At 36.1% G+C, this 247,570-nt stretch overlaps 3 protein-coding genes across 4 annotated transcripts; 2 read left to right on the top strand and 1 right to left on the bottom strand.

Annotated features, from left to right (window-relative positions):
- Positions 1-81,964: 81,964 nt before the first annotated feature.
- Positions 81,965-91,864, bottom strand: TSPAN19 (tetraspanin 19). Its single transcript, XM_061369311.1, is given in 9 exon segments — positions 81,965-82,030; positions 83,221-83,304; positions 84,640-84,783; positions 86,322-86,432; positions 88,223-88,297; positions 89,559-89,689; positions 90,548-90,620; positions 90,731-90,823; positions 91,841-91,864. Coding segments are annotated over 9 exon segments (801 nt in total).
- Positions 91,865-95,855: 3,991 nt separating this feature from the next.
- LRRIQ1 (leucine rich repeats and IQ motif containing 1) lies at positions 95,856-204,760 on the top strand. The gene is made up of 26 exons (XM_061369351.1): positions 95,856-96,053; positions 97,070-97,181; positions 97,814-97,908; positions 98,986-99,091; positions 99,796-100,025; positions 101,943-102,017; positions 102,194-103,387; positions 104,338-104,490; positions 107,189-107,339; positions 112,747-112,940; positions 113,715-113,842; positions 120,094-120,167; positions 120,414-120,507; positions 124,717-124,893; positions 131,076-131,552; positions 133,711-133,849; positions 136,393-136,512; positions 152,175-152,264; positions 152,945-153,069; positions 154,331-154,426; positions 154,769-154,854; positions 162,850-162,951; positions 183,098-183,230; positions 184,762-184,822; positions 189,382-189,502; positions 203,423-204,760. Exons 1-26 carry the CDS (start codon positions 95,928-95,930, stop codon positions 203,575-203,577), a joined length of 4,614 nt encoding a protein of 1,537 aa, XP_061225335.1. The 5' UTR covers positions 95,856-95,927; the 3' UTR covers positions 203,578-204,760.
- Positions 204,761-216,697: 11,937 nt separating this feature from the next.
- Positions 216,698-235,917, top strand: ALX1 (ALX homeobox 1). Of its 2 annotated transcripts, XM_061369310.1 has the most exons (5): positions 216,698-216,841; positions 217,345-217,617; positions 219,819-220,123; positions 223,741-223,869; positions 235,279-235,917. In XM_061369310.1, exons 2-5 carry the CDS (start codon positions 217,386-217,388, stop codon positions 235,597-235,599), a joined length of 987 nt encoding a protein of 328 aa, XP_061225294.1. In that variant the 5' UTR covers positions 216,698-216,841; positions 217,345-217,385; the 3' UTR covers positions 235,600-235,917. The 2 variants fall into 2 exon arrangements, with proteins under 2 accessions (XP_061225294.1, XP_061225292.1); XM_061369308.1 differs by lacking the exon at positions 216,698-216,841 and having other exon boundaries at positions 217,085-217,617.
- Positions 235,918-247,570: the final 11,653 nt, after the last annotated feature.

The following is a 247,570-nucleotide window of genomic DNA, read 5'->3' as shown; positions in this document are numbered from 1 at the left end:
GAGAGCACCGGCCAATACCCGTGGTGATGGGGCACAAGTCTTGTGAGCCATAAAATAGCTGCTGCTGCAACCTCGTGTAGATGATGTTTCTCCTAAACAACCCCCCTAAACTTTCTGTCATGAAGACTGCCCCGTGCCCTTCTACCGGCTTTTTTCTTTTACCGGCATTTTTCTTTAACTGAAAAAGGCAGATGGATCCTGTCTAGAGAGAACGGCTTGTAGAAGTCAGCTGTTCAAAGGGGCGTCAGGCAGGCAGGAAAGGCACGCTAGCTTTGGTGGAGGTAGGGGCGATGGAACTGAGTGAACGGTTTTAATGATCATGCTGTGAATAATTAACGCAACAGCTTCAATCTCAACACATGCCAAATAAAAATATATAACTTTCTTACACTACGTGAATCGTGGAGCAATTCTTCTTCAGTTACGAAGTTAGTCTGCCTACATTTCCTTCATATTTCACTGAGAAATCTTTGATGCAAACTTATTTTCGTATTTATACTACATTATCGAAGGCATTTTAACATAGTATTGTGAATTTATCGTTAATAGTAGACTTAAATAATAATTTCCCCAATGTATTTCAGTTATGTGTAAAAACGGTCCTGTAAATGACAGATTTTGCACATAGCGACTGAGTATGATTTAGAGCTCAGTTAAAATGAGCTTATCCTGTGTAAGTTTCCAATTGTGAAGTAAACTTTTTATAGTAAATAGTAATGAGAGGAAGAATTTATGCTTTCTATTGCCAGATCATGAGTAATACTTTTCTTCAGTAAATTTATTAGTAATATTATCACATGACTGCATAGTTAATTGACACAGCTCAAGGTCATTCCTGGATCTCTTTGAATTCTGTATAGAGTTATTGATGAGCATATATCTGTAATTGTGTTCTCGATTATTTGCTACCTCTAATTTTAACAAAGGAAAGGTATCATGCAACTTTTAATGTCCATCAAACATATCATCAGTCACTTAGAGCTTTTTTCAGTTCCTTGAGGAATTTGCAGTTCCTCAAGTACAATGTAAAATACCACATTGGTAACCATCCAGTAGCAATCTTCCCTTCAGGCTTTCTGCAAACCAGCGATCTACATTCAGAATAGATTGAGTAGGGTATTTTTACTGCAGCACTTGTATCTTTTACTCCAGTGCTTTCAGTCTCCTTTCTAATCTTTTCTAATTAGGTTTACTGGTATTTAAAATAACCATCTTTAAATTCCACATTGGTTTAATCTTCAAAGTGCAGACATTTCAGCTTCAAAACTGTTAAAGCAATTCCACTTCCAATAGAGGATTTCCACTTTTGTTTCTGGGTACAAATGACAAGAATGTGATGGAAAAATAACTTAGTAACTTTTGCCTTTTAAAAAAAAAAAAACAAGAAATCACTGCTGGACACAAGGTTTGTGATTTAGCTGTTACAAGATTGAGCCATCATTCTCTAATCTGAGTTATGGGCCTATGCACATACACACTGAAAGCCTCCTTTGCTGATCAGACTCTCAGTGTATCTGCTTGTGACCCAGAAGGTTTGAGGACAGGGAGAAACAATCTAAGTGGAAAGCAGAAAATTCCAGCATGAGAACAAACATCATAAAGCAAAGCTGAGATGCTGAGTTACAAAACCTCCTCTACCTTGTCGAAACTTTAGATTAAAAAATGCACAAACAGAGAAGTTTTCTGCTAGGTTTTACTGTCTTGTCTCTTCCATAGACATTTTAAATAGAACACATTATTTCATAGTTTTGCTGGAAGTACACATATATAAAATAAGCCACTTAATAAAAATACTTTTATACCTATTTTAACTATTGAATAACTGCAATCTTAATAATGTATTGAGTTCCTTAAAAGCATCTTCTGGCCTGAACTGTTTGTATTCCCTAGATTGATGGTGTGCCATTCAGTAATAGGTCAAAGTTAGGAATAACGTTCTTGTAACTATAATGAAATGGAGAAGCACATACCAACATAGAGTAAATATGAGTCAGTATACACCAGTTAATTTGAATGGAAACAATCATAAGGAATTTTCATTTTTACTGATTAAAAATCATACCTCAGGTTCATAGTTCAGGGCTTGAACTTTCAGGACAGAACCATTTGGTGTTTTGGACTTCTCCATCAAATCTGTTTCATAGTGCTTCAATAAAAAATGACAGTTTGTTGTTAAATAGGCCTTTTGTATTAAAGTTTTTTTTATATTCTCAGTGTATGTAAATTTCACTTTTTCATATGCCGTCTAAATGTGGAATTAGATAGTATTGCATCTTGCACCTTTTGAATCTGTCACTATTGTTTATTTTCTGTCTTTGTATTAGCTCAGCACTTAATTTTAGTTTAAGGTATTGTGATTCAGAATATTGTGGATGATAAGATGAGTTACATCAGTAACAATCAGCTATGCTATTTAACTACTCTGCTACAGCTGTACCACTATGACCTAAGTCTCTGGAAGACTGCTTTGCACCGATTCTTTATTTCTACAGATCTTAAACTACGATTTGAGGCACAGTAATCATGCAGATGCTACACACAAAACCCCTCAGTAAGTAAGGTATGTAGTCAATAGCAAGTCCTAACTCTCAACTAGCTTTGGAACTCCAGTTCTGGACAGTTGAATAGCTTTTCAGCTTATTAAAATGGGTCCAAATAGTTGCAATCACATTTCTCAGTGCATTAGTGGGATCTGCTGCGTAGAAGAGAAAGAACAATCTTGGGTATTTATATCTAACTTACTTTATCCTTTAAAAGGAGAAAATTTCAGACAGGACAACAGGTCAGTATGACCCTACAATGCTGCTTACTGTAGGACAACCTGATGGCATAAGCAGACTTCCTTGGACAAGCAACTGTAATAGTTGTATTCCCAAGTGTTCTTACCAAATCTACAAAAAAATATTGTAGACTTCAGTGTTGTTCTTTGATGAGTGATGAGCTACTTGGATCAGATGAGAAGCCACCGTGATTCAAAAAATATCAGGCAATGATAATATAGCAAGTGATCTGCTGGCATATTGCCAAGTACTGTGAGCACCTGTAAGCTGCAGTAGTTGCTCATACATTTGACAGTAATGAAGAATTACTTGAAGTCTGGCTATGCTTCTTCATTTTTTCACATTTTCATCTCTAAATATTTTCTAAAATATTAATAGATGTAAGAGATTTGCTACTTTTTGCTGGCTTTATCAAAAGATACGTCTTTTTCCATGTAAAAAATGTGTTACTCTGTGTGTAAATTCATTGTTATATGTAAAGTAAAGGAGTCTGTTGAAAAGACGACTAAAACATTTCTACAACTGCACACAGAAATGACTTAACAACTAAGCAAGATAAGATTAAACATCAGTTGAAAAATCACATGAGTATACCAGTGGCATATGGCAAGGGGTATGTAAGATAACTCATATTCCTCCTTTCTCTGTTTTTAGATGGAAGTTGCATGAAGATTTCAGTGCATAGGATTTCTGTGACTTTGCAAAAGCATTGCAGGAAAAAGTGGTTGTAGCAGTTGTCTGTTGCTTATAATAAAAGTATGTTAATGATCTCTCAGCCGTGGTCTTGTGTGGCCTTGCTGCATGAATACAGCAGGGTAAGACAGTAGCTGATGTGATTCCTGCCATTATTGCTGTGTTTATCATGCTGAGAGAGGAAAGTCCAGAAAGCTAAATCTTGCCTTCAGGCTTAGTCTCCTAAATATACACATAATGTGTACTTATATTTACATTTAGGCAACTCTGGCAGCTCATTTAGCAAGTCAGTATACCTCAGTCTAGTAGAGAATAACATGAGAAATTAAATTCTGGTAGTGGTGAGCTATTGTAGAAATCTGGCCAGAGTAAATGTGCCCTTCTCTCACCCATTGAAGAAAAAAACCTATCACAGGTATTTCCAAATGTGAAACAATGAATGATAAAATGGATAATTGGAAGAACATGCAAATCACGGATGCTCAGAGAACCACATATTTCATTACAGGTAAAACATATGTTAGCATCCAAACCAGAGAACAATCATAAACAAAGTCATATTTTAGCAGTCAATCTCTAATAAACAATCTAATAAAGATTGTTATGCTACTTGTGAAAATGTGGAAAATGAAGATGTAATTCTGATAATGGAGCTATTTTCTGTATCTTTGACAATTTAGAAATCACCAAAATTAGGTTGATGACAGCAATGTAAAAATCTAGCAGCCACCCAGCTACATCTTTTCTTGAATATAAAACAACAGATACAATAACTACACAAATTTATGTGTATACAAATCAAATTTCAAGACAACAAACTTTTAAAAATAATATTTTGTAGTGCATTGAGTATGAGGCTAAGGATAAAGGAGCTAAGAACCCCCGCAGCAAATGCACAGCAAGTAAAAAAATAAATTTGCTATGCAAATGTTAGCCACAACTACAAAACACTGAAAGGGATGCTGGATAAAGCTAAACTGTGAGGTCTTTAACATATTATACATTGTAATCTTAACTACAGTTTTCAAGAAGTTGTTATTCCAATTTTTTCCATATTTTCCAAAAAGCCTCATGGTCCAGTAATTCTAAATCACTTATGACCATTTCCAACTTAAAAAATTATTTTAAATGTAGGTTGTTTGGATAAACTTTCATGATCTATTTATGGAATTCAAATGTGCTTTTTCTCCCACAGTAGCAGAAGGATTACATAAAACATTTTTACTCTTTTTTTTTTTTTATGTTGCTTATGTTCACTGATTTTTTTATTTTATTTTTTTTAATAATTAACATGTTGAGGAGCACTAGCTGAATGGCACAGAATCACTGAGAAGTCACAATGGCTTGCTATTGCAGCACATGCTGGCTGCTCTTAGTTCCCTAGGAGATGGTATCTGGTCAGGATTCTGAAGGTTTTTCCATATCCCTTGGGGGACGAATCATCCCTATGGACATACTGTTTTTTGTTTTTCTGGAGATAATTAGGAAGGCGCCTTGTTCTTTCCAGGCGGGGGCAGAACACTGGAACAGGCTGCCCAGGGAGGTTGTGGAATCTCCTTCTTTGGAGACATTCAAGACCCGCCTGGACACGTTCCTGTGTAACCTTATCTAGGTGTTCCTGCTCCGGCAGGGGGATTGGACTAGATGATCTTTTGAGGTCCCTTCCAATCTCTAACCTACTGTGATACTGTGATACTGTGAAATACAAAATTTAATGTTTAAATAAAATTCTAATGTTTTAATCTTTTATAGCAGCTTTTTTCTGGTTCACTCAAGTATGTCAACATGTTTAAAATGAAGTTAATATAAACCGTTATCATCATCTTTTGGGCCAAAACCACATAAGCATCACAAAATAGTCCAATATACAGCTGAACGTAGCAATCTGTTCATGGACGTACTGTAAATCTGGAATGAAGGGATAAAATGATAAAATGGCAGGAAATTTGTTTGCTTGATTTTAAGCCTCCAGTATAGCCTTCTAAGGAAAATTATTTTTGTTTGCACAACCACACCATATACCACATTTTTAATATTATACTAAGAATTCAGTTCTGAATGGTATTTTTGTTCAGTTCTTGCTTGAAGCTGCACATGATACTCAGAACTATTCCTTATATTTGAGCTAGGCAAGCTATTTTAAATATATTGATTTGCTATGGTATGGTGGGCTTTATCATCTCATAACGAGATGAACCAGAATGAAATCCTAGCCTCACTAACATGTATTCTAAAATTCATGGACCAGGATAACATGGGCTAAGTCTATGTTAATCTGCACATTTCATGAAGAAAACTAGAAAAGATGTCTGTGACTCTGTTGGTTGTCTCCAAGAAATTTCAGAGCAAACTGTTTTGACAATATATTTTAACATATGACCTCAGATCACAGGCTTCTGGGCTGAGAAAATCCAAACACATTTTTTCATCTCAGGACTGGCAAGAGCTATCATAAGGCTTCACTCATGTCTGTAATCCTGTCAATCATTGCTGCACAGAGAAACTTATCATTCTCTACTTACAGTGTAATAACAACTGAGTTATTTCATAATCACACAAAATCCATGTTAGAATTTGCCCATGTCAGACACATGCTGTTTCTTACTTAGTTATTGATTGACAAGGGTGGAAATTACTTTTTTATTCCTGCATGGAATTTTCTTTAAAAACTGTGGTATAAGGGACTGGTGTATTCCATATGCCTCAAGCTGAATACATTTTGAATCAACCACCATTTGATCCTCCTGTCAAAAGACACAAGCAATTAATTTTAAATAATTTCATTTAATACAAAGCAAGTCTAAGGAAATGTAAGCTTATAAGATATTAATAAAATTAGAATTTGGTTGTTGTCTGTCAATTAATGTCAGGGAGTGAGGACCAAGGTGTGTATTTCATTCACAGGAGTAAGAGACTGGCGGAGACAACTTGATTTAGCAAATCCAGTTCTGTGATATCCTAGCCAACCTACCTGTATAAATTCATCCCTAAATTTATCATGTTCAGTCTTAAGCTATTTCTATTTCACCACCACATCTTGGTAAAAATTCTCACCAGAACTCTCCAATGATGGTTAGAGACCTTCTTCAAGTATCTAGTCACAGTCTATTTGTCATCATTTGTTCTTGTGCCAGAAAGTTCTTAAACTCTTTTCTGTCTTTGTACTTAATGTACCATCGTGTATTTACAGAGAGTAATACTAACTTTTCCCCCCTTTGTTTTGACAGAGTTTATAGAACTGGCAGAGTGTATAAAACTGAGGTCTTTTAGAGCAATAAAAGGTAACAAAACTATCCTCATGCTAATTAGTCATGCACATCATGAAGAGGTATTAGCTTGAGTCTTGAAAGGATCAGGCACGTGATAGTTTTCTACATTATTATAATAGTGTTATCCCTGAAGTGATTTATTATATCTCTGCGAAAGACTTAAGTAGCTCATGCACAATACAATGCTGTTGTAGCGCTTTTCCAGTTATATGTAGGACCAGAACAAAGGTTCACCTGAACAGTGGGTTTCTAAATATTATGTCAAATGCTTAATAAATGTCAGACAAAAAACAACACAAAACCATGGTTAAAATAGAATAATAGTTTATCAAAGAAAAATGTGAATATTATATTCATTAATTATTCTTAGTAAACCCATACAGAGCTTACTGATTTTTTCTTTGATTACCTTTTCTTTCATATTTGTTTGAAAAATCTGTGTATGATTGAAGTCAAACAACTAGCCTCACAGTTTTTCCTGAAATATATTTATTTCCAGACATATTTACAATCCTTGCAAAGAATCCTTAAGTTAGTAACTTTAGAAAACTGATAAGAAAAATTTTACAAACATGTATTAAAACATATCATGCATAATACTTTTGGTATTCTGGAATGGAAATAATGTAGCTTTTTCCTTCCTCCACCATCTCCAGGTACACAGAAATGGAAGTTTTACTGTTGAGGTTTGCTCTATTTTAATCATTCTCATTAGTGAAGTTCTCTTCACCACCAAGAGTTACGCTACCAATTTTGCTAAAGGCTCAAGCAAGCTTTCATATTTTAGCTATGGAGATTCTTTACTTCCTCATTGTGTAAGCCCAAAAACTTCCCTAGTAAGTTTCTTAACTTTTACTACTGGCTCCTTTAAAACCACTAGCCACAGAATTACTTAACCAGTCTAATTATTCTGTTGAACTATCTTGTGATGCCTGAACTCATCCTTTATCTGATTTTTTTTCCTTAGATGACTTCACTGTTCCCCAAAACAAGTTTATATTGGCCTATATTTTGCTTCATTAATTGTTTGTTAAAAAAATAATAAATCTATCATCTGTCCTGCTCAGGAATAGTTTCTGTAGATGGTAATTTTCCTCTCCAAACTGTCTATAGTTTCTATGTGTATGACACAGATTTCAGTATTTATCTTCCCAGTAGTATTATTTTCTTCATGCTAGTGTCTAGTTCTGAAGGTTTATAGTAGACCAATGCCATTATTACAGAAAAAAAAAATCCTTCCACCAGCACCCCAAAATTTCTTCTAACCAAAATGTTTTTTATTCATGCTCAATTGTGATTTAATTAAAATTTTGAACAACGGCTTCTAGAATAATACATATCCTCTTTAACATTGTCTCTTTTCCGTATCCTATGCCAGCAGGTTTTTGATTTTACTTTCCGAGTTCTTCGCATTAGTGTAAAGATATATTAGTTATTTCCTCATGAGTTTATCCAGTTTCCTAGCTGAATTTCTCTGTCCTACATTCCTGCTTCTGCTCTTGTCACTGTCATCAGTTTGTATGTTCTTTTTCCTAGAATGCTATTCTTCATTTTCTGTATCCTTTACCACTCCATTTATCATTTTTTCTCTTCTTCTTTACTAAATGTAAGTAGACTGATTATCTGAGTGTCTCAGATTAAAAAAAAAAATAAAAATACTGAGGACCCAGCTTTATTGCTAGATACCTGGGCTTAATTGCATGCTTAGAATCAACTCCATCTGTTCAGAAGAGTCCTTTTACTGTAAATACCTCCCAGAAGTTGAACATCCCTTAAATCTTCTGATCAGCTTTGTTATCTGTATCTGGATTTAAAAAAAAAACACCACCCTCTACCTGCAGGCTCTACTTCTGAAGGGTTTATAACCCCAAATACCAATTTAAATAATCAAGTGAATCTTTGCTGTCTCACTTAAAAGTCCTAAAACTCCATTTTGTGGTCAAATTCCTGATGTGAGAACTGCTGGACTAGCAGCATTCTTGTGTTTTCTGACTTCCACTTTTATGAATTTTGCCCGTCTGCTATTTATTATGTTTTTCAGTGGAAATCAGGAAGCTTTTTAGCCAGACGTGAAGATCAGTCAATGGTTTTTCTGCATTTAAAAACTTTTCAGTCTAGTCAGTATCTTAAATCTTCATTGAGTCTGAATCCGCTCAGTGGGCAGGCCTCTATTTTTATTTTCTAACCACAAAGACCCAACTGTTTTGATGTAGTGAATATCAGACTCTTTCTCATCTGTTCTATTCCTGTCTAAGGGTCATTCTGCCTTGTAGACATTCTCATGTTTCCTATGTATCATCCTGTCTTTACTTTTCATCTGGTTCCTGATTGTCTCTCCTCTTCCCTAGATTTTACTACTGAGACAAGCTTCCCTCCTCCTGCCTATGCCACCCTCTCTTATTTTGGCAGAAATGAGGTTACATTGCCGCCACTGATTTGGAAAGCTACTCCACAGTTTCTAGCAAATTCCTAGTCCTTCTAACCTCCTGAATGGTGCTACTTAATAAAAAAAATTGTATTTTACACCTTCTGTATTACTATTGGTGTAATCACTTTTCTGTGTATCTCCTGAATAAGTATTTTAACTTGTCTTTCAGTGTTTCACATAATGTTAATTACACTGGCTGTTGTAAAACCACAACTAGTACAATACATAAATCAAAATATGCAATGTTTACACTAATATTCTTGTAGGATGATTTCTTTATAAAGCATTCTAATTTGCTTCTTTACTGTTAGACAAATAATATTAATGAACATATATTACTTAGGTGAGACTTTTCTATGAAATTATGTTGACTCTTTCTCTGAAATTATAGTGACTCTTCCAATGACTTTGAAGAGTCATTCTAATGATGCAGTTTAAATGTTTTGAAATGAGAGACATTCAGTTTTACAGGGCTCATGGTTCAAAAGCAAGCCTTAAATGTAATTTGTAGAGGTGCAAGTGCAATTTGTAGGTGCTGTCATGCAAGACCAGGGTTTGGAGTTTGTGGTGGTCTTGACTGATTCATTCTTTTTCCTAGAGCTGTTGATTTATCCTGGATGCTACTGAGAGCAGTATGGGGTGTTATGCTCTGGAACTGAAATAGCTAAATAATGAGTGGACTGTGAGTTTAATTCTCTGTAAATCTGCTTTCCTTGTGATATTGCCTGTCTTAAATGGTTCAGGGATCTAACAGCAGGGATTGATCCTGTGCTTAGTGAAGTCAGTGGCAAAATTTCCCTGGTAATTAACAATCAGAGTCTCCCTGTCCTTGAGAATGTGTAAGTACATATGAACAAAAGCTTTCTTTTGCTGCATGTATGAACTAGCAAGAAATAACTCCCCAACGTAAGAAAAGTAAGCAGGGACATGCATGGCAGCAATGTGTCCCTCAGGCAGGCAGTCATGGCATTTGTGAGAGCTGCTCCTTTAATCGTAGAATCATAGAATAGTTAGGGTTGGAAAGGACCTTAGGATCATCTAGTTCCAGCCCCCCTGCCATCGCGCAGGGACACCTCACACTAAGCCATACCACCCAAGGCTTTAAACACTGCCAGGGATGGAGCTTTGTGCATCAGACTTGCTAAAACCTCTGAGGAAGTCAGATTAAGTTAGACAATGGGAAGTTTGGCAAGCTTGATATCTTTGTTGAGGTTAAGTGTATGACTAAACAGATAGAAAGCTTCTTTACAAACATGTTTTGTTCACAAAAATAGTATGTCCAAAGTAACGAATCTATTGTGAATATGGACAAAGAGACAATTAATGCTGGATCCACATGAAAACACCACTTAGAAAGCTGTTTTTCCTGGTCTCTTATCTTTGAAATGCAATGTTCTTATGTGGACATGACAAATGGGGACCGCAAGGCACTGCAAAACAAGCCTTTTTTACATAGTATTGCTGGTGCCATCATTGAATCAATGAAAAGGATGGGGTTTGTTATAAAAAAAAATATATATATATATATTCTTGATTTCCTAAGAGATCCATTGAAGAAGCATGCAAATGGTTTTGATGCACTTTTACCTGTAAAAGAAAAGAGATTGTGCATAATCAAAATTTAGTCTTTAATTAGGGTGACGCTTATTCAGATTTAGGGCAGAGATTTAAAGCCATATTTATCAAGTAGAACTGATAAATGCTACTAAATTAAACTACTCATTTTTCCAGCTCATTCACAGAGGATTATGTATTTCCAAAAGCTTTTCATAAATTTGTCAAAAGCTGGAAAAAAGTAAACAGATAACAGAGCTTCTTGCTAAACAAATAAGACCATTAATATGCCGGAAGGTTGTAGGATGAGGTTTGCTATGTGCTTCATAATGGCAGCTTGAGAGTTGTGTTATTTTGGCATCTAGATTCCTACATGCATGAGTATAGCACTCACTGAAGGATCAGCACAAACGATGGGCATGGAAAAGAAGCAGCTAGGGCTTAATTCAGCATTTAGTGGAAGAGCTAAGGGTGGACTATCTGAAGAAGGTGATTTAGTTTAGTAAATCTGGTATCCGGTTCATCAAATATACATGTACGTGCATTCACAATTATGTAAGTGTGATGTGCCATGTTTCAGGCTTTATTCATCAATAGAAATTATGTGCTCATTTGAGGATTTTCACAAACGAGAGAATTTTTCAGTAATTAGAATTTCTGTAATTATTTTCTTTATCTCAAGATATTTTGCTAAGAACTTTAATTAACAAGATTATGAACATTTAATACATAAAGACAACCGTTGAAAAGGAAAGTTTAAAGACAAAGCCTTAAAAACCTTAGATAATTTGAATCTTATTATTTTAGCCTAATAACTTTCTGCACGAGGAAAATTTAACCTTGTATTTTAAAGAACAAATTATCTGTTGTATATATTCACCAGATGAGCTCCTTTGTTCATACACTTTGAATTTGGGTAGAGTTACAGTACAGTATATACTTGAGGGCTTGGCCTTTTCAATTAAAAACTAAAATGGGGTTAGAGGAGGGAAAGGTGATTTCAGCCGTTATAGCTTTGTTTATTTTTAAAGTTTATTAAAAAAAAAAACAAAAACAACACAAAACCACAACCACAGATGTTCTTGTTTTCTCTGTACAGTGGTTTAGCAGATTTTATGTTTAATTTCTTTAGAATTTTCTCTCTTGTATCTGAGCTGAAGCACTGTGAACTTTTCTGTGCCATCTCTTTTGATGTGAGAAATGCAAAGATTATAAATCACAGAATTGCTGCAAATAGACTTTACTATGTTCTTTGGAAAAATTGTGTAAATGAGTTTGGATGCACCACTGTGAAACCCATACTCAAACATCTTATGCTCTAGGAGGGAAAAAGAGACCTCTTGCTACCTCACACCAGCCTATTATGTGCAGAATGCCTGATATGAGCAATTTTGCTAGAGTTTTTTCACAGATTAGCAGATAAAGGGAGAAATAAAAAGAAACATAATAGATCTGAATTCACAATGTGAGAAGCTGATAAATCCTGAGAGTACATGCAAAAGAAAGGTTACCATTCTATGAATGCATTTAAAATGTAATAACTTTGAAAATTATGTACCGTATGTGATGAAATTAAGACTTTAAATAAATAAATATTGTTATGAAATGCTTCCATATAAAATGGAACACCTGTGGCTCAAATTCAAGTTTATTGAAAATAAATGAGTCAGTAATCTAGCATGTAGTGTTCTAATTTAGCAAACAGACTGTTTTATGATGGGTAAAATAGAGAGTATGACTGTACATTTGGAATACTTAAAGGGATAGGGACTGTATTATTCATCATCATACCACTTGTTTCTTAATTGCAAGTCTTACAGAAATCAGATCTATCATCCTACAAAGAATGAACTAACATGAAAACAGCTTCAGAAGTTAACTCTTGTTGGCTGCTAGGTGTTCTTATCAGGTAACATTTTAAAAATTATATGTATTTTTACTGGATCTTGTATATATTCTCTATATCTAAAAAAAAGCATACACAAATTGATGGTTTGGCTTCGGGAGCGAAGATTTGGGAAGAGCTTTACCCACACTTACTACAAGCATGAAGACCAAGGGCATGTGGGATATGAAAATCTGGTTGAAAAAAGGGTGCTTAGGCAATCAGTAAGTTTCCGACCTGGACTGTCATCTCCTGGGGCAATCTCGAGGGACCCATGCCCTGGTCTGCCTGCATGCAAGGTTGGATCTGCAGCTTGCCATGCACCTTGTCACCTGCCGATTCGACCCTCGCCTGTCCATACAGACAAGTGAGACTAAGCCTTTCCAGCCTGTGCAGTAGATTTTTTTAGGTGAGGCGCAGCTTGCTCAGAACTGGCCCCACTCTTTAAACCTGAGGTTTAACTGGCATGGCCTAGCGAGCTAGGATGGTGACAGCAAAGTCCTCAGGTCGTAGGTTTTGTAAGAGTATCCTCTTAGATGGAAGGCTTTGCAAGGCTAGACAAGCTCCATCTGCCCGGGTTTGAAGATACGCATATGGATATCTACATGTGTATACATACGTACACTCACAGATAAATCATATATCACAGGGAGAGAGAGGGAGAGAGATGCATATCCATCTGTCAGGTCCACCAACACTCACAATAGTAGGACAAGGTGCTGTTGCTACGCACAATATCGATTTGCTGCAATGCATCACTTGGTAACAGTCGATGGTCAGATCAATCATGGCATGTAGCATCATCAATGGAGAGAACTACTCCAGGGTGACATCGAATTTGGAACTCTGTGTGTTCCTCTAGCATATTTCTACTCATAACTACAGGGATCATGGAGAGACTGTGCCTTCTAAAAAGGGCATCATAATAAAGTGGTGCCTTGCTCACCCTGCTTCATAAAATGCTATGCACTTTCAGTGCCTGTGCAAGTGTACTCTCATGCAACTTAAAACCAGGGCAGAGTAGAGTGACGGTAACACAGCATGAGGAAAATCTACTTAATTGGTATATTTGCTTCTTTTATTAGTCTGGTTTAACTGAGCAGCTAATGCCAGTTTCTAGGGTATATATTGGATGACTTCATGTCTGTTATATATAATCAGGAGAATGATATCCTGCCAGCTTCCCAGTTGTGAGTCATAATGTTGACCTCTGGCTACACAAAACTCAAATTTAAAATGTTGTCATAACTTGCAAATATGCAGAAATTATTTGTTTTCTTCACCTTGTCAGACTAAGTATAAACTGTACCATTTATTGTTTATTATTCACTTATTTCTTTTTCTGTGGAGCAGGAGAAAGTCTTCCTGAAAGCAACTGGGGAGGAGGATCAGTGCCAGATGAAATTTGAAATAAAATTGTCTGAAACAAGCAATGAGGCTGTACATTCCTCTGGCATATTTTGGTATATAGATTACAATCATTTCTCTTGGGATATAATCCTATTCTCCTGACAATAGGTATTTGCTTCTGGCTATGATTTTCAAAAACAGATAAGTTACTTCAAAGCATGATTTTATCAGTTTGAAATAGAGATGGGTTTCTGAATTATAGAAATACATTAAAATTTCTTTCCTCTCACTTGAGAATCACTCAGATTGTCTAATATATGAGCACAGATTTCTTTTTATCTTTTAACCGTTTCTACATTTGAGAAAACATATCGTTTTTTTGATACTACACATTCTTTGTTTTATTATCTGAGAAAGAAATTTTTTGACTGATATATCGCTTTAGGATAATAGCATGGAGAGTACTCCCATAGGGGAAAACATACTATTTGTGACATCTCAGGTGAAACAGTGATGACAGTAAAATGAAAATATTATTCAATCACTTGTTCAAATTACTGTATTGCCCAATAAGCTAAAAACAGATGCATATAGCATTTAAAATGGGTACACAGTATCTCACCACAGAAACCTCTGAACTTGCTTTCATTATGAAGATTAATTTAAATAAAAACCTCAGTATTCAGAGTGTAGCAAGCAGGACACATTTTATATGTCAACTTAAATATACTATATTTTCCTAATACATAATTCAGTAGTTTTTTTTCTTCTCTCTTATTTGTCAGTTTACCATTGAGTATGAAGTGGAAAACCTACTGCCACTGTTATCTATGCTGAAAAACTGGACCAAGACAGACTGTTTCGGGCTTCAAATCTGTCGAACAGAGTAAGGCAATCCACAACAGGATAGGCAGACCTTGCAAGCATGGACAGTGGGCAAAGGAGGTTGTCTCCCTGATGACCCCACATTTACTCACCAATGAACCAGATATTACTTAAAGCCCAGTCTTATACCTTTTGAATAAAAATATTGGAGGAGTAGGAAAGTGCTGACAAACTGGATACATCATCCTTCAGATGCAAGATAACCAGAAGGTAGGTCCAGAATTTAATTTTCAGCTGCAAGGTTCAAGATCCTGGACAAGGGCTCTGCCAGGGTACACCCATTCTGCAGTACCATGATAACAAACGCAATGTCCCCTTCCTTGTTCCAAGGAAAATAGTCAGCTTCCTCACCTAAGTCTGCCCACCACTGTCTCATAAAAGTTGTTATGTTCTTTGGCCATAGACTTAGATAAGTAAACAATTCCTGTGTTTCTGTAAAGTTGACATCTTTGGCACCCTGAAGTTATTGACAGCTGTTCAGGATCTTCCTTTACTTTGCCTCCTTTTCCAGAAATAATCTGGTCGTTCTTCCTTGGATGTGGCTATAAACCCACTCAGAAGTGAAAGAATTAAAATGATACCTAAAAAAAATACTAAAAGTCAGTCCTTCCATTTAAGAAACCTTTAAATTATGCAGTTCTTTGTATTGTTATAAATCATAAGCCAATGTATGTGTGAGTGTTGTAATATGTTTAAGTATTGAGCCTAAAACTCAATCACTCATACCTCATCCAGGTTTTCAGATCATGTAGGAGAAGGGTACATATTTACTTATGCAATGTGGAGCATAACAAACCTTCTATACTTTGCTCGCAAGTCATCTAAAGATGACACAATGCCTTTTAAAATATAACCTAGCTTTAATATAGCTCATCTTTAGATTTATGCTCTTGCATTGTAAAATATGAGAAATAACATTTGAATGATGGAACTTTTTTAATACCAAAGTTCAGAAAATTTGGGATGTGCTAATAAGGAACAAAACCAAAGTTTGAAACCTTTGAAGTTACTTCTGAAAAAGAATTTCTCTTCTGCAGACTTGAGAAAGGAACTGATTCTTGGCTTAGATAATTTCAAACATACAGCTGTATTTCCTCATTACAAGGACGTCTGCAGGCAAAAGATATGCTCGCAAAAATTAGTTTGCAAATTCTAACTACTCAGAAGCTTTCACAAAACAGTGTTTCTTTAAATAATAATCCTCAAGCAGAAAAGTGAAATACATCAGTTCTAAAGTGCATTGTAGGAACAGGGAAGCTTACACTTCATTAGCAATTACAAGTTGTTTTGTATCAGGCCTAATTAAGCCTGAAAACAGAATAAAAAAGCATTAATTAGAAAGTGTCTGTTGGCCAAAAGCTATTAAAATTTAAGTCAGAGTATGCATATTCTTTCCCTTTAAAACCCACTGATACTCAAACTCATGAAAAGGCAGAGAAAAGCCTCCATGTCATGGCTGTGCATGCAGATAAAAATGAGAAGTGGAGATAATTGAATCCTTTACCAGATGATCCCTGCTATCATGGAGATGGCAAAATAAAAGATATTTTCAGATATTAATGAGCATGGAGAGAAAGAGTGAGGAGAAAAGAGGGAGGAGAAAAAACATCAGCAATGATAAAAGCAGTAATATGGACTCAATACTTATTCACTGAAATTTGTCAACTAAAACATGTATTTCATTAGAGCTATAAGTTAGTGAAATACTTCACATCAACTCCAGCAATCTTAAGCTTTCATGAAAAATATCAGAGTGCATCTAAATATTTCATTTAGCTTTGGATTTTTTTTTTTTCTTTAACACCTTGATAGGAATACTTCATTATGCTCAAAGTTCAGTGTAGCATCACATGTTGCTCTGCATGTCTTAGCTTGGCTGAAAGAGCTTTTTGTCTTTACATTTTTTTCCCTCCCAACTAATTAATTCAGTTCAGCTGCTTCTGCTTTCTATAACTGAAGGTTCGTTTATGTTTGGCTAATGCTGTGCATTTTGGTAGCAAGAGTAAACTGGTTTCTGATACAGCTCCATCTGGCAGAAAGCCAGATTGATACCTATTCCTCCTGTTCGTCCTACCTCATTCTTTTCTCTTTCATTCTCTTTTCTCTGGTTATTATACAGTTTGTTTTTCAAAGACCTATCCTGATGTTCAGCCTTTTCTCTAACTTGGTCTGTGAAATCTAGTAAAAGTTCAAATCAAAATGGTTACATACAGCATGTTCTGCTAATGTCAGGATAGTGTTTGTTGAGAAACAATGACCCATATGATTTTAGAATTAAATTTTCAGGTTTAGGGGGGTTAAAGAGAGTGAGATCTGAGGTCTAGGGAAAAAATACCATGTCATTGTGAAATTTTGACAGTGATTTAACAATATAGGAATTCTGCTTTATAACTTTCTCTTTAGAGAAACGTGTTAAGATACTAAAGATACTAACCAGCTATACAGTTACTACACACATTCAGGTATAGGGAACAACAAAGTTTTCCATAAGTAACAGATTTTCATGATCAAGAAGTATATCCTTTAGACATATGCTTCAAACTATTTCAAACACTGGAGAGCAATCAGAGCAAGTTATGAATATGCTGTCCTCCTTGTTATTATTGCTGCTACTTAACAGAATTTCATAAATTGTAAAGGTCTTCACTGGAAGAAGAAGGTTGTGTCATGTACAAATATAGCTGAAGCTTATAACCTAAACACTTACCCTTTGCATGTACGAAGCATGCGTCTTTTGATTGGATAAGCATCACACCTTCCATATGACTTTACTGTGTTTTGCATATTGCACCATGATTCATGGCAATGCAGTGGTCTGTGTGAACACCAGCAAGCCCACAGTTACCCATGGCACGATATCTGCAGGCAATCCTACCAAAGCAAGTGGAGCAATTGTTGTGATTCAGCCACCTGCAGCAGTGAGGCTCCTGTTGTGGTCTCTTTCTCTGTTTACACACGTGTTCATACATACATGCATCCCTTTTCTTACTCATAGAGATTTCCCTACCAAGATGATGATAGTAAATATGAAAACCAAACATCAATATGCAACCTTATGTGCACCACTTATAGCCCATTTACAACATGCCAGTACTCACTCCAAGTAGTTTTGCTTAGCAGTGAAGGGAACCAATTGAAGAGAAACCTCAAAGGAGAATTAAGAAATAACATAGGCATTTTCTTTAGTTTTCCTTGACGTATTTTTTTTGCTCCGTTCAACTTCAATTGAGTCTTGCTTTGAGTTCCTGAGCCTGGTAGAGTGGAATTTTTTTTTTTTCTCATACTATAAGCTTTGCCTTGCTGATAAAAAAGAAGGCACAAAGCTAAAATCAGCAGATTATGAAAGGATTATGAGTTTTACACTGGCTAAAAAAAAAATCATTCATTATCTTATTGTGAGTTTCACATACATGTGAACTGTCAAATTAACAGGGCCTTATTGCGTTCATATTTGGTGTTAGAGGATTCTTAAGTGACCAAACATAACTCATGCTCATTTGAGATGTCTCGAAGCTAGCAAGATGTTGCAAAGTGGTTAACGACTTGGCCCAGAAAGGTTCACCAGATTTAATAGTTTAAACTAATATAAGATGCAGGTTTAGGGTATTAAACATATACCTGACTAAGATTAATAAATTTCCACATCAAATAAAACACCCCTTTGCACTGACATGTGTTGTCTTCAAATTCATTTATATACCTCTTTATATATCTCTGATATGAGCACTATAATTTCCGATCTTTCAGTGTAGGATAACAAAGTCTGTACTATTATTCATTATAAGCTTCTGTGAAAGAGATGTGATCGGGAAAAGTGAAGTAATCAGTCAAAGGTAGAAGCACTTATGGCTCTGAAAGATCAAAGTGCAGGTAAATAAGTAATAAAGGACAAACATTCTTGTATACTAAGCAGACAATAATTCTCATTTATGCTGTATATGTATATATATCTTCCTTTCAAGCATTTCAAAGAAAATTTAGATAATTATGAAATATATTGTTAAGCATTTCTACATACTTTTATGTTTTTGAGTCACAACAATATTCAGAACTTCTTATTTCACTGTTGTCATAAGGCAAATACGAGTTGCTAACAATCACAGACCAAGTCAGTCTAGGTATGAGAATCATAGCCAAAGATTTCATTGTCTAAAGCATAATCTATTCTGCATACCTCTGCTGAAAACCTAAATAAGGGAATATTTCACTGTACATGGTTAGAAACCCAAGCTGCCTCTATAGTTTCTATATTCCAGGTGTTACAGATGGCTTTGCCATGTAATTTCTAGAACGTTTCATGTCTCAGTAGCATCTTATTACTAAAACAAAGAAACATGAGCAGATACTGAGTGTGCCAAAAAATACAAAGCCAAACTACTAAATCGTTACTTGAAAGGGTGTAGAAAGGCAGAAGTCAACACTGATTTCAGAGAATAGCCTGACACATTCCAAAGAATCTATTTTGCATTTCTGCAGCTGAGACTTAACACCATATGCCCTAATAACTACAGTAAGAAAGGCAGCGGGAAATATTAGTTTGAGATAAATTCATGTTTGGAGCTGTGCTCTGAAAGATAAAAATTGAAAAGAGAAAGGCATGCACACAACCCAAACTTGTTTATAAACAGTATTATCACTTCAATATAGTTTTGTTTTCATGTTGAAATACATAGGTCTGAGATAGCAATTTTGTCAGAAACACTGCCACTAACTTCATGCCCTTGCAGTATGTTGCTCCTGACCAGCCCTTTACCCCTCACCACGAAAACTTTAGCACAGCAGCTTGCTATAGCTTCCTGTTTAAGAGGAAGGTATTAACGCGCTATCTTAAAATAACTTTTCAATTTAGACCAGAGCTTGTGGAACAACATAAATAGATGGAAAATAATGGCAAGTTCATTTTTGAGGCGTCCCTCAAAATAGCAGTTTTATCTGATCAGCCAGACAGATATTTCAGAATCTTGCAGGTTAAAGAGGCTTATTTCAATATGTATATATGACTTCAATGCTATTTTTCTAAGTGTTAAGACTATTTTATAGTTGAATTCACCTGGATATTCAGCTATCACTATTTAATTTTTTTTCCTCTGTGAAGTTTAGTAATTGTGCTGGTGCTATCTCTGTTTAACAGTTAAAGTATTCTTCCTCTTCATTCACTCCTCCCATCTCATTCAGCTGACTTATGTGACTGTCAAAACTTGCTCTGACCTGAACATTAGAGTAAGCCTAGAGTAAGCCACATTTTGAGTCAGGGAATAGCACATTTTGATGAGTACACAATTATGTCAACTTGTCAATCCCAGGCAAACATCAGAATGTGATAAATCATCGTTTTTAAATGCAGATTTCTTCATCATAGCCCATATCCCTTGACTTACCTCTTAACTAAATTTTGAGGCATTATTCACTCTGCTCTATATCCTGTTTCAGTTGGTGAAGGGACCATGGTTGGTGGCTGGGAAGCCACCAACAATAGCTTCGAACACCTCCTTTCCCTCCTTCAGGATGCTACTGATCAGGTCCATCTGGATAGTGGATCACAGGGCTGCAAAAACCAGTTGTGTTTGGAGCAGGAGAAAGCCTGCACTTGAGAAGGAAATAAATTCATTTGACTATGGATCTCGACACTTCAGGTGCCTAAATCCGGGCCAGAAAATTTGCCACATGGGAGCAGATTGATCCTTTATCAGAACGTGACACTAACTAAGCTCAGCAGTAGCTACAGGAAACATCTCTATTTGGAGATCTGGGAACTCCTGGTGAGAATCAGACCTATAAAGATTGTCACCAAGGAGATCTTTTCTCAGATTGGATTTAGCATAATTTTGAGATTTCTTTGCAGTGCTGTTACTAGTATTTCATCAAGTTTACTTTCTTTTTGTTCAGGCATATTTACTAATATTTCCCATGAGTCACTTGCTATAGTGGTCCTTTCTGGAAGATGTAAAGTAAGGAAATGATAAGCCATTTTTAAGTTACAGGAATGTAAAAGAAACCATAGGTAATGTACATAATTTTTATTACATACTTGCAGAAAATGCTGTGAGATTCTATTAAATAAAAATAATAGAATCCTAAAACTGATGGAATCTATGGAATGAGTGGCAACACAGCCTTATTTTTAAAACTAGACTGTTATGCAGCAGACTAAATTTCTTTATGGCTGATGTGGAAGTGCAAATGCTAGAAGAAATGCATGTACCTAAGAAAACAATTTCATTTCTCTAATGCTCAAAGTGGTTTATGGAAGTAGTCTGTAAGTAACCTTAGAGATACCTTATTTTTAAAAGGCCCCCAAAAGATTTCCACTTTGCCCACTACTGCAAACCAATTTTTCAGGACTATGTGTTGAATAGCCACGGTGGGGGTGGGGGGTGAGGAAGGAGGGGGAGGCAGCATGAGGAAGAGTGAGAAGAAAAACAATAAAGTTCATGGTGCTCATATAGCTGATAAATAGCAGGGTGTAAGACCCTAGACTTGGATGAAAAGAAACTTTCTTATAAATAGTTCACAATATACCTGAAAAAGTCTGATTCCCTGTAAGAGGACAGTAGGTTTAAAAAGATCTGGTTCTGCTCTTGACTCACACCCTGTCCTACTGCATTGGCTTCAGCAGGATACTATTTTTTTCACTGACTCCCCGTCATTTGCAAGTTCTGATTATTTAAATTGAAAGACCTCAGGGAAAAAATAATTAAAAATAAAGCAGATAATAATAATGCTACATTTACATTTCTGTTGGTCATGTGACTGAAGCATGGGTTATAATGCATGCATACAGAGGAACTGAGCTATGACTTGAGAAACAAACCTTTATGAAGAAGAAGCTAGAGCAAAAAAAAAAGCATATGAGAGGTATACTGACTCTGGAAACTTCTGTGTTGATCTTTCATTTCGTTTTCCATTTAGCAGACATGTCAGAACTGCAGGGGCTAAGTTTGTTTTGGTGCTTCACTGGCACAAAGGTTTTCCAGGTTGCACAGACAACCTGGTGGTCTTGGCTTCTCATCAAGAGCAAAATGAAATAGATTTATGCTGCATTTCTTGTGCAAGAATATTGCTGCCTGACCCTCCAAAATTAGGTCTTTTCATTCACAGAAATCCAATAGGAGCTCACTAGCAACATAATTTTTAATTCTCAGTTCAGGGTGTCCTGATATATTGAATGCCCCTCTGTTTTTAACAGTAATTTGCAAATGCTGTTCACAGTATCACACAGACAGCCTGGGAAAATTCTTTTTCAGTCCACTTAAGTTTTTCACCTTCCTGTCTACAGGAAAACTGTGTCTGGTGCCTGTACCAGATAACTATACCAACTTTATTATGAAATTCTAATAACACCCTTATTTCTCACCTTTTGTGTCTGAGAAAGAAAAGGCAGAGAATGAAACTTGTATTTCTAAAGTTGGATTGTAAAAAAAGAGAATCGCTGTATTTATTTCATGTGCATATTTACCCATCCTTACTACTTATCTCAGCCTGTTCTTCCATATTCTCCCACTCTGTTGGGCTCTGTTTTCACCTGATGTTCGCCTGGGTCAAAAGCACTGAATCTTCCAAATTACAGGTCAATACCTATATCATCATCCAAGGAAGGTGAAGTTCTATTTCCCCTTCTTTGTTCACAGCCATTGGTCCAAAGGGGAGATGACACAATCCATGCATTAGCTTAATAAATCTATCTTTTTACTAAAGTGCTTTTCAATTCACAGCTTCCTCTCAAACGTGCTGCAAAGGTGGCATGTGCATAAAGTGCGAATAGAAATTCAGAGACACATGGTGATGAAAGGACTGTGATAAAGTAGCATGCTCTTCCCACAAAACAGCATGAGCACAAACTGTAGGCCATTTTATAAAATGGCAGCAGATACTTATCTTGACTACATGGAACGAAGGGTTTTTTTGACCCCTGTCCATATGAAATTAATATTAATCATCAGAATATTACATAAACTAGTGAAAATTAATGGGATTTTCTGTGAAGAAAAGTCTTTTAAATGTGTGTTCAGGCAAAGAAGGAGAAGATGGGTTATTTTATTAACACTCATGCAGTTTCTTGTCCTTTAGAAATATTTTTATTACAAATTACTTAGGTTCTAAGTAAATGGAAAAACAATGTTTTTTCTGTTCATTCTTAGACCATTTCCCACTGCAGAAGTGCACATGAGTAAGCTTGTATTTCTTCATCCAAGCAAGTGCAAGCCACAGTCTTGACAATATTTTAGGTGCAAGACACTGCATATTTGACCAGTTCTATGTGGTTTTGAAGGTTCTGGCTTTCTCTTGAAGATACTTGTCCTACAACATTTAACCTCTTGTTATTTATACTTTTTTGTATAGTCCTAGTAAAAGTTTCATATTTTTTTATATTCTTATTTATAAATATTTATATTTATATTTTTAATAGATTTTCTAGTAGGTTAATAAAGCTTGATTTAGACATGTTCAGATTTCCCCACACGGACCTAAAACCTTTTAAAATCAAAAGTTTATTGGGGAAAGTGAGAATGGAAATTCCATTCTGAAGCTAGACATCCATCTTCGAAACAGAGAAAATTGAAATTAGGGCAAAACCGAAAGCTGCAAGGGTTGTACTCCCCTCTCTTTCTGCCAGTTGTGTTCTTGAAGGTTGGCCCTTGCTCTCAGCCCCTCAGCAAGCTTCTGAGGAATGCAAGCTCTGCTCTGGTCCCTAGGAAGCACTTTCTGGCAAGGTTGAGGTCTGTTCCTTGCTGCCCACTGCAGTCTCTTTACTCTCTATGTATGCAATCAGCTCTTACCATTGCCCTTTCCCCTCTGTAGTTCCCATAGGAAAGACACAAGCTCCCTCCAGACAGCCCACCTGATCTTATCATGTCAAGTACAAGTAAACCCTTGCAGACCCAAGAAGGAGCAGCAAATGCATTGCCTCAAAGCAGGTCAAGAGTTTCCCTCACTTCTTTTGGAGGCAGATGACAGTAATCTCTGTCCAAACAGGCAGGCTGTGAGCCAGATCCCCAGCTACGTGGCTTCTGTGTCAGTGCAGGCTTGCACCTGACTTGCTTGGAGTCAGGCAATGCTCATTCATGTTGGTTTGCAAAAGATCACGGAGATAAACTAAAAAATAAACACCAGGCATGTCAGCAGACACATCCGAAAATGAATAAAGGGCTAATTCAGTGCTTACTCAAGTTTCACTCCTATACATGCATGCATGTTCGGACAGCTTGTAGTCACTACTTCTGAATTATTATTATCTGTATTTACCATTTGTTTATATTTTGTTACCACCTAGAAACAAGTCTGGGTCTCATTGTGCTAGACACTGTATGAAAATAATTGATGAGAAAGTCTCTGTCCTTAAAAGCTTTTAGTCTGAAGGATAAGCCATAAATGCTAGATGAAACAATCAAATCAACTGAATGAACCTGGGGGAAATCATGCACCAAAACTCTACAGTTTAACATGTTTTGCATCACAGTCTCAATTTTTCCATCTGTTTCTGACTGATAACAGCCTGGGAGGTGCCACTTTTCCTATGGACTGCTTTATTTAGTAGTGTTACCTGAAAAAAAAAAAGTTGCCTCTCTGTGGGTCATTAGCGGAATGATTATCAGTGAGCACAACTTTTTAGAGGTTTGGGCCTTCCAATTCTTTCCATAGAAAGATGGTTCAAAGGAATTGTTTGCTGTCCTGTATTGTCAATAAGAAAGGTAGTAACAGGCAAGTCAAAGAAATCAACTATATCTCACTTCTTCAACCTTTCTGTGTGTAATTCCACCAAAGACAAGAGTTGTATAAGATTGGATTCAGCCATAAGATGTTGCAAATTAAAGTTTCATTTCAGTAAATGAACATAAATAAACTAAACCAAAGCATGGAGAAGAGTGAGGTTTCTTTTCATTTAAGTTTTCTAAGGGAGGAAATAGATCTCCTATTAAAAGTACAACCCAGCAATAAAGGTAAACAAATTTGCTTAAAATAACTAAATACGTACTATGTTCACAACCCTTTTATCAGTCTTTTAATGTGTTCCAATAGTATTTTCACTGTTGGAAGTTAATGACTTATGTCCATTGTAATTATGTTTCATGATATCTGTGTTGTCTTAAAAAATTTTGTCAAAAATTTCAAAGAATGCTAACCTAATAGAAAAATTTATCATTTAGCTATTTACACACCCTAGGAAAACATTAAATGTTATATGGCCACTCACAAATTGTTATTAATATACATTAAAACACCTTTTATTTTCTAATGTACAGAAAATCATTGTTCTAATTTTTTTTTTTCTGGACATAATTCACTTTTGTTCAAGGTGTAGACAACACATTACATCAAATATTTGCCAAAATTCATTTTGCTTTAACATCTATCCATCTAACATCAAGTCCAGAGGAGGGTCACAAAGACAATAAGGGGCCTGAAGCACCTCCATCTGAAGACAGGCTGAGAAAGCTGGGGTTGTTCAGCCTGGAGAAGGCTGTGGAGAGACCTCATAGCAGCCTTCCAGTGTCTGAAGGGGGCCTACAAGGATGGTGGAGATGGACTCTCATTAGGGACTGTAGTGATAGGACAAGGGGTAACGGGTTAAAACTTAAAAAGGGGAAGTTCAGGCTAGATGTAAGGAAGAAGTTCTTTATTGTGAAGGTGGTGAGGCACTGGAATGGGTTGCCCAAAGAAGTGGTAAATGCTCCATTCCTGGCAGTGTTCAAGGCCAGGTTGGACAGAGCATTGGGAGACATGGTTTAGTGAGAGGGCTCCCTGCCCATGGCAGGGGGATTGGAACTAGATGAGAGTAAGGTCCTTTGCAACCCTAACCATTCTATGATTCCATGATCTTAATTAATGAACTTTAAGTAAGGATAAAATTAGGTGGGCTAGTGTGTAGGTTTTTGCTGAGCTGGACTGTATTTTCCTCACAGTAACTAGTATGGGTTAAATTGTTGTAACTGATTTTTAAGTTGCATAGTAGAGGAACTACTATAAGCAGGAAACACTGAAGGACAAGCCTTACAAGAAGCAGTGCAAGTTCAGCAGTGACCCGGCCTAAGCTGGCTTTGGTGCTCTGTGGGAACTGCAAGCTGTCCTGTTCCTGCTATGTACATAACTAAATGTCCTGGGTTCAGCAGTAGCAGTCATTTTTCTCTTTAGTAGCTGGTGCAGTGCTGTGGTTTTGACTTTCAGCCTGGGAGCAACTCTGATAACACCGATGTTTTTAGTTGTTGCTAAGTCATGTTTACTCTGACCAAGGGCTTTCTGAGTCTAATGCTCTGCAAGGGAGGAGGGGAAGCTGGGAGGAAGCAGAGACAGGAAATCTGACCCAAACTAACCAAAGGGGTATTCCATACCACAGCACATTATGCCCAGTACATAAACTGGGGTCAGTTACCCGGAAGGGCGAAATCGTTGCTTGGTCAGGCTGGATATCGGTCAGCAGGTGTTGAGAGGTTGTATTCTTTTCCCTTGTTATTCCCCTTATCATTATTATTATTGGTGGTAGCAGCAGTGATTTGTGTTATACATTAGTTACTGGACTGCTCTTATTTCAACCCCTAGGAGTTACATTCTTTTGATTCTCCTCCCCATCCCTCTGGGAACCCAGGGGGAGGAAGGGTGGGAGTGAGAGAGTGGCTATGTGGCTGACTGAGTTTAAACCATGACAGTTCTTTTTGGCGCCCAACGTGGGGCATGAAGGGTTGAGATAACGATGGATCTGACCGGAGTGTGCCTAATTGTATTTGTGATAAGCATTCATTGTTTTGGGTTAATAGTCACTTGTCATAACGCTGATTTATTGGCTCTCAAAGTTGTTGCCCCTGCTCTCAGTTTCAGCATGTTGTGCCTTACTTACAGCCAGTATTTGCTGTTTTAGTGTTTATCAGCTGGGGGACTTGGGGAAAGATTTTGTTTTGCTGTACTTTATGGTAATGACTTGTAATACAATAGACTCATTGATCATGAAACTGATCTGGCTTGCGTTCCCAGTGTGGTCACCACCTTTATACTTTGGGAGGTATATAATAGAAGTGTATAGCAATTACACATCTTTTTTCCTCTCCTCTGGTGGTCAGCCTATGAGGGAGACATTCCCACACACCCTAGTGACAAGTACAGTAGCTACTCAGACTCTGACTACAACAGATAACACAGCTACTCCAACTCCAAGCACAGCAGTACACCAGCCCCAGTGGCAAGTACAGCAGCATCATTTGAGAGTTGTGAAGGTTTTGAATGGCCTTTGAGTACCCTTGAGACCTGCCTGCTGATTGTGATGGGGATCAGCATGTTGGCACACATACAGACTGTGTTTTACCCATGGCCTTTCCGTCTGATCTCGAAAGTTAAGTGGAGTCATGTTTGGGTCTTGCCTATAATTAGACGATGGTATAGGAGGACCAAGATATTTTCCCTGAGGCTGGACAGTCATGAGTGAAAGGGTGTGTAGGACAGTATGGGCAAGCATCTAGTCTACTGAGCCCCTCCAGTGCTTTGGAAGCATCAGAGATGGAAGGCAGCTGTATGGAGTCCCCAGTGACAAGCTGCAGAAACTGCTGAAGGGGTGAATTATTTTGAGCCTGGTGGGCCCATGACACTTCAGGTCATCAGAGCAGAGATACAACACAGAGATGGACTCATGATCGAGGGGTAGACTTAGCAATGGACAATGTTCCTCAGGGTATTGAAGAGTGTGAAAGACTGTTACAAGAGATGGAGCCCAACATCATGGACTGGATGGACTCAGCAGCTTTACAGGGATTGGTCCATGCACTAAGGAATGATATCTCTCTGTGGGTGGATATATACATGTATATATGAGATAAGAGTGATGGTATATAGAAAATGGGGGACCTAAGCATGACGTGAATGGTATGGAATAAGGGGTGGATACTGTCCTGGGTTCAGCAGTAGCAGTTGGTTTTCTCCTTCTTGGTAGCTGGTGCAGTGCTGTGTTTTTTTTTTGGCGGGTGGTGATCAGTTGTATTCTCTCCCCTTGTTATTTCCCTTATCATTATTATTATTGGTGGTAGCAGCAGTGGTTTGTGTTATACATTAGTTACTAAACTGTTCTTATCTCAACCCTTGGGAGTTACATTCTTTCGATTCTCCTCCCCATCCCTCCGGGAACTCAGGTTGTTGTTAATGACTTTGAATTGGATAGTGCGGTATCTAAGCATAACAGAAATGGTATGGAGTAAGGGGTGGAGAATGTTTGGCTGGGATAGAGTTAATTTTCTTCATAATAACTGATACGGGGCTATGTCTTGGATTTGTGCTAAAAACAGTGCTGATAATAAAAAGATGTTTTAGTCATTGCTGAACAGTGCTTGCACAGAGTCAAGGCCTTTTTTGCTCTCACACCACACCACACCACCAGTGAGTAGACCTGGGGCTCACAAGGAGCTGGGAGGGGACACAACCAGGACAGCTGACCCCAACTAACCAAAGGGATATTCCATACCATATGACAGCACACTCAGCAGATAAAGTTGGGAGAAGAAGAAGAAAGAGGGGAATGAAATGGTGGAGTTTGTCTTTCCAAGTAACTGTTACACATGATGGAGCCTGGATTTTCTGGAGATGGCTGAACACCTGCCTGCCAATGGGATGTCGTGAGAGATTTCCTTGTTTTACTTTGATTGTGTGCTTTGCTTTACCTTTTAAACTGTCTTTATCTCAACCTGCATATTTTCCCATCGCAGGGCAGGGAGAGTGAGCAGCTGTGTAGGGATTAATTGCCAGATGGGGTTAAACCACAACATCTAGACGTTTTCCATCTAAAATAAATCTCAAATTTTAGGTTTATATCCCAGTATAGAGGGTGGGATATAGGGACTTTACTTGTGCCTTGTTTAGCTTCATATGCAATGTTTAAAGGGTCAGCTGTATTTATCAAATTGATTCTTCACTGATTTTTTCTTCTGCCTTGTAGCTTATTGATTTATTTGTTCTCCTGAATATTGTCTGTCAGCTGCTTAGTTTGACCAGCTGACTTTTCAAAAAACATAATTATAGAGCAGTCACTTCATCCCAGATTACGGATATGAGAACTTCTCGCAGAGGCAGTCACACACATGTCAGGCAACTGTTTGCCAGGTGATACTGTGTCCGGGGTCAGTTGCACTGTGCTCCAGGTTGCTGCAGCTGAAGTTCTTCCCTTCTCTTAACCAGGTCATGTAAAGGTAGTTTGAGCTTCTCCGTCTTACTCTGCAATCCATAACATCATAGTTATAATGTATTGCAATATTTTTATGGACATTAATGTATCTACATCTCGGAGGACTACATTGCTTTGGTTGCCTTTCATAGAGAGCATGTAAAATGTAATCCCCTCTAGTAATTTGTTTAAAAGTTAACATAAGCTTTCTGGCTGCATTTTGAAGAGTCCTCACATTTTCTTTTCTTTCTTTTCTCTGATATGATCGATAATCTTCTATTTGCAGTCAGCTCATCTCCAGCTTGACTGTTAATTTAGAGACTTCCTGAAATAGAACGTTTCACCTTCAGTTTTCTGGTTTATACATTCCAAATATGACTTCTCAGGTAACACAAAAGACAGTTTCCTTCTCAACACAAGAAGAAAGAAAATTTCTAGCTGTTTTCAAAACTATTTTAAAAGGATGGAAGTGTTTTGTTGCTCGGTTTGGGGATTTTTTTTCCCCTTTTATTTACTTTTCTTTTTTTTAAAGAAACATGAAAACTAATTAAGTCTCAAGCTGTTGAGACAATGTCATTTTGAAAGATTACTTTGAAGTCTTATATTTCCTTAGTATTCTTTAACATAGAGACTTAGCCTATGCAGCAGCATACTGAATAGCATAAGCTACACTGACAGGAGAGATAAGAAATGATGCTCTCTGCTTCATCTAGTTTATTTATACTTTTGTATATAGGCATAGGCAAGACACAAAGATATGTGATATTACATATCTTTGTAGTTCATAAATAATCACAATATTTGGGATGATTTTTTTTTTTCAGGATTTTGTTCCTACTACCAGAAAAATTGGACACAAATGAGAAATTAATATCAGAAAATCTGATGCGTATAACATCAAAGTTTACCATTACCTCATAAATATATTCTTTCAATATTTATAATATAATTTGTATTTTAAATTAATGCTTCCTTCATTTTTCAGTTGTACTCAAGGGTCACAAGACCATTTTTAGACTCTAAATCTATAGAAATTCAAAGATAAAAACTTTCTGGTCTTCTATTAAAGTACAGCTAGAACAAGAAATACTTGTTAGTGTTTTATGAGAAAATAAATAATAGATGTAAAAAGAATAGAAGGAATGGAAAATAGAAACTATAGAAGTGAGCTAAAACACTAAGAGATTAAAATAATGATATAAGAATAAATATGCCTGTTATTTCTTCTCAGGCTTGGCTTACATTTTTGAGGCAGACAGACTGCTTTTTACATACTTTTCAAAATGTAATTATTTATAAATCACAGTTAGTGGTCTCAGCAGAAAATAATATTGTATGCCTTTTCACGCATCAAATACTCATTTCCAATTCAACATAGACCTTAAAGTTCACTAATCTTAAACTATCTGAAGTAGAGGTTCACATTTAAGCATACAGTTAAACTTTGGTGCCTGTTTTGTTTTACGTATGCTACTACTCTGTCATCTTATTTTGTAGTTGATTTCATTGTGCTATTAAATATCTTTTATTTTGTTGATAAAATAAGTAAGTACCCATAGTGGGGTACGAACAATTAATTGAGAAATGGTCAACATGTGCATTTATACTTCTGCTGTATCTTTTTGTGCTATATGATTATATGAACTTGTTTACTGTTATAGTTCAGAAGTCATGTATGTCTATAAAACATACCATATTTTAAAGATAAAGAAAGGAGAAAAGGAAGTTATTCACTTTATCCAAACTGTAAGTAAACAGAAGTCTGATGGGTTGTTTAAATATTTTACATTTTCTTTCAAGGCAAAAGAATGTGGAATTTCATTTGATATTACATTGTTCTATAAAACCTCAATGGACTCTATATTCCTGCTAGTAATCATAATCCTTTTTAAATTATGTGGCTCCACTGCATACAGTAAGTAATGTCCCTTTCATTGCAATGTACACTAAGGCCAGTAACAACAATACCTTGTTGTGAAGCAAAGTTAATAGCTGTGACTGGTAGCAATATTTCAGCCTCCTGACAGCTTATAGGTGATAAAATATTAATTCTTATGTCTGTCACAGAGAATCGTTAACTCCTGAGCCACCACACTTACCAAGCACTATAAACTACTAAATATTTAATCAAAAATGATGTAGCAAATCAGTGTTGTCATGGGAGCTTTTTTAGTCATCACATTACATGTCAATATTGCCCTTAGCTAGCAGCATACTTGCTTCTCCTAAAGAAACTAAAGACATGTGCAATTCACAGCGCAACACAGTTGCCAGTGAACCCTAAACCATGGGCATGCGTGCATTGCAGCGGTCAGTGGGCCAGAGACCATTAAGCTGCTCAGGCAGCTGCTTTTGAATTGCCACAAAAGACAACCTAACACATTACAGAAAACCGGAACTGGTGGTGGTTTACCTTAGTATGACAGGCTGTAAACTGCTGTGGTTCATTATTTCAGAAGCAGCTGAGCAGCCCCAGCAGCTGGCTGGGATCCGACAGGAGGAGGGAGAGGCAGGTAAAGCTCAAAGCCTTTGACATGGGAGATGACCAGAAACCAAGAGGATGACTGAGTCTTTTTTTGGGAAGGTATATGTTTCCTGTGTCTTTTCACCCTTCACTAGATACCCACTTTTGGCTACTACTGGAGGGAGCGTACTGAAATTGCCTTTTTGTCCATGTGGCATTTCTTAAGGTTCTGTTACCTACTCTTTCAAATATTATTAACAATTACAGTTTAGCAGTGTCCAAAGTACTTTGTAAAGGTGAGGAGCACAATGTACTTGCCTATACTGGAAATCCTGGTTTGTTAGCAACATCAGGCTGATACAATGAAACAACCTACAGATTTTCAGAAGGTCTGTCAGCAATCCTGGCTGCTCTGCACCGACTTACTGTGTAGCATAGAAATACCTTTCCTTGCAGAACACTTTTCTACCTAATTAAAGTTTGTGTGTGTTTATTCTGCTTCTTTTTCTTTACTTGTTTGGTTTTATTATCATTATTTTAGAAGTATCTTTGCATTTGAGAATTGGGGATTGCCTTTCTTTGGGACTTAATTCAAATGCAGCTGCAAAGCTTGGGCACTGCAACAGCACATCTATTCCCATTAAGTACTGCAGACCTGGGGTTAACATTTAGCTTGATTCTTATGCACTGAAAAATGTGAATGTTTCTATGCTCTGAAGACATTGATGTTTTACAATCCTCCTAATTATTGCTCTCATTCTGACCATAACATGGGTCACATGCCTCCCTCATCAATCACTGCTTCTTTAAGATTTGATATTCAGCTTCTGCTAACTCCATTCTGCTTCTCTGCATGTTGTCATTTCTGCATGCTAACTTACGTGGTGCCAATGATTTTCATAAGCTGATTAACTGAATTAGTTATTGAATACAGATATCATTTTATCCTGTTATCTTTCACTTTACTCAAGCCTGCAACCTGCCCGAGACAAAGAAAGGCTGCTGTGTCCAATGAACCATGCAGACGGTGCACAAGGTAGTCACTGAAAATGTATTGAGCACAACTGATTCTTTGTAGAATATTTAAACACCTTCTAATCATGAGCACCTTCTGATCATGAAATATCTTTAAGATTCAGGTAGCATGTTTCTGGGTTTTTTGAACGATTCTTGTGACAGCATCATTTTCTAAAAGTGACCAGGTTTCTGCAATTCTAGTATTTTTAGTAGTTTATTTTAAAAGATTCTGATTATTAAAAAGTGATAAACAATTAGCCTGTGGAAATCAGGTCCCTTTGGAAATTTAAATCCACCTGTATTATTTCTTTTAATAGCTTCACGTCTTGAGAAGTCATTGGGAAAATAAGCATTCCCTGGCAAGCACTATGTGAAGTAATCATCCTTTTGGCAAAGAGAAGCTTAAGCATGCATAATTTATTTACTTCCTATCTGTTACTTGTGCCATTATTCCACACTTAGTCCCATAATAACTACAGAGATCACAGTGTTGCAGATAGCTGGATAGATCCTTTTAAAGACAATACTTGTTTTGGTTGTTTTGTTTTTTTTTTTTTTTGGGGGGGGGGGTTGTTTGGTTGGTTTTGGGTTTGTTTTTGGTTTTTTTTTTTGTTTGTTTGTTTGTTTGCTTGCTTGCTTGCTTGTTGGGTTTTGTTGGTTTTGGGGTTTTTGGTTTTGGTTGGTTTTTTTTTTTGGGTTTTTTTTTTTTTTTAATATAATACAGAGTCTGACCCTATAGGGTTTTTTGTAGAGATGTATGTGATATTTCATTATTGTAAAAGCATTAATTCTGGCACAGCTACCTTTCTTTTCTAGTTCATTTCTCTGATTAATAACTGAGTATTCAGAAGAACATATGTCCCTTGACAATCTACAGTTGATGCCAAGTGCAGGTGATTGGTTTTAACTTGAACTAGCTAAAAAGAAAATTGCCCATGCCTACAGATTATTATCAGTTGGTCCTGATACATCTCTCCTCCACAGAAAGTCATCATTTCAGCCATACTGAATAGCTATTAAGCATATGATTTCATTTTGGATCACTTAACTTCATAATGAAAACTGAAATGAAAGCATTTTAAAACCATCCCCACTTTTTTTTTATATTTATATATAAAATAGATAAAATAAAAAAAAAGCAAAACACTTTTATTTTAAATTCCCACCTATAGAAAATTCAGCAAGGCAAAAATTCAAGTCTTGATTTACTGTACCTATATTGACATGCTGCCACTTCCTGAAGAAATGTTCTAAACATTTTCTTTCTCTTTTTGGTCAGTTCATGATCCACCAGTCCTGTAAAAAAAAGTCTCTTCTTTGTAAAATTCAGAATAATCACATGCATATTAAACATGGTTTCACAATGTTTTCTAGTTCCGGTCATTCATGGTATTAAAATATTGAAGAGGACATTTTCTGTGTTATGTAGGAGACATCATTTAAAATTATATACAGAAGAGGATTTGAGGCCCAGGTTCATCACAATGCTTCAACTGCTTATTACTACAGGAAATGATGGGAAGGAGACACCATGTAGTAGTTAACATGGTCTTTGATTTCCCCTTCATTCTATTCTTGTAGTTATTAGATAAAAGTAAATCATATAAAGCATTTCAGGTATGAAGTACTTAGATATAATACAGATCTCTATGGGGTTTTTTTTAAGAAATGAAATGTCAGAAAAATGCAAAGTATTATTTTTGTTCAGGAGCTGTGATATGTGCACACATGAAATTAACTGATGCAGAAAAAAAATCTTTGTATATTTTTCAACAATTTAGATTATACATTTTAAAAATAACCTGATTTTGTGTTTGCTTTATAAACATTCTTAAAACTTGCAGCTGAAATCAAAGCTTTCTTTAATTAGAGTCTGACAATCAATATTTGTGCCATAGGAAGAGTATAGACCTAAGCATAAACAGCATATATTAGAACTAGATAAATGATAAACAAATACCAATTTTTATCCCAGTTTTGAATATAAAATATTTGGGTCTGTAGAAAATTTACATCTTGCCCAAATTCCCATCTAACTTCCAGCTCTTCTGCTACAGAAAAGCTTGAAAGGATGACCTGTCTGTGCTGGAAGGACCAAAAATTCTGATACACAGATTAAAGTACAATATGGAAGATATAACTTAAAATTCCTTGCCGCCTTTTTTTTTTTTTGTCATGATTTTCAAACATTTGTTGTTTTCTTCATTTTTGTAATGAAAATATTTCTGTATATGAGAGTATAAACATGGTTCATAAGTGTTGAATCAATATGCAGAACATATATATATACACTATATTATGCTTGCATATGTTTTTTAACATATTTAACAACATATATGCTGTGTTGTATTTAATTTCAAATTTATTTTTAATTTTCACACAAGCACATTTCAAGACATGGCTTGACTTGGTATCATAAAATCTAACAGAGCTTTCAGGAGCATATTCTTCCATTGTAAAACTAAGTAGCTCCTTTTGTGCATCCTTCTGCTAAAATAATATACGAGCTCAAAACAGAAACATATGACCTGAAAACAGGTAGTGATGGGCCGTCGTGACAGGTATGGACTCTAGGGGCAAGCAGCACGGACGGGATGCTTCACGGCTGAATTCAGTGAGCTGCAGGGCAGACATAGACAGGTGATTTGTTTCTTTGTAACCAAATGAGAGAAACAGTCAATATTGCAGTGCAAATCCCTTGACCTCAGGACAAGGTGAACTGTTCCTGAGGTGCCCAGCTTCTCTTTATTGATTACAAGAGATAAGGGTGACTAGAGGAGATCTATTGTACACGTCAGATTCCTGCACTTGCTGTCTATTAATCTAGCTGTTCATTGATGAGAGCTATTGCAGTACACTATTTTTTCAGTCACAGCTCAATAAGCAATGATCACTGCATGGGTCACTTAAATAAGCACCAACACAAGTGATGAACATTAGCTCATCCTGATTCCTTTGAGGACCAGAGAGTTTCCTTATGATTGCTCTGCTACAGCTCTGCTGCAGCACTGGTAATAGCTCACAAGGACCAGTGTGTTAATTAGAGACTTCTTCAGACATTTACCCTGGGCACCATCACCCCATGCCTGCTACAGTGACACACAATTGAGGAAAAATTGCATAAATAAGTCATATTTCAACTCCAGTTTCCTTAATTTTGCTTCTAACATCCAAACTTCAGCTTTCTGTACAAGATGGCTTTAGGACACCTAAAAAAGAGTTAAGAAATGTTAGGATTTGAATAAGCCATTTTGTATGGCTGTCATGCCAAAAAGAGGGCAAGAATGACATCCACTGAACCTCATATAAACATAAAATACAAAATACTTAAAACGATTATATTGAAAATAGTGAGGAAATTTAAAAAAAAAAATCAGCTGAAGATATGAATTTGGTATCTTCAGGGAAAACAAACAAACAAACAAACCTGTAATTTCGTCCTTAAAACTTGTATGAGAATGTTCATTTTCAAGGAATGAAACAAACTGAACTATCACTTTACAAAGGCTGAACAGGGTCATGATTAGGATCTTTTCCTGATTGCTTTAGCTGTCTCAGCATGATCCTCTAGGCTTTTAACTTCTTTGTCCATTACAAAATCAACATCTCTATTTCTTGTCCTACACCAGTTCTTGTAGATTTTACTGGTATATAAATTCAGACAAATGATTTGCTTGTGGTCTATGCATCATTCATTTGCTGCAGATCTTCCGAGACAGAAGATCTTATGTACCAAAACATTTGTTTCTAATTTAAGAGTGCCTTAGCTTGACTAGGCCGTATGAAATCATAATCACAAACAGCCTTACCTGTAAGATTTCAATTACCTTATACTCATGTGTATATGCTAACTATCGTCACGATTTATACGTAGATGCTGTTTTAATTTCATTTTACATAAAAGTGCATACGAGTATTTTGAATGAGACCAGGATAAACATTGTCATCATTCGTCTTTGAAATGTTTATTCCCTTGTTATGCCTCCATGACTCATGCTGAATTGTATATCAACCCTCAAGGAGTTCTATGGCACCCCTTTGGCAACTTGTAGAAAGAAGCAATTTAAAGATACATAAAATGCTTTGAAATATTTGCAATTCTGATTTTCTTGAAATTTGTACCAAAATGGATGTTGCTTGCAAGCTACAAACAAGAAATAGGCCAGAATTAGCTCTTCATTAGCTCTGTTAATAGTTCTTCTAGTGTTTCCAGGGCTTCATTCATACATGTATATGTGAAAGTAGGTCCATATAATTTTGAAACCTGCCAGGCGGTTCTGTTTTCCCACTACACGTTTAAGGATCACTTAGCTTTTTCTCTGCTGTTGTGGTTTAAACCCATCCATGCAGTTCGTTCACTCACTTCCCCCCTTCTTTCCCTCCCTTTGCTCCTGGAGGGATGGGAAGGAGAATAGAAAGAATGCAACTCCCATGGGTTGAGATAAGAACAGTCCAGTAACTAAGGTATGACACAAATCACTACTGCTACCACCAATAATAATGATAAAGGAAATAACAAGAGAAGAGAATACAACAACTCACCACCCGCCGACCGATAACTCACCCCCCCTCCCTCCAGCCTGACCGGGCACTGACTGATACCTTGTCCAACCCCACAGTGCCCTAGCCCTTCCAGTAACTCCCAGTTACATCATGGGTATGACGTGCTGTGGTATGGAATACTTCTTTGGTCAGTATGGGTGAGGTGTCCTGTCTCTGCTTCCTCCTGGCTTCCCCTTCTCCCTGGCAGAGCATGAGGCTCACAAAGTCCTTGGTCAGACCAAACATTTGAGCAGTAACTGAAAACATCGATGCTATCAGCACCGTTCCCAGGTTGAAAGTCAAAAACACAGCACTGCACCAGCTACTAAGAAGGAGAAAAATGACTGCTACTGCTGAACCCAGGACATCTACTTAGCAAGTTGGAATTCATTCATGTGCGCTTCAGTTTGGTTTGGATTGAAGAACCCAGAAAATCTAATTAGTCTTTCAAGAGATCCTTTGAACAAAGACACGTGAGACATCATCCAGATATTTCTTGCAAAAGTTCTTAAAATCACTAGGAAACTTTTCTTGTAGGTGGACCAAGATTTGTAGTGAATGCTTGACACACACGAGCTTACTCGGTAACCCTGTTGTTATAGAGTACACCTCTGAATTGCTACAGGTATTTTACTCTGTTTTAGTTAAAGTTTGGAAAAGGTTTACTAATAGCTGTTGTTTTAGTGGTTTGGGTTTTGTTTTAATTTTCCATTGTTGTTTTGTAGTTCTTTTCAGTATTGTGGAGGGCCGTACTTATATCATGAAGCAGTTCTGAGGGCAAACTATTTTCATATCTACTAAAAATTGCATATGAAGGCACAGTTGGCTCAGCTGTACAGCAAAGTTATCTGGTTTACTTCAAGATAAATATCTATTGTATTTCACCTTGCCATTTTTTTTCCTCAGCAAGTTTTTCAATGGTTTTCAGTTCTTATTCTTTTGTCTTTTAGGGCAAGAGTATGAACCAAGATAACAGGAATTAGATTCTTCTAGCCCATTCAGGTATGGAAACTAAAAAGTCCAGGCCAGGGCAATACTGTTCTAAAGTGGAGCAGTACTCCACAAAGACCACTTTCCAGAATAGCGGGGAACAGCATCATGCAATATGGCATGCCAGAGGCAGGTTGCAATAGGCAGTTCAGTGGTTTCAGAGTTTGGTTGAATTTAACTTGTCTGAATTCTTCCTCATAATCCTGGACTTGCTGAATTGTTTAATTACTGGCTCTGCAGTGAGAATCAGCGCCAGGATTTGTCACTATAGCTGCATTTTCTCTGACTTTGTTACTCTTTCGTTTCAGGAAATGTCCTAAATACAATGTAATATTCAAGTGTCACTCACTTTCCATAGCAAATGTGTACTAAGTGATTTCTCCAAAACACACAGACCTGTGCCCTAATGTGTGGATTAAAGGTACAAAAGATAATTGGGATTAATTACAATACATTATTGATGCATGAAGCTACATGTCCAGGAAAAATTGCCTGCCAAAATAATTAAATACTTCTATTGTTACACATTTCTAATTGTATATAATTTTCAGCATCTTAACATGTCTACAGCTCTTGACAAGTTGCAGCTATACTTGTACTTATAGGAAAATATGCTACTCTAAAACTAGCTGAGCGTTATGGCAGAAATTTTATTCCATTGTTTGATTTTTTGAGGTCAAGTTGGCAAGAAGTTGAGCTTTCTTCATTCCTAAATACTCCAAGTAACTTAAAATAAATCTTACAGTTAAATCTTTCTCATCAGACTTCTGCTTAAAAATAAATTAAATCTACCCAAACGCTAAAACAATTAAATGCAGGAGACAACCTAATCCTCTCATAGCAGATTTAAACAATAAACTTCACTTTGCTGAGCTTGTTAAGAATATCTAAGTTTCTAGGATAGAAAAATTCTGTATTACACTCACAACCCATCAGCAATACCTGTTCTATCACACATTTTTAATTCCTCTGTCCAGAAACATGATACAAATGGCTTGTATTGTCTCAAGCTGTGTTTATGGCACAAGCTGTGGCAGGAAAGAAAAGTCAGTTGTTATAACTTTTTATAACTGTATTAGAATAATTGAACCATGACGGGTCATGTTTTAAACAGGTTCCCTATCATGCAGGTCTCACATGAATGCAGATCTTTGCTGTTACAGTACAGCTCTCATGACTGTTCCATACATCACTGTATTCTGATGCATTATGCAGATACAGAATTATAAACTTAAGAGTATACCAAGAGTGTTTTGCCAGATAGGTTTCTTCAGTGAAACACTATTTTTCCTCACAATTCTGGTTGCTGGCCTACTTCTTTTTTAACTAGTAGCCTGAACAACTCATATACATTAGATGAGGAAATATAAACCCTGTGAGGCAGAAATCTTGATAAGCTGGATGCTCCCTTTTTATCCTGAAGAAATTACTGCTCGTGGTAGGAACCACTAGGCACTTAGAATCTCACCTGCCAGGAGAGAAGCATGATGGAAGGCATCTGGTAACAATATCTACCTTGTAGCTCAGCAGTTAAGAATTTGGACGACTATCTCAGCAACTGAGAGACCCAGTGTGTAGACCCCACACAACTTAAAAGTGAGTCAAGCTACATCTTCTACCTGGCAGATAATTTTTCAGATCAGTAGCCCATGAGGTACCTTTAACATAGATGTGCCAGGGCATTCATCCTGAACTTGATACACCGCACAGTTGGTGAGTTGAGGGTGATGGTCCCCAACACAGCAACCACAAGAGCAAGTTTCTTATACTGAATTGCCATCCTAATTCCCAGATCTTTCAGTCATCATCTGTACAATAAAAAGTAATGGCAAGATACCTCTAATTATTCTGCCTTGTTCAGTCACTACTGAATGACTAGCTAACTAATGGGGGAAATAAAACCCCATCACATAATGAAAATCTCCCAAGAAGCAGGATGAATATTCCACTCACACCACACTCAGCTGCAGCGTGGGTGTACTGCCAGTAGTGCCTCAGCCAGCTACTTTCAACCCAAGACAAGCTGCACTTCTAGCAGTCCTTTATGATGTTTTATCCGTGTAAAAACATTTTCCAAAAGAAATTATAAAGCTTTTGTTTTAGAGGTGGCTTCTCCAAATTTGGTGATTCTGTCTATGGTTTTGATTTAGTAAGTATGCTCAATGTCATAGAATCATAGAATAGTTAGGGTTGGAAAGGGCCTTAAGATCATCAATTTCCAGCCCCCCTGCCATGGGCAGGGACACCTCACACTAAGCCATGTCACCCAAGGCCTCATCCAACCTGGCCTTGGACACTGCCAGGGATGGGGCATTCACAACCTCCCTGGGCAACCTATTCCAGTGCCTCACCACCCTAACAGGAAAGAATTTACTCCTTATATCCAGTCTAAACTTCCACTGTTTAAGTTTTAACCCATTACCCCTTGTCCTATCACGACAGTCCCTAATGAAGAGTCCATCCCAGCATCCCTATAGCCCCCACTTCAGATACTGGAAGGCTGCTATGAGGTCTCCACGCAGCCTTCTCTTCTCCAGGCTGAACAGCCCCAACTTTCTCAGCCTATCTTCATATGGGAGGTGCTTCAGTTCTCTGATCATTCTCGTGGCCCTCCTCTGCACTTCTTCCAACAGTTCTTTTTATGTTGAGGACACCAGAACTGCACACAGTACTCCAAGTGAGGTCTCACAAGAGCAGAATAAAGGGGCAGGATCATCTCCTTTGACCTGCTGGTCACACTCCTTTTGATGCAGCCCAGGATACGGTCATTTAGAAGACTCCTATTTTTAAGTCTTAATAGTATCATTTAGTGCCAAAAGGCTGTACACCTTTAAATAATAGGATGAACTGAGCATGTATTTACAGCATATGCTGTGAAATATGCTGCCAGAGGGACCTGGACATGGTTATGAGGTGGGCTGATGCCAACCTCATGAAGTTTAACCAAGACAAGTGCAAGGTCCTACACCTGGGTCAGAACAATCCCAGACACAGCTACAGGCTGGGCAGAGAAGAGATTCAGAGCAGCTCTGCGAAGAAGGACTTGGGGGTGCTGGTCGATGAGAAAATGAACATGAGCCAGCTACAGTGTGCGCTTGCAGCCCAGAAAGCCAACCGTATCCTGGGCTGCATCAAAAGAAGCGTGACCAGCAGGTCGAAGGAGGTGATCCTGCCCCTTTATTCTGCTCTCGTGAGAGCCCACTTGGAGTATTGTGTGCAGTTCTAGTGTCCTCACCATAAAAAGGACATGGAACTGTCGGAACAAGTGCAGAGGAGGGCCATGAGGATTATCAGGGGCTGGAGCACCTCTCATATGAAGACAGGCTGAGAAAGTTGGGACTGTTCAGCCTGGAGAAGAGAAGGCTGCATGGAGACCTCGTAGCAGCCTTCCAGTATCTGAAGGGGGCCTATAGGGATGCTGGGGAGGGAGTCTTCATTAGGGACTGTAGTGACAGAACAAGGGGTAACGGGTTAAAACTTAAACAGGGGAAGTTTAGACTGGATATAAGGAGGAAATTCTTTCCTGTTAGGGTGGTGAGGCACTGGAATGGGTTGCCCAATGAGGTTGTTTATGCTCCATCCCTGACAGTGTTCAAGGCCAGGTTGGACACGGTGACATGGGTGACATGGTTTAGTACGAGGTGTCTGTGTTCATGGCAGGGGGGTTTGAACTAAATGATGTTAAGGTCCTTTCTAACCCTAACTATTCTATGATTCTATGATTCTATAATTAACTTCTGCAGACAGTCTGGATATTTCTAATCAAAATTTACACCAAGATATTTTAAACCGCTTCTTTTAAGAAGAGATTTTCAGTGAGGGAAAATGAAATCCAATTGTATCACAAGATTTAATCTTAATGCTTAGTTAATATAAACTATTTCTGTCAGGTCTCCTTGTACAGCCTGAGCGGCTCAGACATAACCACAAAAAAAAAATCCCTTTTGGAGACTAATTTATAATCTGGTCTGGTGTGTGCATATGCGTTTGTCAAAGGATATTTGTCACCTGATTACCAGGTTTCAGCTACAAGATTAAGGGTGAAGCTTTCAGGTCTGTCTTGAAAACTCCAGACATTTTTATATGTCAACATATTTTTTTTTAGAAACTTTTTAAGCTACCAAATAAAAAACAAAACAAAACAAAACAAAACCACAAAACAAAAGGAAGGCATAAATTCTGTTTTAACATTTAAAGGAAAGGTGATCAAAAATCAGTTGATTACTGCTTTGGCAGCAGTAACAGATGCTCCAATTAAACAATCACATAGGGATTTATGAACCTGAGTTGTCTCAATGTTTCTCAACAGTGTATGTAAAATAGAATTTCATGCTTCAGATATGAGAGACTAGGACGGTGATGCTTATGTTATGGTAAGGAGAGGTAAAGGAAACACAGAAGGATTGGAGCAGGCATGGATATACTGCCCTTGGAAGCATGGGAAAGTTTGACTGGATGAGTACTCAGCTCCATCAGGTACCCTCAGCAGTTTTCCATCCTACTTCCTGCAGTAAAGTAAAAGTAAAGGTAGTTTTGTGTCAATTACAGTAAATGCTGGTCATGTGGGAAAAAAAATATAAAAAAAGTCAAATCCCAAACATTTATATATAAGAAAATTTAAGAAATTAAGTTAGGAAGTCTACATTCTGAAATATTCTCAGGGAAACAAAATGCTTCTTGGTCCTGTCCCACTCTTACTGAACTCAGATGATAAAATTCCCACTGGCTTCATGGGAAACAGAACCAGAGCCTATTTTATGAGAGAAAGAAGTGTGTTGTATTGAAGTTTCATGATTCATTTTCAAATGTAACTTCAAAAATTAGTTCTGCTATTTCAGATTTTAAGCTTATATAAGCAGTCAGAAAGTTCATAATAAGTGATTATTGAAAAGATTTGGGTATGGAGAATAAAATAATTTAATGACTGTAATTTCACTCATATGCTCAGGAGAAACAAATGTATCAGTGTTGTAATTATCAAAAGACACAGGAAATTCCTGTTACATTTTGTTAGTATAGCCAGTGTACAATAAAATCCTACTCTTTCTTCTCTCAGTAACAGGGTTAGTATCAAACAAAGAATGTCTTCAAGAGATCTTTCTAGCAGTACTAAAAGGTCATTTGAACTTCATACAATATGGAGAGACAAGAGTTTCACTTATTTTTACTTTTTCCAGAATCTCATGAAAACGTCACCTTCATATACATAGGCTTTCTATTAAACAATTTTCTGACAAAATAGCTGTATTTGCTTAGTCTCAGCCAAGCTACTGACCTTGGCCTTTTAATGCAAAATATTTCATAGAACAAATTAAAACATCGGTGCTGAAGCTTATTTTGTCTTGCACTCCTTTACCAAAACTGTGTCTGAGTAATTACATTCAAAATATGAGTGAGGTTTAGTTTTCAAAACTTATTTTGAATTTAGGGAAATTTCATTCTTTTTAAAAGCAGACTGAGGTGCCCCCAAACCTGTGTTTATGTCAGCCAAGTAAAGATGAAGATTCTTTGGTTCAGATGAAAGAAAAAGCAGATTATGTACATGTATTCATCTTAGTCTGAAGGGTTTTTTTTCAACCTCAAGGGAGAGGAGAGCACAGGGAATAAGTACATGTGTATTCCTCTTTCCTTTTTGGGGGAGGAGAGGGAGAGGGAGAGGGAGCTCTTTTTCTCCCCCTTCTCTTGAAGCAAGTTCTTTTTTCTCCCCTGTCCTCAAAGAAATGTATGTCTTAATTGGAAGGCACAGGCTTACAAAAAAATAGCTCAGTAGACTGGTACCTATAGATTGTTGCTACTTGATACTGAAAGCATACTGAAAAGAAACACCTGTTTCTTATCCCAAAACTCAACTATCAAGTGAATCCACTTGAGACAAGAAAGAATTTTTTTCATTGGGGCCACCAGGACTTGGAGCAAACAACCAAAATCAGATGGAATCTTGTGTTCACAGGGCACTTAAGTTTTACTCTAAAATTTAAACCCTCATTGCTCAAATGAGTTAGAATATGGGGGGGGGGGGGGAATGTTCTTTTATCCCCTGGTTATAGAATTTTCTTGAGAATGTCTATTTCTTTCCAGTTAAAACATTTATAGGCAAGCCTCATTTTTCTTCTATAAGTAGAAATGGCAAAAGTAATAATGAACAATAATCTGATAGGGGTCTGCCAGCAAGCCTGGCCTGCATGAGCCTTTCATACAGAGATTAGGAGTTTTGATTCTTTCCTTTGATCTCTAGTCTTGCCCTTGGCAGTTGAAACATCGCCAAATGGGCCTTGACAACACTTCATGCCCACTCTGTGCTTGTATGCTCAGGCTTCTGTGAAACTGTGCAGTAATTAAATCTGTCTCTATCAAAAATTGTTAGAGATTTTCTTAGGCCGTTGGACAGAGTGAAACATTGCTGGTGCCTGGTATATTTATATAATGGCCACAGGTTGAAATTAGATGTCTCAAGGGTTTATCTTGCTCTTACTTATACAGAAGCTTAGATTCACCATAAAATGAAACAGAACATAGCAGATATGAATGAAAATTAATACAACAGCAACAAATAAAAGGAATATACAGAAAAGTCTTAGTTCTGCTAGAGTTAAAAGCAAAGCATCTAAACATTCACAACTGAGCTAATTTTGATTAAAAGAGTATGACTGAAGATACATTGTGTAAGTCTGTATCTTTTAAAATTATTTTTTTATTTTATTGCAGAGGTTTGAGATAATTTTTCTTTGAAAAGAGAAGGCTGTGTGGAGAGCTCATAACAGCTTTCCAGTATCTGAAGGGGACCTACAAGGATGCTGGATAGGGACTCTTCAACAATGACTGTAGCAATAGGAAAAAGGTAATGGGTTTAAACTTAAACAGGGGAAGTTTGGGATAGATATAAGGAAGAAGTTCTTTACTGTGAGGGTGGTGAGGCACTGCAACAGGTAGCACAAAGTGGTGAATGCTCCAACCCTTTCAGTGTTCAAGAACTGGTTGAACAGAACCTTGGGAGACACGGTCTGGGATGAGGCATCCCTGTCCATGGCAGGGAAGTTAGGACTAAATGATCTTAAGGCCCTTTCCAACCCAAGCCATTCTATGATTCCACAATTCTATGAATGAACAGTTGAAAAAAAGAAGTTAACCAACTCAAACAGGTGACTATAACCTGATCATTCCATTTTTATTTTCTGCCTTAACTTTTGCTCCGTGAATTGACCATCTCAAATAATAGGGTATGTCAAACAAACCCAATGACTGGAAAAAGGGAAATATAACCCCCATTTTCAAGAAGGGGAAAATGGATGACCCAGGGAATTACAGACCAGTCAGTCTCACCTCTGAGCCTGGCAAAATCTTCGAGCAGATTCTCCTGGAAGGCATGCTAAGGCACGTGAAACACAACAAGGTGCTTGGTGACAGCCAGCATGGCTTCACTAAGGGGAAATCCTGCATGACCAATTTGGTGGCCTCCTATGATGGAGCTATGGAACTGATGGACAGGGGTAGAGCAGCTGACATCATCTACCTGGACTTGTGCAAAGCGCTCAACAATGTCCCACATGACATTCTTGTCTCTAAATTGGAGAGACATCAGTTTGATGGATGGACCCCTTGGTGGGTAAAGAACTGGCTGGATGGCCGCACACAAAGAGTTGTGGTCAATGGCTCAATGTCCAGCTGGAGACCAGTAACGAGTGGTGTCCCTCAGGGGTCGGTGTTGGGACCGGTCTTGTTTAACATCTTTGTCGCTGACATGGACAGTGGGACTGAGTGCGCCCTCAGCAAGTTTGCCGATGACACCAAGCTGTGTGGTTCTGTTGATACGCTGGAGGGAAGGAATGCCATCCAGAGGGACCCTGACGCGCTTGGGAGGTGGGCTGATGCCAACCTCATGAAGTTTAACCAAGACAAGTGCAAGGTCCTACACCTGGGTCAGAACAATCCCAGACACAGCTACAGGCTGGGCAGAGAAGAGATTCAGAGCAGCTCTGCGGAGAAGGACTTGGGGGTGCTGGTCGATGAGAAAATGAACATGAGCCAGCTACAGTGTGCGCTTGCAGCCCAGAAAGCCAACCATATCCTGGGCTGCATCAAAAGAAGCGTGACCAGCAGGTCAAAGGAGGTGATCCTGCCCCTTTATTCTGCTCTCGTGAGAGCCCACTTGGAGTATTGTGTGCAGTTCTAGTGTCCTCAACATAAAAAGGACATGGAACTGTCGGAACAAGTGCAGAGGAGGGCCACGAGGATTATCAGGGGCTGGAGCACCTCTCATATGAAGGTAGGCTGAGAAAGTTGGGGCTGTTCAGCCTGGAGAAGAGAAGGCTGCATGGAGACCTCATAGCAGCCTTCTAGTATCTGAAGGGGGCCTATAGGGATGCTGGGGAGGGAGTCTTCATTAGGGACTGTAGTGACAGAACAAGGGGTAATGGGTTAAAACTTAAACAGGGGAAGTTTTGATTGGATATAAGGAGGAAATTCTTTCCTGTTAGGGTGGTGAAGCACTGGAATGCATTGCCCAGGAAGGCTGTAAATGCTCCATCCCTGACAGTGTTCAAGGCCAGGTTGGACATGGTGACATGGGTGACATGGTTTATTGTGAGGTGTCCCTGCTCATGGCATGGGGGTTGGAACTAGATGGTCTTAAGGTCCTTTCCAACCCTAACTATTCTTGATTCTATGATTTTCATCTTTATAAAAAATCAGAGTTTTCTCAGCCTTTTTTCTCCCTAATTCTAATTTAAATACGACTTTGTGCTCAGTCTTCACAACTGCTATCAGTCTGCTACTGTTAGTAACTTATTTTCTTGAGCCTGGTTTTGCAAAAAAAAAAAAAAGAAAAGAAAGTGATTTTGTATTTTTAATTTATCCCTATACTGTAAGATGGTATATATGCTTATTGTGTCAACTTTGAACATAAAAACTCTTCTAGCTACAGTGAACCCATTATTCTGGAATAGAACAGCTGTCCAGCAGAGGTCTCAAAATCAGGTTTTCACATGATCTAGTAGAAAATTTTTAATTGGCCTTTCCCATGGATATTTTTTAGGGGGATAATATACTCATTTGAAAATATTCATCATTCCACACACTTGTTATTTCCAGGCTGCATTACTATAAGCCATAATATCTCTGGTTCTAGCTGGGAGCAGGGAGGAGCTCCAGCTGGGCAGAATAGGACAGTTAGCTCTTCAGTGAAGTGAGTCACTGTTTTTCCTTGTACCTCTAATTCATCCAGTAGTTCCTAATCATTTCCCATTTCCCTGTTCAAGAAGCTGCATTGCTCAGCTTCCTTAGAAATTCAAGAGTTTACGAAAATTTGCTTCCAGCAATAGTATTTCCAGATCTGCAACACATTTCAGGATCCCAAAATAGAATGAGATGTACTTTGTGGGAAGTTGGGGGTTTGGGTGAAGAGGGGAGTTGAGTTATAAAGAATAAAAGAGTACTTTCCCTCCTCTCCATTTAGCAAGCAATAATTTTACAGTTATCACACTTGTCTTGCCCAAGGGGGACAAGGCTTAATATTCTGTTCTTTCTGATTCAGTTTATAAGGTTAGTTTCCCAGTTTTTCAGGCTATGCATAATTTCTTTTGAGAGGGATTTTATTCATAAGTTCTTGAGATGTAAGAGATAAGGTTCGTGTCCATTTTTTAAATCATTAAAACAAATTTTAAATTTGGTATTCCTATTTCATATGTAAATGTATTTACTACAAAGCTATGAGCTGTAGGTTATGAGCATTTAATCAGTGTTTCTCAGTCAAATCTTGGCAGAACCTAGGTATATCAATGGCCGTACATTCCCTTATGATCCATGAAGGTAAGAGGGAAGTACAGTTAACTGCACTGAACATAAAACACTTGTAGCATGGACAAATTATTTTCTATAACTGTTCATAATATGTGAAACTTCCACAGCATATTCATATAAGTCATTATATTCCTTATAAGGATTTATAGTGCTTACAGGACTTTCCTGATAAGTCCTATGTTCTTTAATAGGTCTTTTCTACTATAACTTTCTACTGTGCTTGAAAGAATTCTGCCTTATAATGTTAATTGCATATTACAGCTTTTTGCAATCTTAGGGAGCCAAAATTCAGGCTCCTTCATGAAGTTCAGCACCTAATATTTGCTGTGCTAACTGAACTGGGTGTATCTGTGTCTATGTACATACAAGTGACAGGATCTACAGGAATCCATACAATGTAGAGATGTAAACTCTGTACACACACACAAAAAAAAAAAACCAACCAAAAAAAAAATCAACCAACCAATCAACCAAAAAAACAAACAACAAACAAATAAAACAACCACCAGAGATTTGATTTTGTGAAGGACAATTAACAGTGTCAGAGGATAAATCTCCATTCTGATATTACTTTGGATAAGTAATATATATGCTTCTTACTCTACCATGAACTTTACTGCTCATTTCCCAGCAATTAATTTCAGCAATGTAAGCAAAATTATGTAGAACAAGAAGTGACTATCTTAGTGAAATAAATACAATTTAGAATCTGCCACCTCTCCTGTCTCAACTGGAGCCTGAGTAATTTCTTTAACTGGATTATAAAAGTGGCAATCCAAGGACTTTGGAAAATATTAAACTCACTTCTTTAACAACAGAGCATCTTGGTAAGGAAATGGAATAACTTCTTTAAAATAAAACATGAAAGATCTCTGAAAAAAGCTGAGCTATTGATAATGCAAAGTTCATTGTGGGTGGCTAATTATGGGCAGTGGATTTTCTTTCTACATTGCATTCTTTTCTATTGGAAGCTTGCTGAGTGAGTTGTAAATATAATAGAGAGAAATTGCTTTCATATGCCCTGGCATGCAGCAGGAATGATTAAGGAGATACAAATTTAACCCACAGAGATCTTGTGTTTTGGAAAGAGCAAGGATTTTAATAGGTGCTTTTTGTTTGTTTGTTTTCCAAAAGGGTTTGTGGCTTAATTCAGAGGTTCTGTAACTACTTAATATTTTCCCACATTTGTCTTGAAGTGAAAGAAAGAAATCTCCTCTTTCTACATTCCTTCCCTCTGGATAAGTATACATATCCTGTGAAGTTCAACTGGAGAAAAATAGACAAGACATTTTTGAAACACGTGAAACGAGATGATTGTAACATTTCAGTGTGGATAATGAGCCTTCTGTTCTTCCTGCCACGGGCATACCCATTCTTACCTCCAGCCATGTACAGACTTAACTCCATATTGATATTTCAACCCACACATTTTGAAAAGGCATGGGCATTATATCTAGAGTACAAGGGGGTATTTTATGATGATTACAGGTGTAATATTTTGTGCTGAGAGATTTGGCTGATTTGATAAACACCATTTCTTGAAAAGAAGGATTTAACATTCAGAAGATGCTTACATTTCTTGAAATAAGAGTAGATCTTACAAATATATTCAGTATTCACCCCCCAAAAATAAAATCATAGAATACTGTTCTATAGGTTTACAAAGTTCTGGAATCTATGTTTAGTCTCCTAATTGAAACCCAAAACCCAGTACCAGCAGCCCCTACCATGCCCAGTGTGGGTATACCTAGCTCTTTTTGCCAGATCTCCTGGGACCGCCACACCAGAATTCATAAAATCATAGAATCACAAAATGGTTTGTGTTGGAAGGGACTTTTAAAGGTCATCGAGTCCAACCCTCTGCAAGGACCAGGACATCTTCAACTAGATCAGGTTGTTCAGGTTCCCATCCAACCTGACCTTGAACATTTCCAGGGATGGACTGGGAAATCCTTGAGTGGCACTAGATTTGCTATAAGGTGGTGAACCTTATTTTGAAGATAATTTGAATAAAATATTTCAAGCAAGCCAATATTAACAAATGAAACGTGATTTTTTTTTTTTTAAGGAAACCTTTAGCAAATTAAAACAGTAAGAATATATTTATTAATAAATAAGGTTGCTGGTTTTTACTTATGAACTTATGCCTTGGTAAGGAAAGTAAGAATATGAATCTGAAAAAAGGGGTTTTTTTTCAGTGATACTCACTATAATTTTCATGGTAGTGACAGAAGCTCATTTTAGAACTGGGTCTTCTATTTCTGCCAATGTACAGCATGCTTGACCTGTAATGCCCATGCTATTCCAGTCCTAAGCCTCCCCTGAGCAAACTCTGACAGTCATGAAAACTATGGCAATGAGGATCTGTAGCCAGTTAATGGGAAAATAACATCAGAAAGTTAATTTCCACTTGTGACCTGAAGAAATTCTCCAGATAAAATAGCTGATGTAACCCAGTGTCCCCAACAAATAACATAATTGCCTAATAACTTGTGTTCAGCTCACTGTAATTTTTAAGTGAATACTCCAAAATTATAATATGCTGATAAAACCAAATATCCTTTGATACCTTCACAGGATGAATAAATAGAGTCAAAATAGGAGAACAAATTTTGTTTAGTTGGTTACCCCTTTATTTTAGTGGAGAAAGTCAGGCATGTGGTTTGATGCAGCTGTTGCACAAGTCTATTACAGTAACAAAGAAAATACCATGTTACTTTTGACTGGCACTAGTACAGTTCTTGGAAGATCATGTGATCTTAACATCAGCTTAAGCAATTCAGTGAGAGGCTGTCTAAAACCATGGCATGTCAGAGCTTGCCATGTGATGTACAGGGATCAGCTCCCGCCCTCTGCAACGTTGCCTGCAGCAACAGGGAGGCATGTGATGGCTCTGGTGTGTCACAGCCACCCAGCACCAGCCAGAGCTTGGATTTAAACGACAGAGGTAGAAATATTGATTTGGACAGCTGGAGTTTCCCAGTGTACTGCAGAGATAATGCAGATAATTCTTGTGGAAAACAGGACAGGTATCAAAAATCCCTGTGAGCAGAAGTGCCAATTAATTTTCTAAGATATATTTCCAAGAATTATTTATACTAAAAAAAAAAAAAAAAAAAAGTGGATACACTTAGCATTAGAAATACTAGTTTGAGTTGTTTGTTTTTTTTATCTTTGTCTACTGTATCAGAATATAAGAAAAAAGAATGGCTAAGACATTAACAAATGAAATATCATACATTCAGTAAGAAAAATAAAGAAGTAGAATATGTAAAGCTTTAAGAGGAAAATGTGAAATTTTTTTCTACCTCCAGGAACTGGGGTAATGATAAAACAAAGAACAAAGATGAGAAATAGTGCTCATAGGTTTCAAGTCAATATATCCAGATATTAAATTTGCAGTAGCCCACTATGTATATACCATGCTTATGCAGCTTGAGAGAATGGCATGCTCTTAGCATATCCCAGAAACTTTAAAAACACTGATTACAGTTTTCATTCATCTTAATTCCAGCAGATATCTAGAAGCATTAGGTGTACAGCAAGTTAAAAAATCCCAAAGTTGAATATTATGTCAGAAAATGCTACACAATATGTTTTAATGATATATCATTTGAAATGTAGCAACTCAGGTTGTCCCACAGGCTAGAAGTTTTTTCTGTTTTGCATGTTTCAGTGTTTCAATTTTTTTCACATATTTGAATTTTTAAATCCAGGTTTAAAGTTGTATTTTAGAATCATATAATGGTTTGGATTGGAAAGGACCTGAAGATCACTGAGTTCCAAGCCCTCTGCCATTGGCAGAGATACCTTCCACTAGACCATGTTGCTCATTGCCCTGTCCAACCTGGCCTTGAACAATGCCAAAGATGGAGCATTCACAACTTCGTTGGATAGCCTGTTTCGGTTCATCAACAGCCTCACAGTAAAGAATTTCTTGTTTATATCCAAATTAAATCCCCCCTGTTTAAGTTTGATCCCAAACTTATTTATTTTGTATAACATATTACCTTCAATATATATTTGTATATTACCTATAATATATTATATTATTTTTTAGTTCAAAACACTTTTTAGATGTCTGAGTAACTCAAAAATAATTTTGAAATTTTATTTTGTATAAATTGATTTTTATGTTTTCTCAACAGAAAATATTAAAATTGCCAAAAGTTTGTAGTTCAAATCCTTTTCTGCTCATAAACTTCTGTTTGCAACAAAAATTTACTCACTGATTCATTAAAGAGAATGTGTTGTCTTTTTGACTTATTCTTTCTGAAAATGTATATATTTAACAGAAACACCTAAACCTCACACCTTTGCGTTGTGAGAATATGCTAGTCATTAATTATAGGCTGCGTTCAAACAGCAACAGCAGCAAAAATCACTCAGATAAATGTCTGATGGGTAAGGTTTCTTAAGTACAATTTTCCAGAAAGTTTTTGCATTCATCTGAGCCATATTTCTAATAGGAACGACTTATGTGATATACGTTAATTGTTTGGGGTTTTCTTAATGGAAATATTTTCTGAAGAAAATGCTTTTTTTTCTTCACCTGGAAATTTATTTCTGCAGATCGTACAAACTATGCCATTTGACCCTCACACCACACAAGTATTCAACAGCATTACTCAGTCCGCAACAGGATCTTTCCATTAGATGTAGTAGAGGGCCAAAGTGGGACTTAGGCAGACCTGAGATGCCTAAAAATAAACAAAAAAACCCCGATAGTCCCACTCAGTGTTGTCTGAACCTGAAAGCTGTTAAGAGCATTTGGTTCCTCCCAGTTTGATTTTAAAGTTATTTAAACTCTCAAAATTTAGTTTCAACGCATGCCTAGGGCTTCCCCAAACCCAGGAGATGCTTATCTCCTACCTAAGCCTGATGAAGATGCAGACATTAGGCGTTTCTCTGCCAGGATCCTCCAGGGGCAGATACAGGCTGACAGGACCTCACAAAAATGTTGTGGCTGGCGGGGAGGTAGTAGCCACAGAGATTCAAGCATCCAACCAGGAAACAGGCAATCTGGATTGAATTCTCTCCTTTGCCTGAGGGACTCAAAATCTCAGCACCTACCTTCCAGGAGAGTCCTGTAAGAACGAAGCTGTAGGTTGGTTGAGGGGACAGAAGCACGTGGAGGGGTGCTTTTTGCATATTCTGCCTGCATTTTACCTCCCTGGGTTAAAAACAGAAGTCAGATGGGTTTATGGGTTCTTAGATGGGCATCCGTCTGTGTCATGTTTGATTTAAATTATAGAAAATAGTTATTGAAGAAGTGACACAGAAAATTCTCCGTCACTGTTCAAGTCCTGGCTATCAGCTTGTGACTCCAAGCCCCTCTTTCACTTGTTTCACATATTTCAGTGCTGACACAGGAGATGGACAGCAAAATGCAATCTAACCATTATTCAGTGAATGTGTGGCCACACAATAAAGCTTTATGGCTTTGAAACTCACTTACTAAGGAGAAATTTGAACCCAAGTGGGGGACACTTTCTAACAAAGGTGTGAAAGATAAGTAACTACGACTGTTTTAAAAGAGTAATTGATTGATTTAAAAGTCTGGAGAGAAGTGTCTGCCTTAGTTTGTATGTACTCACCCGGACCATTTCAAAGTCAAGTGTCCTTCTGCAGCTCTTGCTCTTCACTTAAAACCACTATTTCAAATGCATTGTTCCTTAATGGGCTGTATAGACTGACTGTTTTCCAGTGTCTTCTTTCTGGATCCCATTCTAAAGCAGCTAATTCTCCTTTTCTTCTCATTGGAAGCCTATGTGCCCCACTGAAAACTTATGTTCCACAAGGAAAAATTGACTAAAACGTAAACATAGAAGTGTGGCTAGCAGGTCAAGGGAGGTAATTCTGCCCCTCTGCTCTGGTGAGACCCCACATGGAGTAGTGCATCCAGCTCTGGACTCCTCAGTACAGAAAAGACATGGACCTGTCAGACAGGGTCCAGAGAAGGGCCACAAAATTATCAGAGTGATGGAGCACCTCTACTGAGAGAAAAAGCTGAGAGTTGGGGTTGCTCAGCCTGGAGAGAGAATGTTTGTGGCCTTCCAGTACTTAAAATGGGCCTATAAGAAAGATGTGGAAAGACTTTTTAGCAGGGCCTGTTGTGATAGGACAAGGGGTGTTGGTTTTAAACTAAAAGAGGGGAGATTCAGTCTGGATGTGAAGAAAAAAGTTTTTACAGTGATGGTGGTAAAAATATTTAAATAGGTTGCCCAGAGAGGTGATATATACACCATCCCCAGAAACATTCAAGACCAGGCTAGATGTGGTTCGGGCAACCTGATGTAGTTGATGATGTCCCTGTTTATTGCAGGGTGTTGGACTAGATGACCTTTGAAGGTCCCTTCCAACCCAAACTATTCTATGACTCTATGATTTTCTTATGTATTCCACCTAATTCTTCATTAAATGCAGAGATTCAAGAAATGGAATGAACCTGGCTTAATGCCTGAGGTTACAGTCAAATGGCTGGTTAGAGTGAAAGTGAGATGCCACTTTGAAATTGAATGATTATGTTTTTTTTCTTCCATAACCACTCAATCACAGTAATATTATGCAGTTTAATTCTGTGAATTTTTCTGTATCTTATATCAAGATTACCCTCTTGATTGAAGATCACAGATTTCAGAGCAGCAAAGAGGGCGTCTGAAGGAGTGCCTTGATTTAAATATACCATCACCCCTTTTGTTAACATTTTCACGGTTTTGTGGTATCACAAAATTGGGAAAGCCATTAAAGGAGGAAAAAAGCGTATGGTTGTAGTAAGTCCAATAGTTATGAAAGTTCTACACAGTTTAGCACTGGGAGGCTGAATTAATTTCAGTGGTGCAGTAATGAGAGCAACATGTGCATACATGTATATTAGGTATATGAATGAACATACAGGCCTATGAATATATGTACTTATTCTATACAGAGAAATATAACAGAAAGATCATCACAAGCACACTTTCATTTACGTGACAATTTCCTTTTTTTTTCTTCATGCACTTCTTGTTTCTATGTCTTCGTATCCTTAAATAAAGCCTAAACAGTTGGTTTCATATAGACAACACTTTGGTCAGCCCCAAAATTTATACTGAATCTTGACTTCTGGTTTACCTTGTCTAAGTGCCATTGTATACCTTTGGATACTTGTTTCACTGAAAAATAATATTTAAAATGAATGAACAATAACCAAATTTATTTGAAGAGTCTACTGTGAGGCAGAATGATATCATTAAATCATCTATTGTTTAGCCTATTTTATTGGAAACCTGCAGATGAAATAATTTACAAGGAAAGAACCCGAACATTTCCTGACATGCATTCTGAATTTATTTCTCATATGTTAGGAATTTCAAACCGTAGGGATCCTGGCCAAACAATATAACATAATTGTGATTTGTATTTATATAGGCAAAGTGCAAGCTAGTAGATTTGAAGACTATAATCATAATAGTTGTTATGTAGGAGCAAACCATGCCAAATGTTTGGAAGGACTTGAGAACTATATTTACAGTAAGGTATCTGTTAATAAAAAAATTAAAAAATTAGAAAAGAACATGTCACCCAGAATCCAGATTTCAGTTCAGTGTTTCTACACCTTCTCTAGACACACAAGATTAGGTATCAAAAATCTTGATTTTGTTCCTAATTCTGCAAATTATTCACAAATGGGAAAAATATTAGAAATTGCCAAAATGGAGAAAAAATTATTTTCCTGAAAACTTTCTGTTAAAATTTCAGTGACCTCTAAAATGCTCTAAGGCTTCTTGGACATGCAGTAAAATTTGCAGGATGAGAAGGGACATTTAAGGCAAACACCTGGACTTCAGCAAAGCACTTAACAGTTTCCCACAGCCTCCTCCTAGACAAACTGGAAAGATATACTGAATGGGTGGTTGGCAAGATGGAAATAAAATTGGCTCACAGCCTGCACTCAGCTGGTAATGATCAGTGGTTCTTATTCAGGCTGGCAGCCTGTCACACGCAGTGTCTCCCAGGAATCAATACTGGCCCCCATGCTGTTCAACATCTTCATATTATATGGATGATGAGATTGAAAGTTTGCTGATGACACTAACATTGATGGTGTCTTCATTGCTTAAGGAAGTTCAATTTCTTTTTTAAGTGTTCTATTGAGTACTTTTAATGCTGTCTATGTTTATGTCCAGCCACTTCTTAGTACCATTAGTCCATCAGTTTTGAGTAGTAAAGATGGTATGCACACTTAGTCTGCATTAACTTTCTGATTTTGATATTGTGTGCACTCTGCTCAGCAGCACTGGAGAAAGAGGAAGAGCATTCCTACTGGATTTTTCACAAGGGTTGTCTGATGACCTTGTACTAGGGCTTAATATTTTATCAGAATTAGAAATTATGTGGCCAGTTTTCTTATGTATTTGTGTCTGAGGACTGGACTCATTGGGATCTAATTAGGACTGAGAACAGAGTTTGGGATAACTTTCCTCTGTGCAAGTTGTTTTTTTTTTCAGAAAACTTGGGTTTCTATGAACATAACAGTTTTGAGGCTTCTGTTTCTCTCTCATGTTTGATATCCACAAATGGATTCAAAAGAATGGAATGTGCCTCCACAAGCACTCACACATTAAATATGACTGTATAGAACATTTTTCCTTGAGGAAGTTGAAATCCCATTCTCTCATTTTTTTTGGAGTGCCAATAGAAGGAAAAGAAGCTGTTTTATTATTTTGTTGTTGTTAAATATATATTCTATTATAAACCAGATATTTTTAAAATATATTTTATCCCTAAATGTTGCTAGGAATCAAACTCAAGCCTTCAGAAAGGTGTAATGTCTGATTAGAAATATGCACTACAGAGAAGCTGATTTATTTAACTTTATGGACAACCTGGACAGTTCACTTAGTGAGAATGACTTCTCACTATGCAAGAGCTGCAAATTGGATTTGAAATTAATATTTCTGATTAAAATTGGCACTTCTGATCTTATTGACAAACCCCAGTTTGCTTAAGCAGTAACCTCATTTCAGCTGAAAATCTCTTCACCACATGCACTTTCAGATCCATTCTGCCCTACTTTTGGAGGATGACTCTCAAACACTTGGCCCAAGCACAGACACCAAGCTATGGAGGTGCCTTTGAGTATTTTCCCTGACAATTTTGCAACTGCTGTGCTGAAATAGTAGGCAGTGTAGTAGCTGAAAATTTCTGCTTTCCTCTCGGTCTCTCTTATGATTCTTCTGGTCACCTGCTGTTCTACTACTGCCTTGTGATCACTGGCCATCTGGAATTCCAAGTGCCAGCCTTACTATTTTATCTTGTGACATCATTCTCATGCATATCTACATTTTCCTAGATGTGTTTTAAGATACAGTATCAACCAGTCGGGGAGCTCAGTGACATATTTCACATTCTGTTAATATAAACACATTTCTATGGCAAACCCAGATGAATACTCAAAATAAAATAAAGGCTGAAAAACTCACCAGCTTTTAATCAGTTTTTAATCATTATTTGTAACCCATTTTGGGTTTTGTTGTTTTGATTTTTTTTTTTTTTTGGGATTTTTTTAAGTTTACATTTGCATTCAGCTTCTAAATTGTGATCTTTTTATCTTTTTAACTGGAAAAAAATTACATTTTTACTTTCAAAAAAGCTGAAATAGTACTTTGCAAAGTGCTTTTTATACCTCTAGAAAATAAAAAAGGCAACACTTCTTCATTTCCTAAGTAAATGCAACCACTCCTCCAAAGCAAAGAATGTAAAATAAATTTGGCCAAAAAAAAAGGGTGATTTTGAAGTTTCCCTGTTTCCATTTTTATTTATTTTTTAATCTTTAATATGTTTTGCTTAGCTTTGAGAACTGTAGCTGAACTTATGCCACTGCATCTTCACAATATTATCTCAGAAATGCTTATAGCATTAGCATTTTGTGACCTGACACAATTTTCATTGGGATTCTAAAACAACACTGTCCTTTAATCATTATACTTGGGATCATCTGGAGAAGGAAAGAAATAATACTTCTAAAATCTTACTAAGTGATTTAGTGATAGATAACATATTCTCCAAGAGAACAGAACTTGGCTACAGAATGGCTCTTCAATAGGACAAAAGATACTATTATGCATCAGCTGCTGCTACTAATTTAGTACAGAGGTGCAGCTAAGTGGCTTCATGAAACTAGTTTCCATGACCATTTTCCAAAGAAACTCAATCATCATAAGCTACAGCTAATTGTAGATGACAATTAGTTGGCATAAACAGCAGACTATGCCAAGCTCTGTTGGTATGAACTGGAGATTTATTCAGGTTGCTTCCTTTCAAGAGTGACCTCAGAACATTTGGATTGCCTACCATCACAAACAACAAATAGTAAATAAAGTTATGCCTTCTAGCCTATGTGTTACAGCCAGACAACAGTGCAAGCCATCTACTCCTTTACAACAAAAGTCGTATTTCCCTGGGCCATTGCTCTAATTGCTCTGATACCATGCAAAGGTGGTAATATTCCCTGGCAGCCATTTTTCAAACAAATAAACATAACTGATCAGATGAATAATTTTTCCACGAATTGCAATTGTTCAGGTTTTCCCACAGAAGAAAGTGAAATACAAGCAGCTGTGTGCTTAAATATGCAATATGGAGATTATTAGCTGGAAGATAGGTACCCTCACCTCTCCAATAGGATATTATTGTTTGCTGTGTAGGAAAGAGCTGTCAGGAATTTTATCTTTGACAAAACATAGTTATCATCTGCTCCTGACTGGCTTCCTTGACCAAGTATTCTGTGGGCACAGGAGAATCTGATGGACAGACAGGAACGAACAAAAGCTCATAGGGAAGGTATAATTATACGATCAAAGGTAGTCATTCATTGTTCAGCCATTTTGTTCAGAAGTACAATTTGAAAATCATGTCGCATTACAGAGAAGGAGGCAGAGCATATTACTCATGTTGAACTGGACTAACACATCAAACACTACTGATTTCCAAGAGCATGAATAGTGCTGTGCAAATGGGATAAATAGAAAGTAGTTTTGATTGTTGCTGAAAAATAAATCTCAGTTGTGTATGAAACGTTTGTTGTTCTTGAAAAGTAAGAGTCTCAAAATTTCTTTAATAAATAAATACTACATAAAATGCCTTTCATTCTCACCTGTATTTTTGAGATAACATTAAGGAGACAAAAAGGAAAAACGTAGTCTGCATTGACTAAGATAGAGTTTATGTTTATAGACATATTCCAAGGCTAAGAAGTATAAATTAAGTGTAAAATTACCCTTACTGCTTGAAATTTTGTCACATTTAAAAAAAAAAATCCACTGCAATTTTATTACCAACTAACTTATGTTGTAGTGAGATAGATGAATTTCAGAAAATTGAGAAACATTTGAACAACTGTTTGGCTGTTCCTAGTTCAAGCACCACCTTTGACAAAGTTCTTCAACAGTCACAGCTGGGCTTTAGCTACTTATTCTAATATCAGTTCTTCCAGGTCAGTGCCTATTTGGCACTTAAGTGTCAGGGGTTAAATCAGTATGGAAGAAATACGTGTTTTACAAGTTACTTGGATTTTCCATAAGTCATAGTATCACTCTACATCATTAAGAAGTTCAGAGGTTAACCTTATTACCTTACCCTTAGTTCAGAAGATAGAAATGGCTAAAAATAATTCTTCAGATATTAAGTAGTTCCATGTTGTCCATACACTCTTGAAGACCTGGGGGGCTAGAAGATTTTAAATATACGTACATGGCTGTCAGAAGGACCAAGAGTTAGGTTTTGTTTTCCCAGAAAGTCACCCAAGGAGAGAAGGAGTAGGGGACCCATTGTGGGTGTGAATTCCCTCACCAAAGTGATGTCTCCCAAAGATTCATAGCTGACTACTGTCATCCTCCATTTGATCTCCAGGGCAAAAGGGAAATGTAGACATAAAATCCTGCAAGAATGAAAGACACAGGTGTCAGACACATATTTTAAATTTATAAACTTCCAGTAAATTTAAATAATGGAGAAAGATTATTGTGCCAATATAATGCATGAAAATATAAAATCTAATGGTGCAGTTGGAGTAACTGACTTGTGTCTACATAGTTAACGTGTCTTTTACAATGCTTTTATAAGATGTATACAGTTTTTGTAAGATGTATACAGTTGCAGCTTAATTTGTTATCCATGTGAAGAGTCTTATGTTTAAGAATGATCTATCCACATGAATAAACAGCTGAAGTTTCAGGAAATTTTGTGAAGATCCTTGTAAAGATCAAGCTGACAGGCACTGTGTAAATTTAATTCACTATATTAGGTAAATGAACCTGAGAAACTGGTAATTTCAAAACTAAAATGTCTGACCGTAATGTATAGCAAGCTATTTCTACAAGACTCCTCTGTACTTTCAAACCTCACTACGTACAGCAATGATACTGAATGTCCTTAAGAATCCAGTTCAAACCCCGTGTTAATCTCCATTAGTCTGTACAGACACCACTCTTACACCATGCTTGAATGTTTATTTTAATGATGACACAACTATCTAGTCTAGTCTCCTTATCCTGTTTGAAGTAGATCTGACAGTGTTGACAAAGCCAGATATTTTAGTAGTTAAAAATTCAGATAATGTGCTGTAAATTATGATTCTATTACAGAAATATGAACAAATCTTGGGGGAAAAAAAAACAGAGGACTGGCTTTGTGGAAAATGACTGTTACATTTCATGCAGGTTTAAGACTCCAGAAGTCTTAACTGGTTTACAATCTGAACTATTGTGGCTTGCACCATAAATACAAACTATGTATAATTTTAAAGGATCTTCTTAGTGAAAGTGTTGAGCTGAAGTTCTCACACAATGACCAGGATTAACAAAAATATCGTTATCTAATGAGAGTCAATAGCTAAAACTGACAGAAATTCCACAGATCGCACTGAAAAGAAAAAACACTGTAGATACACAGAAGGCAAGATCGCAGTGTATTGACACAAACATGGGGAATCCTTGCTCAGTCCTTTTAGTGATTTGTATATTTGATGAAGACAACTGGTGAGTAATATCTGAGACAGTACTGTTGTATTTTATTTCTCTGCCCCGGTGCTTCACTACATTACTATAGCTCTTGAGAGGCACTTCTTGTATTAGAAGTTTTGCCTTAGTAACACTAAGATATTCCACTGGAAGAGCCTATCATGGGACAGAATATGATGGCCTATGAAGAGCTCTAAAGAAAACACATGAAGGGAGAAGATCCTGATCTCTGCTGGCAATATCTCTGGGACAGCGCGAGAAAAAGTCAGATTTGAGGAGGTTTCCATCCCCAATATTAGCATGAATTACTAGTGTTTGGGAAGGTGTAAAAATGATTAAAACTCTTTGAAGCAGTGGGAAAGATGAAGCAGTCTGTGAAACAGTATATGAAGGCACTCACTCAGTCCAAAGAACTACCTATCTTCTCTGCCTGTACTACAGATACAACAAAAAACATCATGCCCACACCCCAGACCGCCACACTTACATGTAGGAAAGCTGATGTTTGGTGACTCTTTAAAAAGCTATTTAAAAGGATTTATTCTTTCATCCTCAGTGAGATAGTGTTATTATGACACAAATATAGAACATATGCATTACATCTTATCTTTCCTCTTTTAAGATTCTCTGCAAGAAAATAGACTATATTTTTCCAGTCACTATTACAGCCATTATTACATGAAATTAAGAAGATAATGGCAATATAGGTGTAATATTGACTTAGAGCAGTGTATTGGGCTTCTCCAAAACTTGAAGTGTTTGTAGAAGTGTTGTGGTTTAAGCCCAGCCGGCAACTCAGAACCATGCAGCCACTCGCTCACTCCCTCTGTTTTTCCTCCCCCAGCTCACAGAGGGATAGAAAGGAGAATTGAAAGAACGTAACTCCCAAGGGTTGAGATAAGAACAGCCCAGTAACTAAGGTATAACACAAACCACTGCTGCTACCACCAATAATAATAATGATAAGGGAAATAACAAGGGAAGAGAATACAACTGCTCACCACCTGCCAACAGATACCCAGCCTGACCCGAGTAACGATCTAGCCCTTCCGGGTAACTGCCCCCAGTTTTACATCCTGGGCATGACGCGCTGTGGTATGGAATACCCCTTTGCCTAGTTTGGGTCAGGTGTCCTGTCTCTGCTTCCTCCTGGCTTCCCCTCCTCCCTGGCAGAGCGTGAGACTCACAAAGTCCTTGGGCAGACTAAACATGACTCAGCAACAACTAAAACCATTGGTGTTATCAGCGTTGTTCCCAGGCTGAAAGTCAAAACCACAGCACTCCACCAGCTACTAAGAAGGAGAAAAATGACTGCTACTGCTGAACTCAGGACAGGAAGGTTCGTCACACAGATGTGATCAATCTCTAATTCAGATGCAAAAAAACTCTAAACCACTTCAAGATCAGAATTTCTTTCAAGTTAAGGATTGATTTGAAACAATCTTCCATCTAAGAATATTTCAATTTTTCTTTTTATAGAAGGGTTTTAGAAACACCTCAGGCAAAATCACTCATAAGATATTAGTGGCTTATCGCTGAAACCTAGCATGAACCTTTTTTGTGAACAAAGCTAGTACTTCTACCTTTGAATGTTGCTGCCCAATTTTTTTCTTTCTCACATATGCTGTGCATTCCATCTTTGTAGGATTAATTTGAAAATGCGTAAGATATAGTCCTGGAATTGACTTTTGACTTTTTGGGCCACTGATGTCATCCCCTGCATATAACTACATTTTTTTTTTTTTTTAATGAAGTGAAATATTTGATTTTATATTTCAGCCCTGATGAGTTCTTCTCCTGTTGCGACTACATGAAGACATATCAAATAGAAGACATCAACTTCCACTTACAGGTAAAGGCATGATGTAGCAGAAATCTGAGATAATGTATGAGCCACTACAGCCCATTCAAGAGCTAAAAGGAATTACTAAACCTCACCAAATATATACTTCCTCCTGAGAGACAAGAATATGAATTACAATTTAATCTAAAAATTAATATCTAAGACCCAATAATTATATGTTCTCTCTTATTAAGAGCTAGAGCATCTTTGGACTAAGGACAATGTTGTCCTGTGTTTTCCTAACACAAATTCACAGTTTAGGCAGATTCAAAATTCTTTAGGGATAGCAAGGCACTTGATAACATATTTTGCTGGATATATGTCTGGTCCTTGTAAGGGAATATCTGCCTTTACATAAGTTTTCTGAATAGGCAAAGAAGCAATTTTGTAAATATGCATTTTATTTTATCTTAATCACATTCAAAAAGATCTTTACTTCATTCAGTAAAAACATTTTTATGAAATAACCCAGTAAGCCAACCATATCCTGGGCTGCATCAAAAGGAGTGTGACCAGCAAGTCAAAGGAGGTGATCCTGCCCCTTTATTCTGATCTCGTGAGACCTCACTTGGAGTATTGTGTGGAGTTCTGGTGTTCTCAACATAAAAAGGACATGGAACTGTTGGAACAAGTCCAGAGGAGGGCCACGAGAATGATCAGGGAACTGGAGCACTTCCCATATGAAGGTAGGCTGAGAAAGTTGGGGCTGTTCAGCCTGGAGAAGAGAAGGCTGCATGGAGACCTCATAGCAGCCTTCTAGTATCTGAAGGGGGCCTATAGGGATGCTGGGGATGGACTCTTCATTAGGGACTGTAGTGATAAGACAAGGGGTAATGGGTTAAGACTTAAACAGGTGGTATTTAGATTGGATATAAGGAGGAAATTCTTTCCTGTTAGGGTGGTGAGGCACTGGAATGGGTTGCCCAGGGAGGTTGTGAATGCTCCATCCCTGGCAGTGTTCAAGGCCAGGCTGGACGAGGCTTTGGGTAATGCAATTTAGTTTGAGGTGTCCCTGCCCATGGCAGGGGAGTTGGAACTTGATGATCTTAAGGTCCTTTCCAACCCTAACTATTCTATGATTCTATGAAATAAATGAAGATATAATGGGCTACTTTAAAATAAACCCTTAACCGTTCTGGTAGTGTTGAATTAAGAATGCTGTTATTATTAAAAAAGAATTTTGCCACTAGTTGGGTTTTTTTGTTGTTGGCTTTTTTCTTTTATTCCTAGTAATTGATTAAAGAAGGGTTTTCAAATTAGGATAATGAATTTCTCATATATTTTTCCTGTCAATATGGGGAAGAATACATCACAAAAAGAGCACATAAACCCTACCCCAAATTGAATTATCTCATTTAAAATTTAATCTGTTCTGTTGTGCTGATGAAAGTAATCACTCAAATAATTAGCATAGAAGAGAATAAGGCATACATCATCTTCTGTGCTCTGTGTTAAGAGATGATTCTCTGCTCACTGCTACTGCTGAAATGTGTGGGACAGCTTCTGAAGGGGAGTAGGAAGTGTCTTGGTCACAGATTCCACATCTTGTTCTCTGCCAAGTCTGCTACAAGGACAGGCAGGCGCAGCAGACCATAAGACAGCTGCTGATGCTTCAGTAACTCCAGCATGGAGGTGATGATGTCTGACCTATTTTCTGCTGCTGAAACCATGTGGGGAAGAGTTCATGGAAGAGGAGAAGGTGAGCATCTGAGAGCTGGCTTGCAAGAGCAAACTTTTATGAAAGCAGAGATTTGTTTTCTGACCTCTCAGAATTTCCTCCAAGAGTGACAAGCATAGCTCTTCACTTTTCTCTTTTTCTGAAATAGTTGTGTACTGTAGTGGTGACAAATTGTCCCCTTTTCCTGACATTTCATCTTGGTCGGCAGTGTGTTGCTCCATCCTCTCCCTATTGCTGCTTCCCATTGTCACATTGAGAACTTCATGATGAAACCTGTGTGTAGTCTGGAGACTCAAAATCATAAAAAAATCGACAAGAAATTAAAACTTTTTCCTTTTTTTCTTTCTTTTTTTTTTTTTAACCTTATGAATGTCAAGGCAGGCAAATGATCTTTTCAGCCTTGCTTGTGATTTCCACATGCTTGGAGACCATAAAATTAACCAACCTTGCCACGCACCCACTTCCAGATCAGTTGCATTAGCAAAGCAAGAGAGACAGGGGTATATTGCTACTATTACCTCTGGGACCCAGCATTACACATGTTGCACTGAAGGGCAATGGCCAGTCTTTCAAAGGTGGAACAGAGATTGTTCCTCTCTCCTAAAACCCAGCTGTAGATGGTTATAATTCAGTGGTAAAAGCACTTACTTGCCTCAGGGCTGTTTTAAAATCTACCAATACACCTGGGGCTACAATACATCTGGGGCTCTGCCTACCGCTCGTTAAGTTTCCAAAATAGTGTGGGAGAGGGCAAACTTCACCTCTGCCTTTGGCATAGCAACGCTCTGAAACAAAATAATCCAGATTCAGTGGAGCATAAACAGGTGACAAATGGAAACTTGTCCGTCCCTTCCAGTGACTAGGATACTCTCCTAGGAGTGACCCAGTTTTTAAATGGGCTATTAAATCTACTTATTAACTTCTACTTACTGCTGTCTTATTTCAGAAGTATGTACCACCTCTGTGTACTCAGTCACATAGGAAACTTCTGCTGCTCTCCTCTCTCACACAGACAAAATTAGCCATTGAAAGTGTTCAAACTTTTTCAGCTGAAAATGAGATTTATTATCTTTCTTATCTTTCCCTTCCTCTGTCTAAACTCCATTGTTCTTGGCTTGAATGTCCCTACCTCTGAGTTCAGTCTAAGATTATTCCTTTTTTTTTGGATTCTATTCAGTCATGATGAGAGCAGAGACAAAGTGGAAAAAGGAGAAAGTTGCTAATTTGGAATAAAACAAACCCATGACCCTACTACCTTTTTCTGTCTCATTCTGCAGAGATCCACATCCTGGTCCTTTTTTCACGACCAGTTTGCAAGAACCCACAAGTCCTCCACATGCTGGGTGAGTATGCAGTTGCACCCACAGATTTGTTTGGCTGGACTCCCACATGGGCAGTGAGCTCTGACAACACTAGCTGGGTTGACCCCCTCAGTGGACAAAACCTAGATAGTGAATTCTGATTAGGCTTAGAAACAAGTAATGATCTGAGCTTTGGTTTTGAAGATGGATGAACCTCATTATATAGTTAAAAGAAAGCAAGAAGAATCTAATGCTTTTTTAGACCCATGGCTTAAGGTTTTTTAAGTTTTTTTAAGTGTCTATGCTTGCTTCTTTTCTCTGATATTCTTTTAGTTAAATATAGATTCCTTTATTTGTTTAAAGTTTGGATTATCATGTTATTTGTAAGTTTGTTTTTTGTTTGCTTTATTCAAAACTCAAGACTTTTCCTGTATTTACGGGTGTTATCATTGTCAAATATTAAATAGTATGCTGACCCATTGTGAAAAAAATTGTCTCATGGCACATCTGTCAGTGGGCATATTAAACTGGTTTGGGGTTTGTATTTTTTAAGAATAAATTTAGTTTCTTAGTCCTAGTAACTGAAACTATTTGAATTGTAATACAGACTCATCAAGCTACTGTAAGCACAGATATAAAGAGGCTCATACAACACTATTCATAAAAGGATAGAAAAAGCACTGAGAATACAAGAATGTAATTAATTTGTTGAAGAATAAAAGTAAAATTGGCTATTAAAGCTATGAGCTTCCTCTTTGACATTCAGACATCAACCTGCTATTTCTTTTTAACTCCTAAATAATTGGGAAATAAATTTGTAGAGGAATTCAGAAAAATAATTTAGGAAGGATAAGTTGATCATAGATGTTTTCATGGTATTATTTTTAGTTTTACTTCTCAGGATTTTTCTCCATGAAACAACATAATTTGGGGATTTTGACTTGTTTCAGCTCCATTTAAAATGCATAGCTTTACTGAAATCAAAAGCAAAACTCTCCCCCAACTGAATAACGACTGTGATTCCCCCTCATCTATTTTATGACCTTACGTCTTACTTTTTTAGGTATGTATAATTTTTCAACTTTAACTGCTAAAAGATGAGGACGCTTCTTGTTGACCCCTGATAGTGGAGTCCAGAACCATTGCAGAAAGATCCAGAAGGTAATGTCAATGCATGCCTGATTTCAAATATGTTTTACAAATACCTGGGTTTTTATTAACACTTCATGGAATCATGGGAAAATTGCAGCCTAATATTCCATATTTCAGGGATTTTGAAGATTTTAAAATTTTCAGTAGCTATCTAGAAGTAACTAAAACTTGCTGGTTTGATAGGAGTTCCTGGGAGAAAAATATTTACTGTAAACTGATCTTTCAGTAGCAGAGATGTAGCAGAGACACAATCTTGTGTTAATGCACAGGACAGCTATAGTAAAAATTATTTTCAAAGTCATTGCTACCAAATCTTAAAATCATTAATGATGACTTTAATGGCAAAGAATCCAACAGAACTGTGGCAAGTCTGCCATGTGAATAGAAATCATGAGGAAATACTATACCCCTGGATTACTGAAAGTGGAAGAAGGACCATGTCCTGTCCAGGAAACTGACTTGGAGCTAGAGAAGGAAGATATAGATGCTTCTCTGTCAAGCATAAATCTTGGTCTGAATATGGCCTCATCTATTTTAGTGGATTTGACCTTCTCATCCTAGGGTTTGATTTTGTTTCTGTAGCTGCTGATGCAACAAAATCGTTGGGAGCTGCTCTTAGTCAACTGCCCTTAAGGCTAGTTTATAATTCTTGAAGACAATTACAAGATATGTTAACCTATTATGTGATGTTATTTGAACAGGTTAGAACTCATTACAAACCACATGAAAACTTCTTTCACTAATGCCGTGAAACAATCCTGTACCTCATTTTTTGTGTCACGGGCAAATTTCTCTGCTTTTACGAGCATACTCTCACATGCACAGGACTGGCCTACAATCACAGCCAAGCAGATTAAGTATAAATCCAATTTCATTCTATTTAGGTTGTAATTCCATTCACTGTCATTAATGTGTAGGTTAGGGAGCAACCTCTTAGTAGGGATGGCTTTGATATTTTTTGATTCTTCACTCCCTGTTCAAACCTGCCTGCTCTTGCTGCACATTGCTTGCTGTGCTCTGCCAGCTGCCCAGACTCTTGCATAATGTGCACCCATGGCCTGAGCCTCTGTGTGTGATCTTACAGAAATCATTTACACTTTCGGAACAGCAGTTCATAGTCATCAAGGAGTGTAAGGAAACTTTTGTTATTATGTGTGTTTACAGTTTGTCTGCAAGGTTGGTCTTCATAGATAACTATTGAGTGCTTAGCTGGCTGACCTTCCACCACATTTCAATAAACTATCCTGTTGAGTTAGTTGCTGATGGCTGTTCCCACATTTAGAAGCTCTGTTTCATACAGATTTCACAGTTGTTTTCTTCCATTTTGCATGAAGTAAAAGCTTGAGGATTAAATATATTTATTTATTCTATTAAACAGCATGCTTAAGTGCATTTAAGTGTCAAAAGACAAAGTTTTTTGGATGCAAAAAATTAGTAATTGATGTCTCCATTTCTAAAGTAGTAGAATTAAAAAAAATAAAATTAAAAAAAACACTTATGCCATGAATTACAGTAAAGAACTTGAAACTACAGAGCAAGGAAATAGAATACTAACACATCCTTGATTTGGGAAGCATTTGTCCTGACACGCCACTTGGCCCACTCAAGTAAGGGAGGCAAAAACTGTCTAAGTTTATAGCACTCCATTAGCTATACAAGTCTTCAACATGAGATTATAGCAACAAGCAGGTTCTAACAGTAAAATTTCAACAGGATTGCAGTTCCTATGTCCCTTCGTAACATCCTGAATGCTTGTTTTGCCTTTGATCAGAAGGAAGCAAAGCAGGAGTGTTGGTGATTTCTGCCTCTAAAGTGGCAGAGCTTAGCTGCAAGCTTCCATTTTCTTCATGAAACAGGAGGATTACAGGAAAAAAACTGAAAACTAACTGTTGGTGTCAGGATCCTTCTGAGATTATGTATCTTTTTGGATGTGAAGAAAAAAAATCTGCTTGACTAATAATAAAAAAATCCACATACCTTGAAAGATGGTGTCAAAGCTTTTCTGATTTGAATCAAATCTGACCACTATTAATATAATCATCCAAACAGAGTAGCTGATACGTAAAAGAAAGTATTTCCCCAGTTGTCAGTGTTCAGACTTCCAGAGGAGTTCTTGTGACTCAGGAGTTAAGAAAGATTCAGACTTAAGCAATGCAAAGACAGGAATTCAGATTTAACCTTGAAACTCCCTCTCTCTTGCCATTACTGGATGTCAGAATTCCTAAGAAAACAAAGTGATTATGTATCATTTTCTACCTTGTAACTCTTTTCTTTGAATCACAGACTGCAAAAATGTGTCTTGTTTTGGGCTTTCCTCCCGGTCATTGTTTGAGGGCTAAATTCAATCAGAAACCAATCTGGATTTTACCTACCACAAGTAAGTCAGTTTAAGACTGAAATGACCTCACCACAAGAATCCTCTGTCAGTGTGGGGATACTGCAAAAAACAATCTGTTTCAGAAGTTTTTTAAAGACAGTTTTGCATAGCAAGGCAAAAGCAAACAGCTAAAAATATAATAGATTCCAATATGGAACCATAAAATAATCTCAAAACTTACTCCATTATACTATCATCTGACAGTACATTAGAAGAATTATATTTTCTGGTTTTTTACAAACTCATTGATTTACTCTGCCAGATACTAATGAGATGTCTACAGATATTTTTGCTGACAATACAGTACTAAAACGCATTTGGTAAAAATACCTTGGTAATATAAAGAGAAAAGCTATCCAAACTTGTGTCTTTTTAGACTAGTTTTAGTATTGATGCACTTTGTGCAAACCTGTGGATGAATGTCTGGTCCTTGTCTGGATTTAATCAGCTTCAACAAATGAGCTGAACACCTTTCTCACTGATAGGGAGCAGAAGCACTGATTGTTGCTAATAGGAGCAGACATAGCCTGCTGACGGTTGGATTTTAAGCAGCTTCACCTGAATTTTGTAAATTAATTTATTATGATCCTAGCATGTGAATTTTTACTTTTACCACTGGAGAACCCAATCCAAATAACCTTTCAAGTAACAGTGGAACTATTATTTGTTAGAGTAGTGCCTAATGATTCCCAACAAAGACCACCAAACAAACACACAAAGTTAAAAAAAAACAAGCCCTATATCTGAAAGGCATAAAATTTTAAAAAAAGTAAGTCAGACAAATGAAGGCAAAAAGGAACTGTTGTTAGAGGGGGGTTTTGAACAATAAGAAATGAAAAAATTTGCATATAATGGCCCAATATGTTGATGGCAAAGAGAAAACTGAACCAAGAATTTTTAACTCTCTGTCTATTGTTCTAAGTACAGTGTTTTAAAGCTGATTTTAACACTGTATTTCTAAATCAAGATCCAGCCAAGGGTGGTCTTGAATAACTTTTTTATCTTAAACTTCTCCTTTCTATTTGCATTTCTCATAATCATCACAATAGCTTATCCTATCTGTGCATAACCCGTTCTGTATATCCCATGATATATTTTATCAAAAATACAGTTTAAAGGCTTTCTTATACCACTTTGACACATGAACAAATATTCATGTATTGTTACAAGAAACTCATAAAGGCTGCATACGACTGTTCAGCAGTGGAGGGAATATATACTTTCAGTTTTTTTAAACATTCCTCTCTTCTCCAAAAAAGCTGGAGAAAGCATTATGATTCGGGCTCTGCTCTTGCTAGCACTATTATTCAACTTGAGGAAAAACACTAAACACAGTGGAGTTAGATCCATGCGAACTGGTGTAAACTGAAGAAGAGCCTGGCCTTTCTCTTCCTAGGGAATTCCTCTTTGGCTGTTACAGCTATAGAGGACACAATGAAATGTGTGCAATGCAAAGAAGCCAATCATGACATTACTTGAAAGAAAGATACATATCCATGAGGCATTTAAAATCAATTTGTCTTTGACGGAGAGAAAATGAAAAGTCTGTCAATAAATGTGGAGAAACATTCCAGTGGCCTTTTCCCCTTCATGTTTGCAGAGTTGTGCCAACATTCTAAATGTGTTGGTTCTTAGATTTTTCATTTGTATTTATTATTTCTGCAAAACACAATTTAAGTCTGTGTAGGAAAAAGAAAATCACTGCCTGGAGGTTTTGAGCTAGTGTGTAGAAGCAAGAGTCTCTAAGAAATCTGTAATTTTCAGCAAGAACATGACACAGCAATTTGGAAAGAGCATATCGGTGACTCTGCTATTTGCTTTTAAAATATTGGACTACCTCTGTTACTTTTAGCTTAGTTTCTGTAAAATATAACTAATTTCTAACATGTGGATCAGACCCTTAGCTAGTGTGAGTTCCCACAGATGATTAACTTACTGTTGAGTATTTGAAAACCAATAGTGTACACAGCTGTCTGCCTGAAATAATGAAAAAGAATACTTTCCTTTCTAGTAAAGGAAAACAGCATTTAAACTATTTACATGCAGTCATAACCCAATGTAATGACTGTGGAGATCATGGCGTGCAGAGCTATAGGGCAGCAGCTTTAGGAAGTATGCTAATAGACTAATTCTTCAGTGGCATTTCTTAGGAAAATAAGACCTGACTGCATAGCCACGCTGTAGTGGTACGCCTGTGAGAGTGCATATGGGTGAGTGTGTGTGTGTGTGTGTAGGGATATGCAGACACATCCTTGCCTGAGTGTTGAACTGTCATTCCATTCCCATATCTTCTGCATCTGTTGCTACTCTCAACTAGACTTTCTAGAGGATGGTTTGAAAGGTTTGAAAAACTTAAGGTTCCTACTATAGTAAAGAAACAAGATGACTGAGGATAGGAGAAAGTCTCTTCAAGGAAGGGCTGCTATATAAACATAACCTTGATTAGTAACATAGGACATTATACAGAAAAGAAATGGTCGCAGTGCCTAAACATAAGAACTAGGGCTTGCTTAGGAATAACAAAACATGGGAGATTCATACTAGTGACATTTAAATTGTACTTCTTGTTGCCTTTACTTTCTGTGATGAATGTACAGCTGCTACCAAAAGTTTATATTCCATTCCTTTGAGCTGCTCAATTAATGATGCGTACCTGTGTCTGAATTAGCAAAGGAATCAAGATGGTTTCACAGGAATATTGAAAGTGTGTCTAATCCATTTAAGCATATGAAACTTCACTTTGATAATGACGGACGAATGGAGTTACTCATAAAGAGCATGATGGATGTGATATGACAACAGGCACCAGCCCAGAAATCCTGAAGATGAATAGTGAAAGTTGTAACAGTCATGTTCATCAAATAATTCAGCAATAAATCCTGGTTCAGACTCAAGAGCCATTGGGAAATGCTTCATTTATACTCTGCAACAATTTATTTTTTTTTCCCAAAAACTATAGTTAAACATTAGTTCTTTGTCTTTGGAAACTCTTTATTTCAGTCGATATAAAACAAACTTAATTTACTTAAAAATAGTTCAGACTGGGGAAAATTGAAATATAAATGTGCATTGTTTCAAAGGGAAAATACATGATGGGAATGTAGCTGGGAAGAAAGTTTGCTTTGCAATATATGAAATATACAGATCATTCTAATCACCTTATTGTCATAAGGGATAAATTCCATAAGTTCTATGATCAAAGTATTATGCAGGACTGCCTGCATGTGTATTTAACATAATTGAGGCTTAGGAAAGTTCTTTAAAGGAAGAAAGGTCATCTTTCATTTTGAAATATCATTAGGTCACTGGGATCATATGCTAATGTCACTACATCTGTTAAAGCAAAAAGGGTATTATTTACTGTACTCTTTTTGGAATTCTGAATGTTTTTGTAAGAATGGAGAACAGGATCTCTGCTAGTGATTGTTCTAAGATCTGGCAGCTCTGACTCATTCAAAAAGAAAGAAAAAGGAGGTTCACACCTTACTTTTTTTTCTGTTACATTTTCATGCTAGGTGTTCCTTTTTCTGTTTGTTGATGGAAAACAGTGTCCTAACTGCTAGTATCCTTCTCTTAAAAATGGTATCTATTTTTTCGTTACAAAAAGCTTTTCATCCTTGTCATGGTTTAAGCCCAGTCTGTCACTCAGAAACCATGCAGCTGTTCACTCACTCCTCCCCTCCCTCCCCCTGCTCCCAGAGGGATGGGGAGGGGAATAGAAATAATATAACTCCCATGGGTTGAGATAAGAACAGTCCAGTAACTAAGGTATAACACAAATCACTACTGCTACCACGAATAATAATAATGATAAGGGAAATAACAAGGGAGGAGAATACAACCGCTCACCACCGGCTGATCGATACCCAGCCCAACCGCAGCAGTAATCTAGCCCTTCTAGGTAACAGCCCCCAGTTCTACACCCTGAGCATGACATGCTGTGGTATGGAATACCTCTTTGGTCAGTTTGGGTCAGGTGTCCTGTCTCTCCTTCCTCCCAGCTTCCCCTCCTCCCTGGCAGAGCATGAGGCTCAGAAAGTCCTTGGTCAGACTAAACATTTGAGCAGCAACTGAAACCATCAGTGTTACCAGTCTTGTTCCCAGGCTGAAAGTCAAAACCCCAGCACTGCACCAGCTACCAAGAACGAGAAAAATGGCTGCTACTGCTGAACCCAAGACAATCCTAGACAAATTATCTCTTTGACTTGCCTGTTCTTTTCGTGTTCCAATCCTCAAATTCTTGGAGTTCATACCTGAAATAATCCCATCAGGCTCATAACATGATGGGGCAGATACTAAGAAAGCAAAATGGAGACTTATTTTAACATAAGGGTTAGGATACTCTGTGTACAGAGAGGCAGAATGGAGACTCAGCCCCCTGAAATGTATATGTATTTTATACTGGACAAGCACTGACAAAAAAAAAAAGAAAAAAAGCAAATCAACAAACAGTCCAGCAAACAAACAAAAAATGCAACCAAAGCTAGCAAACAATCAAAGAAAGCCCCCCCAAAATAAACAAAGAAACAAAAAAGAAGATACACACACAAATCCTTGAACATTTTTTTTAATTGTAGGATATTTTAGACCAGTCACAGCCTTGGACCAGTCCCTTACAAAGCTGCGTGGGTACCAGTGCTGTTCCCCAACTTGGGATCATAGCAAGGGACCATCTCGTTAGCAGCAGAGTGCTTTTAGGCCACATGAAAGTGACTCTGTATAACCTCAGTCTGTTTCCTCTCTGTACAGATTTGTATAGGGAATTTTTGCAGTTAATGTTTTCCCCCGCACTCTCTCACCAATAATCTCTTTAGGGACATGTCCTAATTTGGTGATATAAATTCTAATGTAGCTGAACTGGATCTACTCATTATCTTACTGATCTTTAGCACAGATATAATGAGTTGTGTCCATGCAATTCCTTTGAAGCACGTTGTCTCAGAACATGGAATCATAGAATCGTAGAATAGTTAGGGTTGGAAAAGACCTTAAGATCATCAAGTTCCAAGGCCCCTGACATGCGCAGAAACACCTCACACTAAAACATATCACTCAAAGCCTCATCCAACCTGGCCTTGAACACTGCCAGGGATGGAGCATTCACAACCTCCCTGGGCAACCCATTCCAGTGCCTCACCACCCTAACAGGAAAGAATTTCCTCCTTATATCCAATATAACTTCCCCTGTTTAAGTTTTAACCCATTACCCCTTGTCTTATCACTACAGTCCCTAATGAAGAGTCCCTCCCCAGCATCCCTATAGGCCCCCTTCAGATACTGGAAGGCTGCTATGAGGTGTCCATGCAGCCTTCTCTTCTCCAGGATGAACAGCCCCAACTTTCTCAGCCGATCTTCATATGGGAGGTGCTCCAGTCCCCTGATCATCCTCATGGCCTTCCTCTGGACTTGTTCCAACAGTTCCATGTCCTTTTTATGTTGAGAACACCAGAACTCCACACAATACCCCAAGTGAGGTCTCACGAGATCAGAATAAAGGGGCAGGATCACCTCCTTCGACCTGCTGGTCACGCTCCTTTTGATGCAGCCCAGGATACGGTTGGCTTTCTGGGCTGTGAGCGCGCACTGCTGGCTCATGTTCATTTTCTCATCGACCAGCACCCCCAAGTCCTTCTCCACAGGGCTGCTCTGAATCTCTTCTCTGCCCAACCTGTAGCTGTGTCTGGGATTGCTCTGACATCATTTTCTCTGACAGTGCAGTGCCACATGGCTATCACTTTCAGATTTATTCAGTATGTTTTAAAGTGTAGACCATGTATAAGGTGTGCATGTTGTGGCATCCGGTAAATATTGTTTATTTTTCTATGTCCTGTGTTATTCTTAAGTTTCCTGTGTCCTCTAGTGTCTACCTATCAGAATTGCACGAATCGGCAAATTAATATGTTTCTGTTTTCTTGTCTCAGAACTTAAAAAAAACAAAAACAAAAGTTCCATCATACCAATTTTCTCCTCTATTCTGTATTATTCCTTTTTTACTAAATATTATATTAGCAGTGATATTTCTGCATTTATTCTTGTTAAGCAGCAGCAGCATGTGTGGCAATATTGACAATTTTATATGTAATCTTCTAGCAGACACACATGCATCTAATATGTAGCTGTCTGTGTTCTTGCTGGAGATTTTAGCAGCCAGTATGTATATTTTATTGGAATGCTGACGCAGGCTTTGGTAGGTATAGTCTAGTGTACTGAAGGACATTCTTGCCTCACTTGGGCATGTCAAGCTGTCACTGTGGACAACAGGAGCTGCTTACATTCACCTTAAAATAATATTTGGGTACAGAACAGTACATTTTTACAGAATTTGGATTTTAACCTGCTGTGGAGAGCCGGTATTTGTGCACATAATTGGCAACTGTTTTATAATACAGGTACATTAGGTAAAAATTCAGATTCCTCAGGTGACTTCATATGAGGTCTTCTGAATTCTTGAATCTAGTGTTAACCATTTCAAGTTGTAGAAACTATAAGGTAGTGCTACTAGGCTCTCAGAAAGATAATGGTACTTTCAGAGGACATCACTCTATAATACCTACCTAGGAAAAGTAAGAATCATTACTCAACATGAGTACCAAATTCTCCACATGAGCTAGAATAATTGTCCAGCTTTTACATGGCTGTATTTACCCAGATAATCTCACCCTTAATATCTTTTTAAAACAAGGGGAGTGTGCATAAGTAATTACCTTAAGTGTAACAAACCAGTGAAACATGAATAGGTATTGTCCTGGGATAACAAAGATCACGGATGATCATCCCATGAAAGCTGCTGCTTCAGTCTTTGGTAAACAGGTTCCTAGATGGAGTTGAACTGCCAATTTTACTCCAGCTCCTGTGATAGACTGATCCCTTTCTACAAACAGTAAGTAACCAATACTGTGATCACTATTAGAGGGGCCCTGCCTCCAGCCAACTGGAAGTAGGGGACAGTTGTATTTACTGGACTCTGTGAATCAGATGGCCTGGCACATCACTCCCACAGAAGTATAAGGCCCTAGTAGATGCCGGTGCACAGTGTACCATAATGCAATCAAACCCTCAAGAGGTGGAACCCATCTATATTTCTGGAGTGACAGGAGGATCCCAAGAGCTGACTCTACTGGAGGCTGAAATCAGCCTGACTGGGAGGAAGTGGCAAAAGCACCCCATTGTGACTTGGCATAGACTACCTCAGGAGAGAGTACTTCAAAGACCCAAAAGGGTACTGATGGGTTTTTGGTGTCACTGCTTTGGAGATAGAGGAAATTAAGCAGCTGTCCACTTTGCCTGGTCTCTCAGAGGATCCTTCTGTTGTGGGGTTGCTGAAAGTAAAAGAACAACAAGTGCCAATTGCAACCACAACAGTGCACTGGCGGCAATATCGCACAAACCAAGACTCCCTGATTCCCATCCATAAGCTGATCCTTAGACTGGAGGGTCAAGGAGTGATCAGTAGGACCTGCTCGCCCTTTAACAGCCCCATATGCCCAGTGCAAAAGTCTAATGGAGAGTAACAGTACACTATCGTGGCCTGAATGAAGTCACACCACCATGGAGTGCTGCCATACCGGACATAGTAGAACTTCAGTATGAACTGGAGTTAAATGCAGCTAAGTGGTATGCCATGATTTATATTTCTAATGCATTTTTCTCAATTCCTTTGGCAGCAGAGCGCAGGCCACAGTTTGCTTTTAGTTGGAAGGGCATCCAGTACACTTGGAACCAACTGCCCCAGGGGTAGAAACACAGCCTTTCCATCCGCCGTGAACTGATCCAGGGTCTCCTCTACACATCACGCAACCGATGCTACATGGAATAAGTTTGCTGCACTAATTACACCACAAGCTCAAATAGGAAATCCCAGTTGTCCAGGAATTCTAGAAGTCAACATGGACTGGCCAGAGGGTAAAGGTTTTGGAATGTCACCAGAGGAGGCCCCACCTCTTCAGAAAGTGAAAAGCAATATATGCCCTGTTCACTTGGTCCTGCCATATTGTGGGAAAACATCGGAGATGGAAGGCAGCTGTGTGAAGTCCTCAACAACAAGTTGCAGAAGCTGCTGAAGGAGAGGGTGAATTGAGTCAGTTTGCCGAGGTGAAAGCCGTTCAACTGACCTTGGACATTGCTGAACAAGAAAAGTGGCCAGTACTTTATACTGACTCATGAATGGTGGCAAATGCCCTGTGGGTGTGGTTGCAGCAATGGAAGCAGAGCAACTGGCAACGCAGAGGTAAACCCATCTGGGCTGCTGCACTGTGGCAAGATATCGCTGCCCGGGTGCAGAACTTGGTGGTGAAGGTACTCCATGTAGATGCTCACGTACCCAAGAGTCGGGCCACTGAGGGAAAAACAACCAACAAGTGGATAAAGCTGCTAAGACTAAAGTGACTCAGATGGACTTAGATTGGCAACATAAGGGTGAATTATTTTTGGCCTGGTGGGTCCATGGCACTTCAGGCCATCAGGGCAGAGATGCAACATACAGATGGGCTCGTGATTGAGGGGTGGACTTAACAATGGACACTATTGCCCAGGTTATTCACAACTGTGAAATGTGTGCTGCAATTAAGCAAACCAAGCGACTAAAGCTTCTTTGATATGAAGGACTATGGCTGAAGTACAAATATGGGGAGGCCTGGCAGACTGATTATATCACACTGCCACCAACCTGCCAAGGCAAGCGCCATGTGCTTACCATGGTGGAAGCAACCACCGGATGGCTGGAAACATACGCTGTGCCCCATGCCACTGCCTGAAACACTATCTTGGGCCTTAAGAAACAGATTTTGAGGTGACACGGCACCCCAGAGAGAATTGAGTCAGACAATGGGACTCATTTCCAGAATAACTTATAGACATTTGGGCCAAAGAGCATGGCATTGAGTGGGTATATCACACCCCCTACCATGCACCAGCCTCTGGGAAAATCAAACAGTACAATGGGCTGTTAAAAACTACACTGAGAACAATGGGTAGTGGGACTTTCAAACACTGGGATACACATTTAACAAAAGCCACCTGGTTGGTCAACACCAGAGGATCTGCCAACAGGGCTGGCTCAGCCCAGTCAGAATTTTACATACCGTAGAGGGGGACAAAGTTTGTGTAGTGCATATAAAGAATTTGCTGGGGAAGACATTCTGGGTTATTCCTGCTTCAGGTAAAGGCAAGCTCACCTGTGGGATTGCTTTTGCTCAGGGACCCAGATATACTTGGTGGGTAACTCAGGAAGATGGGGAAGTCCAATATGTACCTCAAGGGGTTAGATTTTAGGGGAAAACAGCCAATGAAGCCGATTATATGCTATTGTCTGCTATGTAGTACTCTTATAGCCCACGAACTAGATGTCTTCAGGTCACCGGCAACTGGCCTCGATTTCCCTGATCATCCTCCCAACGAAGAATGGACTTTGACTAAAGCATACGAGCTCAGCACTGACCAGACAGGCTCCACAGTGTCATCAGCAGGCAACAATACAACACTACATACCGTCTCTCCTGCTCTGAAAGACTGTTATAGGGATTGGTCTATAGACTAAGGAATGACCTCTCTCTCTCTCTTTGTGTGCATGTTGATGTGTATATATATACATATATGAGACAAAAGCAATGGTACATTGAAAAATGTGGGATCTGAGCATGATGTGAATGGTATGGAATAAGGGGTGAACACTGTCCTGTGTTCAGCAGTAGCAGTCATTTTTCTCCTTCTTAATAGCTGGTGCAGTGCTGGGGTTTTGACTTTCAGCCTGGGAACAGGACTGATAACACCAATGTTTTTAAGTTGCTGCTCTGTAATGTTTAGTCTGACCAAGGACTTTCTGAGCCTCATGCTCTGCCAGGGAGGAGGGGAAGCTGGGAGGAAGCAGAGACAGGGCACCTGACCCAAACTAGGCAAAGGGGTATTCCATACCACAGCACATTATGCCCAGTACACAAACTGGGGGCAGTTACCCAGAGGGCCCACATCACTGCTCGGGTCGGACTGGCTATCTGTCAGCAGGTGGTGAGCAGTTGTATTCTCTTCCCTTGTTATTTCCCTTATCATTATTATTATTTGTGGTAGCAGTAATGATTTTGTGTTACAACTTAGTTACGGGGCTGTTCTCAACCGGTTGGATTTATACTCTTTTGATTCTCCTCCCCATCCTTCCAGGAGCTTAGGGAGGAAGAAGGGTGGGGGGAGTGAGTGAGCAGCTGCATGGTTCTGAGTTACCTACTGGGCTTAAGCAACAACAGTTATTCTTTAGATTTGGATGCAATTTACTGCACTAGAGTAGTGAAGAACCAGACAGCTTGTACTGAATAGAAGTATTTGTATAGCTGCAGTAGCTACTTCACACTGACTTATATATTCTGTATTTCTGAAAATGTAGGTCTTGGAGGAAAAGAGGAACTCCACTGCCAACTTGATATCTCAGGGAGAATGCAGCAAACCTTGCCTTCTAAGGGCTGTCAAATCAGTTGAAAATTTATGGGAAAGAATCAGAAGACAAACCAATGCAGATGATGTTGTAGGTCCTTCGTCAGAGTAAACAGTACTTAGCAACAGCTAAAAACATCAGTGTTATCAGCATTGTTCCCAGGCTGAAAGTTGAAACCACAGCATTGCACCAGCTACCAAGAAGGAGAAAAATGACTGCTACTGCTGAACCCAGGACAGTATCTACCAGAGACTGTTTGATCAGGAAGATGAAGTCCACAAAGTCTTCTTTAGGCAACTGGAGGAGAAAGCCTCATGGTTGCTGGCCCCTGCACCCAGGGAATCACCTGAGACCTGCTGGAAAGGCAATATTGTTTGGTACAATATTGCAAAATGAGTGATTTAGGGTCTCTTAAAGAATGACCAGCAAAGGTATAAGGAACAGCAGTTTTAATATGATTTATAAAGGCATGACTTAACAGAATTTGATGGCAGGTTCACTCTATTACTTATTACATAGATGAAGTATACAAAGGAAAATCAAGGTAAAATCAAGCTAAAGGTGATTGATACAGACACTGAAGGCAGGAAGGGCAAGGGGGACCCTCCCACTGAGTCATGAGATTCAGTTTGGACACCTTTGCTTTCTAAACTCTAGATGGAGTCCACGTGTGGCTGGATCTAGTCTTAGTCTTAGACTTGGTCGATGGTGTTCATCTAAGGGTTTGCAAATATCAGTTAACAGCAGTTTGCAGTTTTAAAGTGGATCTTATAAATTGAGTCAATAGAATTTAATACAATTCCTATAACAATATGTACACACACCCATACATAAAGACACATAAAAGTATACCTGTTAAAAATTCCAGTTGAATCAGTGCAATATTCACATCTAATGTCTCAGTATGTCTCAATGGGTGAGGGTCAAGGAGTGGATGACTTCAGCTCAGATTCCATCTTTCAGCAACAGCCTGACAGTTCTCCAGTTATCACAAACTTGAGAGTTTGTGAACTTTGAGAGGTGTCCCTCAGTCAAAGCATGCTTTACCACCCAATTCATTACATAAAGGACAGGGCCTGTTGGAAACTCATGAGATAGTGGAACAGCCCAGAGGATTGAAAGGAGGAGGGAGGGGAGTGGTAGGGATAAAATTACACCACCACACACAAGCAACCAAGGACATTTCTGCAGTGTTGACAAAGTGACTCAATGCAGGTGATCAAGAATCAAGCTAGAGAAGATCTGCTGCTTCTGATAACACACAAGGAGGAACTGATTGGAAATGTAAAGATCAAGGATCTCAGCTGCAATGACCGTGACACTGTGGACTTCAGTATCTTCTTTGAATTGTATTTTCAGAGTGGATTGCTTCAATAAAAAGATTAAAATCTCTTAAAACATTACAGACATCAAGGTAACAGGTATCTGCCATTCTTAACACAGATAAACCTTTGAGCAAGATGAGAGACTTCATTACTGTGTTTCTTAGATTTTTGCTGGTGGCAGAACAAAAAATACAAGTTAGGAATTCAGATTCTGTTCCAAACTCACTATTCACCTCTGAATTTTAGTTCTCCAAATAAGAAATTCAGAATGTGTTAGGCACATGAAATAGACTAAATTAGACTAAATAAAAAGAAGTTACCAAATTTATGGGCATCAGAAAATAGATCACTGAAATAAGAAGTCTTAGACAAAAAATAATTAAAAATGCTACCACCTTTATTTGTAATACCACACCTTGCTCATATCTCATTACAACATTTAAATCGCCTCCCCGCTCAGAGGATAAAGAATGTTTTAGGGTTTCAAGCTTAGTCCATCTAAACCACTGAAACCATTTAAATGAATGCAAATGGACATTCAGCAAGAACAAAAGATGTCTAGTACAACACTTGTTAGAAAAGAGCTGCTAAGAGTCCAGTACTAATAAGACTGAATTTTTTTGAAAATTAAATTGCACAGCAGACAAGAAAAAAACAGAGAAGGTCTGGAAGGAAAGGTAAAGGCCTAAAGAAATATAAGCAATGTTTAGTAAATATTTTTTCTTGACTGAACCTGAAAATGGGTTCCTTGTGTTTCAAAATGCAGTATACCATACAGTACTATTCACAGCACTCTGAACAAGTTGTTCCAGAGACTCGGGAAACTACTATTAAACTTCTTAGGAAGTTTTATAAACCAACTAATAAATGACATAGTACTTCAGACATTAACACACACAGTTTTGTAGCATACCACCATATCCATAGTCATGAACAATAAACAAACTTTTAAACCCCACATGTTAATATCCTAATGATTACAATATGTAGAGCCCAAACCAAATTTTAGGGGAAGCAATTTCATTGACTGTCGCAGGCATAGATCAGATAATTCTTGCACCACAGCAATGCTCAAAAGAGGTCATGGCCAAATAATATTCTTTCTGATGTTTCCAAATAGCAGACCAGTCAGTGTGATCAAAAATATCTGAGAAAGAGAAAAGGATGCATTAAAAACAACAAAGAAAGTGTTGATACTCACTCATGACTGAGTCAATATGACTGCTAACCTGGCTCCTATGAATGACAGTGCAGACAGATATAAAGGAGAATGACCAGGACATGCCGGAAAATACAAGCTGAACTCTTTGCTGTGGCACAGGCTTGCTGTGTGACCTCCAGTAAGCCACATCCACAGAAGTATCTTGAAATCTATTTTAAGTGGCATATAATTCAGTTATGTATCAAGTTTTTCAGTGCTCTATGAATCCAAATACGTTTGGACTCAATGATCTTAAAGATCTTTTCCAACCTAAATGATTCTATGATTCTTGCTCTTAACCTCTTGAATGGTGATAACAGTTCCTTCCCATCTAACCATTAAGGTGTCGATGATAGTACACCGAAGAAGATCATGAGACACTCATGGACTTTGCTAGTACATGAGTGCAGTATTTGCTTGTACTAGTGGCTAGTACATGAATAAAAAATGTTTTTATTACTGAACTGGCCCATCCAATAGCTGTAATGTTTTTATTACATACTTCTGGGGGAAGGTTCTACATATGGAAGACTTAAAATAGGGCATACTTTTAATTCTCTGAGTAAAAATGAACTAAACTCATTTTCAACCTCACAATTCTAGATATTATCAAAAATCTTTCTGCCTGCTCGATTGTACTCAAACATCAGGGTGTCTGTGGAGTGAAAGATCAGTTATTGCCATTATTAATATGATTTTGGTTTTATATTGATTTATTCCTTTTCACCCAATAAAATTTTCTCACAGATATGTGTGGGAGGAAGGATTTTCATGATTTTGTAATTTGATTTAACATATTCATGGACTAGGTTCTGTACAGCTACAGGACAAAAGAGGCCTTTTGCTCCACAGATTTTAGATTCTCTGTAACTGCTTCCTGTCCTTGCAATGCCATTTGCTTTCGCAAGTCAGGTCAAGCATTTCATTCAACAAGCTTTGGATACCAACATCTGTGGTGGTGCTTGAATATATGAGAGTTTGTTGGTAAGCAGTGCTTGATCTTACTCCTATTTAAAATTGATAGAAAGCTTTAAAAAATTTTGGAGACCGTGGCAAAGCCAAATGGCAATGAATTGACTTTTACCCCCAGCAGAATATCAATATTTTGTGGGTTTTTTGCTTAAAAGTACTCTTACCTGTGTAATTAGCAGGCTGACAGTAATTGCAGTTAAGATCAAAGCATTGTTTTCAAACCATGTGTTCAAATGTTCTTCACATCCCTAAGCAAGTACAGATGAACAGATTTCAAGAAAAAATAATTTCAACTTTGCAATACATATTGCATCTTTATAACAGCATACTTTAAAAATATATAGAATAGGACTTTCTACATGTTATGACACGTTCTAATATTTACTTGCCAGAAAGTAAACAGATCAGTAATGTGTACTACCTAGAGTCAGCTATAGCATTTTTTAAATTATCTGAACTGAACAGATAATACTTAAGTATATCTGATATTTATGGAAATCTGATATGGAAATGTTACAAAGCTTGTGAATTAATCAAAATGGAATTTGTTTTTGTGTGAGCATAACTGAGAGTTTTCCTTACAAGTAAATGCATGAAAGAATATTTTCAAGTCTTCACAGATTCTCATGCATTATGCATCCTGAAACGCGTGTGCATGTTTTTCAGATCACAGTCTATGCCTATTGTATTGGTTTTTAAACTGAATTATAAATTCTTATATAGTTTAAAATAACTATAAATAAACAGATGATTTCCATACATTGAAGTGATCTTTAATAATTACAAGGGTTTGTAGAAAGAGAACAACTCAAGACTGATGAGCAAAAGAAGACAATATCAGATGTCATTTGATAACATCCTTTCTATTACTTACTGTCTTACATTGTCAAGAAAAAACCTGTGCCAATTGAATTTGTGTTCTCATTGGATGGTCCTATTAACACGTGAGGGTATATTGAAGAAAGTAATATGTATCACTGGTCCCTTTATATAAAGAAATGTAAATGCTAACATGAACTGTCTTGGGAAACACATCTCATTTTTCAATCCCTTGCTCATTCCTTTTGTCCTGTAAAGTATTGGAGATAGATGCTCTGGAAACAGAGTACAAACAGGTGGAGACATTGATGACACTCTGTAAGTAATTAATAGTAATTACAAGTAGAAAATGTATTTCGTATTTTTATATACGGCGATTTCCCATTGTCGTCACTGATTTCCACAGCATGGATTTCTGAATGCCAAGATGTTTCCTGCTTCATAAAGTGCTACTATATGTCCCAGTGTAATACCGATCAGGCATAACAGCTGTTTTCTTGAAGCATCCTTAATCTAGAACTGACTACATGACTGACACCTAACAAGTAAAAAATAAGTCTTCAGAGTGACCAAAGACAAAAAAATGAATGTTATCGATGCTTTGGCATTTGTAAGGCAAGTCTTGGTAGAAAACATGTTTTGAGTTTTGGTGGGGTTTTTCAATTGGTTTTGTTGTTTTGTTTTGTTTTGTTTTGTTTTCAGTTTTCAAAGTCCATTTTAGTAGTAAAATTTACATTCATCAAGACAGGTATTTTATTTCTTACCATGCGGTATGTTGAACCCCTTGGGACATCACAAAACCATTTCTTCAGGCTGGATTTTGTGCATGAACATGGGATCTGAGTACTGTTTTCCTTGTTTTTATTCTTTTCCCACTGTGTAACATTGTATCTTCCACAGCATTCCATCTAGAATAGAAATACTGTAATTTGTTAACTACAACACCTATAAAGTCTGTCACACAGAGGAATTTCTACCCCAATGAGTGTTAGCTATTAGTTGATTAAATTAGCTAGGTAAGTATATGCTCACTGTGAAATATAACAAAATGAAAACAGAAAATTATACATTATAGGAAATAAAAATAATTATTGTTGTTTCATAATCAATGTGATAAATGTGGAGACATTTTAATAACACATATTTTAATAAATAAAAATAAAATCATATACACTCTGGTTTACTCTGGTTGAGAAAAGTTAAATAAGGACCAGATTTTCAAAACTTTTAGTTATTTGTTTGCTACTTCTAATGTTGTATTTGCAAAAACACTCTGCTCTTATCAAAAGATATTATGCCCTGTTCAAATGAATTATCAATTAGCTCTTCCCAAGAACCTATTTCAATCCCTGTCACACAAAATAAAACCAAATCACCAAACAGTGTGGAGAATGGAATTCTTCTCATGTAGGAAATTCCAGCAGTTTTTCATTCTGAATCAGGATAAAACTTCAGAAATATTTGTTTTATGGGATGGAAAGTCTGTCATATTTTAGCTCAGATTATCCCAGCACATAGTTTAGCTTCACCACTGACATAGTGGAGTCACCATTAATCACTAGAGAAATCATGAATGCAATGAGAGAAGACTGTATTTTCAAAGAACATACATTACATTTGTATTCTTGAGTCTAGACATACATGCTTTGTGTGTTATCTGGAATCATAAATTATCTTCAACATTTGTCAAGAACTGTGTAATTCACCTCTGCAAGAAGTCATGTCAAGATATTCACACCTGTTCTATAGAAATATATTAAACCATATTTAATTGCTAAACTGCAGTGTTTATAATTAAAAGCTCGTGATGCAGAATTAATTTGCAGGGTGGATGGCAGGCCACATCCCACTGGATGAAAACATTGCCAACAACTTTCAAAATAATTGATCCTAAACAAGTGCTTTAAAGGACTTTTCTGAAATAGGAAACAAATTACATGTTGCCAGGCCACAAAAATTATTATGATTAATAATTAAGAATGTGTGCTGACAGTATTGATACATAAACTCATTTGAGGCTTTAAGTATTACTTCTGAGAGAGTCTCAGTGCAGTACCTATTCAAATGCTCTGCAGTAGGAGCTCTGGTTTGACATCATAGTATATCTGTTCATGGTTCAGGTCAGTCCTGATGCCTAAGCAGACCAAGTGTTTTATGATACCTAGAGTTGCTGAAGATATTAGAAAACACATTGTTCTTTTCAGCTGCAATAAACTTCAGTGACCAAAGCTGTCTGCCCCTACATAAATTCACAAATCCTTCAAAGTCCTAATTTCATCCATAATAACTCACATAACAGCAAAGAATCTGCCTACCCACATATTAGCAGCCTATCTTGAAAAATTCATCCTTCACTAAAGGAGTTGTTTTTTTAAAGTAAGTTCTTGTTGGTATACACATTTTGGCTGTATTTTTGGTGGTGATAATTTATTGGATTTTTCCTTACATTATGCTGCACAGCATTCAGAATGTTCCACACAGGTTCCTGCTCGGCCAGACTCTTGTTCCCATATTCAGAAATAACTTCATCAATTCTGTTATTCCATTGATTGTGGACCTGTTTATAAATATTTATAGAATTTGAGAGACGCATATTGAGTGTGGATGGATAGTACAACCTTTGATCTTTCATTGATACTCAGGTTTCTTCAAGGGTTACTTGCAAACAGCAACATTGTAATCAATTTGACAAATAGGATCTGAAACATGTCATAGCCATTGCACTAATAGGAAAGTTGAAAGCAAAAGGGAAAGATAAATGAAGTGATCCAAATCACAAAAATAACACAGTCAGACACAAGGTGATTAGCCTAAATGGAGCCAGAAGAAACAGAGAACATAGTCAAGATGCACCTGATCTGTCTTGAAATACTAAATCCTACCTGTCATACTTATTTTTAGTAAGCACAGCACCATACAGTAATAAGCAGAAAATCAAAATTGATTCTATACCTGGTGTGATACACACTTGTGTGAGCACCATACGTTACTGCTTTGCGCTAGGAAACGTTATTGCTTTGAGCTAGGAAAGTAAGCAGTTCATATTGGCCATAGATTAGGGTCTTTGCAGACACTATTAAAATAACCCTTCAACAACAATTGAAGTGGACAAGCTAATCAGACATAGAGGGTGCAGCAGGGAATGCATGCAGAAAATAACTCCTAGGCTACTGGAAGGAATCATTACAAAACAAGAAAAAATGTGGCTTCTCTAACTCATTCCCCTTGCTACAGTCATCCTAAAAAAGAATAACTCAAAAGCTTGCTGAGTGAATGATGATGTTACCATAATTTATTATACTTCAACAACACTTAATTAAGGTTGAGATCAAGTACAATTACAGCTGATATACAATGAATTTAACTGCAATCTTTCAACCAGTTTTCCTAGCACAAATAGCTGACTCCAGAATGCAACACTGTTGACAGTTCAAATCCTTCACCATGTAAAACTATCATATAAACCAGGGAGGACATCATTATAAATTAACATTTAATAAAAAATCTTGATGAAACAGATGCACTCTGATGGAGTAAAACTTATTTATTTGTGTTGTATTGACTTAATAGCATCAGGATTTGGAGAACGATATGAACCTTATGAGACTGGTGTCACAGGAGGTTTTCTCAAACCATAGATTTTGGAATTATGTAATAGGGAAGCAGCCAGATCAGTATGGATTCTGTACCAATTGCCTTTCATATAATACTGTGAGGATTCCTTAAGCTATTAGTCTTGCTATATGTAGAAAAATGTCTGAATAAAGCTTCAAAGCAGTACAGATACTATTACCATCCATGTTGGTATTTACGTTTGCTTCCTGTTGTTAAAAGCAAAGGTACATACTCCTTATACTAGAGCTCTATCGAAATAAATACAGGCCTAAAATTCATTAGTATACTTCTCATCCCATGACACCAATGACTCCTACTACCAATTGCAAAGCAGACTACAGTTATCACTTGCTAGGAGATACAGGTTAGCATCTAATGCTTTCTTTTACTTGTGCTGATGTCCAGGAAAGAGGGACTTTGTGGGTCATCCCTCAAAGAAGAATAAAGCTGTCCCTTACACTGTTGATTCCACATTCCTGAGCAAGAGAGTATGTTTTGTTGCAGAGGATAAACTGGTAATATGTTTCCATGCCCACCCATTTACAATTATTGAACCATGATGAATTCCTCAAATTAAGTTTTCCACATCTTCTTCTATACCTGGTCGACATACAGAATAGTCAAGTTCAAACACTGATACAGCATAGAGTGAGAACTATTCGAATTTTTTTTAATTAACCGCACGAAACCATTTTGAAATTATCAGCAGTTTCATGTAGTTTATTTACATACCTCTTCTTTCTTTGCAAATATAAGCAACAGTATTGCCATATGGGTAACAAACACTAGGATTTGAAAACTCATATACTGGGGAAGAAAAACAAACAAACAAAAAAACTAAGTTATGGATAAACATAATATTGAACAAGTGAGTATTTCAGTAAAAAGTCCCAGGAGCTCATGGATGACTCATGACTTCATGACTATTATTTACAGTCATTTGAACAAAAGTAAGAAACATTTTTTTTCCTGGAAACCATCAGAAAGTGACATAGTCCAAGAGACAGGCTTCAGGCAAAGCACAACTCACTGATTTGGGCTTAAAGACAAAGCCATAACTTGCAAGTGGGGAGCAAAAGCTGTCCTTAAGCAGCTGTGCTCCACTGAAGAAAACTCATTTCATTATTTCTTCTCTGAATTACCATAGTACTTAAGTCACATGCCTAGTTAAGGACTTTTTTGAGCTATAAGATGCCCAAACAAAACAAAATAATTCATTGCATTAATTTTCAGTGAGATGCTGTGACACTAGATACTTCCATTGAAATTGGAAATGAGACAGTTCTTTCTCTTTCATCAATTAATAAATTGAGGGAAACGGGGCAGTAGCAGGACAGAAGAAGGCACAAGAGTCCTTGTTATACCATCAGGGCTCCTCTCACAGCTGTGCCAACTGATATTTGTAGCGCTTAATAAATGAATCAGTAGAACAGTTTTCTGCTTTAGCCTTCACATAGTCTAAACCAGACTGCTCAAAAAGGGTAACAATAAACAACAGACAAAAATACAATCAAAGTGACCATAAGAATGCATAATTACCATGTAATTTTTCAGAAGTCAAGATCTTCTTCTCTTAAAAAGCAGAATTATATATAAATATGTAGTGTGCAGGTAGGCCTACATGGGTAATAGCTTTCCAATCATACTCTCCATTTTGATACTGCAGCCATAATGTAGCTACCTGTGTCGTCAACCTGCAATATTTTGGGGCAGGTTTTTCTTTATTTCTTCAGCATATATTAAGCACATGAGCACATACTGAGAGAAAGTCTGCATAATTTCAGTACTAATTTTAAGACCTCTAACTTAAAAAATACAGCGGTTAAAACCTTTGCTATTTCAAACTGCAAGTGCTCTGACATTGAAAAAAATCATACAGTGATATGGAAGGATATTCAGTTTTGTTCAGATTTCATTTGAGCTAGGACCTTATTTGAAATATCTTTGTATCTGCAGATTTGTTAAGCACTGTATGTGGAAATCACATTATCAAGACAGTATTACAGTTTTCATGCCTGCAAAACTCCCCTTCATTTTACAAGAAAGTTGGAGTCTGATCTACACGTACCATAACTAGTAGACATTTGACTTCCACAACACTTCCAAGTAATCCCATGACTGATGTAAAAGTAATAACAGATCCAATTCCAAGTAATATGTAGGAAATAAATGCCACTAGTTGGTTCTTGCCTGAAGAAACTGTAACACAGTACATTCATACTGTAACTTTTCTTTTTGAGACTTCACTTACAAAACTTATTCCAGAAAAACAATAAAATCTTTGCAATGTTGTTACTGAAAGGGTGGAAATAGCAAAATGGTGAAAGGATATTATTATTATTTACACTATGAAGAGTCAGAGAAAGAAAAAAAATATATTTCCATAAATGCAGGCAATGGTAAGAGCATGTAACATGTAAACAAGAACATATTCAACTAAACAATGTGAACCGCTCACAATGAAATCAGAGAACAATTACAAGTTTGCAGATATTTCTTTCCATTTGGCAAAAAATTAGTAGCACATGTACAAATACTATGCAGACATATAGTTCTCATTAAATCCAGACTCAGATTCAGTGCTAAACTCCATCTTTGTGACGAGCCACTTTCCCCATTCCGTTCTAATCATTTTTGGTTAGATATGGAAAGTAGCAGAAGGTTTCATTACTTCTGTCTCAAATGCTTCGTACCAGAATTACTATGTTGGATGGTTCCTATATTATCAGTTGGGAACTGATGTTCCTTGGCGTACCCCAAGGCAGACAGCTCATCGAACATCCCAGCTGTAGTTATGGGACCCAAACCTTACTTCTTTGTGAAATGATTTGCTAAGACACTCTGCAAAAAAGGAATATCTATATGGAGAAACCCAAGCTCCAACCTGTGTTTATTCCACCCAAATATCCAACTAAAAGATCTAATGTCAAGAGGAAAAAAAACGTATGCATTTCAATCCAATACTGCCACCTTGTGAAAAAAACTTATTCTGTCACTGTTTATGTTAATTTATCCTACAATCATTTGAAACAAAAGAAAAATTCTATTTATACTCACATAACACACTGAATAAATTGTTTCTGTCAAATAAAAGCCACAGGCCAAATGTCAAAAGCATACGACCCAGAGCCTGGAGAAAGAAAAAAAAAAAAAAGAAGAAGAAAAAGCGTTATTGTTTTAATTAAAAACATTAAAAAAAATTGAACCTTATAAATAAGAAAAAAAAAACAGAATTTTTACCAAGAAAATTCCTTTGAAGATATTTAAGTAGTACTTCTGAATAATTATTTTATCTTTTATTTTAATTCTTCCATTTTCAGTTTTGAATCACAGCTGAAAATATAATTATATATTTATTTCAATATGAAACAGATATAACTAAGCTTATTAATTACAATGGGATTTATTTTCTTCAGCTAATGTTTTGTAAATTTAAACAGTCACCTCATACATTGAACAGAAAAATAGTATTAACACTAGAAGCATCAAGATGATGTCTGGTCTCAGTTGCCTCTGATGTTACACTGTACAATAAGTATTTCCTTTTTTAGCCTTTTTTTCTGAACTGCTAAAGACATTTGGAGACAGCATGTATGTGGCAAGATTTATATTGCAGGATGGCAAGAATTACATAGTCTGGAATACACTTTTGTTTATATATTTCAATATACTTAGTTTACTAATTATTAAAGATACCAGCTGAAATGAAGAGACATAACCATAGTAAAGACATAAGCTCTCATTTTTTTAAGTGACCTAATTCAATGTTTTGCTGAAAATAGTAGATACAGCCTAATTATTTCAGTGTGATTTAGCACACAGTTCTAGCAAAGCCATAAGAGCTGTCGAACTGTGCTACCCTTTACACTTTTGAAGTGGATCTCCTAGTCACTCTGCTTACTTTTTTCCTCTGTTATTTTAATTGTGGTATGCAACAGGATGTGAAAATTTTAATTCCTTTCAAATGAAATTGAACCAGAAATGCACTTCATCTATCATCAACAGCAAATCAATGGAAGGGCAAGCAGAGACCCTTCCCACAGCAACTGCCCTGAAATACATGTAAAGTGTGCATTAGACCCTGAGTACCATCCAAGAATCATCCTTGCAAATGCTTGCAAATGTCAACAGGACCACAATGAAGTCACATGGGCATTCATATCTTGAGCATAGTTTGAGTATTTCAGTGGGAAAGACCCCTAGCACTGTAAACTCTTTGATGCAGGATTTCTTTTTATATACATATATATCATTATTGATATTATTATCATCATAGCACCATATCTTCTGGGCCTCTGAAGCTTTTTGCAGAGAAAGTGAAACTCGTACCTGCCTCATGTTCCCTTTCACCTGTCTTGCCTCTTCTCTAAACATACTCCAGGATTTTAGTCTGCTTGGCTTTGTGGTACAAGCCGAGAGGAGTCCAAGAGCAGCAGTGTTACAAGATTGACTGCAATGGCAGCCAACTGCAGTTGTCCTACACTTCTCATGTGTTAAGCAGGCAGGCACAGAAGCATGCACAGACACATGAATGTAACCAACACAGGCATAGTCTTCAGAAAATATTTTCTAATGCAAAGGGATTTGTTTGAAAGGAATTGTTCTTGTCTTCTGTCAGAATTACTATGGATTGATTACAGTAAGAAGTTACATCTTCTGTTATTTGCAAAACAGAAAAACAGAGACGAAACTTCTGCGGTCAAAAAATATCTTGCGTTAACAACCTATTTTACATGCAAAGCATATGTTACATATGTATCAAATTTGTTGATTAAAAGATTCAGTAAGCGCAAGCTTTGACTGCCCTGTCAAGATCCTCATGCCTGTATTCTGAATATTCTGTTGCTGAAATGTAGAATGAAGAAAGCTGTAGGATTCTCCAACTAGCTCTGTAGCAGGTTTGAGTCAGTAATACACTATGTAAACTTATGGACTGTATTAGATAACTGGTCTCGCACTTTCGCAGAAGAAGATCCACTACTTTAAAGAGTAATAAAGCTTCATCAGAATTTTCAAAACCATCATGTGTTAAAACATTGGTGTGATGTGTTATCCAAATAAAAAACCCTCAACAGTATTTCACTTGAAAACTGGCATCTACAATAGTTTCTGTTGAAATAACTGCAGTTCCTATGCTTTATTTTGAGCCATTTTAATAATAAGTCAGTTTATCTTCAATAATTTATCTGAAAAACAGAAATATTAACTTTATAAAATTATTTAAATTTTACATTACATTGTTGCTTCACACTAAAAATACTTACCAGCTCTGAATATTTCTATCCTACCTTAAAGAGAACAGTCTCATAATGATATGTTTCTTTCTGAAGTCTCACTTAACCGCATCCTTACAACAGAGAAGTTTTCTTCTGTTGATCAGCCCTGACTTCCTGGTTACAGGCAACAGGCCTACAGAAAAAAATCTTTTTTGTTGGCAAAGATGTTTGCTAAAGGCATGACATAGTGCCTGCAGTCTTCAGTTGCCATGAGTACAGCCTAGCTTGCACTTACAAAACAAATACTAAGTGCACAGTCAACTCAGTGCTTGAATGCTTGACCACATTGAAAAGTTCACTGGTTACATAATTCTGTAAAATACAGGACTTTTCAAATGGATGAGTTTCCACTGTTTTAAAATAATTTATATGTCTTACTCATCCATAACACTGATAAGAAATTGGTAAGCAGTTGCCCTTGAATCCAGTATTCTGAGGTTAGCATCCACAAGTCTTTCAGAAAGGTCCTCAGTTTATTTTAAAGACAGTAGATGAAAAAAAAAAACAAAACTGCTATCATAAATTCATCATAAAATCATAGATTGGTTTGGGTTGGAAGGGACCTTAAAGATCATCTGCTTCCAATGCCTCCTGCCATGGCCAGGGACACCATCCACTACACCAGGTTGCTCAAAAGCCCTGTCCAACCTGGCCTTGCCAGGGATGGGGCAGCCACAGCTTCTTGGGGATGCTGTTCCAAGGTCTCACCACCCACTCAGTAAAGAATCCTTGGCAGATCCTTCCCATTGCTCACTAAAGTGCCCATTTTCTATATAAAACCTGTCTACCTTTCATGTCTTATTTTTCTGTTGTACCTGTCTTTGCACCTTGGTATTCCTCATCTAACTTTGGGAACAGATGCATTCCCTAGAACACCACTAAAACTAAAAAGGGTATTGTCTGCACCCTCCCTGCCCAATATGATTTTGCGAGATTGAACTGTGTGGAGTCTTTAATTACATGACTGGGCATTTTCTACAGGTCCCGAAGACCTGTGTGTGGCTAATTGTAGCAAAGTATTTCTCATCTCCAGGCAGTTTATAAAGGAATAGCATTCAGAAGGGTTCAGAATCTTGCCTAATGTTCTGCTGTTGCTTTTTCAATCAGATTCTGAAGTGTTCATGTTCTAAATCTCAATTAGTATTGAATCCTGCAAAGTGAACATGGCATTTGTCATTTAGATATGTAGCTACAGGACACAATCAAGGGTATACATGTAAATTACACAAAGCTGGTTAATGAACAAACAAATGTAGCAGACAATAACCCATGCCCTGTGGCAGGCTGCTAGAGATCAGAAAGCGCTTTAGGTTCTCAGGCACACTTTACATGTATTTCAGGGGCAATTGCTGTGGGCAGCATCTCCACTAGCCCTTCCATTGCCTGAGAACCCATTTGCAATTGATGTTGATGTACATTTCTTGATTTAGTTTCATTTGAGAGGAATTAAACTTTTCACACCCTGTTACAGTCTGAAAAAAAACAACAAATCAGAACAACCTAAAACCAAAAAAAAAAAAAAAAAACCACTGCAGGGATGCCTGGTGGGTTTTCATTTTTTATGCCTCTGGAGTTGTCCTGGCATAAAGGAAGCAAAATTGCAGTGGTTTAATCCATCTTTATATAGTTTATTTTTGGTTTGCTTTAATTCTTTTTTCTGATTAATTGCTGATTCAGATTTATTCTGAACACTGCATTCCAGTTCACTGCTTACAATAAAAAAAAAAGCATTAAAAAGTATACACACACGAAAGGGTTGCGAGGTGCTTAGTCCCGTAGAGCGGCCTCCCAAGAGCCGCCGCCCCACCGGCGCGAAGCGCCACCTGCTGGCAGAGCTTGGATCCTCCTGCTTGCCTTCCCAGCAGCGGCTTCCCGTTGCCTTGGCGACGCTTTGCGGTCAACAGAGTGGTGGAGAGATTTTCGCCGTCCCGCGAGAGCCTGACTAGAGGCGGTTGAGGGCTGCGGAGTTTCACGGCCGGGGGGTGGCCAGTCTCCGGAGTCAGCCAGGAAGGCGGAGGCTTCGGTGGGAGCTCGGCTGAAAGGAGTGAGTAGCTGCACGGAGTAGACCGAGGAGACCGAAGGGCTATGGGCTCCCGAGAGGGAGGACTACAGGCCCCAGCATGCAACGCAAACACTTTGCGGTCATTCCGGGAAGTGACGGCTGGCAGGCATCCTCCCTATCGCCATGGCTTCTGGGAGCTGTAGTTCCTCTCAAGAAGGAACTTCTTTGTGCTAAACTTTACGTCTGGGACGCGCCCTGCGTGTTTGTTCTCCTGTTCCAGGAGCCGGTGACAGACGAGGCTCGCTGGCTCTGATGGAGCTGGTCTGGGCTTCCTCCCCTGCCCCCTGACTGGGGCTAGGAGTGAGGAGTGGGGTACGGATTGCAGAGGGAGAGGGGGATAGCTGCGGACCCCTTCCCGTCCTGCCTGCGTCCGTCTACAAGTCTTGTATGTACTTCTGTGGGTTAGTCTATTTCTCACTGCTTTTTCTGTATTCTTACAACTTCATCGAATGCTTTCTGGGTTCTTAGTTTTATTTTGTAATTGTTAATATCAACTCTCTATATATATGTAGTTGATATAGTTGATATATATATAGTTGATAAATACTATATATATAGTACATATATAGTTGATATTAACAATTACAAAACAATTACAATATAGAGAGTTGATATTAACAATTACAAAACAATTATATATATATGTGGATATATGGATATATTTAATTTGCAGCTATTAGGTTTGTGGGGAAAAAAAAACAAAACCAACCAAACAAAAAACAAACAAACCCCAAAACAAAAAAAAAAACCACAAACACCCAAACCTTTGTGAGGCTTAGATCACAGCACTGATACTGTCCACTAGGAGTAGAGAGCAGGCAGACTTTTTTAATATACAAATTTAGTAGCACCTGCAGAATTTCGAGGGGTAGACTGAGAGTCTCTTATCACTAACAGTTTTCTTATTTGCTTGCTGGTGTGGAGTGAAGTTCTCAGAACAAACTTCTGCTGTTCCTTTCATGTTTTAAGCCAACTGTTCAGCAAATACAACTAAGCTTATGCTAAAAAAAGCATCGTCCTATTTTGTTTCATACAGTGCTGAAAGTTAAAATTTTCCTTGTGCAGATTTGAAAGCAGATAAGACACTGTGGAAAGTAAAATGTCAGAAGATACTGAGGGAATTGAAAAAGAAATAGAAGTTGAATTAAGCAGAATCAGTGTTTCTTCCTTTGAAGCAGACCTTGACACAGAGGTATCAGATGGAGCTTTGAGAGACAGTGAGGCAGTAAGTATTCAACAGGCTAAAAATGCTTCTATTTCTGCTTGAAAGTAGTAAGGGCATTGGAAAGCTGATCTAATGAATGAAGTTTTTCCTGACATACCTAACCTGAGGATTTATTCTGAAAAGTTGTCTCAGTAGTAAAGCTTCATGAAAAAACTGTAACTGCCAATGGTGACAAGACAAGAAGACAGATGAATATCAGCATTCTGCTTAAGTGAGGCAATCAGACTCGGAGGTAATGTGTTTAGATCCTCTAAAGCAGGAATATTTTATTAAAGTTGATGAGGTAGATTAAATCTGGATGAATAAACCAATGTTTCTTCATTTAAATCTGTATTTAAATCTTACAAGATACTGTCTAATGTTTGAAGATTTCTTGTTATTAATTTAATATAACTTGATTGCTTAAGTCCTCTTTGTTGGATGACTTCCTATTTTGGAAAAATATTTTCTTTTGAAATCCAGTCATAACAAAAGGATTGGTCTATAAGTTATTAGGATAGATTGTACTGGTTGTGTGTGACCATATATCATATGTTTGATATGACATAAAGATCAGCAAAGGCATCAATGATAATTATTTATGCACGCACATGCTGAATGCCAGCAATGCCTACCACAATTCACACATCTGAGAAAAGGCAGCCCATTTCCCCAAATCCTTGCAGTATTTGTTAATTTTTGTCTTAATCTTTTCCTTAATTTCTTGGTCCAACACAATTACACAGAAAATATTAATTGAAACGTTTATGGAGGTAGTGGAAGATAAGTTACTAAGATGTGTTCCAATCAAAATTTACTTCGAATGTAATTAAAAGCGAGAATTATTAATTGTTCAGTAGGTAATAAGATAGTGGGAAGAGTGTAGTAATTGGGAACAATGTTGGTAGCCACTGCTACTTAATCTCCATTATTATAGGTGAAGCCAAAATGAGTATTCTTGCATGTCAAGTATTTACCTCTGGTCATGATTGTGAGATGAAGATGCAGAATTTGTGTCAAATACTTTGTTTTTCTAGATTTCAGATGACTTGCCAGAATCAGTTATCTCCTATTTAAACTTCATAAAAAGTAGAAATCAAGATGCTGAAAAGTTTATACTGCAAGACTTAGAAGATGAAGAAACTGCAAGTATGCAAGTGTCACAGATAAAATATTTACACACCTCGTATTGCCACTGGAAGTTAGACTAACAATCTGAAGCCAAGTTCAGAGTTTATATGCCCAGGGAGCTGACATTGTCTGTTCCATTCTAGTTTTTCACATCATCTTGGGTTTCACGCTCATTTAGTGTAATGGTCTTTGTGAACAGGAGATTCAGTAATTGTCTATATATTTTTATGTTTGAGGAAGGTTTCTTTGTATAATTTTGTTTGGTTTTTTCTAATGGGCTCATTATTTTTGTAGTTCTTTGATTTTGACCTGTCTGATACAAGTTCTACTGTATTTGTCTACATGGAAAATGTTCTGCTGTGTTCTATGCTGTGGAATTCTCTTTCATATTTCCTATAACTGGATTCTTACAATATCATTGTTTGTGTTCCAGATGCACATATTTGCTGCATTTCATGTGCAGAAATGACTGCTATACATACTTGACTAAAATTTGGCCTGTTTAAGAGTTTTAAAGGGAAATAATGTTTTGTTTTACTTTAAAGAAATACAGTAGCAAAGCAATATAGAACAGAAGTGAGTACTGGCAAAGGATTTTATCTCTGTGTACTAAATTATATATTTATTTTATATATTTATTTCTTCTTTAGGTAAGATTTATGGAGTAGTTTCTTGCCATGCGTCAGATTACTTGGCAGAATTGGCTTCTGAATATAATGAAGATCCAGAACAATTTAAAAAAAAGGTATTCTCTATTTAAATAATATTTATAATGAACAAAATTCTATTAATTAATCTAATCTCCTCCTCCTAGAGGAGACCTATAGGTGTATTCAGTATCGTTTCTGTCATACTAAGGTATTAAGACGAGTTTGTACATGCTGTTCTTTATAACCAGGTCATCAGCTGTAATACACCATGTTTATAAGTTTTAAAATTTGGAATAAATTCTCTGTATCAGTAGTTGAGGTGCTCAGCACAAAAATCAATAAGATGAATTAAAACTGAATAATCTTTTATTGCTAATTATTTGCAGAATATTATCTCAGTAGTATGATAACACTTTTAAAATTCTCTTATCTTTTTATCATGATTAGGAGGATGTGCTACTATTAGTCTTGCCCCTATTATATTCCATTATTTTATAGAAAATTTAAAGATAATAATGTCTGTAACTTTCATAATCAAGAGCTATCAATCTGGATTCTTTTATGTTTTCATAGGATTTAACTGAGTAACTTGCTGAAGTTTTTAGAAAAATATAAAACTGTATTGAATTTAATCACTTTTAATTTGTTGCCTGGCTTTTATTAGTATGCACTTTTGCAAACATGATTTTTCTCAGAACACCATTGTTTAGCACAATTACTTCATGTGACTTCAGTTGCATTAGAAATATTAACATATGCCCCAAGCAGGTGATGAACAGATGATAAATGAGCAGGAATAAATTGCTTCTTGCCAGTAAAGAACAATGAAAGAAACATAGCAATCTGCATGTCCCTAGTATTACTTCCAATCAGATTCCTTAAAAATTTACTTTGTAACTAGTTTTTCCCCTGTGTGCATAACAGTATTAATGCATAAATAAAGTGGTTAGTTCCAGAGAAAGGAAAACAAATCCCAAATGCAAATCATTCATTTTTCTAAGTCAAAATATATTAAAAAAACCCACATAGAAATATTATGTGTTTTGAGAAATGGTCCAATATTTATTACTCTGGAAAACAATATTTTGACTGATACATTTACATTATTCAATGTCTAAGGATTCCAGTCAGTAGTAAGTTTTGTATTATTGTACTTTTCATATGATGAAAAGGTACTGTTTGAAATTGAAAATGAAGACTTACAGATTGCTACAACAACTAGTTATAACAGGCAGTCCACCAGTGATGAAGTGGTATCTGATGACCATTTTGTTACAGGTAAGCAAATGCATTAGTCTTTTGGTTGAGTTGCTCTTCAGTGTCATATCACTATTTCCTGCTTTTCTGTTTTCATGAGTATCATAGCATTCTTTGTAAAGAATTACATGCTTCAGTATGGATTAAATTTTGATACTTCCCAAATTGGACATGAGCAAATGCTTGCGCCTTTATCTCATTTTGGACCATGAAATTACCCTTTTCTCTAATGTCTTTATAGAAATTTGTTTAAAAAATGCTACTCAAAATTATGGAAATATTTATGGATACAAATAATTATGAATACAAATGGAAACCAGATTTGATGCACTAAGCAGGTTGTGCTTTGGTCATAACTTATAGTCATATTGGCTGGGAGTGTTTCCCTTTGCCATGTCCTTTTCATGTTTTGGGAGTGGATTGCATCAGTTATAAAACCCCTGCTGATAGCCACAGAAGACATTAATCCTGAATCCAAAGTGTAATCCTGAAATATACATCGATAGAATAAGAACGATTCTAACAGAGTCAGTAAATGTGCATCATGATAATAAGATATATCTGATGAAAAAGACTCATGTAGTTCAGATTTCCCTGGGGATATGTATTGCTGTCTTTATCAGCACAGAATCCTTTTCTTGTCAATACTTTAAAACTTTTTAATGGCCCCAGTGCTCATAAGGAGATAAAATAAAAGGTTTGGTTGGTTGATTACAAATTCATAGCTGATGTTGAAATGAGCATAAGCCTTACTCATCGTGAAGTAGAAGAAAAGTGTAGACAAGAACTTGAGCAGTGGGAGAAAAGACAAAAGGAGCTTGAAGATGAGAAGAGGAAAAAGTGGAAAGCTGAGAGAGAAGCACAGGAAAAACAATATGAACAGGAACAGACAAGAAGGAGGCAGCGTCTGGAGGAATTTGAGGCTGAAAAAATAAAGCTAGAGCTGCTTCATAAGGTAATCAGTGATGCTAAAGTCAATCTGTCCCCATCTAGACTATCTTAATTCAAGATCTAATGGGAAAAGGAGAGTACTAATATGACTGTCCTAAACTCTGTCTACTTGTGATCCCAAAGTGAAATGTAAGACATATTTAAGTATGATCCATTAAGTTTTATGCATTTACTACTTTATCAACAGTGATTGAATTTGCTGTGCTAAGTGTTAAATTGTTTTATTGGTTTTGCCTTTACTAAGTTTTTTTATATTATGACACTAGCCAAAGTACCAGAATTGAGAGTCGTGCTAAATTGCTCCCAAATTAAATATGGTCACTGTGCCTTAGTTGAAAATACTTACTTCGTACCTCCCACCCCAATTTAATATTTAGATGACAAATCATAGGTGAAGTTTTCTAAACCAAAATAATTCAGGTCAGAAATGCTGGTTTTGTGCTTCATCTAGGTAAAAATTACAATTCTTCCTTTTCTTGCCTGTATCTGGGAGTTAGACTTCATCTGCAGAGTACTGCCACAATGGAACATGACTCCACACATTGACTGGTTGCACTCTCAACGTATGTAGTCATTTTTTGTGATAGTGTGCATTGTGCATACTGAAGAATAAAATTTGATAGCTCCCCACAAAAGAGCGTAAGAATGTGAAGAAACGTACCTCTCAGTCATTTTACTTGTAGGACCGTAATATTTTATTATTTAGCCTAAATATTTGTATTCTGAGAGATGCATTAGCATTGCATTTTTAGTTAACTAATATATAGCTTTCTGAAGAGGTGGGCATCTTGGTCCCAGCAAGGTAATTAAAGTCACCAAAATTAAGGAAGGGCTTAGTAAGTGAAAAGACCTTTGATCTCTGAAGGCTAGTTAAGTGACTGATACAGCTCCCTTTTCAACAGGTGACAAAACTGATTAGGCTCCCTCTGCTCTTTTATGTCATGAAGCATTTCTGGATGTAGAATGACTTTCTTTCTCTGGACAAGGTGGGGCATATCCCCATTTAGACACTTTGGTAGTGTTGTCACTAGCACACTCTTTTTGGAGGTGAGACATGGAGACCAACTTCCCCCTTTACAGAAAGATCTAGACATTTAGTCTCCTACTATCTCAACAGTATAGTTCTGAATATGCATGAAAAACAGTGCTTAGGCACCTGGGAGTCTTTATGCCCCAAGTTGGAAGTGCTAGTTTATGTATACTGGTTCCTTCATATCCTGGTGTATATTTGATTTGGCTGATACTGATTTATCTTGGTTCCACTAGAAGTTATGTGGTTCTTGATAAGCCTCTTTTTTTTTAGGCACTTACTGTCTGCTAATTTTCAGTCAGATGTAATTTGCAGATAATTAATTCTTTTTTTCTCACTGAGAATATGTTGGGCAAGGAGTGAAATGCTATTTATTTTCAAAGAGTGAGAAAATAGATTTGAACTTTCATTTTCTGTTGAGGAACAATTTCAGTGAAAATAATTATTTAGCTTTACTGAACAGAATTCCTGTTTGAAAGATTTTAAGATCAACAGTAACATACCAGTGCAATTAAAGGAAGATTGTTCGCACTACTTTCAGAGTGTTTTGGTTATATTTCTATTATCTACCTGTACTTTGAATAGTTGTTTCACAAGCACAGTTTTCATCTTCAATAGCAGTACAGAATTTGGAAAGGAAGGTGGCAGTTGTTTGGGTCAGTACCAAGATGCTGATTCTGTGAAGGTATGCATCCTTCAGTACATAACCAAATCTTCATTACGAGTGTAAGTGCCCAGTTGTTTATTTTATTCTTGCACAGTTGAGTTTCTAATTTTAATTTAGGCATTCATAAAAGTGCAAAGTCAAGAAGGTGGGGGAGATTGGAGAGAGGGTGGTTTGTGATGTTCCAAGTTTTGTACAGTACTCACTTAAGTTAATTTGTTGTGCAGAAACACCAAATTGCAATAGGAGATGAGTTACTGAAAGAAAAGAAAGCTTGGAGAGACAAGACAATGCAACAAGAGGTAAGGTTCTACAATGAGGTTTTGTTGAAAGACTCTGAGGTTACTGTCACACATTGTAGAATCAATGTTATTCTGAAATAGTTAATACACTGTATTTATTTATTAATGCTAAATATATGTCAACACCTGTTGTATTTTAAAAGTGTTTGAAGTCTATCCTTTTTGTTTTGGCCTAGGAATTGATCATGAAGCTACAATTGCAAACAGAAGATGAGAAAAATGCTTTGGAAAAGCAGAAAACAAAAGAAAGACAACACCTGATGGAACAACAGAATACAGCAGCTGTGAAAATCCAAGCTAGATTTAGGTCATTTTTAGTCCATAAAAAATATGCTCCCATTTTAAAACAATGGAAAGATGACATAAAAAAAAAGCCGAAAATACTAGAAGAAATAGAGAGAGAAATGAAAGAAAAAGAGGAAAAAATGAAAATGCGAATGGCAGAAAATTGGCAAAAGAAAGAAGAAGAAAAAAAGAGACAAGAACTTCTTGAAAGACAGGAATATTTGGAACAGGTGAGATGTGAGGATTATGAGAAAAAGAAAGAAAGCCTGAGACTTAAAAGAGAAAAACAGTTGCAAATAAGAAAAGAAGAACAGAGAAAACTAGGAGAAAAAAAAGCAAAAGCTGTGATGATTGAAAGCACAGAAAAGAAGAAAGGAAACGTAAACAACCGTAAGCTGTCAGAAAATATGAAAGTACTAAGAGAACAGGAGGAGGAAGAAGAAGACAAACAGGCTGAAATGATGGATGAAAAAACATATTGGATTATTCCAGCAGAAAGAACTTTGACATCAACATCAAATATGCTAGGCTCTGAGAAGGAGCACTTTTTTCAAGTGAATAATGAGAGCATATACAAAAATTCAGTAACACATATAGGAGAAATTTACTCACAAACTAGAGATCTTAATAAAGCTTCAAATAGTCATACTTCAAGCAATGGATCTGTTAATTTTGGAACTAACAACATGGTAGAAAATAAGGCAAGCAATATATGCAACAGTCCACCAATCGTCCAACCAGATGGTAGTGATAAAGAAGTCAAAGATCATGTTTCTCAGTCTGAAACAAGGAAGAAAACTGTGTTTCTAATGGAAGATAGTAACGAAGTCAGAGAGACTTCAGACAAAATTCAAGATTTAGCTGAGTGTTCCAGTAGTATAATTCTTCCTGATGATATTGAAAACAAGAGAATAAACTGGATGAACACATGTAAATCCTGGTCTAAAATATATGAAGAAAATCAAAGAAAGAAAGCAGCTGAAAAAAAACGACCAAAGAAGAGTTCACTTAGCAAGATACCTAAGATGCCTCCATTAAGTACAGAAAAGATAATTCATAGCAACCCTTGGTGTACTCTGAAGCAGGTAACTATACAGAGTATTTAGAATGAAATTGGAAGCTACAACTTAGCTTTTTTTATTATTATTTTTTTAATTCAGTATGTCAACAAATGCTTTTTTGGAAGAGGAGGAGATTATCATTGAGCCGGATATAGATCTTAGTGAGACTTCCTCTGCATAAGTGCAGAATAAGGGCAATGAGAATTTGCCTTTTTTTGAGACTTTTGAATGCCTGTAAGCATTGTGGAGCAGACTAGTGTGGTATTAGTCTTCAGACAGTTGATAGTATCGTAAGTCTATAAAAGGCAGGAGCACCTAGCTCCTATTTTCTGTTAAATTAATGTGGTTTTTGCCTTGGTATGAGGGTCTGCATTTCAGCTCCTGCTTCTCTATCCTCTTCAGAGTTTTGGGAAGAGTAGTCTCTTCCAGAACCAAGACATTGCTGATCAGCTTATAGACAGTAGTTTTGCCATAAATAACATCTCTTGGTTCCCAGCACCTACTTTTCTTTGCAGTTGCTAACTTATCACTGTATGCCTGTTCTGTACTCTCATCTTGGTATCCAGTCTGATATGACTGCATATGCTTTTAGTCTGAACTATTTTTGTCTGGTTTTGTACACTCGTTATTTATGGTAGTGTGATGGGAAACAATTCAGACTATTGGTTGCTTTGTTTAGTGTTAATCTTCCACCCATTCAAATTTCATGTCATTAGTAAAGCACTGGTTTTATTTGTTACAAGGTGGATGTTAATATGAGATTGTTTTCATTACATCTTCTCCCATTTAACAGATCAAAGCCATCATTGTCATCCTTTTCTGCATGAAAGGGTTAGCATTAGTTGCTTGCATTTTTGTAAAGTGTAAGTAGAATGTAGTTTGGTTCTTTTTAAAGAAAATAGCCATAATGTGACATTGTACAAGAATGTTCAATATATGCACAGTTACTTTTATTTATCAATTAATTCATGTAGGTCACAACACTTACACTTGAAGATTTGCCAGCTTGTAGTCTCTCAACGTTATCTGAGTGTTCAAATCTTCAGTTTTTGACTCTGAGGCGCTGTGGACTAGTTGCATTGGAAGGACTAAGTAGCTGCAAAGACCTGAAGTATATCAATGTGGAGGTACCAAGTGTGTTTGATTCTTTATAATAACCCAGGTAGAACTGCCAGTTCTTCTGCTTAGTTGGTTATACAGTTTTGTCCAGCTGTGAATATATAGCTTTTATTGCCTTAAGAGCATAGGAATATCAACAAAATACTCTCAAATGTTAACGAAGTTATACCAGCAGATTTGCATTGCATATAAAAATTTGCATTGTACTAAAGCAATATCCTGCAGAAGAATCAAACTATACTAAGAAAAGTGCATTATAGTATCAGTCTAGGATTAGCGTTAGTATGGCAGACTGATAGATCTTCATTATCTTAGATTTATGAGTGGGCAGATACTGCTCACCATAGCAGATGCTCAACTTAAGCAGGAATGGGTAGAAGGAAAAGTCCTTTGCAATACACACAGTGAATGTTAGTAAAATTATTCCCATATATGCTCAAGGAACAGTATAGTGGGTTACACTAGAGGTATAATGTCTAGGTACTTCTACTGCAGTGTCTCGCATGGCCTTGTAAATTTAATGACAAAGGAAAACTTTTTGCTCTGTGATGCATCTTAGTTCCTGAGCTTGATAATTTACAAGAAGCAGCTCTGTTCACATTTTTCATTTCATGTGCTTTAACAATACCAATTCAAAGGAAAGATAATATGCCCTTATTTCCATAAGGAGATGGGAGACATTGTTACTTGGGACATGGAGAAGGCTGAGGTATTTAACGAATTTTTTACCTCAGTCTTCACCAGAAAGTGCTCCAGCTGCACCACCCAAGTCATACAAGGCAAAGGGAAGGACTGGGAGAATGAAGAACTGCCCACTGTAGAAGATCAGGTTCAAGAATATCTAAAGAATCTGAAGGTGCCCAAGTTAATGGGACCTGATGAGATGCATCTGCAGGTCCTGAGGGAACTGGTGGATTAAGTGCCTAAGCCACTATGCATCATCATATTTGAGAAGTCGTGGCAGTCCATTGAAGACCCCACTGACTGGAAAATGGGAAACATAACTCCCAATTTCTAAAAGAGAAAAAAGACCCAAGCTGTGTGATGTGGTTGACATGCTGGTGGGAAGGATGCCAACCAGAGGGATCTTTACATGCTTGAGGTGGGCCCTTGTAAAGTTCATGAATTTCAAAAAGGCCAAGTGCAAGGTCGTGCACCTGGGTTGAGGCAATCCCAAGCATAAATAGTCTGGGTGGAGAAAGGGTTGAGGGTAACCCTGTGGAGAAAGACTTGAGGCTGTTGGTTGATGAGAAGCTCAACATGACCTGGCAGTAGGGCATGTTGAAATATCTGTATCTTTTTCTCAGTTTTCTTACCAGTTATCAGGATTTGATAGTTTTAGGTACCTCAAAATACAAGAGCAAAATATTAGTGTAAGGGCATAATATCTGTGTCTCCAGGCTTCCTGAGACTGGTATTTTTATGTGATTTTTTTTTTTTTTTTTTTTATCAAATATTGGCTGTCACAGAACAGTTTTGGGTTTGTGGTTTGTTTGGTTTTTTTGTGCTGGGTTGGGTTTCTTTTTATTATTGTTTATTTATTTTAAAATGTTATGCCTATAAAAATACACAGGGTTGCCTCACTATGATATATAAGGATAATTTAGTTAAGGAAAAGACTCTTAGATATATTTTAAGTAGGCTTTATTAATAATTTAGTAATTATACATGTTATTAGTGATAATATTTCATACTTTTGCTGTGCCAGCTAATGTGGCAGTTGTCTTCTATTCAGCATTAATTAAGAAACAGCCTCTTTTGTCACAGTCCAAGATTGGTTCATGGATATTTCTCACATAGCTAAAACAGCTGCCTCTGTTTCCCTTGGACATTCATTTCTACTTGATATTGCTCCTCATTTGTGTTGTTACAAAAGCTAACATTTGAGCCATATCAGTTCTCTCTTTTAACTTACTGATGCAACTGAAGAGGCTGTCCAAGGGCAGGAATAAGTGTTATGGCTTCCAAAGGAAACCTGTAAGAATTTCTGCCTGCAGCTGAAGGTAGTGCCTAAATCCAGTCAGTTTGTTAATTCTGAAATGGGAATTAGACACTTTGGTTTAATCAGTATGTTGCAAAGGCAAGGAATAAGGTGTGTTTGAGTATTTGCAGGTGAAAAACAGGAAAACAGCAATGGCAGCAAATAGTGAAATAAAAATTTGAGGAAGCATAATTAAAACGGTTTTGGGAAGGGGATGTTAAAAAAGCAAGATCTCTTGGGAGCAGAACTTTAGCTGAGAACAGTGTTAATGTTTGTGACCAAAATATCTCTAAATGCAGATTTTCACTCTTTGTTAATAGATTCCAGCAAAGTCACAGCTGTTTTTGTTATTGTCTAATAAATATGGTGGTTTCTATTCCGTTTCTAATTTAGTTTTCTAAAGGGATTTGGGAAACTGGGAAAGCATAAATAGAAAGACTACTCTATCCTTAACTTCTCCTTACACTTTTTTGTACAACTTCTGGGCATTTTCAGAGCCAGAATGAAGTTTGAAATATATATTTGTTCTATTCCAGCAGGACACTAAAGACAGCTTCTGTGACTCATCAATTTATTTTCTTAATGGGAAAAATAGAGATGCCCTTACTCCTAGCTAGAAGTTTAGGATAAAAATAAGCTATGATGACCTTCTGTCATATTTTTAGACTTAATTCTGACATTTCACTTCAGATACTTTTTAAGATTCTCATTTTGCTTTATTGCAGGAAAACAACATTCAGATAATTGACTGTGAAAATCTAGAAAATCTTAGTATTCTTATTCTGAGTAAGAACCGACTTTCATCAGTTTGTGGCTTAGATGACTGCATAAATCTTCAAAATCTTGAACTTTCCTACAACAGAATCACTCGGATTGGTAAGAAAATTAATGAAAAGTTATTCCAAATTGTATGACAATGCTTATGCTCTTTATATTCAGTTATACTTCACTTGGATTCAGGGCCAGCTAGCTGCTAAAAGAGGATGACAAAAGAGGCTTAGAACAGACTTGCGCTTTAAAGCATACTCAACTTCACATTTGTAGTATGGCGTAGCTACTGCCGTGTGTTACTTCTACCAGGTTGTGTCACTATTGTCAGTCAAAGAGAACTAGAAGTCTTTCTCCAAAGGCACCTAAGATTACCTGCGTTAGCTCAGTTGGAATAAGTGAGTAGCCTGAGTTCAGTTTATCTACAGAAACAATATAAAGCCTAGACTTGCAACTGCAAAGAATTACAGTGTGTTTTTTACTGACACAGTAAGTAGTTGTATAGAAACCATATTATCTGGTTATTATTATTTCACTCTGCCTTTTCATTACTACTCGTTGCCCCAAAGCTGGAAAAAAAGATGAGTTTAAAGTAGAATCATACCAACCATTTAGGCACAGCAGGTGTGCCAATCCATATTGTTTCTACAAAGGTAGTTATATTTGTCAGAACCAACACTTGGCAGGTAACAGGTGTACCTTTAGCAGTCAACCAGTTAGAATTTATATATACCCAGACCACACAACCAATGCATCAATACTTGAAATCTTTCTGCCAAGAGATAGATGTTTTCTCTTGCCCAGCAGGGAATTTTTCATTGCCTCTCTGCTTGTACTGCTACTTGGGCTATAAAGTGCCTAACGTGCAAATAGTGTGTCTCAGCTTCTGGCAAGTTGTTTGCTGTTTTTTTTTTATTGCAGTGAATTTTGTGTTATGTAAATTTCATATAAATGTAAACAATATCCAGAACCTTTTCTACTGACAAATGTTCAGGAAAGTGTAGCATGGTGGAAAATAACAGAGAGCTTTGCTGTATGTAAGTGGTGAAGACAGTTTTTTGATTTTAAAATTATGTATGTCCATGCTAAATCTAAAGAGGTTACTGGGAAAGACTGCAGAACTGGGAATGGAAAGGATATAAGGAGATTCTGATTTTGATCAACATGACCCAGCAATGTGAACTTGCAGGCCAGAAAGCCAACTGTATCCTAGGCTGCATCAAAAGGAGCATGATTAGGAAGTCAAGGGACGTGATTCTTCCCATCTACTCTACTTCTGTGAGACGCCACCTGGAGTACTGCATTCAGCTCCAGGGCTACCAATGTAACAACAATATGGACCTGCTCAAGTGAGTCCAGAGGAGGGCCACAAATACGACCAAAGGACTGAAGCACCTCCCCTGTGAAGATGGGGTGAAAGAATTGGGCTTGTCAAGGCTGGGGAAGAGAAGGCTCCAGGGAGGCCTTTTAACAGTCTTCCAGTACAAGAAAGCTAGAGAGGGACTTTATGCAAGAGCATGTATTGATAGGATAAGGGGCAGTGGCTTTAAAGTGAAAGAAGGTAGCTTTAAATTTGATATTAGGAAGAAGTTCTTCACTGTGAGGGTGTTGAGGCACTGGAATAGGCTTCTCCAAGAAGTTGTGGCTGCTCCATCTCTGAAATTGTTGAAGGTCAGACTGCATGGGGCTTTGAGAAACCTGGTAGAGTGGAAGGAAGATGTCCCTGCCCCTGTCAAAGAGGATTGGAACTAGGTGGTCTTTAAGGTCCCTTCCAACTCCAACCATTCTATGATTCTGTGATATTTTCTTTTTTTTCTAATTGATTTAATTTTCTTTAAAGTACATGGACATACTTTATTTTCCTGCAGCCCAGCAGGAAAATAATATAAAACAGTTATTAAGCTGATAAATGAAACACTTTCACATAAGACATTTATATAATTAAATGGTTTACACTGTTAAAAAAAAAACACACCAAAACCTGAAACAGTGTGAGCATGGATAATGCAATTTCATGATAGACAGCAAGGGCATAGCAAACAGGAAATAGGAAAGCTAAAAAAACTGTCTAGATTTAGAGGTTTTAATGCTGATATTTTTAATATTTTTTGCTTATGTGTGCAAATTTGGAATGTTACTATTTATGAACTGAATTTATAATACGTGAGAATAAAGGTGCTGGAATGTCAGTGCTAACTGTAAAAGCATATCAGGACCCTAATAAGAAACAGTAGAATAAACTGGTTAAAGAGGTTTCACCTATATCCTTGTGGCCAGTAATGCTGCATAAGACATTTCTTCAGGTTTGTTTCATTTGATAGATCTGTTTGAAAGATTACTGTAGGAATGATATAGTATTAGTAGATGACATAGAGGAATATGGCATCTGTGTGGAATGTAGTATGTGGAATGTACAGGCCAAGTGGAGTGCAATCCTCTCATACATTTCTGTTTTGTTGAGTGTGCTGCTATATTTACTGAGTCTCTAATAGTATAAGTGAATAAATGTTTACAAAAATCAGCTTGGAATCCATATTTTTCCTCTCCAGAATTGCTTTGAGGATGCCTGGTTAAAACATCCTCATTATAAAACATAGTACAAGATTTGTTTCATACAGTAACATATTGGTTGTAAGTAGTCACATAGAATACACAAAAATGGATTTATGGATTTTAAGAAGTTAATGTATCCTTCTCATCCAATCTTGGGAGATGTCCCTTAGCATTTTGGAAGCTGCAGTACTGCTTTTTCACAAAAAACTGTGGACTTTTTCCTAAGACGTAAGGCTTATTTATGCTTGCGGTGCTTCTCTTTCAATACATATTGTAGGAAACTTCAAGCATACTAAGATTTTTTTTTTTCTCTCATTGAAATACAGCATCAGTAGGGGAAAAACTAGTTGCCAGAAAAGCCTTAAAAATAACAGTAAAAGTATGAGAAATCTCTCAATTATGCTTTTCCATTTCAGAATGCAATAATTGTGTCTGTAACACACTGAAGTTCAATGTGTATGTTTGTACTTGGAAAATGAATGCCTTACTTTCTTACACAAAAAGTAGTATTTTGACTTGAGTCATAGAATACGCTTTTGTAGGGTGCCTGTGTGGTCAAAGTATGTTGGTTAAAATTCTGGCAATGCTCAGAATAGCAATGCATAACCGTGGATATTTGTAAATGCTTCTTTGGACCTACTCTTTTTAAGAAAGCAGGGTTTTTTTAACCAGACACCTTTCAGATTTGTTTTATTTGTTTTGTTTGGTTTTAGTTTTTTTTCTGCATGTGTGTTTTTATCTTCATGTTCACTGTCAGCTTTCACTCCTCTCTTATCATTTATCTTTGTCACATGCAGATGTTGTTTCAGAACTGCATCGATAGCTAAGATAGAGTCTCTAGCTAACAGACTCCAGCTGCGCTTTCAAATTGCTAAGAGCTACTTCTGTAAAGGTTTTGCACAAATTTTGCTGAAACCATATGTTTTTCAACAGAATGCATTTTCCCATATACTGATGTATTGGTTGCATCATATGTAAAACAGAAATATCTTCTGGAAATATGCAGAAGACTTTCATGCTTATTTTTAATTTTGCATGTGTGCAGAAGAAACATTAAAATGCCATCTGTTTATATTGCATTATTCTCTCTTGTGTATGTTTCTGATGGACTGCATTTGATAGTTCCAGAATAGATTATGATCCTATTGTATGTAGCCTCAGCATGTCTGTTCTGGATGACATTTGGTCTAATTAAATGAGACAGATGAGGAGGATATGTAAAAAAGTGCTTTCTACAGCATGCAGAATAGATTTCCAGATCGTGTATTAACTCATTGCCTTTTCTTACTGTGTGTTCAGTCTGTTCTCTCTGTCCTGCCCAAGACCAATTCAGTGCTTTTAAAGTTTTTCAGTACTGCTGTGTTCATAACTCAACAATGGAGTTTTAACGACTGCCCCTGTAAGGAAGTCTTGGGCGCTGACACTGAAACGAAATTGTTATTGAGACCGCTAGATGGTGCTGGTTCCTTTTTATTTTTATCCTAGAGTAAAAAAATATGGACCAGTATCTTGCAGTGAGGATAGTATGTCATGGGCATGTTTGAAATTCTTTCAGAATAATTAAATATTTGTGTATTTATTTCATAAAGCATAGTTTTGAAGTTACAGTATAAGACATTTGGTTTAGATTTAGGATTATATCTCTTCAATATCAGGTGACTATGTTATTTCTATTAGGTGTTTCCCGTTTTTAAATTACTGTGATTCAAAGGCCTATATTTGTTTGGGTATTTCTAAACATACTAGTCTTCACATTTTATTCTTTACCGTTGTTTTCTCCTTATCATTCATTTTCTCTTTTGGTTCTTCTTCTGTATTCTCAATAACCTGTGGTGTGAGCTGGTCTCTGGTCTCATAATCAAGTTTGTTCTCAGAGGACAATCACAAAGACATTCACTTCTGTAAAGCTCATCCGACTTACTTTTAGGGACTTAGGAAGTCTTGAGTGAGATAAAAATGTGATAAAGTATTATTTAATATAATAAGTATATAAAAAGTATATAAATAATCCTGTAAAGAAATAAAAGTAAATTCAGAATTCCTTATTTTAGATATGTTTTGTAAAAGTTGTCCCTTCAGAGGAGTTTTACTACAGATACACAGAAAAACTACTTGGACTTATAGCAAGCCGAATGCATCAGTGTCATTGCAGAACATCTAGCATGTGTAACACCATGGAAAGACAGTGTGATTTTGCCATTTTAAGAAGATGATTCAGGAAAAATTCTGTGGAAGAAACAGACAGTGACAGGAGCCTTTTCCTTTATAACTTTTTAGGGTAGAGATTGCACACATTCTTGCTCTGTGCCTGGCAGGAATAAGTTTGTTGAGAGTGTAATGGCTATAGAAGTATACGCTTATATGTAAAGGCACCTAACTTTTTTTATTAACTTCTTCATTAAAAGTGTTTTATGACATAATTCCTTAAACAAGATGCACTTTAATAAAGATGGTGCTGTCTTAAGTTTTAACAATTTGTTCTCACCTTGCTGATAGCTTGAAAAAAAAAAACACTTTTAAAAATTAAATAATGAAAATTAAATTTTAAACATAAAAACTGTTTCCATTGTGAGGGGTGATTTTAAGAGGGCTGTTAGCATTTCAGAGAACCCATAGGTTATAAGTAGCAGTTATAAAGTGTTCAAAGCATTTTAAGTATAGTTTATCACGATAAGAATGCTGTGTTTTAACAGAAGTGCTAAAGGGGTTATGAACTGGTTTTATTGCTTGGTTAACAGGTTCAGAAATTTTTGAAATATACATGTTGTATATTTGATCAGGTCAAAATACATAAATTATTTTTAAACCTTATATAGGATTAATTAATTAATTAATTAATTCATATTAATTGTTACTATAGGTAATATAAATATATTGAAAGTTCAGAGTTTTCTTAGTACTTGAAAACCAACAGGTTTTTATTTCATCACGGTTTGATTTAGATAAAATCTTTAACTTTCAGGTGGTCTGGCATCACTGAAAAATCTTCAGCAATTAATTGTGGACCATAATCAGTTAATCAGCACAAAAGGTCTTTATGAGGCACCTACTCTCATTCACCTAGACTGCTCTTTCAATCACCTCACACAAGTTGAAGGCATTGAGAATTGTGGCCTACTTCAAATCCTGAAGTTGCAAGGCAATAACCTCCAGGAGGTAAAAGCTTTGGATTCAGTGGCTGTTTTGCATACACTTATGTTGACAGTCATGTTTTCCAGAATGCTGGTCATGTGCTCATTGCTTGCTGTAGGATGCTTTGTGCTCTTGGGTGGTTTTTTTTTTTCACTATTAGAGGGAGATTTTTCAAAGGTACAAATGGCTCATGATTAGTGACTTTTTGCTCTCAAGTCCTTGAAAAATTTGCGCTTCAGAAATTATATTTCTGCCCTCTGTTTATAGCATCCAGTCTTCAGTTTGTACTATTTGATGCTGACTCTCTGTTAAAAATGTAACTGAATATTGTTATCATTGCATATAACTAACAGTTCAGGCTGATTTGATATATGCTGATCCTCCAAAAGTTGAAATTTGTGCTGCAGCATTTCCATTTAAAAATAGAAAGTAGTTTGTTAGCTACACTTAGTCATATTTACAAACAGTGATTCTCTTATGAATCTGAGAGAGGAAAATCATTGTCAGTAAGCAGCAAATAAGTGCATGAACAAAATAATGTGCCTCTTGTTTTTTTGTTGGCCTTTTTTTTTTTTAATATTGACTTTTCAGACTAGGTAGAAGACATAAAAAATACCACCTGATATGCAGAAATCATGTGTGGTAACTGGTACATACGTAATAAGGAAATGATACATATATCAAAAATATGGGGTTTGCTTGTATTTAGCAATGATTTATGAAAAGCATCTGGTAAGCATTCCACTGTTGTTTCTCTAATTTATATTAATTTTAAATAACCATCTCTTTTCTGTTTAGTTTCCAAGACTGGAAAATCATGTTCTCCTTAGAGAACTATATTTGGATGACAATAGCTTTTCTTCTATGAGGATGCTTTCTTTGTATTGGTTGCCTCTATTGCGGATTCTTTTGCTGTCTCAAAATAGGTAAGCAAGTATCATTCTTCCACTTAGAGAACTGGCAGAGAGACATTTACTAAAATAACACTTCTCTGAAAAGTAAAATTCTCAGCGTGATTAAAATATCACTGTCTTTTCCAGATACTTGTTGAAAATATGTGGTTGACAAGTAATGACACTGGCTACCTTTAGCTAAGAAAATTTAAAACAGCATTAATTATTAAAAGTATTTTTCCTATAAGATGTGATATGAAAATAATTTTTGAGCATTGTGACATTATTAAAACCATGGTGTTTCTTTTTTTTGGGGGGGGGTGTTTTGTTTTTTCTTTTTTCTTTTCTTTAGCAATTGTTTCTAGAGTATGTCTGTCAAACTTCGTATTTCACAGCTAGCTTATTCAAAACAGACTTTGCAGGCTATGTTAAGTGTAACTGCTAGAGTTAAAAAGAACAGAAAATAATAATTTTTATTGTGCATGCATATGTTAATGTCCTCCAAAACAAGCATATTTGCTTTTATTTTTCACTGTTATGGTTCAGTTTGAAAGGTATAAAATAAAAAAGAAGAATCAAGACAATCATCATAAGACTAGATCATGCGCTCAAGTACTCTGTAATTAGCTTTCTGTTCATTTTCTAAGCTAATCTGTACATCTGTAAAGTTAGAATGACAAGATATTCAGAAGTCAAAATTTTGATTTCCCTACCCCCTTTTTCTCAATTTAAATTCTGCTAAAAAAATAAAGAACACATTATAATTTCCATGTTAGTAATAAAATTAATTTTATTAATATAAAACATTTTCCTATACTGTGACCATTTCGCTCTGAACAAGATTGATCTTAGCTAAACAAACAGAATATGCTTCGCTACACATAATATACACAATATACACTTTGAACTAATCACTTTACTCTCCTGTTAGTGAAGAGGAGATGCTTTTAGAGTGGGATTCATCTGCCATTTTTAGTCGTTTGCTTTGAGGCTAATCATATCCTACAAGTGCTTCTTCATCTTCACTGACTATTAACAGTCAAAATGACCAGCTCATATGTAGGTGTCTACAGTTGAACAAATTCATCTCATCCTATGTGACATTTAGTTCAGCAGTCAACTGTATCTGGGAGCCTATGGGGTCAAAGATTTGCAAGACTGAGTCTTGTTATTATAAGGCATTTCCTTCATGGAAAATGAATACTATTTGAGTGCATACAACCTATATTTTTTTATAACTTTTCAGATTGTTTTCATATCATCTCTAATGAAGTGGTATGCATGTAAGCTCTTAGATGTAAGTAACACCTAGCTATATTTACAGAGTCTAATCTTCAAGTTGGGCTTTTAGGTTTGTTATTTTTTTGTTTTGTTCTTTTATTAATTCTTCTATAGTTTGGAGACAATGCTTTATGCTTGTCATTAACAGGGGCATTACTTGTTAAGTGTTAGATTCTGAATCAAACAAATTGATTTAATTCCTGTTCTTCAGTTTATTTATTTTTTTTCCTTATCCTGATCAGCTTTTTTTGAAAAATGCAGTAATGTGGCTCTATCTTTGTGTAGTTTCTTCCTCTTCATGCCATTAGTTTTTTGTTAACATTAAGATGTAGCTATGATGTGTGTAATAAAAAGTGCAAAACTGCTTGAAGACCTTGTGCCTGCTAGGCAGATTAAAAACAGGAGCACAGTCTCAGGCATAGGTTGAATGCAGCCTCTGGATGTAGGTTGTGGTAGACTGCCTGCATATATATACCTTATGTCACTCTCCTATCCCATGATCTTACAGTTTTTAATGTTCCTTGTAGTGCTTATTATGTTTTTTCAATGGTCAAGCTGAAATGCAGTGAGCTGGACTGAGCTGGACTGGGAGAAAACACAATTTTTTGCAGCAGCAAATTGGATGTGCTGAAAATGAACACATACCTCCTCCCCAAGCAATTCTCTTTCTTTCCTTAATGTAGCTATAGTTTATCTCAAAACTTTGTGACAAACAGGACAAGATAGCCTTAAATGTGTATTAAAAGCCTTAAAATTCCTGGCGTTTCAGTAGCATGCTATGTTACACTCACTTTATGTGCACTTATAAGCAGCTCCATATGTGTGCTACAGCATAAGTAACTCGATGTTCTATAGGAACAGTGAATGTAATGGAGTAAGCTGTTGAAAGAAAAGCTGTTTCTTTACTTTTATCCTACAGCTAGTGCAATTTTGTGAATTTTTTTCAAGTGTGCACTGAGTGCCATTTCCTTTCTACGGGTTGCAGGAAGCCCATATAATGGTAATGCTGTGAATCTGTAGTCTTTCACAAAGTGAAGTACTGTGAAAAGTATTCTTACACTAATTTACAGGATGTTTTTATTCCTGAGTTGCTTTGCCTGCATCATAAACCAGAAATTGCCAAAGATAAAACTCAAAATAATAAATGCTTTAAACCTGGAATCTAGCAAAATGGAATTATAATAGAACAGGTAATGATGAACTCCTTCAAATATAAAAAATGGCAGCTATTTCACCACTTCACCACTATTATTTTAGTATGGCTTTCAAATACAAAGCATATACTTCATCAATATGCAGTTGACCAAAACCAATGATGAATACCCTCTTGACTTGGTTATTGCAGAATTGGGACTATGAATATCGATGGTCTATTTTATAACAGCTGGAGAGCACAATTATTAAGTTAGTTTAAAAAGAGAACATTTTCCTTTTTCTTCTTTTGTCAATAAAAATTTAGGAATAGGAAAGAAAAAGCTTTGCCCTGGGACTAAAATAAATACGCATTTAACGTGTATTTAGAGTTCACATGGTATTTATATTTACATGTAATTCCACTTCATTATGTAGCTTACTTGTTAATGTACTTTTCATTTAGAAGTTTTACAGTGAGGCACTAAATCAGTCTACTGTTCAGGTAGCCATTGCTTTTGGGGCCTTTTGGACAACATCAAAATAGAGAAATCTATCTGTCTTAAAATTTCTGTTTTAATATGGCAATAATATGGCAAAGTTCTTTTTTTGCTATTGCTTGTTTTTCATGAAAATAACCTAGCTGTGCTAGCAAAAATTTTAATATTTAAAAAAATAAAGTCATCTTGCAAAAATTCCTTTTTTGGGGTGAAGCTGACTTGGCTGGAATCAAATTCTTTATGAAAATGTTGCTCTCATGTTTTTGCAGGTAGATGCATACTATTCCTAAAATTCTTATAATAGAAATGCTAAAAAACTTGGCTTAATTCTGTTTTTGTGTGCATTGTTCTCCATGCTTCAATATACATGGTATCTATGTTTTTAACCTAATTTCTCAGACCATAGGAGTTGAACTCCCTGTCATTGCAAGCCACCATATTTTTAGAATTTCACCACTTTTACAGAGTTGCCATAATAAATTTAAATATCAGTGGATGTTGAAATAAGTTAGTCATGAAAAAGTTATATTTACAGGCAGTGGGTTTTTTTTCCCCATCCCGTCCTTACCAGTCTAGATTATTTTTGGTAACTTTCAGTATTCTTTGCTGATGATAAGTTTAGCTCTAAGTATATGTCAATACAGTTGAAGTAAGTGCCTACTAGAATATTCAAGAAACAGGTGGCTGACAGATTTCCTATATTCTATTTGATTACTACTTATAAATATGGCAAATATTGTAAATTAAAAGATTCCTATTTTTAAAGAATGAGACAGAAATGTGGGCTTTACTTAAAATTGAGATTAGTATAAATTTATTTTTAATTATTTAGACCTTCTTCCTGCTAACTTCTCATTATCTAGATGATAATTTTGCTGGGAAATACGGTGTACAGCAGGATTTCGACCATCCTGAGCAGTAACTGCTGTTCACATTCAGAAAAGCAATCTTTATTTTGTTTGATGCATACATTCAACTAGTCTGTTAAATCTTGTTTTTTAAACTAGAATTTCTCTGGCTATCTGTGTCTTGTCCTGCTACAGACTTAAATGGGAGCAGAAAGAGGAAACTATAGTTTGCTTTTTTGTGAATATCTTTTTCTTTCGTGTCTTCTTTGTAATTTATCTCTCTCTTATGCCCAGGGCTAATGTGACAAGGTCAAGTAGTATTAAGTTTTCAGTAATGTCCTTTGTCTTTCTGGTTTGAATTTTCTTAGGAAAAAAATTAACAAAGAACATCAGCAAAAGGAAAGCTATAGAATGACGGGGAAACGTTTTAACTCTCATAGTGCCAATGGCAGGCAAGGATAGTCCAGTAGACATTTTCTAATTCACCATAGCATATACTGATAAAGATGTAGAGAACTCAATCACTGTAAATGAAAAAATGCTGCATTATCTTTCATCCTTTGTGCAAAATATGACATCCATTTTCCTGGGTATTTCTGAATATGTCTCTATAATCTGAATCATGGATTTTCAGTCTTAGCAGCCATACTGTTAGCCATTAATATCTATGATGGTACTTGTTACAAATATCAAACATACTTATGTACTATTGACTGGTCATGAGAATCTAAAATACTGATATTAGCTGTACTACATACAGTTCTACATAAAGCTACATGCTTTTTTAGAGTTAATACTTCTTCATATTTATTTGATTCCATGGAAAACTGGCAGGAGGTAGTAGAATTTAATAGGACTAGAAGCAGAACAACTTTACAGTATGGTTTGAGAAACAAATGGAAGTATACTGAGGCATAATCAATTGCTTTAAATGTTTCTCTGCATTTAGTACTAAAATGTTGTTTTATAGAAATACTCATCAACTGAATGTGGAATATTTTCTTTTTTTATTTTTTGCGTAAAGTCAAATGTCCATCAAGATTAAAGAATCTACAACCAACATTTAGTCCCAAACTTGTGTACCAGAGTTAAATCCAGCTCTGTCTTTAAGTTGTAGTGCCTGTGCTGAAATACAACATAGCCACACATTTCAGCAACAAATAAGTATTTTTGACTCTGACCACTTGTATGTTTGTGGAGAAAATGGGTTTTCCTTTTTTGCATGTTTAAGTTTCAGACCATAACAATTCTGATTTATAGCTCTCAGAAGCACTATAACCCTCAGAAAATACCATTTTTAATGAAAATGTGTGTCACAAAATAGACACACACATTGCTATTGGTGTTACCTTTCTCTTATTATGCTCTGGCCTTGTCTTTACAAGGCTGAAAGATGTTACCTAATTGTGTATTTTTTTTTAAAAAGATAGTTAATATAATACTTGCTTATATATAAACATTCTAGTTTTAGTTGAAGACTGGTTTATTTTGCATCTTGATTTTAATTTTTCCTCCCTTTTTCATATTTAACATAAATCAAAATAAATGTTTAAATCTGAAAGGTAATATTTGCAAATAGCCTGGCAGTTGACCAACCCTTTCAACATTCCTTATTGGACGAGGCGTTGGGTGATATGGTTTAGAGCGAGGTGTCCCTGCCCATGGCAGGGGGGTTGAAACTTGATGATCTTAAGGTCCTTTCCAACCCTAACTATTCTATGATTCTATGATTCTGAGTAAGTAAAAAAAACTTGTTTTAATAGCAGTGATAGTAGACACCTTACAGTCCAAAATCCTTTATACAGATGAATATCAGCTCACTTTCCTTATGTTTACCTTTCAATAAAGATTTTGAAGACAAGTAAAAATTTTGTCATGGCTTTACTCAGGCTTTGCTGCTTTGTTGCACAAGAAAAGCAGTTTCATAACTGTCTGTATAATAGGCATCTATTTGACACTGTCTGACAGTAGTAGGAAGACAGAGAAAGCACGAAATACATTACAGAACAGTACAGTCATGACTTTTAATACAACTGTGACAACGATTCAGTTAGGTTTAGGATCTAGGCAGTAATGATGAGTGGAGAAGAGAAACAAGGTGACAAGAAGTTTGAGCAATGGGACATGTAGGAAGAGGAAAGAGAAAAGCAGATTTTATTTCCTCTCCAGACTCACGGCCTTGTGTTAGTTTCATTGTAGTTATGGTGCCTAAAGAAGCCAGTTGAGTTGTCTAAATTTTACAAGACTTCAGATCAGCACTAAATGCATGAAACAGAATACAATGTTTACCAACTAAACAAAACCAATAATGAGCAAATATTAAAAACAGAGCTAATGAGAAGACTAAGAAATGCTTTCAAGTTAAAATTTCAGTAATTAGTTTTAGCACCTTGGATAGCTAAATGGGTATTTTTCTATGTAAATAAGCAAATTGTCATGACTATAAAACATTCTGGTTGCCTTCTGTTTATGAATGGATGTTTTATTTAATTGAAAACCCAAAACCTTTCTGTTTTGTTCTTAGATTAACTGAGCTTGTGCCTTTGAATTCATTTTTATCTTTGGAAAAGCTGGATATCAAAAATAACTGCTTGTCAGGTGAGTTGTGTAAAAAATACCCGTAAACCCCCATCCAAGCAAAACTTGTCCCTATTTGAGACATTTATACAGAAAACATATGTATTTTCCATACATGGATGTTACAGAAAATAATTATAACTATACTATATAGGAAGAGGAATTGCTTGTAATACTTCCTGATTTTGGTACAGTTGACTTTCATGTAAGATTTAAATGGTTCTGCATTCAAATTTTAATTTCATTTTCTTTCCTACTACAATACAGACCTTGAAGGTGTCATTTCATGGTTAAGTGGCTGTCAAAAGCTAAAGCAGTTGTCACTCAGCGGAAATCCTCTTCTTCAAGAAAGAAATTGGAGGTAAAAAATTGATTTGCTAAATCAAAAAAATCAAAATCAGCCAAAACCTAGGTGTATATACGTATTGCTTATCAACCAAAATCAGCCAAAAACTTAGTGTACATGTGTTAAACACTAGAAATGAGGAAATATGAACACTATGACAAATTTGAAGAGAGTGATATGAAAACAACAAAGAAAATTCAATTCTGTGATCTTTATTTTCTAAGAATTTCAGTTTGTGGTTTTGCTTAAACAAAAATCCTGATGTTTGACCTAACACTTGGAACCTTATTAATAAACAGCTTGTGCTAAAACTCGACAGTTGTCTCTCTATTCTGTTTAACTGTTATTCTGAATGTGTATTTGTAACTGCTTCTTTGTCCATTGATCACAGTATCTTCCTTTTAGGCAAGAATTTTTCCCCTTTACTGACAAGTTTATCACCTTTGGTAATTTCAACTTTCTGGCTGGTGTTTTGTCTGACTTTATTACACTGTTTTACATTTCATTAAAACTTCTGCACAAAGACATGACTATCCACTCAACCTTTTTCTTCTTCTCTTTTATCTGCACTATTTAAAAACTTTATCTTGATTATGAATGGTCTTGTACTGCTTACTTGCCCTTCTTATAACCATCAGCTTCTGATTATCACAAAGCTTCATGGAGTATTTATTTTTCTGCTTTACTCTCTTTTTTTTTTTTTTTTTTCATTTATTCCTTTCCATCACTTCATCCATTCACTGCTTAACAGTCTTGCTGCTTTGACGGGTTCAAATTACACATAGCTAGAGAAAGGATGGTGTGAATAATAAATGTATCAATGAAACCTTGGCTTAACATCTTTTAAGGAAAAAAAGTTAGAAGAAAAAAAGGTCGGAATGAATTGTGTTTTCCTTAGTAGTTGAAGCTTAGATTGTGTTTTTTTCTTTTTCTGAGATTCTTTTTTATCTTTACACAAAAAATTAATAGTTCATATGATTATGAGACAGGTGTAAAAATAATGCTGTTCGTTGCCTTCCGGTAATGTGTAATACTTAAAGAATAATCTGGGGGAAAAAAAAAAGGCTGATCCTAGAGACCAGCCATATATACAAATATATACACATACACAGTTGGACTTGGTGATCTTAAAGATTTTTTCCAACCCAGTTAATTCTGTGATTCTCTATGTGAATATATAAAAACTGGATAGGGTAGAAAGGAAACTTGACATATGAAATGAGATGCAGTCACCAAAATCCCTGAAATGAGCAGTTGTGATAGCATTGTATTTGTAATTAATTGTAATGAATAAAATTGTACATGGATAGTTCTTTTTGATTTTTGGGGGGGATTTGTTGTTAGGTTGTTTGTTTTTTTCTCATTTTGTTTTGTTTTGTTTATTTTAGTAGAGGTCTCCTTGTTTCTTGAAAATTCTGTGGTCTGAAACCCCATACATGGCCCAGTGTCATCAAGACTTAAAGCTGTCTGAGAAAATTGCTCAGCAAAAGCACAGTAGTGCTGTTATTTTAATATGAAATGTTCTTTCACTTTCCTTAGAATTAGCCCTTTCTAATTTACAAGCCTTAAAGAGCAGAGCGACAAGCTAGAAATACAATTTTAGATATTTTTAGGTGATTTTCCAGAATATATGTATTGAAATGGTAGTGTCTTTTTATGAACTCATAATTCCCTTTAATGTGCAAAGAAGCATTTAATCATTAAAAATTTAAATCATTACCAATTATTTCAGTTAAGGAAATCTAGTATTTACCTAGGAAAGTGTTGACATAGTAAAATTTGAGGACATGTAATGAGACACGACAGTTAGACTTCCATTAAAACAGGTGACTGCAATTTTTTTTTATTAGAAAAATGTGATTATTTTTTTTTAAGCTTAGCAGTTTTGAAGAATGACCAAAGTTATTCTTTGTGTGATTGCAAGTCAGTTAAAGGTGAGGCTTTACATTGCAATGTTACACAAGAATGTGTTTAGATAAATTGTAATCAAATTTGCTATAGTAGGTTGCATATTTTAACAACAGCAAATTTTGGGGTATGTGTATTTTGATACATGTCTTGTAAGAGGAAAAAAAAACCAAACAAAAATAAAACCACTCTTAGATGTATTATCTTACATTATAAGATTTTTGCACAAATTTCTGATTAGTATTCTGGTGGGGAAAAAAAAAATCCTCTTTGAAATGTTTAGTTGGAAATGAGTCTTTTAAGAGATAGCTGTACAAATACATTCTTGGTGGTTGGTTTTTTTTAAATGAACAGACTTCTTTGCACTCCTGTGGTGCCTGCAGGTAATTTTGTGAATACAATTCTGTGACTGTGACAATATTTTAAATTCCTATGTGCATTGTTTTAATTCCCACTATTTTAAAGAATTAGCTATTATTTCACTAGTAACCTTGAGGGGAAAAGTTTTCAGAATTCCAATTTAACTGCAAGAACTGACACTTTAGATTGCTTGACCCAATAGAGCTTTTATGATTAGACAAGAGATTCATTTGTCTAAAGGATTTAAAGTATGGGATACTATAAAATATGGATTTGCTGAATACAGCATTGACCATAACTTCAGGCTATATGTTCTAGTGAACTTTACATAACCCCTTGATACCAACAAAGGAATTAATTGTAAAATTTCCCAATTGGTTTTGTACTTTCATGTCCAGCCAGTGATAACACCAACAAAAGTGAAGTAGTAAGAAACTGCTTTTTAGAAATTAAACCCTGGGATCAGTCTGAGCACTCCTAGGGGAATGTGTTTCAATGCTGTAATGATTAATAGAGCCTCTTAAGTGACAGAATATTCACCAGGAAGTTTTCACTAAATGAAATATTGACTCAGCCCTTCACCAGGAGAAACCCAGCTGGAAAAACTAGTGTTGAGATCCCATAGCTCTAAGACACAATACTTCCAGCATCAATCAACTTTGATATGGCACTTTTGTGTGTATCACTATTCAGTATCAGCTTTGGCAGTTTCTCTCTATTTGTTCAAGGACAGTCTATCTAAACCCGTCGTTTTATTCCAAAGGTATTTCAGACAGTATTAATCCTACATTAATTGACAGCAGAGAAGGAAAGTTTTATATTTTCAAAAAACTAATATTCTATTGAGCAACATTTTTGAATATTCAAACTCAGTCACAGAAACTGATTTTAAACTTAGTGTATATTGTCTAAGCTGAGTAATAGTCCTTGACCTTCACAGCAAATAATCAGGTAGTTCTAAAATTTTTGAAATTGCATTATTTTTTTGATAGTAAGGGGACTTAAAGCCTACAGTAAGTACTCTTTCAAGTATTACTAAGTACTAACAATAAAAATGTAAAGTATTGATGGATTGCTTTAAACAGTTTTGAAATCTTGAAACTGTTGACAAATTTGGTCTGGTGTAAGAAATAGACTAGCTAATATTTCACAATAACCTAAAAGATTGGGCATAGATTATACTTTTTTGTTTTTAATTGATAGACAAGTATCTCATACATATTTTTATCTTACATCAGTGGCCCCAACTGTCCTTTTCATAGCGAGGAAACGTCATCTTTACTGTCATCCCTGACATCCCATTCACTGCCCCAAATTCAGTATTTCAGACCTGTAAATTTTTTTCCTGTCAGTCATACTGAATATCATATTGCTTTATGCGAATGCTTTATATGCAATTATATTATATTTATATCCTTTATATACAATTTATATCATATTTATGTTATTATATGCAATTTTTATAATATTGCTTTATATGCAAATGTTAAAGGGAATAAGACTGACAATATTTAGTATTCTGTGAAGTTTTTATATCTAAACCTTTCAATGGTCGACAAAATCAGTGCTGTATCTTAATCCTATGGCTTTGCTTGCTGTGTTAGCTACTAATCAAATGTTACAGGTGCCTATGCACAAGTGTGTCAAATTTTCCTCTTACTGTTGAAGTAGGCAAAATGCTAGCTCTAGTGAATTGAGAATGTTGCCACTGACCTCTCTGGAGTCAGTATTTCAGCAGTGCTCATTATATTAACAAAGTATTAAGAAGTCTTGTTAAGTTCTGTGATTTATTAAGAATAACATTTTTAGTTAATAGTATATGAAGTAATGACAAATATATATATGTACTTAGAGAACTGTCAATTTGTTCTGTTTTGTTATGATTGTATCAATAAAATGGGAGTTTTAGCAATAGATGCTTTTTGTACAAATGATTATAACTTTTTGTTTTCTAAGGCCTTCCTTTTGTAAGGTCCTTCCTAGTTTGCAGTTTCTTGATGGTGAATTCTTAAACTATAATACTTTGCCTACAACTGAAAGGATCAAAAAATCAGAATCAAGTACTTTTATGGAACTTTGTCAACTTCAAATTGAAGAAAATGTTCTACTGAAAAAAAAGGCTGCTGAACTGAGGTATGTATATGAATATAAATTACATTCAAAAATATGTTTTCATGTATTGTTAGTGTAGTTGGCATGTTACAAATTTTACTTATCTTTTTGCCTGGAAATGTTATGTTAAGAAAGAGATTAGAATCATCAACTCCAGTGCAAAGAGTATTTCAGACAGGCATTAAAATATTTAGGTTTGTTTGTTAATATGATTAACATAGTTAATATGATTAACATAGTTTGGATATTGGTGGGATATATGGTCTGCTTTTTCCTGCATTTGTTTCCTGTGTCTGTATTATTGACGTTCTAAATGACTGAAAAAGGTTTGACCTCTTTTCTCTTAAAGTAGCGAACCAGATGTCTCTCTTTCTACATCTTTGATTTTTGTCACATTTACTACCTTTACCATTATTACCATGATCAGTTGTTCGGTGACTTCAGCTTAGACATTGCAAGTGGTAATTTATCATTTATACCTACTATCTTTTCACCTCTTTACAATATCTAAGTAGCTCAAACTTCTGATGTTTGTACTCATCCTCCTTTGTGTTAAACTTTCTTATGTCTGAGATTTAGGACCTGTTTCATCAGTATTCTTTGTGGAAAAATTGCCAGTCTGTAATTAGGATGTGTCTTGTGAGAGAGCTGTAGTAAAATCTAAGGACCTAACTTTTCCATGCATGTCTGCAAGATTGTCAAAATGGGAGGGAATGATGATATTCACAAAATGTAATGGTTTATTAACCATAGTATGCATGAATGGACATCTACAAAGGTAAGAAATTTGTTGGATAGTCAGACCATCCATTAGCTATTAATAGTTAATGGAATGGCTCATGCTGCTTTATGGAAGCTGACATGTCCATCTGACATCTTTATCAAAGACGGGCAGGAGACAGAGTGCACGCTTAAATGTGCTTGCAGATGACAGCAGTTTGGAAGAAACAGTTTACATGCCTGAGGACAGGGCTATTGTTCAGAACCACCTAGGCAAGCTGGAGAGGTAAGCCAGCAGGATCCTTGTAAATTCAACATGGACAAATGCAAGGTTCTTTACCTTGAAAGGAGTGATTCTGTGGAACAGTACAGGCTGGGACTGACTGAGAAATGTCTCTGCTGAAAAGGATGTTTGGATCCGAGTAGATAAGAAACTGAATGTGAATCAGCAATGTGCCCTGGCACAAAGGAAAGTTAAGAACATCCTGGGTTGTATCTACAGAAGCATAGCCAGTAGGTTGAGGAAAGTTATTTCTTCAGCCCTTATTAACTCGCAGCTGGAATACTGTGCACCATATTTTGGGTCACCAGTACATAAAAGACATTGATAAATTGAAACAAGTTTGGTGCATTGTCCCTTGGATAAAGCTCTGAGCAACCTGGTCTGATCTCAGAGAAGCAGAAGGTTAGATCGGAGACCTCCTGAGGTGCCTTCAACTGAGAATTTTTCTGATTCAGTGTAAGTTTTGCTTGAAAGAGCTTTCAGATGTTTGAGAAGAACAATAGTCAGAAGAAAGAATTATGTAAATGTCTCTTCTTTCCTGAATGTATGGTTTGGGGGGGAGGCAGTGGAGTGAGGGAGAGTTGTGGGGTTTTTAAGGTTTTGAGAATTCATTCACAATCTTTTAAATTGGTAACTGTGGCATGGTTGAAGCATCTTGTATCAAATCTAGCCTTAAAGTTAATTTCTTATGTGTTAAAGCCCACTATGTTTTATTTTGATTAAAAGTATGATTTATGGATGATTTGAAAACCATTGAAAACTGCAGTTCATAAAAGGAATTCTAAACAACTTGTTTGCATATAAGCCTTCACAGCATAGCTATTATATGTACATACTGTGATACTTCAACTGAATTAATGTGACGTTGCTAAAGAACAGGCCAACAATAGAGCAAACTTCTCTGTTTCACATCTTGCTAAGTTATGAGCCCCTGTAGGTGTGACCTCAAATATGTAAGCTGCCAGAAGTAATCACTGCTTGCTTCCCTAATCCATGTTTCATAAACCACTGCTGGCCAGTTAAATTGTCTGTGCTGTTCCTGCCTGAAACTTCACTGTTCTGGCCATGCTTAAGAATGAAACATATTGTAAAATTAAACTTCTCTATTCTAATAAATGCTTTCTGTCACATAATCTTTAGATGTCTAGTAGTGAGTCATTATAGAAAAAAATTATACCTTAGCTGCAGTAATTTGTTTTCAGTCATCAAATATGCAGATGTCTGGCTAGTGGAACTTAATGTTTATAAATACTGTATGTATAATACAGTGAAAATGACAGGAATTTCATAAACGGTATTGCAGGGATAGAGTCTATAAACAGTGCCCTCTTTCATGTGTTTGCAAGGGACTTTTGTAACCCACAAGTGAACATCAGTGATGATGCTTATAGAAGTTTTGCCAAAGACAAGTTAGATTTTACCACACTATTACGAGCAAAAGCTCAGTTAAAATTGGAGTGTACTATTTATTAGAATCATGGAAATCACAGAAGAGCTGCAAAAGGAAAAACATGGCATGAAGCAAAATTTTAACGGGTACACAAACTAGTGCACAACAGAGTAGAATATTATTTATGATTTAGCTACTACAGTGGCCAAGAAAATACTGCCATTGCTGACTAAAACAGGCTTGTTTGTCCTCTATCCATTTTGCCTCTGAGAGTTTCGTTCTGCTGCTTTTCTATATAAATTTCATTGTCTTAGTCGGGCAAAACGATGCTCTTGGAATAAGCTGACAGCAAGTAGGAAATTCTATACAAAATGTGTCACTCTGTAAGCAAGCTTCCACAGTTACCTTAAAACTTTGTAAGTGGCAAAATTTTGGCTGATTTAAACTCCACAGGCAGGCCTTTAAGGAGGAATTACTTGTCCATTTACATATCTGTTAAGTCATCCTGTGCATGGCTCCTTACACTTTCTAGATGGTGTCAGTGGGGGTTTGCGCCTCCCCACCTTTACTTTTCCCTCCCCAAATACTGCATGTGAAGCTGAGCAGAATTTGGTCTATATTAATCAAGCCGACAGCGATGGACACTCTTGGTGAATTGATATTAGGATTGAAGTTGTAGCAGTCATTAATATATGCCTGCCTTGAATGTCCAGACAGATTATAATCTGACTGTAATGCTTTTATCTTTACTCAAAGTCCTTGCAAAATCCTAACCCAAGTTGAGAGGTATCTTTTTGGTAAGAAAGCTGCAGGTAACTTTCTGCTCTTAGCGTTTGTTTGCAAAAGTAATGTCTTGGTCTTTAGGTGTTATCAGGGCCACTATGCTACCACATTTGTGCATCGCTATGTCTTTTTTCACATCCCTTTGTCTTCTGACTTGTTAACCCTTTCCGCCACTACAAAAGCAGTGCATCTTTTGTGGCTGTGATGAAATTTGAACCACTGAACATGAGTGAATGTGCTGGTCAAAGCTGCAAGACCTAAAAATTTTGCTATAGCAGGACTGTATGGATACTGACACTTCTATCAGGATAATCTCATTTCTTGTTTTGTTAAGATGCCAGTTTATGCTTAAAACCTTGGTTGTAGCTTAACCAACAAGCAATTCCAGAAGAGTTATTGTGACCAGACCCCTTGACCTACTATGCCAAAAGAGGTCTGAAAGGCAAACAACCAATTAGCATTAACTGAAAAGGAAATGGTGTGGTATCAAAAGTCTCACTACTGTAGTATTTTTTACTTTGTCTTCTCTCTTTCCTTACATGTGAGGGTTGGTTGTTTTTTTTTTTTTCCCATTAAAGAAGTAAATCAGTCGTGCATATTTTCCATTATAGCAGCTTCCTATCTGTGGTTTGAATACAGTCTTCAGAAACCTCTCTCATATCAAGATTGCAGTCCTTCTGAGACACTGAGAAAGCTGCAGTGCATTGATAGGATAGCTCTATCCCAAGCCTATTGAACAGTTCTTTTTTTCTCCAGAACTGCTTGAAATCTCTGTTCACCTAAGGGAACCACCAAGCTGACTGCTACCTAGTGCTTGCATCCTATCTTAATATTTGTTGTCTGTGTTTTGGAGCTTCACTTTTGCAGGGGAATCCCAAGTGCAGTTACCAAGCCCCTTCATTGCTTATAGTTCTCCGAGATGTCACTGCAGCTTCCTTTGTAGTTTCTTGATGCTGAGGCTGATCTGACTGCCTTAAAAGAAAGCCACCGGTATATGGGGAGCAGCCTAAAAATTCTGCGAAATCAGAGTACAGTCGTGGATTGCCAGGGAATGTGTCAGCTGGGAAACAGGGTGCATGCCCACAGCAACAAGACTATTTTGCAGCTACTGCTTGGAAAAGCAACCTTTGTGAAAAAAAATAACACAGGATCCCCAGTGACCATACGGTTACTTCTCCCTGCCTGAATTTTCAATTGCTTTCAGCCTTCCCTTCCATTTCTGCTTCCCACATTGATAGTCCCTGGAAGGGTGAAACAGCTGCTTGGGATGGCCCTGCATCTGTCAAAGGAGGGGATGTGCAAATATCCTTTTCTGTTCACTGTTATGGTGTTTTTGGTTTTTTTTTTCTGTATTCTTGAGAATAAACAAATATAATCAGGATATGTTTTTCATACAGAAGTTTATTTAGCTCAATATATAATACATTCTTTTTTTTTTCATGTAATATTTTAATCCTCAAATAAACAAATGAAAACAAACCAAATAAAGAAAAGGTGGAAATTAATTATATTCTTTTTTCCTTTTTTTTTTTGCATTCTCACCATAGTATTTTTTGTAGAAATTTTGTAATGATGTACCAAATTTATATTTTGTAATACCTTAGCTAATTTAAAGCATTAAACTAATGCTTTACATATTTCATGTTGAAGAAATTACTGTTCTTACTGTGCAGTTGGAGACACCTAGAATTTATTAGATCCTTAAGTGAATGTATGCATTTGTTTAAATATTTTTTAAGAATTGTCGTATTTGTGAAATTAACAGGAATAGGAGTAATATTGTGTAATAGGTAATCAAATGTACAGCTAATGCACAGTGAGTTGTGTAATTAGGCTGTATTGATTTGGCTTCCAATTTAGTCATTCATATTTTGTCCAGTAGCACTGAAGTTGCCCTAGGAGAAGAAGGTGTGGAATGCTTTTTAGCCTTGTAAGATCTGATTCTATATGTTCTTAAAAATCTGAAAAATTATTAGTTGAACTTCACTAGAGGGAATAGTTGTATAGGTTAAAGAGTCTTTTCACAATAAAACCTTATAAAAGCTTCACCTTTCAAGAATGATGAACAGGAAAGCAAATTGTTATTCAGACTATAATCTTAGGACCTGATTTTTACAGATTCCTGATAATTGATCTTATTTCTATTTTTTTCTCTTGGATTTCTGACTTAGAATTGTCATTGTGTTCCTCTGAAAATAGTGCCAGATTAAGATCTCTGCATCTATCTTTATTATCAAAGGAAAAATTTTCATGATTCCAAAGGTACCTTCTACCTAATACAAGGGACAAACACTGTCCTAATGCAGCCTTATGAATCTGTAGCAATTTCTTCATATTTACTTTTATTCATTCTTGTCATTTAGATGGTTTAGCACAAAAAATTAATGAGGTAGACTTTGTAGATCAATGCTGCTTCAGTCTAATTCCTTCCTTTACACTGATAAAAATGTCTATACCAAGAAGATTTAAAAAAAAAAATAAAAATATTCTCTCTAGCATTGTGGTTTGTTGGTTTGAATCTAAGTTTGGGGTTTGTTGATGCAGTTCTAATCTAAAATGTAGAATTACTGTTATTTTTATATTAGCTGTCATAGTTTCCAGATAAAATTGGATTATTAAGGCTATTACAGCATGTGTAACAAAATTATCTCAAATCCTCTAAAATTTTCAGCTTCATATGCCTCTAGCCACATGTAAAATTAATAGTGAAATGCATGCCCTGGTGTCTGTTTCAAACAGACTGAAACCTTTAAAAAAAAAAAAAAAGAGTAAAATAAGCAATCTAATATATGAGTTTATTGTAAAAACTGCCAAAAAAAAAAAAAAGAAAATAGGATTTATAAATACTGAAAATGGTTTTCAATCACAGTAATTATTGTTCACTGTAAAGATATGGAAACATATAAGGATACTTTAAAATACAAGGTAGTTTAGAAAACAATAGAGGAAATATATATTTAAAAAATCATTCTTACATTTTGAAACATGTAAAGACATTTTTGTCTTTTTTTTTTTTTTTTTCCCCAGAATTGCCTCTTCTGTCAATTCTGCACAGGGACAATGCTGGTATTTCAATCAGTTGATGAAACTTAGCATTAAACATCGATATGCACATGAGTATGGTCAGCTAAACATTACTGGCAGAGGTGGACCAGAAGCACTGCAAAATCATCTAAAGCAAACATCTACTGGCTGCCTACAGGAAAATAACCTCTTTATCATGGGTGCGACAGAAAATAAACAGGTCTTGTTGGATCCTTCCAAAAGATGGATTGCTACTGGCCATACTCAGGCCACATTCATTAACTCCTCCATACCTGTGCACCAAAAGGAAAATAAAGAACATCAGAAAATGAGGCAGACGAGCACTGAATCTTGTATTAATTACAGTGGGGAGAGCAAAGGCAACAATAACATGTCAGCTGAACTCATGTTGCAACAGTCAGTGATAGTAGTAAGTAATGTGGGAAAAGATCTTCAGCATTTTGAGAATGATACAGAAAGGTAAGAAAGATGTCAGACTGCTTTCAAATAGATTAACTGGATAGGCAATAGGAGTGCAGATTTCTTCTTTAAAACAGAGGCACAGAACTTGTAGGAAGAAAACAATATTTTTACAATTATTAGACAGTGAAGAGTTATTTTAAGGAAGTGTACATTAGGATTCCATATTAACAATCTCTTGTGGTATTCTGTCACTTGTTATATTAGAATATATATATATATATATATGTACTTAAGATAATTTTAAAATACTGTCAACAAGAGAATTTGAAAACTTCCGCTGGATCTCCTACTTTTTTCTTCTTTTTTTGCGATAAATTTATGACACCAATTCAATTACATATACAATATTAGAGATGAAAATGATGGATGGTTTGTAGAAATGTTGGGTCAGTTTACAAAGTGTAAGGCTTTTTCGCTATACTGTTCATTAGATATTCAAGATTCGTTTGTGTAGAGTTTACTGACAGTATAGTTTAGAAGGCAAGAGGGAAAAGTTGCTTAGGTCTACCATCCTACTCCCTTGACCTTAGGCCAATCTCCTGCTGTTGTGATGACTGAAGAGCTAACAGCCTGCCCTGCCCTTGGTACTCCTCCAACATGCTTCAACCTGCTTCTTAAAGGCAGGGGTGAGAGGGCAGTTCAGCGTGTTCTGTGCCCCCAAATATTCTCCTGTATGAAACAGACTGGTTTATTATATCTTTGGAATGTGTTTGCTGCTGTTTAGTATGGTTCTGGATTTATGGCCAGGGAAAACGGAATCTGAAATTTTTTGCTCTAAATGTACAAAAGTTCAGTTATGGTTCCATAAGAACTCCATTTTGAAAATACATTTTGAGAATGCTAAGCATGAAAAGTATTCTTCTTGCTGTTTAGACTTACGGTAAATGGGCATTAGTGCTTAGTAGGTATTTAAGACAACAATGATTTGTCATAACATTTATTATTGAGGTAGACAATAGAATTCATCATTGCCTCTCAGGAAGCTGAAAGTAAGAGTACAATAGTAAAATGAGTAAGAATACAGTAGTCTATTGTGGAATATGTATGTTCCAGAAAAACCTTTTTGAAATAGTTCATTTAGAGTTTTTAGTTAATATTTTAAATGCATTCTGTTAGTTGTTGAACAGTTCTCTTCAATCATAGAGTCATAGAATGGTTAGGGTTAGAAAGGACCTTAAGATCGTCTAGTTCCAAATCCCCTGCCATAGGCCAGGATGCCTCACCATGTTGCTCAAGGCTCTGTCCAACCTGGGCTTGAACACTGTCAGTTATGCAGCATTTTCCACTTCTTTGGGCAACCTGTTCCAGTACCTCACTCTGCCCTCGCAGTAAAGAACTTCTTCCTTATATCTAACCTGAACTTCCCCTGTTTAAATTTGAACCTGTTACCCCTTATCCTATTGCTAGAGTCCCTGATGAAGAGCCCCTCTCTGGCATCCTTGTAGGCCCCTTTCACATCTTAGAAGGCTGCTATGAGGTCTTCATGCAGCCTTCAATGAAGGATGCAAACCACTGGGCAGTAGTTTTTTAACTCAGCTACTGCTTTATCATTCAAATATAAATATAGTAAGATATTTGTATGTAGTAAATAGAACAAATATAAATATCATGTAGTCAGTGCTTGTTAATCACTGAGCAAATTAGGAAATATAAGCAGTCATCAGTAGTGTTAAAGTGAAGAGTTTAAGTAGGCAAAAAATGAGATTGAACTTTCTTTTTTTTTCTGTTTACTCCATTGGAGATATTTGTCTCATGCAAGTTTTCAGCATTTAGCTCTCTTTAGTTTTTCGGCGTTTTTTTTCTGTTTGGGCAGTGAACATAAGTGGACGCCTCCAATAGTTTATTCAGTCATTGTTAAACCCCTCCATTTTAGGAGATTCTTCCTCTCCAGTGAATATACAGGGAACAGAGCCTAGTGGGAATTAGTCCACTTGGTTATTTGGATTTCCAAAGTTATGTGATGTGAATATCCTCCAGTGTTTCTGAACATACGTGTCACATGTGCATTATAATTTCTCAACAGTCTAATAGCAGTCAGTGCCTTCCATTTGTCTCAATGCATAGTACTGTGCTTTATGGTTGTTATTGACAGCTATGATAATGCAGTGTACTGGTGAGGCTATATCATTCATAAAAGTATTTATATCTCTGTAAGGCTACATATGGCAGCATCGGTGATCCAGTCTTTTTGGCGGCAGTACCATGACAGGAGGAAAACTGACCGCACAAAACCAGAGAATCATCAGTTTATAGAATCTTTGAGACAGAAGCATGAAGCTGCAACACTGATCCAGGTTGGGTTATGGTATTCTCTTTACTTTGCAAATTTCATAAGAGAAAAACCTTACTAGTTTTGTGTACTTATCATCTTCTATTTTTTTTAAGATTTTATTAGTGAAAGATGAATAGTTTCATAATTAAACATTTATTTTATCATCAGTTTAATGTTTCTAAAAGAGAGCCTTCTCTACAAAAAGTTTAATAGAAGCATAAAAATGTGTTCCCTTTTTCACTATTTCCCTGAATTAGTTTTGCTTGATTTAATTCTCATATTATGCTTAAGACATACTGTGCTCATGTTCTGGTTGGGTCATGTCTATGCTATTAAACTGACAGATGCTCCGTAACTGGTACGTCATTTATGATAGCCATACAACTAACTATTCTTCCCATCTCTTCTATTTTACTAACCCATCACTTTCCCTCTCTCCCCATCTTGAGAACCCAGGATTGCCCTATTCATAGTGACATTGGGAACAGACCATGGCATAGGCTGTCCTAGGGTAGATACTGAGCTAAGAGCAAACAGAATGGGTTACTATGTGCAAGAACTGAAGTCCATACCTTGACTCTGTTTAGTTTGCTAACCAGTTTACTTACCTGCAGAGTTGTCAGGGTTCATGGGGTTTTCTGCATTTTAAACAAACAGACCCTGTATTGATTCCAGATTTCAAGTTATCTTAAAAGCACTCTATATTGTAGGTCTTCTATAAAAATGTCAACAGTGCCAAAGTGATTTAGGTTTCTAAGTTCCATTTTCAAACTGAAAATCCAAGTAATTCATTAGTATCTGTGCAACAAATTGGCAGTAGCAAAATGTTTAGTAAATGTGCGTACTAAGAAACAGGACAAGTACAGAATTATACTGCAGCAGTCAGTTATCTGGGAAGTTGAGCTAAATTTTTTTTCTGGAATATAATGCTTAGCTAGTATATTAATTGATCTCCATAAACTTTATAAACTTTTAAACTTAGTTATATATTTGACTTCTATTGCACATTAAAGTGAAGTTTCATAAATTCATATAGTGATTAAAATGTCCTTCCTTTCATTTGTTTCAGACCTCAGAATTCCATGTTAGTATGAAAATAGCCTTTCACTATTTATCTTCTGTGTATTTTATGGGTTTTTTTAAATCTCTTTATAGCCATTGTTATGTTTGTTCATTTGTAAATAAAAGTTTAGTCCATTTATTCTCTTTATGTTACTCTGTACTTTTTATCTTTTTGTCTCTCTATGAACCTTTACCTCATTCTATTATAACCTTTTTTAAAGTGACTAGAACTGAATTCCATGGGAAGATATATCATGAATTTGTTCTGTAAGGCAGTTTTCATCTTCTTTCTTAAAAGCAAATTTATAATTTTTCTTTTTGATTGTGAATGACCACTGACCTATTGTTTTCATAGATCTTTGTTAACAGTTGCCTTACAGTTTATCCTTCTGCATACACCATTAGGATTCCTTTTTTCCTTTGCTTTTGTAAAAACTGATCGTATTTGTTGTATTAAATATATTTTTCATGTGATCACTTAGTAACATAAGAATATTTTATCAGGATAGTTATGAAAATCTGTAGGAAAATAAATAGGAACAAAGAAATTGTAAGAAAGCAATTCTAATACATTTAATCTTTTTTTTTATAATAGTCAGGAATTATGTGTCTAAAACCAGTATCATTTTCAATATCCTATGCAGTTAGACAATAGTTTCCTAAAAATTAATAAACTAATCATTAAGACAGAATATAAGATTTAACCTTCCTATTTTAGTGCCTTCATTGGAAAGCCATTAAATGTGGACTACACTGCTTCTTTCAGCAAAGTTAAAATTTTTTACATGGTGCTTTAAATGTTTAAGGCATCTTGAACTTCAGTGGTGTCAAACACTGATTTGGGGGAAAATTGCAGTCCTGTATTTAATTTTCTTAATTTCATCTATGTAATTTTGATCTCTGAAGTGTTTTGCTGGATCTGGTTCTAAAACTTGGCATGTGTTCCTCACACCCTTCCTCTTTTTCTATCAGTTAATTCCTAATGTGCTCCTTTTTCTTAGATATGATTATGCCTACTGGTAATATTTTTTTAAGTAAAGATCTTAGACAGTTAAGAAAGAGTAACTGACTTAGGTCAATTGCATGAAATGTCTTTAAGAATTGCTTCTTGTAAACTGTAAGACATTTAGTACAACTGTATTTTTATTCTCAGAAATTTGAAAGTTGACACTCAGCTTTTTGTTATGTATCCTTTCAGTTTATAATAGTCCCTGAAGGAATTGTCAAATAATTAATTAGTTGACCCAGGTTTGTAGTTGAGGGAGTTGCAGGATTCCTTTCTGCTTACTTGTGGAGAGCCTCTTGAGTACTCTAAGCTTTAGACATATGCTGGCATTTAATTTGTCTTGTAGTTTTAAATGTCACATAAAGTTCAAAAAACAGATCATTGAGCTATTAAACCAAGGCCCAAGATGTTTTATCTTCCTAATGGGATAACACAGAGAATCTGGATTTGGAGTTGATCTATGGCTTTGTATAACATGCTTTAAATTTTTTGTTTAGGCATTTTGGAAGGGTTTTCTTTTGCGAAAGAACCTGGCCAGTGCTCTTGCAGCTGTTAAAAGCAATGAAGTAGAGGATGACTATGAAGAAATAAATGTGGATGATTTCACGTTTTCTGAAGTAAGCACAATCATTAGCAGAAAAAAATTATGTAAAAAATAATCATTATTATTATTAAGCAATTGCGTAGGTGTTGGAAATAATAGACCATGAATGGACTACCAGAGTTAGAATTAATGTGTTGGATGTCCAGAAATAAAGAAGCATTTGTTATATATATAGCTCATTTAGATGTATTTGTCATGGATTAATTGCTTCCTGCTCTTCGAGATGCTCTGGTAGTTGCCTTGCTGTTAATGTCACACCCACCATTGAATCCCATAGATTTCTACACTTAAAGGACAATCATGTGAGAATAAGGAAACAGCTACTTTTGTTCTAAAACATTTAGCTTTTTAGTATTTTAGTAACAGATTATAATGTCAACAATATTTGAGTGTGTATTTTACTCATTTTCAGGATAGACTGAGGACAATAATATGTCTGAAAATATAGCTGAGTTTCAGTGTTGCAATATTCCAATAAAAAGAACACACCTCCAAAACCAGCGGTGAAGCAGGCTTCCTAGCTCTACTTTTGTCATATAGGTATAGTGCTAAAAAGACTGAATACAAGAGTAAATTACAAAGCAAAATATAGTTAAATTGGGAAAAAAAATCCTCACACTTAGAAGGTCTGTGATGCATAAAATCCAGAAATTATTTCTAGTAATTTTCACATATTATGGAGTTGTTCTTTTGGTTTCAAAAGATTTTAACTGGCTCAGAAGTTTCTATTCAAAAAATAAAAGCAGGCTTTAAAGGAATTTGAGGAGTAGCATCACGTTCAAAACTGAATTTATCAATAATTAAGTGAAAAAAAATGTCCACAGGATCAATATTTTCATTCTGTAAGCAATAAAAGAAACTTTAAACCAATTTTATCTTATATAGCCTCAAAAGGCATAGTATACAGGGGAAGTTTGAAACTCAGTAAGCATGGTAAGGCAGCTGTTGATGACTTACCTATGTATTTGTCTGGAGCACAGCTTTCTTTCATTGTTCGCATTTGTTGGCTGCCCTTTTTTTTTTTTTCTTTTTTTAATGGTTTCAGGTAAAGCAAAGAAAACTGATAACAATTTAGCCATTTGAGACCTAAGAGGATATGACTGAGGGTTTTTTTCATGAGCCCTTGTCTCTGAATGTGCTTATACAGCTGCAACATCTTTGCAAGAGCAATTTATCAATATTACACTGAAGTTTTGCAAATGAGATTGATATGATAGCCCTGCTACTGGCGGGATTAGATCTGTTTATGATCACATGTTTGGATGGGTCATAGAGAGTTATGAAATCAAATATGTTGTTAGTTGAAACAGTACAGTTGATCAGTCTTCAGTCATCTGAGTATCAGCCTTTTTTGCCACTTGTTGCAGTTTGTATGAAATTATTATCAATGACTTGATGACTTGGAGTAGTTTTATTTTTCTCTTCTACCTTTCAGCAGATATTTTAACACACTTTTCAGAATTACTGTCTTATTATAAGACCATGCAAAATGTTTGGGGCAGGAGTCCCAAGAATAATTTGGTAGACAGGAAATGTGTTTGTGTAAACATAGAGATCTGGGTTAAATTTTAGGATTTTTTTTATTTTATTTTAATTTGGAATATATATACAAAAAAAGAACAGTCTCATTAGTTGATGTTCTCTGATCCCTGGCTTCTTTCTAAAATAATAAAAAGCAGAAAGTTGAAGGATTTATTTCTTCACACAGGAAGGAAGTATCTGTTCGTATATTAAAGAAGGAAAATATCCTGGTTTGAATTATTCAGTCAGTAGGCCAGAGTCTTATATGCTGTAATTCAATTTAGTTGTTCTTGTTTTACTCTGTTTGGCCCAAATAATCCTGTGATGTGTCTTGATATTTTTTTTTGTTTTAATTACTAAACAGAAAACTACGTGGACAGTTTTATTTCATCTGTCTGTCAGGAAGGCAATCTCATTTGGTCAGGTGCTCCTGAGGCAGAGAGGCTTGCACTGTATCACCCTCTGGTTTTGCCACACAGCTCTTCCTGGTTTGATTTTTTGTTGAGGTTTGGGTTGTGTTTTTTTCCAAATTGATATTCAGTTTATAAGGAAAGAAATAAAAGATAGGTCTAAGGAGCAGTTCTCAGAGAAAGTGTTTAGGTTCAGATGGTGACAGGAGACCCACGAGTTGACATTTTAATTTGCACAGCTGGCTCAAATTCTGAACTAGGGACTAATGTCAAAAAAGTTACTTGAGCCCTTAGCTTCTTGTGATGAAAAATGTAAGAACATCTGTTTTCTACAGAGCAGTGTATGTGCTAAATTTACAATGTATATACTCATGAAAGATATACTTTGTTGATGGGTACAAACTGGATGTTGATGGGTACAAACCGGAACACAAGAGGTTCCACTTAAACTTGAGAAGAAACTTCTTCTCAGTGAGGGTGACAGAACACTGGAACAGGCTGCCCAGGGAGGTTGTGGAGTCTCCTTCTCTGGAGACATTCAAAACCTGCCTGGACACATTCCTGTGTAAACTTATTTAGGTGTTCCTGCTTCAGCAGGGGGATTGGACTAGATGATCTTTTGAGGTCCCTTCCAATCTCTAGCATGCTGTGATACTGTGCTACTGTGTTCAGTGAGTGAGCATTTCAGTGTTCCAGATTGATGTCTGTAACTAGACTTACACCCTGCAATATTTGTCTTAACTTTTTTTTTCCCAAGCATATATCTTGTCTGTACTAAAGAGTTTGTGGCTTAACTAAAATGGGCCTACACTCTGCTCTGTCTAGCCCAGACTAGCTATCCTCTGTACTATGTTGCTTGGTGTTGGATTGCCTGGTTCCATGCATCTTTAGCTGTTTCGTTCTCTGCAGCTGGGCAATAAGAAATCACATGGACTTTCTCCTGCAGAAATATGAAGCAGAAGCTTTGAACAGTCTATACTGCTTATTCCCTCCTTTCTCACCTCAGTGTTTCTTTCTGTCCTCAGTGTTTTTTTCTGTCCCCAGTGTTTCATAGCTGAAGCAAAGCCAAATAATGACACATTATATCAGTGCCTATCTGTTGTGTTTCAAACAAGTAGGTAGGGAGTAGTATATATTGCTGGATCTAAGAGATCCCATATGCTAGGGTGTGAACGAAGAGAAAAATATCCAGACACCATTTTGCACTGCAGAATTCAGTTTGGATAGGGTAAATGAAACGAGAGAAACTGACAGAAAAAACATTCTTTATTACAAACCAGTAGAAATGCACTAAACATTCTCCACAGTTCTTTGTAATAATCTGCTATTTTGTAATGTAGTCATTGTTTGGGTTTTTTTACCAGTGTTACATATATTTTAGTCATAATTATTTTATTCAGTATTTTTTAGTGTTCTCACAAAATCACAAGTGTGCAAGCACCCATCATTCAGCACCAGTCTTCATTAAATTACTATTTAATATATTAATTATAAACTCAGTGTACCCAGGGTTCTGTGGAAAGTGAGGCTGTGAAACACCATAGGGAAAACTCTAGTCCTTGCCAAAGTTCCTCTTTTTACTTCATTTATGCTCAATGAACAGTGGTATATTTTAGCAGAAGTTTGGCACCACATCATGTGAAAAATGAATTGCATGTGATTGACCCGGAGGAAAGGCCTTTATCTTGTTCACATTATCAGGATTAGTAATCTTTTTACCTGAACAATTACTGGTATCTTGTTGTATTCATATCAGCTCTCATACCTTGCCAAAGACATTCAGAAGCAATTGATGGCAGTAGTGTTTTATGTCTGTTGTATTGTGCAGTGTCAAACAGACTATCCCAGATGAGATGAAAGATCTGGCCAACATATGTCTCAGAAAGTATGAGTCTGGTATTTAGTGATATTTTCATGTCTTTCATGTGGACTTTGGAGAATTCCACCTTATATGCTCCAAAAGGCTGATCTTAAGGCAGCCTTTCATCAGCAGCCCATCCATGTAGCAAATGATCTACAAGGCAGAGCTCATTTCACCTCTGGTGGACAAAATCTGACAACATATTTACTTGGCACAGTTCTTACTTTCTGTACTGTGTAACCATCAGCATTGTTATTTTCGCAGTGTGAATATGGTAAAAGCCAAATACAAAATGGCTGAACTTGCCAGTGTGACAGAAAGCTGAATCAGTTAAATATGATCAGTTTTAAGACCATTTTTTACTCAGAACAATGACTACTGAATATTTTTTTTCATACACTGAGTCAGCATATGGACATATGTCTTATTCTCATCAACGTAAGTACCAGTAATGGTGGTTACATAGCACAGAATGTAAATACTGTTTTTCTCAAAACGTCATTTTTTGAATTTGGTTTTAAATCAGGGCTGTCTAGTCATACTTTTCAAAACAGAAATTAACTTTGTAAGTTGCAACCAAGCTAAAAAGAAAACTGTCACTGTTTTCTTCATCAAAGGGAACAAATTTGTTGCACTGAGACAAAGTGTTGTCCTGCTTCTGAGCTTTATTATGTAGAATTTTAAAATCTCAGTCTTTTTGAAATTATAGACTAGGAGTTTCCTTCACATTTCCATTTTACATATCCACACTCAGACACTTAGCTATTCCTTCTTTTTCTTTTTTTTTTTTTTTTTTTTTTTGCTTGCCTTCCATGGCAGATAAGTAGCTGTTCTCTGTGTTATTTTCTAGGGGTTCTTTTGTTTTCTTTTTTGGAGGGAGTGTAGGGGGGGGAGGAGAGAGAAGAAAAACTATGTTACATGTGCTAACTCTTGAAAAGTAAACACCAATTAGAACAACAATTTCTTTACACCTCATTTTAGTGTTCTTATCACATGTCAAAGCTAGACACATGCAATGTGTTTTGTTTTAATATAATCCTTCATAATGTGGTTTGTCTCAGGCTTTGAGCTTGTGATTGTGTCAGAGTCCAACTGAAGACTCAGCTTCTCATACCAATCTTTGAGACAATGGACAGCAGGGTCTGATTTCAGATCAGTCTTTTACAGACAGTTTTCTGTCTGTTTTCTGGCTAGTGCCAGGAAATAAGTGTAGCCTATGGATTAGAATGTCTCCATAATATTTCTTGTATCTTGACACACACAGGTCTAGCTCTTGTAATTGCTTATAAATGTCAGATCAGTTTCCAGCCTTTCTGTATGGTATATTGTAGAGAATATGATCCTTTTTTCATCAAAGTTATGACAAAGTTACAGTGTCATAGAAAAGCAAAAAAGCGTATGATGAAATTTCATTAGATCCATCCTCTTTAAAAAGGAGGGGAAAAACTCTCTCCTAAGTAACATATTGGAAGAGCAATCTTCTCAGTAAGTGTGTATCAACAATGTCTTAGTATGATCATGCTTCTTCAGCTGCTGTGTTAAGGAATTGCATGCCATTCTCAGTCTGTGGTATCATCAGTTATGTAGAGACCCTTTTTTACCTCTTTCAGCAATGAGGCTTATTTAAAAAGCTGAAATCTTGTTTTCTAGTTATCTGATAGATATCCTGGGCTTGGAAGTAGATTGTTGCAGTCAGTATCTGATAAAATAAACACAAACACAGCTATTAGGAGTTGTGGCTGTTGCTAACACTCCAGCTTTACAGCTCATGCAGAATGTGTTCTGACTGCTTTCTGACCTTTCACCGTGAGATCTCAGTTCTAAGCCCACTAATGATGCATGACACTAAAGATATTTAGCCAAATGGCATAGTATTTTTCTAAATTATGTTTAGCGTGTATGACATATCAAAGTATAGTGATGTAATTAATGGTACTTCCTAGTCTTATTCCTCTAAAGACAAAGGAAAGCATTGGAACTGAATAAACAGGCCAAGCAATGGAAAAAATATACAAAAGTAAAAAAGTCTTAGTTCTGTGGAGTTTTAGGCTCATTACTGTACCCTCAAAGGAAAGGCCATTCTAAGCCAAATGCCTCGTCGTAAATGGAAGTAATAAGAGAGCCATCAGTTCTTCTCAGTGAGTACATTTGCATCTGGAATTTCTTAAAAGCTGAGCCTAAGGATCACAAATTACTGAATGTATCTTCTCTAAGTTCTTTAATTTTTGTGTAATGTTAAAACTGGCATTTTAGTGTTGGTATAGATTGTGTTATAGATCTAGTTAAATGTTTGATTTTTACCATATCCACATACCTTGATTTCCACTGATACAAAGATTTTTTTAGTAATGTCTATTTAAAAATTTCAGGAGCTACCCTGACTTGTCTGTGCCCTGTGAGAAGAGGCCATTGATACAGCCAATACTGTAATTGAGGAACCAAAGAGGAAAGGGAGATCTCAGCTTCCTTTCTCCTCCACAATTAAATCCATACATGTCTCATTGCCTGGAGCTTGAAGTCATTTTAGTTTAGAATGTAGCAGCTGTTATCCAACAGCAGCACAGCTTAACTCACCTGACCATATACAAGTTCCATGGAACCGATGGGATACATCCAAGAGGATTGATCAAGCTGACTGGTGTAATTTTGAGGCCAGTCTCTATCATCTTTGAGAGATCATGACAACTAGAGGAGGTTACTAGTGACTGAAAAAGGGCAGACATCACACCCATCTTCAAGAAGGGCAAGAAGAAAGATTCAAAGAACTACAGGCCAATCAACCTTACCTCAGCTCCTGGGAAGGTTGTGGAGGAAATCCTCTCAGAAGCCATTGCTAAACCCATGAAAGAAGGTGATTGGGAGCAGCCAACATGGGTTTACCAAGGGCTGATTATTGCTTTCTGTCACAAGGGGACTGGCACTATGAATAAGGTGAAGGCAGTGCATACTGAATGCCTTTATTTTAGCAAGGCCATTGACAGTCTCATGCAGTCTTATTCTCAAAATTTGTTGAGGTATGGGCTGGACAAGAGGGTGGTAAATTAACTGGACTGCCAGTCTCAAATAGTTGTGTTCTGTGGTGCAAAATCCAACTTGGGGACATAATGGATGGAAGGGGGGACCAAAGTAGTTAATACTTGAATTAATAACCTGTATGGAACAGAGTGCAATCTCAGCAAGTGTGCAGATAATACTAAACTGGGAGCAGCCGTCAGTACGCTGTAGAACCAGGGTGTTCTTCAGAAAGCCTGCAAAGACTAGATAAACAGGTTGACCTCATGAAGTTCAGCAAAAGCAGCTGCAAAGTCCAACATATGGGCTAGAGTCACCACATGCAACATTGTTGGCTAGGGCTGACTGTCTAGGAACCAGTACCTCAGAAAAGGATCTAGGGCCCTAATGGACTTTCTTTGCCATGCAATTCTTGAGTTTCTAATAGTGGCATTAGAGAAGGGGAAAAAAAAAAACAAAACACACCAAACAAACAAACAAAAAAAAGAACAATAACCCATACCCTGTAATTCAGTCTGAATTTAGCTAAAATCTATTAACTTTATGTCTAGTTTGTCCTTGAATGGAGTGGGCTAAGGAATTCTAGATGCTAAATACTGTTAAAATCATCATCGAGTTAATAATAGGAAAACATCCCAAAGAATCAGCTGCCAAAATTCTTGAATTTACCAGAAAGTAGCACTGTAGGCTCCAAAAGATTAAGTTGTTAAGACTACAGTAATGAATCAACAAATTTCAACTTGCAGATTCATTTGTGCATAATTTATTTCAAATAAAAAAATTATTGCTAAGAGCATATAAGGAGGGCTGTATAAGTGAAGCTGAGAGATAATTAATGCATATCTTCTTTACAGTTAAGTGAGTTTAGTATAATTAGAGATTTTTTATCATCAGTTTCAAAAAACATATGCTGCAACTGAGTACTTTGCTATTCATCTTCCAAATACTTTTTTTATATTATTTGTGAAATAAGGACTTTTAAACAAAAAGGGAACATTTTCTTGAAATTGAGTCAAATATCTCATGTGACAAGAGCTTTGAAACATATTAAAGGTTAGATGACTATAAACATGAGACTAGTCTATTTTTAATACCCTCTGCTTCTGCCTGACTTCCTTTTGACGATAAATGCAAGCTGAAGTACAACTTTCTTTTCTATTGTCTTTTTAGTATTTATTTCCCAAACTTGATAGAACATTTCAGATTATATTCCTTTGAAATTCTATATTCTTTGAACGTACAGTATTTAAGGGGTGAGGATGAGTGGTCCCTTGGCTGTTTAGTTTGCTGCGGTTTTTGATTCATTGCCCCTGCAATTTTTGTTTATTTGTTTTCACAGAGGTACAAGAACTTGGGAAAAGGCTTTTAGGGACATACAAGCTAAGTCTGTATAATGTGGCAGTGTCAGAGAGGGAAAGACCTGAATATTCTTGTCATCTTAATGTGGAAAGACTACGTCTGGGGTCTGAGAGCCTTTTTGAGGGGTGGTCTGAATTCAGTGCTAGGAGCCTGATGTTTATTGAGGTGGGTGGGTGTATACATCTCAAAAGTTTTTTTGAAACATGCATTTCTTATGCTTACTGAGCTTATGAGCCGTGTCTAACCTCTGAAGCTCAGGTTACCATTTACCCATCTGTATTATTTATTCTTGTATTAAAAAAAAAAAAAAAAAGATGTAGGACCCAGAGCTTGGTTTGAACACTTGTCAGGTTTAAGACAAAAATGATCTTCTAGAAAAGTTTGGGTCATGTAGGTCAAGAATGACTGACATGAAATTACAATAAGATTCAGACTTCTGGAAAGTTAATTATGTATGTACACAATCAACCTCTTTTGCGAATGAAAACTTTTGGTGTCTCTGAAATATTCATTGTTTATTTACTTTTATATATTCTTAAATAAATTATTTCCATAATTTTAGTAATACATAACTAGAGAAATCACATAGGTGCATATATATATATATATATTAAGATTACATATCCTAATAATGTATTAGGATTTGAGAGAGCTGTTAGATTTCTTCATATAAAATATTTTGGAGAAATAACATTTGGATAAGATATTCCTGAATAAAATTTTCTTGAATGTTTTTCTTAACAGAATGTTAACAATTCTTCCAGTAATTGTCGATATGTACTTTTTATAAATGGACATCTACACAACTACATCTGTTCTCTAATTTTCCTACAATAATATACTCTAGTAATTAACCAGCTTTTTTAAGTTTATAAAATCTCTTGGGGTCAATTAATCATTGCAATGTTTCTCTGGAAATCAGATGATACTTGCTACTTTTTTTGGCTTGAAACATTGTTTGGTTTTAGCAGTCATAAGAATTCAGCCATGCTCAGCTTTCTTTCCTACTTCTCTTGTCTTATATGAAGACAGGGTTGAAAAAGAAGCACCACCAAAGGTTAAAATAACCTTTATTAGGGTGCTAACCTATTTATCTTCACCACATAAAATATGTGAAAAATCATGAAAGACAAACCCAGAGAAAGAGGCTATTTTTTCTACTGTTTGCAGTTCAGAGATCCATTTTCCATAAAACATATATTCACTACGCTAATTAAAAAGAAGTCTGCAGGGTTTTTTTATAAATTTGTTCAAGTCAGCACATTTACATATAGTTTTAAAATGGCAGAACTTAGACTGAAGGTTTGTGGTGTTGAAAATAGAATAATAATGCAACTAATAGATGATTCAATTAAGAATGTTTGTATTTGATGCTATCTTAGCTTTGGAAGTCTTTTAGAAAGTCTGGTTCTGAACTGATATTAAACTTCCTAGCACTGAGCTAAGCTTTACATATGAACTTGAGTAACTCGGAAAAGCTACCACATAGAGCAATCTGCTTCTTAAAAAGACTGGGTGAAATAAAAAGCTAAATACACACATATATTCAGATCTTTAATTTCAAAGGAAGTTTTCAATCACAGCCTGTCACCAGTATATAAATGAACATAGAAAAACAGTCTGGTCCTTCTGTATCAGCTACAAGATCTAAAAATTTGTGATTTCTTAAGAAATTTCTCAAAACTTACTTATGCTTTTAGAGAGGACATTTCTAGCAAAGAATACTTGGGCCTTGGCAGAAATGAAGTTTTGTTTAAAAAGAAATTAAAGATGTTGTCCTGGAGTAGCATGATATTTGAATTAAATACTCCACAGAATGAAATATGTTTGCCAGGAACCAAGAGAGAAATTTACAGTTTTCTGACAGATGAAAGACAGTATAGTGTGGCTGGTATGGCTGGTTGTAATAGGCCCTTTTCTGTTGTGAGCATCCACAGGGATAACCTTCAGCATATGATCCTTCTGCCTGACCCCTCCCCCTGCCAGTCTGATCAATTATTAAACTACAGAATATTTAACACTAGGAAAAGCAGTTCTGTATGTGGCATGTATTGCACAAAAAGAAATTTTGCCAGCTTATTTGAAATAGTCATAGAATGCAAGTTAATGTTCTGCCTTGAATTAAAATACCATATTTCACTTATCTTTTCATTTTAACTTTTTGATTTATTTTCTTGGAGTAAATTAGATTTTAACTGCGCTATTGAAATATATTCACTAAAAACTAAGAAAGTAGCAACAAGGATATCGCCACACTGAAGAACTTTGTTTAAACTTGTATTCTATAAGGAAAACTAGTGGAAAAGTCCTTCAAATTTGTTTGTCTTATTGCATATTCTTATTAAAAAATAATATAGTATCATAAAATCATAGAATAGTTTGTGTTGGAATGGACTTTCAAAGGCCATCTAGTCCAACGCCCCCTACAATGAGAAGGAACCTCTTGAACTAGATCAGGTTGCCCAGAACTACATCCAGACTGTCCTTGAATGTCTCTAGGGATGACACATCTACCACTTTTCTGGGCAAAGTACTCTGTAAAACCTGGTGGAAAAAGGGCCTTTCTAACTGAAAATGACACTAATGGCCTGCCTCACTGAGGGGAGAAGTTCAGAGAAACAGGTTAGACAAAACTAGGCAGGTGAACTGAAGGGTGAATTATTTTTTTTTAAGAATAGAGTTCCACACGCAATTTTTGTGAAATTGCAATGTGGCGCTTTTTTTTTCTTTTTTTATAAAATACCCTTTCTTCCCCCCTCCCATTCCTTCTACTCTATTGCAGTGTTCAGGAGCAGTCATGAATCATAGAATCATAGAATAGTTAGGGTTGGAAAGGACCTTAAGATTATCTACTTCCAACCCCCTGCCATGGGCAGGGACACCTCACACTAAACCATGCCACCCAAAGCTCTGTCCAGCCTGGCCTTGAACACTGCCAGGGATGGAACATTCACAGCTTTCTTGGGCAACCCCTTCCAGTGCCTCACCACCCTTACAGTAAAGATCTTCTTCCTTATATACAATCTGAACTTACCCTGTTTAAGTTTTAACACATTACCCCTTGTCCTATCACTGCAGTCCCTAGTGAAGAGTCCCTCCCTAGCATCCTTGTAGGCCCCCTTCAGATACTGGAAGGCTGCTATGAGGTCTCCCCACAGCCTTCTCTTCTCCAGGCTGAACAGCCCCAACTTTCTCAGCCTACCTTCATATGGGAGGTGCTCCACTCCCCTGATCATCCTCATGCCCTCCTCTGGACTTGTTCCAATAGTTCCATGTCCTTTTTATGTTGAGGACCCCAGAACTGCACATAATACTCCAAGTGAGGTTTCACAAGAGCAGAGTAGAGGGGCAAGATCACCTCCTTTGACCAGCTGGTCACACTCCTTTGGATGCAGCCCAGGATACGGTCGGCTTTCTGGGCTGTGAGCGCACACTGCTGGCTCATGTTCATTTTCTCATCGACCAACAACCCTGAGTCTTTCTATGTGGGACTGCTCTGAATCTCTTCTCTGCTGAGCCTGTAGCTGTGCCTGGGATTGCACCAACCCAGGTGTAGGACCTTGCACTTGGCATGGTTAAACTTCATGAGATTGGCATCAGCCCACCTCATAAGCGTGTCAAGATCCCTCTGGATGGCATTCCTTCCCTTCAGCATATCAACTGAACCACACAGCTTGGTGTCATTGGCAAACTTGCTGAGGGTGCACTCAATCCCACTGTCCATGTCACCGACAAAGATGTTGAACAAGACTGGTCCTAACACCGATCCCTGAGGGACACCACTCGTTACTGGTCTCCAGCCAGACATTGAGCCATTGACCACAACTCTACGCGAGGCCATTCAGCCAGTTCTTCATCCACTGAGTGGTCCATCTATGAAATTGATGATATTGGGGATAATTGCATTATATTTAATAATGAATTTGGGGGTCTGTATTCTTTTTAGTCTTGGAAGAGTTTTATCTTGAGCAGGAGCTAAATCAAAATGAACACAAAGTCTGGCAAAAAAAAAGAAAAAGAAAAAGAAAGTTCAAGAAACCTTCAAATAATTTGCCAAGTATTAAAAATGTGTTTCAAATCATAAATTAGAGTGAATTTATTTCTGTGAAGTTTTAACAAACATTTATAAAGGTCTATGTATGTTTTGTGTACCTGTAAAAGTTGCAACTTTTAAAAAGTAATGAATACAGTCTTTGATTTGAAGCAAACACTTTAAACAAAGTATGGAGGATACAAAAGTTTGAGAGATCTTCAGGTGAAGTAATATGTTTTAAGTCAACTGTATGCGATTTACACGTATGTGTAAAACTACAAATATACCTCAATATTTAAGAAATTGGTTCCTTAATTTGGCTTTAGAAACAAATGTATGCCTGTAATGGTTCATGTAGACCATATAATCAAGTACTATAATTTTATTTGCTTTGTAATTCATCTCAGATTGTTGGTTTGTTGTTGTTTGGCGTTTTTTTTCCATGGACAATATCAGTAGAAATGGATGTAGTTTTTAGCCTTAAGTATTGGTAATTCTGTCATAAACTTTTCATTAGTTTTAATTTAGGACTGTATTTATGGGAAAAATATGGACAAAAGTTTCTTGAACTTAGCACTGTCAAAATCTGTACGGATAAACATAGTGGAAGAGCATATATTTGAAAATCAATTCTGGTTTTTTTTTTTTTATTGGCCAAAGCAAATGTCAATGTTATATATTTTTATAATATGCTACACATTCATAGGAGCGTGAAACGTGCTTAATGATAAATCAGTTATCTCTTGTCTTGCATATTTATACCTTTGAAAAGTAATTTTAGATTTTCACTGAAATTTATTTTCAAGATTTAGAATACTGATAGACATTTTACATGCTATGAAAGAAACACTGTGAAGAATATTAAATTAATAAATGGTGAACACTGGGGTAAGAAAATACTTGTGAGAATAGTTTCAACCTAAAGATTAAGAGCAAAGAAGTTTAATTGGGTCATGGTACAACTATAAAGCAGAAGGATTCAGTCAGTGATTTTTGCTGCTTAAGTTATTTTTGTACCAAAAAATTGACTACAATTTTGGGGTGATAGTTTTCATGTTTCATGATTTTGTTGATTTCTATCACAAACAATTTCATCAGAGTGGTAGAAATTCAAATAGCTAGGATGCAGGCTGTACCTAAAATTTGACATTAGAACCTGGATCACATTCACTCCTTATATAAGACATCTAAGTAGCCAGGTGATTAACAGACACGTCATTGTACACAAAAAAAAACAATTAGATTATTTGACATTTAAATTGTACAAGAAGTGGAAATCTAGCGCTCTCCCAGCTGTATTGATTCTCTTGCAAATAAAGGAGGAAAAAAATACTTCAGAAATTTGCCACTTTCATAAACCTTTATATACCAGCAAAGTTGAAGACACAGCTTTTGCGAAAAACTAAGTTGACCTGTGACTGGGTTGCAAAGCCACACTTAGAATATTAGTGAAAAACTCTCATCTGAAAAGCCAGAAATATTATTTGTGCAGTGCATTTGAAGAATAAATTCAAGGAGGACAAGGAGAACTAATATCTGATTTCACTGACAGTCTTTGGTCAGATTTTCTCCTTTTTCTCCTAGTTACTCATTTTGCCTTTTGACCATTCTGCCCACAGACCCCAGGCAATTACAAGACTTGAATATATAAATTTGTCTCTCTTGAGATACAAACATATCAGTCTTCTGTGTCTGAATTGTACCAGTTTCACATCTTTAAATGATCACCTTATGTTTTGATTTACTACAGTCTGCTTCTGGAATAGATTTTAACTATGACCCTTTTTTTTTTTTTTTTCTTAATGAAAATTGTTTGAATCAACCACTCTGTTGTCCTTATTGGCATAAGACTAATCACTGAGAAGATATGGGTTAGTAGGTTGCAGGTAAATGTACCAGTTAAAGAATGTGATACACTGTATTTGTTGCATGCCTCTACAGTTTATTTACATACATTTCTTAAAATATACAACCACCTGAGAGAAGAGGTGTGGTAAAAAGGGTAATGTTATATGTTTATCATTAATTGAAATGTTAGGAAGGGGAAGAGTCATAAAGGGACATTATCTGTTAATCATGAGAGCATAGAGTTTATCCAGTTTTATTATATGAAAGAATGAAAACCAAAACATACTGTAATCAAAAAATAGGGAGCTCAGAAACAAGGAAACAAAGATATAAGAAGAAATCCCTTTTAAGATTTGAAAATAAAGTCAACTTTTATTGAAAATTTATTTTGAACAGTTAGATCTGAATGGAAGGTGAAGAATAATACTGGTTAACTATTACCTTATAATAAGAGAGAGTGGTCTTAGAGTTACTGAATTATGTGACCACTACCTGAAGTAACCTTTTCAAATAGCTGGAATATGATCCTTTTGTCTCTCAGAATTTCAAAGGGTTTGGAAAGCCTTTTTCTTCACCAATCTAAGGCTATGCAAAGTGCTGTTTACACAAACTAAGCAGTAAGGTATCTGAAGTTAAGATAATTTCACAGGGTCAGAAATCATGCAATCTGGAATACTCTATGAATGGGAGAAACACAGTCCAGTTTTATAAATCAGACATTTTCAAAAGAATGAACCCCAGGCTCTTTGCTGCTGAAGTAAGAATAGACTGAATGACTGAGCCCTGTGTAAGTGAAGCCAAATTCTTCAGCAGTATTTACTTACTGTGTAGGAGTAATTTATTTCTTTCACTTATCAGAATACAGTGAAAGAACAGATGGTAAAAAAACCCTCAAGGACTTACAAGAAAAATAAGTCATATGCAGGTTGAGTTTGAAAAATCTAAATTTTTCTTTTATGAAAGAAAACTGAATTCTGCCTTGAAGTGCTAGAGACACAAGTTAGCACCTAATCTTCTCACCCTTCTTCATTCCAAGCTATTATTTTAGTTCACGAATTATTCCATAACATCGAAAATAAAATTGATTAATTGAAGGAATAAGTACATGTAGCATTCACCTTTTTAAACACCAGGTTTCAATGAAAACTGTTCACTGATTCAACTAAAAAACAAGTTTGACAGGATCAGGCGCCTACATCTGGATATAAAATACTAGTCAAAAATGAGCAAAGCTGTTCATGTTCTTTAGACCTTTAAATACCTTAGGTCTGTACTTATTCAGCCCTTGTATGGCAGTCTTTTTGAATAACTTGGGTTTATTAACAATATTGGGATAAAATTATAAGAATTTGAGAAGGAGAGTGTGCATATTCTCTAAAAATTGGAATAACCCCTGAAAAAAAAACACCCCACAGCTCACAAATACTATTAATCTGATTTTTTTAAAATAAAAACGTACAGTACAGATCTCCAAAGGTGGTTTAAGTGTGATTGCTCTGCAGGTGGCAGTTCTGATATATGACTTGAAAACTCTTGGAACAGTGAGTAAGACAATTTAAGAGACTTTGAAAAAGCTATCAAAACTAAACTGATTTTATCAGCGCACTATTTAACTTTACTCATTCATGCAGGCTGCATTAGAGAAGGAATGGCTAACTCTAGATTCCACCCGTTTCCCTTCAAAAGCACTCCTGCTCTCGAACCAGCTGCACTGGCCAAAGGTAACATGTCACAGAACCTTCTTACTCTTCAGTCTTTATTCATTCCTTAAGGGTATGCTGTTCTGGGGTGATTAATATGACAATCTATTGACTTGGAAAACACAATTACTTTTAGAAGTCTCAGACTTCCTCCTCATCTCCAGATGCAATTTTTCTTTAAGGTTTTCTTTCATTTGCTTATTTTTTTCTTTATTTTGGACCTATTTCAACACTTCACAGTAGCAGAAAAAAAGATGATGTGCTTCATCTGTACATTTGGCAGTGGATTAAAAATTGCTAGTTGACACACTACTTTAAAAAAAGCTAAGAGCTGCATTATATGACAACAGCTGACTGTTTTCAGAACAGCTAAAGGTCATTAAACTAATGTCTGCTAGTTATTTGACAAACTTTGAAGTTTTAGCTTTTTGTTTTGGTAGAGCTTTCTCTTCTTGTTACAAGCTTAGTAATACTAATGTTTTATTTCCTACAATTAAAAGAAAGGACTCCTATAAAAGTATAATTCATTATATTTAGGGAATGAGTCCCCAGATGTAAGGTCTAATGGGTATATCGCTATTAAGAATCCTTTCTGTTATGGTAACAGATTCTGCAAAGTATGGTGCAGGTTTACCTGCACATTTTAAACTCAAACTTGCAGAAATCATTAACTGAATTATTTTTCTCCTTCTCTTGCTTAGAAGTATTCTAGGCCTTCACATTCCAGTGAACATTCAAATGGTTCACCACTGTCACCACAAGAAGTTGGGCAGTGCATTAACAGCCCACATTCATACTTAGCAGAAAATAGTCGCTTTCATAGCAGGTAAGTTATTTATTTTTTCTTTATATTTAGTTCATTTGTATTTGACAACAATCAAAGTGAGGAAAACTTGAGGCTGTTTTCTGATGCTTTTGCTACATTTGGTTTGTATATTACTGGAGTTAAAAAAATTGGGGCAATCCCAAATGCAAACACAGGCTGGATGGAGAATGGATTGAGAGCAGCCCTGAGGAGAAAGAGTTAGTGCATTGGTTGATGAGAAGATCAACACTACCTGGCAATGTGCGATTGCAGCCCAGAAAGCCGTCTGTATGCTGGGCTACATCAAAAGGAGTGTGACCAGGCCCCCAACAACAGAGGGATGTGGACCTACTCAATTGGGTCTAGAGGAAGGCCACGAAAGTGGTCAGAAGGCTGAAGCACCTCTCCTGTGAAGACAAGCTGAGTTGGGATTCTTCAGGCTGGAGGAAAGAGTGATCCACAGAGACCTTATAATAGCCTTCCAGTACCTGAAGGGACCTACTAGAAATATGCAGAGGGACTTCTTACATGAACATGTAGTAACAGGGCAAGGGCTAATGACTAAAGTGAAAGAGGGGAGGTTTAGATTAGATATTAGGAAGAAATTCTTCACTATGGGAGTGGTGAGGCAGTGGAACAGTTTTGCCCAAGAAGCTGTGGCTCCTCCATCCCTGGAATTGTTCAAGGCCAGGTTGGATGGGGGTTTGAGCAACCTGGTCTAGTGAAAGGTGTCCCTGCCCATGGCAGGGGCGGCTGGAATATGTGATCCTTAAGGTCCTTTTCAACCCAAACCATTCTATGATTCCAAAATGTATTAACTTCTTAAAATCAAATGTATTAAATTCAGTTGTTTTTCATCGACTATCCAAATTAAGTATATAAGAATGTATGTATGTATTTTTGTTTATCTAGGTTTGACTTTAAATCATAAAACTTATATTTTTCACATATATCATAACATAGATGTTGAAATAGAGATTTGTAAGACTAGATAAAGATTAAAAGGGATTTCTTACACAGCTGCATTCTTTTGGACAGAAAGGACTGAAATATGCTCCAAGTAATTGAAATGTAAACAATTTCAAATTGATGGCAGACTTTTATTACTCTCCAAGATAAAGCCTTCCGGGAGTATTAAAATAGATTTTTTTGTATTATTTCCAATCTCCAAAAGTGCTTTTCAAAGGCACAAACAACTTGTAGAATAATAAAGACTGCAAAATAGTCACCCAAGAGCCTTATTTACCTACCTTTCCGTATCACTCTTTTACTTTGTTTTCAGGTCAGGGAAGGGAGCAATGTCACAGCTCTCTGACTGGAAGGAAAAAAAGATATTTTCATTCATGTCTCAAAAAGAAGAGAAAATTTCAGAAGAATGGTATGTTAAGCTATTTTGCTTACATAGTGACTTCCAAGAATATACACAGTACAGTTGGCCTTTGTTGCTTGCCTTTTCTAAGTTCCACTTTTCAAGAAGCTCTCTTCTATACCAAAGCAAAAATTATTGTAATTACTTTTGCAAGCGTGCGAGAGCAGCTTATAAGTTGCATTAATGTAATGTTAAATATTGCAGCTATCTGTGTAATTCAGAAAGTTTCATACCATGCATAAAAAGTACTATATGCACTTGTATTATTTTTGAAAGTGTATTATACAATAATATGCAGCTGGTGTAACATAATACATGTGAAATGCTTAGTAAGTTATTATCTTCCCCTAGGGGTTTTAAAGATATTTCTACTGCACAGCTAATGCTGAAGAGGGCCCGTAAAATGAAGCCTAAAAAGTATAGTAATAAAAATTTAGGTAAGTAACAGTTCAAAAAAAGGTTCTATTAATGTATTTTTTTTGAACTTTAAATCTCAGAATAGTTACTCTCTTTTAAAAGTTTGCTTGCACAACGTTAAACATTAATTTGAATAAAGGTGGATTCAGTAAAAACTACTCAGTTTAAATCCATTTGTTCCAGTGATAAAAAACATCCACTGGATTTTGAAGTTAAATATTTGACAGCTGTGCTAAACAGATTTTTTTATTTGTTTGTTCATGTATCTCTTTTTCCAGATGTGAAAATTATATTTCTGCATTTTGTGCTTTTTATGCTTTCCTCTTGTGGGAATTGCAGGTTAAAAATGTTGACCTGTGCAAGAAATATTTATGTAAATGATAGCTTAATACATATGAAATTAAATAATATTTTTTTGTATTAAATATTCACTGTGGATATAATGTATATCCAACTCCTCTGTAACTGTCTTCTCATTCCTCTCAAATGCTTCTTGTGTCAATGAACATTTTCTAGAACCATGTTAGTATGATATAGTAATGCAGATGTTAATGGAATATGTTGATAAAAACAGTAACAAAATACTGCTAGTATGAAAAACATTCAAATGTATAAGAACCTGGTTGACGATAAGACCTAACTCTAAATGGTGTTTGGAAAATGTACTTTTATTTAGATTTAACAAATGTAAATAGGGGAGAGTAAGGGGAAGAAAGAGACATGTAATCAGCAAACCATGCTTTATTGTTATGGAAAGGAAAAAATGGGTAAGAGGTAAAAGTGACTATATTTAAATCTTCATGGCTTCTCATGATGCCCTGTTACCTAAAAAAAAAATAAAATAAAATAAAAGTAGTAAATACCTGGTGTGCAGCTGAGGTTTTTACATATGTTCCATTTGGTGGCCTCTGCATTATATTTTAATGAAAAGCTTATTAAGTTATATCGTCTTTTCTCCATATGCTCTCTGGTTTATGTTAGTGGTAATTAATCCAGTCATAAATGTCTGATTGAGCATATCAAATTTGCTATCCTGGACTTTTGGAGTATGTTTGTATTCACTTTGTTCAGATTATTTGTTATGGTATATGGATGTTGAGCTTTTTAATGTATCACTTGGAATAGTCTCAAAGTATATTACCAGTTTTAAAAAAATTAACAAAACTTTTGCACAATTCTTGTACAGGTTCAAATTTTCTCTTCTTGACACCACCTCATACAGAATCTTTTTGTCTTTTTTACTTACCTCATGCCAAAAATAGACTGTATATATAATTTTTCTGTGTAGAGTTTTTTTTACAATCATTAAAATCAGGGTCTTTTTCTTCAGCTATGCAGAAAGCATAATTTGTAGAACCATGAAATATAACTGAAAATATTGCATACTCAATCAATTTTCAGTACAAAGATTACCAAGCCAACTTGGTCACTGTGGACCAAGTATACCATTATCAATTAAAAAAGTATGTTTATCTTAAACTTATGTTAAAACTCAGTTGTTGCACTAAAGAATTACCCTAATCTAATATTCACCGTGTGGGAAGAATCTTCATGTATATAATTATTTTTATGCCAACTACCTCCTCTGAAGTGGTATGAGCAAGTCAGGATCTTGTTGAGGGTCTGGTTGAACAGAGCAACTTTACAGCATTTAAATTAGGTTAGCTATACCTTATCCTGAGGCTGGCCATCTCCAGATCAGGAATCTGTAACCAGATCCATTAGGCTGCCAGCGTCTTTCTTGAATCTACATGTGGTACAGCTCATGCTAGAATACTTGCAGCAATTCCAGTATAACTAGAGAGAGTTCAAAGTTTTAGGCCATTGTTGTCAGTTTAACCCTACTGAAGAAGGAATTCTAGAAGAGACTTTATTCCTTCTAATATTTAAAAGCAGTTTGAAATTAATCTGAATAAGTAGATGACGACATTGTCTTTTAATGTTTCTATACCTATTAGCATCCTACCACCTTCACCTCCTCTGAAATGAGCTTCCTATATCTTGTATTGATTGAAATTTGAGCAACTTGGTCTAGTTGAAGGAGTCCCTGCCTACGGCAAGGGAGTTGGAAGTAGATGATCTTTAAGGTCCTTTACAACCCTAATTATTCTATAATTCTATGATAAGCTGCATTTGAAATATCATAGGATTTGGTTTTGTCATTATTATTTCTGTTCTTTTGAATTTCCAGGTACTCAGTGTAATTGCAACTGTTTCATTTTTAGCTTTGTGATTTAAAATAGTTGAATGTATGCAATAAATGTATGAATGTATACAATAAAATAATTTTGTTAGCAATAAGAATTGCTACCCACTAGAAACTAAGTAGCCAGCATCCACCTGAAAGAGTGAATTATAAGGTGTAAAAAAGCAATTATCCATGTTATATCCCTTTACTACACATCGGCAGTAACTGATAACTGTAGTAATAAATGTGGTAACTACAGTTTAAGCTCTGACAAAAAGCAAAGCAACAGCATCTCTAAAGGTTCTAGATACAAATAAATTATAAGCTATTACCAAATATACTGATAGCCTTCATGCTAAGATTTCAGCATCATCTCAAACACCTTTTATGTGCTATTGATCATTCTGTGCTACTGATCTTTTTAGTTGAAGGTAAGGATAAGGTGTTGATGGTTTTTGTAGGAACAAATGGCTCGTCAGAGGATGCTGTCTGCTCCCATATGTTATCAAATTCCTTTGCCTTAGGCCCAAGATTCACAAGTTCTAAGTGTTAAATGAGCTTCCATTCAAAGAGTTTTACAGTTGCTCTTTTATATAGTCAAGACATCTGCTTCATCGGAACTTGTGTTGGAAAGTCGTGAATAGCTTCGATTCTTAACATTCTCAGGTGTTGGAATTTCTTCTTTAATTTTCCATCTAAAACTTTTGCTTCCTTCCAGCACAATCGGTTAAATATAGAAGCCCACATCTGAGTTAGTCATGTACATACTTTTGTGTAAAGAAATAGCCACCTTAGATGCTATAAATTTCCTCCTAAATCATAATTAAAAACAGGTTACTTGCATCTCAGTGTAAAAGCACTTACAAATCTCTATTGCCTAGACAGAAAACCTAAAGTGACTGGCTGAAGTACAGAGTTAAACTGTAGATATGCAGAAGAAACTGAGAAGTATCTTACCTTATATGTCTGGCCAAATACCTTCCCAGTAGTGAAACAAATATGGAAAATACTAGCAAGTGCACTGAATGCTGTGGTTTGTATTACAAGAGCTTAAAGTAGCATAACCTTATAATAGGGGGTGATTCAGGCAATGCTTATGTTGCAGTAGACCAGTCCCACCAAATAATGGCCTTAAGGGCTGTTATGCCCTAATCCGCTAGTTACGTATGCTTGTTTATGTAGTTAAATAAAGTTGTGGCCTGTATTTTAACGATACCAAATGTAGGCTGTGTCTGCTTCAACTATTTTACTCTACAGTAAGATAATACAGAAAGTGTGGGCAAGAAACCAGAAATATTGCAGTCAAGTAAAATGGATATAATGTCAGAAATATTCCTGTTTATCATGGCTGCAGAAAATTCTATAGAAATTCTAATTCAAAATCTAAGTACGGCAGACATTAACGCACCTCACTATGATTAAAAGTTAAGCACAGTGACTCAAAACAATCCTAACTTCCTAAAGATATCTTGGCACAACAGTGCAGAGTTTCTTGATTAACTTTGAATTTCCTTGATTCTGTGGATCTTATATTAACGTCTGAAAGTTAAGTCCTTTCAAGATGGCTGGAAGCATTGTCTTGCTTTCAGCTTGTCTCTCCTACACTGCTGTACTACTTCTTGTTTAACCATTTAACCATATCCGAAGGAAAACTCATTTAACCATATCGAAAGGAAAACTTGCCAGTAACTGACAGCATGAAATGTTAATTCTTGCTGCCACATAGGTAAAAAAAAAAAAAAAAAAAAAAAAGGAGCTGCAGTGGGCTTTGACTCCTAAATCCAGAACACAATGTCATTGGTATTTCACAGAGGTCAACAAATACTTTTAGTTCTATTATAGAATTTAAAAGAGCAATGCAATGCTAATTATATAAAACCAAGCAAACAAACAAACCCCAAAACCAAACAAAATCCAACATACCCCCGTGTAAAACCCAGAGAACCCCATAACAGATGATCTGACTATACAACACTGATTTGTTGAATTAACAGTCAGAATAAAAATGTGGGGGATATTATTCTTTGTTGCCTCTTACATCAATAACCATTGATCTATATTTCCTTAGTAGCAGAAAGAAAGCTGCTTCTGTTGCTGTGTATTTCATGTAGCAGTATCATCTGGGAAATCCAGCTATGCATGAGTTGAAGTCCTAATTGCTGTTCAGTTATAGAACAAAATATGGTCTTCCTTCCAAATGGATTTACAAATTGAAATACCTTATAGATACGTATCTGTCACTCTGTGCTACTTTGATTTTTCAACTCTCTAAAGTTGACACAGATATGTTTATGTTTTTTCTAATTACAGATATTGTACAACAAAAATTAATGACAATCATTTAATTTTTTTCAGTTTTCCATATTATCAAGAAGTTATTTAGTAAATATTGTGCCAAATCAGGCAGTAACTATTCCTTCCATATTGTTTCTATAACATTTCTTATGTTTGTCCAACTTATCTTCTATAGTTGGAGTCAGCCAAGCAATGTGCATTAAATTACCTCCCTGGTTCTTAGACTGCCAGCGCAGATCATTGTCTAGTAAGCCACATTTAAATGAGAATGCCAGAATCCAGGAAGATATTTGTATGATTTTGAACTGCTGGACTCTTTCACAGTTCTCTGTGTGAAATCTAAAACATTTGATTGCTTGTCATCAAAGCATACATGCAGTTCATTTCCCTAGACTGAAAAGCACTAGTATTATAAACCGTGTGATATTGCCTACATTTGGAACTAGATAAAGAAAAGGACTCATTTTTAATAACAAAAGAGCTGTAGGCAGTGCTTGAGGTGATCCAGGTAGGTACGAATTCAAGTAGTCTGGCACTGTGTTAAATCCCTGTAATTTTGCAAAGACTCAAAGCTAAATCTTCTGATAGAAATCTGTTAGAACAGTTTCTGTCATTTCCCTGTCTTCCCATTCCATGGACCTTCTTTACTGCTGGTATCCTTGCCACACATAAATGTTTGAAAAATCTAGGTGTACACCAATAACTTCATGTAACTTCACCCAGAAGTCCTTGGTACAGTTTAACTTCAGACTAGTTGGAGTTTTCATAGAATTTGGTGGAAGGCTGGATTAAGGAAAGATGACATTTTAAAAATATTTTGGAAATATTTTAGTAGACCCACACAGGAAAAGAAGTGTGTAATTTCAGAAATTAAGTTAATCAAAAATAGTTTGGAAAGCCTCAATTGCACTTTGTTGAAGTTTTAATATTTTTTTTTTCACACTGTTTTTGGTCTTCTATTGAAGGAAAACACTGACTTTGTAACTAGTGTAAAGCTAGTTATATAGTACATGTAGTAACCAGTATATAAGAGAAGTTAGAAGTCCTCTTATTAATACACTGAATGCTGCATGTTGGAAAAATTGCAATTAGAAAAAAATTTGAACATTTTTGTTCATGTACAGTATATGTATGCCTGTGTATTTCACCACTGTATAAGATACAGTAATAATTCATACCTTACTTTAAATATTTATTATAACTTCTATTACTTAATATTTCAAGAAGAACTTTTAAAATATAATGTATTACTACTTAATATTATTTTGGCCCAAATCTTACTGTGATCTAGTGCCTCAAACATTTGCTACCCTTAAGAACACTAGGTTATGACAAATTTTTTTTTGAGCTGGGAGGCATGGCAATATAGGCCTACTTCATCCATCTGTGCAAAGAGAAGATATCTACAGACCTGGTAATCCAGTTTGTGAATAAAGTGATCCCATTATCAGAATCATTCTTATAATCTGCCTTTAAAACTAATGGGGCTAATAATTATTTATTTTGATTCTTGGGTTGTTTCACTGGATTTACAAATTGCACAGTAAAAGACTTTAAAATTACTTTAAATCTGATATCCTTTGTGTTAATCTGTAATAATCATCATACAACAAGATGAGAGATGTTCTACTAGACAATTTGAAGTAGGAAAGTGTAAGGTATCTGATTCTGTCTTGGGAAGAAGGCATGGCCTAAATTATTCCCACCTGTGTTTTCCATGATTCCTTCGTTAGTCAAGTTTGCTGATTTGTCCTTTGCTACTTCGCTTAGCACCATTAAGAACATTCTGTCAACCAAGTGCTGCTGCAGTGTTGGCTGACCAAGGATACCGTAACAGTTTTGATGTGTTTTGTCAATGCATTATCTCTTAAAAGTATCCACACCCATTAAAGATCTTCACTCAGCTTTTGTCTTGCTTGTGTCAAGAGAGCATTCTCTGAGAAAAAGTGGAGTTCCTAGTATGCCTTTATGTACAATTAGTTTATAACTGAAGCATCTACTGCAAATACAGAGGTCTAGTCAAAAAACAATTTTGTAAATTGGGGTTAAACTGTGTAAGAAATTGCCCATTGACTTAACAGGGCATTAGTATCTTTTCTGTCCATAGGTAAGGAAACAGCAAAAATGCTACTTACTTTGCTGCAGTATTATAGATACTCCTACAAACTTTTTCAATAAACACCAGCCAGGCCTTGTAAAAAACTGAAAATAAAGCGTCAGATAAATAGCCATGTAAATTTATTCTGCCTCAGTGCTTTTTGAGTTTTTCAATTTCCTCTTGTTTCCTACTCTATCTCTTCTGGCAAGGTCTCACATATTCATTTCTGTTACAGTTACACTCTTTGTGGAAATCTAGATTATTTCCTTGCCATATGTACTTTCTTGCTATGTTCTGTTGCTGTTTTCCTTCTTTAGTTTTATTAGTATCTACCCTTTTCTGACACTCTGTAGTCACCTCTGTAGACAAACTTCTGCCTCATTGTTTCTCAGATATTCCTGAGAATGTATTTGTCTGATTTGGCTATTGTCTTCTTCTTTTAACCATGAGAAACATATTTCTTTGATTTTTGCTTTAGCTTTCCTTTACTCATAATATGCTCAGTGCCATAGTTTCACAACCCTATATATACTTTTGCTCATCATTATGTATCTGGTTTTGTTTCTACATTCTAAATCCTTTTGGGTTTTTTTCTTTCTTTTTTTTTTTTTTTAATAAAATGGCTGGTTTATTCTGTGCTGTGTGTAAAATTTTCACATTCTTTCTAACCTACTGTTTCCCTTAAACTCCTATATTTCTTCTATGTCAAGCAAATAATTCTCCCTTCACATCAGAAATAATGCATGAAAATCACCTTTTCTGACTTGTGTGGTTTCACATTAGTTAAACTTTTAATTAAACTTTGTATATTTTCCAGTTTAGTAATATGTATTATCTAGATTTATACACAATTCTGTGCTCATCTTTGCTTCTTTGCAGAATTTTTGAAATAACAGTTATGAAACTAAGAATTCATACGGTAGCATATAGATGAGTCTACAGACTTTTGAGTATCTTTTATTTCAGTAAGGATGGCACATGCAAGAATGTTAGTTTATTATCCACAAGTTTAGCCTCAAAAAATAATCTGCCTCTTGTTAACATTTTTTAGGTGTAAATGACTTGATTTATACTGCTGAATAATTCTGAACCACAGCTTTTAGAAACAGTGCTTGGCATATATTCTGTCAATATTTCTGCTTTAATTTCAAGGTTTGAAAGCATATTTTTAAGAATATTTTCTGGAAATATATGCTTTAGAATTTATTTTGGAGATGAGCTAGCCAAAAGATCAACAGTGTTAAAATCCTGTGAAATAGTGACTGATTCTCAGTTGCACATGTTGCTTTATTTTAGAAAGTGTAATCCTTTGTGAATATAAAACTTACTTTTAAAGGTATTTTCATTTATTAAGTGGCTAAAAGGTGAAAAACTACTTGAAGGAATGAATGAGCCAGGTCTGACCTTTGATTTTAACTTGTTCTTGTCATCTAGACCCAGCTGTGAGAGTGGCGTTGTTCAAAACCAATGAAAATAAACATCTCCATGTGAAACCACTGAGGAAGACACAGCCTATAAATGCTAGTTACTTTGAAGGTATGAACAAGTATTTCACTTTATGCATATAAGCATTTATATTTTGTAATGTATTTTAAGCAAGACTACTTAAAATGTAAAACAATATGCACAAATAGAAGAAGTCAGGAGTTTAAGGTCCTTATCTGTTCCTGAGTATCTCAAGTTGCAGCAGTGAAACATTCCAGTTTCTATTCATTGGGGAGGGTGAGGGTGCTCCTAGAGATTAACTCATAATAAACTGGTACATAATTTATTTATAATTATTACATTTTCATCATAAAATAATCATTATAAAGACATAAAAACATGTCAAAAAGATATAACATGCAAAGCACTAAAATGAGATTTTCAAAATGAAATACCGCTTCAAATTCTTCGTCTCATTGTCATCTTTTCTCAAGCTATCCATTAATTCCTGATAATCATTAACATGGTTTTAGGAAGGTACTTTCATAAATATTCCCTAAAACCCACTATTTGACAGAAGACAAGAAAAGTATCTCCAGCATGTAAATATAACACTGACTTTCCAAAAGCATTTAAACACTGGTGTAGCTCCTTTACTGTTGAAATTAATTTTAAAACCCTCTTTGATTTCAGTATAATTAGAATAAAGCAAATTCTACTGAAAATACCCTTGTTCTAAGAAGCTGAACGACTCTGGAGGCATTTATTTATTTATTTTTTTTCTCACTGTTTTGATTACTTCTGCAACTCAGTGTGTTCAGAGAGTTGTCATTTCTCTCCTTCTATCTTTTCAAAGTAGTCATATGCTGTCTGATTCATTCCCAAACCTACAAAGTAAAATTAAAAATAATACTGTATTAATGTTCAGTGTATGAGAATAAAAATTAGAACTTGAGACAGGTGTGCAGTCAGTCTGAGTGTACCTGAACTGAATTTGGTCAGTTAATCTAACTGTATGAAAACCTAGATTTGCTTCACATTCATGAGTACATGCTCAAATTTGGTTGGAAGCAACTCTTGGTAAGTTCTGAAGAGGAAAAATGTTTGCAAAACTATTTTCCTTGGATCTAAGCATAAATTCACCTAGAATATAATTTGTATATATACGACTGATTTAGTATTCCCAGTGTCTCGTATCTGTTGCTGTGGCTATGCTTATATGCCAGATTGCGTCATATACTGAATAGAACATGCTGACTACCTACAAAACATTGGATGTCCTAAGCGTACAAGCAGTAGCGTGAATTTTCAAAACCATATCAAGCTTGATCACTGGCTCAGTACCCTAAAGTCATTATAGGTTTAGCCTAGCTTTTCTGCCGTAGTTTAGCTGTTCGTGCCTGGAGATATTGGAAAAGCCAATGTGTGCATTCTAAATATTAGTGAAATTATTTTTTTAATACATGGAGAGAAGGTACCATAGCAGATGAGATATCAAAACGTAAGCACTGTAGTGGCACTCTTGTTTCTCTCTCATTTCAGGGACCACTGTATTCCTTTGGCCAGCTAATAGATTATTTTTTTTTTCCATCTTTTATTGGGTGCTCATATGCAATCTGCTGATCCTTCAAGATGAGTAATACTCTTCTGTTGGATCAAAATATGAAATTCTCCTACCTGAGGTATTGCTACTGCAGATGGTACGGCTAGAAAACACTAGGTTGTGAATTAGAAACCTGAGAGGAGCACAGATCATTTATTCATGTGTATGTGAGACACCATCAGACCAAGCTAAGAGTTTAAATTTAGAATTTGGTAACACTTTGCCTGTTACCTACTCCAAAGCAAAGCATATGCATGATAATTTCAGTGTTGTGCTATCAGTCATTTCTTCCCTCACTCACAAAAAAGCTTGTTTCCCATTTCCCCTCTCTCACCTTTTGACCATTTCTTCCTCTTTTGCCTGGAATAGATTTCTTTGGGTCTGTTCTCCGATGGGAGTTCTTTCTGTAACAAGAAGGTGGAATGTTTTCACTCTGTATTCATAAATCTTGTGGACATTGTATTTTAAGTCAAGAGAGAACACAGACCAGTCCATTGCTTGGTGGAAATAAACTTCCTCCATTCAAGCCATTTTGCCTTCACAGACTGGTAGTCAGTGCTCTGGTAGAAAATCTGAACTCCAATCTATCTCCTTCATAAACCACTAAATAAATTACAAATTAAAAATAAATAAATAAATAAATAAAAGACATGTTTTAAATTTTCATGCTTTATTTCTTTAAATTGTGAAATGGGGGGAGAAACCATCGCATCAACAGCAAGTACACGTGTTATCTGTTAAATAACAGAATCACTACTTTTGAAAGGGGATGCCCTTGGAAGTGAAACAATTAGAACAGTTTTAGATTTTCAAACTGGAACATGTCATGGTAGTGAATATTTAAGAGGCAATCTAGTTAAAAAATAAGAAGAATGTCTTTTGTCTTCACTGTGTCTTTAGCTTGTCTTTAATAATAAAAATAAGACAAAAAGAAATAATAAGAGGTATAAAAATAAAGAGTGGAAAGGAATGTTTAACATGTGATGCTTGTGTATTTCGGAGGCAAAGGTTATATTCTGTTGTAAATTCTTTCTCATCTAAAATACTTCGTCATACTGACAGTGTTGTATCCTGCAGCAACACTGCATCTGTAAAAGAATATCGAAACATAGTGAGGACATAGTGTTGATTCTATATTCAACTCTATTACTGTTACAAAAGTTGTGATGAGCTAATATGTGAAGTGTTGGTATCCAATTTTGAAAACCTGTGCATAACTTTAATCCCATGGGACAATTTACGTATCTCTAATCTGGCACACACATTGTAGGAAAATATTTTTTTTTAATTGGAGTGACATCATAAAATTTTATTACATTTTAGAAGAGTCTTATGCCTTACTCCCCAGAGAGGACCATTATTTCACATTTGTATCACAATAGCATACAGAAGTTAGTCAGAGACAAACCCCTTTTTGTTATACACTCCATCAACAGCATGAGGAAACATTCCGACAGGCAAGAATTTACCATTTAAAAATATAAGCAGTATGTGAAGGCACAAACCATGGGAGCATAATTAAATGTGTATTAGTGTATATGTGTGAGTATATGTGTATCTGTCAATATGTATACATTACATAGCACTTATGCTTTTTTGTTTCTGTATTTAGAAAGTAAATTATGAACAATTACTCTGGTGTAGTTTGTAGTATCAACGTGTGTTTTGTAATCCTAATGCCTTCTGCTTACGTGGTGTTTCAATTTCTTTAAAATGAAGTTAATGCATGTGGTTATAATACAGATTCGTTAAAACTATAATTTAAATAAATAACATTTTAGCATCATGCTTATATATTATGACATTAACTTCAATAGATTATAATGTGTAAATACGTGTTTACTGCTTCTCTTAAGAAACTGTAGCCTAATCAATAACTCGAAGACAGATGAAAGCCTGCCTTAATCTACTTTCACTTCTGATGATTTGCTGGATGTTTCCTGGATTTACATATACTACACTCTGGGGGTTTTTTGGTGTGATAGGCTTATGCTTCCAGCCTGGTTGTTGAGTTTCAGTTAGTATCAGTTGGTTGACAAACAAAATATGCCTGCTTACAATTTTAATGAGCATTTTTTGAGATTCTTGTGTGTTTTGTAGATGGTGACGTTTCAAAAGATCTCAAAATTTTGGAAACATTATAAGGATCACAGATAATTTTCAGCATTTCCTATTTTGCTGCAAAGCATAATTTTAGAAAGATTATAGGAGGCTATTTCAGTTATTGATTTAACATAAAATAGTCTTGACTATTTTGGATAAAGTAGATAAGGAACTGGAGGAAGAATATACCATTGAATACTCTTTTCTTAAGAAACTCCAATTAGTCTTGGTTGAACAAGTAACAGAACATCTCTGTCAGCAGTGGGTCTGTAATTACAGGGTCTGTAATTTCATTTACACAAAGGAAGAATACCTACTTCTCCAACCAGCAGTGTGAGTGCTGTGTCCCAGTACAGCAGCTCAGAACTAAAGAAGAAGCCCTGAAGCCTAGCACATTGTTTTGCTTTAGGAACAGTATATATCTTTTGGGGTCCTCTTTAATCCATCTACCTCAACAATTTTGGTGGGTTATCCAAATAATTTCTGTTCAGAGGAATGGGAAGGTGGATTTCAATATGTAGAGCGAATTGGGAGAACACAGTAAATCAACTAAGCGTCCAGTCAAACTATCCCAAGTATTATTTGGATATGATTATTTAACTTCTCAGAAATTCATAGACTATGCTCTAATTAGTTGTGTAATTAGGTGATTTATTGCCACATATGCTACATTTATTTTTAGTCATATCCATCAGTAGCACATCAATACCACACCAAGGAGTAGAAACAATGCAGCTTCACTCAGGAATGTGCACAATGTTAAATGCCGGGAAGTTTAACAATATTAAAAATGTATTGGACTATGTTGTCAAGATATGTTTACTCTAGTTTGGAAACCTGTAATTCTAATTGGTAGTGCTGTATTTCCCATCATTTTATGCTCATCGGTGACTAAAGAAAACAATGGGTATACTGCTAAAGCAGATTTCACCAATGCAGATTTGATAATGAACAGATTATGCTTTCTCAGTTAGCTTTTAATTGCAGAAATATTTATTTGTTTCTCTTTAAATTTTCAGTAGAAATAACATTTATTTTTCATATTGGAACAAGAAAAAGTAAAATGACCTTGTGATTATGTAATATGATTGGAAGGTAAATATCAAGGATCCATTTAAAGTCATCTGTTTTCTAGCTTTCTGATAGTTAACAATTATGAAACTCCTTAATGTCTCAAGTGGAAAATGTTGCAGAACATCCTTGTAGATTATTATTACTAGTGCTAATTAAAAGTCTGAACTTGAGACTTTGGAAAGTGGTAATTTAAGATTATATTTGAGTTAAATATGTGAGCTCATTAAAACATTGTTACATAGTGATCAACATAATTTTTTAGGTTTTCTGTGTTAAAAAATATGAATACAGTGAAGAAAAAGTATATATGGCAATTAAATAGAACTTGTATTGGTTCAAGTTGCTGATGTTTTTAAATATCTGCATGAGAGTTCAGCAAGTTCTAAGAGTGGAATGCTAATATTCAGCTTTTTTTGAGCTTTAAGTATTTTTTGTGTGCTATTAAAGAATATTTTAAAAGACATTGAACTATAGCTATTAATTTGTGTTAGCTATTTTTGTATTTTAAAAATTAGCTATTTTCAATGGAAAAATATAAATGGCATCAACTCCCAGGAAGTGCATTGTTTGTGCACATCCATTTATAAATTAAGTCATCTTTTATTGAGCTGTGGTCTGAAAAGGATTAATGAACACATTCTAAATCTGGCCTTGCTGCAATTATACTTTCTGAATTGCCATGCTTAGAGTTAAATTTAGTTATTACATGTCTCCCAGGCTTTAAATTTGTATGCCACGTTAGGGAAGCAGTTTCTAAACCATAAAGCACTGACAAAAATGGCAGAATAATGCATTTCCAGAGAATGTAAGATCTGACCTGAAATGTGATGAAAATGCATTACAGAAACCTGTAGTGTGGAAGGGAATCTATCTTAAAATCAGAATTCTATGGCTTTGTTTCTTATTATTTAGTTTGAGCTCGCACAACAGAACTCTCGCATTGAAACTTTTCTCATTTTAAGGAATTAATGTCTCTCCACCATCCCTTTAACGTGTAAAATGAGTAGGTTACTTGTGTCCAGTACATCCAAAAAGAGCCAGGTTAAAATAAACATAAGGAGTTGGATATCTTGGAAAAAATCTGTCATGGGTTTGGGTTAATCATCTCCAGAAGAAATTCAACTTGATGCCTGAAATGTAAGACTTCTTGGAGAAAGCAGTAAAGCCTGAGGCAGTGTTGATCTGAAGGAGTGCTCTCCATGGGTCAGAGCTGTTCTGCTGGCAGAGTGCAAACCCAGTTCACAACAGCGGTACGCTGAAAAGTTGTAAAAGACTTCAGGGGCCTTACAGTGCATGCCGTCAAGCTTTGGTTACATAGTTCTAGTGGCCCAGTTTCTTATTAGAAAATAAAACTAAAAAATAAAACCTGTGCCTAGTTTTCTAGCCCCCTGTCCATCAATGACAGTGTAGGATTTTTCCAGTATTCGTGCAATGAAGGAATCCTGAAATTATCATATATGTTAAAAGATAAATATGTAAAACATCATTTATGTATGCTTATGCAGCGCACTTCAGTGTCTGAGTATTTATAAATGATCTACACATATGACAGTTATATTAATATTTTTGATTTTCACATTCATTAAATAAAAAATAAAATATCTATTTGCCTGAACAGGAGGTACTTGCCACAGATGCATACTTAATATTATGAATTCTCTGTGTGGTTCTAGTCTTCAGGGTTTCTGTATTTCTGTGTTAAAAGTTTCTAACCACATATTTCACCTGCCTGTGTATTATGTCTTTGTTCCTGTCTCTACTATTTTGAAGACTCGTGTAATTTGTGGTGGTATAAGGACTTTATTAGTACATCAGACTTAAATGTGGTCTCTAAGCTAGAGAGTGGTTGCTCCAACAAACTCCCAAAACTTGGGTTTTATACAAAGTTTAGTCTGTAACCTGTGATTCCATAGCATAGTAGTTTATCAATCTTTAGCCTAAAGGACCTGGACATGGAAAAAAAAAAAAAAAAATTAAAAAAAAAGTCTTTCTGCCTTTTTGCTAATAACTGCCCAGTGATGACATCAGTGGGAATGGAATTTCACCCAAAATGTCATCAGAGGTTGAAGACTATGTTATCTCATAATTGAATAAGGTAACACAATTGTTCAGATAGTTTTATTTGTATCTTCTAAGATTCTATGTCTCTTTCTTTTCGCCTTTCCTTGACATTTTATGTCCAAAAGCTAAGTAGTGTAGATATCTGCATCTCAGCCAATGTGTATGTAAACAAGTTGACCCCACATTCAGATCCACAGCTTTTAATATTGCATAAGGCAATCATTTTGGATTAATAGATCCCTGAGTACTGAAGCATTTCAAATCCTTTTTCATTTGACCATTCAGTGACCTGATAACTATTTCCTGTCCCTAAGTAAGGTTGTGACCCAGGTCTTAGAATGCAAAAGACAGATAATTTTAGCAACAAGTTGAATCCAAAAAGATTTGGTTGGAGGGGGTAAGGAAGAATAGGTTTGGCTAAATTCCTCTAAATAAAGCATTACAGCACTTGGCTTTAGTACATCTAGTTAAAAGTAATTATTGAATTTATTGCTATCTGTTTGGATGGTTGGAGACTGTAGCCATTATTGGGGTGGTTTCTTCTGTCATTACTGAACTGTACCCAGTGTTATTTTTACACTTCTACAAACCAATTTCTAATGAAGCGGTCATTAACAGTGCATTTTAAGATATAATTCAAGCATTTTCCAAAGCAGCTAGTTCAAGCATTAGAATCGTATTGCTATGCAAATTATATTTTAACATAGGGCACAGAAAGTGTATGGTTTATATCTGTAGAAGTGTCATGAATGCTGCATTTCGCAAATGTTCATCTTGCAAAAGAATTGCCATTTAGTATGAAGCTATGAACAAGGAACATAATGTATTCTTAGAAATATTTTACAGGTACAAATCTTGTTTCACTTGGACAACATGATGCGTTTTTAATCCTAAACAAAGAAACATTTCCTTTAGATATACAGTTTAGTAACAATACCTCTGCATATTTTAAGTACTTTCAGAAGTGAATTAAAGGAAGGCCTTCACTACAGAGCTTTTCATTGATTAGAAACGGTAATTGATTAAAGTTTCTGATAAAGGAATTATTTTTTCCTCTTCTGTAATGGTACTTATAGTGTAATGGAGAATTAATACTATTAATGAGATCAGAGATCTACTGCATTACAAAAAGGCCATTTTCATGTGTTTAATGTTCATCACACATTGAAGTCTCTTTTTTTTTCATTAATAACATAGTTTAGATACATAATATCTGCTGGTATTGTGCAATATTTTTTCATGCAGAACATTACAAGAAGACTTTAAAATTGAAATCTAGGTATTAAAATTTTTATACTGTTCAATACTGACTCTTCTAGCAAAGCTCTATACCTTTTACAAGTTTCATGTGATTAATAAGATCTATGTGTGATAGATAATTTTACAAGGAAATGCAATTAACTCAATCAAATATTCTAAAAAAAATGTACAATCATGCAGTAATGCCTGAGTAACTTTTATATAGCACTTCACGTATTATTTCTACAATGTACATCTTCCAACTTCATAACTTTAAGGTTCAATTCTTATCACATGCAATACAGAAACATGTTAACAGTTTTTTTAAATCTGAATATAGGTTTGTGATGTTTTGAAGTATGTGCTGCAGATATTTTATATGGTTTATGCATATAAAAAAAGGTAGAAATACTGATTTTTCCAGTTAGTTTCATGTATATATATGTATGTATTTTTTTCTCATATTCCTGAGAAAGGTTGTGTACAGAGATAATATTTTTAAATAAAATTTTATTTACATGGCATGCTAGAATAGTTCTTCCTGTGCATGTTTATTTCCAGGTTAGCTAATCCAACATGGTTATAATTTCATAAATTGCTACTTTTGTAGAATCCTGTAGATAACCCAGACCAGGTAACGAGATAAAGAAATACAAGTGGCCAGCCAAAAGAACAATTTCATTTCACTTTCACAATCATTATTAAACAAGAAGATTATGAACAACTTTAATTTTTTGAATGGTTTCTAAATGCAGAGTAAGTATCAGGCTAAGAAATGTATCCTGAGAAATTGACTGTGGAATCACATTTTCCTAAAACACTTGCATGCTTTTTTTTGTGAATAAGCAGCAAGCTCGGTAGCTTCCAGTTTATGAAGAGACCAGAGGTATCTGTCAAAAATAAAATTAACTATTTTAAAAGGAGGAATTTTAACATTAATGTGTATTTCAAAGTTAAATTTACTGAGAATTTGCTTTAATAGTTGATGTGTATTTTGTGAGAAATTAGAAGTGAATGAGAAAAGAAAGGAAGCTATGTGCTACTAAGGCAGAAAGTTCTGATTTAACCTACCAATGACCTGACTTTGTTTGTTCAGATGACAGTTCTAAAAGTGTGCAGAGAATATTCCCTTTTAATACAGTTATTTGCCGCGAGCTGTGACCTCACTGCCTGTCAGGGAGCAGGTCTGAATTGGCCCTTTCTCTGATATCGTGACATTGCTTCTGTTGCCTCGATTGTGACCTCTGATTGCATGATACCCCTGAGAGTTCAATTTAATAAGCGTGACTCCTGACTCTTAGCCAGGTCTGCCTTCTTAGGTTTTGTCAGACTCTACTTGTAGTCTGGTCTACATATGCTAAAACACTGCATAGGCTGTCATCATCTATGTGAGTTGTGTGCACTGTATTTAAAATTCTCTTTCAAACATATTTCATTTATTGCAAACAGAAATATTTATAGAAGCTTACTTGGAATAAATTATTAAAGTTGCTACTTCCACAATTATGGCTGCTCAGGATTTTTAGTTTCTTACTTTCGTACAAATAGTTACTATTATTGCACTATATTACTAAGAATGCATCTTATCCGTGCATCATACTAATTCCTTACTTTGAAATTTATTTTATTTACCCTATGAGAGTGTTATGTATTTCTATGACTTCCCATCAACAGTATGTTTATTATAGAATTAGTAGAGGCAAATTCTCTTTTTTCATTGCACATCTAATATGGTTATACAAGGAGACAGTACTGATGAGCACCCAGAGCGCTGAGATGTAGTTATTCAGGACTAGTCAGGTGAAAGCTGAAGAATCTGTTTGGAATCCAGAAGGTGAGTAGAACTATGACTTATTAAATATCATTGAAAATTAGATATATTGGGTTTAGTGATTATTTTGCTACATCATTGCATTTTCTCCTGTTTTCATCCTTTTCTAGCCAGAATCCTGAAGAAGAGTCTATTCAGAGATCTCGCTGCCTTGAAGGTGATGATGCTATTCAGACGTTTCTGCAGATCTAGTATCCCTTGATGCATTCACTGAACCAGAATATGGAGAAGTTCAAAGATTTGAAAAAGAGTTTCAAGAATTGTGGTACAATTTACAGACAAGTTTTTGTATTTACTCATATAAGTTTTTGTATTATTGAATATACATATACCTTTTTCTAACCTCTGTATCAATACCTCTAATATGCTACCTCTAATCAATGTCATTTTTCAGAAAAGCAGAAAAATCTTGCTGGACAAAATAATGCTTTGTTTTCACTTTTGTAGTAAAATGAAAAAAAAAAAGTCTGTAAATCTTACAATTTCATTTCATATTTCTCTATTTCTTCAACTGTTTTATAGAACTCTGTTCACCTTTTCACTCAGATTATTTTGTTAAAATTGCTATATCTTGTATGAAAATTAAACTATATTAGAATCTTTTGTATAAAACAAGTTTTCTTGTTTTCTCAGGTATTTTCTTGTTCTCTTGTTTTCTCAGGTATTTTCTTATTCTCTTGTTTTCTCAGGTATTTTCTTACTGCATTCAAATTTGGCAATGAAATGCTGTTTGTTCTTCTTCATGACAGTGACTGTTACAGTGGAGTAAAATCTTGGTTTGGATAGTTAATTTTTTTATTTTTTTTAATCTGTTTGAAAAATTCCTATGTAAAATAGTACAATTTTAATAGCCTAATTTAGTAAACCACATAATATCTGTTTCCTTCTTCTGGAGTAAATAGTATAAGATTATCTACTGAAGTTCCTTGATCTGAAGAGAGAGTTTGCTTACCTAATTGGAATTTCTGGGATTTCTTTTCATTCTGCATCAGACCTGAATGCTCTGTACGTGCTGTTTATAATCTCCTGTGCTATTTGCAGGAGCCTAGATAATTGGCTGCAAAAAAGCCAAGTTAGGAATGGACAATTATTTTACCTGTTGTAAGGCAACAAGTAAAACAAATCACACTTTTAAGTTAATGTTATGGCTGTCTTGAAGGCTATTGCAAATATAATCAGAATACACATGAGGCAAATTCATCTATTCAGAATCATCGTGGCATTTAACTTATTCCCTCCTTTTCAAATGAATTTTATGTATATGTACATAGAAATATACACGCATATGTCAGTGAGGTGGGGAGTTCAGTAGCAAATTTAGCTGAAAAGTTTAATTAAAAAAAAACCCTAATTTAAAAACACCTAGTCTAAGAATAAAATATTTACAGTCAAGCTTAAGGAAGATTAATTTATGATCGGTAATGGAACAGAGATTTTTGTTATCTTCATTTTCTCATTAAAATAAGAATTTGAATGAAGGTCTAAACAAAACTCTATAGAAGAACAGGAAGAGTCAGGGCTAATTTATTCTCTTTTCATCTCTAATTTCTTCATTCAGTAAGGTAAATCATTCAAACCTCTGCATGGATAGAAAAATCTGTCATTGTAACTACAACTGATCTAACATCAACATCATCAAGTCAATTCAATTACTGTGGGGCTGAATACTCTTGAATATGTGTTGATTTCTCTAAAATTATGTACTTACTTCAATTATTGCATTTTTCACGTGTTTACAAGCTGAAAATTTTGGTCTAAATAATCAAAAAAATTATTTTAAGAATCTATAAAAATGCTAATGCTTTGATGCATACGAATTAAGAATTAACCTGACGCAACTTGTAAGCAAATCGTGGCTTGGGGGTTTTTGATTCTGGTTTTGGTTTTGGGTTTTTTTACCTGGAATTCCTTTGTTGTTTAGTTGGGTTTTTTGTTTGGGGTTTTTTTGAATATTTAGGTAGATACATAAGACCCTGAAATTTTATATTGTTATTTTCTTCCATGATGTATAAACCAATTAAGTATAACTCAAAAAGAAGAATTAGTACTTTAATGTCTATATTTATTAATAGTCACTCATAAGTTTAGTACTTATGGTTATCCTTAATCTGGGTATAAATATATAAGAATTGTACACACTTGGGGATTAACTCACTTTAGATGTAGAGTCTTAAGAAAAAAAAACATGTCTATGTGAGACTTTTTTCCCATTTAATTCAATGAGCATTAAATCAAGCCTTGTTTATGCAACATTTGGCATAATGACAGGCCTGATCTTCAGTGGTACCTCTGGGTTTTACTGTAAAGTAAATTAAACAGGAGCCTTGCACTTAGTCTGTGTAGACTTTCTGTATGTATCTGAAAACCTAGTTTGCTGCTATGCATTACTGCACTGACAAAAATGTAATTTGTTGTCACAATATGTTCATCAAATACCAACAGCTATTTAAAGTCAGCATCCAAAAGTAAGCCAGAAATAATTTCACCCATGCAAAATAAAACACTTGTAAATTGAAATTTATATGTATACATAATAGATAAAATAGATAACCAATGCATAGGTATTTGTAACTGAACTACGTATTGACATTAATAGAATAATTTCATTATTTGACTTTCAGTGTTATTCTGCATTGAAAAATACCAATCACATATGGCACTAGTGTACATCATGTGTATTGCTGAACATGAGTTCTTATAAACAAGTCTGTATATTATTCAGATAACTATCTAGAAAAAATATTTATTCACAAGAGTAAACATAACAAAGATTATTTTTAATGTACATTCCAAAGCTGTGATACAAAATTGCTTATTTTAATTACTTATAAAAATTATGACTATTAATGTGGTGCAAGTCAGCTTTACTGACTAACTTCATGCTGCTCCTGAGTAATGACTTTTTATCTAATCTTTTTAATACTTGGGATATGTATCATCTCAGATTTTTTAATCTATTGGGTTTGGATTTTGTCCTTTTCTTGTATTTTTAAGTCCTTCAGTACAAACAAAACCTACCTTAATAATTGTCACACTCAATAAAATTTATTCTATTTTGTATTTTCTGTCCTCCTGACAAGGGGCAACATTGTAGTTAGACCTCCTGTGCCCTTACATAACTTTCTTTTGTATTTGTTTTTTTTGAGAATTCCTTTAGAAGATCTGGTGTTGTAAATCAGTTTGTGTGGTTTATTGAATTTAGAGAAGGGTATTCCTCTGGCTTGGACTCTATATGAAGTGATAATCTTTTCTTGTTTGGGAATACTGTTTCATTACTGAACAACTAAACACTTCTGTTCAAGTTCTTAATTGTTTCTGTCAGATAACCTTAAGAACTGGGAATGTATAGAAATAAAATCTATCAAAAAACTTTGTAAAAAATTGGTTTGATACCATGCATCTTGTAATTTTCTCCTGAGCAATATAAAACCCATACCTCTGTTCAGTAGAGAGCATCCATCGTTAGGGGTTTATTAATTCCCAAAGATTCTGAGAAAAAATAGAGTCTGTACTAGGCAGATTTGTGGGATAAGACAAATTATCTGAGGATGTAGGAGGTAAGGATAAACAAAATAGGCTCAGTATACTTCCATTTTATTTATTCCTTGCACTTATTAATGGATGACTGAGCATGGAAACACTCAACATATTATTTCAAAAGATTTTTTACACTCCTTGATTTCTTTGGTTCTTCAAGGGCTTTGACTGTTCAAAGATCTCTGAGTAACTCTTAGCTATATTCCAAATTTGCTTCTCAGGTTTGGTTTTGAGGGGGTTTTTGTGTTGTTTTTGTTATTTTTCTTTTTTAAGAAAGAAACAATTTTTCATATATGAAGCTGTTTTATGTTGTTTCCCAACCTACACATAAACCAAGTTGCCCTTGGGTGGCTGGACTGAGAAATATTAATGTTCTTTTTAGTTGTAGTGCAGCTTCTACCTGTTCGAGTTTGGGGAACATCAGGAAGCCATGTGTGTGTCTGTGTGCATAAGAAGATGCCGAGATACTTAAATTTTCTATATATATATATTTTACATCCTATCTTTTGTCACTTGTTAACTTTTATTCCTGAGTAAAATACAGTCTATCTTCACTTTTACCACAGCATTAATCTAGTAAAAATTTCTCACTATCCTGATAGTAATGCTGTTTATTATAACATTACCACAATGTACAAGTCCAGCATACTGGGGCTGAAGAGTCTGATGCTTGGGTGCCTTCAATACTTGCATTAGTACAAACAAAAATACCCAGAACAGCTGATATAGGGAGTCAATATCTATATAGCATTTAATAAAAATATTAATAAATGCAAAATCCTAGACTTAGTCACCAGAGCTCGATATTTGCATTTCCAGTCTTGGGAGGTTTCAGAGAAACTAGAATATGAAGCTTTCCAAATGTTTGTGCAGCTTATTCTTCTGCATTTTCTTCTGCTTTTCTTCTGCTCTTCTATGGTGAAGAAAATCACATGGGCTTTGTTATTCACTGAGATAAAAACAAATAACCATAACTACATTTTTAATTCCACTATTAAATAACTGCTGTAGCATCCTGAAGGAATAAACCGTTTTTCTTCTGAATATTTCATGGATACAAATGTGTTTGAACAGTAGTCTACATAACTAAGCAAAATGGTTTAAATTGTACAAAATTAACCAGTTCAATCAAATGGCAGAATATTGTTTTGGTTTCCAGCTTCTTCTTAAAAAAAAATTACATATATATATATGATATATTATATATTTTTATATATGTGTATATGTGTATACTTATTTATATATACGTATATGTATAAAAATAATTATTTGCTGAATAGGGAATCTCATCTTTACTAGTGTGGACCTGTATTAAAGCAGTTCACTAATGTTTCTTTTTCTTGTTTTTCCCATCTCTATGTCTTTTTAGTTGACTCGAGCAGCCTAGCCTTACATTATTACTGTTATTAGCCCTCCTCTATTCAATACCTAAATCTTCCTTTATATGGATCTTAAAGTTCTTATATCAAGATCCACTGCCCGAACCAGATCAGAACAGTCATAAATTAGCAAAAAATTAAATCAGCAATTACCTGTGTGGCAGCTTCCTGTCCACACCTCAGGTGAAATATTTCTTTAAATTTATAGGTCAGTTCCAAAAGGGTATATATACATATATATATATATATATATATATGTCTTAGGAAATGTCATTGTATGAAACAGATATTGTTCTGAAGGAAGTTACAGAAAATAAATGAGAAACTGTGTTTAACGTAAATAGAATACAGGAAGTGGTGACAGCCCATAAAAGTTGCAAAAGTTGGATAAATTGGAGTGAACAGTGTTTAATGCTGTCTTGAAGTCAGTGCCAGGAGAGTGGAGCTTATGAAGTAATTCAAAGGGAAATGAACCATATTCATAAGAAGAGTAAAACATATAAGCATTTTAAGATGAATTAGTTGTTTGCAATATATTTGTGTGATCAGATGGCTTCAGTGGAAGAGATTAATCTGGAAATACTAAGAACCTCATTGACACTGTTGTGGTATGAAGAGAGAAATGACATTAAATAAGTTATCTTAAAAGTACACCATTGAAGACTATGTAAGACTTGGATTTGCCTCAGCGTGGGGACAGGAGCAAATTTAGCATAAAAAATAAACTAGGTATAAATACTAATTGCTACTGATAAATAGTAGGGGTGGAGTATTCTGCAGAGGCAGGAACAAATAGCAAAATGGAAAATAATGTGTGGGAAGGCCCGAGTTTGAAATCCTGTTTTCCTTGATTTCAGAAGCTGAAATTTGTGTAGTTTCAGTGGTTTAGGAATCTCAATGAAATTGTTCAGCTTTTGCATAATCAAATAAGACATCAAAGAGCTAACACAGAAAGCAAAGGCTGAAATATGGTAGCCACTGAAGCAGAACGAACTATGTGAATGAAGCTTTATTACTGGTGTTAATCACTCAGAAATAGAGCAGAGTGTAAAAGACAGCAAAAATTAGAAATGAGAACAAGGAGAAAAAGGACAGCCAAAATAAAGACTATAGTCTTAACTGAAGGTTGTGGTGGGGATCTGGAGTCAGTGAAGGAAGAATGATGTGAGGGTGAGGTCAAGGACAGTTGTGGTGAAAGGAGATGGTTACAATAGCAGACGAAGAGGTAGAGAAGAGAAGAAGGTTCAAAACTCTCTGTGTAGTTAATAAGGCATTTTTAAGCATCAAGAAATGTTGTAGGTCTTAACCCGTGGGTGGTATTCTTGTGAGAAAAATCTATTTCCAATCTTATTCAGCTGTGAACTCATTCAGACACCACTATAAATATTTTTATTTGATGCATGCTGGTCCTAGGGATAGAAGTTGATTTAGTCAAAAGTTACTCAGATGAAGAAGTTTCATCTACAATTACCTAATCTGTGCCATATAGCTATATTATAAACAAGTTTCTTTGGGTTTAAGGCAGAAATGTATGTGTTTCACTATTTGAAAATTCCATACCTGAGCTGTAGGTAAAGAGTGCCTGAAGATACTGCAATTTTAAGTGAAAAGAATTCATATCAATTACTGCCCCATAATACTAACACCTGTCTGGAAGTCATATATATTGGTAAAATAGATGTATTCACTGAGTACCTGTGAATATGCTAAAGACCACTCTGAATACCATTCGTTTTCCAAAACCATGGCAGCATGTAGCGTACATTTACATGGCATGCAGTGATTGTTATGTAATGCTTAGGTGTATTTAATGTCTTCTGACAAGTAGACTTCCGACAGATGGGTCAAGTTTTTCGGGAAGTGAAGAAATTCCTCTCATTTCTCTTACATTCTGTGTAAGTTTCTGGATGGTTTTGGGGGTGGAGGTGGGGGGGTTGTTGTGGAGCTTTTATTATTGTTATTTTCCTGTCTGTTTCCAAATTCTTTAGTTTCTTGCCTTGATAGCAATGTGATTACTTACATTCTTGCTTTCTGTGATGCACGTATTATACAGATTATGACAGAAATAATGCTGGTTTATTTATTGACTAACATATGCAGAAAATGTGATAAAATTTTGGATTTTAGTTTTAGGAGTTCAAGATTATTTATTAATGTGTATTATAACATAACTTTATAGAAGACATTAAAAATTATGAAAATTCTCATAGGTTATCTATAATTTTAATTTTAATTGAGAATAATATTTTTACATAGTTTGTAGAGCCATACACACTCACATGCACATGCCCTCATAATGTACATTGCTGGCCAGTAATGTATGCCAGAATGCTAACAGATAAGAAAAATGCCAATGTATTAATGGCATAGACATTAATTTTTATAACCAAACCCAGCTACTTAATTCTTATATTAAAAGCACCATTTCCAGAATACATATTGAGAAAATTAACTCTGCTCACAGATTTTTATATTAAGTGAGAATGCTGAAGAAATCCCAAGCCCTTCTTTCACATTCTGTATCTTAGTTTTCTTGATCTCTTACTTTATTTGTATTATACTCTGTATGAAGCAAGTTTTGGAGTGACTTAAATCACCCTCTAAACACAAAATTCAACTGTGAAAAGTTGGATACAGTGCCAACTTCCCCATACATTTCTGTTTCAGAAAATGTGACATAATAAAGTTAGATCTTTTATCTTCCCATCACCAACAAATAGATTTATTAAAAAAAAAAAAAAATCACCGTGTTGAATCAGGTTCTTCAGCATTCTCTAGAATATAAATTGACAGAGAGTTGAGTAGCTGAGATTTACAAGAGTCAGGATCAGGTTTTTATGGGCATACAATCACAAAACTTAAATGCGGAATCTGAAAGATCACCCTGAATGTTAACATTGTGTGACCAGCTTCCTTTTTTTTGTATACTTGCTTGCTGTTAAGAGCACTTGCCCTTCACTGGGGAACATGGATATGAGGTACTCCTTAGACAGTGGGAAACAGGTTTCAGGTGCTCCTTTGCGTGGTGAGATTTGAATCTTCAGCTTCCACGTGCAAAGCTATTCTTTTCTGGTATGTTTCAATCCTTTTTTTTAAAGCTGACAGCTACAGCTGAGGGCACAAGATGCATCAATTTTGAAGAAAATTCTCTCTAGAATTTAGAGCACTTCACAAGAACTAGTTCACAGATTTAGCCCTTCTCCTTTACTCATGTAATGGATTTGTCAGAGATTGTCTAAAGTGCGTAAGTAGCAACCATATTTTAAACTGAACATGGGTTGACTGGCTCAGAGCATGCCCAGCAAACAAAAAGATGTTTTATGCAGATGGAGAATGACATTTTCTAGATCCCAAAGTTCAGGTTCTTACAGATTTTCATGGTGATTTGGGGACATAGAGAATAGTTTTCTATTTTCCTGTAATGTTCAATTCCAAGGACATTTCATGTGCTTCTGAATAAATTCTGCCTTCTTAGATGCCCAGATTCTGTAGGAAAATGGCAGTAGGTGCCCCTGGAAGCTGTACTGGATCTGGCCTGAGTGCACAGTATGTGTGTATATGACTAATTGGCAACACCTAAAACTCATTACTGTATTAATGCAAAGCATAAGACTATTCCAATCTTAAATTATTAACGTGTGTGTCATGTAAAAAAAAAAAAAAAAAAAAAAAAAAAAAAAAAAACCCCACAAACACAAAAATTCAAAAAGATTGAAAGCTTAGAAGTAATAATATAATGAGGGTATGATGCTTTAAATACCTTTGAAATAATTTGGGTTTTGATGGAGTTGTGCCGCCTTTGATATGTTGCTTTTTTCTTTGACATTCTAAGGGTTGTCTGGGCTTAACAATTAAAAATTATAGGTCTGATCCATTTCAAAGATGCTGAATGCTTACCGCTCTTAAGAACTGTGGAATTTGTGAGTGTTAGTACTTTTACAAAATCATGTCTAAGTTTTTTAAAAAACCCAGAGCCTTAATTTGAGAAAGATATCAAGCATATGCATGTTAATGATACTGATACGCCAAATCCTCAAACACGTGATTTTCATAAGTGAAGGGGAAAAGTGATAATTCTATAGTTTAATTCATAACATAGCATTTTTTCATAAGAATTAAAAGGAGAGATGTAGCTATTAAAAAGTAAGTACATGGGTGTGTTCCAAATAAGAAAATAGAATTCAAAGTTCTGCAGCGTTATTAAACAAATTATTGACAGTATATGCCTATTTGAAAAAAAACCCACACTATTAACACGAACATGGAATAAGAATACTCCTTTTCCTAGCATATATAATTTTAAGAAAAAAAAAGTACACTTTTATCTTGGTCCCTTTCTTGTTTGAATAATGATTCAATAACTGACATGCAAAATAAATAATAAATTTAAAATAAAATTTTGTTAAATAAATGCAGCTGTGTTTCAGACATAACTCAGTCAAAAATTCAAAGTGCAACTAAGGCAAGTCATTAATCATTTTGGAAACATAACTTTCTGAGTTCAAATTATTCTTTTTTTTTTTAATGTTTATTCATAGCTTGTTGTATTTGCATCTTTTTTCAACCATCACTGGCACACAGACTCAGTCATGAACTTCTAATAATGAATTTAAATCCTTACATTGATTTCCCTTTTAATGGAAGAAAAGGTAACAAACATTTAGTAAATGCATAAATAATACTGATCCTTTTAATAGAAAGATGTAATTCCCCTGAGAAAGATGGTAATACTGGACCAATTTTTCTGTAAATACAGATAAGAAAAATCCTGCAGGTAATTTACTGGGGACTTACTGTGATACTGTGATACTGTGACTTATTCCTCATTGGAGAGGATACACAGAAGGCTCAATCTCCAGTACTGCTCCTATGAAGTCATACAGTCTTCATCTGAAGAGCTGTAAGCATACCAGTGTAGCTGCAGACTTGGAACCTATAAATTTTCAAAATGTAAAGGTCAGAAGACTGTATTACTGAACCAGGAATGGGGGAAGGCAATATCATAAACTTAGAAAAGAAGAAATGGCTCCCACATTAATCAAGGAAGGTGATGATCTCTGTACTTGACCTTTTTTAGACAGCCCTCACAACCTCATTTGGTTAGATACAGTGACTCTCCATCCAAGCTTTTTAATTTTCTGTCTTCCTACAGAGGTAATTGAAAGTTCTTTAAACCATCGGAGAATGAATTAGTCTGCCTAAGTTCTAGTCTGTATGTCACTAGCAAGACATATATGACTCCGTATTCTGGTCCAGGATCTTGCTTAATTTTAATAAGTGGGGTTTGGCCACTGAACATGTTCAGCCCAAGTAATTGCCTTTTTGTCTTTTGTAAAAGGTAATGCACTCTATCTACATGGGGAATCTTAAAAAAAAAAAAAAAATTTTAAAATAATAATGAAAGACAGGAATATCTTTTTTCCTCCCCAGGTAAAAAAGAAGAATTTTCTCAGCTGGATACTTCTTTAGATGAGAAATTACAAAGGAGAAAAGACTTTACATACAAATGGCTTCATACACAGCTTTTGGATTATGGAGCTGCCAGTTTCAAAAATACAAAGTGGTGAGGTCATTGCCTTTTAATTAGTTTTTTTTTTATTTTTCATTTTAAATTTATCTTGTAAAGTAAACCCCAGGTTAATAGCTCTAAAACAAACATGATTTTGTAGCTAGCAGATAGTACACCATACTTCTTGGTCTCAAACATGGCAGCTTTTAGAATTAGTTTAGTAGTCATTGTACAGACACTTCTTCCACAGTGGTAAGCAGTGCACAAATTTATGATAAATAGCTACACAGCTTTATGCTACCAATACAGTGTTTATATTATAAAGAGTGTAAAAAAATGCTTATTCATCACATATTTTATAACATTATTGGTATATATTATGGTTTTATTAAGATCAGCTATAATTAGATCAACTGTAACATTACCTGTATTGTTAGATTTGATTAAAGAAGTAAACCCCCCACTTTTTAACTAGATTGTATGTATTTATATTTTTTCTTCAAAACATCAACTCAATTTTTTCATCTTCAGAGTATACTTTAGTAAAATGTTATAAACATGCTCCTTTATTTAATTTTGGTTATTAAACAGGTAAAATATCAATGCAATTAAAGGAAAGGTTAGTCTTGTTCCATAAAATAATATGAAGACATACTACATTTTGGTCATAAATTCAGTATAAACTATTTATATCCCAGTGAAGTCATTAGACACAGTGCCAAGCACCTGTAATAAAACCAAACAAGTTTTCAATGGACAGGCAGTGGACTTAGTGTAAGCATTTTGACTTCATTTTCATTAAAAATGTATTTAATTTTTTATGAAGTGGACTGAATATTGCTATGTTTTGTATGGAAAAATATTCCACATTTCTTAATTGTATCAGTGACTCCAGGGAGTATATGCAGCACGCACTCCCTAGAAAATATTTATCTGTCAGTCATGTTCCATAATAGTTAAACACTCCAAGTGTTTGTTTAAGATAACTGCCATGATTTTTAATTTGAATGAAAACATTGGGACGTATTATATAATGACGTATAAAAGTAAGAAGACATGGAAATTTATGAAAGAATTGTTTTAAATGTTATTATGTTACCTCTGTAGGTGTGTGCTATGCACTAGTACTTGTAATGACATTTTTTACAATTATGATACCATTTTGCACTGTGACAGAAGTCCCACTGATCTCCATTGGAACATCACTGATAGACAGTTTTTAACAGATGGTGAAATTATGTAACTGAAAACAATTTTATTCCTATGTAATATGACAACTGCTTTTACTAAAATTTATGTCAGTACAGCAAAAGTTCATGCATCGTTGCATTTATTGGCATTATTATTTTAAATAGTATTGTATCATTTTAATAAACTATATTAATTGTTAATGTTTTATTGATTTTAATCTTAAGTACAAACATTTTAGCATTAATTACTCTGCTACATCTTAAGCCTGAAATGATTTTAAATAGTATTGTTTCTACTTAAGAAGGAGTGTTTCCAGGAAAAGATTGTGTACATGTATTTTAGTGAACCCAGTAAAGTGGGACCTACTGAAATTTCTATTCTATGCTTTTCCCAGCTCTCGTTTTTTGCCCAAGTTAGATCCTGTGATACGTGATAGTAGGCGAGTACAACTTGTGGTAAGAATTTGTTTCTTTATGGGATTTTACGGAATTCACCTAAGCCTTGGTGGTGCTTCAAAATGCAGATTTGGTGTAAAAAACAGACTTTTTCTAATTAAATAGAATTTTTAATATTGTCTCTATTTGGCAATCAAGTCACCCATTGATGAAGATCGGAAGAAAATGTTTTAGCACAAGAACCCATGTGTAAACATAGTGTTCTAGTTTAATGGTCTGATATTAGGTTTAGTTTTAAGACATCAAGTGCTACTGTGTGTTTTTTAAAGCTTCTAAATCAACCGAAATGTTTTAAAAAATTGAGTATGATTCAACACCAGTTACATTTTTACTGAAAACATGTATTCTTGTCAATCAGACAAGTTTAAACACTCTTAAATTCTGTAAGTCACATACCTAAATCATTCTAATGTGCCCATAGCATCATTTATTGAAAGATAGTAAGTTCGGCTTTTGTGTTAATATGGTGACATTACAAAAAACAGTGTATAAAATCAGACAATTTCTTCTCTGTCCCCTACCCTTTTCATGGTTTGGTGGTTTGTTGGGGTTTTTTTTCAACATTAAAAAAAAAAAAATCATTTTCTGAAATGGGTAGGTTGGCAGGAGGGGAAATATGAGAAATTTAACAACCTGAAGATTTACAAAATGAAAAGACTCAGTGTCAGAGATAACCAAAGGTTCCTTTGATAGTCAACAATGGTGTGATTACAGGCCAATTTATACTCTGCATACATATATATATACACATACACATATATATACATACACACACACTTTACATTTTACTACCAAACTACTAATATTCTTGTTTATATGATTATGTAGGGAGTTAAAAAAATGGGAAAAAACTTATAAACTATACATAATTGGTGTCTTATATTCATATATCTAGTGTAAAATTGCATAAAAAGAATTTCCCAGTTAGATATGTCATATTCCTCATTCTGTACTCTGAGAAATCTTGGCACTTTCTAACTCCTACCTTCCTTAGCTTTATCATCTATGCAGTATGCGTTTTGGAAACACTTCCCTAAACCTCTAAAATTCGCTGTTGAATAAATGGTTTTAAGACTTAGATGTTTCTATTTACTTTTTTCATTAAGTCAGATTTTGTCAAAGATTTTTCTCTGGTGTGGGGTGTCCCCAGTTCTTAGATTCCTGTTAAAGTTTAGGGTCTGACATTAAGAGCCAAATGACCGTTGTGATGAATTTTGGTTGCAGCAGCAGCACAAATAGTTATTTGTTGCATAAAGTCTAAAACAGTAATTGCTCTAATTTAAGCAAGTCATAATCTAATAATGTTATCTAAATTACATATTATTATCGTTAAGCATATGTACATATAGGTAGGTTGTATTTTATTTATAGTAGGCAGTTCTGTCCACAAAATACTACTTCAATCCCACAACAGCATTATGTGGTGTGCCCACATAACTGGCAATGTTATGGGATTGTCACAGCCTGTGCCACATAATTACATAGCTGTTCCACATGAATGACATACAGACAAAAATGCAATAGAAAAAGGAATAAAATGTATCTCTAATGCAGAAAACAGTACTATGTAGGCAATGAAATAATTATGTGGTTTGCACACATAGACAGCTAGAGTATTATGGTTTTTAAATTTATATGGATTCTCTTAACTTGTAAAGGTTTAAGTGCAAACATACTCCTGCTGCTTTGGCACAACAAATCAGTTAAAAGCTATGAAATCATGACAAAGATTAAGCTAGCACTTTGCTGCACTCATTATCAAAATGTAGGAAAAGTTGTGGTAAACTGGAAGAAAAAAAAAGAAAATATACATAAAAAAAACAAGAAAAAAGAAAAATATATTAGAAAAGGAAAGCATTCCTAGGAATTTCCAGTAGTTTAGTCATGTCATATGCTTGATCATAATGTTTCCCTGTGTATAAGGTCCCTAATTTGTGTTTCATAAGCTTGCATTCTGAATGTACTAGATTAATACAATTTTTAATTAAAATTAAAATAATATGATTTCCTGAATGACAAGTAGGATATACTTACTGATTCATCTTTGTATGCAGTTTAAGTTACCTACATGCTTAGCCATTTCACTATTAAACAGTATCTCCAAACATTAAGATATAACTTGAATTTAAAAGCACTCTTAACCTCAGAAGGTTACAGAATATCTTGATAATTTGACATAGGAATAGAAAAGATATTCAGATGCAGAGCTGTATTCAAGGAAAAGATTCCTCCAGGTTGAAATGAATTTCCAATTAATTAGAAGAAAAAAATGTTTGTACTAAAAAGCTAATGGCAAAAAGTCTGAAGAGGTAAATCTGATGATCACTACAGATGGCAGTCCAATACTGCACTCTGTGAAAAAGAGTACAAGTATCTTAAATGTCTTCCAAATTTTGGCTCTAAGCTATAAATGTAAAAAGGAAGGTTTTAATTAGCTTCAGAGGACCTTCAATCAGGTTCTTTACAAACCTGAAATTAAGTTTGCTCCAGTGATTAATACAACCTTAAATATTGCTCTGACTGTAATTGAGTGAAAACACTTAACTTTATTTGAAAGAAAATAACAAAGATTTTACATCAGAGAACCAGACTGCCCTATTAAAGTCTAGTATATAACACTGACTGTTGTTGTCTACATGATAATGAAACCTCAGATTCTATGATGATAGGGATTGGATAATACTTGTGTGGAAAGAGTTGTTTAAAGTGCTGTGGCCTACTGGGTCTTTGGGAATTTGAACATTAGAAAATTTCTGCTGTGTTTTAAGAGTTAGATGGAAATAAGAATGTTCAAGTACATTGTTTCAAATCTCTCTGGGCATAACAATGATTGCATTATTTTATTACTGAAAGACTAAAAGCTTTCTATTTAAAGATTTTGAACACAAGGAGCTCTCACAAGATTAAAGTGACTAAATATTAAGGCCAAAAATATAAAGAGTTGTCAAGATAAGACTCATACTTTTCAAAGTTTCTAGACACTGCTGTGGAAGAGAATATAAAATATTGATGCTAGCAGCAATAATATAGCCTGCTACCTGTGCAGAGAAAACTTTAAAATCGTGGTCATTAAACATATAAAAGGCAAGCATCAGAAAACAAGGGATAAACTTTCTGTACTAACACAAGGGTTACACAGTCACTAAGGAAGAGCATAAAATTATCTGTATCTTTGGAGTTGTTGGCTTGAAAATGCATGAACTTTTTAATGAATTTTACATTAAACAGTGACTGGGTAAAGACAAAGAAATGAAACAGGTCTCCATTTCATCTGAGTCCTCTAACTTAGACTGGACTACAAAGGCTGTCTGCATTGGTGCAATGCTGCTCTTGGTACACTGAGCTGGTTTAAACAGGAAGTCTGGAGATCGTCTTCTCCAGAATATCCTACAACTTCATAGTAATGGCACATTCTTGAGAAAAGGGGAGCTGCAGGCTTCAACCCCCCAAGGAAGGAGTTGAAACCCAGTCTCCTGATTCCCAGTTAAGCACTCTAGCTACTATGATACTGTTTGCTTTTATAAAAAGTGGACTCTACTCAGTTGGGCACCTATCTTCTGAAAGGATCTGGGGCTTTTCAGACCAAATAGAGGAAGGATTTAATCTGCCTTCTGGACTCTGCTTCTGAAGGTCCAGAGACTAGAAAAGTATGCACTTATGTTCAGTACTTCCAGCTGACTAACTACACTGTGGATTTTGTAGATCACTCTTCCACAGTGTCTGATTTTTCCTCATCATTGTTACTGCCTCAGTATCTTGTCAACAGTATTAGATGGCTGCTTTTGGTATTGAACAACTTCATTTCAAGGAAAGGGAGCTCTTGTTGAGTAAATATTAAGCCATTTCCACAAAACTAACAATCCACCATTTACAGTGCATGGCATCTTCCAGGTCAGTATTTTTAACCTTTGCCCTAGATGTCTTCAAAGCAAGGACTCGTTGCTAAAATATGATTTTCATTTCTATTTTGCCATATTTATGTGCAGAAGACAAGCTTTATGCCAAAATGTATCTCCACTGGATGTTAAAGTTTATAATTAATATAATACTCTTACCTAAAGTACAATTAAAATGCTGTCTGGTGGTTATGGTTAATTAGCAAAAAACGTAGATTAAATTACTTACTGGGCCCTTGACTGATTAAACTGATACGTGTCCTGGATAAAACATAAATATTGCAGAAAATAATCCAGTATGACATCTCTGACATTCAACTATAACTTAAATTATAGACTGGTCAGTAAATGATCTTAAGCTGTTTAAGGTTTCATCAGCCGTCTGCAAGATTGATTTTCTTCAAAATTACTGTACTAAAATGTTTTCTTTTGTTGTTGCACTGACTCAGATCACAAACCACAATTTTAAGATCGGCTCTTATTTACAAAAATGCTTTGACATAGTGCATTTGTTCAGCTTAGGCAACAATAAAGGATTGTGGTATCATTTTGAAGAAGGTTGTTTGACAGACTATGTTTGTTTATTTGGGGTAATGTGAGCTGCATTCAGAAAATGTTATATTTTGTTTCATGATTGTGTACATTCTCTCCCACTGCTTCCAGGCAAGCCCTGTAAGCAGAGAAGACACGGATTTAGACCTTGTTTCCATGGCCAGTGGAAGTGCTTTGACTGAGAACAGAGAAAAAAATAAGCAGCCACACAGACACTCAGCAAGATCTTCAAGTAAGTTACGTTTTTTTTCAATACCAGTTTTAAAGATCATTTTAAAATGCTAGGAAAGGAGCATGCTTGGAATCCCTAAAAACACATGCTACTTACCTTTCTGTTTGTTTCTAACCTAAAACCTTTTCATATGTTTTCTACAGTTCTGTTTAAAAACTGCCATGAATTGAATTTTGCTTTTCTGATTTTAATGGGAAGTTCCACATGATGGAATACATCTTCTGATGATCTGACTCTTAGATGATTTTTTTCTCTATAAATTATAAAGCATAGTGGGCTTTTTTAAATGTTTGCTGTTTTGGTTTTTTTTCCAAAAGCGGTTTGGAAAATGCATGTTTCGTTAGCTGAATACCAGAGCACATATCCTAATTGAGCCACAGATTTCTGCTATGTTGATTGCCAGTTATGCTGTAGTATATGCGCTCCACTGGACTTACTGTAGCTCAGTCGCGGAGGATCCTTTTAAAGCCCTATATTGTTACCACTCCATTACCATACAAAAGAATGTCTATACAGAAAAAAATGCAGGTTATAAAATGTTAGCATTTTAAGTTTCATGTTTTATTCTGTGTAATATAACTGAAGAAAATGTTACTATATTTCTAATGATATGAGATACTATATTTTTTTTTTTTTGTTTGGGAACAATACCTTTTCCAGATAAATAAAACTCCATGCCCCCAAAATTACAGAAAATATAAGCAGTATTTAATAAATTTGGCAAAATTATTGAAATTCCTAAAAATTTTTAAGTAGTGAAGCTTCTTGAAATGCTTTATGTCAAAATAGAAATCAGGTTATTTCATAAATCATATGCATTTTACAGATTTGCTTTCGTATATAATATTTATTATGTTTTCATATATGCTGACTTTTCACTTTAACAATAAAAAATAAATAAAAATCACTGTAACCATGTAAAAATATTTGATACCTCTATTTTTCTGACACACTTTTTAAAGGCTTTGGAATAAATATTTATTTGCATTATATTAGTTACCACAGGCAAAAAATAATGGTGAGTACAATTTATCTGTGCTTATTTACTTGATTTACTTTCCTAAAATTAGATTAGATAAATTTAATCATCCTAGTATAAATTAATTTTATCCATGAAGAAAGAATATGATTCTCTGGCTGCCATCTTAGAAAAGAAAGAATTATGTCCTTAATTTTCCTGGTTCTCTCCATTGGCTAGTTATGAACCCCCACCATTTAAATTAGATGAGATTCCTAACTGCTAAGATCCTAAATTTCAGTAAGACAAGTCTAAGCTACTGACGTCAATGGCAAAATTAACATTATATTCATATATTCAGAATAGAATGTATTCATATCTTGGATAATTGAGTTATGCAGTATACACTACATTCGTATTAATGTGTAATTGCTGTCGAGATTGTAACTCACACTGTATGTCCATCCAGAAAAATAAATAATAAGGTCTTTCACCAAAGATAGGCATATAGAACTATGTTATGAGTTTGGGAACAATAAAGATAAAAAGTGTCATTCTATCATGCCTTCAAGAAGAGACTAGGAAAGGAGCAGGAAGGAACCATCAACTGGCAAAGTCGTAAGTGCGAGAGACAGAGAGACGGTTTACAGTATCTGCTAATATGTATGTATTTTCATAAAATGCACATATGCTACAACAAAATTTTATATTCATTCTCCAGATTTCATGTCTTTCCATATAGATTTCTGCACATGCATCTATATAAATCTTTCATCATGGATTTGATAAGTTAAACAATTATGATATGGTTTAGAGTGAGGTGTCCCTGCCCATGGCAGGGGGGTTGGAGCTTGATGATCTTAAGGTCCTTTCCAACCCTAACTATTCTATGATTCTATGATACATTAAATCATAATGCATATTATATATAAATGATGTCATTACTATTAGCTTTGTACGATTTATATTCAGTATATAAACATGTTTATTGCATTAGTTCTGTTTGCAGAAGACATTTAATTTTCAATGATCGAACATAAATTATTAGCTGTGTGGGTTTCCTTAATCTGAAACACTAGAAATTAGCCTTTATTTATTATAAAATACTTTCCTGTTGTATTGTCTCTCTTGGTTTTGCTTTCTGAAATAGCTAGCGAAGAAGCCTGGAAACCTTTTTAGTGATTTAGTATGTGTATTCATTTTGAGCTAGCCTTTTATTACAGAAGAGCTTAGAAAAAGTGCTGTGATGTTAGAGGTGCTGCCATTTGAATAAATAATTAAATCAGGTTCTTGTACTAATTTTTCAGGAGAATTTGACCTTGGTGGTTTGATTTTTAGGTGTATTTACAAAGAAAAAATCTTGAATATATATGATACTAAAATAAAATGCATTTTATATACTACAGGAACATGACTTCATGACTTATAATGTGTTTGTAAAAACAAAACGTACAATGCTTCAAAGCTGTTATCCTTTCATTCAGAGGGTTTTTTTTAGAAAGGCTAAGTAAAGATTTTCAGACATATTTTGGGAGCTGCCCAATTTTTTTAGAAGTCTTCATTAAAGAATTTGAGGGTTTTTATCACCCGAATTTACTTTTTTTTTTTTTTTTTCTGAAAAAAGTGGATGGGGTAGGTTAATTCTAAACTAACTTCATTCTGTTCCTTGACAAAACAAGATGAAATGAGGAATAAAAGAAAGGCTGTGGGCGTATCTCAGTTTAAGAAAAGCATGTGTGTATTTGAAGTATTTGATGTGGTTCCATGTTATATGTTCAAACGGAAAATTAACTGTGCATTAAATTCATCAAGTATTAGGGAAAAAAAAAAGTATATATAGCCTAAAGAAAGTGTAGCAATAATTCAGTTAGACTAATTAGGTATCTAATTTAGGACCTTGTCTCTACTGATGTGCAAACATATACCACTTTGTAGCCCTTCCAGAAATTGTAGGTTTTTTCTTTATGCTCCCTGCTAACTAATTTTCCTTTCCTGTTTCTTGAGGTGGATTTTTGGGGTGGGTTTGGGGCTTTTTTTATGCATTCTTGTCTGACCAATTCTAAAATCTTAATCTCTGTGTTTCCTAGTGCCGATAAATTGCAAAAGTAGGTGTGTTAGAATAATCTTTAGCTGATTTTATTTTCTGCCTTTCAGTTTCACATAAACTTACCCTGCTTTTATGCAACACGACAGAAAAAAGCTCTTCCTCCCTGAAGTATAATTTCTCTGTAATACACATACATAAGATGGTTAGTGGCTTACAGTAAAGAATTATGCAAGATTCAAGTATGGATACTCATTAGTATTTTCATTAACTCTGTAAATATTGGGGTGAATTGCTGGTTACATTTTTTGCTTTAATGCTTGCTTGAACACTGTTACTGTAGTCAGCACTAAGTTGCAAGATGAGTATAGGAATGTTTTGCAAGAACTAAACGTAATTTATTTTTTTATATCTAGCTAGACAGGATGATTTTTTTCAATACTGATGTCCACCTCCATTCTATCATCCTAATCTGATCCTAGCCTATCGACCTTTGGATGAGTCTCCTACATATTTACATTGTCTACCTGTCGTCAAGATTTTGTTGTTTTTCTCTGCAAATCATACTTTATTTTCATTGTACTTCTTGTCTTATGAACAGTCTTGTCTTTTGACAGAGATTTCCAGAAGCACCAGATTTTGAACATGGAATGCAATGGGAGCTATGCCTTTAAGTGTTATTTAAAATACTGTCCAGAATTCTTAATTCTTCTCTTCCTTGAATTCTAGTCTTTCAGGGAGTCTCTGATACAAATAAAAAACTTCTTTCCAGGAAAAAATTTAGAAGAACTTGGACCTGAATCTTGTCATTCCTTAATCACCCCTAGTTAAAAAAATAGCCCATAAATACTATCTCCACTACAAAACATTTATCAGTTTCATTTCTCAGATAAATTCAAACTTTATCATTCTGTCAGTCAGTCAAATGAAATTAATGAAGTTTAATAATGCCTTTCTTAAAGTGGAAAGGCTTCAAAATCAAGACCAAAAAAAAATTAAACACAGTAACTTTTATGGTACAGCTTCACTTCTTAAAAAAAATCCCTTATTTCCTGCTCCTTTCTTGTTAGCATTAGTATTGTCTATATATTCTAGTTCCATAACTGCTGTCTTTCATTTAGGATTTATAAACTCACTGCATGCAGTAAACATCTCATTTTTAAGCTCTGTCTTCATGCCTTTACTCATATTTTACTGAGGGGCTTCTGGTGGTCTTTTTTCTCTTTCCTTTTTTTTCTTTTTTGTACACAGTCTGAATTAGAATGTTATAGAAACTGTGTAAGAAACATCTCTAGAAACATGGCATTAAATATGGAGGTACTCATTTAGTTGTCTTTTTAGTTTCTCAGCATTTACCTGCTTAAGAGTCTTCCTAGAATATAATGGTAGCATTTATGCTTTCTCTTTAAAAATGTGTGAAAATGCCGTAAATTTATAGTGGATATTTACCATGCAAATTGCTTATTATTGTCAACAAAATGCTGAACCCAAATTACCTTGGAAATCACAACTGCTGTCACAATTTTAGGAATAAAGATGTCTGTTCTGCAAGCCACATCTGGTTATATGACCACATTAATATTAGTGGACAAGCATTTTGCCCACTAAAAGGTAGTGAAACGAGTCTGTAGTATTAATATTTTTGTGCTCAAAAAAGGTATTAGATGGATGCAAAAGGGTTCTGCAGTTCTGAAGTAATCAAAATTTACCAGGCCTTGATACCTAGTAAAAAAGCAAGAATGTTGTTTTGAACATCATTTCAGTGTAACATTTTTTTCACACAGATTCCTCTGTATGTCTTATCATAATACAAAATGTGCCTCAGAAAAAAAAGGTGTTGATCCACCATACTTTCACGCCTAGCATATATTTACATGGCCAGAGAAAAATAGAAAGTAATTAAACCTGTGTTAGGGTCTGAAGGAATGCAAAATAGTCTCAATCTGGAAACCCTTAGACATGTTAAACTAGAATGGTACCTAGGCAAAAAGCCATGCAGAATGATGGGGTAATTTAGCAGTGGCACAACTCTATATAAATTTTAAATTCTTTAATGACTTCCAAATTAGAACTTCCTTATATTCTGCAAACTTATGGTGCAGGTAGATAAAGTTTATAATTTTAATATTGTGTCACATCCAAATTTTTCATCTGACATTGATTCTTTTAAATAATCAATGAGAAGATGCAGTGTATTAGAAAATAATAGAACAGTAATCTTCATTACATTTTAAACATTCTTCAGTATGCTGAATTTTAATTGATGTCCTATATGTGAAAATACACAGCACAATGGAACTTGTTCATTTGCAGGCTTAGATACTAAAACTTATTTTTCTGTTTATGATGATGGTAGGATACATTTTATCCACACAAGAAAAAGTATTTGACTGCCAATTCCAGAGGTTTGGCTTTTTCCCATTCTGTCGCTAGCCTGTTAGCTGATACTAGGAATGTCATTTGGAATCTATATACGTCAATTTTCCTATATGCAGAAATAATAGTCATGACATATACATTCCTTATATAATGTTTATATATCTGCTGATGAAAACATCATTATGTTTAACAGTTTGGAAAGGGAAGGGGCTTCCTCCTCATTTGTGAACTGGGTAAACTATTTGGAAGCTGCCATGTCAACAAAGGAGTAATGTTACAGATGGATATACATAGGTACAGCCATGCAGACAACAAACTAGTTACAGTGTAGTGACAAAATCAAGCGATGTGTCAAATCATGGAATGGTTAAACCACAAAATAAGGTAATTGGTGGCAATGTAGGTCTAACTCTAATTCTTTCAGTTTCTTAAATTCACAACCTGATTCTTTTTTTTTTTTTTCTTAACTGGAGAGATGTTGTGTTGAGTAACAATAAAAGTGCAGTAGTCCTTGAAGAAAATTTGAAGAAGGTTTCTTTCAAAAATGAACATAAAATTGTGAAAGTGGAAGTGAATATCTGAGGTGAAATCCTGGCTCAATCAAAGCCAGTAACCCAGATATCGGTATGATACATACAAATAGTACACTGAAAAAAAACTTCAATTTTGTTACTGGTTTGTAGGGAGTTTTTTTATTTAAAAGTATAATGTTTTAGTATTTCCCTGTTCCTGAAATATGCCATCTTAATAATATATATTTTTTTTTAAACATAAAGAAACACACATATAGGCCTGGCTTATCAGTTAGTTCTACTGATTCTATGCCCAAGTGTTCCAAAAATTCAACTAATCATATGTGATTAAGAAGAAGAAAATCTGGATCAGGAATGTATTGTGTATAGTTTTGCATAATGAGAATACTTATGCGTGCAAATTTGACAGATTCTGCAGGATCATGACTTTTTTCTGTTTGTTAAACATAGCTGAAAGATACTGCTTTTCTGACCATTTGAAATTGTTATGGAGATACATATATATTTTTCTATGTATTAATTGTATATCAAATAGCACACACAATCTTTTTGAACAGACTGCAGAATGGTGATTTACAAGATGCTGCTCTAATCCACTTTTAGGTTATATATTTTAAGATACTCTAAATGCAGACTTTAAAAGGCATTTTGAACTTGCTTTCGTAAAATTTATGAGGCTAGGGAGAAAAATTATACATGTAATTTCATCTGGTTTGATTTATGAAAATAATTCAACAACTATGTTTAACAGATACACAGAGGCATTTCCTAAAATTTAAGTGCTTAATATTACAGCCTAGTCTTTTAGTATCATTTGGGGATACCTGGGGGCAGATTGGTTGGTTTTGTTAAAGAGAAACCAGGTTTTTAAAAGAGAAAATCCATTCTAAGGCATTAACCACTTGGAACCCTGGAACCATTAGACACAGCAGAAGGATATTTTTCATATGGGAGGGGCAAATGGTAACAATTTTGGATTTCCTTTATGTGGGTTATTTGTTAGGTAGTTTCAAAAACAAATTTTCAAGTCAGTGCACAGAAGGACACAGTAATGAATGCTGGGCTACTACAGAGTAGTTCTGTTGGATGGCAAAGATGTGTCTCCCCCAAGAAAAAATCTTTCCTTGTTCTTTTTTCCCCTTCTAATCTGTCTCTTTTTCATTGCTGACTTTTCCACACTTGTGCTCCCTAGTCCTTTCATTTACTATGAAAAATTCTTGTTTCTTCTCCTCAAACTTCTTACTCCAGCATCATCATCCTCTCCCACACATTCTTAGGCTTCCTTCACAGTCACCAAGTCCTGTGTTTCTTTCCACAGATCCTTCTCTGATTATCTTTTTCCTCAGTCTCTTCATTCCTTCTTGTGTCCACATATTCCTTGCCAGTATTGCTCAGATTCAGCATCTCCTAATTTAACCTTCCTCCAAATTTGGCCTGGTTTAGTTTACTATTTAGACAGATCTTGAGCCCAGACTCTTAATATACTTATTCTGTGTATCATTTCTTATCATCACCTGTATTTTCACTTTTTTTAATTATGAAATTTCTGAGAGTTAGGGCCCATCTAGTGACACTTAATCCATGTCTTTTATTCTTATTCGGTCCCCATTTGCCAATTCACAACTTTCTTCTTTCCCATACTTTCTCTCTGCTCTCAGTGTCAGTCTGTATGTCATCATTCTAGTGTCTTGTGCTATCTATGCCAGGGTACTGTGTACCAAGTTAGCCTTAGTTTCCCTAACGAAGAAACTGAGTTAGAGAAACTAACTCTCACTCAGTTTCCCCTTAGTTTCTCTCTTAACTCAAAGTCAGTCTTATTTCTCTTTCAGGTTTTAATTCCAGCCCCCTACCTCTTCTCTCAGTTTCCGTCCTATGGGATCTTTAGTTCTTATCCATTCCATAGCTAGGCTACATCTGCCACAGAAAGCATAAAACAGTCAGACTCTTAAGTTCCCTGACCTAACATGATCTTCAACATTATTTTTAGCCATAGTCTTGCTTAGCTCTGTGTAACATCATGGTAAAGCATGTTTCCATGCTGACTGATATTTTCGGGAATAAAGCCCAAAACAATCAAGAACTTGTCCTCTAATCATGTAGAAACTTCAGTTTGTATATACTTTATCCAAATTTGGACAGATGCTAACAGCAAGTCTCTATTACTTGGCAGACTTAAGGTCTTCTGTGAAAAGGGGAACATAAATGTTTCACATATTTTCTTAGAAGTGACCGACCTTTCAGAAAACTTCAGCCAAAGGCAGATACTCAGTGTGTAAAATTTTGTCCTAAATGGTCAAAATTTGATAAATGGATAAGGAGCTGAAAAATAAATAAATAAATAAATATTTGGCTTTAATAACAGTGCTTAAAATCCTGTTCATAATTAGGAAAATGTTATAATTCAAAGAAACTTATTTGAGCATTATGTTTATTATTTTGAGTGTTCAGAATGGCAATTAATAAATTTTATAACTTATTCTTGCAAGTGCTTGTAAACATTTATCTATCTGAATTTGTTCATGTAACTCAGTCACATTTAAGTCACGTATTTAATTGTCAGCAAGATCTAGTCAAAAAAAATCAGTATTCAATGACTAAAGATATTTAAGTTCATTGTTTGTGTAAAATGTTAAGATTAGTCTCTAGTCCTACTAACTTGAAGTCAAGGAGATTTACAAAGGAAATTAACCATTTACTTGCAAAAAAAACGAAAGAAAATCATAAGTATGTTTTATCTTCAAATCTCCATATGGAAAGGAGATATATCTTTGCATATTGCATGGGATTTCGTATATGATGCTCCTTCTCAAGGATGTACAAATATAAGTGTATAAAATATAAAATTTAATGTAAAATTGCAATACATTTTTGCATTTATGCAAATAATGCAATTAAAAAAACATGTTTGATCCACCTTCAATATACCCATTAGTAACATTATTAAAAATTAACTTTTCTGAGATTGTAGCATTTACCTTTTTCACAGACCTGCTGAATCTAGCTTCTTTTCAGAGCTTAGATTGATGTAAATGCTTTGCTGCTATGGATTTGTTCTGGTCACTTTCATGAAAATGTTGAAGTGTTTTCTCCATGCCTTCTTATGCTGTATTTGCACTTAAGTAATACAATATGGTAAGGACTTTGAAATAAATTATATCTCCAGACACACAATGTTAGGTGGATCGATAAATGCCCTATGACGTCTACTATACATCGTAAAATGTCTATCATAGCCTGTTTAACAAAGCTTTTCTTCTTGGACACCAAGAATTTCATTCAAAGAATTTTACATATTGCATTACTTATCAAAACAGAGGGTATGTAAACCTTGACATTTGTTAAAAGACCCAGGCTTTAACCAAAAAAGACCAGAACAAATCAATAGCAGAAAACAGATTAAACAACAGAAATGTGACTGCTTAGAAATAGAAGCATGTGAGCTTAACCCAAGACAAGCTTTCAACATGTACTCAAAAGAAATGGTTATTTGATATATACAGGCACCTGAAAATCTCCCAAACTATACTGGAGCTTCATATAGGCAATGCTACAATTAAATGAACATACAGTAAATAACTGTTACAGCCTGTCTTCCAAGCCTTATTTGGGATAGGAGAAGTTAAATTGCTTTTCTTGGCTAAGATTTTGTTTCCATATGAGGGGGCATTAGAATAACTGTATATCATGTAAAATTGTACTTAATACACTCACCAGGTTCTATTTAATTCCAGTACCAGTAATGGTAAAAGTTATTACTATTATAGAATCATAGAACCATAGAATCATAGAACAGTTAGGATTGGAAATTACCTTAAGGTCATCTAGTTCCAACTCCCCTGCCACAGACAGGGAGACCTACTTTATTAACATTACTACTGTTACTGTTAGTATTATTGCTATTATTCCTATTATTGTTATAAAAAATATCAGTACTTTATAAAATAAAAAAATCAGGAGTTTTAATAGGTCTAATTTATACTTAGTAAAGATACTTATATCTTGAAGCAATGTGAATCCTTCTGGTTTTGCCTTTGGGTAAGTCCCACTTCAATTATAGTCATGGAGCATAACATGAAAAGAAAATATCATGATCATGTTTAAAATTACTCATAAACCACAAATACACACATGCCAATCTGTGTGTGTATGTTCACATATTAATTACATATATGCCTTACAAATATCTTTACATTGATGGCAAAATATAACTGTAGATATCACCTTTTATTTTTTCAGTTAAAAAGTTCTGATAGCAGTTATTTTTATTCACTTATATATGCTAATACATGAACTGTTCATTTGCAAGACACATTGCAGTTTAGGAGGAAATGAAGGTATTGCAAATCCAATCTTGCTGGAAAAACTGCTTACATTATTAGTCATGCAGTGAGAGAAAAATATAAGATCTCCCTTAAAAAATATATAAAGGTGCAAAGTAAGACTTTAAAATAAAGTGTGCCCCAAAAAACAGTTAAAAGAACAGATTCAGATATTTTACATTTTAATAATACCTCAGTATTGATCTTGAAGCACTTCAAGTATATGCTCAGTAGAACATTCAAAAAAAAAATGCAAAATGCAGTCATTTTTTTTTGGTGAATCTTTGCTTTATTTATTTCTGTACATTGAACTAAATATCCACTCCACTTTTTATTACTTTCTCCCTTGTTCTTAAAATAAAAAAGATCTCATAAAGCAATAAAATTGCATAACTGCCCCGAGCAGGCATAAACATACTTATGTCCAAGGAGAAGTAAAGCATAATAAATATAAGTAAAGGTAACAGATATAAATGAAACAAATATAATAAGCTTTTTTTTTTTTTGTTTGGTTTGGTTTTGGGTTTTTTGTTTTTTGGTTTTGGTTGGGGTTTTTTGGTTGGTTGGTTGGTTGGTTTCGGTTCGGTTTTTTGGTTTTGTTTTTGTTTGTTTTGTGGTTTTTTTTAAGAAAATTAATACTGTATTTTAAAGGAACATTTCTAAGTGTTCTAGTTTCTTTGAACTAATTCAGCATGGCATTGTCATCCTTTACCAGAGTCTCTAGTCTTCTGTCATCTACTTGATCTTGAGAAAACTCTAACCATTTGCTAATGGAACTGTCCTTATTGAATATTTCTGAAGGAAAAAAAAATTGCCCATTTGAATAATAATGTAGAATCAGAAAGCCTATTTTAAATACAGGTATTGACACCAAGTAATCGTGTTTTAGTTTTAATTTGTATATGGTATCTTTACTTCTTGCAAGACCCTACCTAGATGTTTAATTTACACTTAAGTTCAAAGCTGTTCTTACTTCACTGCAAGAATGTTCATACCAAGAGTTTCACTGAAACTGCAAAAGACGTGAATTAAAAATAAGCATAGTAATTGTGGGCACGTATGATAAATCCAGCAAGTCCTAAATTGTAGTGCATTCCATTCCTGTATTTTTTTTTTATTCTGTTTTCAGTCATAATTATAATTTAAGCGACTAGCAGTTTAAGTATAATATTTGAGAATTAGGTATAATATGAATAGGAGTAAGCAAACCTCACTGTGCTCATATGCAGGTCTAACTCATATCTTTGAGAATTCCTCTTCAGGGAATAGGCAGTTGGATTTCTATGCCAATTCCATTTTTCTTCACTACAGTTAGACTGGTCACTGGAACAGCAACATTGATAGTAATACCCACCTCTTAGTACTATTTACTAAATATAAAAAGTGCTATATCAGAAATGCAAGCATAATTATGCTCATTTCAAAGATGGGAAGATGGGACATACAAGGGGAGTGATTTACAGTGATTTACAACAAACTTGTCTTGTAGATATAGTTGATCATTCCTTATAGTGTTTTTATTTTATTCGGCTGACAGTGCCGAGAACTTTATGAAGGATGGAAAGAAAGAATACAGAGTAGTCTATGCTTTAATCCTGTCTTTCTAGGTCACTAGTGTGTAGCAAATTTTAAAGTAGACCCTAGGAAATATAACCAGCACTTCAGGATAGATAAAGAAAAAGGGACCTGTGCCTTTCAGAATTTGGGATAGCCTCTGATTTATTAACATGCATTCAAGGGAGCAGAGTCTACAGCTTTAGAGTACCTGACATTTTCCTGCCTTCAGCTGAGGAAAGTGTCCTGCTCTGTTACTGAGGGCCTACGAATCCTGAGCTTAGATTCTCACAGACATCTAAAAACTTGTTTTGTTCAGGCAGTTTATATTCACTCAAAGTTAATAAGTTATTACATTTTGCTCACAAGATATTTGACTGTGTTGCCATCTAAACAATGCAAAACTGAGTTGCAATTAACTTTTGAGTCTGAAGTTTAGACAAGCAGAATTCATGGTATGACAAATGTGGCTGTTATTCTGCCAAAATAAAAGGTTATATTAGTAATTTATGAAGACTTTTCACAAGTTTCTTGCAAAAAAATATGGCAGGTCTTTGGGGATTTTATTTTTCTGTAATAATAATAATATGCATTTCATAGTAATGGGAAGACAAAATATCCCTTGCAATGAATTCTGTGTAAGTGGAAAGCCAGAAAACCTGCAAACTTCTAAAGTCCATTGTGAAAATGATATCTAGCACTACAGAGAGATTCATAAACAAGTGAGGTTATTAGTCCAGAAATAATACAGATTAGGCAATTATGATGAGATTGGCTTCCTGTTTTGCTACATTAACTCTATCACTTCTAAACTAATTTTCAAATTTATTCTTACTGATGGTTTTTGTTCTGTCGTTTATTCTGCTTTTAAAAGAATATAATAGCAAATATTTGTTTTGTTGAAATATAGAAATAAATAACTGCTATGTTGTCCTTATCGTTGATGCAATACCTGTTTCCCTTTTATTTGTTTTTTATTATTATTATTCTTTTTGTTGTTTAACAATGTTTTCAACTTCATAAAACATCTTTTAGATTAAAGGGGGTACATGGAAAAGGGAAGTGTAGGCTGGGAAAAGCTCCTGACGTTTAGATCTAGCAGACTACAGAAAAGCATCCATGAGAAAACAGAGATGTTCTTCCTGTCTGAAATGTATAGCTATGTTTTTTATATTAATAAATAGAATTATATTCAGCCATATGATTTAAGCTTTTAATTTTGGGGACTATTTATTGTGAAAAATTTATTTTTGCTATTGAACAGTACTAAAAAGTTGAAATATCAAAAATGCTAAAAATATGCAATTAGTAAGCTTTTGCTTTAATAGGTGGCAAAAATGTGTTTGTAAAATTTTTATTTGATAAGCTGTGATAATTTTAGATAAATATAGATGTGTAAAAAAACCCTGTTCTACTGTGAATATCATATCATTCACTTGCACAGTTTGTCTTCCACAGATGCTATCTTCCTTACAGATATCTTAGAAAGGTATTTCCATCTGTAAAGCAATGATTTTTGTAAAATAAGAATCATATCTTTTCTTAGGTATACTGGTTATTTTATTTAAATAATTAAGGGTTTTGTAGAAACTAAATTACTCAAGCATCTGTATGCATGACTGTGAAAGTGATTATTTCACTTAATTTTATGTGTGTTTATATTTGCTGTGGCACCATTCAGCGCCAAATTTAAGTATTCCTGGGTCTGAAAAAAAAATAAATCCTCTTATATTTGTTCTAATATAGTTGAAGAAGAACTTTTAATTAGATGTATGTTATGAACTAATTCTCCATTCACTTGAAGGATGGATGACATTACTAGTTTCTATGTCAAAGGCACTGAGTATCTGTGTATGTGTTTAAAATATGCTTAAAATGGACAGTGGTGCTTTTAAAAATATCATTTTGTGTAGTAATTTTACTGCCTATTTTGATAAAGAGATTGTTCTTTAAAAAGTACTATCTTGTGAAAATGCTTGTATTTCTTTTAAAACAGTGAGCAATAATTATGAAAGTTCTGTGCTATCAAATTAGACATATTAATGTGTATTATTGTCTTAAAAAGAATATGATGCAGTAAAATTTAGGGAGTTTTGTTTGCTTTTTAATTTCATGTGTATATTTATTGCCTAGAAAAGAATATACCTACTCCAGAAAAATCATGTTTGGGTCCATCTCGTAAACAGCGGATATCATTTCGAGACCATCCAGTGCAGTTCAGCGGAGGATGGGGAGCAGGCAAAAAAAGGACAAAGCTTAAAAATATTGGAGATAATTTAACTAGTTGATTTAATCCAGCATGGAGAGCATATGGAGAGATGTTTCTTTGTAAGCCTATGAATATTAATTTTTGGATTCTCATTTAGTACCAATATAAAGAGTTTCCATTAACTACGTTTGACATTTTTTATTATACATGGTTTCAGTGGTTTGGGTTGCTTTTGTTTTGGTCAAAGTATTTTATACCTGTCAGTAAGTTATCATAGTTTGTGTTTTCAATTACTTGTATGTTCATGTTTTGTAGAATGCAGAGCTGACTAACCCTACAAGGATTGTTGTAAAGTGAATAAGTTTAGGATTGCTTATAACAAGTGGTTGAGATGTGCAAATTTAATAGTGGTTCATGCTCATGTGATATATGTCACATATCAAAACAGTGAATTCTCATTTTCTCACAAATAAAATACATGTTTGCAAACTGTTGTGAGCAATGCCATTCTTGGAAAAATCTGTTTAGAATATCTCTCTGAAGCAGCAAAAATTCACAGCTATCTACAAATGGTGGAGATACACTCATCTTTTTATTTTAGTAACATGATAAGTCCTCTAGAGCTAAATTATGGTCATAATATGCTAAAGCAACCTGTTTATAGTCTTATGCTTTCAAAGACTTCTAACATTTTCATAGAGGCCTAAAGAAAAAAATAAATTTACTGAGTTCTCATTTTGTTCTGGGATAATATAACATTACTTCTACATGACACTGTTAACCCAACTTTCTTTGTTCATGTAGCCAGATTCCTTCAGATCTGTGTGTGAAAGTTTTGTGGTACAACAAGATGTAGAGAAAGAAAAGAAACACTATATCAACTGTGTACGGGTATCTGACTCATTACTTCTACTGAATGCTTTGTCCATCAACATACAGGACAGAAAATGGTCTTTGATTTCAAAGCCTAGCATTTTAATGTTTTCTACTTTGAGGGTAGAAGTTGCTAATTGGATCTAGAGAAGTCTGTCTTTGATATCTCCTCTATCTTTTCCAATATTGTGAAGCCTCAACCTGCAACAGATTGAGAGAAGTGGGGAGGTTAATGGAGCCTGAATCTTCGGTCAGTGAAGAATATAAATTCTAATGCTGTGGCTGTTTTAAATATGTACTTAATATGACATTATTTTGTGAGGTGCTTTTTATGCTAACATACATATGACTATGGATTGAAACAGTTATCTCATTTTTGTGAATACTTGCATCTACATTCATATTAAAAAATGGTTGACCTCATGGAAAACCTCATTTGAATCAGTGTGGTGAGCTTAGGGGTTTTTAACATTTTAGTTTTTTTACATGTTTATCATTTTACTTTTGAAAAGTCACTGCTGCCTACTTCAGAAAAGATTTCTCTACATTTCTGAAGAATGATGGTCACAGAAGATTGCTCAGCCTGGCTGTAGAAATGCTGTGGTTGTCAGCAGGGTATAAAATATCACTAGGTGCTTGTGTCATCTAGTTAGTTTCCCAATGTATGTTGCAAGCGTTAAAATTGATTTCCAGATCTGCTGTATAATGACTTTTAAATGTCACCACCTAAGACCTTTTTCTTTATAATTTCAATTGTATTATCAAGGATATAAGTTTTGTAGGGAAAACTTTGTTAGTTCAAAATGCCTGCCCCTATATGTGGCAGTGCAGTCAGTAAATAGATTCTCCACCATCACAGGTGTTAATTTGAGATCAAAATGCAAAATCAAGGAGTTCACAGTTTAGCAGTTCTTGCAGATTATTCTGTTTGCCTAGAGTATCCATAACATACTGCACATCATCACAACAGTAAATAAGAGAACTATATTTCATATTTCATAAATCTGTCTGCATCTATATCATCTATACCTACCTTTATATCTACAAAAATTCGACTGTGTAAAAGTCTTCATACCTGATCTCTCTTGCTTTCCAGGTGTTTCTAAATGAGAAATACCTCCAAGCCTAAATAAAATGTTTTGGCAACATTTAAAAAAATCTTTTGTTTTGAAAAGACAAAATAGCAACTTTTTAATGTACAATTTACAAAACTATATTCACTGGCATGCTCTTTCAGGTTTGTTAGCATACTTAATCTGCTGTCCCCTAAATTCATACTGTTATGCATAGATTAACTACTATACTCAACAGAAATTAAGTTATAAAGTATGCCAAAGCATGTTGCTGTTTTCATTACATGATATTGAGTTGTGTAAAAGGTTGATGTCTTATTGTATCCAATGTAAGTAGAGTGTGTCTAGTCAAATATGGGTAAATGTGCAAGGTGCAACTTCTGTTCAAGCTATCAGACAGATAGACCTTATTCCTTTGAGGAACAAGGTGAAGCAACCCTAAATCTGGGCAAATGCCTGCTGTTCATAGTCACATCTTATAGTATGTAACGTCAGAGGTAACGCGAATGTTGCACAGGGTGACATATTTATGACATGAATTTTTCAAGCCCTGTTCTGCAAAGCAGAAGGGTGTTTCATGCTTTCTTTGTTTTTCTTGTGTTTTCTTTTCATTCTCTCTTTTTTCTTCTTAATTTTCTTTTGCTCTTTTTCTTTTCCCTTCTTTTCTTTATCCCCTCCATCAGTACCCCCCAACAGAGCAATTCCCATTTAGGACAAGAACATAATCTTAAAAGTATATTTCTCTGGCAATCTGTTCTGGTGGTAGTGTGGCTGTGAGTAACAGTGACAGCCCATCAAAACCTGCACCACAAAGCCCCTAAACTGTATGTTTCTAGGTGTGCTACTGCCTTTGTGGTGCTCCAGAGCTCTTCACCTCTCACTAGCACCATTTCAGTACTTTTTTTCTGTTCCCTGTAGATCCTTTAACATGAAGCAGGAGGGACTTCATGGGAATAAGCTCTTTAAAAAATGCTTCTCAAATCTATGAAGATCCTTTCTCAGGAATGTAGAAAAGCCTTCATTCAAAATTAAGAATGAAACAACCGAGGTACATTTATGCATTGATCCTTTGATGGGTGTCATTAGCTAAATCTAATTGAAAAGCTTTTTGCAGCTCTCCTGGTTGGGTCCCTGGAGTGTCTTTTCCTGTACAATTTACTAAAGGTCTGCACAGCAATTCCTTAAACCCTTGGTCTTTAAACGGTGATGTTAGGATCATCATTATCTCCTGCAACAGAAAAAAAGTGTTCCCCAAAATACATGTTCTGAATGAGAAAGAGGTGTTAATGGTGCTCAGATTACCAAACCTGAATGAGAAAACACCCTAATGAGAAAACACCCTAAGGAAGTGTTTCTCACTGAATAACGGGCAGATTTTCCTACTTACATGTTAAGACACTCTAACAGTAAACTTGCTGAATCACAAAATTATTGCTCAGATTTATTTTAACAGATCTGTAAATTGCAGGGAGCCCATGTATCTATAGCATAGATATTGCTTTGGTGTAGGGTGAGTTAGTGTCACATTTTGACTTATAAATAATTATTAATAACCTATTATTCAAACATGCATTCATTAAAGAAGTCTCTGCTATACACACTGTTCACATTTTTTAAACACATCACAGGTGGTGTCCAAATCCGGCCTCAGACAGATGGGTGAAAAACTGCCACTTGTTCTCCCACTAGGAACTCTGAGGAATAGTGTCATATAGAATCATAGAATCAACTAGATTGGAAAAGACCTTTAAGATCAAGTCCAACCTGTACACCAGGACTGCCAAGTCAACCACCAAACCGTGTCACTAAGGCCCTCATTTACATATTTTTTTAACATTTTCAAGGATGGTGATTCCACCACTTTTCTGGACAGCCTGTTCCAATGCCTGTTCACCCTCTCAGTGAAGAAAATTTCCCTAATATCTACTCTAAACCTCCCCCGGTGCAACCTCTTGTTCTATCACTTGTTACTTGGGAAAAGAGACTGATCCCCACCTAACTACAACCTCCTTTCAGGTAGTTGTAGAGAGCGATAAGGTCCCCCCTGAGCCTCTTCTTCTCCAGACTAAACAACTCCAGTTCCCTCAGCTATTCCTCATAAAACCTGTTCTCCAATCATGATAATGGCAATGTATATTTGTGGAGAGTTTTCTTGATACACACTGAAATTATACCTGTTAGCATTAGCAGAAGCTAGGCTAATTTTCTGTGACACTGCACTCTCTTAATGTGGTTTTCTTTAATTAGAAAAACATACAAAAAGTAGCTGTTACCACATGGCCCCAGAAAGTTAGGAAAGAAACTCAACCATATTATAAAAGATTGAGTACCCTCATATCACCTCTGAGATCCAAGCTGTTTGTACTTATCTGTACTAGCTGGGAGAGAGGGGAGGGAAAGGAGAAAGAAAAAAACAACAGTAAACTTTATTTTGTTTATTTCTTTTTACAGCCATAAGTGAAAAATGAATTAACTTATTTTATTTTTATAGGAGTTGTGAAAACATAGGAGTTTTGTCCAGTAGCCTGTGGAAAGCAGACAAATCACAGTCAATGGCTGATCTCATCATTGCATAAGGTCTTAGGGAATGGAAATCTTGGCCCACAGTGAAATACTGCAGCGCTCATTAAAGCTCATGTGAGATATAGGTAGATTATATAGATATAGACATAGATTATAGATTATGGACTAAATATAGATGTAATGTATAGATATATATATGTCTAGATATAGATGATATAGATTGCATAGATGACATAGATATAGATGATACAGATATCAAAGGGAGATGCCAACTCATCATGGAAGTAGCTGTGGTTAAGTAGGAATGGAACACCTCTTTCTTCCCACAGAGGCAGAAAAATGTGCCAGAGTAGGATAAGAGCCATAAGTAAGGCCTGCAAGTAACCATATAGATCAGTCTAAAGCAGATTTTGAGTATTGCGGAGAGCTGCTTCCCTGGTTTTAAAGGCAAATGTGGACAGGAAGCTCCTGACCACATGTGTTTGGATCCATCCTCAAGTCACTTGCTAGGGGCCAAGTTGTGCTGAGGGTTTTCAAGCTCTAAAATCCCTGCCGGAGAGGCATTCATGAAGTTCCATGATGGCAAATGGGTTTTCAGATATTTTTACTAGAAATATTGTGTAACTGCCACAGACTGGACATCTTTACAAGGACTGGAATTTGAAATGGATGACATTATGAACTACACTATTATTTGCAGGGCAGCTGGACAAATGGATTGTTCTTTATGAGCACAGATGGACTTATTTCATAATTTTGGTGACATAGATGATGACACAACAGGTTAGCACATACCTCGCTGCCAAGGACTCACATTTGTTCCTCTCCCGGTCTTCGCTTGTTTGATAGATAGATTTTTTTTATTTTTTTTTTTTGAGTTAGCAACCTTTTGTTAGTTGCTTAGTCGATTTGAAAGAAACTAGAGGTTAGCTTTATTTTTTTAGTGAGGCATTACTTCAAACCTGAATGCAAACAAGTACCATCACTGAGCTGAGACACAGTCAATGTGCACAATAGATATCATGAGGTACAAATTGCTCTTTAGGAGAGATTGTGATAGGTATTTAGTTATTATTCTAATAAACTATAGATGCCTCTACTTTAAGTCAGCTTAATTTTCTGTGCTTATGAGACACGCTCTGAAAAGAGAACATAAAACCATAAAATAGGTTCTGTCTTCCTGCCACATTCTGGTCATTAGATGAGATCTGTCCCTTCAAAATCACATTTTCTGCCACCATCACTATGTGTAGGGGATTCGAGGGTTTATTCGTTGCAACAAGGCACGTCAGCCATAAACGTATCTCTAATTTGCCTAATATGTTGTCATTCACGCGATTTAATACAGTTCTACAGCAATTAGGTGACAATTTCCTCAATATGAGAGAAAAAGGCGTGCCGCGGGGAATAAAATAGCACGGCTAGAGCGACAAGAGAGGAGAGAATACATAGACCACGCAGTCCCAATAAATGATAATTTCTGGTGGCTTTTTCTCTTCCGTCGCAGTTTATCCCTAATTTGCGGCTCCCGTGCAAACCACAGCTGCTCCGCACCATCCCCACCCCCACCCCCCCTTACCTATCCCCGGGGTGGGGGTGTCACAGAGCGATCTGGGGGTATTAAGTGGTTGCACACTGTCGTTTCCATCTTTACGTGCAACGGCTTCAATCTTCATTGCGGGTTCAGCCCCATTGATTTCTCTGCGACTTTAGCCTGGAAAAGAAATCAAATTAAAAAAAAAAAAAAAAAAAAAAAAAAAGCAAAGAGCTGCATTTTATGGAGTTCCTTCATGTTGGTGCTGTTTTCATTCTCTTTGAGTTGCAGGTAATTCCTTGGGAGGTTATTGTGTTACTGTGATGTGCAGCCTGGCCGTCTGCTAGGTTAAACTCGGAGCCTCCACCCGGCTGCTCGGGAGGGATTCTGTGCTGGCAAGTGGTCTAGAGGGCGACCTGCTCTCGGCGGGCAGACGAGGCGAAGCTGCACGCTTGCATCACCTCTACTTTACCTGATTACTTGAAACCACTTCCCTTGCCCCAGCACAAACGCAGGCGCAAAGAAGCGACTCTTCTGATGGGTCATGTCCTCTCCCCAGCGCCCACCGCTGCCTGGTACCCCCTAGAAACAGCCACCGCACAAACGTGCTGGGGAAAAGGTCCCACTCTCTTGGCGACATATGCCAGGTATGCTTTTTGTCAGGAAAAGTGAAATATTCTGAGGCAATTTGTAATACAGTGGATTACTTTTGATTGCCCAGGGTAGAAACAAAAAGAAGACTGTCTCTAACCATAGTCTGGGGGCTGACTTTATTTGCCAATATCAATATTTGTGTGGAAAGCTTAAAATATGTTGTTTTTCCAAGAGCTGAATTTTTAAAAGGGGAGGAAGAGGAGGAGGCCTGTGGATGAAATATTAGCAGTGTATCGGTTAACCACTAAGTCCTTTTCTGTATTCATCTAGCCGTCTTCGGTAGGAAGGGCAGAAAGTCTAAAGAGTGGGGGATAGATGTTCCCTAATGCAGGCTTGCGTTTCAGAAGGTAGGGGCAGTTCTCAGCAAAGGACAAAATAAGGCTGAGACTGTACACAGCGGGTGCTGAAAGACCGGGATAAAATAGCTCTGTGGCTTTCAACATCGCTGAACTACACATTTTTAATCTGATCAAGCACACATCACATAAAAAAAAAAAAAAAAAAAAAAAAGGAAAAAAAAAAAGAGTTCTTTCAAACGAGCTAGCCTTGGAAACCGGCAGTCCCTGTCAAAGCAGCTCAATGCATCCGTTTGTTAGTGCCTCTAGCTTGAACAGGGATCTATTTTTTAGCCCCTGTCCCTTCTGTCTCACACCTTCCTTTAGCTTCGTGCTTAGAAACCAGAATGTCGACCCATATTTCATGTCTTAGAAAAAGTTAATTAATCTGAGATGACAAGGCAGCCCCCCCACACACTCTCCAGGCCCCTCGATATATTCAGAACCTCGGGGTCGCTCCGGTAATGTAACTCGTATATTTTCGGACTGGTCCTAATATTAATCAAGCTGCCAGCAGGGAAGATGTGTGACTCGCCAAGGAGGGCTTTGCTTTTGGTTTGCTCCTTCGCAGAGGTGCTCTGATGCTCAGCACTCTGCAGCCAGCTCCCAGGCAGTTCGGCGTGGGAGAGCGAGAAGGAGTCGCTGGTAAAGAAAAAAAGCAAACCAAGCTTTACTTAGACTTCTACACTTAAAACTCTGAATCACCTTCTCCGGGGTAAATTAATTCCCGGGGAGAGGGAAGAAGCAAATGTTCACCCGTGACACACTGTGTAACCTACTAGTGAGGGTTTTGGCGTTTGGATTTTGATCCTAAGGCATCTGTTTCTTTGCTCTGTTTGTAGTTCGCCTTGCGTGTGTCTCTATAATTTGTTGGAAAGCACGGCGGAGCCGGGGAGGGGGAGGGTTTGCCGTTCAGAGGGCAGACCCCGCTGCAGGAGTCCCTGCCCGCTCGTCTAAGCCAGCCACCAGGGTTGTCCCCCGCCAAGGCGGGTGGAGCGGAGCCATCCCCGGCTGAGTGGAGAAAAGGGCTCTGCCTTCCTCTCCTATGGTCCCGTGTGGAAACCCGCAGTCTACTCTAGCCTACTCTTATTCCAGCTGCGGAGCGAAAAGAAGTCGGATCCGAGAAACATCTTTAGAGGCAGATCTGTCTTCCTGACAGTGCCAAATTTCACGGGGCTTTGAGTCCACGGCCCAACTTTCAAATTCTTTCTAAACTTGGTAAAGGGCTACAATAGCAGCCCGATAAAACATAGATTAAAGTCGTGTATGATTTGTTTTTATAGCACATATGTAAGTAGGATTCATTATAATTTGAACTAGATCAAGATAAGAGATTAATACTTATACAGAGCATCTCTGCTGACATTTCCTACGGGGCTAAGATTAAATCCACATACTAAATATTATCTCACTTCGTTTTGTGTTGAAAGAAACTTTAGACGGTTTAAGAAGGGTCATTACGTGTTGCGAGAAGAAAATTGTCGAGGTTCGTCCAGCTTTGACATCAATCCCGCTTCCCCAACGGGCGGAATGGGACGAGAGAACCTTCCCATTCACGGTTTCTTGTCTTCCTCCTGAATATGCCTTTGAGGCACATGAAATCTTCATTTTATCTGGGCAGGTGTTACACAGGAAACCTCCCAAACAGCTGAGGAACTGTCAAAGCGCCAAACTGCAGGAACCGTGAGATGATAGCTGTCGTTATGCGTTGGCTGGTTTGTGGACAAAGTCTGGGAGCCTCTGAACCTCTAGCCTGGCTGGGAAAGGCTCCGGACTCGGGCCCAGCCTAATGAGAAACGACCCGTCGCTTTCCCCGCGCGGGATGAGAGGGCTCAACGCTCTCGTCCCCTACCCACGCGGAATTAACATTAAACTACCGAGCAGGAGAACGGTCGATTTGCTCCTACACTTTCACTCATCTCTGAAAACACGGGTCCCAGGTTTTGGGTAAAGTAGCTCCAAACAATTATGCCAATTAACGCTTCCCCATCGAGCGGATAATCTGAGATACCTCCCCACACCAGAACCGGTTTTGTTTGTTTTCCTAGGTGAAGAAAACCTGCCCTGTTGGAACAGAGTTCGTTAAAGGCGGCTTGGATCGGTACCTCTGCAGCCTGGCTGCAGAGATCCGAAATGCAATCGTTACTTTTAGGTATTAGGATAGTGATGCTTAAAATACTTAAAGGAAAAGGTCCAACAAGCCCCCAGCTCAACTTCTTTCAGTGTTCATTGAGATGCACTACACATATTTTGCTTGCTGGCAGTGAAAATATTTCACATGATTCTTCTCACAAACAGGATGTCTGGAAAATTATAACTTAACCAAGCTAGATTTTGAATCTGTAATTTGCAATTTACCATATTCTGCTGGGAGGGAGACGTAGAGCGAGTCGCGGAGTATCTTTTACACCTTCTTTCGCCTTCACGGGTCAGGTCGCTCGTTCCCAGGACCGAGGGACGGAGGCGGAGGCGATGGGCTCTAGGAAGGTCTCCCTGTAGCCTAACTCCTGAACCCAGCTCAATGAAATCTGTGAGTCTGAACGTGAAACGAGGAGCGAGGTGAAGCCTCAGCCAAGAAAACAGAAGTCTTTTCTGTATGTGGAAATACTAAACCGTTTGAGCACCTGTTTTTTCGAGACAGACAGTTCTTTTCGTATTTCACGGACCCTCCTTACTCCTGAGGCTGCCGGAGTACCCGATCCCACCCAAGGAAACGCAGTGCTCCCCGTTTTCCCCCCGCTGCCAGCCCACAACTGCCCCTCGCTGCGAGGCTGTCCCCCTGCGGGAACACCCAGCTCTTGTCCTCATAGCTTCCCCTTCCATTTTCCCGGATAACTGGAGTGTGGGAAGCGAATAAGACCCCAAAAATTCTTTTAACCCAGTCCCCGGTAGCGCTGATTTCTTCCCATTCAGTCCCTAAATAAATTTAATGTTGTAACGTTTCTGGAGAGAAGTGTTGATGTGAAACAGATTAAAGAATAAAAATATATTCTCTGTGGTCCAGACATCCGTAGTTAAAACCTTCTATTATAAATGGGGAGGAGGGACGGGGGGGATGAGGAATCCCGGGCATTCGGAAGAGATGCTAGCCCGTATAGACGCCGTTCGCACTTTATTTAAACAAAAGCAAGGACGTGAGGAGAGCTGTTGTGGAGATCCTCAAACATGCAGAATCACTGTTTCGGCTGGAAACTGCCACCCAAAGCCGCCACAGCAGCATCAACTGGGGATCCCATACCGACACCCCTTAACCTCCCCGGGGTCGTTTGCTTGTCCCTTGCGGGTCCCGAACCGGACCCGCGCTTTTTTCTTTCCCTAAATCCGTTCTGTTTTCGGCAGCGAGACACTTGAGGTTTGTGCAGGATCCTCATTGTTACTCTCGGGGCTGTAACTTCTGATCTCCAGAAGGAATGGAATGCGAAGCGGAGGGGGGAGGCAACACGCCTTCCCTGCAGGAGAGCCCCGCGGGCGGAGGGCGCGCCCGGCTTATCTCTGGGGACAGGCTTCCCCCGAGGAGCTCCTATGCACTGCAGGGGCTAGCTCCTTCACACCACCTCTGGCCACGAAACGTCTCTCCATCACACATAACACCCTTTCACAGAAGGTTTAGGAGATACTCCATCTCTGGAAACACAGCGGCACATCTGCACGCAGCTCTTAATAACCGGGCCGCCCGGCGGAGGGAGGCAGTCCCCGAAGAAAGATGCTTTTCAAAGCTGTCTCACCTCAGCACAGGATTATTTTTTTTCTTTCACTTTTTTTCTTCTTTTTTTTTTTTTTTTTTTTTTTCGCCTTCTCCCCCGGGATCTGTCCAACCCCTTTTAAATGGTTTTAGTCAGCTGAAGTCAGCTTTCTGTTTTCAAGCTTTTAAGGGGAACGAAAGCCATACGTGGCGCCAATTCTCCCCTAGGTTACATCTCTCCTTCCTTTTGAAGTCAGCTGGGTTGCAGAGAGCTAAATGAGAGCAGAATTTGGCCCCTGGAGGTAACAATGATGTGGGAAAACTCACTTATCTTGTTATCGTTTTATTTATTTATTTATTTATTTCCCTGGGGGAGGAGAGATTTATTTTAAGCTCCGGTTATAATTTCTGTCACTCTCCACCTTTAATGCTCAGATATTGTTAGCTCATGTATATAAACCACGTCTGTAAATTCGCCTGGAAGCGCTTTTCAAAGCCGGGGCCAGAAGCGAATGGAGTCACTTCGGGGGTGAAGATGCTGCGGGAGGGCTCTGTCTTCGTCAGCGGATCTGGGGCGGGAAGGAGAGGGAGATCAGCACAGAAGACGCGCAGTCTGTTCCGAGCCTGGTCCCTAGCCGCGGCCGGCGCTTCCACCGCCAGCCCCTTCCGAGTGGCCAAGGCGGGGGTAGCTGAAGGAGTGCGCGGCAGCCAGCAGGGAGCGAGTCCCGCCGCCGCTGGGGCGGCTCTTGGCTGCCAGCGGGACACGCGTGTCCTTGCGGGAGGGCACCGGCGCTCCCTACAGCATCCCTGGAAAAAGCCCTGCTGCTGCTGGGGACGCTTGGGGTTGGTTTGTTTATACGGGCACAGGAGATGCTCCTTGTCCTTGGCTCCCCTGGAGTTTAATAGCTGCCTTTAAAGAGGGACATTTATTGGAATAAAAGCTGATTGCAGGCTTCAACAACGTTGCATGTGTCTTTCATTTAAAAGACACCGAGAGCTCCTTCTTTTTTTTTCCCCTCTCTTTTTCCCTCCCCCAAGGCATTCAGTGCTTTTAAGGCATAGTTATAAACAAGCTGCCTAAACGCCAGCACACAGAGATTCAGGCGGCGGGGGGCAGGGAGAGGATTTATTTACCCGGATCTGGAGCAAGAGTTGCTTCAAATCGTGCAAAGAGGAAACGTGCCACTTCTTCAAGAAAAATCCAGGGACGGGACCTTCCCCTGTAGCGGCTTCTTGGGGCCGGGTGCTGTCCCTCTCCCGGGAAAGGCAGCGGCTGGCCAGACCCCGCCGCACCTGGCAGCGCACGGCTGGCACAGCTCGCCCTCTGCGCCCCTTGCCCTTCCCTTCTCCCTGAGCTTGCGGGAACCTCTTCTACCTTTGCCTCCCGTTAGACAGGCAGAGCAGCACCCCCGAGAACACTCCACCCCAAGTCCCCCAGCGACACCTCTGCGGAGCGGGAGGTAGTGGGGTTGGGGGAGGGGGGCCAGCAGCTGAGCAGGGGTCTGCGCCTCCCGCCGCAGAGGCCGGTGCTGGATGTAGGTAACCCTGGAAAACGGACCGGAGATGGGAAGTGTCAGCAGCGATAGCAGAGAAGGGCAGGCTGTGCCCTTGTCGGACGATGCCCACTCCACTGTAGCTGAAACAAGCATTCCTCACTTAGCCCCCCTTTCTTCTGGAAAATATCAAACCAGAAACCAGCTGAAGAAGAAGTGGAGCTGCTCGCAGGGGAACAAGCTAGACTTAAACTGGCCTTCACCTTTGGCTGGGTTCACAGGAAAGGTCTCTAAGGCGCTCAGAAGTCCCGGCTGGCCACAGGGCACCTATACTTCAACCACTCATTTGAGCTTCACGTTTTCTTCCCTCACATGGGGGAAGGGCCACTGAACTGATTTCTGAAATAGCCTTAACAGAAGACACAAGCTCGGGCCCACGATGCTGAAATACTAATCCGAATTGATTGCAGACTCGGTGTTACTCTAGTCCAATGATTACTCCTTTCACTGGGAAGCAAGGAGCAGCTCCTCTCTAGAATGTAGGCCTTCTCTAAGTAGTTTCCTATCTCTCTCTTGCCTGTGTTTTACATCCTGTCTATGTGCGAAAGGACCAAAGAATTGATCACTTCAAAGCTCACACTTTAGGTGAAAAACACCCGCTTTTCAATACCCATAGGATTGCATGCATATATTGCTCATTTATTTTTCTTTTTATTACTTAAGACTATTGTTTCAATATTTTCATTTAGAAACTTTTTTCCGTTTTTTTTTTCTTTTGTATGTGTGTGTTTTGTTCTGTTGGTGTTTTTTGTTGCATTGTTGTTTTGTTTTCAAGTCGGTATTGATAATATTTGAAAAGATTTAAAATAATGGTCCCTTTTTAACCACTTTACACACGCACACAGAGGCAGACTGGAGGTCTGTTTGATAGCAGCCAAATTCCCTTTCAGGCCGGTTTCTGATGTGAGAGATTTCTAATTTTAAGTTCCTCTATATTCTGTTCCATCTACACAAACAACCGCCTGTAATATTTCTTTCTCCTTTTAATGGAGGACCAAACTTCTGAGTTGTTCAATAAAGAATGAACACCGGTTCTTAATTTTACAACACTGGAGAACAGGACTGCAGCTACCGCTGTATTGGTCAAAGTGATTAAAGAAGATCCTTTACTTGAGGGTATGCACCCTTGAAATTACCTTTTTCTAAGCCCCTCAGGGAGCTGGGGGGAGAGGGAGGAAAACGAGGGATTACTTTCTTTCCAGAGTCTCTGGAGAAATATGAATAGGTTGCAGAGAAGAAGTGTCCTTTTCAGGCGTCCTCCACCCACCCTCCCTGTTTTCTCTCACTCTCCTGGCACACTTGTGTGCGTTTCTCTGTCTGAAACGGATCTGTCTGTCGAAAATGGGCCTGGAACTCCCTCCTGTGTTGGGATTAGGTCTTGGGGGACCTGGGGTGGAGTTACAGGGCTTGCCTATTTTCATATTCATTAGAAATGGGAGGTTGCATAAGGAGCCCTGCTGAGCTTCAAGATATAAGAGCAACTTCGGGTTCCCCTTTTCAAGACAAGACAAATCAAAGGCTCAGAAGCAAACCAGCTCCCTGAGCTCTGAACGTCTTTCACTCCCTCCTTTCTTCCCTCCCATCCACTCACCCACTTTCCCTCCCTCCCCTGCTCACAGTCCAGCCTCTGTCTAAGGAAGAGGCTCTCAAGCAGCCTTAGATGATTATGGATTTTCTGAGTGAGAAGTTTGCCCTGAAGAGCCAGGCGAGCAAAAACAGTGACTTTTACATGGGAGCAGGAGGCACTTTGGAGCACGTTATGGAAACTTTGGACAATGAGCCCTTTTATAGCAAAACGACAGGCAGCAAATGCGTGCAGGCCTTTAACCCTCTGCAAAGGGCTGAGCATCATGTAAGGTTGGAGAGGACATCACCCTGCCAGGACAACAACGGTGAGTTACCACTTTTGCTCCTGCACTTTGCCCTCCCTGGAGGCATGCAGGGGAGCTGGTGGAGTTTCTTCCATGGGAGACCAAAAGCAGCTGCACAGACCCTGGGTGCTGGAATGCGAGAGGCTGTCAGGTAGCAAATAATAATAATAACAATAATAACAATAATAGTAATAACAGCAACAGTAATATTAGTAATATTAATAATACTAATAATACCACCACCAGAAAAAGGTGATTTCCTATTTCGAAAGGCTCTTTCCTTGCTGGTCTGCTGGTGCTGCCTCTCCCGCTGCTGCCCTTCCTGCTGCCCCGGGACCAGGCGGGAGCGGCAGGACGCCGAAAGCACAGCCCCGAGCACACAGGCACGGCCAGCCGGGATCCGGGGCCGCCCGCCCCGGGAAACTACCGACAGACTGACGAACCGGCGGGAGAGCAAAAGGGCAGGGAAGGACCGCGGCGGCCCCGCGGTGTCCGAGGGGCGGTGACCGGCGGGTGCGGGATAGTTCGGGGCTCTCCGCGGCGCTGGGACTCGGGACCGGCGTTTTCACCTAGCAAAGTCCCTGGAAACTGCAGAGCCGGTGCCGGTGTCTGCAGGACAGCGGCACAGAAGGCTCCTGGCCGGCGGGTACGGCCACAGGGTGGGAATGGGAGGTCTCTTAATCATATCTTCCAACTAACGCTCTGCGAGGGTAGTATAGTAGAGTTTTATTTTCTCCTGCTGTGTTACCGAATAATACATAGCGGTGATTCTTCACAGTGACCGAAAACGACTTATCCAATTCAAACAACAGTATTAAATATATACAATTATTTTTTTTCCCCCTAGCTCATCGGAAAGAAGGATGTAGAATATTTTATTTTTGAAACGTTTAAAATTTAATTTGCCCAGTTATTCCACCACGATGAAAATCACGTGCAAAAAAAAAGTTAATTTCAAAAATATTTTCCCAGCAGAATCAGAAAACAGGGTAGACATCAGCTGAAATAATGAGACTAGCAACTTCATCTTAGGCACTGAAATATTTGTTTTGCGAACATAATTTTTTTATCAAGCTCTTTGTAAGAAATAAGGACAGATTCTTGCAAGTGCAACCAAAATAAGTCCCTATAGAAAATTTATGCAGTGATTTTTTTTTTCCTAATTAGATCATTTACTGTGTGCCTTGGGGGCTTTGGGGCATTTCCTATGGTAAGTATCTGAAAATTGTGTTGGGTTAAAATGAGGTCGGACTGAAAGAAATTACTGAGAATACGAAAATATCCCAAAGCAAGCTTCTCATTGTATGTTACATGCCATCTTTGTATTTTAATTTCAACAGTTTTAAACTTTTTTTGCCTGCTTTGAGAGAGAAGGGGAAAAAAACCCCTGCTTTTTCGAATCCTGTAGTGTATCACATGACTTTTTCAGTGATGTGAGATATGTAAAAATAAAATAAATAATAAAGGAATGTTTTCATTTCTTATTAAGAAGCTACAGAAGAATATTTCTTATATCTACTGCTCAGATTTTACCTAAAACCAAGTAGTTACCACAATCCTAATAAAAAGTATATGAAAAGATCTCTTTTAATAAGTTAACATTTTGCATAAGCCCTCCGTATTTTGTAACCATAACAAACTTAATTGGAAGCAATTCCACTTTACAAATCCGAGAAAAGTTATATGGAATATATTGAGTTTTTAAAGTGAAATTAATTTTGGGTTTCATTTGCTTCTTAAATTGCCAGTTTACAGCTGTTTAGTTTGCTTCACAGTTATTTTCTATTTTCACAGAAGTAAGGTTGGGTTTTTTTTTATATCTACCCCCAGGTTTAAAGGCATGTTTCTCAATAGCTTTATGCCACTTACATGAAAATCTGTTTTAGGCTAAGATTCCTTATCTGTGCAATTCCAGTTGAAGGTGATTTCATGGATTATTAACTACTTTTGTGGCAGAGAAAAAACATTCAAGTACTCTCATGCAGTCTCCTTACACTGAAAGATTTTAGATTATATTTTCAGATACAGTTCTCTCTTAAAATTCAATATGATTTAGTACTTTTACTCAGCATGTGGTTAATATTACAGATTCCTTTTCATGATCTCGCACAGAAATACGCAGCCACATAGAACCTGGTTCCTTGTGAAACTGTTCTATATAAACTCTTGAATCTAAAGCCTCCCCTTTAACTAGTTATTTCCCTCCCCTACCTTACGTACAGTGAACTATGGGATTACTAAAGTGGAAGGACAGCCTCTTCACACAGAGATGAGCAGGCCCATGGACAATTGCAACAATCTCAGGATGTCTCCGGTGAAAGGGATGCAGGAGAAGGGGGAACTGGATGAACTTGGTGATAAGTGTGACAGCAATGTCTCCAGCAGCAAGAAAAGGAGACACAGAACAACTTTCACCAGTTTGCAGCTGGAGGAACTGGAGAAAGTATTCCAGAAAACTCACTACCCTGATGTCTATGTAAGAGAACAGCTAGCTCTGAGAACAGAGCTCACTGAGGCCAGAGTCCAGGTAGGAACCCAGCTTCAGCATTTCTATGACAAGTTGTGCATTGTAGGAACTGGTAAATGACACTCTTGGGGACTGTACAAAAGCCCATAAATCTAAAGTAAATAGCTCATTTTGCTTTATTTCTTTACGGATGTGAGCTGTTATGCTGCAATACTAAAACAACTTGTCATCTTTTTTTAATGGTTTGTGTTGCTGTTCTAGAAACTTGTTTAAAGGATGAGAAAACAACATCAACAGTAAAATAGTCTTGCTCTCTGGTAGTCCTGTTTTACTGTCAGAGTTCTAGGCAATGATTACATAAAGTGTTTCATGTAAAGATGCCATTAAAGAGTTGCATGTAGTTTAAATTGACGATGATGCAGAACTTGGACACAGAGGATTCTCTGTGTGTTGCAGCATGAAAAGCAGAATTTAAAAAGGAATCAAATTTCTTGATTTTATCCAAAGAGTATGCATTGAAACGGCACATACATAAATGTATATAAATACCTGTGTATGTGTGTTTGTGTCTTGTGTAGAGCAAGAATGTTATCATTTCACTTCTGTTGCATGGAATAAGCTTAACAAAATTGGGAAGTATATTTTCTGTTTTTAAACTTGCATATCTGATAGATAATGTTATTCTAAGTTTTGGAACAAAACTTACTGTTGACCGCTTAGTGAAGTATTTGAGTGTCTTACTGCGTACAGAGTTGATTCCTTCAGTATGTGCATTCAGTGGAGTAATCTCAACAATATTTATGGCTTTGGATGTATAATGGTGGGAAAAGAAGCTAAATATCCAGGAAATACAACCCTTTCCCCATTTAGAGGTCTTCCCTTAGAAAAGGGTATGAGCTGTATTTTGCAAGCTTATCCTATTTTTAGAAATCTCTATTCTGGTAATACTCATCATTTCAGTTTGGGGAATAGCAGCCCTGTCAATTCTTACAGACTGGGATGAATTTTTTTAATTTAGAGACTTGAATATGATAACAACTTCACAACTTGTAATCAAACACATGCACACATGCATATAAAGAAATAGACTTCAGTGAACACGCATGCAACTGAAGTTAAACCAGGATCACTTTCAGAAACTAAATCAGCTAATTAATTTTATAAAGATGTGTTCTTTTCATATCTATTCAAGCAGACAGCATATTCACAGTTACTGGAAAATAGAGGGCAAAATTTTGTGCCAGTTACATTGATAGAATATTGCTGATGCTGGCGGAGCTTAGTTCAGTGGCTTTTAACTCTTCAGGCTCTGTGCAATCCCTCTCCCTCTGAATTTCGTGCAGTTTTCCAAGTATGACCACCATTCATTCACATTTAGTCTTGATTAAAAAAAAAAAAAAAAAAGAAAGCTTGCACGATGTTAAAACACTGTTCTTACAAATGCATGGTTCTGGGATAATGAAAACTACTCCAAGGTAACATTAATAGTCAGAACAGGGAGAGGGGAATTAGAGTAAAATGTGTCAACTGACTTTTGTCACATTTTCTAAGTTTTAGAAGCTTTGTATGGTAAAAGTATTAAAAATAATAGAGTAAATGTAAAACCATGTATGTCTGCAGCAGACTTTCACAGATTGTCCGTTTCTATTTTATTTAAACATGTTCTCCTCTTTCTTAAAAGATAACTGATCTTTCCATTTCTCATACAGTAAATATGAAAGGAAATGGTGGTCATTTTTATCCAGAGTAGCAACAGTATTCCATCACAAGATTAAGCAATTTAAAAGACCTTACGTCATTAGAAGCAAGCATCTGGCAATTCAAGGATAACAAGCAGCAGATTTTTACATTGCTTTGTGGAGGCAAATGGTTATTTTATCTCTGCCAAGAGTCAGTTTCTAGTAAAGTGATGTAAACAGAAACATTTGGGTGATTGTCAAAGGAAAGAAACATGTGCCATTTTTTTTTCTTTCTTTCTCATTTAGTTACTATGAATTCAAGCAAATTATTTGATTTAGTTTACCAGAGTGATCAGCTGGATACCTTACCCACATTTCCCTTCACCGCCATTTCATCAACATCCAGTTTAATATTTGTCCTGCGTACATGCAGAGAATGCCAACCTGAACCTAATTTATCTAAGTAGTTCTCTTTCCTGCTGCATGTCAGTGAAGTAATTGGCACCCATTTTAAAGAGATTGTCAAGGTCTTTTTTCAATGAAAGGGTCTCATGACTAAATTCCCTTAGCGTGTTTTTGATGCCTTCTGTGGAGACAGATTTTTTTTTCTTCATTTTCTTTTCTTTTCTTTTCTTTTTGCTGAGACTCAGCTGTTGTAAATAATACAAATTTACCAACAAGGTCCCTAGCAATATATACTCAGCAGTTACGTGCATAGACCTTGCTTTGATTGCTGAGTACATTTTAAAAGATTACACATACTAAATTAGCAACAAGTCCTTGGGAATTAAAATGAGGAAATTTATGCCCTGGTTGCTTAAGCAGAATCAAAGGACAGTTGAGTTCTTCAAAGATCAAGGCAAAAACTGAATTATAAGCCAAACTGTTATTTTAAATATTGCACCATCAGGGATCAGAAAAAATCCCTCAAAATGGGATTCACCGACAGTGTCTATATATAAAACAAAAATCTCTTCATGTACGTATTACTATTAGTAGTGTAACTTCTTTTAAAGAAATTGTTTGCTCATAGCTGAACAACAAAGTTTTAGCTGGATAGTATTACTTTTATAAAGCAACAGCTACTTTTCTTCGCAATCTCTTTAATTCATCAGGGTAAGTCTTAGCCAGTCCAAACTAAACTGTTTGAAAGGAAAAAGGAAAGTTTTTTTAAAGATAAGAAAACAATGACAGATATCATCACAGCTAGAACTGTGCATGTAATAGGTTTTGAGGTAACACCGGATGCTCTATTACAGAACAACCCAAAGTTTATTGAAGCATAAAGAAAATATCTTTCAGTTGACAAGAAGGCATTGCTTGGGGTCTAAATGATTTCATAGTCTAAATGCAAAGTGCTATTCTTTAGTTTTCTGTTGTCAGAAACAGATATCACCTAAATAAATGTGAAAAAATCACACAACAGTGTTAAAACTGTTCACATGATTTTTTTGTTATCTTCTTGCCCTGTTAGTTTTCCTTATAAAAACTTTTTCTGCAGTACAGACTACTGTCCTGCTACCAGCTTAACCTTGCCTTTTCATTACTACTCTTGATAATTATGTATACCTTTAGGAGGCAGATCACATATAGTCATACCTAGTGGGTCAGCATGTGAAAGTAAGAGGAAGTTTCTTAAATTTCTTTAAAATTTGACTTGTTACTACTTGGCAATTTTCCTCGACAGAGCTGAACTCTGTCAAAATTATCACTGTCTGACTGAGTGATCTTCTTTGATTCTCTTTTTTTGGCACTAGAAAGGAAAAAGTGTATACTTTTAAAATAGCCAGAAATAATTCCAATAGGTCTGACACTGAAAAGGTTGAAACTATAAGAAATTCATCAACAAGTGGAGAACTTGTTTTTCTTAGATAAACAACTACTGTTTTTACCTTAGATAAAAAAGCTACTGTCCAAAACCTCTTGGCTTTTTCCTAAGACTGTTTGCACAGTATGTAATCAAGTTTACCTTGATGATTATTTGCTCATATGCTATAGGTTTGGTTCCAGAACCGAAGAGCAAAATGGAGGAAAAGAGAACGCTATGGTCAGATCCAGCAAGCTAAGAGCCATTTTGCTGCCACCTATGATATATCTGTTCTTCCAAGGACTGACAGCTATCCTCAGGTACGGTAAAATACAAGTAGTACTTTGGTTCTACATTTACCTTCTCTTCCATTCCCAGGCACAAAATACAAGATGAATGAAGACTTTTGTGTGTTTAGTTTTCTGTGTTCTTTAGACACTCACAGGACCTGCCCCTGTGGGCAATAGTTCTAACATCTAATTTGAATAATTAACTTTTGAAATAAGTATATTTAAAAAACAGGTTTAGGAGCTGCAGAATTTTGTGTCATTTATGTACTGAAAATGGCTGGCAATATAGTTATACAGCTAATCCTTTTCTGCCCATAAAACTGTGTGGGGATTTGAATCACATTTAGGTCCATCAAAAATTCTGAATGAAGATTAGAGACATGATATTGACTAGAATGATGTAATTTTGACCACAATAAGATCAGGATTTCCCTTCTGGGCTGTTTATAATCACAGGCAAAAGTGTCTTAACAACTCTGGTCTCCTATGCTTTGGTAAGATGAAGTGTAAACCATGTGATCTGTAGACAACTTCTTTCTGATGTATTAATCATGCACCATTTCTTTACGGACGTCAATAGACGATTAAATGCAACAAGTCTTCTACTGGCATGAAACCATATTATGGCCACATGCAATGAGAATTGAGTGTATATGGCTGAGAGAGGGAGGTAGAGAGACAAGAAAGGTCTCTTGGACAGTAGTAGTTTGTTTAATTTTTTATTTTCTTTTTCTGTGCTCTGTTACTATATAGTAAGGTATACTGCATAGTAAGATCATAATTTTCTGTCTCTGTTCTCTAGTCCTTTGATTTACTGCTTTGCCTCCCTCTCTGCTATTGTTTTTCTGCTTGCTTGACTTAGTACATTGAATACCTTTATTTTGAAATATTGTTTTCCATGTCTTTATCTTCCCATTGCTTTTACCACATAATTAAAACAAACAAAAAAAAAAAGGTACTGTACAAAGCAGAAATCTTGTATAGGTCCCTGTGGTAGAGTCCTTCCACTGCTTGTGTCCAGATGCTCCTCTAGTTCATTAGGAAGCAAGGTCTCTGACAGCCTTAAGAATACACTCATACTCTGTGTGGGCTTGCTTTGAGCATGCTCTATGTTGGCTGAATGTGAGTAGCTTTGAAACAGAGGCCTTGGGCCTGTGCATCATCTACTTAGCCTAAAATGCTTTTAGTCTGAGGAGGTTGCATGTTAGTAGTTTTGGTACCTGGGCCAAGGCTAGTTTGTGTTGCAGCAGCTCAGAATATGAGCACAACTATTTCAGATTTGATGGCATTTATGTTTGACTGGTTTTCTTACATAATGTGCATTAGCCCAAATTGTATCAGCAACTGTTTCATGACACACTCTGTTTATGTAGGAGGACCCAACACTTGGCTGAGACCTTTCTAAGTGGAGGTGTGCAAAAGGGTCTTAAGCACTCCTATGCAGACTCACAAAGACATAGATGCTCAGTCACTCACAGATGTCACTCAAAGTGTTCAAGTATCTTTTGAAGTCCTTCATGCCTTGCCTATATCATCACACTAGATGATACAAGGCATAGGACTTAAGCTTTGGGCTTTCTATTCCTGACTCAGTAATCTAGACTAAATTTTGTATCTTCAAGCTCATCTTGTATTTTTAGGGCGACATAATCTAGAAATTTTCCCAACTAAAGGTTTAATTAGCATAAGATAATAGAATAATGCAAGCCATTGGTAAACACAGAAGATGGTTGTCTTAAAATGAATCTTTTTAAAAGAATAAACACTTTTTTAAGTTATATGAGAATGTAACTCATAAAAGTCCAATCCCAATGAAATACCTACTTCGTACTTTGAGTTTGATAAAATGAGGAGTGAATTCACTGCCTTTCTATTTATGATTAAAAAAAAAAAAAAACCAACAAAAATACCTTCCTGGGCAGATGACAATTTTCAGCCTGGCAAAACTTTCTATCATTAGTTTATAAGTTCTTAAAACTAGGAGATTGAAATGGAAACGTTGGTACAATAATCTTAAATAAAGCATTTCTAAAATATGTAGAGATATAAAATGCATAATCATTCATAAACATAAATATGTAGTACTCACCTACAACTGCAGACTAACACACTCCAAGTAATTAGACAGGCATAAACGTATAATTGAGTCTGGTCACCTGAACAAGAAAGTTTTGTTGTATTGTACTTCATGAACAGGAGCAAGGTGTGAGTTCACTTTACATTGACTATTTCAATAGAGTACTTGAATACATAGTTTGCCTACATGATAAAAACAAGGTGTTTTACTTCTCAGTGAAGGAGGTAGCAACTTTGTTGTATAGTGGAATATGAAGAGGTGCCCAGGCAATTATCACAGAACAGTTAGTGCAACAAAACCATATCTGTATCATATATATAACATTTCTAATGAGAATAGTGGAAACGATTAAAGTCTGTATTAAAAACAACGACCACTAACATCTCTACATTCACATCTTTTAAACTAGTTGTCCATTTATAAATGCCTCACTTGTGGAAAATAAATATACAGTACATGACTGACTATAAACTCATTTATCTATCCTACAGTTCAGGCAGAAAGAGATATTTAAAATTGTTATCTGCATGTTTTACTTTAGTATTATAGATTTATTTCCAAAAAAAATTCGATCATTTCAGTGTGGCTAATGCAAGAAAAGAAATCAAATATCCTTTTTATCTTTTAATCCAATCATCATGCCCCATGTACAAGCATTTTTATTGTGACACTGATATAGGTAAAAGTTAGACAAGCTTTTCCATACTTTTGAGTAAATAGTTTTTCTTGAGGATTGTAGAACACAGATCACTAGAGGTTATTTATGAAGCCTTTATTAACATGGGGGAAAAAACAGACTCCCTGTTGCTGGCAAAAAAACATAGCATGAATGCTGAAAAACAATTAAATCAAGCTGAGATCTTCACTGCTGTGTGGCAGAAGGAGCAGGAACAAATGCGATTTTCTGGTGTGCATTACAAGAATTTGCAGCTTGAAGATATCTGCTTTGAATCCCACCACAGATACGTTCACAAAACAGACATCTAACTTACATTCCAGCAAAAACATCAGTCTTTTTTGCAGTCAACAGAGAATGTGGAGACCCCTGCTTAGTCTCTTCACCAATTATTTTCATCAAATACAAATTAAGAACATGATGCTGCTATGCATCATGTAACTATATAAACCCAAAAGGATTTCCAACAAGGAAATGATCCTTTCAGCTTATTGCAGATAGAAGGTTGGCTCTGAATCAGAGAATGGTTGGTGGTGAGGGACCTCTGGAGGTAGTCTGGTCCAACCCTAATTTCAATAATATGATCTAATTTTGCTATGAAATTGTACATTTTTATCTTTGAAATAGTACTAAACAATTTAGGTTTTGTTGTTTTGTTTTTGATTGTGCTTTTATTTTTATTTATTTATTTATTTTAAAACTAGGTCATAATTATTTGCTTTGTTAATTCAGTTTAACCCTAAGTATTTTTACACTATATTAACTTTACATGTTACTTATTGTGCAAAATGGTTGCTCAGATGGCTGCCAAGAAGTTCACTATCTCCTAAACTCTGCAAATTCAAATTCTGCAAATAGACATCTTCCAGTAATTATTCTAATAACACCTGGATTGCAGAGGAGAACAGTTAGTGCGATATTTCAGACAATCATCTATTTTCCATGTGTTTTTTCTAGGCTTTAACATTAAAAAACCCACAACATTATTAAGTTTTCATTCAGATTAAATATTTAACTTTTGAAAACATTATACTGAAAATCAGTTTTTTATAAGAAAATATAATTTACAGTTTTCATTCATTTTAGTAAAAGATATCAGCTTCATTAGTTTCAGTATTTAAGCTTCAAGTTTCTCTTGCCAATGCAACATGTGGTCTAAGTCATCTTAAGTACACTCAGAAAAAAAATTTCATTGGTTAAATCTTGTCCCAGAAACTTTGAGACTCATTAACTAGTAATATTCTGCTGATGGTATGAAAGCTAAGAGGCGGCATCTCAACATCGGCTGGCAAACGAATACAGATTTGCTTCATGGAGGTGTTTACTTCAACTCATCTCAGTAAATGCTAGTACATAAGCAGTACTTGATTTGGTTACCTAAATTCAGTTTCTAGTGTTATTAAAGATGTCATATGATATCTGAGACACTTACAGTGCTGATGAATAGGACTTACATGAAATATGCATCCTTTAGGGGAAGCAGCTGGTGGCCAGATAGACATCTGTGTTTAGGAAACTTAACCAAATCTCTTATGCCAGAGATTGTTTTTTTTTAAAGTTGGTGAAAATCTGGTCAATTACATTTTCTCTTCCTAAAGTATAAGGTAAAAAACTCCCTCTCTAGATTTTCTGTAGTCCCCCTTTAAGTATTGTAAGGTTGTTATAGGGTCTTATCTTTATAAGTGCATCAGTATGTAAATAAACATTAAATTGTATCCTTGAAAAACAGATATAAAGGGTAATGTTTTTCCTCACCTAGGCTATTTTCGTACTTTGCATCTTCTAGCTTGTTCTTCAAGTCTACTTCATGTCCTAAGTTCTTTTGAAAGGGTCTTTTCTGTCACACCATTACACTTTTCCTCTTGCTATCATGGGTGAAATGATAGTTTGTTTCCTTTATTCACTTGAAAACGCAGGCAAGAATTGCATAGGACTGAATTTAACTTTTTTTTTTTTCCTTTTTGATGGAAAATTGCAGTCTAGTGCAGGTGGGAATCCCAAGGAGACAAAAGTATTTAAAAGGTAGGGGAACTGGAATGATATGGAAGGTGTGTAGAGAGAAGGGAGAATGCTGAAACCTCAAATATAGAAGGAAGAGGCTGAAGTTTACATTCCACCCACCAGACTGATAAATCAAATTAAATATGTTGAACAGCATGGCATCATATGATTTGTTTTGGCAATCAAAGAGTGTAGAAGTGGTATCAGTATACATGTGTTATGTACTAAGTCCTTGGATCATCATTACAGTTCTGCTCTTGCCTTAGTACATATGGGTAATTCTCATTAGCAATAATCAAAGTTACATGGTCCAATTAAATCCTTCATATGGCATATATTAGACACCACATGTTATATGACTTTAAAATTCTTTTAACTGTAGTAGACATATAAATGACAGTTAATCACAATAGTTCATTAAGGGTATGGGTACACTGATTAAGTAGGAGTAGATGTGGTAGACATATCTGAGCTAGCTTCAAAGAAGTTTTATCATATATTCATGCTGTCTAGCTGTGACAGCGTGGAGCTCAGGCTGGACCACCACCTGCATGGTATGTTGCTTTGCTGCATATGTGCTGACTGTTGCACTGCTGTGGATGATCTTTCAACAAGAGTAACACTTCTAATCTTTTTGGGTGGTGTCTGTTCCACACAAAGTAGTTTGTGCACTGTAATTTATTTATTTTTTTTTTTTTGGTTCTAAACCATCGTTGTATGTGGTCCTCTTCAGAGTCTCAACATTTGATTTGTTCCTTTATTACTTTTTTTATGAAACATGTATTTCTTTAAGTGTGTGAGTGACTTTGCCTAGGGCTTACTTATGAGGCAAATCCATTTTTTTTTTTCTGATATAGAAACTTTTTAATAGTATTTTTTAAAGTATGAAATTTTGTCTTTATCACAGAAGTGTAATATAATTAATTCTTATTGTAACTGGTCCTGAAATTGCACTAGGGAGAATTTACAGTTTAGATACAAAATATCCTATAACGAATGAAAGACTGATGACTTTTAAAATTCTGCATTGTTTTGCACTTAAGCAAGCTTGTTAAGCATGGAATCAAAGAAACGTGTTTTTATTTTGCTCGCTCTTTTTAAGGTCTAAATGTGGACTGAATGAGACTATCTCACATTTTAGGGCTGTAACATTGAGCCTCTTGTTACCAAGGGCCAACTTGCATTTTATGGACATATCTGAAAATGTTGTGTGTGACTCTCATAAGTACCTGAACCCAAACCAGTACAGATGATCTTCATGTGTTCATTAGGTACATTTGCTCCTAAAAAATGATCAGAAATTACACCAAAAAGCTTTTTGTCTACATATAAATGAAAAAAATACAAGAGTGGTGAAGAATTGGAACAATTTGCTTCTAGAAGTTGCTGTGTCTCTGTAGCTAGAGCTACTCAAAACTTGTCTAGATAGGCTATAAGTAACCTGATCTAAATTCAATGTTACCTGTGAGCAAGGGTGTAGAATAAAAATCCCAAAGGTCCTTTTCAGTTTAAATTATTCTGGGAATCTATGATTCGAATGCAGGGATTAGAGGTAAATCTCTGCCCATCATTTGGGTTCCATACTTAAGAGCCTTCCAGTAAAAAAATTTTGCAGCAAATGACAGACCAAATTAATTTTGCTGATGGACTAGGAATAGACTACAGATTGTGAGTTGTAAACTAGTAGTTTTGAGCAGTTTAACAGCTGTTGCATTTAATCTGCCTAAAGTATCTCTTTGTGCAATCATAGATTTCACGTTTTCTCACAGTGCAAGGATTGTTGCTTCACACAAAGAGGAGTGACAAAAATTTAGCAAATAAGCCTCTTTGACATTCACATTTTCTATGATTAAGCAAATTCTTAACTGTTCAGTTAGTGCCACTGTTGTCTCCCTTGCAATGTCCAGCAACATCCTGAAAACAGAGTCGATGTTAGTTTCTAATTACTTGCTAGATTGATTGTAATAGTGTAATATGACACAACATAACATACATTATGTAATATAATAATAAAACTACAAATAACAACTTATTACTTCATATCTAGAAAATTTAAAAAATATTATAATTTTTTTTTCCCATGTGAAACGATAAAACATATGTCCACTCAAATAGAAGCTGTGTGTTCTCATGTTGGAAACAGACTCCAGTCTGGGTAAGCAGGTGGCTCAAATAGCATGAGCATCACATTGGGTGATGGAGAACCAAAGCTGAGTAAATGATAGTAGGACTCTCAGAAAATGTGGAGTTTCGAGTTTATGTGATTTCTCCAAGTGTTGTGGAAGACGGCTGAAGCTCCAGAAGCTTGAAATTTTAAGAGGAAAAAAGACACCAGGTGGGATGACCAATTACCTCAGCTAATTTTCCTCTGCAGTGTCAAGCAGAAAGTCATGCACTTAGGAAATGATATCATAACCATATTAACAACCATAACTCTCTCACAGCTATGAAATCCTACTTCTTTTTGCTATCAGGAAGGGTGTGTACATGTGTGTGTGTTTGTATATAAACCATAGAGTAAGTAAATATATTGAAGGGCTCTGGTAATTTCACGGTAACCACAAGAGCGAAGCTCAAGTTGTTTGTGATGTTAACAGAAACCAGAGATGTGCTGTATGTATAGCCTCATTCACAGACTCTGAATTGCCTTTTATGTAGTTCACGGATCACACAAGAGTTTAAGAGGAAAAATGTTTTCTTTAAATTCATGTACATAATGTTCCCTTTCCTTCCAACATACCGAAAGAAGGTCTTATAATTTTGACTTATTGTAAAACATTACTATATTTATTTTAAATACAGGAATGCCTTCTGCACCTAAATTTCACTACAAGACATCTATGTTGCAAATCCTTTCTAAGAAATGAAAATCTAATATCAAAAGTGAAGCCACTTAACCAACTGAGAAAAGGTTGATATGATTGAAAACTGTGACTGATTTTTTTGAAACATGTAACTGTCTCATGAGAGAAAATGTAAATCTTTCCTAGCATCTTGTGGCATTTCTGAAATTAAGTTCATTATTTTGGATTCCTTCCTCTAAGGAAGAAACCTAGGGCACCCCTTTGAAAATTTTAGGAATGAATCACTTGTTCATATATTTCTTTAACAAGACATTAGTATGTTTTAGGATTTGCAACTGAATTCTTATTTACACCTGAACAATCTCACGGAAGTTAAATTGAAAGACGTTTATTTAGGATAAAAATATCAGGAAAATTGGTGGTACTAAACTTAGTTTACTGCAATCCAAACTACTAAAAATATGGAAGGAAAGAGTGACTCTGTGATACCTCCAGACCATATAGGTTATTGGGCACTTTCATACTGAACCTCTGAACCTTTTGAAGTCTTCCCATCATGACTGTATTAAAGGAAAACTTGTGAGTGCTCCTATTAAACAGATGTTTTTTTGAAAATTCTTCACATATATCTGTGCAGCCTGGGCAACTGCAGCATTTGACATACTGTTTCTGAGAAAGAAATCTTAGTAAGTCAGATAAATGAAACTTTGTCATGTATGAGTTAGCTTCTTCAGAATTAGCTCCTCTATTAGATGCTGCATAGATGAACTTGTCTCTCCCTGGGCAAATTCATCCAGTTATGAAGTTTCTGAGACTAAATGTTAGGCCTGGAAATAGCATCAGAAAGTATGGGGTTCTGTGTGTGCATGTGTTTAAAATATTTAATTTTATTTATTTTCTTCCCCTGAATTCTTTTTTAGCTGTATTGGCTCCCTGTTTCAGTTCAGTAGAGAGCTGTACCAGCAAAACTGAAATGGAACAGCATGGAAATAGGTATGGGTGACTCGTTTTGTAGGAAGAAAGGGATAGAAAACCCCAACAATTCCTTAATCTGTCACTGCTTCTGCAAGAAACATATATGTAACTGTGAGATGCGCTAAAGTACAATTTAAACTTGTAGTGATCCTGAAAAAAAGAAAAAAAAAAGAAGATGGTTTTTGCATAGATGACTGGCTTTCTGATCTTCTCAGCTCATGACTGAGACGGAATGTATGCAGCTTGGGATTTTAAGCAAAGTGAAGATGTTCTCTGGAACTTACAGGCTTTCAGATGCAATCTTTTTTACTACTCCCCTCTGCACTCTAATCACATGCCTTGTAGCTCCAAACTCTTATTAAGTCTGAGAAGTCAGTAAGCCTTATGAGCCATAATAGATGTGTGCCTCAATGCAACAAACATTCTTGAGCACGACAATGGTTCATGTAGGTCCAGATAAGACATGTCCTTTAATCCCCAGATAAACCACCTGTCCACAAAGATTTAAAAAGGTCTGATTATAAGTAAAAAATGGCTCAGGTGACTTAATTAAGGCAACTGAGCATCATATCAAGCTGCAGAGTTTCCCACGGGTTGATGTTTGAGAGTCTTCTAAAAACTGCTAAAAATAGGAGGGAAGGATGGGAACTAGAAAGTTCCGAAACTCTCATTAGATTCTCTTTCCTCCTGTAGATCTCAGGAGGCCAACAAGAAGGCAGAAAATTCCTCAGTATTCTTCCCTAGGCACCCTTACCTCTCAGCAGACCACCTAAGATATGCAGGAGCAGATGTCTGAGGTGTGCCCAACTAGCGTGTGTGTGTGTATGTGGAAAGGCAAGCTGCATTCACGTGAGTGGCTCTGGAAGTGTGTGTGCCTGTGCATATGCATATCTGTGTGAACAAGGAGTTGGGCTGACCAGGCTTTTGGGGAGATGTGTTGCTAACACATGACTTTTCTCACCCTTTTTGGAAGGAAGAAAACCAGAATGGAGTATCTACTGTTTTTTTTTTTTTTTTTTGCTGCTGGAATTGCTAAGGAGCCCAAATTAATTTGTCAGCTCCTGATGACCCCTGTTAATACAGGTGTTCAAAATATTAACTTTTAAAATAAGACTGTATTTCTACCTCCCTATCTGCACTAGATCTCAGCTAGATTAGTTCAGTGAACCATAATTTATCTCTTTAGTTTGTTGGTGGCTTTGTGGATGTGTGTTGCTGCAAAGTACTAATACAATGGGGAAAAAAACAATTCAGCACGAGAAAAATGTTGTCATTCTCCCTGTGTGTGTATGTGTGTGTCTGTCATAATTCATAGTGCCTTGATCTTTAGTTTGGCAGAAAAAAACCCACTCAGCTAGAGATAACCTACATATCTTAAAAGCCAAGCTTCCTTTGTCTATGGATTTGGAACATGAAGACAAAGTTAAGTTTGAAGTGGGAATTTAGAGTGCTAACCAAAGAGTAATTTCAACTGCTCCAACACATATCAGAGAAAAAAGACATGTGGGCTCAATCCTAGTGCATCAGAGAAGTGCTATAATGAACAGGCAACAGATTCTTAGGATGAAGACAAATTTCGCAAAGTAAAACAAAAAGAAAAGGATATAGTTACTGGCTGAGAAGTTCTGTATTGTGAATGAGAGTTACAAATGTCTTGTATAATGATATTTGTACATTTAAAAAAAAGTCATCATTCAGGAAAAAGATAAAAGTGGAGAAGAAATATAAAGCTATATTTTGTATAATGGCGAGTGCAAGTGGGAAATGATGGAGGAAGTTAGAGTATACCAGAAATTATAACCATATAGTACTGATAGAGGGATATAGAGTCTAAAAAACAGGAAAGCTGCTGACTGAGAAATTTGATTAAAGCAAAGTGAAAAAAAAGAGGAATGAAAGAATGCATGGTCTGAGATAATGACATGAGCTGACTAGTGCTAGGTCTTGAAAATCTTTCTGTCTATTCATCTAGTGCGAAATAAGTGAAAAATACCTATCCATAAATAGCATCTATACATAGATGATAGGAGACAGCCTGAGACTCAGAATAAAGCTTTAAGTGAGTGCCAAGTATAGAAGGCATTACACATCAAAGCTTGAGTACATGGTTACTGCAGATCTTCAGCAGACATTGCTGGTAACCACAAAGTTTGTGTCCTAGTCTGTCATGAAACATTTTCCAGGGGTGCACTACATACCCAGTTAAGACTAAAAAAAGTGACCTCAAATACAATTTTGTACAAAAACATCATGAAAGAATTTCTACCTTAAAACCATCTTTGAAGCAGCTTTAGGAAAAACTCTCAGATGTATTATCAACTATGCCTGTATTTTATGGATTAATTTGTTTTCAAGCAATTACACGAGGCTTCTCAATATTTAATTTTGCAAATACTTGTTGGGTTTTATCTCTTTAGAAATCCTGGTTTGTTTTGTTCACCCTTTTATATTGTTTCCTACAATTATCATAAGAAAAATTTGTGATGAATAGAAGCTTTTACAGTAAAACAGCTATGATACGGCACATTCTTTTGACACCTTTTCTTTGAAATCAGTTGTGTGCTTCCACTGATTTTACTGACTGGCTGGGCTGATGGCAACCTGCGGTCCAATGGTAAACGCTCCAGGTAAAGCCACAGAGCAAATAGATGACAGAGCAAGGAATAGGATTCAGAAGCCCTTACTTTTAAGTGAGTGATCTAGTATTTTGACTCAAGTAATGTCTTCTTGATTCAGGTAATGTCTTCTTGGTGTTTTCTAGTACTATTGCAGAGAACTAATTAAGAACTTTTGGCTTGTTTTAGAGAAGAATTAGTAATGGATGTATTAAGTAAAGCAAACCAAGCATTGCAGAAAACAAAAGATGAACTATCTAAACTGAATCTTATTCATTTTATATGTTCCAGATTCAGAACAATCTGTGGGCAGGGAATACGGCTAGCGGTTCTGTGGTTACTTCCTGCATGCTACCACGAGACACATCCTCCTGTATGACACCTTATTCCCATTCACCCCGGACAGATTCTGGCTACACAAGCTTTTCAAACCACCAGAATCAGTTCAGCCACGTGCCCCTCAATAATTTTTTCACTGACTCTCTACTTTCTGGGGCAACCAATGGACATGCTTTTGAAACCAAGCCGGAGTTTGAAAGGAGGTCATCAAGCATTGCAGTTCTACGGATGAAAGCCAAAGAGCATGCTGCCAATATTTCCTGGGCTATGTAATATAAAAGTACCCTTTCTTAATTGCCTTTTTTATTTTTTTTTAATAGCAAAATGAAAACATTTTTATTTCCCATATTTAAAGGACACAACAATAAGCTGCTCTGTGTGGAATGCTAGAAAACACAATATAAATGATGTTTGCTTAAACAAATGCAGTATAATATTTAACAATAAACCAATAATAAACCAAATAGATTTACCATGCAACAAGCTCAACAAGCCCTCTTTGTTTTGGTTTACATATAGAAATGTTTTGTTGTACCAGTTGATGAAATACGATTATAGAACCTGCAAGAAAGAATAAAACTATTAAGCAAATATGTCTACTCTGTTGGTTTTTAGCAGTCAAATTTAATGCTTTACAAATGAATACTACATAAGGGATCAACTCTGTAAAGGAAAATAAATTTATTATGCTAAAACCATGAAGTAAATCCCTAAGCACACCACACAGAGAAGGAAATATATTATCGTTCATATTGTAGGTGGAATTTGTAGACCTAACTCATTGCTGCTGCTCTGAGCCAACATATTATAAAATGCATATTATAAAGTCATTGGAGTTATATCAATACACAACTAGTGTAATGAGTGTAGAAGCTAATCCTTTATTTTATGGACCTGAGCGTGTTCCTGTTAAAGATAATGAGATTTTTTTTTTTTTTTTGCCAAACATATCACTAGAAGCAAGATCACAGTGTTTAATAGAGTTTTCAAACTCAGATTATGCAAGCCAACAAGTGTTTAAAAAGAAACTTAAGGTTGCAGATTGGACATCTTGAAACTTAGGTGACTAGAAGAGAACATGGAATAGTACTGTGCCACTTTCACCAGAATACAGAACTAGACAAAAAGCACAACAGCAAAGTCTTACTTCAAATTCAGTCAGTTTTACTAACTGTTCTTTGTTATGCTATGGTAAACTGAAAAAATAAAATCTAACAAGGCATGCCAGTTTTATTCTGTAACTGACCTCAAGATGTTATAAGAGTACATTTCATTTTTTTTCAGAGTGTAAAAAGGGTTTGCTCCCTTTAAAATTGATAGGAAAAATCTTTTCAGCTTCAGTGGCAACAGGATTTGGCTCTCAGCTCCCAGCCTATCACAAAGGAATTAAAATGTCAGCAGACTTTCTGACATTTCTGGTGGAAAAAAAAAAGGAGAAGAAAAATACTTTACATCTGGAGAATTGCTATCTGCTTTGATTTACTTCTCCTCCCTTTCCCCTGTCACATTCCAAACTCCTTCAGATGAGTGAAATGTCAGACTCTTTGAAAGCAACAGTCAGCCTCTCAGGTTCATAAAGGCAAAGTAAATTAATTGAAATAAAGAAGGACTTGCATGGCTGTGATTAGAACAGGATACAACTCTCTGGGTGCCGCCTGCTCCTTCTTGCTTTTCTCTCCGGCTATTTGTTAGGAACAGAGAGTGGATTGCGGGGGGGGGGGGAAGTGAAGATCAGGGGAGTGGATTTCATCACAGCAACTGCAGACCCAGTGCTCACAAAAGCAAACTCACAGGAACCCCCAAATTGTCTCTGCTCCCACTCAGGAGGCTAAACTTGAAAACAAAAATAGGGAATGGGTTAGTTCTGTAATCTTTCAGTGGAATTAACAAACTTTGAAACTGTTAGGATAATTTGAAAATGAAAATTTTTCAGCAGATTTTTACACAGCTGACTGAAAGGAAAGCTGTCTTAATTGCCACTAGCAATATACTCAGAATTTAACACATATGTATACTCTACTTTGTGGTTTCCTAATTTTATTCTTTTTGTAAAAATTAACTTCATCTTTGGCCTGAGGAACTGAGAAAGAGTATTCTGGTTAGAATTTATTATTTCCTTTTTTATGGTCTGTTTAGACAGCAGGAAAATGATACATGATATAAAGCAAAAATAAGAATTTTATTAGTACAGGTAGATACTAGTTCTATGTGGATACTTGTGCCACATGTAAGTGGTGGAAATAGAAGGGTTTCAGCAGGTCAAACTGTTTCCAGTTCTAATTTTTCTCTCTTTTTTTTTTTTTTCCAGTTTCAACATAATAATTTTTTAAGGTATAGTGTTTAGAACATGTCAAAACGATATCCAGATAATTTTTGTTAGAGAATAATTGGTGCATAAAGAAGCAAAAGTTTCACTGGGAAACTGCAAACCTTTTTTATTGTTGGCTCTTTTTCAGTTTACTTATTTCTTTTGATAACAGAATTTCCAATTATTTTCTTCTGAAATCCAGAAAAGTGCTCATTATACAAGGCTTTTTATGTCAAGAGTAAAACTAAACAATTCTTATGGATTTTTTTGTGATGACAGAATACTCGGGACAATAAACATCCATTTTCAAAACTTTACAACATTTTTAGATGTTTGAAGCCTGTAAAACCAATGGGAAAATAGGACTATGTCGTCTTCCTGATTTTAATTAAGTGAAAGGGATGAAATTCTAATTAATTCTTTATCCTTAATTTCAGCAATGGAAATTATTTGTTATATGTCACTAGCATACCTTTATGCATTAGACAAACAGGTATTCAACCCTTCATTAAACCTGAGGTGTGATAAGTTGCAGGCCTGCATTAAGCTTGTCATGCTCTTGCATCAGCCTCGTCTCAAAGAATGAATGATAGTCTGTTGGTTGCAGTGTTTCATTTAGCTAATGAAAAAGTATCTTCATGTTAGATGTCAAGTACTACAACAGGGTCACATTCTGCCACTTTTATTTAGTAGTGCTTTACTCCATGAGTAGATGCATTGATATGAATCTACTCACATAGGCCAAATTGTGAATCACTTGTAAATGTTTATTCACAATGGCTCCATTCATGCAAAGAACCGCTCAGCACAACATGAGTAATCGGTTCATAATCAGGCCCAGCTTAAAATACTATTCAGCTTTGGTGAGGATGGCAGAATCTGGCCCACACTGGCTTAAGGCCAGACTCAGATTTTTTTAACCAAGATGAGTAGCTCCTTATTTCTCAAACAGTTCAAATAGAGCCAACAGGGCTATTTGTAGGGTTCTCTATAGCAAAATTTGAGAAAAGGGGCATTTTAGTATACATAAATAATTTCAGTTAGTTTCTATTCAAAGTGAATTATTTTATTTTTCATTGGACTATACTCCCACATTTGACAGGACTTGTGCTCTTGTGCTTTGATTTTATTCACTTAATGATTTCTTAGCATAAGCAGCTAATCTTTTCACTGCTTCTTCAACATGTGGCAAATGCACTAAAAACAAAAGGAGGTGATTTACATAGCCTCCCTGCCAAGTACTTTAACTAATGTTTGAGATATGTGATCATCATGCAATGCTGAGGAGAAAATTTATAGAACTTCTGGGCAAAGAGTCCATATCCTATTAAAAGAGAAAGTGAAATATTGTTGTAATTATTGCTGTGAAGAATTTGTGATGACATAGTACTGTGCTGTTTTTCCTCCTATGACTGATTCGTTGACAATTTGAAAATGTTAAGTGTGTATTCAAACAAATTTTTGTACACATGTAAATTTATCTATGAAAATTGAAATCCCTCTTTTAGAGTTTTACAGACTCACTAGAGTGACAGACAACAGTGCATGCAGCAGCTAAGGTCGCACTCTCCTTACCATAAAGATGGTCAGAAAAGTTTGATAATACTGATTTCCACCTAACCAGCAGTGTTACACATCACAAGCACATATCAATAAAGGCATCTAGGCATCTTTTACTGCTGAGAATAAGATGGAATTAGCTATATTTCTCACTTCACTTCTTTACGGTCACAATATTTCACACTATCAAGTGCTGAAAAAAACAGATCAATGTTAAAGGCATTTTGTTTTGACTGCGAACTTTATTCTAAGGCCCTGAAATATCTGATTTAACAAATATGACCAATACTGCTGGCCAATATATGACCAATATATGACCAATATTGTCATTTTTCAAAGTGACACAAATTAATATTTTATTGATAAATTCGTAAATATCAGAGATATTTAGAAATGAATGTTAAAACAGGCTGATAAGAGTCAGAACTCATTTAAAACACTTCTTATACTGCTAAAATGAAAAATATTTCCAGGGGAGATTCTTTCTGTCACAGGCACTGATTTTTTTCCCTTAACACTTTCATACCCAGTTAACAAGTGGCCCGCTCATCTGCAGAATACACCATTCTTATCATTCTATTCTTTTTCAGATTTGGGTGGCATCAGAATGATAGTAGATATTTTGGATTATCTGAAGCTTAGTATCCATTTATTTTATACCACTTTTCAATAGCCTGAAGAAGCTGAAATATATGTATAATTTAACTAGCTCTACAGCTGCTTTGTATTGTCAGTGCAACACAAAACAGCTGTGGTACACTGGTGTATTATCATATGAAATACTGGTGGTATAAGCAGAGTTAGTAAGGAAACATCCAGAATATAAATTAATGGTAGTTGAAAAAACATATTTTAGATTTACATTGTGTAAAATAAGCAGCAGACTGGGCAAATACTGAATGTAAAGTGTGGTATGATAGAAGGGTTGTGCAGGGAGAATGGGTGTATGATGACTTGGAATGGCAGAATAATCACCTGGGAGGAGAGTCAGGGTGCAGTGCTGGAGTAAGGAAGAAGAAAACTTAAACCAAATGTAGCCCTCCTTTTCTCCTTTTGCTTCCTGCACCTAAATCTCACCAGTACCTGTGAATGTAAGATTTACTTTATTGCTTCTTCTCCTGTCTCTATTTGCAAGAACAACATGAGTTTAAAGGCTATATATAGAACCTCAAAAGTCAGTCTTGGAGAGGCAGGTCTGGCAGGTATATGGCTGTCAATGCCAATAAAAATATATTGGGAAATTTAAAAGTAATTTTGGGGAAGTGTATCTCTAATAATCATAGAATCGTAGAATAGTTAGGGTTGGAAAGGACCTTAAGATCATCAAGTTCCAACCCCCTGCCATGGGCAGGGACACCTCGCTCTAAACCATATCACCCAAGGCCTCATCCAACATGGCCTTGAACACTGCCAGGGATGGAGGATTCACAACCTCCCTGGGCAACCTATTCCAGTGCCTCACCACCCTAACAGGAAAGAATTTCCTCCTTATATCCAATCTAAGCTTCCCCTGTTTAAGTTTTAACCCATTACCCCTTGTCCTATCACTACAGTCCCTAATGAGCTTAACATTTTCTTTCCCTTCATTTTTAAGGCAGAATGTTTTAAACACACTGATGGCTAGACTAGTGAGCCTACGAAATTTCTGAAACAGCCATTGTCCTTTGCATTGCAAACTCTTTAAACCTGATACAGCTTTGTCTTGCAAATGAGGGAATATGTCACAGCACTCTCACATAAGACATATTTGAGATATTGGCCTGTTTTTGCCAGTTTTATTCTTTTTAACAACAATATAAGAATTACATATTTTCTCACTAAATGTTCAAATACAGTCCTCATGTAAGATGTCCTTGATTTTTCAATATATGAAAAAATTAAAATAAATGAGTCTTCATAATCCATCATCTTCTGAAAGAGTAATGTCTGTTGTTAGGCCTCACACCCAATAGCTCAGAATTTCATCTTAGCTCATGCTGCCCACCTTCATAACAATGACTTTTCACATAGGAATAAACAGTAAAATAGACTAATAAATGCATCAATCTATATATAATACTATTGGTTAGAGCAAATGATGTTAGCACAAAAACCATACTTTGGAAAACTGTAGGTTATAGGCTCAGGACAAAAATAATATTTTCTAACTGGTTTATACAGTTGAACCTGGTAGCTCACAAGATCCTGTTACATGAGTACTTTTTCATGCTCCAGTCTTAACTACAACAACCCTCCATAATCTAACAGCTGTCTGCTCTATTTCTCAGAAGCTGAGGAAATGACGGTTTCTGCATCCTTTAATTATGAAAAATAATAATAGGTTTGATCTCCCTGCCATGTACTCTTGTGAGAATGTCCATATACGTGTACCAACCACAGCTTAGAACCACTGTCATTACAGCAGAGCAAAGTCTGCTATAATCCAGTAGTTACAAAATATTAGATTCTTGTCCCCAGAATTGCTCTGTGAATGAGCAATTCACATTATATTATCAACATCATTTATTGATCTGAAGAGGGATAACTCTGTATACTGGGCTGCATCAGGAGGAGCGTAACCCGCAAGTCAAAGGTGGTGATCCTGCCCCTTTACTCTGCTCTCGTGAGACCTCACCTGGACTATTGTGTGCAGTTCTGGTGTCCTCAACATAAAAAGGACATGGAACTGTTGGAACAAGTCCAGAGAAGGGCCACAAGGATGATCAGGGGACTGGAGCACCTCCCATATGAAGATAGGCTGAGAAAGTTGGGGCTGTTCAGCCTGGACAAGAGAAGGCTGTGTGGAGACCTCATAGCAGCCTTCCAGGATCTGAAGGGGGCTTATAGGGATGCTGGGGATGGACTCTTCATTAGGCATTGTAGTAACAGGACAAGGGGTAACGAGTTAAAACTTAAACAGGGGGAGTTTAGATTGGATATAACGAGGAAATTCTTTCCTGTTAGGGTGGTGAGGCACTGGAATGGGTTGCCCAGGGAGGTTGTGAATGCTTCATCCCTGGCAGTGTTCAAGACCAGGTTGGACAAGGCCTTGGGTGATATGGTTTAGAGCGAGGTGTCCCTGCCTATGGCAGGGGGTTTGGAACTTGATGATCTTAAGGTCCTTTCCAACCCTAACTATTCTATGATTCTATGATTCTAACTAAGAAGGCTAAAGCCCCCCCTTTTTTTTATGGTTAAAAAATGAAAACTTTTTCTTTGTTTTATTTTTTTTTTTCTAAATCCAGTCTGATTATGATTAGCAAGGTATTTGTAGGTGTAATAAGCTCCTAGTTAGCACTTTCATAATATTTTTGTCCTTCTAAGAAAGAGTACAGTTAAAATGAAAGCTTTGTTAGTGTCCTCAGAGAGAGACAGAAGTATCTGAATCTGTGTAAGACTGTATTTACTCAAATGATTTTGTTTCAGTTATTAAAAATGGAAAGCAGCTGAGATCTTTGTGAAAATGACAATAAAAATCATGTTCATTGCATTTTTTTTCAAAGTGATATTAAGGGAACAACTCAGCTTCCGGAGTACTAAAAATTATTTTCTCATTACCCTTTATAAACATTTTAATATATAATGAAACGCATATTTATATATGGAAAAATCTGTCAGATGTCACTTGAACACATAAGGTAAATTAAATACTTAATGATCTTGGAAATCTTCTAGAAAAAGGTCTGGAATAGAGATCTGAGTTAGTATTATTTAGCAAATGGTTAAGTAGTATATACAATGAGAAAAGAAGAAAATACACTCATTGACTGGGAGTTTATTGAGTATTTGGAGCCATAAAACTCAGTGTTGGCAAGATGGGATGAAATTTCTTTAACTGTGTTAAAAAATCTTATGATCAAATCCTAACTGAAATTAAAGGGAAATTTGCCAGAGACTTCACTTGGGAGCAGAATATGATCCCTAATAGATTTACATAATGGATTTACTATGCTAGATCAAATTGTTCTGGAAAAATATTACTTGGCTTATATGTGTTTTTTTTTTTCCTTAGGTAGTCTATTTAACTCTTTTTAAAATACTGAATTTTATTAAATCAGTGTTTTACATCTATTTTACTACAATAGTTTTCATGTCTGTATCTGCTTCTTTTGATGATTTTTTAAGATTAAAATAGACAAGGATGGACTGAGCAATAATTTTTTCTTTTTAGGGAGACCTGTTCTAAGGGGTGTTAGTTTTCGTTTGAAAACAGTTCTATGCTAAGTTGCTAGTCCAGAGGCAGAGCATTAACCCTTGTATAAACTAATTGGGCTAATTCTTTTCTGGAATTTAGGCAAATAATGTATCTGAGATAAACAGAGAGTCATTTATATGTCCACATTTATCTGCACTTTCTATTTATACTGCTAAATGCTTAAAACAACACTGGCCCATAAATTTGCCTTTTTGTTCTCATTCTTTTGGCAGTGTTTCCTACATGCTGCACTTTTAAGAGTGCAGTTTGGTCTCCTCTCAAATAAATAAGAGGCATGGAAGGAAAAAACTACAGCTACAAAGTAGTTCTAACCCATTAAATGCAGATGGCCCACAGGGGGTTTAATCATAAGAGAGAGAACACACATCATGCTGAAATATAGAGCTGTTTTCTATCACTTGTTACCATTTGAATGTCTGTCCCAGGAAAGTGAATTCAATATATCTTCCTGGCCATCAGTTGCCCTTTGAATACTCCTTCTCTCTCTGATGTAGCTAGATTTCCCTTTAGAACATACAGAGATGAATGAGCTCTTACCACACGTAGAAGTGAAAGAAAACATTTCTTTCTGCACCAGAACAGATGAGATTCATCATTAAGAGAATGGATTTGACCTTGTCAAGTTGACCAAAGCAATTTATAAACAAACTCCTACAGGGAAGGCTACTTTTGGCCAAGTACTATATTAGCAGTGTTTTACTTATGCCCACTGCTACCTTACAATAACTTCACAAACAGGCTGACTTCCTGAAATATAGGGTGCTGAGAGATATCACAGACGTACCTAGAAACACTGGGATAGCATAGGGTTACTTCCCTCCCTAGAGGCTGTATAGAAATATATCCACCCACCTCGCTATCTTATTCTTTCAAATTTTGCTGATCACTACCCAAATTAAAACTCCATTTGATTTTTAGCTTGTTTATCAAAGAACATATTTATACTTCAATTCACCATTATTATATTGTTGTTTATATAAGTAACATACGTATGGGAATTTGTGTCCAACATAAAATTGAATGGTATCTATCTACTGGAACACTAGCAGAATAATAAAAGCAATTCACAGTGTGTCTATCTTATATCCAGTGTTGGAAAAAGAATAAGACGAATCAGTGGCTTGCTACAAAGTTGTTTAGACCAGATGATGCTCCCAATTCTACTGATAACTTTTTTCCTCTAATAGGTTTCTCTCCTACAAGTAGGAGAGAAAAGGCTCACTAGATGCATAAGCTACATATCATCAATAAGAAAACTTTTACTGTTGACTTCTAGGACGTACTTCCCCATTTGTAACAACCTTACTCATGTGAACAGGTCCAATAGTGTTATAACCTTCTATCTGTCTCCAAAAAAGGAATCATGGAAAAATTGTAGAAGGAAAATGACAAAAAATATTCCCTATTCTCTTAGACTCACTTTTCCTATGACATCTATCCAAACAAAAGGAAAAAAAAAAAGTCATTGCTTACCTCAAAATCTTCAGTAATAAGCCTGTGTATAGTGTATAGATAATATTTTGTTGCATTTTTTTTGTGGATACTATTTTAGAAATCATAGTTATGGTTGACGACTGTGAGACGGAGGGCTTTCTTCTAATATTCAGAAGCTTTAACAGAGTCCTTCAAGCCATTTCTGAGTCTTATATGACTAGCTAAGAGATTGATATGTATTTTAGCTTAGGAGAAATCTGTGATGTACAAGTCTTGCCTGCTTCATCGTAGAAGCTCTTTAATGTTCAAAAAACAAGGCAACAATCAACTATGTTTCATTGCCACAAGATAATATCAATACTGATCCTCCTGAGGTCAGAACAATGAAAATAATTTCCCAGGTCCTTAGAAGGCACTATATTGCATATATTCTTATCTGCTTAGCAGGTTTATACCTTATTCTTCAGCAGGTCAAGTTCTCAAGGTTTTCTGCTATTAGACTGAGAAAAGGCCACTTGCCCCACTTTCCTGCTTCTTATAGCTATTATTCATTATTCATGAACTTCTCCATATCAGTGTATGTTGTGTTTCTGAGTCAAACAGGTAGATGAGGGACACAGTTGTGATGTTAATATCCCTAGTTTTATATTTGCATGTCACTCTGATTCCCAGAGATGTAAGGAAGAACAGAGTCAGGACTTTGGACCTTGGTCCTAGTATGCTTACACTGAAAGCATAATAATATTCATATTATATTCAAGTTACAGAGAAAGGAAAGGATTTCAACAAAGAACAAGTGATTGAGTACTACTGTGTAACTTATTTGACTCACATTTTTTATAAGCATGCATCTGTTTACACTCTTTAAGAGGAAGATCAAAGTTCACAGAGGCTTTTTACAGAGACATTTTATTACCCTGGGAAAAAAAATGATCTTTTTTTTAAATTTTTTTAATTTTTTTTTAAGAAAACATGGTTTATTATATCCCTTAAATGAAACAAAACCAAATCTGTCTCTCTCTCCACTTTTGCATGCAAGATGGATGACACTTAGTAAAAGGTATTCTGTTATGTCTCAACATTTCTCTTAGAGCACTAATTCATCCTGAAATCAACCCTCTGAGTTTTTCTGCATTAAAATTCATGAGATGATATTCTGCTGTGTCAATTTTGGTCCTGCGAATTAACGGGTTAATCACATTTCTGTTGTCCTTCAACTTTATTGATTCTGCTGGAAACCATAGACTAGAATAAAAAGTGCTATTTTCCATTTATTCAGTGTGTCAATATTCAGCTGAGGAGCCTTGGGAAGTTGTCAGAGGCAAGAATTCTATAAACTGCAATAGCTTGCTACAGAAGACATTTTATTTATTTTAACTTCTCCACCTCCTTTCCTCTTTGGCATTCAATATGCATATATAAAGTGTTGCTGCTACTTTCCAGTTTGAGTTTAGAGTTCTTTGGTTTTATATGTAATTGTTCTGTTACATTTCCATAGTATGTCAAAGCAAAATCCAGCTTGCTGTAACTCTTCAGGCTTTACACATCTCTGCTTTTTTTTTTGTTACTATGCAAGCTGATTGTCACCTATTATCTCTGCTTCACCAATGTTTGCAAAATTTTATATAGCTCTGATTGAGTATTAGAGTTAGCCCATGCAATGATTTGGCTGACCCCCAAATTAGTTCTTTTAAATTGTATTCCTTGTAATTTTAGTATGTTGTGGATTTGCACAAAAATGATCTAGTGTCATTCATTTTCCTGAATGTTCAGCTTGTGACACCTCAAAGCAGAAACTGTTCATAATTTTGAGCAGAATCATTGGCACAAACAACTAGGTAAAATAATCCTTGTAGGTAACCAGATTTATGACTTCCTCTCAGTTTCCTTGTTTTTAGTTCTTGTTCTGAACAAAGCTTCCATAGTCACTTCCCAGTGGACACCTTCCATCTACTGAGCTACCTGATTCTCATTCTAGTCTTCTTTATCCTTATGTAGACTCCATTTTCTTTCTCATCTGCATTCTTCTCTTCATTAGCTTACACCTTTTTCTTCTTACAGACTTAATATAGTTTCCATGTACTGGCCAACATATTTTTCCACAAAAGTTTGTGCATTATTTGCTGATGTTGATGCTGATGCTTTTTCATATGTAATTCACACGTGATTCATACTTAAAAGGCTTCTTCCATTCAGGGTTTACAACAGAAGTGCTGTCAGCCCCTAGCTTTTACTTGCACCGTACTCTGTTTGGAAATATATTGGTTGTGGGAAAATTATGATGGAAGTGAATTAACCACAAGTTATACATTTTTACCTGTGAATACTGAAGGAGTGAAAAGCAACGGGCATCTGTCAGATCTGTTTAGTTCCTTATCAGCTGTCCTTTTGCAAAGTTATGGGGGTATGAGGAAACAATACATGATTTCTTCATCACTGTAGAAGTATCTCATGAGGCGATCCTTTACACGCAGTTTACTCTTTGATTGACCAACAGAAGAAAAGAGTTCATATACTGATGATGGAGACATTAATGGAAAGGGAAGAATTATATGAAATCTGTGATGCCAGGGAACTTCTTTGTTTTTAAATGTTATTCACATAAGACGGATAGATTTTGTATATGTCACAGAACACAATAGATTTCCAGTCAGTTTTTATAGACAATCTACTTTGGGGGGAATTTGAAGTAAAGATCCCAGCCAACACATTTCTCCTGCCTTATCCTACACATACATAAGGCTGTA

This window comes from Neopsephotus bourkii, unplaced genomic scaffold, assembly GCF_033783945.1.
Source record: "Neopsephotus bourkii isolate Nb327-2 ecotype Australia unplaced genomic scaffold, CSIRO-AGI_Nbou_v1 NB_1493, whole genome shotgun sequence".
Classification (NCBI taxonomy): Eukaryota; Metazoa; Chordata; class Aves; order Psittaciformes; family Psittacidae; genus Neopsephotus; species Neopsephotus bourkii.
Note: the sequence above shows the minus strand (reverse complement) of the source record. Positions and strands in the feature narration are given on the sequence as shown.

Bases quoted from the DNA above. Each gene is read 5' to 3' on its own strand.
- ALX1 (XM_061369310.1), top strand. From the start codon at position 217,386: ATGATTATGGATTTTCTGAGTGAGAAGTTTGCCCTGAAGAGCCAGGCG. The intron at 220,124-223,740 runs GTAGGAACCCAG...CATATGCTATAG, and splicing joins TCACTGAGGCCAGAGTCCAG to GTTTGGTTCCAGAACCGAAG. The intron at 223,870-235,278 runs GTACGGTAAAAT...TATATGTTCCAG, and splicing joins GGACTGACAGCTATCCTCAG to ATTCAGAACAATCTGTGGGC.
- LRRIQ1 (XM_061369351.1), top strand. From the start codon at position 95,928: ATGTCAGAAGATACTGAGGGAATTGAAAAAGAAATAGAAGTTGAATTA. The intron at 183,231-184,761 runs GTGAGGTCATTG...TGCTTTTCCCAG, and splicing joins AGTTTCAAAAATACAAAGTG to CTCTCGTTTTTTGCCCAAGT. The intron at 189,503-203,422 runs GTAAGTTACGTT...TTTATTGCCTAG, and splicing joins ACACTCAGCAAGATCTTCAA to AAAAGAATATACCTACTCCA.